At 43.4% G+C, this 247,833-nt stretch overlaps 6 protein-coding genes, 1 non-coding gene and 2 pseudogenes across 37 annotated transcripts; 4 read left to right on the top strand and 5 right to left on the bottom strand.

Annotated features, from left to right (window-relative positions):
- The first annotated feature begins 12,242 nt into the window (after nucleotides 1–12,242).
- Nucleotides 12,243–15,941, top strand: LOC128627450 (spectrin beta chain, non-erythrocytic 5-like). Its single transcript, XM_053665303.1, has 6 exons — nucleotides 12,243–12,281; nucleotides 12,868–13,121; nucleotides 13,344–13,556; nucleotides 14,005–14,179; nucleotides 14,295–15,626; nucleotides 15,795–15,941. Exons 2-5 carry the CDS (start codon nucleotides 13,029–13,031, stop codon nucleotides 14,315–14,317), a joined length of 504 nt encoding a protein of 167 aa, XP_053521278.1. The 5' UTR covers nucleotides 12,243–12,281; nucleotides 12,868–13,028; the 3' UTR covers nucleotides 14,318–15,626; nucleotides 15,795–15,941.
- Nucleotides 15,942–16,277: 336 nt separating this feature from the next.
- SPTBN5 (spectrin beta, non-erythrocytic 5) lies at nucleotides 16,278–22,164 on the top strand. The gene is made up of 12 exons (XM_053665269.1): nucleotides 16,278–16,347; nucleotides 16,473–16,705; nucleotides 16,950–17,039; nucleotides 17,127–17,363; nucleotides 17,522–17,572; nucleotides 18,014–18,145; nucleotides 18,623–18,714; nucleotides 18,848–18,933; nucleotides 19,766–19,840; nucleotides 20,437–20,585; nucleotides 21,317–21,856; nucleotides 22,045–22,164. The coding sequence occupies exons 1-12, from the start codon at nucleotides 16,278–16,280 to the stop codon at nucleotides 22,162–22,164; spliced, it is 1,875 nt and encodes a 624-aa protein (XP_053521244.1).
- PLA2G4B (phospholipase A2 group IVB) lies at nucleotides 21,843–32,751 on the bottom strand. Of its 2 annotated transcripts, XM_037161723.2 has the most exons (21): nucleotides 31,603–31,685; nucleotides 31,275–31,324; nucleotides 30,030–30,102; nucleotides 29,602–29,738; nucleotides 29,335–29,466; nucleotides 29,013–29,053; nucleotides 28,780–28,822; nucleotides 28,486–28,540; nucleotides 28,041–28,174; nucleotides 27,690–27,773; nucleotides 27,408–27,445; nucleotides 26,373–26,508; nucleotides 25,578–25,714; nucleotides 25,099–25,321; nucleotides 24,885–25,002; nucleotides 24,490–24,627; nucleotides 24,230–24,334; nucleotides 23,883–24,062; nucleotides 23,396–23,562; nucleotides 22,680–22,866; nucleotides 21,843–22,576 (listed from the first exon to the last, which is right to left on the bottom strand). In XM_037161723.2, exons 2-21 carry the CDS (start codon nucleotides 31,281–31,283, stop codon nucleotides 22,365–22,367), a joined length of 2,349 nt encoding a protein of 782 aa, XP_037017618.2. In that variant the 5' UTR covers nucleotides 31,284–31,324; nucleotides 31,603–31,685; the 3' UTR covers nucleotides 21,843–22,364. The 2 variants fall into 2 exon arrangements, with proteins under 2 accessions (XP_037017618.2, XP_053521813.1); XM_053665838.1 differs by lacking the exons at nucleotides 31,275–31,324; nucleotides 31,603–31,685 and adding an exon at nucleotides 32,671–32,751.
- On the bottom strand, nucleotides 32,354–39,561 carry JMJD7 (jumonji domain containing 7). Its single transcript, XM_037161726.2, has 8 exons — nucleotides 39,452–39,561; nucleotides 34,858–35,011; nucleotides 34,530–34,783; nucleotides 34,164–34,220; nucleotides 33,602–33,697; nucleotides 33,294–33,370; nucleotides 32,939–33,098; nucleotides 32,354–32,824 (listed from the first exon to the last, which is right to left on the bottom strand). The coding sequence occupies exons 1-8, from the start codon at nucleotides 39,513–39,515 to the stop codon at nucleotides 32,736–32,738; spliced, it is 951 nt and encodes a 316-aa protein (XP_037017621.2). The 5' UTR covers nucleotides 39,516–39,561; the 3' UTR covers nucleotides 32,354–32,735.
- Nucleotides 39,562–39,785: 224 nt separating this feature from the next.
- On the bottom strand, nucleotides 39,786–97,451 carry MAPKBP1 (mitogen-activated protein kinase binding protein 1). Of its 2 annotated transcripts, XM_037161728.2 has the most exons (32): nucleotides 97,349–97,451; nucleotides 96,653–96,873; nucleotides 67,805–67,896; nucleotides 56,179–56,241; nucleotides 55,917–55,974; nucleotides 55,002–55,172; nucleotides 54,468–54,605; nucleotides 54,063–54,245; nucleotides 53,803–53,820; nucleotides 53,316–53,476; nucleotides 52,397–52,586; nucleotides 51,687–51,833; nucleotides 51,290–51,465; nucleotides 50,421–50,512; nucleotides 50,044–50,169; nucleotides 49,726–49,796; nucleotides 49,439–49,560; nucleotides 48,917–48,992; nucleotides 48,721–48,832; nucleotides 48,488–48,551; nucleotides 48,106–48,240; nucleotides 47,770–47,906; nucleotides 47,517–47,572; nucleotides 46,279–46,515; nucleotides 45,680–45,846; nucleotides 45,294–45,439; nucleotides 44,974–45,171; nucleotides 44,740–44,824; nucleotides 44,162–44,445; nucleotides 43,339–43,935; nucleotides 42,814–42,899; nucleotides 39,786–42,191 (listed from the first exon to the last, which is right to left on the bottom strand). In XM_037161728.2, the coding sequence occupies exons 2-32, from the start codon at nucleotides 96,767–96,769 to the stop codon at nucleotides 41,964–41,966; spliced, it is 4,533 nt and encodes a 1,510-aa protein (XP_037017623.2). In that variant the 5' UTR covers nucleotides 96,770–96,873; nucleotides 97,349–97,451; the 3' UTR covers nucleotides 39,786–41,963. The 2 variants fall into 2 exon arrangements, with proteins under 2 accessions (XP_037017623.2, XP_037017624.2); XM_037161729.2 differs by lacking the exon at nucleotides 53,803–53,820.
- Nucleotides 97,452–101,087: 3,636 nt separating this feature from the next.
- Nucleotides 101,088–247,356, bottom strand: MGA (MAX dimerization protein MGA). 29 transcript variants are annotated; one of them, XM_053665718.1, is made up of 24 exons: nucleotides 247,277–247,356; nucleotides 179,607–180,737; nucleotides 159,042–159,990; nucleotides 157,702–157,780; nucleotides 157,487–157,582; nucleotides 149,834–149,965; nucleotides 149,509–149,613; nucleotides 147,703–148,361; nucleotides 146,206–146,551; nucleotides 138,079–138,305; nucleotides 136,150–136,320; nucleotides 135,471–135,543; nucleotides 130,860–131,377; nucleotides 128,241–128,538; nucleotides 126,333–126,959; nucleotides 120,676–120,966; nucleotides 118,999–120,494; nucleotides 115,530–115,660; nucleotides 112,160–112,211; nucleotides 109,540–109,746; nucleotides 108,360–108,471; nucleotides 107,848–108,081; nucleotides 106,300–106,476; nucleotides 101,088–105,016 (listed from the first exon to the last, which is right to left on the bottom strand). In XM_053665718.1, exons 2-24 carry the CDS (start codon nucleotides 180,668–180,670, stop codon nucleotides 103,737–103,739), a joined length of 9,324 nt encoding a protein of 3,107 aa, XP_053521693.1. In that variant the 5' UTR covers nucleotides 180,671–180,737; nucleotides 247,277–247,356; the 3' UTR covers nucleotides 101,088–103,736. The 29 variants fall into 29 exon arrangements, with proteins under 29 accessions (XP_053521693.1, XP_053521691.1, XP_053521695.1 ...); XM_053665716.1 differs by lacking the exon at nucleotides 247,277–247,356 and adding an exon at nucleotides 246,985–247,074; XM_053665720.1 differs by lacking the exon at nucleotides 247,277–247,356 and adding an exon at nucleotides 193,777–193,851.
- On the top strand, nucleotides 144,170–144,273 carry LOC119061325 (U6 spliceosomal RNA). The gene has a single exon (XR_005084756.2). It is a non-coding gene; the product is annotated as a U6 spliceosomal RNA (small nuclear RNA).
- On the top strand, nucleotides 172,834–173,189 carry LOC119061289 (anaphase-promoting complex subunit 15-like; annotated as a pseudogene).
- LOC119061288 (actin, cytoplasmic 1-like) lies at nucleotides 222,906–224,941 on the bottom strand (annotated as a pseudogene).
- Nucleotides 247,357–247,833: the final 477 nt, after the last annotated feature.

The raw sequence follows: 247,833 nt of genomic DNA, 5'->3' as shown, positions 1-247,833 counted from the left end.
ATCACCTACCACAACCCTCTGGAGTTTGGGGCGGGGCGGGGGTGGTGGTGGAAACTTGAGCTACCTGTCCCAAAGTTGAGTTCCCAACTGTAAGCCTGCTGATGAGGCCCTGCTGAACCCCACTGTAAAGAAACGGCACTAGGACCTGCTCTGCAGCGAAGGGCAGGCCTTCCACCTGCTTCAGCCTTCTACCACCCAGCAGCAAGAAAATCAGTTCTTTTCTTTTTTTTTTTATTGATTATGCTGTTACAGTTGTTCTATTCCCCCTTTCATTCCCCTCCACCCTACCCCCCATCCCCACCATTACCCCCCCTTTAGTTTATGACCATGCATCTCAAGTTCTTTAGATTCTATATTTCCCATGCTATTCTTGCCCCCCCTTCTATTTTCTATCTACTGTCTATGCTACTTATTTTCTATACCTTCTCCCCCCTTCTCCTCCTCCCACTCCCCTATTGCTAACCCTCCTTGAGATCTTCATTTCTATGTTTCCACTCCTGATCTAGCTGTCCTTTTAGTTTGCTTTTGTTTTAGGTGTGGTTGTTAATAACTGTGAGTTTGCTGTCCTTTCACTGTTCATGTTTTTTTATCTTCTTTTTCTTAGGTAAGTCCCTTTAACATTTCATATAATAAGGGCTTGGTGATGATGAACTCCTTGAATTTGATCTTATCTGAGAAGCACTTTATCTGTCCTTCCATTCTAAATGAAAGTTTTGCTGGATAGAGCAGTCTTGGTTGTAGGTCTTTGGATTTCATGACTTGGAATACCTCTTTCCAGCCCCTTCTTGCCTGTAAGGTCTCTTTTGAGAAATCCACTGACAGTCTGATGGGGACTCCTTTGTAGGTGACTGTCCCCTTAGCTCTTGCTGCTTCTAGGATTCTCTCCTTCATTTTAATTTTGGCTAATGTAATGATGATGTGCCTTGGTGTGTTCCTTCTTGGGTCCAACTTCTTTGGGACTCTCTGAGCTTCCTGGATTTCCTGGAAGTCTATTTCCTTTGCCAGATTGGGGAAATTCTCCTTTATTATTTGTTCAAATAAGTTTTCCACTGGTAGCTGTGCCTTTCCCCCTTCTGGTACCCCTATAATTTGGATGTTGGAGCGTTTAAAGATGTCCTGGAGGTTCCTAAGACTCTCCTCATTTCTTTGAATTCTTGCTTCTTCACTCTTTTCTGTTTGGCCATTATTTGCTTTCTTCTGGTCCACTCCATTGATTTGAGTCCCAGTTTCCTTTTCATTGCTATTGGTGTCCTGTGCAATTCCATTCATTTCTATTAGTTTTGCCTTCATATATTTGTCTAATTTGTGGCTATAATCAACCAGTTCTGTGAGGATCCTGATCACCAGTGTTTTAAACCATGCATCTGAGAGTTTTGCTATTTCTTCATCGCTTAGATCTATAGGCTCTGGGGCTTTGAGATCTTCCTGTGCCATTTTTGGTCTGTTCTGGCCCTTTAAGTGTGAGAAGCGGTGCCTTGGACTCCCAGGTCGCTGGTTTGTGATGCTGTATGTGGGGGCGTGGTCAGAGCGGGGAAATGGCGGCCCCCTCTGCTGTTTCTCACAGCTGGGTGAGGATCAGAGCCTTAGGTGGTTCACCAGGGCCTGGCCACTCAGAGTCGCTGGGTTATGACGCTGTATGTGGAGGTGGGGTCAGAGCAGGGAAATGGCGGCGCCCTCCGTGCCGCTTACTGCGGGGACCCGCCGGGTCGAGGTCCAATGGCCCACTCCCTCGCTTGTCTACCTGCGCACAAATGTGCGACCACAGTCAACACGCAGCACTGCTCCCCCGCTGTCTCCCCCGAGGTCGCTCGCCTGGTCGCTCACTGGGTCTCTCACTAGGTCCAACCCTGCGCCTGGATTCCGCGCCTGAGTCCGTCTGACCAAGTCCTCCTGTGCAATCCCGCTCCACCAGCCACTGGTTTCGCCCCTTACCGGTCAGGCTGAAGAATTTGTTGTTAACGGACTTCTGAAGAGTTCAATTTTCCGTGTTTTGGCTGTGTTTTCTGTTGCTAATATTTAGTTGTCTCTAATCTTGGTTGTGTGAGAAGGCACGGCACATCCACCTATGCCTCCATCTTGGCGGAAGTCCGAAAATCAGTTCTTTTCTTCCCAGCACTTGGATGGCCCAAGGTGGGTCACTTCCTGTGTGATACTCACTTGGCCTTAGCATCTCCAGGGCTAGACTGGGTTCTCTCAAACCCTTGTCATTTTGCAGCAATAGCATCTTTGCACTTGGGCTTTGGTTCCCCTCGCAGGATAGCAGGCCTTGAAGAGTTGAATTCTTACTCTATCATCATGGGTGTCCAGGTGAGTCAGCAGAAGAGGAGAAGCAAAATGCCTCCTACTGGGCGCCCCGGCCCCACTGCCCGCCCCTCAGTCTTCCCCGCGGCAGCCGGCTCTCCCTCCGCTGCTCCTCGCTGGGAAGGCCTTGCACCAGAGCCGAGCCCCACATCCAGTGCCCCGGACAAATTGCCTTGACGATACAAAGAGGGTCTAACAGGCACTGTTTATTTCCGCCATGGAATGCGGCAGAGGAATGACATTTTTAGGACAGGTAACCACTGAGTTGATTCAGGTAAACACGGGCCTAATTTAAGAGCAGGTCAAGTCACATGTCAATCAGCCAATGCAGTTAATACACAATGCTTCTATTTTTTTTTGTAATCTTATTTAGAACTGTCAAACAAAAAAGACGGTCTACTGATCAATAAACTTCTGAAAAAATCACTCCCTTTCCCTCCACTGCCTCAGGTGGCCCGGGGACCACGTGCAGCTGTCTCAGGTAAAGCAGGGTCCCTGTCACCCATTCTGACACCAGGCAGAGGAGTAGGCGGTGGGGTGGGTGCCCTCTGCACACCATTCATGTCACCCCTGACTTCCTGTGTCCTCTCTGGGTGGGAGACTCCCAACATGGGGCTTCTTTAGAGAGAAAGCGGCTCCATCCCCTGGGGGCCAGTGTGGGCGCAGGCCCGAGGGAGGCCCCGACACGACTGGAGGGGACCTTGGAGGCGGGCCTCCCAGGAGGGGCACCACTGAGCACTGCCACGGAGCAGTGCTGCCACGAGACCTCACAGAGCAGTGCCCGGGCAAAGCCTTGGCCGGCCGCACCGCTCCTGCCTCCTGCCAAACCTCACAGGTGTGCGCCACCCATAACAGACATCTGGGTTCTCCCTCCGGCACCCCTCTGCCTTTGGTGATCCAGACCTAGAATTCCCTTTGCAGAGCACCCTCCACGTCCCCCCACCTCAGTCTGAGCCATGAGGTAGATCCCTACCCCTCTTTCCAGGGCGGGCCCTGATTGGCTTGAACCAAGTCAAGTATTTCATCCATCCCCCTGGTCACAGAAATTGGCCTTAGCCAATTTCAGGAATGTTTCAGGAATGAACAGGTAGTTCAACTCAAGCCAGCGAAGGCCAGGCCCCTCAGCCTTGTTTCCACTCTCAGGAGACACGTTCTCCTCTCTGATCCGTACAAGGTACAGAAGCCACCATTGGAACGATGGCATGGACGCCACTGGAAGGGCGCCCAGAGCTGCTAGGGCCCAGGCGTGAGGGGCGGCATCGTGTGAGCCACGGGGCCCAATATTCCTTGATGTCCCCCTGCTACACTTCTCCATTGTGTGGGCCAGCACATTCCCTTCATGTTGTTTAAACCCTTTTGACTTGGGGTTTCACTTACTTGCAAGGTAAATAGTCCACAACCCACAGGGATTCCCATTTCGGCAGGGGCTGCAATGTCACGGCTTGGCCCTTGTGTGCAGTGGCTTTACTGCAACTGAGCTCAGGGGGGAGGAGAGCAGCGCCCCAGCCCCACTCGACAACCTCAAACACAACGACCTCTGCTGAGATCTGTGTGCGGAGCACCGTGCAGCTGCCTCCGTCCCTCCCTCCGGCAGTCACGTCACAGCAGGTGCCCAGGACCGAGGGTCTTATTAGCAGGAGAAACAAGCTGGGAGAGAGGGGTAGTTCCTGGAAGAAGCAGGATTTTAGCTGGGGCTGCTGGGATAGGAGAAGGGGGAACAGAAGGGACATCTAAGCTGAGAGAACAGGCCCAGACATGGGCAGGAAAGCCCTGTTTCCGCACAGGCGATGGGGAGTCTTCACAGGTGTGAGCCGAGTTGCACTCTGGGAGGTCATCAGGCCGGGAGGAGGCTGACCTGCAGGCAGGATGGGGGGTTGGGGACCCGTGGTGAAGGGGCAGTGAGATCAGAGGGGGTGGGGTGCCAGGGTTGCACAGTGGGGCAACATGGAGCACAGTGGGGGTGGGGGACACACAGCAGGAGCCTCTGGTAACTGGCTGGATCTGGGCCACAATGAGGAAGCAGCTGGGGAAGCCAGCCAGGGGCAGGAGGGACCTCGCAGGAGGGGGAAGCTGCCCCACCCCACGACCTGCGTTCAGGTGTGATTCACCCTCCCCAGGCCCCAGGAGCAGGCTGTGGCCGCTGGCCCCTCACTGGCCTCGCCCGCCAGGGACACCTTCCTGAGGAACGCTGTCTCCTTCCAAGTCTCCCAGGGCCACCGGGTGGGTGAACCACAAACACACCCCCCCACCCAGCTCAGAGGCTGCCACCCTGAGCTTAGGCAGACTGTTCTGTGAACCACCTGAGTCAGCTCACTCCCCCTCGGGCCTGCTGCCACCGTTTCTCAGAGAGGGTGAGAGGAGCCCCTGCTGGCTGGGCAGCCCCCGCCTGGGAGCACCCCCCTCCCAGCCCCCAACGCCAAATCTGTGGGTGCTCGGGTGCCGCAGCCCAAACAGCGAACGCTCTGGCTTTGGAGGGGCCACTGTTGTCTCCACAGCCTTTGCGGGTCCAGGTTACCCCTTCTGGGGGAAGCCCCTTTCAGAAGGTAGGCAGGCGTGAGGGAGCAGGGCCAGTCAGTGCTCGGGTTCCGAAGGGAGCCATCCTGTCCTGTTGGGGCTGGAAAGCCAAGCCCGGGGTCTGATGACTCCCCAGGAGGGGGCAGTAGGGGGCTCTGGCCAGCATGTCCCCTCTCACCCCTCCCTTGTGAGTGCCCCCAAAGAGGCCTGGTAGGGTACAAACCGGCAGCCCCCAACTGGGAAGTGGATACAGAAGCTTCTGACCAGGGGTTCTGTCCCCCAGTTCTTCTACCCAGGCTGGCACTCCCCCATGGGGCTCCCAACCTGGGCCACTGGAGGCCACCCCCGGGTCTCTGTGTCTCGGGAGCCAGGACCCCCACCTGACATGTGGAGCACGATAAAGGAGGGGATCCAGGGCCAATCATCTGGAGCGTTCTTGAGCCGCCCCCTCCAGTCTGGGCCACGCCCAGGAGCAGGGGGGAGGATAACGCTGGCTGTGTGCGGTCCCCGCTGTCCTGCTGGCTGAGAGGAGGGCCATGGCGTAGCCCCAGCCCCAGTGCCACCTCTCCCAGCAGCTCTCCCACCCCACACGGTCCAGGCTCTTCTGTCTCCGGCCAGGCAGGCGGGTCTCCTTCCCAGACCCGGACGCCACCAAGGTGAGCGGTTTCCTGTTTCCCTGCCACCAGCTTTTATCCCTGTGGCCCAGAGGGTACCTCCGGTCTGGAAGAAAAATCTGGAAAGTAGGGCAGGCAAAAGGGGCCCCTCAAGTGCGGGGCACCAGCCAGGAGCACTGGCGCCTGACCTGGCTGGGCTCCGGGCTGCAGCTCCACCCACACGATCAAACGTGGGGCGTCTGGCAGGGAGGGCCCCTGAACCCTGGCAGAAGCAAGCCTGCCCCTTGGAGGAGTCATCACACCCACACTCTTCCCCAGCCTCCACACCCCGCCATGTCCAGCTTAGGGCCCCTTGGCCCCAGAGGGCTCCAGCCCTGATGGCTCATTAGCCCCACAATCCCCAGCAGTGCCGTGTGGCTATAGGATACCCAAACCAGGCCAGCCACAGTGCCTGGGGCAGCTCTCTGAGCCCAGGGCTGCCATGGACTCTGCGTGGGAGATGGGCCACATTCGCAAGCTGCAGGCACAACACCTGCAGATGCAGGTTAAGACTTTCACCAACTGGATCAACAACGTCTTCCAGCGCCGCCAGGTCAGTGCAGGCAGGGTGCCCGCGGCCCACCTCCACCCTCCGCCCAGGTGCTGGTGAGGAGGTCATCTGGCTGAGGCATCGCTCGCCCCAAAGCACAGCTGAGGCCAGTCAAAGCTCATTCCTCAAGGCAACTGCTCTGGGCCCGGGAGTGGGGCAGACAGGTGAGGCTGGGCTGGCCCCCGTGCCAGGCTGCCCTGTTCCCTCCCAGGCTGGCCTCAAGATCCAACACCTGTACACAGAGCTGGCCAACGGCACCCACCTACTGGAGCTGCTCAAGCTCATCTCGGGTGAGGCCCTGCCGCCCCCAGCCGGCGCCGCCTGCGTTTGCACTTCCTGGAGAACAGCAGCCGAGCTCTGGCCTTCCTCAGGGGCAAGGTGGGCACTGGGCAGGGGGCTCCTGGTCGTGGTCCCGGGTAGGCAGCAGGGACAGGAGTGACCCTTAGGCCATCTCTCCTGGGCTGGCCCCAGGAGCCTGAATCCAGAAGGTGCAGCTGGCGTACAAAGGGCCAAGAAGCAAAGCCCTTCTTGGCACAGTGTCCGTGGCAGAGAGCACCCGACCAGCTGGGGCGGGAGCAGCCATCATCCCCGGCAGGAGGGACCGAGCCACACTGCCGACTGTGATGGGAGGGTCACAGGGTTCCAAGCTGAGAGACTTGGTGTGCTCTCAACCTTCTCTGTCCACAAATGAGGAAACTGTCCACCAGCAGGGCCCATGGCCAGCTGGCCAGCCGAGCCCATAGGTGGGGCCGTGAGAGGCAGGCTGAGGGGCCGGGACACCGAGCTGCGCAGCAGAGGGGAGAGGTTCAGGGTCTGCCTTGGGGAAGATGCACCAGACGGCAGTGAGGGCCTCTGCAAACAGGATGGACCCTGAAAGAAGTAAAGGCCAAAGAAACTCACGAAAGGGAGATGGGTGCTCTAGGGACACAGCTGGACTCTCATGGCCAGTGCCAGGGGGCCGTGCAGGGGCCATTCCTGCTGAGAAGGAGGAATTAGAAGGGCCTCTGGCCTCAGGTCCTGAAGCCAAGAGGTAGCTGTTGGAGAGGCTGCGAGGTCACCGAACTGGAGCCAGCTGGGCAGAGCCCGAGTGTGTCTGCCTGTCACTCTTGTCTTGGATCAGAGGTTGTAGTCAGCCGCCCTCGGAGCCTGGCATGCTGGGAGGAGCCAGGGAGGTAAGAACCCAACGCACTGTGGTCCCCGAGCACATGGAAGAGCAGAAAGCTGCCAGCACAGAATGCCAGGTCCTCCTTGGCCCCAGGGACAATGGCCTATGAGCCACCACCTTCCCTTGGGGAGCTTGGGAGGGTGCAAGCCCCACGTCAGGCCCTGCAGCTCCCCTCCAGCTGCCATAGACGTCTCGTCACTGAAACGCAGCCTGAGAGGGTGACAGTCCGGTCTCTACGTTCAAGGCAGCTGTGGTGGAGCAAAAACTAGGAAGTCACCCCAAATCATGGGTAATAAGTGGCAGAATGTGGGGTGCACTCAATTCTGGAGAATTAGATGTGCCGGGCACTCCACGCCAGGTGCTGGGGACCAGGCCTGACCACAGGGGCCTATTTCAGGGGAGGCAGCTTAGTTAAACCCAGGTTGGTGGCGTGCGGGTCAACGTTTATCCACCAGCTCCCTGGGGGAGGTTAAGGCCCTGGTGTGCAGCACTTGCTGATTTCGAGGTGCCGATACCCCCACCATGGCTGACGTCAAGCTACCAGCCTGATGTCAGGAAGCACAAAGTTAGGAAAGTTGGCCCTCAAGAGCTGGTATGAGCTGACCAAAACCCCAAAATCAGACACGCTTACTCTAAGCCGAGGGAATGCGGAAGGCCTCAGGTCTGCCAGGAGAGGGGGGCAGAGCACGGGGGACCCTTAGACACGGGGCGGCTGCAACGAAGTGCGCCCCTCGGGGGTGCCCATCTGCCTGGTGCCCCCTGTATGCCAGACACTCTGCAGGGTGCTTTGGGGAACAAAACCAAGACCCCCACCCAAGAGAAGTGAAGGGGTCAGGCACACCTGTTTGGGCAGGAGGAATAGTCCTCAGGCTTTTAGATTGAATAAGGTGGCCAGGGTGGGCCTCGTGGAAAAAGCAGGGGCCAAAAGCCAGGAAGAAAGGGAGGTAACCATGTGGCTGCCGGGGGTGGGCGTCACGTTTTCAGACAGCAGGGACAGCCAGTTCAAAGGCCCCAAGGTCTGTGCTTAGGGTTGTGAGGAAATTCGAGAATCCCAGGAGCCTTGGCCTTGTGGTGGGAGAGGGGGTGGGGCCAGAGGCTGAAGGGGTCCAGGTCTGTGCAGCTCTGATGTTTGTTGCGCTCCTTTCTCCCCTTGACTCCTCCTCCTCCTCCCTGTCCCAGTGACGAGACCTAGGGCAACAGGTTCCCAGCTTAAACAAGAAGCACCTGGGGGGGGTTCCAAATGCAAGTTCCTGGGTCCTGGCCCAAGACAGTGTGACTGGTGGAGTTTGGGAACCTGAATTTCCAACAGGGATTGAAACACTGCCCGAGGGTCACGAGGGAGCCAGGGGCCCGCGCCCTCCCTGGAGACTCCGAGATTCCACTGAAGCTGGAGGCAGGCAGCTGCTGTCTATTGAGCCCATACATTGACCTTTATGACCCCTCATTTCCAACCCCCATAGCTGAACCAATGACCCTGACCCAGGTGCACCTACAGCCCTCGTATTGGGAGCACACTCCATCAGTCCAGCCCAGTTCCCCAGGTGGGGGCCAAAGTCCCAACCAATTAGAAAGCCTTTGCTTGCCTGGCCTTTCGCCCTGCCCGCTTCTCCCTCGGAGACCCTGTGGGGCAGGGCAGACCCCAGGACCCTCCCAGTGGGTGGTGGCTCCCTGGACGAGCCATCGATCTGGATCTTCCCCAGTGCACAGGCTTCGTGCTGAGCCGGGCCAGCTGCGCCCACAGGTTCCAATCCCCCTCATTGGGCTGGAGAACATCGTGGACGGAGACCGGCCGTTCATCCTGGGGCTCATCTGGGTCATCATCCTGCGTTTCCAGATTCCCCACATCTCCCTGGACAGGGTGTGTGTCCCCGCCAAGTGCCCAGTCACACAGCCAGACCCTCGGCATCCACACAATTAATATTCACTATTCAACCCTGGCAAAGCACTCGGAATGGCAGAGATTGTAACATGCTGAAGTGAGAACCAGATCTGTGGGCTTCAGACCTCATCCGGGACAAGTCTTTTCACTAGTGACGGCACGCAAAGGACATCATCAGTAAGAGGTGCACGCAGGTGGGAGGGGACTGAAACCAGGCATAGCCGGTCATTTCCCAGCCAGAGAACACAGCTCCCAATCTACCCTCCGGAAGGGGGGGGGGGGGCACTGAGGTGAGAGACAGGCAGGCTCACAGGGCAGAGCTGGGCTCCCTGGCAATGCTCCCGGGTCCAGCAAAACCCTCCCTCCCCATCCCCCCGGCCCCTGGGTGGCTTTCCGATATCTCTTACTGCGCCTTGTTGTGACATCCTTAGAATGTGAATACTGATGCCGCCTACCTCACAAGGCTGTGAGGGGTGGAGAGCTATGTGCATGGGCCCAAAGCCTGGCTGGCAGCCCGCAGTACCCAGGCGTGGGTCTGATGAAGCCGGCCTTGGTCCATGTGGCTTAGGGTCAGCACAGTGCCAGGCCCATTGAAAGGGTTAGAGAAGTGGGAGCTGCTGCTATGGTTGTCACCGGTTGCAATTCATAGCCGGATGCTCTGAGGTGACAGCTTTCTGACACCCTGCTTCTTTGGAGGCACAGTCAGCTCTCATGGGGGAGGGGGCAGCAGGATCACAGCCAGGCCAGCCTGCCTCCCCACCTGTCCCTGCACAGCGACCTGCTGCCCTGTGCCTCCGGGAGGAGCTTGGGGCCAGCACAGCCCTGCCGTCTGCCAAGGAAGCCCTGCTGCTCTACGCCAAGGTCGACATCACCGACTGCTCCCGTAGCTGGAGTGACAGGCTGGGCTTCAGCCCCTCATCCACACCCACGGGTGTGTGTGAGGAAGGGGGGCCCCAGTGCCCTCCCGGCGCTGACTGACCTGGCCTAGGACAGGTCTCAGCCTTCTCCCCGGAGGCCTCCACCCACCGAGCCAACTGCTCCAGGCTCAGGTCCTCAAACTGCCCATTCTCCCACGTCCCTCTGGCCCCTGCGCCCTGGGCACAGACGTAGAGAGGGCAGCTAGCCAAGACCCTGGTCTGGGATTACCCCCCTCTCCTAGGAGAATCCATGGAACTGGCCAGGTTTGCTTTCGAACCCTTCCTGTGTCCACTTTGCGTCCCCGATGCTACTCTCTGTTCTCCCTGGGACAGACCTGCCCTTTCAGGGCTCTCCCTCCCCAGGAGCCTGGGTGCGGAGCCGGATTGACTCTCCCCTTTCCGTCAGAGCCCTATTGCTTCAGCCAGGCTCTCAGGAGACCATCAGGGTCACAACCAATAGGAGCTTGTTTGCCTTTTTAACAAGTCAGCAAGTGGCTCTGGCGAAGACCCCTGTCTGCTCTCTGTCCAGGCTGGACCTGCTTGACCACGGCTCCCTGCACCCTGACCGCCCACTGCACAACCGCCACCTTGCCTTCCGCGTGGCTGAGCAGGAGCTGGGCGTCGCTCTGCTGCTGGACCCCGAGGACATGGCGGCGTGCAGCCCAGTGAGCGCTCCCTCGTGGCCTGTGTCTGCCTCTGCCATCACTGCTGCTCCCGCCTGCACCAGGGGCAGATTGTCCAGAGGAGGCTCTTGAAGGTTGGTGGCAAAGGGAAGGTGGGACTGAGGAGAGGGAGGGCCAGCCGGGACCCTGGAGTCAGACGTGCCTGAGTTTCAAGCCTCAGGGCGATAATGCCTGGGAGATGGACGGCTGTTGGGGGGTCAGGGAGCATGAGCAGAGTACCCACGTGGTGCCTGGCACTGAGGGAAAGCCTGGTGGGTGATGCCTCCTCCCATCCCATCCCCTACCCCCTCCTCTTAAACTTCTAAACTCCTAATGGTATTGAAAGGCTCAGGGGAACTCCGGACTCTGCAGGGACGAGCACAGAAGCAGCTGGGCTGGGCCAAGTCCGTGTTTCCGGGGGGGCTCTCGCACTCTCTGGGCACCGTGGCCGAGGTTGGGGCCTGGGAGGGGTGTTCTCAGGGTTGGTATCTGAGCTGGGTGTGGGCCAGGGGATCCAGGCCAAGGGCGCCGAGCTGCTTTAGGGGTAGGAGGGCCTCAAAGAAGGGACCAAAGGCTCAGAAAAAGGATGGCACCCCCAGAGGCGAGGCCAAAGAGGGTACAATTAAATGAAAGAAGGTAGGCCAGAAGACCGTAGGAGGGGCAGAGGCTGCTGCAGGGGGGCCACCCAGCTTCAAGGACCCTCCAGGAGCACTTACAGGAGCTGGGAGACCTCTGGGCTGAGCTGTGGGCCCACTGCCAGAGGAAGGCAGCCAGGCTGCAGAAGGCCTGTGAGGCAAGGCCGCTTGGGCTGTGGAGCCAGCCGCGTGCGGCGCTAGGCCTCTCCCCATCATGCCCAGTCCCTTCTGCCCCAGGCCCTGCCTCTGCGGAGTGTGGAGGAACTAGAGAGCTGGCTGGAGCCCGTGGAGGGCGAGCTGAGCGTTCCCAGCAAGGCCCAGGACCAGCCTGGCCTGGAGGAGCTCCTGGGGGCTCAGGGGGAGGGGGAGGCAGCAGTGGGCGGGCAGGCCGGGCAGGCTCAGGCGCCACTGGGCCAGGCCCAGGCCTTTACACAGGAAGGCCGCTGCCTCGCCCAGGGTGTGGAAGAACAGGCCAGCGGCTGCTTCGGAGGTAGGTCTGCCCACGCCCGCCCTCCTTGTCCCCCTCCTTCCTGCCCCCCCAGCTCGTCTTCCCAGGGCTTCCCCCGGCCTTTGGCCAGAGGCACAGAGGGAGGGAGCGAAGCGCCACCATCTGCCCTCATGCTGACGAGCGTGCTGCCCACCCGCCTCACCCTCTGCTACAGCAGGTTCGGCGCTGGGTAACAGACAACAACACGCCTCGAAGGACAGTGAAGCTCTGCTCCGTTTATTGCAAGTACAAGCAGGTTTTTCTATTTTCATTTTAGGTAGTGATTAACATTTGTAGGTGTATAGCACGATCAGTTAAGCAGAAAAAATCAATACCAAGGTAACCAGGAAAAGTACAAGACTTTCTATAGTTTCAATTACATTATACAAAAATTGTTTTGACTAGAACCATTAATCAGACAATTTGAAATAACTCTATGTACAGAGTTTGAATGTCTTATTGTTTATTAAAGGTCTAGAATTTGGCATGGGGCAAAAGGCACGCTGGACCGAGCAGAGGTTAGGAAATTTATTATAAGGCCTTTGTGATGTCTAACTTAGCTATTTATCTTTCTGTCTAAAATGTTTCTCTATGTACTATGAACTCTAACTCCTTGGTAATTGTATCTATGTGCTTAGTTTGTAACAGTTAACCAGCTCCTTTTTTAATTTCTTTGGCTGTCCAATTGATATATTTTCTTATTCAAGCTAAAGGAGGGGCTGTTACTTCAACAACTTCTAAACATTTAGGGACTATTTTATTAGAGGGGATTAACTCGGGGGAGCACCCTGGGTAATTCTGGCTTCCTGCCACCTAATATTAACTTGTTCTGCATCTGCTTAACTGGGTCAGGGAAGGAAATATTCTTCCCCTCGGACTCACTGGACATTGTGGGCCTTTCCTCCTCTGGGCCCCCAGAGAGGGTATTATTTTGGGGAAAGGCCAAGGTGGCATAGTTCTCAGTTTTACCTAGTTGTTGATCAGCTCTGAGAATGGCCATTATTTCTAGGAGATTCCAAATTATCAGAAAAGTAAATGTCAGAACACCAAGAGACAGCAAGAACAGAATCAACACTATATATCTACTTATGCCATGTCCTCCAGGCCTGAATATGCTTCTTTGAAGCCATATTCCCCACGCGAGGACTTTGTCAGACAGCATGGCGGGAGCTGGACCTGGGCGTGGCAAGCCCCTGTAGGAGCACAGGGCAGCCCTGGAGGCCCAGAGCCTGCCCTGGCAGTTCCGCAGGTTGGCTGAGGAGGAGATGGCCTGGGTGCAGAAGAAGCTGCCCCTGGTAGACACCCAGGATGACAGCCAGAGCCTGAGCAACCTGTGGCACCTGCAGGAGAAGCACCAGGTGTGCGCCCACCCCGGCAATCCACCAAGGAAATGTCACTAGAGACAGACTGGGAGCTAGGCCTCTGGGGGCTTCTGGGCATCTTGGATTCTATGTTAGTCACGAGGACAAGGAACTCCTTGGGGACAAGTCTGTGGGGTCCTGGGAGGCTTCAGGCACAATGCTGGGGTCTCCAGCAGCGAGCCCAGTGGCAGCCCCCGTGCGGCTCCCCCTCCTCCCCAGAACCTGGAGCGTGAGACGAGCAGCCACGAGGCGCTGATCCAGGCCGTGGTGGACACAGGGCACAAGCTGGTGCAGACCGGGCACGTTGCCACCCATCACACGGCTGCCCAGGTGCAGCAGCTGGAGGACGCCGTGGGCCACCTGTGGGCAGGGGCGGCGTGGCAACGGCAGCGGCTGCAGCAGGCTTGGGAAGCCCAGCAGTTCCTGATGGAGGTGAGGGCAGAGGCGGAGTACAGAGGGTTAGGGTGGGCGTGAGGACACCCGGAGTGTACACAGACCTGGAAGTTGGCCCCCACAGGGGGCCCCCAGCTCTGTGCATCTCCACCAGGTGATCCCCTGCCCTCAGGTTCTCCCCTCTGTGTGTTTTCGAGGAAAACAGACCACTGGGTGTGGGTTGGTTTTGCTATTTCTCCTAAATCAGTGGTCCTCGGTCAATGCTCTACCTGGAATCTTTAAGAAATGCTGATACTCAGGTTCCATTCTGGACCAAATCAGAATCTTTTCAGGGTGACAATCAGGCATAGGGTGTTTTCCAAGCTCTCGGGGGATTCTAGCGTGCAGCCGGACTGAGAACTGCTCTCAGTCCTGGGGTGTGAGCCCTAACTGGGGAGCCCTGGAAGGCATCACCCCAGGAAAACCACGCACCGCTCTGTCGCTCCAGCTCCTGGAGGCAGAGTCCCGGCTGGCAGAACAGGGCTGTTTCCTGGGCGTCGAGAACATGGGCCAGAGTGCTGAGGCCACCCAGGCCTGTCTGTGGCAACTGGAGGCCACCAGGAGAGACCTGGAGGGATTTGGCAGACAGCAGCCCTGTCGGAGGGCAGGTGGAACCCAGAAAGGTGAGTGGGAGCCAGGCCCACCCAGGGCGGACGCGGAGGCGCACTCCAGCAGAGGCGCACAAGCCCGGTCCGCCTGTGAGGAAGGGCTCCAGCCAGCCTGTCCTTCGTGCCTCAGCCCCGAGGTGCTTGCCAGGGTGAGGCCGTGAGGGAGGCGCACTTGGGGCGGCTGCAGAGAGTGGACGGCAGCGGCAGTGCCTGCGGGAGCAGCTGCAGCTCCATCAGCTGAGCGAGAGGCCCTGCTTGTTGAAGCCTGGCTGGCCAGCAAGGCCGCCACTGCTGAGTCTCAGGACTGTGGACAGGACCTGGAGGCCATCACGGTGAGTCAGCCCTGAGCAAACTTGGGGGAGAGTGCGCTGAGGCTGTGAAAGGGAAAAGAGGTGTGCCTCTGGGGAGGAGAGGGTGTGAGCGGAAAGGGAATGAGGACCCCTAGGCTCTGGGAGACCCTCCAGTTCTAGAGCCTGAGCCCAGGACGTCAGGACTCTCGGTGCCAAGCCCTGTGCGAGCTTCCAGAGCCGCCCGACACCATCTCCAGAGTGACCCAGCCTCTGCCCTGGCAGGTGCTGGAAGAGAAGTTCAGTGCCTTCAGAGAGGAAGCCCAGGCCCCCGCAGACCCGCCCAGTGTGTGTGTGTACATGTGTGTGTGTGTGTGTAAGTGTGCGAGGAGGTGGCTGCCTCTAACTCCCAGCACCGAGCAGGTCAGGAGTCTCGAAGCCGCCTTCCTCCTGCCTCCTCCATGGTCCCTGCTAGTGCAGTTCGCGCCTTTGGAGAAGCAGACCGCACGTCCGGCCAGCTTCGTACCCCCACCACGCTCCCGAACGCAGGCATCAGGGGGTTTTGTTAAATCATTTTTCACTGTAATTCTATTACAGTTGCCCCAGTTTTTCCCCCTTCGCCCTCCTCTGCCCATCCCACCCCCCACTCCCACAGTCAGTTCTCGCCTTGTCCACGTCCCTGGGTCACCCATACATGCTCCTCGTCTAGTCCCTTCCCCTTCAGACGCATATCCTGTTGGTCTCTCCTCTGTGACCACACGCACTCGACTGGGTGTGGTCTCCCCGTCACACAACAGGCGCTCCTTCCCTCCACTCGCTCACTCTTCCCCTCAGTGCTCTGAGTGGGTCTGGACACCGAGGAAGTCCTCACCGCCCCCCACCACCAGCTCCCAGGCGCAGCTGGTGGTTACTGCAAAAGCAGCAGACTCCTCTGGCCCCCAACGGGCCCCACAGCCCTGAGGTGCCATCTCCCAGGGTCTGCGCCGGAACAGCCTCCCGAGCTGACCCTCTGCTCTCAGCCCGATGAACGCCTCCAAGCGGCCTCCCCTCTGGTGTGGACTCATCCCCACCTGCTTCAGAGCCTCCATCTCTGCCTTCCTGCTGCGTCGCGCCCTGAAGAGCCCCACCCCGCAGAAGGCTCCTGAGGCGCGAGCATGGCATCCATCACGTCACAGGTTCGTGGAGCGGCTGCCACGTCTGGGATATTCTCTGGGGGTCATGAACGAGTCACCAAGCCCCACGCTCCTCCTTGTTTACCAGGAGGTGGCCCAGGAGGCCATGACTCCTGGGAGAAAGGGCCCTGGGAAAAAGCCCACCCAAGAGCAGACCCCCCTCTCTTCCAGAACCTGGCTGCAGCCCGTGAGGTCTGTGGCTTCTGGCAGGCAGCGGCTGAGCTCCGGCACCGGATGCAGAAGACCCACATGATGTTGGGAGGCACCTGTGACCCCAGCCTGTCAGTGGTACAGACCCTGCAGCAGCAGCACGGGCTCCTGGGGGTGAGGGCCACGGCCTGTGGACATGCTGTCTGGTCCACTCCCGGAAGGTGGTGGGTGAGGGGACCCAGGTGGTGAGAGGCAAGGAGCCCCCCAGCCCAGGGACTGCTCTCCCAGGTTGCGAAGCGGAGCAGAGGTAGCCTGGGCGAGTATGGGAAGCAGAGCAGGACTCCCCAGAGAGGCCTGGGCAGGTCGCCGGGGGTGAGGTCTGATCCTGTGTTCTGGTGGCGGAGGGAATTGGCAGCCGTGGAGAAGCAGGTGGCCCAGGTGCGGATGGAGGCCTGCCGACAGGGCCTGCTGCAGCCTTAGGCTCAGGAAAGCCAGGCCCAGCCGATGGCTGAGGTGCAGGAGCGGGGTTGGCAGCTGCAGCGGGCTGCCCAGGGCCACACCCTCCCCGGACGCTGTAGGGAACTGCCTGTAGGTGGCAACTGGCTCAGCTCTGCCCTGCGGGGCGGGGTCCCCCTAGCTCTTTGGGGAACCAGACTCTGCCTCCTCCTGCATGGCTCCTGCCCACCCCACCACCCCCAGGCTGCCCTCCAGGCCCCAACAGCAGCCTCCTCTGCCCACCCCACGGAGCATGGGTTCAGGAGAAGCAGGCGCTCGTGTCCTCAGCGGAGCTGGCTGTGGACCTGGCAGGGGCCAAGTGGCTCCTGGAGCAGCATAAGGAGCTGGGGCGAGAAATCAAGGAGCTGCCTTCAAGCCCAGGATGTGCAGCAGGAGGGCAGCAGCTGGTAGAAAGCGGCCACTTCATGTTCCTGGAGGTCCGAGCACAGGGGTGGGCCTGGCACTGAGCTGGGCACAGAGCCCGACGACCTCAGGCCTCGGGACCCCCGGCAGGAGTGAAGCCCGCAGGAGAGGGAGGCCGGGCCAGGGGTGGAGAGGGAGGGGCCAGAGGGGAGGGGCCGGGCCTCTCAGCCTTCCCTCAACACTTGCGCTGTGCACGCCAGCCCAGCCCCACCTGGGTGCTCTGCCCGACCTCTCACAGGAAGCCCCCTGACCCTCCAGGCGACAGAGTGTCTGCAGGAGCTGGAAAGGCAGTTGAAGGCACTGGAGGAGGCCTGGACCCTGCAGAGACTGCAGCAGGGGCTGGAGCAGGCTGGGGCCTGGCTGGCCTCCCGGGAGGATCCTCCTGCTGGACACCAACTGCGGGGCAAGGCCCTGCCCCCTTGCCCGCCACTCTAGCCAGCAGCTCTGGCCAAGGGCAGCTTCCACTGCTCTTGCTTCCACTGGCCACCCAGGCCGGCTGCAGAGGGCGAGGGGAAGGCCCTCGCACCCCCCAGGGCCTGGGCCTCACGCTGGCTTGCTTCTCCCCAGCACTCAGTGTCCGATGTGGAGCTGCTGCTCTGTAGACAGCAGGACTTAGAAAAGCTGCTGGTGGGCCAGGAGGAGGAGTTTGTCCAACTGCAGAGGAGGGCAGGGGTGAGTGAGGCTGGAGTGAGGGACCCCCAGGATGGGGGCCTGAGGGCTGTGGCGGGAACAGTCCCAGCCTCAGCCTGAGGGAGTCGGGGTCTCTCCGGGGCACTGAGCCCACCTCAGACCCTTCAGGGAAACCCCATTCTTTCTCTTGCCGGCTTCAGGTTGCCATCACCTCCATATCCTCGTGGGCTGGGTGGCCACTGTGGACTGGGGTGAGAGGGAGTCCCCTGGGCTGCAGGGAAGCGGGCTCCTGGGTGGGGTGGGTGTGGGAAGGAGAGGCTGGGTACACACACCACCAGGGCCCCGGTGCCCTGACCTGGCTCACCTTGCTCCCTCCCCGAGATGGAACCGAAGCTCCTGCAACAGGTGATGGGGCTCAGATGAGGAGGAGCTGTCCCTGGGCTAACCTTCCCGCCAGCACAGGTCCCTTGGGAGCTGGTGGCCAGGCACACAGCTGGCTGCAGCCAGGTGTCCCAGCTGGGCAGCGAGTATCCTTAGCCACCACCATCTCTCTCTGGAGCAGGCAGCCAGGCAGCAGGGTCCCAGGGGGGGCCATGGGGGTAAAGGCCACACCGGGAACCAGGGCTGAGGCGGGGGACGGGGGTGGTCGACAGTGAGGTTGGAGGAGTGGACACCTACCCACCTTTGCACAGGGGGCCTCCTCGTCCCCTCTGCTGGTCCTGACACTTCCTGGGCCCCGTATTATACTTTCAAGATGTGAGAGCGCCCCTACCACGAAGGGGTCTGTGGAGCTCAGGCAGCAGCTCCTGCCTGAGGGTGGGCAGGCAAGTGCCAGGAGACTCCTTCTCTGGGTAGCCCCTGTCCACAGAACCACTCGAGGGGCTCTGAGGGGCCAGGTCACCTGGCCCTGCGGCACTGTGGACTCTGGGTGCACCTCCCTGGCCCCCCATTCTTAGGGTAGTTTCTTCTCAGAGCCACTTCCCAGCTCTTTCTGCCAAGCCCAGTAGAGGGCGGGACTCCTCTTCCAGTTTCCTCCTAAGCTGTTCCCTGGCTTCCCCTTCCACCCCAGGAACCTTGGTCCTGGCGCAGCTGGTGCCACCTCAGTGCCTTCTTTCTGCAGCCCAGCTCAAGCCCCTGGGGCGGCTATAGTGCAGTCTTGGGGGGCAGCTCCCCAAGCCTGTTCCAGCAGGGGAGGATGGCAGTGGATGTACTGGGAAGTGGAGGGGTGGGGGACACAGCACAAAGGCCCACTGGAAAAACGCTGATGGTTTTGGTGACCCCTGCCTGTCATCTCTCCTTAGAACACGGCTTCCACAGCTGCCCTTGACCTTGTGGGAGCCCCACTGGAGAGTCCAAGGGAGCACCATGACAGGAAGCTTACTCCCTCTTCAAGGTGAGGGCGGCATAGGGAGAGGCGCCGGCCCAAGACGCTGGCTCAGCAGGCGGGGCCTCCCCAGAGCAGCCAAGGGGCTGGAGCCAGGTACCCCTGGGAGGCAGGGGGTTTGACCACGGCTGTCTGGGTGCAGGCCGAGCAGTGGGGCGGAGACCCCCTTTGCAGCACCATCTAAGGGGCAGGCTGAAAGCTGGCATGGAGCCCTGGGCAGCGTGGCAGGTAGGCCCCAGGGGAATGCTGGCGGGTGGGGGCGGGGGGACACTGACTCCCTGGGCTTCAAGCTGCTGGGGTTTTATTCATCTTCGGAAGTTTCACATCTAGTACCTACACAACCTTCAAGGTAAATGGGACTTACTGTCTTTTTGCAAAGAATTTAAGGCCCAGAGAGGGTGAGCAACTTACCGAAAATCACACAGCTACTTAGTAGCAGAGGTGGGGCCAGGCTCGATTCCCAGGTTGCCTCTTGGTCCCATCAGCCTCCTGTGGAGTCAGCCACTCCGACTCCCCCGAGCCCACCCAGGACCCTCGTGGGCTTTTCCAGGCCCCGGTCCGATCCTGGGGTCTTCGCCATCCTTCAGGTCCTCACGTACCCTGAATGTACCTCCCTTGGGGGGTGATGTGGACACTGAGTGGCCAAGCTCAGCTCTGCTAATCTGGGGGATGCCGAGAAAGTGGCCCCTTGGACCCTCTGCATGGAGGGAACGTGTTCAGGGCGTATCCTGAGGCTGCTGGGCCTCCCCCAGGGGGCCCGCCGGGTCCCTCCCAGTCTCTGGGTTCCTGGCCCCGTTCCTCACCATCTGTGTTCCCCTGAGATTACCCTCCAGAATCCCCGAGGGATTCTGAGTTTCTTAGCTGCCAACATTTGGCCTTCTAGGAGGTGAGATGCACTGGGTGGGCCTGCCCCAGGGGTACCTGGCCTGCACCCCCACATGGACCAAGCTTGGTGCTCAAGGGCCTCCAGAAGTGGGGGTATCTTAGTCGGTCTGGGCTGCTAGAACAAAAATACCACAAACTGGGTAAGTTATAACCAGCAGACATTTATTTCTCACAGTTCTGGAGACTGGGAAGTCCAAGATCGAGGAACAGACAGCCTGGGCATCTGCTGAGGGCCGGCCTCTAGCTGCAGGTGGCGCCTTCTTACTGTGTCCTCACACGGTGGGCGGGGCGGAGGGGCTCCCTGGGGGATTTTATAAGGGCTCCGCCCTCAAGACCTAATCACCACCCGAAGGCTCCTCCCATCAGTGCCACCTTGGGGTTAGGGCTTCAGCATAAGAATCGCTGGGCCGGGCAGGGTGGGGGGAAATACTACAGCCAGGAGGAGAGAGCCTGGAGCGACTCTGCCTGCAGCTGGCCGAGCATCAGGCCTGGTGTGGCCAGTGGCCAGGGTCCTTCCCTTGCTCTGCAGGCCACAGTCTAAGCCCAGAGCTCACAGCCAGACCCCTGGACCCCCTGGCTGAGCGAGCTGCTGAGGAGGTGCCCGGCCCGGCCACTCCGCTGAGGTGGGGCACCAGGGCCGTGCCTCCACGGCCAGCACAGACGCTGCCCTCCTGAGCGGAGGTGCTGAGACTCAGCCCTTCGCTGCTGGTGGATGGAGTCACCGCCACAGTGGAGACCCTGACCACCCCCGGGAAATAGCCCCTGCACCCACCCCACGTGGTGGAACCCCGCTCGCTCTCAGCAACGACAGTAGAATCAGGGCCACGAGTCTCCCTTTCCCCACAGCTTTCACGGCTGCCCCCCACTCTCCTCGCTGGGGGAGACACAGGGGTGCACGGACGGCCACCCACAGCCCCTGGAGCTCCCGCAGACAGCCGGCCCTGCGGAGGACTGCGCCAGGCTCCCAGCACTGCTCCTGCTTAGCTGGAGCTGAGGTGAGAGGCACCCGGGTCCCTCTGCCCCTGCTGGAGAGCTCACCTGGCTCTGTCCACCTGGGGCCCACACAGCCCTCACTCCTTGTTCCCCCTCCCGTCCCCGCTCTGTGCCTCCACCCTCTCCTGCTTCCCCAGTCCACGCACCCCGTGCCAAGGAGAAATGGTGGGGCCTTACTGTCCCAGAGAAACCAGGAGTCAGGACGTCGCCCAGACACACACCCACAGACCCCTAAGCCCACACACACCACGCAGACAGACGTGCACAGAGACAGTAACACGGGTACAAGAACAAGGAGCCCCACAGACACACGGAGAGACACACGGACGGTGCGGAGGACCGCCCACAGCATCCTGGGCGGCCGCCACGCCCGCAATCTCCGGGAAGTGTCCACTCACACTCCTGCAGGGCCCCTGGGCTCCCACCTACGATTCAGGTGAGGTGCTGCTGAGTGAACGGCCTGTCCTCCTGGACACGGGCTACCCGCGCAGCCATTTCTCCTGCTCTGTGACTCCGGCTACATGCCCAGGACAGGGACTGAGCGTCACTGGGCCAGGGCAGACAGGTGCAGGGAGAACCAGTCATCTCCCTGCCATCCCCACACCATGCCCACTCCTAGTGTCCATCACACACACACCCAGCCATGACGAGGGGGTGGCCAGGTGTCCCCGGGGAGTTGGCAGCCTGGGGCGCTAGGCACCTGGTTCACTCTGCCTTCCTGTCCTCGCCACAGGCCTCGGCCCTGAAGCAAACTCTGAGGGGCCACCAAACCTCAGGGCTACAAGTGAGGACACCATCTCAGGGACCCGAACAAGACTCAGCTCCCAGGGCCCTACTGACTTCGGGGCGAGACGGTTCCTCTCTCGTTAAGAAACAGGACCCCACCACCAAGGTCAGAGCTCAGTGGAGCTGTTCCTCTAGCCTCTTCCTTCGGCTCATCTGGTCCCAGCTCTGGCCGCCCCACTGGGGGATGGGAAGCAGCCCTCTGATTGTGTCCCTGACCAGGTGGGGACAGGGCCGCCAGCTTTCACTGCCTGCAAGTCTGCTCACCTGGGCAGGGCCAGGGCTGCAACAGCAGAGACCCGCCCCCTCACCGCCTCCCACCCCCGAGACCAAACTGGCCTCCTGCCCACTTTGCTGGGAGCAGATGACCCTCGTTTCAGGGGAAGCCCCTGCTGACTTGCTGGCTCTGAGAGGCGGTTGGGAAGACATTTTGTTTCTTAAACCAGTCCTTGCCCTGTGCGACCAAACGTCTGGAATAACATGTCCCTTCGTAACAGCAATGACAGATCTCAGATAATGCCTCACGTTGGCACGGGCCTCTGTAATGCATACAGCGCTCGATGTCCCTCTGTACAACTACTCGAGGCAGCAAGGGAGTGAGCGCAGACACCGACATGAGCAGTGCTACTGCAGGTGTCCCCACCTCTGACCCTGGCTGACTCTTCTCCTGCCTCGAAGCGTCTCCGGCCCATCCCACGGGGCCCAGGCTGCAGCCCCTGGTTAGAAGGCTCGATCTACCCAGAGGTGTCCATGGCAGGCTTGCTGGTGGCTTCAGTGCCACATCAGTACCACATCTGAGTGACGCTAGGTACACTGTAGGGGGCCCCTAAGAGGGCTGGGAGCCCCCGGCAGGGCCATCTGCACCCCCAGAGTTCTTGGAATGCCCAGTGATGACGGTCTCTGTTCTAACTCAACCAGAGCAGCTGGACAGGCCAGGATTGAGCCTGGGAAAGTCAGAGGCGGCAGGCCGGGCGGGCACCCCGGGCCAGGTGCCGCTGTTACTGGGGCTTGCGCTGCCTCCGCCGCCGCATAGCCCCTCGCAAGGCCTCCAGCAGCTGCTCCCGGTTGTTGCAGATGTTGTAATGCGTCAGGCGGAGCAGCTTGTCAGCATCCTCCTGGCTGTAGGTCACCTTCGAGTAGTGGTAGGGGGAGTCGGACGAAGACAGGTTCACCGCCCCAGCCTCCTTCTCCTCAGCTGCCCGGGGGACGCCTGGTGGGGAGAGAGCGGCCTGACACACGGGAAATGCATCCTTGGGGGAGACCTGAAGGACGGAGGCGGTGGGACGAGGGACAGGGCCGGGGTGGCGACTCACCAGGGGCCGAGTGCTCCTGGAAGGAGTCGCTGACCAGGGGGAAGTGCAGCACAGCAGGGGCTTCAGGACAGTCGGGGTCCGAGAACAGGCGGCACTCCGGAGGCTGGCGCTGCTCCTCCGGGCTGGGAGAGATGGGCGGGAACGGGATCTTCTGCTCTTGGCAGAACCGGCCCAGGAGCTGCAGTTGCTGTGGGATGGGCAGGATGGCGTCAGAGGGCTGCTGACCGAACGTGGCCGTCTGCGCACACACCTTGGACTTAGGGCCTGATGGCCGACTCAGACCAGTGGGCCCGGCCAGACCTGGAAACCCACTCAAACCTGACAGCTCCTGCTGCAGCCCCACCGGGCTCAGCTGAGTGGGGCTGCTAGCAGCGCCCAGATTCTGCAATGGGGAGGCAGAGACCTTGGCTGGACCAAGGCGGGGGCCCCAGAGGTCCAGCACCCACTGGGTGTGTGGGTACAGCGAAGGGGGCCCGAACACAAAGTACATTTCAACATGCTTCCAGTCTGCCCACCACTCCAACTCCCTGAGCAGAGCGAGCTCCCCTGGTTGTGGACTTTAGGAATTCAGTTCCCACTCACAGTGTCACTGACATGGCCCTAAGGGAAGGTGGGACCATCCAGGATGCCGAAGCAGACTGCCCTGGTGGCATAAGTCCAGATGTCAGGCCAGGCTAGGGGTTCCCCACCGCCCCCCAAGCCTGCCTGCAGCCCACCTGAAAGGCTCCGTGGAGGTTATAATCCAGCGACAGGATGAGGTCCACATCCCGTGTGGGCTGCAGGAGGGGCGGGCAGCTGGTGTTGAGAAGGTAGCCAACATCCAGCAGGCAAAGGTGGGGCTCTGTGGGTGTCAGCTTGTTGGGGAGCCCGTCCAGTTTGGTGGCTGGAAAGGTTGAGGGGACGGGGTGGAGAAGCGGCTGTCACAGGTGCTGGGGCACCAGCCCCTCGAGCCTCGTGCCAGCTCCGTGCTGCCCGTGAAAGGAGACTCCGCCCTCTGGCCCTGCTCTCACCAAAGAAGCACCTCCACTTCCTGAGGCCCTGAAGGTGGGCCCCAGTCCCCAACATAAGGAAAGAAAAGGGGGCTCTTGCTCCAAGCAGCCTTGGGGACCAGGGGTCACAGAGTACAGGTGTGTGGGCCAGGGACCCTAGGCTCAGGCAACCCCAGGGGGACTGGAGAGCCGGGACCGGGGGAGAAACAGACACCTTTCCAGGTGGAGAAGTGCGGGTGCTGGAAGTAGTCCTTGTGGAAATGGAGGCCGTGCAGGAAGTTGTGGGCGGCATGGGTGAGTGGCCGCCACGTCAGAAGGTTGGTGAAGAACTCGGCTATCCTGCCGGCCACCGAGGGAGGCTCTTCTGTCCTCAGAAGTGGGCTCTGCTCCTTATCTGCACAATCAAGAGGGAAGGAAGTGGGGTGTCTTGCAGGAAATGGGTACCCCTGGGCCTCTACCCCAGCCTCTATGGACTCTCAAAGGCCTGAGAGCCGCCCCACCTACCCCGAACCCGCCCACTGGCGGCCCCGCTGCACGGTTACGAGGAGTCCAGACACCTACCCAGGCCGGCCTGATCCCGTGCCCAGCGGTCCCAGAACTGGCTGGGCTCGGAGGCCCAGTATAAGCTGTCCTGGAGGTTGGCTGCATACAGATTGCTCCAGATACCTGAGGGGACATGCAGGGAAGAGGATCGCCCACCCCGTCACCATCCTGGACCAGGAAACATTTCCAGGACTGACCTGGGAAGGTCAAAGCCCACCACCTCCCCGGGGCCCATTCTCCCTACCGCCCCAGCTGCTGCAGCCTTCCAGCCTCCTCACCTTCCAGGAAGCAGATGCGGGACTCAGGCAGCCGCTTCATCAGGCGCCCCATGAAGAACTCAGAGCCGAAGAGCTCGGAGGGGATGTAGGCGCCGTACTTGGGAAAGCCGACCTCGTAGGGGGAGAATTCGCACCACTCTGTGAGGAAGTCACCTTACCGTGAGGCCTGAGGACCCTCGGCACCAACACAGCCACCACGGGCTTCAGGTCAGGGTGGTCTGGTGACCTGGAGGCTCAGCCTTCCTGCTGGCACTCTGGGCTTGAGACCCAAGGCCCTCACCCCAATGCCTGGACAACAGTCTGGAAAGCGTGGGAACTGTCCAAGAAGATGAGGGTATAACACCCCCTCCCCCTGCCAACCCTGACAACATGGGTCTCAGATCCAGGTCTCTTACCTCCAAATTCGAAGGTAGTCAGGTTCTTCTCCTTGGTGTTGAGGGCACAGTAGATGGGCAGAGGATTCTGACCTCGACTCAGAGCCTCCCGCTGGTCTGAGAGTTTGTGGTCATGGGCCTGGGGTGAGGGAGATGACTTGAGCCTAGAGCCATGGCTTCCCGGTGCCCGGGGCTTTCCCATCCCCGCCACCCAGGCCCACTTCCACCTCTGGACCTCATTGTGCAGCAGCGCCTCATTGATGAGGGCCCACAGGTTGGTGAAGCAGGTGGGGTGGCCCAGCTGGGCACGCTCGGCCAGCTCCTGCCGGTACCGCTGCAGCTGGCTGGGGGCCAGCACACCCAGCTTGCTCTTTGTCACCTGGGTCTTCAGCAGCTCAGTGGGGCCTGCCAGGTCCTTCTGAGACCACTCTGGGTCCTCATAGAGGTTGGCCAAAGCCCTGGGAAAAGCCAAAGCCAGTGGGACCATCACTCAAGGGCCCTATTGTACACCCTGGGCTCTGTTCTAGGACAACAGCCTGGCAGGTGCCTCCCAGGGGTCCCCCTAAGCACACTCTCCCCAGCACACGCACGCTCTCGGCTCTTCCGATTTGGTCAGAGAGGCCTATGCAGTCTGAGAGCCTTACCACCCTCTCATCCTGCCACAACCCAACCAGCCACTCCCAGGCTCCTAAACTCAGTCTGCCGCCAGCTCACCAGGTGGATCCTGAGGCGCCTGTGATATAGGAAACGCAATCCAAGAGGCCCAGCTCCTTCAGGGCGGCCAGCTGCCCATAGAGGGAAGTCATTGCTCGGATCCCACCGCCGGTGGCCGCGATAGCTACCACTGGGATCTGAAAGACAGGGCGGCCAGGCCTCAGGGAGAAGAAGGCCAAGCGGCCAGAAGATGAGGTGGAAAGCTCAGCTCTCCCATAACTCAGGCTGCTCAAAATCTAATCAGGTCACTTGGGATCAGCTCTAGTCAGGCCTGCAGAGGAGAGTCTAGTCAGAAGTAGCCTCTTGAGGTTGAGGCTTGTCTAGGTTTAAGGACTCCAGGGAAAATGGACCAGATAAGTTCTAGGCCTTGTCTCCTCACCTCTAGCCCCTTAGTAGTCTGGTGATCACCTCTGGAAGCCACAGGGCCACCTCAAAAATCTCCCATGTATGCACCCCTCTCCCTCTTGCAAGGAGAGGTCATCTCCCTAGGAGAGGTGCAGGCTGCACCAGCAGGCGGCCCCACAGTGTGCATCCCACTGACTGGCCAGACCAGGCCGTCTCACAGCCAGGACCAGGCCATGGATCAAGAAACTATGAGAAGGAATGCTAGCCCAGTGGGGCGGCGTGCAAGCCCCAAGAGTCTCGGGCAATGCTCAGAATTCGATGTGATCGATTTCCTGACAACATCGAGAGAGAGAGAGGGCAGGGAGTGGGGCAGGCAGAGACGAGGCAGACCCAAGCCTGGCTGGCAGCAGTCAGCACAGGGCTCTGGGCCCAGCCCGCCCAGCCCCGCACCTCATCCTCCTGCAGGTCTCCATCGAGCTGCAGGGCCTGCTTCAGGGCCTTGGCCACCACCGGCTTCCTCCTGCTCAGGAAGGCGCACTCCTCTGCACAGGGCCCGCAGCCCAGCCGCACGGCCAGCTCCTTTGGTCTGAGTGGGAAGAAGGGCCCGTGAGGCAGCTCCCAAGTCTCATCGAGAACAGGAGGCTGCGTCTGCCTCCCTGAAAAGCCTGGTGCCATCTTGTCCCTTCTTCCCTCTCCCCGGCCCTCACCCCTCTGCCTGCAAACTGGCAGAAGTGCGGCACGTGGGTGACACGGGGAAGGGGTGAACCCAGACCCAGGCGGGAACGCGAGTGGGGGACACAGCAAAGCAGACACAGCAAAGCGGATTCGCAGACCCAGGGACACTGGTGACCGGAGAGGCTCCTCCAGGGTCCTGGGTGCAGACGGGCCCCTGGGTGGGACCCAACAGCACAGATCCACTGCCACCTCTCAGCGTCTCTCCCTCGTCCACATGAAGGTGACCGCTACAGGGGCCAGGAACCAGAGTTCCCACGTCTTTGTGGTGAACGGCTAGTCTCCCAGGCATGTGGAGGGCCAGGGCCGGCGACTCCCCGTCCCAGGAAGGTTAGCTAAGGTCCACCCACAACAGCCGCCACCAAAGTGGCTTGATTTCTGTCCTTTCTTGGTTTTCTTGCCCCCACTGTGCCTCAAAACACTCTCCTAACCTTCCACCTGCTTCCCCAGCCAAATGCTTATCAAGTACCTCCCAGTGCCAGGCACTTGGCTAGGCACACACCCACTCCGACTAAAGCTGAGATGCCAGGAAAATGTTAAAATGAGCCTCTACCTGCTAAGGCTCCCTGCACATCCTGCTACACCCTGGGGGCAGACCCTTGGGCATCTAAGAGAAGACTGCAGGCGGTTGTGCTGGGAAGCCGCCCCATCTCTGCCTTCGCTCCTCCAGGCTGTGCCACCGACTCTCGGCCACCATCTCTGGCTGCTTTCTTTCCCCCGTGACCTTTCTCAGAGCCCAGCCCAGCCACTCACCCTTCTTCTTTTCTCAGTTCCACCCTCATCAGAGGCTCCTGAAAATCATGAATGCGCCGGTCACAAAGGTGGGCCACCCCATAGTGTCCCCATGATCCCTTGGGCCCCCAGCCGTCCCCACAGGGGCCAGGCCTGACACCTGGAGGCGGGGACACTCAGAGCCTGTCCAGCACTTATCCAGGGCGTGGCCCGAGGACAGAAGCTGCCGTGGAAGCAGGCCAGCCCCTCAAGGCCTGGTGCCCGGCCCTGCCTGTGCGTCTGGCTTTCTCTGGTGACCTGTACCTGGGACGTAGGGAAGACGAGTCTCACTGCCTGGCCAGAGGGCAGGGCCCTCAGGGGCACCTTCAGCTGCTCCTGGGGGGCATCCTGCAAGGGGGATGAAAGAAGAACTAAGGCTCTCTACCTGTCCTTTCTGTCAAGGACTTCACCGACTGCCCCTGGGAGTGACAGAGAAGCAGCAGGGAGGGGGACACAAGGCCAGTGTCAGCCCCGTACTCCTACTAGGGCGCCTGACTCTGCCAGGGAGTGAAGAGGGACTGGCGGGCTCCCGGTGAGCAGAGGGACAGGCTGGGGGGAGTGTTGAGGGGGGAGGGGAGAAGGGGAGGCCCCTCTCGGGAGCGCACGGCGCACTACCTGCAGATGAACACTCAGCTCCTGCTCCCAAGAAGCTGGGCAGTGAAAGCAGGGGGAAGAGGCGGTGCCCACGGAGGCCTCCTGTGGACCCTCATAGGACCCGGGAACCTCAAGCTGAACTCTGCCTTCTGACCCTGGAAACAATAACCAGAGCAAAGAGGCTGGGCATAGGATCTCAAGCCAGAGGCCCTCACCTTACCCAAGGCATCTGGGGGGCACTTCCTCCGCCCCACTGTGATGCACCTCTGGCCCAGACCAAGGCTGGAGATGGACTTTCCCCTCTACAGCCCTTCTGAGGCCTAAGGGGGAAAACCCCAGCATGGATCTGCCCCCCAACCCCTCCTCCTGCCTGAGAGCTGAGGACATCTAGTGCAAGGCCCCCGCCAGGCTCCCCCCGAAAGGGGAAGACAAGTGCTGAGGGCTATCCCAGGGGTCAAGGACTCACCCTTCTGGTTCCCGGTCTCCTCCAGTCGGACGTGCAAGCAGGAGAGCTCCCGGGCCTGAGCCATGAGAGAGCCCCTCAGACACGAACCCTCCCTGTGACAGGCCCCCACCCTCCCAACACCCTGGTTCTTGTCCCTCAGCACTTTGTGACGGTGGCCCGAGTCACCAAACACTTGCTTGAGGTTGTGTCCTCTTGAGAAACTGAAATCCTAGGGTTCCCCCCGGCCCCCAGGGCAGGCCTGAAGCTCGGGGAGGACAGCAAGCAGATGGCTTGAGGGAGGGGTTCCTCACTCACCACCAGGATTCCATTACCAACGAGCTGCTCAGCACCATCTCTCCTGCAAGGAGGCCCCGGAGACCCTCAGTGGGAGCCCAGTTTCCCCGGTGCTCACCCCCCAAGGGGGCCCGGGCGCTCCTCCTCCGCCGCCGGATGGCTGCCAGGGAGAGGTGTCGGCTCCAGGTGCTGGGCCCCGTCCTTCCCAGAAGGACACACTCCCACCCGGGAACTGTCCCATGGCCCCGACTCACAAGCTCTGCAGCCGAAATTCAACTTCCAGCTGCTGCTCACCCTGGAGAAAGAAGCAAGTTAGACAGAATGAGAGAGAGAAAGGTGGAGGTGGGGAGAGGAGTAGGGAAGAGAGAGCGAGAGGGCAGATCCCAGCGCAGATCTGCTGGGGCTGCCCCAAGACAGCTGCTCTTGGCTTATGTGTCAAAAAGAGTGTTGGGGACGGGACTGCTTCTCAGGGGACTGCAGCTGCTGGTTGGCAGAAGCCTCTGGGATGCCAGGGAAGCCTCACAAGCAGCGCCCTCCCCGGGGCGGAGCCCTCCCCTGCCGTAGGTGCAGCCTTGCCTGAGGGTTCCGAGGGAAGATTTCTCGGCGAAGTTCCCCAGCCCGCAAAGTCCCCACGTCGAACAGCACCGACAGCACAGGGTCATCATTGGTCAGAAGGTCCTGGTCGAAGACTTGCAGCTGCAGGACATTCTGGAAGGGGACAGAGGGAAGGGCTGCAGGGAGGAGGGGTGGAGTAGGAAGGTGACTGGGGCAGGAGATGAAGGGCTGGGAGGGGCGGGCAGTGGACAGAGACGGCGAGAAGGGCCGGGCTGACTCCAGGCCCACCTTGAGCTGGCTATGAATTCGGAAGCGGAAGCTCTGATTCCAGATGGGGTTTCTGTTGTTCTGAACTGTGCGTGTCTGCAGCCTGTGGCCACAGGCCGTGGGCAGCCAGAGAGTCACGTAGTAGTCAGAGGGGGTCACTGTGGGAAGGAAGAATGAGCACCTGGTGAAGGACAGCCAAGGGCCCTTCCCAGCCTGGCCACCGTCTTTCCATCACAGGCAGCCCAGGAAGACCTAGACCCGAGGAATGGGGCTGGGTCAGGAGGCAGGGAGAGCAGAGTCCCCGCCGTGACTTCCCACCCAGAACCCCCACTCGGCGCCCCCCCCAGGAGGCCCCAGCACGCCCAGCCCTACTCACACCTCTTCCCTCTGTCCCTGCTCCACCCTGAATGCACCGGCGTAACTGTCGCCCTTCTGGGCCCAGCACTCACCTAGGTCCTTGGAGGGCAGGCCACGGGCCTGCAGGATTCGAACGGTGAGCAGGCAGGTCCCAGGCACCTTCGCCTGCAGAGGAGAGAGAAGGGGCTGGGTGTGCTGTAGGCAGAGAGACCGGAAGGAGAGAAGGGCCTAAGGGGAGGCCAGTGAGACCCCTCGAGGCCTAATCCTGGACCACAGGCACAGGCCTGCCCAGCCACAGCCGTGCAGGGGACAGACGCTGTGACCCCTGCTGAGGACGCCCGTCAACACTGACACACTGCTCTGTGCTGGCTCCGGGCCAGTCTTTCTGCACAGTGATTCATTCACTTACACAAACACCCGGTGTGTGGGGACCACCTATGACCAACCTCACCAGGAGACCGAGGCGGGAAGACTAGTCACTGGCCCAAGGTTCAGGGCCAGGATTGGACCAGGTCGCTCCAGGCTTGTGCTCTCAATCCCCACACTTACCTGCTTCCACGTGCTGGCATACTCTCCCTTCACCCCCATCCCCAGCTCACCCTTAGTAAGCAGACTTGAGGCTGGTCCTGGGCAGCAGGGGCCCAGGGAAGAGGTACGTCAGGACCCCAGCCCGGCCTAAGGCCCCCCCATTCCTGGCTGAGCCGCTCCCTTCTTCCAGCCCCCCACCCCTGGCCAGGGAGCAATTCTGCGAATGGGCTGTCTCCTGAGGTAGAGACAGCAATCGCCAGGTCACACCGCCCACAGGTTGTCCCGTCCCTCCCGTCCGACCAGGTCAGGCTAACGATGGCCCTCAGGCAGCTCCATCCAAAACCACAACCCTGGGTCTGAGGGTACGGATGCCGGCAGGCTGCCGAAGCGGGGAAGACCCGCGCCAACCAGCCCTGCCCTTCAGCCTCCAGCCCCACCTCAGGAAGGGCCCTGACGGAGTCCAGAGAAGGGCCGGGGAAGCTCATTGATCACTGTCAGCCCTGGAGCCCTCGCCCCAAGCAGCTGAGTCGGAAGGAGCAGTGGAGCAGCCACTTCCTTCCGAGGCCCCAGCACAGTGGCTGGGGGCCTGAGCCACCAGGGCCCAGGTCCGTGACGCCAGGGAGCTCCACTCGGAGCCTATCACAAGGGCGGGAGGAACCCAGGATGGCCCCTCGTCCCAGGTCCCTGCCTCTTCCCTGGCTTCTGCGCACCACGCTGGTCCAAGCCGACAGCTCTGCTAAGGAGCAGCATTAACCAGGCCCGGGAAAACCAGAGGTTAGAGTGCGGGCCCCGTTCTCCACCAGTCTTACCAGAGCCATGAGGCTGAGAGTCCTCTGGAGCGAGGAATGACAGGCAGTGGCTGGAAAACCTGGAAAACCGCGGACTGTCAGCTGTGTCATCCAGCACCAGGGATGCCCCAGCTGACTCCAAGCTCCTCCCTGGTCCCTCCCAGCCACCTCCGCTCCACCCAAGCCCCACACTCATTCCTGGACCATTCACCTGTCCAGGAAATGAGGCATCTTAAACCTGTACGAAGCCACTAACCTCCCTGTGGCGGTGGCTTAACACCCCCAAAATCCATTCTCTCCAGCCATCACCCCCTGTGCCCACCCGTCCAACCCTGCTTTCCCTCCTCACCTAGAGGAGGGACCCAGGAGAGCTCGCTGTCAGAGGCCGAGCAGGAAGAAACAGGAAGGTGGGGCCTGGAGGGACCACTTAGGTCTGGAAGCAGTGGGTGGGCCGAGGGCAACAGTGAACGGAAGAGGAAGAGCCATGTCCCCCAAGGCAGGGCCCTTCCCTACCTCCTGGTGCCGTGCCGGTATGGCAGGCAGACCCAGTCTTGACTGAAATGGTTGGCCAATCTGAGAGGAGTGCCCCGGGCCCCATGATGACCTGGCAGGGGTGTGGTTTGTTCTATGAAACAGCCCTTCAAAGCCGGCTGCCTCCGTCCTTGGAGCTGGGTGCTAGGTGATCACGGATGCGGCCTGTGGGTTGGCACTCAGGAGAGGGGGCTCTTTCATCTCCAGGGCTGGGCTGGTGGGGAGAGGGGCAGCAGCTTCTGTCCCCTCCTACCTGTGCTTCTTGTAGGAGGGACAGGGGTGACCCTCAAGGCACCAGACCCCACAGGCTGCCCCAGAGCGGGAGGGAAGGAGAGAAAAAGTTAGGAAGAGCTTTACAGACCCCAAACCAATGAGGCCTGCGCCAAAGCATCACTAGACGGGGGTCGGCCTCCCTGCTGCCACGGGCACAAGGGCTGCCATGAACGGAGGGGTCCTGGCACCGGAGAGCTCCTCGGGCCAGGCCTGGACCCAGCCCTCACCTCAGTCAGTCACCCTGAGATTTTCACCTGCCCTCACCAGACCACAAATAGCAACTTCAAGAGGAAGAATCAGCACACGCAAGTCACAGCTCTTTTTATTGAACCGCCCTTGCAGATACTATCTCCAGGCCTCACAACACCCCGTGGGGCAGGAACAGTCCTTACCTGTCTCACAGACAGGACACCAATGCTCCGAGGCACGAACACACCCCGGGTCACGGAGGTGAGAGGCCGTGCCACTGCCTCCCCTGGGTGAGCCCACCCCCACGCCCGCCTGGTGCCTTGTGGCCCTCCAGACCGCCCCTAGAGACCCAGCAGAGCTGACGGCAAGCCAAGCTGGGCCAGGAGCCAGCACACTCTGACTCCAAGCTGCCTCCGGAATTCACCTGGCCCAAGAGGGAAACGACCTCTTCCATGAGCTGTTCTTGGCAACAGAATTCACCAGGCTCCATCAGTCAAGGCCTGTGGCCTTAGTGAGGGAGTCAAGCAGCTGGAAGTAACTGTACTTGAGGTCATACTCCATGTCATACCAGAAATTCACTGCAGAGAGAACGAGACGCGAGCATGAGGGTCCCCCTACTCACCCACAGCCTCCCTCGCCCGCCCGCCAGATGCCCTGCTGGTCCTGCCGCTGGGTGATGGGCAGCTCCTCACCAGCAATGCAGGCATGAGACTGCTGGACGTGGTGGAACCACAGGGCTGGCAGGTAGAGCATCTCACCAGCCCGCACCGTGCAGCGCAGGGCCTGCGCCTGACTGTAGCTGGGGTACCGAACCAGATCTGGGGCCAACGGGTCCAGTGGGATCCAGGGCACCTGCAGACACAGCGGATGCCCGGACAGGCCCTGAGGCCCAGGCCCTCCAACGCTGTCTCCTCCAAAGGTAAACACCTCAGGCTCTGCCCTGCTCTGCACCGGGGGCCTCCAAGAGGCCCCAGCTCCTCTGGGCCTGCTCCTCAGAGCCCAGACTCGTACCCTTCCCTCCCTGGGGCCCAGGAACAAGATGAACACCTTCTCCATGGCCTCCTCATCCACCATCTTAAAAGAGCCATCTTCAGTTAGCTGGTAGGTTGCCGGTGTGTACATCTCTGAAACCAGAGGGGGAAAGGTGTGGGACCCCTCAAGTGGCCTACAGCTTGCCAGCCTCCACTTACTTATTCCCTGGGCACAGGGGCAAGAAGGTCAGGAGCCCTAGTTCGGTGGAAACACGGTGTTCACAACTCAGGCCCAGGGCATGAGCCCGCCCAGGGCCCTCGCTACCCTCCCTCCACCTTGGGCTGCCTGCTCCCCAGAACTCCTCCCGCAGGCCGAGTCCCTACCATAAGGGATGAAGGGCCGGTCACTGGGTGGATGCAGCAGGAAGTGTTTCTCTCCCGAGAGCACGCAGTAGAGGTTCTCATAGTGGTCCTTATGCACTGCCAACACAAAGGCGGCCCCGAGGGCAGGCACAGGAGGGGCAGACAATCATGCTGGGGCCCTGCACCCCGAGACGGCTTATGGTGTGAGAGAAGAGCACACCGTGTCGGAGCAGGTCTGAGGGGAAACCTGGCAGGGTTCTGGCATTTCTGATCTCTGTCCTCCGGGGACTTGACACTTGCCAGGCCCTGGGCTCATCTCCACCAGAAGGAAAATTCTAGCAAACAGGGCTCTCCTGAGTTCGCTCCCTGGCCCAGCAGGCCTTTGAAAAGCTTTCTAGGGACCTAGAAGAAACAGCACCCTCCACCTGCCACGCCAAGGGTGCCGTCTCCACCTGAGCTGTCAGGCGAGGCCCTCTCTTGTGTCCGAGGCCAGAACCCCAGGAGGAATCTTGGAGGAAAGTCGGTCTAACTTTTGGCCAGGCCCGACCTTCCCCACTTGGTCTGCCCTCCACCTGATACCTACAAGATGTCACAGCGGCTGCCTCTCCCAGCCAGAAGTTCACAGCATCGGGCATCTTTCCTGCAGGTCAGAGGAAAGAGGGTGAGTTGAAAGAGGGTGTCCCAAAGGCCAGGCTGGGAATAGCCACCTTACAGTGATGCCAGGCCAGAACTGGGTGGGGAGAAGAGGGGCTGCAGGAAGGGAGCAGGGAGAAAGGGCAGAGGCGGGCCACTGGCAAGGGGCAGCAATCTCCAGTAGTTCACTGATGGAAAGGAAGCTGAGGCCTGAGAATCTGAGTTTACTGCGTAACACCTAACCTTGTGGCCAAGAGCGTGGGCAAGTCACCACTGACGGGAGACAGTAAGCAGGGCTCCCCCTCCACTCACTCACCCAGCGCCTCGGAGGCCCAGGGCACGTGGGGCTCCAGATCAGGCAGCAGCTGGGGCAGCTCTGTGGGCAGGTTGGAGCATTGCTTCTGCACATAGAGGACTCCTGGGTGCTGGGCTCGGCCCTCCAGCACATCGAGCACACAGCTCAGAGGCAGGCGGCGCTCGGCAGGCATCACAAAGCGGTCCCCTCGCACGGCATCTGCGTAGCCGTCTGGGGTCACGGCCACACTCACCTCCGTGGAGCCCACTGTGGCTCTGGAAGAATGGACATTCGGCTTCTGCCCAGATGCCATAAAGCACCACCCACATCCCGCTGGGGCAGCCCCAACCTGAGGTAGGGGAGTGACCACTTCTGGAGGGCCGGCCAGTGCTGCAGGGCATTGCGGATGATGCAGGGCCTGTTGGGGCAGACCCAGTCCCGGTAGAAGTGAAGCGGAGGTGGAGGCTTGTCCAGGTAGGGCATAGCAAGAGGCACGCTGAGCTCTGAGAGAAAGAGGGGAGCAGGGGGCGAGGGAGAGATGAAGCCAACGGCACCCAGTCGCTGCCCCACTGTCTGCATAAGAGATGCCCTCCCTGGGCAGGTCACACTGTATCTCTAGACAATGCGCATTGGTGACCATAGGATCCCAGACAATCGGGAAATTTAAGGGAGAAAGCCTGACATACTCACAAGCACACGACTATGGGCCACAGAGGCGGACAGGGCCAGGGGCGTGCTCAGTCCATAACCCAAACTCTCCTTGGGGCCATGTCTGACCCTTAGCTTTCCCACTCTGGAGTGGCCGACCTCCCGGCATCCATTAGGAAAGGCGGCCACTGGGTGGTACTGGGAGCTCCGGCATGAACAGAGCTGAGGCCCAAGGTTACAGGCTGGCAAGGGGGCTGAGGCTCTGGAAAGCACTTTGTAACAGTGACATTTACCGAGCCCCTACATTGTGCTCAGCACTCAGCCTGGCCAATGTGGAGGTATCAAGGGATGATCCAATCAGCATCGCAGGAAGCTTACAACCAAACTGGGGAGACAGACCACCTCACAATACACAGGAGGAAAAGCAGGGCTACGGTGTCACCATCCTCAGACACGGGGCTGCTGGGAGCCCCGGGCAGGGAGCGCAGTGCGGGGTCTCCAGCGGCTCTGTGCCACCCCAATAAACCTCTCTTCTCCTGACTCTTCCTTCTCCCTCACTCCTGTCTGAGGGAGACAGCCTACTGACGGTCTCCAAGTCCTGTTGATTCTACTACCTCCTGTGTCTCTCAGTCTACCCCCTCCTTCCTTCCTCTGCTGGTATCCACATTCACCTACCCCCTTTGAGTCCTCAAACGTCACTTCAGTAAGACTCCCCCCACACCCACCCAGCTACCTGCTTAAAAAACTATAACCTCCCCAAAATCCTTATACCCCTTCCTTTACTTTCCTCTCTCCCTATCATTTATCATCATCTAACATACTATATATTTTACTTATCTAAACTGTTTACTGGTCTCCTGGTAGAATATAAGCTCCATGAGGGCAGGGATGCTTGTCCTGTTCACTGGTGCATTCTTGGGACCTAGAATAATACTGAGCACACAGTAGGCATTCAGTAAATGTTTACTTAATGGTTAAATTCAAGTCTCCAATATCTCCTGGTTGGATGGTTGCTGCAGTGAACTAACTGGTTTCTTGGGCTTAATTCAGCTCCCTCTCAAAGCGTCCCTCACCCTGGCCCCCATCATCTTCCTAAAATACAATCTCATCTGGTCACACCCCAAGCAAAAAAAATCCTTTGATGACTTACCACTCATCCTTACAACACTGTCTGCCTTGGCATGCACTCAGGCCCAGCCTACTTTTCCGGTCTGGTTTCCTCGCCCGGTGCCTGCACGTTACCTCACACCACTGAGGCAGCATTAAACTTTGTTCCTATTCAGACTGGAATGCCTTTCTCCTGGCTTTTACAAAGGGTTCAGGCCTTTGCTTTGTTATTTTATCCCTGAGGTCTAGCCTGAATGTCACAGCCCCCAGTGGGCAGTTACTGCATCCTGCTCCAAGCAGCCACCGCATTCGTTTTCACCTCTGAGGTCACACTCCATCTCTCACAGCCGTGTCTCTCCAGGCATCTCTGCCTTGCGATCAGTCAGAAAGTGAAGGTCACGAGATCAAGGATTGGAACTGAGTGGGAAGGCAGACCCTGGCGGGTCTGGGGAACACAGAAAAGGAAAGAGCTGGCATGTGTGCCTGCTTCACTGGCGAGAGGGTAAGATGGGCTCTGCCAGGCGGATGAGCCAGCAGAGGGAAGAAGCTGGCAGGGGGCCTTCCCAGCCACGCCGGCCCATCTAGGCAGTCACCCTGCGGGGTGCGGGATGTGGGGCTCAGTGAATCTCCCTGTGACTCTCACTAGAACTTTTAAAGTACACCACAACTGTTTTTTAACCCTTTGTACTTTCTTCAGCTACTTCGGTTTTACTTTCTTACCATTTAAGTTTTCCTGCAGAGAATGACTACTCTTTTCTCCTGGGGCTTCAAAGTGAGGGAATTTCAAAAGGAATCTAAAAAATTCCATTGGCCCCACTCTTCTGCTAGAAATTTAGGCGACCCACACACTCACAGTCTTTGCTCCATTCCAGGCGCACAGGCCTCTTCACTGTCCCCTGAACCACCAGGCACACTCCCACCGCAGGACATCTGCCCATCCGTGCCCTTCACCTGATGTCCTTCTCAGGTGTGCGCACAGCTCCCTCCCTCCAAGCCTGTGCGCTAATGTTGCCTTATCAAGGAGGCCTGCCCTGACCATATCGTTTAAATGTGTAACCTAAAGGACTCATGGACACGGACAACAGTGTGGGGATTGCTGAGGGAGAGGGGTATAAGGGGACTAAATGGTAATGGGGAAAAATACAATAAAGATTAAATTAGCTTTCATCTTTCGGCTCAAAGGAGGCAAAGATGCAACTTTCTTCAGTCATCCTAAATCCAGGTTCATCCGACACCAGCCGCCTCCACCATGCTCCCGAAACCCTGAGGTCAAAGTCATAGGCTCAAGGTGCACCGGCAGGGAAGTCTATGCCATGTCTGCCATGTCTGCCCTGGCCCCCAAGATCGGGCCCCTGGGCCTGTCTCCAAAAAAGGTTGGTGATGACATTGCCAAAGCAACCAGCGACTGGGAGGGTCTGAGGATCACAGTGAAACTGATCATGAAGAACAGACAGGCCCAGACTGAGGCAGTGCCTTCTGCCTCTGCCCTGATCATCAAAGCCCTCAAAGAACCACCACGAGACAGAAAGGAGCAAGAAAAACATTAAGCACAGTGGAACTATCACTTTTGGTGAGATTGTCAACATTGCCCAACAGATGCAGCACCGATCTTTAGCTAGAGAACTCTCTGGAACCATTAAAGAGACCCTGGGGATGGCCCACTCTGTGGGCTACAATGTTGACAGCTGCCACCCTCATGACATCACAGATGACATTGACAGTAGTGTAGTCAAGGACTACAAATGAAACGATTTCAATCAAAAGTCATTTGACAACCCCCCAAAAAAGATTAAATCAAAAATAAAAATAAATGTGTAGCCTGCCCTCCACCCTGACATCCCGAGGTCCATCACTCTACTTTTTCTCTCTCATAGCACTTATCTTGTAATCCCCTTCTACATAATTTCCTGAGTGTGTCTATGGCTCACTGCTTGTATCCTCACTTAGAACTGCAAGCTCTGTGAGGGCACAGACTGGTTTTGCTCAGTGATGCGTCTTAAGCCCACTGAACAGAGCCTGGCCCACTGATGTGCTTAAGCACAGCCATGGGCTACATGTTCAAATGTTTTGGTCAACAACAGGCCATAAATACAATGGTGGTCCCATAAGGCTTGTGGTGATGCTGGCAGTCACATACAAGTATGCATAGCACATACAATTACAGTACTAGGCTATATCATCTAAGGTTGTGTACACATTCTATGATGTTTACACAACAACGAAATTATCACACATGTGGCACATGGTTGTATTTATTAAAAGAACACTCAAAGTATTCGATGCAGCTCTACTGAAAACAATAGTCTGGGAATGACCTATACCCCTTACAGCAATGGGCTGATTAAGTAAATTACAGCACTAGTATCCACATGTGAAAAAGACTGCAGTGCAGGAATATGGAATGATCTCCAAGATACATAACAAAGACAGGTATGTTTAGCAGGCTACCATTTGTATGAAAAGGGAGGTAATGTGTGTGTAGATATAAACAGTATTTTTGGAAGAATGAAAACTGGAGTCTGGAATGGGAAGAAAGCTTACTTTATGTTATAAAACTTGTTTTTTAAACCATGTGCCCATGTTCTACTCACTGGTGAGAAATGACTAGCGAAAAATAGGAGAGAAGGGTGGGAGAGAGGAAGGGAAAGAGGAGGGTGAAAAATAAAAACCTAGCAGCGGAGAGGCAGGGATCATTTACACAGCTGCCCCCAATTCTCCCCAAGGTCTGAGCGGCCCCTAGCTTGCAGAAGTCTGCTCTTAAATGGAGTTCCAGTAGGAATTCAAAGACAGAGAATCCGACCAACTGAAAGACTTTAGGACAGGAAAGGGTGGAAAGGGAACACACCCCCGATTACTCAGTGTGGGGCTGGCGTGGGAAACATGACAGCGCCCAAATACTCAGTCACCCCAGGAAGCCACGAGGACATACAAACATGCGAGGAGGGGTGCTGAAGCCCTCCACCCGCGGCCTTGGGGGAGGTTCGACAGTGACCGGAGAGGAGGCATAAACTTGTCACGTGCACGAGAATGTGCGCTCCTCGAGGGGACAGTCTCGTGTCTGCGTCCCGGAAGCACCAGTGCCACACGATTCCGGAACCCGGTCCCCGGCTTGCCCGCGGCCCCTCCCGCGTCCTGAGATTGATTCGCAGCCAACGCCAGGATGCCACAGCCTGAGCAAACCCACTCACCTCTTACCACCGCCGGGAATTCTCGTAACTCCCTCCGTATGGCGTCCAAAGCCACCTCCGCCATAACAGCGCCGCCACCGCCCCACTCCGCCGTCCCCGAGGCCCCGCCCCCTCAAGATCGCCCTATCTCCAGGCCCCTCGCCTCTCCGACGCTCACGCCGGGGCTGGAGGGGCGGGGGCTGTTCCCCAGCAGTCCCCGAGACGCGGTCTGCCCCCACCACTGAGGTCCGCAGCCTGAGTTCGGCCCTCCACCTGTCCCCGCCCCCAGTGCACTGCAGGATTCCGCCTTCCACGCGACAAGTGAGAAATGCCTTCTGTTGCTTGTCCCGCTTGCTGGCGTCCCAGAGTTAACAAACGATTTTTTTATTGACCAGTTCATACATCAATACAAACGGACATGTTAAAAACAGCCCCTGCCCCTTGAGACCTGGGGAGGAGGAAAGCATCAGGTCCTGAACAAAATATAAAAAGTTATAAATAAGGGGCTTTCAAAACCGGGTAGGAAAATCTGGACAGGGCCAGCAGTTATTGCTGGCCTCAGACATGCAGAAGGGAACGGGCACTAGCCTGGCCAAAAGACAAACCTCTTCTGGGCTGGGGGTAGGAAAAGGCTGTCCACCTTCTCACTATCATAGCCGGAGTATTGCTCCCTCGTGAGGGACGAGCTGGCCAAGGATCACAAGGAACCCAGCCCAGACAGCCTGGTGTGAGCCCTATTCTAGGTGGGCTGTGGCTGGTGTGCCCTTGGGGGTGGGAGTCCACCCTCAAGAATTTCTTGGGCTGTGAGTTCTTGGGCCCAGAATTTCTCTGCAATTGGCCATACACGTGGTGATAGTAGAGTGGGGATGAAATAGGATTCATCTGTTTAGGTGCAATCAGGCCAAGCCAAACAGCTGGGCATCCTTCAGAATCCAATTTCTTTTTTCTAAGCCTCTGCCTGTTCAGCCAGCAGGGCCCAAAACCTATCTTTGGGAGGAGAATGGGCTTTTGTGGCCTGGAGCTATAAATAGTAAAGCTGCCCTGCCTTACCAGAGGCAGAGGGAAGCAGTAGGGCCCAGAGACACATTCTTCACCCCAACTCATAACTGCTTCACTACTTGATTCTACTCTACCTGCCCACCGTGCCCTGCCTCCTTCCCGAGACACCGAACTGCCTTTCTAATTCTAATCTATCCCCTCACCTCCACCACTTACCTGTCCCTCTTAACCACCTTTCTGGTGTGTCTCTTGGCCCCTCCTGCAGACCCACGTGCCTCCCTCCCCGTACTCCAATATCCAGAGTACCCTGGGTGCCCAGCACTGCCTTTGATGAGACTCCTTCTACCACAAACAAGTACCCTATGGGCCTAGATTGTGGACTCCTAAACTGTGGACACCAAGAATCCAGAATCGGGGGTCAGTGTGTTCTACCCCTTTCATGCTTCTTCATTGGCATTCCACAGGAGCCAAGGTGATGAAGCTGGGGCAGGACGTGAGAGGAAACCAGGCACACATCCATCAGCCAAGAACACTAGCAATGAACACGCAATTGGGGTGCGTATGTGAGAGATTTCATCTGTGGCTAAGGTCTTTAGAAAGTGGGCCAGTGCCCTGTAAACTGTGAGGGAAACTCCAATACAGGCTTCTGACTGAGCATCACTCAGATGCAGGGAGCAGATGGTCTCTAGGCTCCAGCAGCCTGCTGGGGACCAAGACTAAGGGTTGGAGGATAGTGAAAACCAAAGGGCTGAGGAAAGGAGCCAGGGCTTCATGTCTGCCTAGCAGAGGGCTTTACTGTCCTGCAGCAATGTCCCCCAGCTGGCTCTACAAGTTCTGGCCAGGACGGAAAGGGGGCACAGGTTGAAAGACAATGTCAGGGCCCTCTTTGGAGAGGGAATGGGAGTGGAATGTGGGGGCTTGGGCCTTGATACAAATTCAAGACACCTAATGGCTGGGAATGCCCCGGAGGGCCAGAGGGCTCTGCCTTTCTGAACTGCCAGGAATTGGAGAAAATGGATAACCCCTGCTCCGGCAGCCAGGGGAGTGCAGCTGGTGTGGGAGGGGAAGTGGAGGTAGAGGAGAGGCTCTGCTCCGCTGTTGGCTGAAGGGCACTGAATGCCACATTATCACTCACCTCTACCCACTAAATACCCTGTGTGTGTGCTCCACCCCGGGGAGCTGATCCCTGCAGTAATTTCAAATGGCTTCTAAGAAGACAGAGGGCCAGCCCTTCCTGATCTCCCCCAGAGGGGGCAGGCCGCCCTCCTACTCTTCACAGCACCAAGATGACAAAGACTCAGACGTAACCCCTGCATGAGCCACTGGACAGGCTGTGGAGGCAGGAGTTCCAAGTGAGGCAACAATCAGGGAAATAAATTAATAAATACAGGGGCCCCATGAGGAGCAGCTGGGAAAATTGCTTCCCCTCTGAGCACTGATCACTGTTATCCACTCCAAGCATCCCCACAGGTTTCAGGGAGTGGAGGAGGGGCTGGAACAGGGGAAGCATTCACTTAAGACAGGCTTCTGGAATTCAGAGTCTGCGCTCCATGCGACGCTCCACAGCTCGAAGCAGTAGCTCTGAGTATTGCTCTAGCAGGGCCTGTGTTTGCTCAGCTCCCACGGCCCCAGGGCTCCCGCCCGGGCTGGACAGCACAGTGCCAGCCAGGGCCTCTAGCTCCTGCCGCACTGAAGAGAAGGTATTTCTGAGAAGCTGGGTGATGCGACTTTGTTCCACTGAGGGTGTCTTGCAGCTGGCCACCTGCAACAAGGGCCCAAAAGTGAGTTGGAGGAACAGAGAAGGGAACCTGTCAACAAATGTATAAAAAGGAGGGGCCCCACCTAGGCAGCCTGTCCCCAAAGAAGGGACTGCATGCCCAGCTGGGTATGGCTGGGAGTTCCACACTCCAGGATCAGCAATATGACCAGCAGCTACGGGACAGAGGCAGACTCTGGGTGACCAAAAGGTACAGCCCATCAGATTACGGGACCATCTACATTTTGTTATTAACTCCTCTTTCAGGGTGTAGCCCCGCTGGACTGCCCCCAAGTCCAAAGTGGCCAAATGGTGTGGAATGTGAAAAGGGATACTATCAGTAATTACACTGGGACAACAGGCATAAACTGAGGTGGTCCTAAGCAAATTAGGACATGTGGGCTCTAGCTCTTGTCTGAGGAAGTCTCTAGCTCTTAGCCAGAAATAACCAAGAGATGCTTGGTTCAAATGGCCCAGCCTGGCCTCTGACTCCCTCAACTCCTCTGCCCAGATGTTCTGAATTGCTCCACCCACCCACCAGTGGAAGAGCCCTATCTCTATGTTCTGAATACTCAGCTAGCACTCCTAACAGGCTCTGTCTCCCAGACTGTGGGTTCCCAACCCATACCAAGTGGTAGAGCTGCACAGCCTGGCGCACACTGCCCTGGAGCTCTGCCACAAGCTGTTCGCACTGCTCCAGGCTCACCAATGGTTCTGGAAGAAGACAGACACAGCTCAGGCACAGCAAATCTGCCCTCTCAGGCCACCCCACCCATAGCCACTCAGAGCAGGACAGGCCTAGCTACCCTCCAGCATCATACCCTCCCCCCACCACTTGCCCTCAGTCTCTTCCTCTTGCCTTTTCCTTCCCAATGCCCTCCCCCAACAATGCCATACAGAAAATAAGGTCCAGAGAAAAGGGACAGCCCCAGGGGCCAGAAGGCACTGAGGGGCAAGTGGATTACAGACAGACCATGAGGTTGGCAGGAGTGTCTCACCATCAGGGGTGTGACTTATGGATCGAGACGGGAGCAGACAGGACGAAAAACGCCAGAAGCTGGACTCACAGAAATGGGATGGAGCCAGAGAGTGGCCAACAGAGACGGGAGAAAGAGGATGGGGCAGGAGATGAAAGCTGGGGAGCTGTGCACACCTGAGGCCTGGCTTAGGGCTGCCCCTGGCCTGATGCACTCCACGGGGCTGGGAGTCTTCTCAGGGGTTGGGGGCTGCAAGTTCTCAGGGCCTTGGAGGAGGCTGCCAACTGACGGGTGCTGGGCACAAGGGCTGTTGGGCCCAGGCTGAACCTGGCACTCTGTCCTAAGCCTGGGAGAGGTGTCCTCCCCTAAACAGGTTCGCCTCTCAGATGTACTGTGAGCCTTTCCTAGGCCCACTGGGGAGCCAGGCCGTTTTGCCTCACCAGGGGCCCTGCCCTTGGTAACAGGTGAGAATGTGGCCAGGGTGGGACGATCAGGTAGTGGCTTTGGAATGTCCAGGACCAGGTGAGCCCGGCTGGGCAGGGCCAGCTGCCTGAGTGGTGAGACCCGCATGGGGACAGGAGCTTGAGTTTCAGCTGCCAGACCCAGGTTCTCCCCAACAGAGATGCTGCGGGATATCTTGGCCATAGAACTGGTGGTAGGGTTCTGGTAGGAGTGGGGCCGAGACAATCGACCATTAGCCTGGGGCAGGGAACTCGGGCCCTCCTGGGCTTCCATCTCCGGTAAGAGTAACGGGCCTGGTGGAAGAGCCCCACCTGTAGAGGAGACAGAGACAAAAGCAGGTCAGGTAGTAAGGAAGGTGTCCCAGGTGCCAAGGCTCAATTCCTGAGGAGCTGTGTCCTGCAAATACCCACAGAAGGCCACCCAGTGGCAAGCACAGTAACAGGACAAGGGCTACACCAGGCCCTCATCCCCCTAGCGTGCTCATGTGCTCCCTCCACACTCCCCACATCCTGAAGCTGAGCCCACCAGGCTCCTCACCCTGTGATGCCAGACTCTGCACGGACTGGGCTTTCTGGAGTCCACCTGAGGGGCTGGTGGTGGCCACTCTCTTGGGGGTCCAGCTGCTGTCTGTGTTGAGACGACGTCGTGGCAACAGCACAGAAGCTGCCTGCTGGGGGCCAGGGTTCCCAGGGGAGGCTTCCACCTCTGGGGGTGCTCCTGGAGGATTAGTACCACTGCCTCTCAGCTGCTCACCAGAAACCTGCGGCACCTGGACTGGCCTCAACGTCAGTGCCAAGCTTGAGGAAGATGGGGATGGTTCCCTACAGGGAGAAGATGTGGGAGAAGGCCCAGAAGAGCTCAGGGTTCTTTCCTGCCAAGATGGGGAAAAGCTCTCATAGTACTAGGGAGGCGCTAGGACAGAAGGGCAGGCCCCAAACCAGCCAGGCTGGTAGTCTCAAAACTTGGGAGTGCAAAATACTCTTGGGCATGGGAAGCCTTGGAGAGAGGAACGCTACAGGATGCCCAGGGGACTGGCCCTACTGGAAGGAAGCACTGGAAGGTCAGGAGAGCTGGAGCTCCTTGTGACACAGCCAGAGCTGCTGTGGAGAGAGTACCTGAGTGGGGGCGTCAGCACTTGCAAAAGGAATCGTGAAGAGATGCTCTGAGACTCTGTCCTCTCCGGTGCCCGGACTGGGCCCCCTGCCAAGGTAACAGAAATCAAGAAATGAAGCAAACTCTTGCCCCAGATTCTACCCGTAGAGAAGGCAACCCCAGAGCATGGCCTCTCGGCCATGAACCGAGGAGAGCAGGGCAGACTGCGGTGACCATATGCTGCCCTCTGACCACACCTGGAGCAGCCCCATTGGCCAGAGTCTCAAAGTGCTGCTTTAGAAACTGCTCCTGATCCGGGGTACAGGGGCTGCCTTCCTGCGGCTCATAGGGGCCAGTGCCTCCTTCCTCTTCCTCCTCTTCCTCATCACCCTCAGCTGGCTCTTCAAGGTCTGAGGAAATGCCATCCACACTCAGGGGCTCCGTGCTCTCAGAGTCTGGATATGGGGGGAGGGGAAGAGAAGCATCACGCTGCACCCATCTGTCACCAGAGCCTCCCCTCCAACCTCAGTCCACTGACCTGCATGGCTCTGGCCCTCCCTCAGGGATGTAGCCTCACCTTCATTGGGGTGCTCAGGGCTGGAAAGGCGGCTACTGCTGTAATCCACAGAGCAGGCACTGTCAGGGCTGTGCTTCTCTGAGACCCTGCTGCCCGGGTACACTCTTCCCAGAGTCCCTCGGGCTGGTGCCTGCACCTGAAATTCACTGCCAGGCAGGCCAGCAGAGGAAAATGGAGGCAGTGAGCACAGGTAAGCAGCAGCCCCACTGGACTCCTGCCTTCCTTCTCCCCCACCTGTGAGCAGGACTGGGGATGAAGCACTGATAACATGGTGGGCAAGCCCCAAGTACCCTGGGGCCAGCCCTCCGCTTATTAAAAAACACTCAGGGGGAGGGAAGACCGGGGGCTACACGGCCCCAGGGGTCTGGTGGCGGCAGGACCCTTGCCTGGTATCCAAGGTGGGGCTGTCACTTGGCTCCGGGTAGACAATACCATCTTCGATGGGTGTAGGCTCCAGATCTTGGGGAAAGACCCCTTCCTCTTGGGACAACAATCCGATAATGTGGGGGCAGGAACAGGGTTGGGAAGCCTGAGGCTGAGGGGGCTTTTCATTCTAGAAACACACACAGGGGCATTACTGCTGTTGCTGATATAAGAGAGGGTCTGGAACAAGAAGAGAGGGTGTTCAAGGATTTGGTGCACATCAATTCTGGGGAAAGACGAATATTCCAACTCTGAGGACAAATACCTGGAAGCCAGGCTGGGCCCCAACTAGTGTCCCTGAGCTTCTACAAAAACTCTGTTAGCACTCTGGCTGCGAACCTCCAGCTACCACTTCAAATCATCAGCCCTCCAAGGAACCCTGCCCGAGACGTTCACTACCCCATACCGCCTGGCCAGCCCCACCCTGGATCTGCAGTTCAGATGGCCCACGGACTGGGGAAGAGTGAGCACCACTGGATCGGTGCTCAGGCTCCAGCTGTTAGCACAAGGCCAGCTAAAGCTGCTTGGAGATCTCTAGGGGACTCGGAGAAAGCTGGCTCACCTGGACAGTGTGTAAGGTCCCAGGGGCTTGCTGACCATGCTTCCCTGAACCAGATGGGATCATGGCCAGAGAGTCCCTGCTAGGGTTCCTAGGGCTGGGAGCCAGTGTCTCTAGCTGCCGCAGGTCCAGCATGGAACGAACACTCAGCTCTACATCTGACTGAGCCCAGCGCCCTCTTCTTCTGGGTCCTTGGCTGGCTGCGGGAGCTGGGTGCAGGAATTCCACAGTCTCTTGTGCCTAGCATGGGGCAGGAGTTGGAGGAATTAACAATGACAATCACACAAGTAGGTACTAACATTATCTCCATATTTATAGATGGGAAAGCTGAAGCACGGTGGGCTTCAGTAACTTGGTCAAGTCCCACAGACAGTAAGCAGCCTGCTTATAGGGAATGACTCAGGTGGTCTGGCTCCAGAGTGCATGCTCTTAGCTTCACTCTATGTCCTATCTTAGTCAACCTTCTGTTCTCAATCTTCTTGTGGTATCGTGGACACCTCAAAGCTTAGAGTTTATACAAGTTCCCTACTCTGAAAACAGTCCCAACAAGGACCTCAAGTCCATTCACAGCACCAAGAATAAACCAATAGCCCAGTCTTGAGATGCATGGCCCGGTCAGAAAGCACCAGACACCCCACCATCATCCCATGTACCTGCTGCTAACAGTGAAAGGTGTTGGCATTTGAAATCCTGACCTGGGCGAGTGGGGACTGGGCTGCTTTGGGGCTTGCTCTGAAAGCCTTTACCCTCCTTCTGGCCACCCTGAAGCAGCTACTCCATTACCGGTCCCCTCGGGGCCCTTTTCCTCTAACTACCTGAAAATTCCGAGCTTACCTCCTAACCTGGCATCTTTAGAACCACAGTTGCTCCACATTTCTGCCTGCTCTTTGAGCCTCTGATTTTCTTGAGCTTTACTTCTAACCATTTGGCTCAGATGTCCCCTTTCTACTCCCTACCTCAACCTGTTCATCGTTCCCATTTGCTCCCAGGCCCCCAGGCAACTGAACAAGCAGTGGACTCCCCCCCCCCAGCAGTGACTAATCCCTGGAGGCCCCTCACCGGACCCACAGGAAGGAAACCCTTGGGCCTCACCACCCCTAACCTGGGACCAGCTCAGCTGGCTGAACTCCCCCAGTGAGGCCCTTCCTTGGCCCAAATGCCTTGCCAGGCCCAGACGGCCCTGCTTTCACCTTCCTTTACCTCTGTAACCCTGGAAGGGCATCTTAATGAGGGCGACTCACCCGACTCATCTCCCAGTGGGACAGGCTTCGAGGCAGGGCTGGGTTGGGCACCGAGGCTAGACAGAGACAGGCAGTCAGAGAAATTGTCCCCTGCCCCCCAACCCCAGAGCCCTGGCCCCACACCAGCCCATACCCTATGTGGTCACAATAACCCTCCGGTTTCCTCAGCTCCACACTGCTCTTACCCCCACAGGCCCAGAAAGCCTATCTAGCCACTATACGAACTATGCCTAACTTCCAAACTTCTGCAGACCTGGCTGTTTCTTGGTACCCTTGGCAAGGATGGGCAGAGCTGGGAGTTCTTCTTCCTCAGTGCCCTCGTCTTCTCCCTCCTTGTCACTGTCTGACGAGAGAGCTGGTCCAGAAGAGAGCATCGATGGGGCCTCGTGCCTGAGTCCAAGACAAGGACAGTCGTGGGAAGAGGAGACTCAGTGGGGAAGGGGACAATATCATAGGTTTTCATGTGAGAAACGGCCATTGGAGGACACAGAGTTGGCAGGTTCGGAGCAGGGAGGAGGAGCAGTAAGATGACAGCGAGCAATGTGGACTCCCACCCACTGCCTGCCCATACCCCACACTCTGCTCTCACCGATGGGATCCAGCAGTCCTTTGGGGAGAGGATGGTCCTTGCTGCTTGCCCCCTCGCTGACGCTGGCGCAGCTCTGCCAGGCGCTGCCTCATGCTGATGGTCATCTCAGAGCTCAGGCGCCACACAAATATGCAGCTGGGTAGAGCCACAGAGTTGTGAGAGAGGGGTAGGGTAAAACTCAGGGGGTGGCAACACCATTAGCTCTCCAGGGGCTGGCAAGGAGACATGAGCCACCCTCTAGGGCCAGGTCAGGTCCAGCCAAGAAACATCCCTGTTCAGCCCCACTTCCCAAAGACATGATTAAGGTGAAGGGGAGAGGGACAGGGTATATTTGTGGCAAAGGAAAAGAATCTGTATCTCAAGGAAGCTAGTTTCTGCTCACCTGTCCCCAGACACAGAGATGAGATGCTTGCAGTCATTACTAAATTTCATGCCAGTGACAATCTCTGTGAAGAGCAAAGAATACAGCCTATGAGCCATCCCAGCCAAGCTTCTGTTCCAACAATGGAGGTGGGGAATGGCTGGAAGGGAGAGGCAGGCAGCTGTGATGGGTCCCTAAGAACTAAAGGAAGAAAGAATAAAGTTCCAGGGGTAGAATATGGGGGCTACACTCACCTGAGTGGCCAAACATGGTGGCCACACACTCGCCTGAGGAGAAGTCAAAAATGGAGAGGTTCTTATCAGAACAGCTGGTGGCAATGTAGATCCCTGAGGGGTCTGTTTGCACCTAAGGAGTGGGACACACAGCTAGAAAAATACGAGAAGTGCCAGTTCCTATCCACCTAGTACCCTCATCCTGCTGGGCCCTTACCTTAATCAGAGTGCCATCCTCACCCTGTGACCCTTTAAACAGCTTCTTCTGCTTCCCACTGCTGATGTTAAAGATCCTATAAAGAAACACACTCTCATTTGTGTGAGGAAGAGGTTACCATCAAGCATATCTAGGTGGCAAAAAATGCCAGAAATTCACTCCCAGCCCCATTTTTCTACGGGAACCAGTCCCCAACACCACAGGGACTACTACCCCTTGGGTGGGGCGAAGTGCTCATTCTGTAGGCTCAAGGGGTCACACAGTCCTGGACAAAAAGACAGACATGGCCCTGGCTGGTATGGCTCAGTGGATTGAGTGTGGGCCTGAGAACCAAAGGGTCGCTAGTTTGATTCCCAGTCCAGGACACATGCCTGGGTTTGCGAGCCAGGTCCCCAGCAGGGGGCACGGTGAGAGGCAACCCCACACTGATGTTTTTCCCCATCTCTTTCTCGGTGCCTAGAGCCAAGCTCCCTCAAGCATAAAGGAACGTGTGGTCAGATGGTCTGAAAAAGGGATGCCCACCGAATATTTCGGTCCTGGCAGCCAATAGCCGTGTACTTCCAGCTGGGCTCCACATCCATGTCATAGAGGGTTGTCTTCCGTACCACGTGATGTGTCCGTGTAAACTGTACTCCATCTCCAGACTGCAGGGGTAGAGCATGGGGGCAGACCCAAGCCCAAATGTCTCACCACGCTGAGGGAGCCCTGCTTTCTCTTCTCTTCACCACTTGTAACCTCAGGTATGGGAACAGTAGAGAACCCCACCACCACCACCCACTGCCCCTCTCAGGGAAACCCAGTCCCCTCACCTTTTGTGCAGTGCGGAAGTAGATGCTCTTGTCCGCTCCACAGCTGATCATGCGGACTTGCCCATCACTGGCTATGGAGGAGAGGGGCTTAGCTGTTCCCACTGCTCTCAACCACACAGGGCCCGCCTTTCCTCTGCCTTCCCACCACATTTCCCCTCTACCAAGCACTCTTCATGACTGAGACAACCAGTAAATGTTTCCCTCCAAACCTAGGCTTTCCTTTATCCCTCTCCTCACCCTATCCTGGCTGGGGGGAGAGGGGGTAAGGGTGATATTGGTGGTAGGTGACAGAATGTATCTCAACTGCCCGCTCCCCACCTGCAAACTTGACAGCAGTGATGGAGGACGAGTGCTCGTCCAAGGTCTGCTGTAGGCTATACTCCCGTGCAGCATCCAGCACATGGATCAGTCTGTCCCGGCTCGCTGATGCCAGCAGCTTCAGACCTGGGGTTAAAAGAACTCATCAGCCCACAAGTGCCCAGAACAGGCCCCTGTGTGAGCCTGGCAAAGAGGGCTGCAGTAACTGAGCCCCATGGTGCAGAGATAGAGCTGTTCCCCTCTAAACCTGCAAAGACCCCAAATGATTCAAAGGACTTCCAGTCCCATATCCAAGAGCCAGTACAGAGGTGAGTGGCACCAACAGGATTGGAGAAGCCCTGTGCCATTCTGGGCTAGGGACTGGATATCCTCCTTACCTGTGTCTGGCTTAGAGTACTCCAGGCACAGAATCTCCGAGTCATGGGCCTCCACCTTCAGCATCTCACTGAGGGACTGCAGCTCGTGCACCCTGCAAAAATGAGGAGAGAAGGGTAGACGTCATTGCCAGGCTGTAGGAGGAGAGACTCTCCTCTGCTACATCCTTTCCCCCAACCTTTAAAATTTATTTTAAATTTTTTAACTTTTAGACTTAGAGAAAAGTTGCAATGAGTACAGAAGTTTTTTCCATATTTCCTTTACCCAACTTTCCCTAATGTTAACATATTGTGTAACAACAGTTCAATTAAAAGAACCAGGAAATTTACATTCACACAGTAGTATTAATAAAGGCTTTATTTTAATTTCACCAGTTTTTCCATAATGTTCTTTTTCTGGATCCAGGATCCTATCCAACTTGCATTTAGTTGTTATTTTTCTTTAGTCTCCTGCAGTCTTGAATAATTCTTCAGTCTTTTCTTACCTTTTGTAACCTTGACACTTTTGAAGAGTCCTGATCAATACAGGTACTCTGTGGCATGTACCTCAACTTGAGTTTATCCGATGCTTTCTCTTGACTGAACTGAGGTTATGCATTTTTGGCAAGAATACCACAGAAACAATACTATGTTCTTATTAGTATATCATATCATGGGTTCCATATTGAAATGAAAATGTTAAGCTTGATGATCACTTGGTTGAGATGGTTTCTGCTGGGTTTCTTCACTGTAAAGTTATCTTTCCCTTGTATATGTAAATATCTCCCCCAATCTTTAGAGCCAAATTTTTCTAAAGCTCTGTCTTTGGGGATCTAACTCTCCCAGCCTGCACCATGAGAAACAGTCAGCACCCACCCCAGCACTGGCAATACCTGAGTGTGCCCATACGGTCCCCCGAAGCTAGATGCTGTCCATTGGGGCTGATACAGAGAGAACGGATGCCCACACGGGGATCCATCAGGGACCCATCAGCTTTGTCCCCTCCGGGCAGTTCAGTGTCCAGTAGGGCCTGAGTGTTCCCATCCACGTAGATGATCTTAATGAGGTCCTAGTGGAACAGGTGCAGAGGATGAGTGGGTAAGGCAGACCTGACCCAGTATAACTACAAGAGGAGAGGGCTGCTGGACAAGATAGACCCTTGGCTTATAGAGACCAGTCAAACAAAAGCTGGAATATCAAAGCCTGGGGACCCAGTTCCTGAGAAGGCGTGAAGGCTAAGCGGAGGGGATACTAAGTATGGAGTTGGGGCCCTAAGGACTCAGGGCTCACATTGCTGAGGATATTTCGGTGCAAGGTGGAGCCATGCACCCCGGAGCTCTCTGTGTTCCACAGGCGGATGGTGTTGTCTGAGGAACAAGTGATGAAGGAACTGGGGGGAAGGCAGGCTTGGTTACTGTCCTTCACTTCTGGGTAGACCTGCAGGGGTTGAGGGAATGCAGTCAGATCTCCAGTGAGGGAGCAGTCCTTTATCTGCCCAGGGAGAAGGCAATGAAATTAAAGGGATAATGCTGGCCAAGACTTAGCCTAGTGATTGCCACATAGTAAGCAAGCCATAACTATTAAATATTCATCTTAATCACTAAAGGAAAGTCCCTGTACCAGGGACTCTTCTATGTCTCCCACTTAACATTTCATTTAATTCTTAGACAGTCAGGTGAATCAGATACATCACTTTATAGTTAAGGAAACTGAAGCTCAGTCAAGTTCATTAACTTGTCCAAGGTAACCCAGCCCAGGACAAGGGAAAGCTAGGAATGGACAGGGGCCCACTAGAAGAAGCCTAAGATATATAAGCACTAAAATTCAAATTCAGCCCGCAGGCCCTGTCTGAGGATAGGCAGGTCCACAGGAATGTTGGAGAAACAGGGAGGCGGCAGGAACATGACGTTATGCCCCCAACACTAGGGACCCCCACTCTCCACCTTCACAACGGTATCCCAACGAACCTGGCCAGTCTCAAGGTGTCCCAGCACACCTACCTCCACACTCCAGACGCAGGAAGAATGGTACAGAGCTGAGTACACCTTGCCCACTTTCTTGGGGTCCCTCACATCCCAAACATAAATGCTGTGATCGTTGTACACACAAGACAGCCACTGGTTAGTGGGATCAAAGGTCAAGGCAATGGTGTCTGGATACCTGGCACTGGCCACTCCAGCGAAGAGGCGACTGTGGGAGAGAAGACAAGCAAACTGGTGAGTGAGGAGCTGATGAAAGGAATAAAAACAGAAGGCAACCCATGAAGGAAGGAGGAGAGCATGGGAAGCCTCGTCCAGACCCAAATGTTTGACAGCAGTTGCTTGAGAAAGACAGAAGCAGCCCCTGACAGCCATGAGCAGGGAGCTGGCCTGGCACTAGCTGCTGGGCCATGGTGTTCTCCTGACGAACACAAACACCACCACAGAATGCCGACGTCAGATAAGGTAACTCTATGGCCATGACGGGGCAGGACAAACACAAGACTGCTCTGTCATTGTGTCTGACAGAGATAAAAACAAGATCACCATGCAAACCACAGAAGTGACCCAATATCACCCTTTCACATCTGCCAGGATTGATTGCTGCTTCTTTATCAATGACAGCTTGAGCCCCACCTGACAAATAAAATTATTAGGATGTCTAATCACAGATTTGCCCCTACTTCCTGACAGTATCCACCCACAGCAAAATTTCAATCTCTTGAACCATTTCTAAAATCACCTTACGCAATACCCCAAATCTTACAATACCCCCCACTTACTGAGATAATCCCTAGTTCTTGTTTGCAAGAGTACCAATAAACCCAACTTTGTCTGCAGAGGTATTCCTGGTTATCTTTGATATACTCTTCACCTTGTTCACTGAAGGCTGGACACAGCACGAGGCTCTGAATGGAAGCCGGGGGCCCACACAGCTCACCTGGCCTCAGTGACGCTGGCAACGTCTGTCCCCAAGGCATGGGGTCGGGGCAGGGTACTGAGAAAGTGCAGGTTAGAGGGGTTGAAGAGGCGCACAGTACCATCAGCACAGCCACAGAAAATGTAGTCCTGGCTCACAGAGATGCAGTAGGCCACGGTGGTCTGCAGGCAGAGAGACTCAGGTCAGCACAGGCCACCGACCCAACCCCTCCTCAACAGTCACCTGCCGAGAAGAAAGACTAGCCAACACAGGGTCAAGAGAAAAGCAGCCCAGCTGCTCCGCCTGAGCCCCTCAGCTATTATCTAGAGATGCCCCTCCCTCCAGCAGCAGGTGGCCAGAGGGCCCACAGCCACGTGCAATTTGGGGGATGGGAGTCAGGAACCCTCCTAAGGTATTAAAGGTTTTAGCAAAGAAAACAAAGTAGGAAAAGCCCAGCAAAGAGGAAAAAACAGCATGAGAAAGACAGGAGAGTCTAGGCATCACTTACTGTGAAGCTGTCTGTGTTCTGAGCAGAAGAGGAAAGCAGGGGAAAGGAAGACAGAAAGAGAGCAGAGAGGAGGCAGTTACACAGATCTCCATGGCGGGGCTCAGGGGAACTGGGCCAAGCTCTGGCCCCCTCAAGCTTCTTCTCCTGGGGTTCCCTCCTACATGCATGAGAGCCCAGCCCCTGGTATGGAGCCATAGGCATCAGTTCTCCCCTGAGCTGAGACATGCACAGCCCCAACCAGCTGGGCCAGAGGTACTTACTCTCAGCTCCACCCACTTATCCAAAAGCCTCCGATCACTGAACTCGCACAGCAGCCCAGAGGATGTGATGCAGAAGGTACTATCTGCCTTCTTCCCTCGGCCACACGCCACATCAGTGAACAAGTTGTTCCGCAGTGCCCCCAGCAGTCCCGAGCGGCCCAGCAGGGGCACAGTGGCATTCACCTGTGGAGACATACCACTGTTGTCCACCATGTACCCCAGAGCCTGAGCCTGGAAACTAGGCCCCCGTGCTTTTGAGACTACTCCTCAGCCCAGACAGCATCTGACTCATCCAGATCTGTATGGCTGATGAGCAAGCAGAGAAGGGCCCAGTGGAGCACAGTCTCCTGGGATAGGCTGAGCAGGCCCTGGCCCTACTGGCTACTTCCAGCCTCAGCATCTCACCTTTGAGGTCTTACTGTCATCAAGGTACCAGAATTTGATATGTCGGTTTCCTGCAGTGACAAAGTAGCTGCAGTCTTCAGAGAAGGACACCGCTGTCACCCGACTGGACACCTTATTGGAGGCCACTACACTGTTTTTCTGGAGAGAGAGCCAAAGGAAGAATAAAGGTTCTGCCTCTTTAGGCTACGAAGAAAAGCACAGAGGAGAGGAGGGTTAAAATGTATTTGCACTTAAAAAAAAAAGTTTCTTTCTGGGATTTACTGGTCAGAAAAAAAAGGGAGTGAGGAGAATCCCTTTCCAGAGGAGTTGAAAAGATTCATTTCCTCCAAGAGGTCCTCAAAGACATGAAACTAATTCCTTTCTACCAGGATGTTTGGCTACATACTTGCTCTTTTCTGCCTCAGATCATTTTCTAGAATGAGACTGAGATCAGTAGAGCTGAGTGAAGGGGCTCCCAGTCGGTGTCTTCCGGGCTCCCCAACTGGCCCTGGAAACCTCATGAGACTGCCAGGCCCGCCCACCCAGCCCACTCACCTTCCAGGCCCAGACGTTGACAATCATGTCATGCTGGTAGCCCACGGAGACAATGTACTTGGCGCTAGGGGAGAAGGCCACACAAGCCACACCATACTTATGCTCCTGCAGCTCTGCCACCTGGCTACGCTCAGCCACATCCCAAACCCGAACTGCTGGCATGTGCCCACTCTGCAGGGAGGCAAGGACTGGGAGTGAGGGCCGGAAGCATACAGACCCCATTAGCCTTTCAGAGTGGGGGCCCTCACCTCCCCAGCTACTGAATACAATCCAATGACCTGGCCAAGAGTCAAGAGCAGAGTGCTATGCAGGGCAAAAGTAGAGAGGAAATAGTAAGTATCTCAGGACAACAATGATTATCAGGGAGAAAATGGCCCCAGATTTTGTTCAATATTTCTGGGTGAGGGTCTGCACCTCTGTTATTTGTTCAAAGCTCCTTGAGTATTTCTGATGGACAGCCAGGCTTGAGAATTACTACCATTCAAGCCTGTCTCTGCCCCAACTGCCTCTCTGTAAGACTAAGCGAAGAGGTATTCCTCATATGCCCAGCAGGGGACCTCCGGGGATAAGGAATATTTTTAAGTGTTTTCAAAGTGTGCTTCCCTAACTAAGCAGAAGCAGCATGAAGTAAGAACTTGTTAGAAATACACATTTTGGAGCCCCACCCCAGACCTACAGAATCAGATCTCTGGGGTCAGGTCCAGCACTGTGCACTTTAACAAGCCCTCCACGTGATTCTGACACACACTAAAGCTTAAGGACCACTGTTTTAAAGCCATAGCAAACACCAGGATTTGGCTTCTGTTTGGGAAGCCAAAGTGGCAGCAGCCCTAACTGGGCCTACAATTTTAGTTCTCTGCTGAGGGCACATCACCCATTCTCCTCAGACAACTGCAGCTCCCTCTCCTCACTTACCTCTCCAGTGACCAAGTACTTGCCATCAGGGGAGAAGGCAAGGGCAGTGATGGTCTTCCTGCAAGAGATGAGGCTGGCTCAGAGGGGCACTGGCAGCCTGGCCTAAGCCTGGCTCCCTCAAACTTCCCTCCAAAGGCAAGACCAGGGGACACCAATGGCCCATGTGGCATTTCCCTCTCCCAGGAGCCAGAGACCCCAGACTGTGCCCTAGTCACAGGCCCCAGAAGAAGCAGGTACTCCCTGAGGGCTCAGACCCATTTACCTGGAACTGTTGAGGATGTGGTGTTGTTTGTGTTTCCGGGGATTGAACAGCACGACCACACACCTGGAGGGATGAGTTAGAAAACAGACTTAGCACCAAACCTCAGCTCCCCCAGGAGCTCCCGGGCTACCTGGGAATTCCAGTCACCCATCAGAGAGGCTCCACTTGCCACCGAGGGCAAGTGACTGCTTTTTCCTGCAACCCTTTCTTCCTTCCTTTCCCTGCCCACAAGGGCCTACCTCTGCAGTCTCTTGAGGGTGATAGCGGTCCCTGGAAGCCTATCCCCACCAGGTCCCTAAACAGCACACCATCTCTGGTCATACCTACAAAGAGCACCAGGGACACAGGCCTTCCCACTGTCCTCACACAGAGCCCAGGGAGGGGTACAGGAGGGAAAGGGACACGTGACTGGGCAATGCAGGCCATGGGTGTACAGCCCGTTCACAGGCCTGGATCCACATGATTTCAGCATTTATGCTCCAAGGAGAGGTGAGGCCTCTCACATGCGGGCCCACGTGTGTACTTGGCAGGAACTGGCTCTCCACACCCTCTACACGTCAGATGAGGAAGGGGGTGGGAGGCACAGGTCCAAAATTGCAAAAAACCTCGGTGAGCCTAAGAGGAGGGGCAGAAAGAGCTGAGAGGGCCTGAGGAAGCCTGTTCAGTGTCTCAGAGCTCCACACCTAGCCCTGAAAATCCCTGGCCCCAAGGAACCTTAGAAGAACCCTCCAAATTGCCAGAAGGCAATCAGGGACATCACCTGCTTAGCACAGAGGAGGGCAGTACCCTCTCTGTCTGGTGGCAAAACCGGATGGGATCAGGTTCAGAATGACTCTCCAGAGAGGAGCCTAGATGGTAGGCACCAGGGGGAAGAAGCTGGAAGCCTTAGCTAGGCAGTATACTCCTTTAGAGTTCCTGGCTGTCAGCAGGCCTAGGCCTACTGTCCCTCCTGCCCCCACTTCATCAGCTCTGTAACTAGCTGACAGGAGCAGGCATGGGGCCTGCTACACCAGGTAAGGGGACAGGGAGAGAACGAGCAGAGAACAACTTCCCCCAGACCCACACTTATTTAGTAGGTAACCTCCTGTGGCTGAACCTCACCCTTGCTAGAAACCTGAAGCAAAGGTGGGTACAAACAGTCAGTGCTTAGTATCTTAGGCTCAATAAACCGCTTCAATATGCAAATTCCACAGGCAATCGCTGGGGACACGAGGATCTCTGAGGTGCAGCAGATACACCCAGAACTGCCAGGCTGATCAACAGATCTTGGAATTCCTGAGTCATATCCTCTTCTCTTCTAACCCCACCTCCCTCAAACTCTTCCTGACTGTTTTCTTTCTCCTTCTCTCCTGATCTCCTAATCTGTTCCTTGTTCCCCTTTCCTCAGTCCCTTTGCCATTTTCTTTTTATGCCAACTTGCAGTTTCCTGCTTCCCCTCCAGAATGCCATGCCAGAATAGTTTTTATTGTTTGAAGAAAAAAAAAAATCACATCTCTATTTTCATTAACCTTTAACTAATATTTAGCATTTCCTTCCATTTTTAAAAAATTACAGTTGATATACATTATTATATTAGTTTTGGGTGTACACCCCAGTGATTAGACATTATATCTTACTAAATGATAATTCCAATAAATTTTGTACCCACCTGGCACTATACATAATTATCAGAATATTACTGATTATAGTCCCTATGCTGTACTCTACACCTCCATGAGTATTGTGTAACTAGCAATTTGTACTTCTTTTTTTTATATAATAAATTTTATTTAGTTACTTTTCAAGTACATTTTTTTATCTATTTCTGCAATTTGTACTTCTTAATTCCTCCACCTTTTCCACCCGTTCTCCCCAACCCCTGTCCCATCTGGCATCCACCCAAACATTCTCCGTATCTATCGGTGTTTCTGTTCTACTTCTTCATTCTGTTTTTTAGATTCAAGTGTTGATAGATATGTTTTTATTGGCATTTTATTGTTGTTTTTTAATCTTTTGTTTCTTCTTCTATTTTTTAAAAAATAGATGGATCAAGGTTTAGTGCTGGCCTGATCTGCTTGCATAGGTCTCCTTTTTAATAAAATTTAAAAATTTTATTTATTTTTAGAGAGAAGGGAAAGGTGGGAGAAAGAGAGGTGGAGAAACATCAGTGTGTGGTTGCCTCCCACACACCCCCTACTGGGGACCTGGCTGCAACCCAGGCATGTACCCTAAGAATCAAACCAGTGACCCTTTAATTCACAAGCCTGCACTCAATCCACTAACCCATACCAGCCAAGGCTGCTGCTGCTGCTTCTTCTTAAAGAAGACCCTTTAACATCTCATATAATACTGGTTTGGTAGTAATGAACTCCTTTAGCTTTTTCTTGCCTGGGAAGCTCTTTATCCGTTATTTGATTCTAAATGATAGTTTTGCTGGGTAGAGTAATCTTGGTTGTACGTCTTTGCTTTTGCTTTTCATTACTTTGAATTGCTCTTGCACATTTCTTCTATCCTGTGAAGCTTCTGTTGAGAAGCCAACTGACAGAAGTACAAATCTGCTATAAGGGAGCTTATGGGAGCTCCCTTATAAGTAACTAACACCTTTTCTCTTGCTGCTTTTAAGATTCTCTCTTTGGCCCTGACTGGTGTGGTTTAGTGGGTTGGGATCACCCCTTGGACCAAAAGGTCCCCAGTTCAATTCCTGCTCAGGGCACATGCCTGAGTTGCAGGCCAGGTCCCCAGCTGGGGGAGTACAAGAGGCAGCCAGTTGATGTTTCTCTCACATATCCATGTTTCTCTCCCTTTCTTTCTCCTTCCCTTCCCCTCTCTCTAAAAAGAGAGAAAAGAAAATGTTTAAGATTCTCTCTGTCTTTATCCTTTTGCATTTTAATTATGATGTATCTTGGTGTATCTTGGTATGATGTATCTTTGGGTTCATCTTGTTTGGGACTCTGTGATTTCTGGATTTGTATATTTATTTTATCCACCAAGTTAGGGAAGTTTTCTGTCATTATTTTTTCATAAAGATTTTCAATTTCTTGTTCTCTCTTCTCTCTCACATTTGTTCACTCCCTTTAATTTTCTATGCTCCTCCCACTACAGGGCCTTTAAAGAAGCTGCTCCCCTTGTCTAGAACATTCTTCTCCCTCTTTTCCAACTAGTTAACCCTTAGTCTTCTTTCAGATCTCAGGTTATATGGCCCATATATGCTATCATGGCACAGTGTATCAACCTTTTGTGACATTTATCACAGCTGCAATTTTACATTTAGTTTTGATAATTTCTCCCATTAGACTATGTATTCTATGAGGGTGGGAACTGGATCTGGTTTTGTTCACTACTTTGTCTCCTGGGCTTAGCAGAGTATGGTCTATTGCAGTTGTTCAAGAACCATTTATTGAGAGGATAAATGCATCTCTTAGTCCATTAGCTTGGTCCTGTAGTACATCAGTTCTCCTCCCTACTCCACGCCTCACCTATCTTCTATGCAAGGAGAGCCTAGGACCTCTGGAGCCTCAGAGGCAGTGTTGGGCAATAGGGATGTTGTGGGTTTGGAGTCAGAGACTACAGTTTGAGTCCTTGTTCTGCCATGTACATCTAGTGACCCTGGTTAAATCACAAGCCTGTTTCCTTATCTGTAAAAAAGCAGACACCTGATTTTAGCTCATAGGACCTCTCTGAATATTAAATGATTTCTTTGACAAACAGGAGCCAAACAAATGCAAATCTTAATATTACTACTCCTAGAACATGGAAATGAAAGGGGGCTCCTAGCTGTGGGGAACAAGGTGCTAAGGGATTGTATCAGGTTTTCCCTGAGGGAGAATGGAGGTGAGTCCTCTTAGGAGCTGAGTAAAAGTAAAAACTTGTTTAAAAAAATATTTTACTTACTTATTTTTAGAGAGAAGGCAAGGGAGGGAGAAAGCAGTAAGAGAAACATCAATGTATGAAAAGATACATCAATCGATTGCCTCTCACATGCCCCCAACTGGGGACCTGGCCTACAACCCAGGCATGTGCCCTGACCGGCAGCCGAACCAGTGACCTTTGGGTTCATAGCCTGGCACTCAATCCACTGAGCCACACCAGCCAGAGCGAGTAATGATTAAAAAAAACTTTAAAGGAGGCTTTATATTTTGTTCTGGGAAGGCAGCCAGGAAAGAAGAGTTGGGTTGAGGTTGGGGATAGAAAATAGCTGCAGTTTCATAGACTTAGGAGATGATAAGCTTGGAAGGTAGCAAGGAAAGGAAGAGGAAATATTGAGGGAAAAACTATCTTAATTATCTAGGACAGAAACATGGAAAAATAACAGAAGTAACATCTCCTAAGTTAAAAAGCATCACATGAGCGTTTCAATGAACTCTAAACCTGAAGGCATCCACTTCCTTAAGTAACTGATCTTCTGCTCTTTACACAGCCCAGTAAGAGTTATTACCATGTATCAGGCACTTTCTATGTAGCAGGTACTCTGCTAAGTAACTCAGACATCTGGTCTTACCCAATCCTTACAACAACCTTGGGGCACTGGTACAGTTACCCCCACCTTATAGATGGAGAAATGAGTTCAGAGCAGTGAGGTAATTTCTTCAAGTCCATTCAACTAAATCAAAAGAGGCAGGATACAAGAAGTAGTGCCCTAAGAAAAGCAGAGTGGAATAAGTAGGGGAAAGAAGAGAAAACTTGTTACCCTGACTGGGTAGCTTAGTTAAAGCATCATCCCATTACAACAAGGTTGTGGATTCAATCCTCAGTGAGGACATGTACAAAAATCAACCAATGAGTGCATAAATAAGTGGAACAACAAAAATCGATGTTGTTCTCTGTCTCTCTCTAAAATCAATAAATTAAAAAAAAAAACAAAAAACAAAACTGAAGTTGCCCTGGCTGGTATAGCTCAGTGGACTGAGTGCGGGCCTGCAAAGTAGACCATCGCAGTTCGATTACCAATCAGGGCATATGCCTGGGTTGCAGGCCAGTTCCCAGAAGGGGATGCACCAGAAGCAACCATACATTGATGTTTCTCTCCCTCTCTCCTTCCCTTCCTCTCTAAAAAAAATAAGCAAATAAATGAATAAAATCTTAAAAAACCAAAAAACTGAAGTTGAAACCCAGGAAGCACACTGACCTAATGTTCAGGGTGCTAAGGGCAAGAGCCTTTGAGAAGAAGGAAAGAGGACTGGGGCACTATGAGGAAATAAGGATTTAGGCAAAAAGGATCGCCAGTTCAATTCCCACATAGGGCACATGCCTGATTTAGGTGACAGAATTTTTGGATATCTGAACAAGCACAATGAAAACTACAGCAATTATAGTTCAAAGTTCACAGATTTAAATATTTAGATTTTATACTCTATTCAATATATGAAAAATTAGATGATGCACCCCCAACCTGCCACCATCATGAACAGCCCAGCAAGTTTTTGGGCTGATGTTAGCTGAACTTTCTCCCTATCTGTGCTGACCTGTTGAAGAGGCCCTCTGCCAGCTCTTTTCTCTAGCAATGGCTTCTAGTCTAAGTGGTTACAGGTTACCTAACTTTCTGATCAGCTACAGATAAACCATGGCAGAAGGCTTCAGCTGAGAGCTGATCTGACTTGAACTGACTCAATGCATATTCCAGCCAATAGCATTCCAAATCCAAAACACAAGTAGGTGATGGGGACTCTATGGTAAGCTTTTGAATTTTCCTTTAAACCTATTGCCCCAAAGCAGCATCGTGACCTTCAAGGGCAATGCATCACACTGCTTAAAACACTTTGCAAGTAACTGCACACAAATGCTGAGTTTTGTTGGACCACAACATCTTCTGTTTCCTCCTTCCCTTCAGTTAAACTCCATAGTGGAAGGAAAAGGCGAAGGTGTGCAGGTGTGTGTATAAAAACACAAAATAGAGAAAGATAACTGGCTACTAGGCACTTCTTCCCTTTTCTAACATCCATCCCGCCCACACACATAGTATAACCTGAAAAACTCTCAACTGTGGAGTGAAAGAGTTAAACAAGGGAGGGGAACACACAGAAGTAGATCCTTAAGCTGAAATTTTTACTTCTAATTATTCAAATTTGGAAACCTTCCAACATGGAGAAAGAGGAAGAAAGACACCAACCCACAGTCACACTTGTGGGGACAATAATGCAGATGATGGAGTGAGGACAGAACTTGGCAAAGACATCCAAGGTTCCCCCTATGCCCAGCCTATTGAGGTCCTCTCAAAAGAACAGATCAAAACACTGATGTGGGAGCCCCCCAGTTCTCTGAGCAAGCTCCTTAGTCCACTAGGGAGAGAAGGTGGAGCTCAGTTTGCATCAATATTTGGCCTCCGAGTCCCTTGACACAGCCCAGCACAGCAGGCAGTCATCTTCACAAGGCCCTTGCAGCAGTGCTGGCTGCAATCCTCAATATGTCAAGGGCTGGGCTCGCCCAGCCAGTTGAGTACCATAATTCAGAACCCCAGGGTGCAGGTGCAGGGAGACTGCTCACTCTCACAGGAAGACAGTGAGGCCTCAGTTCCTCAGGCCTCAGCTGGGGCATCACATGGAGCTCCAGTACCAGGTACTGGGCCCACTGCCCAGGGACTTCTCTGAATCAGGAAAGGCCGGCCCTCAACAACCACCTCCCCTGGACAGGTCCAGGCCTGCTGCCATCACAAAGAGCCCAACGTTCCCACGTGGCCTGCCTCCTATCACTCCCTATCCTCCGGAAGGCAGAAACAAATGAACCCTGAGTCAAGCAATGAATGCAGCAGACATACAGGGAGCAAGACACAGAAGGTTCAAGCAGAGATCCTGTGTTTCACAGTTTCTTCTTTCAGACTAGGTAAAATCAGGTGACTCACAGAAGCACAACAAAGGTCCCTCAAGATTTGCTCAAACATCACACTCCAGCCCTATTTAACATTACAACCTCATACCCCACCCCCATTCCCTTTCACTGTTCATTGCTTGTATATTTTCCATAGCACATATCAAGTTGTCATATTCTCTATAGTTTACTTTCTTGGGGGGAAGGGATCTACCTTCACCAGTAGATTGCCAGCTCTGTGAAGATGGTATTTTCTTCTGTTTTGTTTACTACTACATCCCCAGGGCCTAGAAGATAGGCACTCAATAAATGTTTCTAAATGAGTGAATAAATCTTTATTTCTCTAGCTACCAGATCTCAAAGTTCCAATTTCTGAGGAACCTCCTAAGTAACAAAACTGTAAACAAGGGACCCAGAGCTAGTCCATGATTTTCCCCACCTCAGACTTTTAGGAGGCACTGATACTCAAGGGCAGAGTGATGACAGAAACAAGGGAACTGGGCTTAAAGACCTGTCTGCTAACACACTATGTGATATTGGACATAATCCTTAACTTCTCTGAAAGTCAATGTTCTCATCTATAAAACAATAATAATAATGTTTACCTCAAAGAATTGCTAAGACTGAAGATCATGTGCAAAGTAACCAGCATGGTGCTCCTACACATCTTCCTGAAGAATCCTCTGGTGCACTGAGAACAAGGGCAGGCCTATCCAGGAAGGCAGCAGTTGCAGCGGGGCACCCCAACCACAGCATCCCATATAGGACTTGCTGGGTACCAGTGACTCATGAGGGTCCACATCAGGTATGCAATTATAAACTGTCCCTCCAGATTCACCCCCAAAGGGAAAATCTTATAGCTTTAATCATTTGAAGAGATAATGAGTCTAGAATGTTTCCCAGGGCATCCTTGATTGTGGTTCTCTTTAGATACCCGGACTCCAAAGCCTTCCAAATAAGTAACCCTCTTAGGCCAGGCCATGAGACCCACTGGCATCTTTGTTTCTGGGATACTTTATGAACCCTGCCAGCCTCCACCACCTCACTGCCACCAAAGCATGAGAAAAGACCTGGTAATACCCTGGTGAATAACATGGCCACTGGTACAGAGCTACGCATACACTTCTTTCTGTGGACTCTAAACATATATTCTTCCAGGGCAAGAGGTGAATCTCTGTGAGCTGCAAGATGTATAAGCCAGGTCAGTAGTACTGTCAGAGCCTCCGTACTCTCAGTCATGTGGTCTAGCCACCATGGCTAGTGTTCAGTTCCTCAAGCAAGTGAGTGTACCCCTCCTAACCTTGGGACCTTTGTACCTGAGGTTTCCTCCACCTGGGACTCTTTGGTGTTGACCTTCACATGGTGATTCTTCCATCATCCAGTTTTATTCTTAGAACACTTTCGACTCTCTGATATTCTCTTGCTCATTTATTTGTTTACATGCTTACTGTCTGCTTACCCTTCTTGAACCTAAACCCCACAAAAGTAGTGAGCCCGTCCCTCAGGGCACCAAGTCAAGCATTCTCTTCTCTCAGGTTCACCCGATCTCTCCACAGCCCTTGGACGTGGGGCTTGCCACAGAGAATAAGAAGGGCAGTTCTATGCTCCTTCAGCTCAGATGTCGCCAGAAAACAGTTCAAGAGGAGATTCTGTGGCTTCATGCCCAGTCCAGTGCTTTGAAATGGGGACCTCAGCATAAATTCCAACATGGGCTGAGTAAGTAAAGGGCCTTTTTGAGAGAGCTGTGGTTCCCCTCCTCCTCCCCCCTAGTTAAAGCTACCAAGAGGTCTCTCGGCTGCCGGATGGGGCCAGTCACCTTTCCCGGTGACCTCCCACTCCAGTAGCTCCTCTGCCCATGGCATTCACCCAGGCCAGGCCCTGGCAGTGGGGGCCCTTCTTAGAACTGACTGGCCCCACAGTAGCAACAGGGGGTGTGCAGGGCTCTCAGGCCCCTAAATTCTCTACCAAGCCAGCCAGGAAAGGGGCCCAAGTCAGTCGTGGGAGTTCAACTGAACTGAGTCCTTCGACAAGTCTACCTGGGGACTAGCCTGGTCTCCAAGGGCAGGGGGGGCTTAAAGTGTGACAGGTGGGGGGCAGGCTTCCTGTGGGGAAAATAACAGCAAAAGGAGAACTCGGGAGAAGAGATGCTGGAGCCACTAAAACGCAGGGGGGTTCTCTGCCCAGAAACCTCAGCCCATCTCTGCCTGACACACATCCCCCTCCACCCTGCCCTCCCAGACCTGTTTCATTTCCTTTCAGAAAATTTTGTTTTGGTTTGATATGTGTCTCTAGGCCTCTGGGAGAATTTTCTGAGCTTTGTTTCTCTTCTTGTTTCTAGGATACCTGAGCTGCTACTTGAGCAACAAGCTCTCAGTAGGAACGAGAGAGCGGGGTGAGGGTGAGGGTGTTTGGATCACCAAATAGGAAGAAAAAGGAAGAGAGGGAAGGAGGTAAAGAGCCTGCTTGGCTGGCATAGACCTTGGTGGCCCCCAGTTACCCCAGAGGCACACCAGGGAGCTTTAGCACAGAGCAAAACTAAACAACCAGAAAGGGGCCACTTGCAAAGAGAAGACTCAGAGTTCTAGGAAATCAAAGGGTCAGGGGATTGGGGCAGTGCCCAGGACTGGCCCAAGACAAGCGCACTGAGGAAATCTACCAGAGGTTACAGCCCGGAATCTTCCATACAACGCCTGAAAGCATAATGACTGGTAGGCACAAGAGCCAGGCTGGGACCTGCCCTTAAACAGAAGCACACACCCTTAAAGGCGCCAGGCCTGGGGCCCGGGGGGTGTACAGGGAAGAGAGAGGCTGCAGGGCTCCACAATTCCAAGGGCAGGGACACAGGGCTGAGCATGCACTGAGCAGAAGCCCGAGCCTTTCCTAGCCAGCCCCAGCCACACCTCCAACAAGAAGGAACCTAGCTTTCCCATGCAGAGGCAGGCACAAGTGGAATTCCCCTGAGACAGGCTGCACAGGGTATCCAGCAACAGCAGTCATTCACCAACTTGCTTCTGGAGAGGGAGAAGGAAGCCACTTCAGGCTCTGCAGGGCAGAGCCAGTGCAGCTCCCACCACATCTCCACCAGACAGCAAATGCCAGAGGACCACTCAGGAGAGACACTGACCCCAGAACCCAAGGGCAGAAGTCTCCTTGACACAGATGGAGTTACCCAGAAATTGGGCATTTTTCATTCAAATGGTAAGTAGACAGCTTAGGAGAAAAGCAGCTTTTAAAAATGAGCAGAAAGTCCGGTCTTGCCCCATTTTGAAACAGCTTTATAGTCAAGACTGCTTGAGTTGGAATCCCAATACAGATACTAGCTGTGTGACCTTGAGCAAACTACTTAAGCACTTTGAATCCTGGTTTCTAAATTACAGGATGGTAACAATTCCAATCTCACAGGACTGCTCTGAGTGTTAAATAAAACAATTCCTATAAAACGCTTAACAAAGTGCCTAGCACAGAATAAGGTAGCTTTCTTGATGAGATGATAAAACTAAGAAAATCATATATCTGGTACAGAATTTATACAAGCTGCTATGCCACTCACAGTGGGGAACTTGGCATTCCCAAGTTGAGGGTGGGGCAAGAGGGGGAGAGCAGCGGGCCTTCCCAGTTTTGTGTTCCTGTGCCCAGCAGCTGGAACAGAAGCTGACAGAACCAGAAGCAAGAGGGGCTCCAAGCCTCCAAAAGAAACACTCCTGCAACAGCCTAAAAAAATGATTAAGGGCTTCTTATCTGTAGGAGTGGAGGAGTGAAAAAGCAGCAAGGGAAAGAAGCACCAGCCCAGAACCCTGCTCTTCCTCTGTGGCAATGACATCTCTCCAAGTGACTAGAGCAGTCAAATGTTCAGAGCAGCATTTTTCATTAATAGCCAAAATGCTCATCAACTGATGAAGAGATAAAATGTGGTATTTTATCTTTAACGGAAGGTTATTTGGCCATAAAAATGAATGAAGTGTGAAGTGCTGATACCTGCTACAACATGTATGAACCATGAGAACATTATGCTAAATGAAAAAAGCCAGTCACAAAAGGCCAAATATCATACAATTCCATTTCTATGAAATATCCAGAATAGGTAAATCTATACAGACAGAACACAGGTTAGTTGTTGCCCAAGGCTAGAGATATATCTTAGGGGGAAATGGAGAGTGAGTGCTAATGACTGATTTTCAGGGTGATGGAAATGTTCTAGAACTGATTGTGGTGATAGTTGCACAACTCCGTGTATACACTGAAAACCACTGAATTGTGCATTTTATTGTATTTTTAAAAGATTTTATTTACTTATTTTTAGAGAGAGGGGAAGGGAAGCAGAAAGAGAGAGAGAAACATCGACATGCAAGAGAAACACTGACTGGCTGCCTCTGACTGGGGACTGAATTAAACCTGCAGTACAGCCCCCAACTAGGGACTGAACCTGCAACCCACGCACATGCCCTGAACAGGAATCGGACTGGTGACGACCTTTTGCTTTACAGGACAAGACCCAACCAACTGGGTCACACTGGTCAGGGCTGAACTGTGCATTTTAAATGAGCCAGTTATACGGTATATGAATTACATCTCGGTAAAGCTGTTTTTAAGAATTACTACAAGGTAGATATTAAAGATGGTATTGGGAGCTGTGTATAACCTACAATGTCAATCTATATGTGTGGGTAGGTATGGACGGCCAAAAAGCCAGAGCCTCTACCTGGCCCTATATTTCCTTTACAAAAATGGCACCAAAACATTAATCTGGATGTATCTCCCAGAGGATAACAGAAAGCCCCTGCCCATCCCGACTGGTTTAGCATGGCTATAAACTCCCATGCAATAAGAACTCTTCCAAGATACTTACCCAGCTGGGTAGGCAACTAAACCGGATCGGGGGTCACAGGCAAGTCCTCTGCCTCCAGACACTGTTATTCCAAGCACCTTCTCCAAGGTCACCTGTTAGAGCAAGACAGAAAAGTGACATGGTATGGACAGAATAGGGTTGGAAAGGAGGTACTGAAGGTACTCTGGACCACCCTATAGTCCTGACTACTTTCCTGATGCATGTCTTCAGAATGGGCTACTGACTTTTCCAGGTTCTGTTCGGGCCACAGGTCCCTTGATCACATGGGGAAAAGCCAGTGTACATTACTGGCTTTTAAGAGGGCTCAATCCGCTGGCACCATCGGAATGAAAATGAAGGGGTTAAAGCTCTGCTCATAGCCAGAGGATAAAGTACTCCCCCAACCCAGAAAGGTTCTGTATACACTATAAAACTTTGGGTCCCCAGCCTGGCTACTTGGATACATGAGACTCAGGGGAGGTCACTGATCTTCGTGCCTTGACAGGCATGAAAGAAAGTCCACTCTGATCTACCAAGAATCAGAAAAATGTTAGGTATCAACTAGGTGACTATAATATCCCTGATCTTTGCATTCCATCACGTTCTTCCCCTCCAGCAGAGAACTCCACCCCACCCAAATGTCTGCCAGTTCATACAGACGAGAGCCTCGGAGGCAGAAACAAGTGCAAAACACTTAATGCTGTGTTTTGCAAAGCACAGATGCTCAGAGTATTCTAATTATTATTATTAAGCCACAACTCCCACAGAGATGAAAGGCAAGCATGTGTAAAGTGTTGAGAGACTGAGAGGACATGGCCACACAAGATATTTACCATCACTCTCATCATCACTATTGTTACCCCACATGTCTGTAGTCCCCAGGGCACATGTTGGTCTAACCTCAAATTAGTTTACTAGTCTTCCTGCCAGATGACACCATGTGAGATTCAGACTGCCCTGTAACCTCTTGCTAGTCACTGAACCTTAACCCCTGCTACAGAATGTCTTGCTTGTCACTCCAGGTCCAGTCTTCTCTAGTACTATCTGGACTTCCTGCACTGGGCCTCCTCGGCAATGTCCTTGGTGTTCACTGGCTCAGAGAAAGGGGTTTCTGGATTTCAGTGGCCAAGTAAACAGGCGAGACTGTACTCTATTAAGAATCTTGGAGGCCCTAGGAGGGTGGTGTGAACCAGAAACACTTCATGGGTGTTCGTACCTGTGGCAGGGTGATCTACTCCTAGTCCGGGTCAGTTTCCAGAGAGGGGAAGCCTAAAATCAATTAGGGCAGTTTAAGGGTCACTCCTCTCTTACTGTCCTAAGTGGAGAATCTGAAGTGCTCCTAGAGGGCCTGTTTAAATTCTTATCTCCAAGGACCATTTTAGTTTAAATTAGGTTGGAAAGAAATGCCCTGTGGATACCAATGACCAAAAAAAGTCTCTTGGGACATTATAGTTAAAACCTATCTCCCAGAAATGTCCCTAAGAGTCTTCTGTGCTGCTTGGGTAGGTGAACTGAATTCTCAGTGTACTCATAGAGAGGCAGATGAGTTCTAGGGCACCATACCGACCCACAGCCTCCTGTCAAGCACCAAATTTGTCAGTTACTCTTGCATCTGTCTGAGGCACTAAACCTAGTGTGGGATAAACTAACTTTAGCCTGCTCAATACATTTTTTAAATTTGTTGGTTGCTTATTTATTAAGAAAAATTATTCCCTAGCCCCCAAAATGTTTCATAGCTCAGGAACACAGGTCAGTGACAAATTTCCATGAAACTCAACCCAAAGAAATTCTTTACATTTAGAAATCACTTTAGACTTTGAAAGACACCAGCTTTGCTCATCTCCTCAAAACCTTTCATGAATTCATACTTTCTGTAGAAATCTCCATATGCCTTCTTTCTTGGTTCAGCCACAGCAAACTTTTACACTGGTCACACTCCAACAATATGAAATCACTGCCACTTGGCCAGAAGGCCATACATCTGAGGTTTTGTCAAAGCACTGGAAGGCACGGCAGTTATAGTCTCCTTAACACCAAAATCCTTCCTGAAGAAAGGAACCCTCAATACATTCTCTCTCCTCTCTCTTTTTTTAACCTGAGCACATGCTTTTATTAATTTTAGAGGGAGGGAGAGAAACAGCAATTGGTTACCTCTTGTATCCACCCTAACCAGGGACTGAACCTGCATCCAGGCGTGTACCCCGACTGGGAATCAAACATGTGACCCTTCAGTTTATAGGATGATGCTCCAACCAAGCCACACTGGCCAGGGTAGGGCAATACATTCTTTAAAACATTTTTAAAAGATTTTATTTATTTATTTTTAGAGAGAGGGTAAAGGAGGGAGAAAGAAAGAGGGAGAAACATCAATGTGTAAGAGGAATGTTAATCAGTTATCTTTTGTTCCTGCCCCAGCAGGGGGCCAGACCACAACTCAGACCTGTGTCCTAACCAGGAATGGAACCAGCTACCTTTCGCCTGGTGGGCTGATGCCCAACTGACTGAGCCACACCAGTTAGGGCAGGGCAATACATTCTCAATGACCACCATGGCCTGGCACCAGGCTCTGGCAGGAGAGCACAAAATAACCCTGAGGAAATGTGGGGGACACTCAGATCAGGGTGCCACTCCTATCATGGCACTGTGCCTCTGGCTATCCCAGAGGAAGGGGCACTCAGGGACATTTCTGCTGTACCAACTGCCCACTGCAGAGGAGACAGAGAGAAGCCTGAGACCATATTACCCACACAGACGGGAAAGATCATAAAATCAAATGCAGTAAGCTAAAAGGCCGCTCAGGTCCTATTTCTTCAAGCTAATCTGATTTCAGACAAATCTTTTAGATTCAAATTTGCATCAGTCCTTCCATCTGCCTTAGCTTGGTCCCAAGGGTCACACCAGTCTGTTAGTTCTCAGCTTCCCTCCCCTCTGATGGAATTTGGGTGGGTGTTTTGTGGGTAGATGATGTAGTTCCATAGAGAATTAATTCTGAAACTAGCTTAAACCTTTCACCAGTAGTCTAAAGCAGGAAGGAGAAATGAGTTGCTCAGATCCTAAAGACTAGCATTCATCAAAGGTTTTTAACCATGACTCACAAAAAGAAACACATCTTATATCATGACACAGTAGGTACCACACAGGTATGTACGTGCATGTGCCTAAAACTGAAATAAAAGTTTCACAAAGCATCAGTTACTTTTAGTGCCTGTAGTACTGTATGTAATTGGTAATATAATATTCCATTTTCTATTATATTCTATTTCATTCAAAAATAATTCTGGCCAGAGCCCACTTTATTGATTTCATGACCTACAAAATGGTTGGAAGCTACAGTTTGAGAAACCCTGCTACAGGCCATCTCTTTCCACTAGGACTAGGTTCCAGGCTCTTATCTCTGGCACCTTTCTGTTCCCTAGTCACTTTCCTCCTAGGATTCACAGCAGTGTAGAGACATCCAGGCTAGGAAACCCTGCGGGCAGGAGTTTGCCTAGGTTCAAAACTTGGCTTACTTTCAAAGGATTTGTGGCATTTGGCTTTTTCTGGCTTTCGGAGCAACTAGCTAAGCAAGGGGGTAGTGGGGGAAGGCAGTTTCCTTTGGCTCCGTGGAGTAGGGAAGAGGAGGGGAAAAACATTCAGGGGCATCAGCTGGTTTTTATTTTATGTTCTAACTCAAACCAGCTTCCTGTTTGCAAGGAGGTTTTGGGCTGAGCTTCACTTTCAAAGGATCTGAGTTCAGAGCTCCTGCAAGGCCTCCAACATCTATGCTTATTTTGCAAGGCTCCAGCACAATGGACTTAGTAAACTAACTCCCTCCCTCTCATAACCTTTTCCATATCCTTTCTTTCCAAAAACATGGTATGGTTTCCATCCACCCTAGAAAATGAAGACAAACCTGGACCCTCCCTGCAAACACACCACAGGGTAAAGGCACCCAAATTCCATGCTGGAGCCAGCTTGCATTGGCCCATGAGAGCTGACTGTGCACATATTTTCCCACTTCCACATTCAATGGCAGCACATTGCTAGCTTAAAATCACCATGGTGGGAACACTTACACCATAGAAATCAGCAAACACTACATATCAGAGTTCTTTGTTTTTCCCTCAGAGAGCCCATAAACATTTACCAACACACCACTAGGTTCAAGCAACTATTATTTCACTTGGTCTGTGGCTGTAACTCCCATGCATTCTCTCTGCTTCAGACTTTGCCCCCTACAGTCTTCTTCCAACATGACAGGCCACAGTGATTCTTTTAAAATATACAAGAGATCATGTCATTACTGTGCTCAAACTCTTCTTCTTTTTCTTTTTAATTTGTGTCAGGTGATTTTTTTAAAAAAGATTTTATTTATTTATCTTTAGAGGGGAAGGGAAGGAGAGAGGGAGAGAAACATCAATGTATGGTTGCCTTTCATGCATCCCCTGCTGGGAACTGGCCTGCAGGGAACCACCCTGCAACCCTGGTATGTGCCCTGACTGGGAATCGAACCGCAATTGTCTGGTTTGCAGGCCCGCACTCAATCCACTGAGCTACACCAGCCAGGGCCTTCAAACTCTTCTAATGGCTTCCCATCCTTAAGTTCAAACACAAATACCAATACTTTACCCTAAATCATCAGTCCTCTGGCTACCTCTCTGGCCTCATTTCCCACACTCTCCTTCTCACTCGTTCTACCCCAACCACCAAGGATGCCTTAGGCACCTCCAGCTAACCTCGGGTACTCTGCATGTGCTATTTGTTGGACTAAAATACTCTTATCTCAAATATTCACACAGCTAATTCACTTGGGGCTATACCCAACTTAGCCTACTTAAAAAAAAAAGATTTTATTTATTTTTAGAGAGTGGAAGTGAGAGAGAAAGAGAGGGAAAGAAACATCAATGTGTGGTTGCCTCTGGTGTGTCCCCTATTGGGGACCTGGCTCGCAACCCAGGCATGTGCCCTGACTGGGAATCGAACTGGCAACCCCTTGGTTCACAGTCTGGCGCTCAATCCACTGAGCCACACCAGCCAGGCCTCTGCTTTATTATTCTTCATAGCACTTAAGACTCAGGCAGTGACCTGACATTGATTATATCTCTATCAACATACTTATTGTCTGTCTTCTCCATCAGAATATAAGTTACTTGAGGGCAAGGAGTTATTCCTCACTGATGTATCCCTAGAGCATAATTTACACAATGCTGGGCAAACAACAGACACTTGATAAATATTTGATGAGTGAATGAATGTATGGCAGAGGCTTTAGAAACAGTGAAATAACAGACTTGAGAAGACCAGCAAAACTGTGGTTTTTCAAGCCAACAGAATTGCTCTCCACAAAGTATCTAAAAACTGGTCGTAACAGAAAGAACACATCCAGATGAGGAGAAACACATAGGGAGTTTAAGAAATTTGTTTCTTAAGCTGATAATGGTCACATAATTGTTCATTCTGATATTCCCTATTGTTTTTATCATATGTTTTAAACATTGCATGGTAAATGTTAAAAAGAGAGTAAAGATATAGTCCAGGATGGGGTATGGAGTTCAGTACCTCAAGAGCAACATACTTCAATAATTCACACATCTGGCTTCTCTTCTCATCCTCAAGCCCTTTCACTGACACTGGATGACCCAGCAATGTGGGAGGGAAAGGGTACAAAGGCTCAAGAGTATATGTTTTTATTTAATTTAGGTTTCTCACTTAGGTGCTTATAAGGCCACACATTTTCATGATACTCTGACATGACACTCCCAGTGGAAGCTTTCAAGAATCACCGTGTCTATCACTTCTTCTGATTGCTAAACATGGCAGCAGGTGATGAGACAGGGCTCCCTAGCCTGGGCCCTGAGGTAACTCTTATGAACAGAGCCCCCGCGATGGCCCACACTAAATCTAAATGTGAGCAAGAAATAACTACCTGTTCAAGGAGATTTTGGGTGATTTTATCAGAGTATGACCTAGCCCAGCAATTTTCACACATCTGGTCTCTTACACTGCTTGGTTTCTTCCCTTGGTATACTCATAGAAATTATCAAGGACCCCAAAGAGCTTTTGTTTGTTTACACAGAGGTTATTTCTATCAATGTTTACTACACTAGAAATTATGATGTATATATTTAAATATTTTGTTAACTCATTAGAATAACAATAAACCCAATGTATGCTAACATAACACTTTTATACTTTTATTAAAAATAACTTTTCCAAAATAAAAAAAATTAGTGAGAAGAGTGGCACTGTTTAATAGTTTTGCAAATCTCTTTATGTCTCGCTTACCAGAAAACAGCTAGATTTTCATACCTGCATCTGCATTCAACCTGTTGTGATATGTCATTCTAGTTGAACATTAAGAAAATCTGGCCTCATTTGCATATGTAATTGGAAAAGGGGGATCTCATATATTCCTTCAAAGGGTTTGAGGGATACCAGAGGTCCTCAGACCACACTTTGAGAACCAGTGGCCTAGCCCCTCCTGAATACTATATCAGCAAGCCCACTAGTGTGAGATTCTGGCCTCAAGCATCATTTGAGGAAACTGAGGGAAGAGACCCTATAGGAAAAAAGCTGAATTCACAGTCAAGAGGGTGGTACAGGTAAATGTGGTACTCACCTCTTCCCACAGCCCCATCAAAAATACAACTAGCCCTGGTGGGTAGCTCAGATGGTCAGAGCATCACCCACATACACCAAGGTTGCAAGTTCAATCCCTGGTTAGGGAACATATAAGAATACACCAATGAATGCATAAATAAGTGGAACAACAAGTCAATGTCATTATCTCCCTCCCTCCGCCTCTCTAAAAATCAGTGAATAACAAAAAAAATTTAAACTACAACTACACTACAGAACAACCATTATTCAGAATCACCTGAAATCTAGCTGAGAAAAGTCCAACAACTACGAGATAAAGAAGATGCCACACTGAGACTGGTAGGATGGGCAGAGATGTGGAGCAGGCTGCCCCACACCCACGTGTGGCAAATAAAAATCGGGAGGAATATCTGGGCTGTGGAGATCCGCCACTGAGGAGCAAGGGTCCCAGCCCTAAACCGGAACCCCCAGCCCAGGGTTCCAGTGCCAAAAAGAGATGTCTCGAACTTCTGGCTATAAAAACCAGAGAGGATTATGGCCGAGCGAAACCCAGGCAGTTGCTCTTAAAGGGCCCATGAACAGACTTACTCAGATTCTGAGTTTCAGCGCTGGGGCAGCAGCTCAAATAGCACCAGGAATACACAGGGAGGAACTGAACTGTCTGACATCAATGGGCAGGTTTCTTCCAGACAGAAATGCTGGCAGAGGCCACTGTTCTTCTTCTCAGCCCTCCCTGACAAAGCTAGCAGGCAGGTGCCATATGTGAGTCTCCATCAACCTGGCTCACACTGTTCACCCAGCCCTGATGATTCCCTGAGACCCCACCCCACCAACTTGTGGACCCACAAAAGCTGTTTCCAGTGGCTTTTCCACACAAATGGCTTGTCTTGGCTCATGCTTCAGACTTTCCTAAAATCTCTCAAACAAGCAGCATCTGGCTTCAGTATGACCTGTACCTCACTAAGTGGCCCCAGGCCTGGCACTAGCAGCCTTCATTCACATCCTGGCCTCATCTGGGCACCTCCAAACCCAGCACGAGTAGCAGCAACCCGCAGATTGCTTTGTAGCTCATGCCTGGTAGCCCCTGGCAGAACGCAGGCAGTGGCTGACCTTTGCCTGCACCTCCCAGGAGGCCCCAGAGCAGCCCACCCAGTGGACAACTTCAGACCACATTCAAGCACCACCCAACAAGCAACACACTCAAGGGGCCGACTCAGTGGGCACCAGAGCCCCACTGAGGTAAGTCCTGCTCTGTGGGGTGGGCTGTTGCACAGCTGATCCTCCACAGTGGGTTGGTGGTCACAGCCAGTCCTTGAGGCCGATTGTCTTGAGGATTAATCCCTCCCATTGACATGCCAACAGCAATCAATGCTCCACTACAACAGGAGGGTGTACACAGACCAAATGGGGAAGGAGGGTGAGGACGAGGAGCACCTGACGTGCCCAGCTCAGGTGAATAGGAAGGCCTGTGCTACTGGATCCTACAGGACACCTACTATATTAGGCCACTCTACTAAGTCTGGGGGACACAACAGTTCTACCTAGTACATAGAAACAAACATAGGAAGACTGACAAAATGAGAAGACAAAGAAACAGGTCCCACATCAAAGAACAGCACTAAACTCTAGAAAAAGAACTAATCAAAATGGAGACAAGCAATCTACTAGATGCAGCGTTCAAAACACTTGTTATAAGAATGCTCAATGAACTTAGAAGAAGAGTAGATTAATTTAGAGAGATCTTCAACATAAAAACCATAACATGGAAACCACAAAAAAGAACCAGTCAGAAATGAAGGACATTAAATAAAATGAAGAATAATTTACAGGGAATCAACAGTAGAGAAGTCAAGAATCAAAAAGTGATTGGGAATATAAGGAAGCAAAAATTGACCATTCAGAACAGCTAGAGGAAAAAATGAATTTAAAAAAATGAGGACAGTGTAAGGAGCCTCTGGGACAACTTCAAGCATACCAACAATTCAAATAATGGGGGTGCCAGAAGCAGAAGCAAAAATTGAAAACCTGTCCTGGCTGGTGTAGCTCAGTGGATTGAGCTCGAGCCTGTGAACCACAGGATCGTGGTTTGATTCCCAGTCAGGGCACATGCCTGGGTTGCAGGCCAGTTCCCGGCAGGGGATGCACAAGAGGCAACATACATTGATATTTCTCTCCCTCTCTCCTTCCTTTCCCCTCTAAAAATAAATAAATAAAAATTAAAACAAAACAAAACAGAGAAGCCCTGTCCAGGTGGCTTAGTTGGTTGGAGCATCATCCCATACACCAAAAGGTTTCAGGTTCAATCCCCAATTGGGGCACATATGGGGGATAATGAATCGATGTTTCTTTCTCACATGGATGTTTCTCTCTCTCTCTCCCTTCCTCTCTAAAATCAATAAACATATCCTCAAATGAAGATTTTTAAAAATATTTTTTATTGATTATGCTATTATAGTTTTCCCAATTTTCCCCCCTCTATCGCTCCTCCACCTGGCCCTCCCAACCCTCCAGCATCCCCCGCTTAGTTCACATCCATGGGTTGTACATGTAAGTTCTTTGAGTCCTCTGTTTCTCATACCATTTTTTATCTCTGCCCATTTACTTATGCCTACTAACCATGCTGCTTCTTCCCTGTACCTTCCCCCCTATTCCTTCCTTCCCCCTCCCTACTGAAATCCCTCCATGTGATCTCCATTTCTCTGATTCTCTTCCTGTTCTGGTTGGTTGCTCAGTTTTTGTTTTCATTGTTTTTCTTTTCTTTTAGGTTCATTCGTTGATAGTTGTGAGTCTGTTGTCATTTTACTGTTCATATTTTTTATCTTCCTTTTCTTAGATAAGTCCCTTTAACATTTCATATAATAAGGGCTTGGTGATGATAAACTCCTTTAATTTGACCTTATCTGGGAAGCACTTTATCTGCACTTCCATTTTAAATGGAAGTTTTGCTGGACAGAGTAATCTTGGATGTAGGTGGTTGCCTTTACAGACTTCAAATACTTCTTTCCAGCCCCTTCTTGCCTGCAAGGTTTCTTTTGGGAAATCAACTGATAGTCTAATGAGAATTCCTTTGTAGGTAACTCTCTCCTTTTCTCTTGCTTCTTTTAGGATTCTCTCTTTATCTTTAACCTTGGGTAACTTAATGATGATGTGTCTTGGTGTGTTCCTCTTTGGGTCTACCTTCTTTGGGACTATCTGAGCTTCCTGGAATTCCTGGAAATCTATTTCCTTCGCCAGACTGGGGAAGTTTTCCTTTATTATTTGCTCAAATAAGTTTTCAATTTCTTGCTCTTCTTCTTCTCCTTCTGGTATCTCTATAATTTGGAACATTTCAGGTTGTCCCAGAGGTTTGTAAGAGTCTCTTCACTTTTTCTAATTCTTGTTTCTTCATTTTGTCTCGGATGGATGTTTATTTTTTCCTTTTGTTCCAAATCATTGCTTTGAGTCCAGGTTTCCTTCCTGTCACACTGCTGGTTACCTGAACATTCTGCTTTATTTCACTTTGGGTATCCTTCATTTGTTTTTTTTCATTTTTCAATCAAGCTCAATCAGATCTGTGAGCATTTTGATTACCAGGGCTTTAAATCCTCCATCAGATAGGTTGGCAATCTCCTCCATGCTTAGTTGTCTTTCTGAGGCTTTACTCTGTTCTTTCATTTGGACCATATTTGTCTTGGCACAGCTGATAGGTTGTAAGGGGGCAGGGCAACCCTATTTGCTGAGCTGTGCCCCTGCCTGTTGGGGAGGGGCCAGAGAGGGAACAATGTAGCTCGCCTGCTCGTCCCTAGCACCCTTTTCAACGGACTCTCATGTGAGACTGGGGGCTTCTCCTACCACCAAAACCGCTATAGCCCACACCACCTCTAAGTCCCCTTAAGTCAGCCCAAGGAACTCAGTAGCCAGCTCCACCCCCAAGGTCCCCTGCATCGCCAGGTTTTTCTAAGTCACCCCCTGCAGTCCACTGCCTTACCAGTTTGGTTGTTCTAGTTGACTTTTTCTTTAATTCCTTTGTTGTCGAAGAGTTCCATGCGGTTTGATTTTCTGGCACTTTTGGTTATTTATTGATTTCAGATTGGTTGTTACCCTCCTTTTGGTTGTGCAAGGAAGCAAAGGGTCTCTACCTAACCTCCATCTTGACCAGAACTCTCGAGAATTTTTTTAAAAAGCAGCAAAAGAAAAGCAGGTAGTTACCTATAGGGGAGTTCCCATAAGACTGTAGTTGATTTCTCAACAGAAACTGTGCAGGCCAGAAGGGATTGGCAAAAAATATTCAAAATGATGAAAAGCAAGGACCTACAAACAAGATTACTCCACCCAGAAAAGCTATTATTTACATTCCAAGGATAGATAAAGAGCTTCCCATATAAGAAAAAGCTACAGGAGTTCATCACCAGTAAACTAGTATTACATGAAATGTTAAAGGATCTTCTTTAAGAAGAAGAAGGTAGGGGTGGCGATGAAAAATATGAACAATAAAATGGCAATGAATACTATCTATCAACTATTCAATCTAAATAACAAAATTAATGAACAAGCAGAATGCAAAGAGACTCATAAATACAGAGAGCATTTTGATGGTTGCCAAATGGGAGGAGGGGTGGGGGAAATGGGCGAGAGAATGGTAAAGGAATTAATAAGTACAAATTGGTAGTTACAAAGTAGCCATGGGGATATAAACTACAGCATAGGGAATATAGTCAATAATATTCTAATTACTGTGTATGGTGCCAGATGGGCATGGCATTTACTGGGATTATCACTTAGTAAGTTATATAATGTCTAATCACTGGGGTTTACACTTTAATATAATATATTACAATATAATAAAATATTGTATGTCAACTGTAAGTGAAAAATTTTTAAAATTATTTTAAAACTAAATACATAAAATTCCATTGTCACTGAAAAAAGAAAATAGCTGAATTCAAAGTTTGGGATGAGTCCCAAAGTTCTGAAAGGAACTTCAGCTCCAAACCCTCATTACCAAAATGCCAATGAAACATAGCCCAAAAGACACAATAGAGTCCAGGTAACTAATTATGGCTAGTGACTTGGGACACAACTGCTATAGGCAGCTATCACCACAATACATTCACAGTTCTAGGAACATCACTTCATATAGATGTGAAAACTCAAGAGTTAAGAAGGGAGTACCCACTTTGTACTCTATAGTGATCACCTCCACATTCAAAACATAACCTAAAAGCAGGAAGAATAACCAAGTTGTGACTCAGCCTTTGCTTTGGCAGGTGGAGAGTGTTGAGATAGGAGAAAGCCTATACAAGACTGAAAGAAGGTGTCATCTTACCCTGGAAGCAAGGCTGCAGGACAGAATTACTGCAGGTATACTGTGAAGGAGGACTTGAATACCCACCACTCTCACCATGCATTAGGCAGGGCAGTACTGTATCCTCTTGAGAAAACAAGAAAGCAAAATCACCCCTCACTATAATGAGATAAAGTGATAACCTCAAAATAGCCTATTCCCAAGAGAGAAAAAAAATAATACAGCCAACTGTTTAAGTGCTTTTCTGGCTTTCATTAAAGGTGATGGAAAAAACAGGTGGCTCAGAGGTGACAGATAGGACTACTCATTCATACTAGAGAGAACAGTATTTTCAACATGCAGATTTAAGCCTATTAATGGGACTAGAAATCAATTTAGTATATAATGAATAAGTTGAAAATAAATCTCATGGCATGTTGTAAGCATAAGTACTGGTCATGAAGCTTTTGTTCAGTATGTGTGTGTGTTTGTGTACTGGGTCATTTCTTCATGTGGGTTGTTTTACAAAAAGTGAAAGCCACTGGGAGGCTATGAGGGATCCTAAGGTAAAGAATACACATACTCTACCCTCTACACTCAAAATCCATCAAGGAAGATGAGTAATATACTACAAAGCAATCCAGTAGGTTACAAGGTTCATGAAAAAGATACAGACTGCTCAGGGAAGAGGAAGAGAGATGGTTTCTGAACAGGGTCGCGAAAAGGGAGACAAGGAAGCTTTCTTGCAAGGTGAGATAATATTTGGCCTTGGCTTTGCAGTGAGGACAGGATTTTGACAGGTGGACAAAGAAGAATTCTCAGTAGAAGAAGCTGCATGACCAAGAATTTGGAAGAAGAAAATAACAGAGCAGGTGAGCAAGAGTGAAAGCAAAGATTATGTTGGAGATTAAGTCAGGAGAGGCAGACTGCAACCAGACAAGGAAGACCTTGAACAGCAAACTAAATGGGTCATCTCTGGGCCTGGGAAGCCACTGAACAGTTTCAAGCCAGTGACATAATCAAACTATGTTTCGGTGATGATGTATATAAGACATACAGCACAAGCAAGAAGACCAATCAGGAGGCTGTTACAATAGTTCAGGTGAAAAGTAATGGAATCTAGATCAGCACAAAAATAATGGGAGTAGAAAAGAAATGCCAGATTCAAAAGTGACAAAGCAAACAGAATTGGCAAGACTGGCACCGTACAAGTCTGAGAGGAAAAAACAGACAACTCAAATTTTGAACCTCACAGATAGGGAATAAGGTGGTGCCATGAAAAGAAATGGTGCCAAGATCAAAAAGAGGACTTGGGTCTGGATTCCAAAGGAAGAATGGGAGCCAGTGATGTTGTGTTATACATGTTGCATCTAAGGTGCTTCAGAGATATTCAGTAGGAACCACAGAACATTCAACTTAGCAACACAAACAAGAATTAATGCTTGGGAAAGGGGTCATGACTAGAAATAGATATTTGAGAATTATTCACACAGCATTGAAAACCACCATTGAAAGTACAATAAACCCTGACTGGTGTGGTTCAATGGATTGAGCACTGGCCTGCAAACCAAAAGGTCTCTGGTTCAATACCCAGTCAGGGCACATGCCTGGGTTGCAGGCCAGCTCCCTGGTTGGGGGTGTGCAAAAGGCAACAGATCAATATATTGCTGGCACAACAATGTTCCTCTCCCTTTCTCCCTTCTTTCCCCTCTAGGAATAAATAAATCAAATATTTTTTTGAAAAGTATAATGAAATGGGAGAAAACAGAGGGAAGGGAGAGACAGGCTAAGGATAGAACCATGGGGAATACCTATTTTTAGAGTATAAGGAAGATGAGGTGTCAGGCAGTTAGAAAGGGGGAAGAACCAAGAAGCCAGTAAAGGAGAAAATTCCCAGAGAGGACAGGTGGTAGATTTAAGTGCTAAAAAGGAAGTAAAGGAGGCAAGAAAGAATTCTCCAGAGTCTAGAGCCATCTGCAACATAGGTGCCAGAGCTCAGGGCCCCCAGCAGTCCCAGACCCCTAACACAAAATCAAAAAAACAGGACCTTCTAAGTTTTTCTGTTCGTTATCTATCTATCTATCTATCTATCTATCTATCTATCTATCTATCTATCTATATCTACCTCTCTATCTCTCTCTCTCCTTTCCTCCCAACCCCCACCCCCCAAGAACTGAGCTATTCACAAGCTAGAAGAGAGGCACCAGCCAATAAGAGATCCAGTTTGTGAAGCCAAGACAAGGACACTGCTAGAAAAGGGCTTCTGGCTTGAGCCTGGGGCATACGTGACTTAGATTTGCCCTTCCTTTCTTAGTTTGAGAGGCCACTACAGGGAGTCTGCAGTGGTGGAACTAAGAGGCCAGAACCACAGAAGGCCAGGGTCACTAATATTTAGCTGACCTCAAACTGGTAAAGGAAACCCCAACAACTTGGAGGAAACCTATCTCTGTTTTTGTTCCCACCAGTTCCTTTCCTCCTGCTTCATTCTCCCTTTCTCAATCCCACTCAATACAAGTTATAAATACCTGAGTCATTCCAGCCAAACCATGGACTTGCTATTTCTATAAACAAGCCAGTCACAGACCTGCCTAAGGCACAGCACTCTGTCTTTTCCACCCTTCCCACAGGTTAAGAATAACCATACTCTTCTTTTGTCCACACACTACACTCTAATCTCACAAAGCAGATTATCCAACAGATTCTGAGAATTGCTGCTTATGCAAAAGCCACAGAGGAAGCCCAAATCCAGCAGGCTTTGTGCAGAGATTTAGCCTGCTGGGCAGAGACACAGGGGCTGGCCTGGGTAGGGGGAAGGAGGTGAGATGTATCATGTCCAAGCTTACTCATTCCTACTCCTTCGGAGTCCAAAGTGCCATTTGGTCAGAGGCAGGAAGGATCAGTATGGCCACCCTGAAACTGTAGAACAGACCTTGCCTCTCTACTGGGCTGCTGGTTTTTACACCATCTGGTAGGTTTACAGTTCCACTGTCTGTATACCATAAAAGCTCCAAGAAACAAATAACTTCCAATATGACAGAAAAAACACACTCCCTGGATTAGAGTTCAGAATCAGTTGGAGTTGAGCCAGTTCTCCGGTGCTGAGATTACAACTTCAGCTTCTAAGGAAGGCAAATCTGCCACTGCCCCGGAGGCAGTGACCTTAGAGATTCTCCAGTGCTAAATCCCTGGAGACTAGAGAACAAAAATTCCCAAACCTGGCTTAGCAACAGAGTCACTCAGGGGACTTAACAAAGTATTTTCAGATAGCAGTCCCATCCTATTCCCATCTCTTGTCCTGAAAGATTCTCAATCAAAAGACATTGAGTGGGGTTCAAGAATCTGCATATTAAAGCTCTCCAGGTGGGTCTAATGATTAATTAGGTAGGGAACTATGAAATTAAAGCATTTTCCTTTTTGTTTACAAATTTTAGCTATTCCTGAAACCAAGGAAAAAATAATGTGCCTTGTATTCTTACAAGAACATCCAGATCTGTTGGGTTCAAAGGGTCTTGTGCAAAGAGGACCTATAGTTATAATAGCTACCACTTACTGAATGTGCATGTATTCTGTGCCAAGAACTGTGCTAGACACTTATAAGATTACCTCATTTAATACTACTCTTGAGAAGTTTACAAAGGACAAGCATTATCTCCATTTTATACATGAAGAAGTCAGGCAAGTAGTGAGTGAAAGAACCAGGATTTAGACCTAGGTCTGTCTGGTTCCAGAAACCATGGTGACCTGGGGAGGGAGTTCAGGTCCTCTCAAACCACCAGAATATTGCAGTTTCTGAAAGAGCACATGGGGAAGTCACTGTGCCTTTGGGGAACCAACAGGGAGAAGTCTGAAAACCAAGGTAGAAGGCAGAGGGCACAAGATGAAGTACAGGGCCAATAAGGTCGTATGCTGCTAGCTTTAATGTTAAAATATATACATATATAGTAGGCCTTACCAGTAGCAGAAATGGTCTTAAAAAATGGGTTCTGACCTCTCTTCACTGAGATGATTACAGAGGAGAAACGGAGGGTCTTCTAATGCCATAGTATCCTACATGGTCAGAGCCTGCCCACGTCCAGCTGGCACTGGACCTATAGTCAACGTGGACAGCTGACACCCATTTCCAAGGCAACTGACATTACAGTGGCAGAAGCAGGAGAATCTGATTTCATGTGCAGATGGAGAAAGAGGTTAGAAGGGCATCAGACCTCAGACTGGAGGGAGGGAATAAGGGGCCTCTAGCTAAAGGACTCAATTATAATACAACCATCAGCACACACTCAAGTCCAAAGAGAAACTTTAACAATACAGACAATACAGTGCCTCTGAGTGTACAGAGCAGGCACCGTACAGTTCCTTTCTCATCCCATTGTCAGAAAGGCAAGGACAAAAGATCTCAACTTAAGCAACCTGAATTAAAAAAAAAAAAAATTTCCCTGTACAGCAAGACCAGAACCACAAAGATTTATGAGCTAAAGGTCTAATTATGAAGAAGGATCTAATTCCTCCTTATTCACCAATTCTACATGCCTGCCTTTTCTTAATCTCTTGGTTTCCAAACTTTGTAACCAGGAAAAACACTAACTGTTCCTTATCTGAATGAAATGTGCAAAGAGAATGTGTGTTGTAAGACAAAAAGGGGAGTGGAAGCGACTCTTGGTGTCCCTGCAATTATGCCAGCTTGTTCCATAAGACTCTCCTGGGAAAAGGGAGGTTTCTTCAACATGTTATTCTCTATAAAATGCTCGCTTCCTTTCCATTCCTAATGCTAACACCTTGGTTTAGGCCTTCAGCACCATATTCTTGAATATAGCAATGGCTTTCTAATCAATCTCTTTACTGTAGAACCTGTCCTCCCGTCCCATAACGAGAGAGTAATCTTGTTATGTCATAGCTTTGATCACGTGCCTCTCCTGCTCAAAAACTTTCAATGGCTCCTTACTGCCAACTAAATAAATTATAAATGTCTTAGCATAGAATCCAAAATTCTATATCAGTGGGCCCTACCTTTCTTCTTACTCTATTTCCTACTATTTACCCATATGAATTGTATGCTTTTGCCAATCTGGATTACTCACTGTTCTGGAAAGGACCTTTGGGGCTTTCATTTATATTCCAACCGAGATGCCCTTACCTTCCACCACCCCATACAGAAATCCTACCCCTCCTTCAAGGACCAGCTCAAATATCACATCCCTATGATCCTTTTTGTGATCAGTCTGAACAGAAATGATTCCTCCCTCCTTGATATTCTTACAGCAGCACTTAACCTGTCTCATTCTCATGGCTTGTGCTACCGAAGTTCTTTGTAGACCTGTCTTCTCTCTCCTGTTGGTCTATAATTTCCTCGAAGGCAGAGGCCATGTCTCATACAACTCCATGCTTAGAAGTATGGAGCACAGTGGTTAAAATATATTTGTTGAATCCATTAATACATTAAAAATATTTGTGAATACTCTTTGGTTCATCTTAATTAGTAAGTTCTTTAATCCCCTAGAGAATTCTCGATCTTCACAGCCAACTCTAGAAGTTGGAGCAGGAAGCAGGCAGGATTTTGAAGCTTTTTCAGAAAGAATGGGAAAGTTATGAGTGGAATAATCCATGTGCTTTAAATGATTACAAACAAACAGTTTTATCCCTGACTTTAGTAAAAACATGCTTGGCATGGCTCTACATATGTCTTACTTAAATTATAATTAAAGAACAAGTCTAAAATATTAGATTAATTTTTCATGAAAGTGATAATACTGTTGTTAAAAGGAGCTTTATTGGTCCTTTATAATCAGAAATGAATACAGCAATGAGTACTCATTCTGAATGTTATAATTACGAGTGACTTGTTTTTCTTCTTTATGTTTCTCTGTATTAGTAATGTAAAAAAGCTTTTTAGAAAGCTCATGTACTTCAGAAAGTACCATAAAATATTTTACTTACCAAAGCTAACCAAGGAAATATCTTTGAAGACAGCAGAAATAAATTATCTTAAATTTGACAAGTTAATGAATTTGTGAGAAAATATTTTATGCCCCATTTTTATCAAAAAGCACATTATATCAAATGTGTTTTTCAAAAACATTTGCGCACTTACTTTAATAAGATTAATATGTAGATTTCAAAATTTAAATACTTTAGATTTAAATATTAAATGCACAAGTTCAAAATGGAGAGACCTTTACCTCTGTGATTTTTTCTACTTACAAAAATAATACAAACTCATTGTAAGAAATTCCAACATTACAGTAATATAGAAAAGTAGATAATGAATATTCAATCATAATCTATTATCCCTCCCTGAGGTAAATGGTATTAACAACAGTTTGACATTTATATAGTCTCACTTTTTTCTATGCATATACTACCGTATATTTTAACAAAAATATATACAGTCATTAACATAAAAAACTGTTACAGTTTGCTTTTTGTCACTGGATATATCTTGTAGATGCTTTAACATCAGCACATACAGGACCTCGTTATTCTCAGCAAGCACAAGGTGTTTCATTTTATGCATGTACACCAATCTCCTACTGATGACGACTTGAATTACTCCAAAGATTTCGCTACTGTAAATAACACACAAAAAAAATCAGTTATCTACACTTCTGTGTGGTGTGTCTGCAGAGAATGAGATCCCAGAATTATAACTGGTAAATGAAAAGATATAAATATATAAATGTTTCTAATGGATATTACCAAACTGACCTCTAAGAAAGTTACATCAATGTATGCTTTGACCAATAGTATAAAGGTATGAGTCCACTTGTTTCCCCAATTCTTCACATGTATTTTCTTTAAGCAAAAATTATTTAGACTATTTCACTCTCATCACAACATTAGAAACCGAACACAATGGGTTATAAAAGTAATATGCTTTCACTCTACCTTAAATTCTTGATCTGAAAAGTTGCTCTAGGTCTAATCCACTTACCAAGTTATTTCTCAATAAAAGTAAATTAACCCCAAAAGAAGAAAAAAGATATCTATTTCTAGGGGAGCTATTGCTGTTAAAAAGCACACTCATCACGCCAGTGATTTCAATAGTTAGTAGCAAAAAGAATATTTGCTAAGCCTTCCTTTTGGTCAGTATTTTAAAGTATTGTTGATACAAGCTAGAATATTGGCGAGAAAAAGGTACCGAAGATAGATCATGATAAAAAGTTGCACAGGGAAGATGATTAAATGTTGGAACATAAGAGGCTGAACCTGCAAAAGAATACTTCTTAGTAACTGAAACTTGAAGGAATAAAATCTTGCCAGCAAATTAGAAGAAAATTACTGGGTATCCTAGAAATCTATGGACCCTAATAATGTTAGCAGTCCCTTAATAGCTTTAAACTTTAGACCCTACAATGCACTTTCACATTCATTAAATCTCATGAATCCTCACAAAAGTGCTAGGGAAAATCTATCATTATTCTAATTTGACAAATGAGAGAGAAGCCAGCTCCCTCAGAAGTGAGGAAGCTGTCTCACTACCCCTCCACTACACACACTACACACTACACACACACACACACACACACACACACACGCCTAGCTACTCAAAGTAGGACCCAAAGAGCAGCACGGGCATCACTTGAGATACTGGTAGAAATGCAGAGTCCCAGGGTGAACCTGAATCTGAATGGGAATCTACAAGACCACTGTCTCTCACCTCCACTCATTAATCTGTCAGCACATTAACTCTTAGAAGCCCTGTTCATTAGCCAGTTCTGGATTTTCTATAAGGGAAAGTCTGCAACAGCTGCTGTGGGGGCCTCACAAAACAGACCAAAGCAGCCTGGGGAAGGAAGGCCATCCTAAGAAGAAAGGACATGTTTAGAGAAGACAGCAGCAGTTTATAATGTCATATGAAAATAATTACGGTGTGCAAAGATAATATGCTTTCCCTGACCAATAAGCATCAGGGTAATGGAGGTGGGCCAATAGGCTGCATGCTGCAATGTTTAGTCCTGGTAAGCAGTTGCTTGCTTTTCAAGGCAGTAGCTGAGAGGTGACCGACCAGATTTGGGGTTTCTGAGCATGTTCTGGGCTCCTCCCAATTGTCACTAACTGTCCCTGGGCTATCTCTCCCCAATCTATCTGGCTTGGGGTTTCCTCTCCTCAGGACTAACTGAGACAGCAGCAGGAAAGTATGCATTAAAACCCCATACGTTTGTACCCATAATGTTACTTGAGAAAAGAAATCATAATAAAGGTACCCCCATTTTTCAAAAGTTTGTCTTATGCCACTTGACTTTTACATTAGTGCCCATTTGTGCTAACTGAAAGAAATCCTACAAAGATTTTCATTTTTACAAAAAAAAAAAGGCGAAGAATAAAAATAGCATTCAGTGTTTGTTTTGCAGTGAGCTATTATAAAGGCAGTGTGCACCCTGAGTAGCGAGAGTGGCACTGCTTTTACTGTATGTTAGTATTATTTTGGGTTTTGTGTGTTATTTGGTATGACTTGGTAGGTTATGTCGGGGGTATGAAAACACTTAAAAAATTTTCCACGTAAATTAATAGTAAAGTTTCTTTGCTTTACACCATTTCGACTTACAAAAAGTTTCATAGGAACACCCTATTTCAGGTAGCAGGAGGAGCCCATGATACAAGTTTGAGATCAGGTGAGCAGGCAAGTCACTTGATTTCAAGAACTTAGCAGCCCTGGAAGCCCACCCAGCCAAACAGAGTCAGCTGGGCAAATGACCTCATTTTTGCTCATTTTCATGTTCACCAAACCCAAAATGTCATCATCCATGGCAACCCTGGCACAGGGCACTTTAAATAGTTTTTTTTTCCATCAAAAAAAGGCATTTTAACTCAGCAACTCTCCATAGCTTCAAAGACAAGGTCTGTTGTGGGTAGTGACAGCTACAGAGATAACAAAAAGGTAAAGCACAAGGTAAAGAGGGAGAGATTTGAGGTATGTAGCACTAGCAAGCCATCAGGAGTGTGAGCTACACCATCCACTACCGACTAAGAACGAAATGGTTTAAAGTCCCACGATACTCACACACATAAACAACCAAGACTTCTGTTGGTCTTTACTTCACTCCACCACCCCACTCCAACCCCAGACAGAAGCACCAACTGTTTGTGGCTTACAGTCATTTGGAACCACGTGGCTGCACCCTATCAATCTGATGTTCACAAATCCATGGCACCACACGTTGTATGGTTCCTAACAGTACCACCAGGAGGGAAGTGGGGATGCCAACTCAGAAAGTCTGGAGCTGAGGGTGAGGTGAAGACAAGCAAGGATGTAGAGGGACAAGAATTACTGAATGACGACTCCAAAGTAACAGTCGGCAAAATCATTAAATTAACTCTGGTAGGGAATGCTGAGAGAAAAGTATACTTTTTAAGATACTGCCATTTTCCAAGCTGAATGCAGGATGAGACCCTTGGCTATATATACAGCAATACTGGGCACACTCGTATGCTCATTGTCATGTTTTACACATGAAGATTCCCTAGAAAGAAAGCAAAATAAAGATTAAGTGTAGCCTTTGGAGTTAAGATAGCTCAGGTCTGAGTCCCAGTTCAGCCACCTACTGGTGGCTGAATGTTTCTGGCTGTGTAACCACTAGCTACTCAACTAACCTCTCTTAGCATGATTTCCTGACCTACAGAACTGGGAGAGTAATATTTATAGTGGGGTGGTATATAATTTGAGTGAGATAACATATGTAAAACACTTAGCCCAATACACAGCAAAAGCTCAATAAATGTTAGTATTAACACAACAAATATTATTTCTAGTATTATTATTGGGAAAGTAAGATAAGGACAGAAAGCACTAACAACAAAGGTTGGAAAGGAGTAGTTCCAGTAAGCATACTGCTTAAAAATGTTTAATGGCACAAATCTATAATAGATGGGAAAAGAACCTTGAAAAGTACAAGAACACACAGCAAAGGAAACCACTGACAAAATGAAAAGACAACCTACTGAATGGCAGAAGGTATTTGCCAATGACACATCAATGATACACCAAAGTTTATTAAAAAAACTCACAACTAAACACCAAAAACCCAACAATCCAATTTAAAAAGGGCATAAGACCTGAATAGACACATTTCAAACGAGGACATACAAATGGCCAATGGACATATGAAAACACGTTCAATGTCACTAATCAGGGAAATGCAAATTAAAACCACAATGAGGTATCACCTCATGCCTTTCAGATGGCTACTGTCAATAAATCCACAAGCAAGTGTTGGTGAGGATGTGGAGAAGAGAACCCTGTGCAAGGTTGGCAAGAATGAAAATTAGTGCAGCCACTGTGGAAAACAATATGGAGTTATCTCAAAAAATTAAAAATGGAACTGCCTGTACCTTAGTGATTCCACTTCTGGGTATATATCTGAAGAAACATAAAACACTAACTCAAAAGACACATGCACCCCTATGTTCAATGCAGCATTACTTATAATAGCCAAGACACGGAAGTAACCAAGTGCCTATCCATAGACGAGTGAACTAAAAAAGCTGTGGTACGTATATATAATGAAATATTACTCTGCCATAAAAAAGAATAAAACTTTATAATATAACCATTTCAGCTATACACCTGAAACTATACAAAATACTACTGAATGTAAACTGTAATTAAAAATAAAATTTAAATTAAAAAAAGAAAAGTACATGAACAAACAGGATCAAATCTGTGGGTATTTTAGTCTTTAAAAATAAAATCATCTTAATTACATGTGACAAAAACCTCACCTCCACCTTCATCCACCTTGACGAAACCATTAGCATCACATTCTTCAGAAACTACCAAAGCCCTGGTAGTGTTCTATTTCCTGATTTGGGTGGTAGTTACATAGGCAAGCATTTTATAATTATTCACAATTTAATATTTATTATATTATATTATTTTTTGGTTTTTAAGTGCCAACACCTTTAATGAAGCCAACTAAACTTCAGGGAAAATGACCAGGGGCACCACTAAAGGAACACATATTTCAAAAACTAATAAAAAGTATGAAGAAAAGTTAGAAATTATAGTGAGCACAGCATGAATGAGAATATTCAAATCCAGAAAAACCTAAGAAACTTCCTCTCAGGATTCCTCCAAAAGAGAATTTGACAAAGTAAAAGAAAATCAGCTATGCAGTTTCACAAACTGCTGTTCCAAGATCTTCAAATAAATTTAAATCTCAACTATGAATGAAGGGGCAAGGAAGAGAAAATATCTTTAACTGCATTCTAGCTTTAGGTGGAGAGATAAGGTATATTTATGAACCTAGAGATTTAGTGTCTTTGCTTAATAGTTTTTAATTTTTCAATTGTAATTGACATACAGTAGTATACTAGTTTCAGTATACAACCTAGTGATTAGACATTTATATAACTTATAACGTGATTAACCTGGTAAGTCTAGTACCCATCTGGCACCATACAATTATTACAATATTATTGACTGTATGCCCTATGGTATACTTTATTCCCCTGTGACTATTTTGTAATTACCAATTTGTGCTTCTTAATCCATTCTTTTCTATCCGGTCCCCTAATCCCCCCTCCTTTCTGGCCACCATCAAAATGTTCTCTGTATCTATGAGTCTGTTTCTGTTTTGCTTGTTCATTTATTTTGTTCTTTAGATTCTAAAATTCTACACCTAAGTAAAATCATCTGATATTTGTCCTTCTCTGTCTGGCTTATTTCATTCAGTACAAGACGCTCTATAGAGGTGCATCTATGTTATCACAGATGGTAAGGTTTCATTCTTTTTTATGGCTGAATAATATTCCATGGTATACATATATACCACATCTTCTTTATTCATTCATCTATTGGTGGTTGCTTCCATATTTTGGCCATTACAAATAATGTTACAATGAACATATGGATGCATGTTTTTTGAATTAGTGTTTTGGGTTTCTTCATATAAATACCCAGGAGACAAAAAGATTGTTTTGTACTGTTCCTTAGAATCAAGTAACTTATTAATTTTAAAAAGAGAGAGAAAGAAACATCAATTTGTTGTTCCACTTACTGATGTATTCATTGGTTGCTTCTTGCATATGCCCTGACAGGAGATCAAACCCATAACCTTGACATATTGGGATGATGCTCTAACCAACTGAGCTACCCGGCTAGTCTGTTTTTATTTTTATATAAAATAATCTTTTTTTGCCACCTCTATGTTCATAGCAGCACTATTTACAATAGCCAAGATTAAGAATCAGTGTAAGTACCCATCCGTCGATAAGTGGATTAAAAAACTGCAGTACGTCTACACAATGGAATACTACATAGCAGAAAGAAAGAATTCTTACCTTTTGCTACAGCATGAATGGAAATTGTAACTATTATGCTAAGTGAAATAACCCTGTCGGTGAAAGACAAAAACCATATGATCTCACTTATAAAAGAAAGCTAATGAATGAAATAAATGAATGAGTAAAATAGAACCAGAGGCATAAAATCATGGAACAGACGGACAACTAAAAAGGAATGGGGTAGGTGGGGACTGAGAGGGACTGACTGAAAGAAGGTGAAGGAATTAGTCAAAGAACATGTATGAAGGACCCATGAACATGGACAACAGTGAGAGGACTGACTATGGAAGTGGGGGGGGCAGGCAGGGTAGAAGTAGGAGCAAAGGAGAAGTGGGACAACTGTAATAGCATAAATAATAAAATATAAAAATTAATTAAAAATTAAAAAGAAATAAATGTTTCCCTACAACCAAATAGGTGGCCTAAAGGGTCTCAACACTAATACCTAGGCTCAAATACCAAGCAAAAATTAAAATTAGGTTTATTGCCGTTTTTCTCCTCCATTTAATACACCTACATAAACTCTTTCCTGGAGCCCACATGTTAAAAGGCTCAAAGTATCCCCATACAATCAGGAAGGAGAAAAGTTGGGGGGAAAATGAGAAGTGGGGGGAAGGTGTGTGAGTGGGGGGATATGAGAATTCATTAGGCTCGAATCCATAAAAACTGAGAACTGGAAGCATGCAGCAAGTCTCCTTGCCTGTTCTTTCCAGAAGGGATAATACATAACCCAGACTGGATTAATGGCTATTAAGGAGGAAGAAGATTTCAAAACCTCCTTCACTTACTTTTTCAAAATCTAACAACCCCCAGCACAGTCGATGCTTTTGTATCCCTAAGTTAAATCTTGCCTGCTTGGCTTGAGTCCATTTCTGGCCTTGTTAAAAGAGAAAAACAACCCAGCTCCCTCCACATAAAAATCTTTCAGAAACTTTAAGAAAAGAGGGGGAGGGTTAGCTACCAAAAGCACACACATTTGCTTCTTAAGGAAACACAGCCTCAACTGAGATGAGAAATAGAACTGACAATTAATTATACAGGATTCAAAGTTGAAGGGTGTTTCGAAGTGATAACTTTGAGTTATACTTCAAGACTTACCAGATATAGCATAAAGCTGCAAATTACTTCCAATTCTATTACACTGCAGAGACCTCCCTCGCTTAGAGTAAGATTTTTAAAAATCCCAGGTCTCAACTATTCTCTTGCTGACAATTTAAATCCCCATCTCCACCAGCTCTCACTTCAGCTTTTAGTCATTTATTAACCATAGTTCTAACGAGGTCTCTCTCTTTTTTTAAAATATTTTATTTATTTATTTTTAGAGAGAGGGGAAGGGAAGGAGAAAGAGTGGGAGAGAAACATCAATGTGTGGTCGCCTCTCGTGTGTCCCCCACTGGGGACCTGGCCTGCAACCCAGGCATGTGCCCCGACTGGGAATCAAACCGGCGACCCTTTACTTCACAGACCCATGCTCAATCCACTGAGCCACACCAGCCAGGGCACGAGGTCTCTTTTTAAATAAAAAGCCTTTAATGAGCACTACTTTCTGCACGTACAGCATCTGCAACAAATAACACCCCCTTTTTATTACAAAAATCTTTTATTATGAAGTCAAAAACATGTAATTCTGTAACATAGTAATATCACACTCAAGCATACCATATTTTAGGTGCAATGTTCAAATTAAAACTAGAAGTTATTACACCCATATTATGACCCTACCAAGCAGCAGGCATTACTCCTGCCCAACCTTGTATGTACTTCCTTGTCTCTCTTATGCTCTTCACACCTAACAAGGCTGCACCTATGTTTCTTTTTCAGTATTTGATTATTCTTAATTTTGACTTCTCTTCTAAACAGGTCATCAACTCCTCCTGATCATTTCCTCCGCTTCTAGAATTCCAAATTTAACCCTGCTATATCTAACATCTTTACATTGTTCTCATTCATTTACTTATTTATTATCTACTGCATTCCTTACACTGTACTAAACAGTGTGATATAACAGAAGTAAAGAACATGACACTTGACCTTTGGAAATGAAGACATACATAAAAGAACAATTGGTTGGTTCTAAGGTAGTGGGGCTAGTCAGAGAAGGCCCTGTGGCTCTAGTAAATACAGAGTTGGAGCTAAAAATAAGTGTAGAATTTAGTGAAAAAGCTACTTTAGATAGAAGGAACAACATGATTCAAAGCAGCAGGTCATCTGAAGTAAGAGATGCATCAAGGCCCTTTTGTCACTTCCTTCTTTGCCCCCACCCTCTTAAAGAAATATATGCCTTTTGGCCTTCAAATTTTATTTCAGAGATTGTTGTCCATGAATCACAAGCTCACTGTTACCATGACTATCCACAGCCACCACATATTAGAGCAGCTGACAAAGCTTTATACACCAAGTCCTATGTGGTTACCACAAGGCAGGTTTTTAGAATTATCTCTTGGTCTTCCATAAGGACAGTGGGGAGTCAGGCACCTGTAGGGTCTTAGGCACACAAAGATAGCTACCATATTTTTCAGACTATAAGATGCACTTTCCCCACCCCCAAATTTGGGAGGAATATGAGGGTGCGTCTTATAATCCAAATGTAGCTTGCCAGGCTCATGGGGGGGGGCAGTGGAGCAGGGTCACAGGTTATTAAATATTCTACCACATTTTTTGCTTCAAAACATTTTTTCCTACTCTAAAACCTAGGTACATCTTATGGTCTCATGTGTCTTATAGTCCTAAAAATACGGTATTACTTTTGGGTGCTAAAGATATGCACAAAATTATCTTTGGGTGCTAAAGATAAGTACTCTTGCTCTGTCAGACTATTGAAGGATCTTTCAACTTCAGCTAAGTATTTCCTTTATTCATAGCTCTATCACAATCAAAGCCGTTTAAAGAGTCTGAAGCACTGAATTCCTACTTGAAATGGGCATGTTTAATGGTGGTACCAGGGATGTCCTTTTTCACTGTTTTCCCGGAGAGCTTCTCCTCTCCTCTTGCCTCAGGGACTCACAGTTCAAGCATCCCCTTCCTTATCCCTGAGTCTTTCATAATTTCCCTAGGCTATTTTAGGTTCCCTTCCCTGTGCTGACATTAACACCTTTTGTATACTTCTAGGACATCACTTACCACATCATGTTGTACAAATCTGATTTGTCTACAAGTCTGATGAGCCACAAGCTCTTTGATGGCAAAGATAATGTTTTACTCATCACTGATTCCATACATAATAGGCACACAATAAACAGTTGTTGATGCATTAATGATAAATGACATAGGAAGTTTTAAAGAATAATGACTGTACCTTCTGGATCCCAGATCAAAATTACAGTAAGTATTAACACTGAAGACTAAATTCCCCTCACACATTTATACTACCTATACAATTCCTGATCAGAAAAAAAGAGGCCAAAGATATGAGAAGATTGCTTTAATAGTACTACTCATTGCCAAGTTATCAGTCAAGCCGTTTGCAGCACTGAGAATGACTCAACACAAAAAAATGAGTGAAAAGAACAAATCTAAGAAAGTTTCTAAGTTTCAGGCTCATTCTTCTGCATCTGGAGAATATGAACAATGATTAATCAAAAAGAGTTCTTGGAAAAGTCACTATCTCCACTGCCATAGAACCTGTGGCCAATTTCAATTTAATATGACTTCTGAGAATATGCAGGAAAGCTATTCGCCTTCTGATCAAACTTAACTAAGGTTTTGTTAAGGGATAGGGATCTGAACTAAGTCCTCCAGGACCCTGCTATGTTGTACATTAGAACTCAAAATCATTCCTCACTGGCTTTGCTCATCTCTGAAGAAATACAGGCAAGGCAATAAAACACTGCCTGTCTCAAATACCTCTCCCTGTAGCAATCCTGTACCACACAAGGCCACTACTGTGTTTACAAACTGCTAATAGGATGATACAAATGTCTAATCTGATCCTGTGGGAACAAAGACCTAGAATCTCTCCAGGATTAAATAAATTTAGTCAGTTTTGTACTCCCAAAGTTGTGGGGCTCAACAAAGTTGAAGAAAACATAAAGACCAACACTCACACAACTAAGAGGATGGAAAGGGACTGGACTTGGCCTCTGAGGAACTTGTGCAGCAGAATGAGATGTGGCTCTTGTGAATGAGAGCGAACTGTGAATTTATCTCATATAGTGAATGAGATAAGCCATGCTCAAGGGCAAACCAGGAGAACTGTTTTGTTGTTATCATTCCTAAGAAGCCAAGAAGCTCCAGTTAAATTAATTTAGGTCTCTTGAAGAAATAAATAATTTTGACCGTGAGCAAGAGCATTTGTCAAGCCAATGTTTCTGACTAGGTGTTTAGCATATTTCTTTATGCTACTACTGTCTTACATAACCCATCTATGACACTAACACTGGCAGCTACATTAATCACAGCTTGCCCTTCACAAGATATGTGATTCCACTATTCTCTTCCAAGAAGAGAAACTGAGTCATAGCATATCAACTGGCTTCCCCAAGCACAGACTTCTTTTGTAGTGAAACAATCCAGATTTTCTTCCTCCTAATCCTCTTTCCATGAATGAATCTCAGCATGCCCACCCCTGCTGCTCTGTTTCCTTTAACCTAAAACTAAATCATTGTTTTCCTGAGGGGCGGAGGTGAGCGCAGTTGATCCCTTACAGCCTGCAGGAGCTTCTAGTTCTCCCCGCCCCCCCAAAAAAAGGAAGAGGAACAAGGAGCACAGCAGGGGAGGGTTGGAAAAGGACAGTTCCCAATACTAGGACTCACCTTGGAGCTGAGGTCCTCTCGCCGATTTCCTGCCTTACTCCTGCGTAGTTTGATGGATGGGGATCGAAGCAGGTTCTTGAGCCGGCTGGTAATGGTTGACCCCTCCACGGCCATCATGATGAGGAGCCCCGGGACAGTTCCTGGCCCAATCTTGGGATTCGTCTCAACAGCAGTACTGCCTTTCCACTCCACAGGATCTTCCAGTATACCCTCTCACTGGCCTGAGATGGCAGAGGCAACCTTACCGTCTGCCCTGCAGTGTCTGCCGCTCTTATCTAACTATTGCCCTTTCCCCTCTCTTCATCCCCCGCCTTCAAGCCCTGCGCCGTTCCTTACGCCGTCTGAAGGACAGGCCCATGCTTGCTAGAGGCGTTTAAACTGGAGGGATGGATGGGCCCTACCTAGCAGGGCTAGTAGCTGGTAGCTGGTCTGGTTCCCGTTAGTTTCCAACTGTTCCCATGGCCGAGGCCACCAAGGAATCCCTCAGGGGGCCTGAGTACCTGCGCCGGCGGGCGCACTCTGCGCCACAGGGCTAGCTACGGCCCGGCACCCCGTTCAGCACAGTAGCCTCCCACCCCCACGCCCGACCCTCTGGCGTTCGCTCTTGGCTCTCCACCGCGGCCCGGGACCTTTCGCTTTCACCTCCCTAAGAAGCCCCTGCTACTCGTCAGCGCCCCCGCTCGGAACCAGCCTCACCAGCCCCGGGGCCCGGGGACCGCAGCACTCAGAGTGCCTTCAGGCATCGCGCTCGGCGGTTTCAGCTCGGCGGCCGCTGCGGCAACGGCAGCAGCTATGGCAGCACAAGCGGCCCAAAACGCGAAGTACCGACTGGGTGGGCGGGGCCGAGGCGGGTGCGGTCTCTATCGAGAAGGGCGTTCCAAGAGCCAACGAATAAGACTCGTGGGGGCGTGGCCAATGGGAGGACCTAGAAGCAGAGGATCTGGGAACTCAAGCACTACGGATTCCACGCAACTTAGTCGAGGATAATGCTCCTCGAGTAAAGGTCAGAGGAACAAGGCTTCAGAATTGAAAGAACCAAGCCTTTTAATGGTATGAGGTCTGGTCCCCCACAAGTGCACTCCCAGGAGCCCCAACAAGACGGTAACTATATGCCCCCAGAGTGTCAAGGTTGTCGATAGGCTCGAGGGACCAAAGCTGAAATTAATTTTTAGCTCAGAATTTTTAGGATTGAGGCACCGGTAAGGCTCTTCTCCCGATCAACCCCAAGCACTTGTGCCCAAAGCGATTAGAATAGTTGCTCGCTGTGCTCAACCTACGTTGAAATGACTCTCCGTAGTCTTTTTACTTTAAAAAAATTTATTTATCTTTAGAGGGGAAGGGGAGAGGGAGAGAAATATCAATGTATGATTGGTTGCCTCTCTCATGCGTCCCCTGCTAGGACCGCCTGGCCTGCAACCCAGGCATGTTCTCTGACTGGGAATCGAACCATGATCCTTTGGTTCACAGGCCCGCATTCCATCCACTGAGCCACACCAGCCAGGTCCATAGTCCTTTGATTGCTAAGAAGCGTTGCTAAGCAACCAGATTGACCAGGGAAGATGACTGCCTAAATAGATTTAGGTGTATGGGGTAGGAATATATTTCTGGTTTAACCTCCAATGTCCCACCGCGCTCTTACCCGGAGTTAACCATGATTCTGTGGCTCTAGGTCTTTTTTTTTTCTATCAAAACTCACTCGTGGAACATTTTTCCTAGTACTACTAACTCGGTGAGTTAACTGTCAAGCTTGCTGACACTAGTTTTAGTGGTATAGTTTCAGCTTTAGCTCATGGGGCTGTGGGTGCACACAGAAATACCTTTACAGTAATATTTCACTGGTCCCATAGCATGACACTTTTCATAAAATTGCCTTAAATAAGCCTAAACCAAGATTATATCCTAAGCCAGAGATACGGTAGATGTGCCAGTCTCAACCTATCCAGATCCTTGTAACACCTGGTGGACACATTAGCAAGAGGGTAGGACTCCTAAACTCATTGGTGTGGACAGGTCTCGTACAGCCAAGTGGTAAAACAGGTATGTGCTTCTGTTATTCTTCTACATTATGAAAACATGACTGTTAGGAATGTGCTTGTGTGTATTCTAACCTTGTATTAAGAAATGAGATCTGTAAAGCTCACAGATCAAGTGGCCTCCTAGACCAACTAGCAATTATGTTAGAGGCATAAGGCTTCCCCTTCCCTTCAACCACGCATGCACTGCAGATGTAATGAAATTATAAAATGGAATTCTCTCATTTATTCCCCAAATCTGGAGAAAGTAACCAAATGCAACTAACCACAACAGTATGAAACGGGGGTTGGTTCCTTCAACTCCTTGTCGGTCATTTTACCTCTAAGGTGGTAGGAGCCAATATAACACTAATAAATAGTGCCACCTGGTGTCCTTAATTGCGTGTTGCATTCACAGCAATTGTCATCTCCATCCTTAAAAGTTGTCCCTCCCCCCACATCACTTTTGTGTCCACTACTTTTCTCACTCGTGGCCAAATTGGTCACTTCCTGTCTAGCACTACAATGTTTTGTGCCCTTAAAGGAAATGTTCCCCAAATTACTCTAATTTGAAACTGAAGTTGAAGCAAATTCAAGTTCTGCTTTTCAATGTCAAAGATGATCTAGGTGACAAGCAACTGAGAACAGTGTGTAAGTATGGATACTTCATCTAGGGCCAAAACCACATTTTTAATTCTTTACAGTTTAGTCCAACTTTTACTGTCTAGGTGCCAGGCAGCCTTTGAAGTGCCAATATGGAAATTCCTCAAACAATGACGGTTCCAGGGCCAGTGCAAACAGGAACCTTATTTCATTCATTTTTCTCCCAAGTACTACTCATTCCACCCTCCAAAATCCAGGTGACCATCCACTCTATTTCACTTTTTATTTTGCTTGTTTATGTCCTAAACACATATACATGGTTGTCACTCTAAATCTGATGTCTAGGGAAAGATGTGTTTTGCACTATGCTCATTAGACCACATTTTAAAAATTCACCCTAGATTTAACAAGCCAACAGGTCCAAGTGTAAGATCCTGGAAAAAAGGTTAAACATTTGCCCACCAAATATTTATTGAGCACCTTTACATGCAAGGCACTATAGGACAGCTGAAAGCAATGCTTGCGGTTGGAAACAGGATGGATCTCAAAACAATGCTTCCAAGACTGCATTCCTAATGTAACAAACTCTAACAGCAGGGTTCACAATAGAGTTTAGTAGAGCTTATTTAGATTTGTCTCAAAATTCCCAATTCACCCCATGATTTAGCCATCTCACATTCTACACACACCTTCATCACTATTACTCAACACTTAATAGATCTCTAGAGACTCAAGTTTAATATACAATTATACCTCAATTTAAGTTTTTATGTGTGTGCGTGTGCGTGCGCGCACATATCTCAAATTTCTAATTTTAGAAGTGCATTTCTGACTCATCTTTTCTTCCTCCAAATGGCAGTGGGTCTGTATACCTCATCTTTTAATTTTCTCTGCATCCAGCCATTCATATTCATGTAAAATTTCATTAGATATAATACATGGAAGTATTGATTGTACAAGTACTTTCTTCAAAATCAACAACTTTGTGCAATTAATGTAGTCTGAGTCTTGGTTTTATCAATCATTCTCTATAAAAACTACCTGGAAATGTACCTACTCAGTACACTGCTTTTTTTTTTTTTTAAATCTTCTGGAAGAAACAAGATTATCGCTATTGTTTAGACTAGTCTTCTAAGTGTTCTAGTCTTCTAAGAGACTAGTCTTTTCAATTCACCCAATACTACTGAATATCTCAGCCAGTATAATGAGAGAAAAAACATATATACTACAAAACTCTGCCCAAATAACATATAGATTTCTTCTGTATTCAAAGCATTTTCAAACTTGTTATTAAAGGCCTACTTGTCATGTATTTCATCCATAATTTTTGGGAAAAGACTTGCATTTACTACAAAATTATGTAATTTGTATGAAGTTTATATACCTGGACTTGATCTGTGACCTGTAGTTCAATTCTAAAGGACTCCTTTAATAAGTTTTTTGTAAATCCTAATACTAGTTAACATGTATCTTGTTTAAGATCATCTTTGTCCTTACCTGCTAAGACTATGTTCATGTCCTATTATTCCTCAGGGTAACAGGTATATTACCTTGCACACACTGGTACCATAAGGCTAGTCTTTCTGTATAACGATTTCTTGAGACTTACATTTGCTGTACCATATTTTGAAGTCTCCATGTAAAACATGCTTCAAGGATCAGAACACCAAAACCTCCCCCAAATGGCATGTCAGAAATTTTGAAAACAGTAAGGAATTCCTAATGATAAAACTACTTCAGTGGCACCTCTTTCAATATGATTCAGGGCATTAGGATTCTCTACTCCAACTCAGCACAAACCTCCCAACACCAAGTCCTGCTTTAATTATTACAAGTGATTTATTTATTTCAAGTTCACACATTCTGCCTTCCACTCCCCAAACTTCTTCTGTTCTTGGGTTTCTAAAAAAAAATAGTCATTTTTCAAAAGCAGAAAAGGAAAGATATATATTTAATATATAAAAGAAAAGGCTAAATCTGACATAATTATATTCTTAAAAACATTCCATTTATTTACAGATGTATAAAAAGGCGAATTATTGGTCTACGGAGATCATGCTTCTTAGAGAGTCAGGGTGAGAGCTCACTATTCTCCAGATTCCTCACTATTCTCCAGATTCAACTTCTCTCACTCAACTTACATCTTTCATAATCACACGAATGATTTTCATAATCAGTTTCTCCTGGGGTAAGGTTAAAAGATAAGAATTTTTGGAGATTTTAGGTTTCTGTCAATCTGCAGGATTGTTCTGAAGACTGAGCCCTCCTCAAAATAGCTCCGGTAATTCCTAGTTCTAAGAGATCTTGAAAACACCGTGATCTTAGGGGTTTGCAATGAAATCTTCAGCTTCCTTGAACAACAGGAATCATCTCTCATTTCCATCTGTGTACACCTCTCATAAACAGCCAAATACCTTTCCATCAAGAACTGATACTGTTTGTTTATAAAAAAGGGAAGTGTTCAGAAGCAGAATGGTCCTTCTTTTCCTGAGGATTATTCGCTCACTTGCCTGTTCCTTGGCTGACTCTCAAAAGCCATAACGAGAGCTTTCGGAAGTCAGGAGGAAATGGGGAGGACAAGACGAGCAAGGAAATAATGGGAAACTGCTATACCTGGATTAAAGTACTAGCATCTCAAAGGACATTTATTAGCAGGGAAGACAGATGCTGGACTCCTTGGCTAAGGCATGAATGAAATCTGCTTGGTAACGAGGAGTGGGAAGGATAATGAGAAGAGGCAATTATTACCTACTTCAAGCTTCTTCAGTAACCTTAGAGGAGGGAAGGTTACAAGCTGGATGAACAATGTCTAGAAAGGCAAGTAGCACAAGACAAAGAATGTAGGCATCATTGCAATTTACAGAGAAAAATTTCCCACCCTTTTCAATCTGTTTATTATCAGAGTTACTAGAAAGGGAACCAACCATGGAAGTAATTATTCACTGGCTAGAACCATTCCGAAGTTGGTTTCATTACCTAGGTCCGAAGATATGCTGAGTGGGATTTGAGATAGATAAAGAAGGCAAGGGATGTAGAAGAAACAGCATTACCTAGGCACAGCCCAGGTACTGGAAGCTCTTGTGTTAGTGTTTAACAACACAAGCAAATCCTGTCAATGAAGACAGAACATGGGTTACATTCCAAAATATAATTATTTAAGAAAGGCAAAATGCAGCAGCTAAATCCCAGTCTATACATTTTCAGAATAGTGATTCTTGCCCCCAGGAGTTTCCAAGAGACCCCTCAAGTGCACCATGATTATTTACAAACTAGGTAAGAAACATCATTTCTATACTCAATACAAATCTCATCTTCTAGGTTGAAAACTTCAGCCTTTGAGAAATCTATGAAAACAACTATACAAAAATATAAATATCTTTATCTTTACAGGCTGTCAGTCCTTCCTACCCTGACAGCGAATAAGTGAAAAATCTCTACAGATCATTGAGCCCATGATAGCAGATAATAAAAATATATCTTGTGATTCAAATACTGTCGTATTTCCCTGGTAAAGAGTGCCTACTGTGACTTTTCTTTACTTAACATCCTTCCTGTGCAGGTAATAGTAAATGAAACCTTCAAGCACCAGGAGGCTGGTTTGATTTGGGAAACATCCAGCCCCACATTTTTTATTTTGGCCACTGTCTCTAGTCTGGGGAGGGAATGCTTTTTATTTTAGCTGTCTCTCAAGTGACATGATTTGTGAAAGGAGGACAGCTCTCTCTATTCCTACTTTCAAAATATATATTCCAGGTGATTCTGGTACTTGTGAAATGGTCTTTTCAACGCCCAAAGACAATAAGGGAGAACATCTCAAAATAATCATCTTAGTAATAAAGTTAAAAGCATTCTTACTTTACCAGAAGGCTTGGACTAATAATTCTGATTGAAAAGGTGAGGGAACAGAAGCTACTTGGAATATGAAAGAGAATTTTGCTGAATGACACAAAGTACTTCACTTTGGTATTCCATGGTACCCATTCCTCTCTCCACCTACACTTAAAAGGTCAACTAAAACCTATCTCTTCTGGATGACTCTGCGCAGGTACATCACATTCCTTGGATTTCACACTTAAACAACAGTTATCAACTACCGTTCAGTTCATAGTAAGTCCAAAGTCTCAAACAGCTTCTTCTGTGGGAGGGAAAAACTAGGAAACCACTATGGATCTAGAATCCTGTCAATTTCTTGGGGGAAGAAGGGCACCTCATGTTCAGTAATGGATCACATCTTCTTAGAGAGGATGAGGAGACCCAGCACCGCAAGTGAGGTAACACATTTTTAACATGATCAGAATTTCATAGTAGTAATTTCTTAATCCGAGGTCAGCACCCTACCCCTTTCTCTATCTACCATTGTCTACTGGATCAAAGTCAAGGATCACAGTTCCATGACACAAATAAACAGATGCCAGCAGAGAAAGGTTTCCTCCCCTCACAGCCTGGCTTCTGCTTGAGGACAAGTAAGTTCATTTCCCTGAAGAACTTGGTGAGGACCCAGAGTTGCCCAATTTGGGCACAACGGGTGCCAATGTAGGCATCACCTTGTTCTCCCGGCATTCCCGGTCATTCCCTGTTAAGTTTATTTTGTGTCCAACTGACCCAGCTTTGGCAGCTACAGGTGCCAAACAAGGCATCACCTTGACACTCTGACCATCTGCATCACTGGAAGGATTAGCTACTTTTAATCCTAGAGGTGCCAACTTTGGCATAGGCCTCCACAAAGTTTCTGTACTACTGTTCTCTAGGCCAGCCTTCATGTGTAGAATGGGGGGTGAGGAAACACTGTCAGACTCTACAGGGACACTGGAAGTACTCTTCCCTCCATCACTGACTCTCCTGTGGGAGGAAAGAAGGGAATCCTTTATCTCAGAGTCAATAACAATCTTAAGGACATCTGGCTCACAGGATGGTTCTGAAATTTGTTTTTCATTCTCAGAAAAGTCATCATCTTCCAAGTGCAAGAGGAGGGGACTGGCAGAATCACTCTCCCCTTGTACATCAGGCAACTCTTTCAAACCAGTTTCCAAGTGTCCAACCTGGAAACTTGCTCTGTTCCCAGGAGGAAGCTTACTGATAAAAGCCTGACGAGCATCCCCTGGGAATTCTGTATCCATAGAGCTGGGCAGTTCTGCTAGGCTAACAGAGTCATCATTTAGTTGCTGATTAAGAAAGGCAATCTCATTGAGCAGAGAAGTCAGTGTCTCATCAGTATCATCCTCATCTTCCACGTTAGTGAGCAGCTCGCTGGGATCCAGTGCTGCTTCTTCTATAGCTGATGCTGCCTTTCTTAGTTCCATCTCTATGCTTGAGTCTTTGAGATCTTTCATTTTTAATTTATGAAATGAAGATTCCTTTGGCTTCAGCCTCTCCCGTCTTGATTCATTCTCTTTCCATTTATATTGAGTCCCTCTCATATCAGCAGAAATCCTTTTGGGTAAGAACTCTGGTGCTTCCTGCATACTGGAAACATCAACTATTTGTGGAAAACCAGAATCTTTATTGCCCAAAAACACCTGTGTTGGACCCAGTGCCATTCTACCATCTCTATGGTTGCCTCTGGAAGAGATTCTACCTGAATCTTCAAAGGAGTTATCTTCATTCCTGACAGTGTTTTTCAGGTGGTCAGGTGGCTTGACATCAGGAACTTCATGAGAATATTTGCTGCCACTCATGTCTACCAAACCTCCCTCTGTGGCGAGTGATGTCACATTAACAATTCTTGGCATCATAAATAAGTCGTCGTTTTCTGAGGGGGGAAGAAATTTCATTTAGATCTATGATGGTAAACATCTATCTCTCATTCATACCCAATGACCATTTGGGAAACTGCAGTTAAAATTCCAGTCTATAGCCCTGGTTGGTGTGGCTCAGGGGATTGAGTGCCAGCCTGCAAACCAAAGGGTGGCCAGTAGGAGTCCTGGTCCAGGGCACATGCCTGTGTTGCAGGCCAGGTCCCCAGTAGGGGGCATGTGAGAGGCAACCTCGCACTGATGTTTCTCTCCCTCTCTTCCTCCTTTCCCATATCTAAAAATAGATAAAATCTTTTTAAAAGCTTTAAAAATTTTTCCAGTCTACTTTTATCAAAAAGATAAAAAGAAATATTAGTTCCTTCAAATTATGGACCTAACCTAACAAGATAGCAGGTAAAATCCAATCAAAAGATTATTTGTTATTTCGTCATTAATAAAAGTTCTATTCAATTATTTTATAAAAATGCTCCCCAAGTTCTTTTTCATTTTCCTTTATTGATTTTAGAGAGGGAGGTGGAAGGGAGGGAATGAAGAAGGAGCACAAAAACATCTATTTGTTATTCCACTAATTTATGCATTCATTAGTTGATTCTTGTATGAGCCCTGACCAGAGATTGTACCCACAATCTTGGCATATTGGGACAACTCTCTAACCAAGCTGCCCAGCCAGGGCCTAAGTTAATTCTTTATTTTGATGCAGACATGCATCTTCACTCTGTTCACCCAATTAATTATTCTGAGGAAAAATGAAGCCCTATAGGCAGAACAGTAAGAGAAAGAATGATACCTCCAGACTGGTTTAGTAGTATTAGCATTAGTAAGAATATCCTTGTACCTTAATGAAAATTTAGGTGCCTAAAACCTGAATCAAAGTGAGACTTTTCAACTCTACTCCTTATCCCCATAAGCAACTGTTGCTCAAACAATCAGGCTGGTAATGCAGAAGTACACCATTTCTAAGTATAATACAAAATTAATGCATTTATCAGTACCAAAACCCTCATCTTCCTTCTACTCTCACATCTTTTCAGTGCTTTTCCTAATTAGAATTAACTAGAGATCACAAAATAGTTCCCAAACCCAAGGGAAAAAAAAACAATCAATACCACAGATAGAGCCAAATGTGTTCTAAAAAGAGGGTCATCTCATACCAAGGCACATGGCAAATGCAATAGTTCTTCATCATCACAGAACACAAAAAAAGTGCTTTCTCTGTTACTGTGACATAACAGGGATAATTCTTTTTCACTATCCATAGAGGACAATACCTATGACATACCTGATTGAGCCACAGCACTGCTGGCAACTTGAGGCTTCAGATCTGCTTCTAACAGAGCAGGAGAAACGGTTACCACTGGTCCTGAGAATAGGGGACCTTTTAAGGTGAGCAACTGCCCTTGTGGAGTCATCACAATGTTGGCAGAGGTGTGTGCAGTATTAGAGGGCGAGGTATTTTCTGTAAGAAAGATCAGAGGTTAAGGATAAAAAAAATCTTCAACTAATCCAAGTGTAGCCTGTGAGTCTAGGAGACAGCCCTAAAACCACACACTGACTTTAGAGGAAAGAAGTAAATTTCAAATTTAGTTAGGGAACCTCAACTTGGAATTTACTTTCTGAACCATTTTTCACTGAATAATGGTTACCTGTCCACTAGTTCTTCTAATGATCAGAATTTGTTATTGTTGAAGAATAGAGCTAAGGAAGCACTTACTTTTTCAGTAGAATGTTACTGATAGTCCTAATGGTGAAATCTGGATGAAGACACACCCAATTCTACCCCTACGCTTGCTTTCCTATATACCTCTAACAAATCATTTAAAGTTTCTAGACCTCAGTTTTTCCATCTGTGAAGTGAGACTGACTGAACTAAATGATCATTGTAATCCTTTCTTAGCAATAACATCATTTGAGTCTACAATGTTAAAACTCGTATTTTACTTTCAATCATTACTATCTTAAGTTGATTTTAAAAACCAAATTTCATGCTTCATACTTTAAGTTACCCAAAGAGTAAAAAAGAACATACCATTTTCTAAGGATACAAACAAATGATGTAAAAATCAGTTATCGCCTCATTTCCAAAAATCAAGATAGGAAAGAGCAGTAAGTTAAAACCAATCTACTTTGCTCCTTAATAGCAATTCCCTGATAGGCAATCTGATGGAAAATAAAGCCTGATTCAACAAAATTAAATTTAATATTTTTCCAATTTATTTGTCTCAGCTAGCCCCAAACTTCCTCACAACTAATGAGCAGAGCTGCAAGGAAATCAAGAGTTCATGTATAAAGTCTGAAAAAATGGCAGCCCCCCCGAAATACTCAACTAAAACACTAAAGGGAAAAATATATGACTGTAGGCTATATCAGAAATAGGTCTTAAATGTTACCATGACTGGTAATTTAGGATTTACTTGAATGTGAAAGCTAGAAACTGAAACCCAATGTAAATGTAACAATGATTTTAAGATTTTATTTATATTTATTTTTAGAGAGGGAAAGGAGGGAGAAAAAGAGGGAGAGAGACATCAATGTGTGGTTGCCTCTCATGCACCCCCTACTGAGGACCTGGTCTGCAATCCAGGCATTTGCACTGACTGGGAATCAAACCAGCGACCCTTTGGTTCACAGGTTAGCACTCAATCCACTGAGTCATACCAGCCAAGGCTAATGTTTGACTTTTTAATATAACCCATATTTAATATTTAATTCCTGTAATTTCACCTAAAATTATGGCCACAAGATGTTCGGTATGCTAAACTAAACTAAACTAAACTAAACTAAACTGATGCTCATCTACATTAAGGGAAGCAAAGAATGTCCCTCCTACCTGTGGCCAGGTCTCTTTTTCTGGAAAGAATCAAAGGTTTCCCCTTCCTGTTATTTATAAATATCTGTCCGAGATCTACAGATGATGCAGAAGATCCTTCCTGTTGTTTGCTAGTTCTGGGAGACACATCAAACTCATCTGATCCCATCTTCTTTTTTCTCTTTTGTGCCTCTAGTGCTTGTTGTTTTGCATAAATATACTCTAGCTTCTTCAGGACCACTTCTTCTGTCTTACCTATAGGTTGACAGGGAATAAATTGTCACTGTCTATATGACCCCATATAATAATAAGAAAAAGTCAACTGAAACCCAGTTGATTTAACTATAGTCCCAAAAACTATGGAAGGCAAGAGTGATTATAATCCAAAAGAAACACCCCACCTGGTCAAAAGATAATTCTGCATTAACTATGGGAACCAAGCCTTAAACTGAGTAGTGTCTGAAAGATCTACTGAGAATTTCTCTTTACTAAAGCTGTTATACTCTTTATTAGAGATCAATCACATATCTCACCTGAAAGAGATGATACTTTCCGTATCAAAATATTCCGTTTTCGAGTCAGGAAGTTTTTCTGTCCTATCAACTTGTCAGCCTGATCTGTTAGTCCCTGAATTTCACTGAATGCCTAGAATAGAAACAATAATGTCATGTCAATCAATTAGCTATTTCCTACACAATTTCTATAATGAAAAATATTTTAATCTAATACTTTAGAGAACTTTATAATGCCACTTAAATTCATGATGTTTTAGAAATTATTTTTTGTTAAACTGCAGGTTTTCTGGTTTATAATTCTAGGACACACGATTATTTCCAAAAAGCAAATGATCAGGTGGTTAACAGGTATTTCCAATACAAGGAGATACAAAACATTTTCCTTTGCTTAAATTTTAACTATCAACTTTTAAATAATTTCCTGGTCCAAGTAAAATCTGATTGAAATAACTTTGTTTACAGGGGTATGAATACTTGCCCTTGTATTCTCCTCCAACTTCTACTTTAAAAGCAATTTAAGTGAAATCATCTTAGATGCTCTATAAGCAAACTTAAAACTTCTGCTAGCTTGAGTATTTCAGAGTTTCTTTTAAAAGGACTGTCAACTTTTTTAAAAAAAGTATGTTAAACTATCACTTATGTTGTGCTTTTCATCACTGGGATTATTAACTAAGTGCTATGGAAAACACCACTGTAAAGAGATTGTGCTAAATACAGCTTACCAGGGTTTCTGACTTTACTTGAAGATTTTATTTACTTATTTTTAAAGAGAGGGGAAGGGAGGGAGTAAAAGAGGGAGAAAACATCGATGTGTGAGAGTGACACTGATAGGCTGCCTCTCACATGCGTTTGAACTGGGGACCTGGCCTGCAATCCAGGCACATGCCCTGATCAGAACTGAACCAGTGACCTTTTGCTTTGCAGGATAACACCCAAGCAAGCCACAGCAGTCAGGGCCTGACTTTATTTGAAGGGAAGAGAGCTCTGCCAAGTAAGTATCTGACTTTTAATGAAAAGCTATTCTGATTCAACATAAGGAGAGACTTTCCCCCCTAAAGGATGTATTGGGCCTTCACTGGTCTATACTCAAATGTTAAATATAGCTGTATTTCAATCACCCTCATATGGTAGTATTTTCTCTTCTAGTATCTCTAGAAGATTCTTAGTCAAGCTCTTGTCAGTTGCACAGAACACTTACCCTAGTGAGAATGAGGCTTTTGGAAACCTTGGAAGAATGAAGTAACCCCAATGTGATCTTCAATTTCTCAAAGAGATCCCTCATTTCCCCACGCCGGCGCCGTTCATTGGCAGTGTGTGTGCGGCGATAATAAGCAAAAGCTTCTGCTTCTTTCTGTAATTTTTCACTCCAATAATCAGGCTTCAGTTTTAGAGGCATTGGTGAAGCCTGTCCAAAAAAAAAGATTACCACCTAAATATCCTTCACATTTACAGCCCCTCTTCCGCTACCCCAGATGGCATAGCTGTATGTCAGACACCCACTCATTGTCTTCTGCTTGGACCATCATAACAGCTTTCCAATTTGTCACCTTAACTACCCTACAATTTATCCTTCTTCCAAACTTACCTTCAACAGTGTAAATTCCTAACAACATTTAAAACTCAAACTTTTAATTTTTCAGAAAATTCTTTCTTGATCCTCGGGATGCCTTATTTAAGCTTCCCTTCTATTTATTCCATTTCAGTTTTATAAATTATTTACTATAAAGAAATAATGATGTACAAGGCTTTTAAATATAAAATTTTTAAAGGTTTATAATGAAAAGCAACAGTGGCCTGCATCTGTACATGACACCACAGAAACAACCACTTGATGCTTTTAGCTGACATTTCTGGTTCTTAAATTTATACCTATGTAATAGTAATATAAGCTCATGCTTTTTAATTTTCCAGACTATACATTTACTTACTGCTACACAGTATTTTAGCTCATACCACTCTCTTACTTCATTTTACCATCCCATCTTACTAATATAGATGTATCATTAACTTTAGTTCTTCTATTGATCCCTTTGCATCAATCTCTCACTTCAACAATAGACAGTACCTCTGTGTAAAATGAGGGTATCATCACTTGTTATCCTTCCTCTTATTTTTTCCTCCCCTCTTTTATATCCCAGTTTATCATTTTGTACTTAAACATTTACAAGACTGAAATTAAGTCTTTCATAATTTTTTAATTTTATTTTTATTTATTTATTTATTTATGTATCTATCTTTAGAGGGGAAGGAGAGAGGGAGAGAAACATCAATGTATGGTTGCCTTTCATGCATCCCCTGCTGGGAACTGGCCTGCAGGGAACTGGACTGCAACCCAGACATGTGCCCTGACTGGGAATTGAACCTCGATCCTCTGGTTCGCAGGCCTGTGCTCAATCCACTGAGCTACACCAGCCAGGGCTTTTCATACTTTATTCATACATTATACAAGTTTTAGAAAAATCACTAACAATGGCTACCCTATTATGACAATGTAGACACTATTCATGCAAAGTAATAATAATAATTACATTTCCTGTCTTCTCCAATTTCTTCATTTTGTGTTTTTCCCTCTCTAATGCTTCTAGCTGTCTTTCTTTTTATCTGACAGACCCTGCTAGTACCCCAAAACTCTAATATAAAATCACAATCTTTCTGAAGCTAAACTCATTCAGCATTAGTATGAAAGAATAAAAAATAAAAGAAGAAAGAACATTAATACCAAGTTTAAATAGAGCAAAACACTACAAGTAATTTGGACATAAAATTAGAATATTTATGCTCTACTTGTAAAAATTAGGGCATAAAAAATTGATTGTATAAATAAGCGATTATGAAATTCTTACACCTAAAAAAATTTAAGGATGAGTAAAAAATATATATACACACAAAATGATTACAAGTATGTAAATGTTTCACATGATCCCCCCAAAATTAAACTCAAACTAATCATACCAAGTGTTCTTTGAAAGAACTGAATACCACTTGAGCTCAACCCAATCTCCATCACTGTCTTTGTCTCTTAAATTAAGAAGATAGCAACAATGACATTATATAATTAAAACAGACAGGAAATTCATGAAAATTGATAAGCAACATTGATTTTCATAAACTCCATACCAATTTCTTAAAAGATTTTATGTATTTATTTTTAGAGAGGGGGAAGGGAAGGAGAAAAAGAGGGAGAGTGAGAAACATCAATGTGAGAGACACATCGATCAGTTGGTTGCCTCCCATATGCATCCTGACCCCATAAGCAACTGGGGACCAAACTCACAGGCTAGGCACGTGCCCTGAATGGAAATCAAACTGTCAATCTTTCATTATGCAGAATGACACCCAACTGAACCACACTGGTCAGTGCTCCATACCCATTTTAATTCTTTAAATTACTCTATCATCTGGGTGTAATAGAAAATTAAGAGAGGAAAAAAGGCATTAACAATATAATTTCATTAAGGGTTTTGTTTTTTTAAAGACTTTATTTATTTTTAGAAAGGGCTAAGGGAGGGAGAAAGAGAAGAGCAATCAGTTGCTGTCACATGTGGTTGCCTCTCCCATGCCCCCTACTGGGGACCTGGTCAGCAACCCAGGCACGTGCCCTGAATGGGAATCCAACCCCTTAGGCTTGCAGGCCAGCACTCAATCCACTGAGCACACTACCCAGGTCTCATTAAGAGTTTTTAAAAGGCTGATTATATTAGCTCACTGATAAGACTAACTCTGAATGTGTCTAATATAGCTAATGTTGTTTTGACCCTGAGGAGAAATGTTATCAATTTTAATAAATGAATCATTATCATTAAGTAGATTATAAATACCTTTCGAGTCCTTTCAGCAGGTTTTTCATCTGTAGCAATATGGGTACGGCATCTAGGTAAAGACAGTATTTTTCAGTGTCTTAGTGAAATTCAATAAACCTCAAACCTGTTTTCATAGTAATATTAATCCAAATCATCCCAAATTGTCTAAATTGTAACCAGCTTCTTTTCTCCAAGGTCAGGATATGTGGCAGTATACTATATTCTTTTCTCTTAGAACACTGTCCAAATTGTCCCTAAAATTAATGACTTTTTTCAGTCATAACACACAATATTTCAGACATACAACCCTATAAAAACAAACATATCATGAAAATCCAGGCAGCTACCACTCAGCTTGGAAAATAAAAACCTTAAGAGATCCTATATGCTGCCTTCTCAATCACATTTCCTTCCTTCTTTCTCACAGGAGAACACTCCCAAACTAAGTTTATTATGCAAATATTTATCATTTTACTAGGTATGTAGGATGTATCCCTAAATAGAAGATGTTACAGGGCACTTTAAACATTATATATTAAGTACATATTTCTTCAAGTGATCTGTTTCGCTTGAAATTACAACTGAGACATGTTAATACATATAGTTCTAGTTCAATCATTTTAATTGTTATGCAATATCCAAAAGTGTGAATTTTCCAAAGTTTGGTTTTTCAGAATGTTAGTAGTCATTTAGGTTATTTCCAAATTTTCATGATGCTGCAGTGGATACACTGCACATACTGCTTACATCCCATATATAACCCCTTGTCCGTGTGTGTGTGTGTGTGTGTTTTAGGGCATACACCTAGGAGTGGGAATTGATGGGTGCAAGGCATGCACACCCTCAACTTTAATAATGTCACACTTCTCTACAAAGTGGTTATGACAATTTACACACCCCACCTGTAGTATGTTCCCATTGCTTCATAACTAAATAATACTATCAGAAATTTCAATTTTGCTAATCTTACTGCAAAATCGTGAATTCAAAGCCACTGTGGTTTAATCTGGATTTCCCTAATTATTTGTGAGGATTCACAAATTTTCATTGTTTACTGGCCATCCAGGTGTCTTGTGTGAATTGCCTGAGATACCCATTACTTCCTTTTCTAACTGAATCATTTTTTCTTACCAACTTGTAACAGTTATTATATATCCCTGATACTAGTCCTTTGTCAAACATTATTTTTTTAATTGATTTTAGAGAGAGCAAGTGGGGAAAGAAAAAGGAACAGGGGGAGAGAGACTGAGAGAGAGCAAAACATCAATTTGTTGTTCCACTTATTTATGCATTCATTGGTAGATTATTAGATGTGCCCTGACCCAGGACTGAACCCACAAGGCTCTAAATCCACTGAGCAAAATGAACAGTGTCAAACACTATTGCAAATCCTTTCCTTATAGTCTGAGTTTGCCTTCTTACTGTTTTCATGGTGTTCTACAGACAAAACTTGTTAAATCCTTAAAACCTGTTCCCTTACAACAGTTTGTGCTGTATGGCTGTTGTGTGTGTTATTCTTGGCCCTTTATTATTTCAATTTACTAACATGGTATGCCTCCATCTAATAAAATCTTCAATGCCTTTGAATGCCATTTTACACAAATCTTGCAAAACTTTTGTTGACAGTTTCAGGTTTTTTTCTGTTGTTATTGTACAAAATAGTTTTTAAGCTTACATTTTTTATTTATCACTGTTGTTTATGAACTCAATTTTAGTATGCTGAACTTAAGTCTAATTAAGCTTTTAAGAAATTTAAGCCCTTTCCAACATGGATGGAACTGAAAAGCATTATGCTGAGTGAAATAGGCCAGGTGTTGAAAGACAAATACCATATGATCTCACCTTTAACAGGAAGCTAAACAACAAAACAAACAAGCAAGCAGAATAAAAACAAAGTCACTGAAATAGAGAACAAGAGGACAATGACCAGAGGGGAGAGGGAAGGGAATTTAAGGCAGAAAAGGGGGAGGGATTTGGAGGAACAAGTATGAAGGACATAGGGATGAGGACTAGGGGGGAAGGAAATGGGAGGGAGGTGGGGGGCATGGGGCAGGGGAAGCTGAGATGGGAGAAAGAGACAAAAAAACTGTACTTGAAAAATAACTAAATAAAATTAAAAAAAAAAAAAACTTCATGGGGGGGGAGAATTTAAGCCCTTTCAACCTAAACCAACAGGCAACTGAAGTAGCCTCCAAATAGCTCTGAAGTGAAAAAAACTATTAGGACTACCTCCCCCTCCACAGATATTCTACATATCACTAGGGATAAAGAATTACTCTCATCTTTCCAACAGCATGGATGGACCTGGAAAGCATTATGCTAAGTAAAATAAATAGAGTAAGGTAAGTACCATATAATTTCACTCATACATGGAATCTAATGAACAAAATGAACTAACATGCGTAACAGAGACAGTCTCATGGATAGGGAACAGTCTGACATGGGTCAGGGGTTAGGGGTAGAGAGATTGAGCAAAAATTTTTTAAAAGAGAGAAAAAGACTCAGGGTGGTGACTGCTGTGGGGCGGGAGAATGGGGGAAGGTAGAGGGTATCGGGAGATAAGTGGTGATAGAAGGAGACTCGACTTGGGGTGGTGAACACAATACAATCTACAGAAAATATGTTGTGGAATTGTTTATCTGAAACCTGTGTAATTTTGTTAACTAGTGTCACCACAATAAATTCAATTTAAAAAAAAGAATTACTTTCTCAACTCATTGCTACTTTATATGGCAGTTAATGAGCTAACAGGAAAAGCACAATGTCTGGCACAAAGAAAGAACTCATATCATCTTTTCCTTCTTTCTCCCATTCCCCAATCTCTAATCAGCACATGGATCACTAAAACAAAAAGTTAAATAAATTATCCTGAGCCAAGTCCTCATGTCCTTTCTATTTTCATCTCATCAGTGTAACAGGTAGGAAAATTTTCCTAACTGTACCTTACCTGTTCATCTAGTAAGTAATCAAATTTAGAATTTACTGTCTTATTCTTAAAAGATAAAAAAACTAACCTTTACTGAGCAGCCCACTGTGTCAGTTATGCTAGTTGCACATATTATCTCATTTAGTACTTCAAATGGGGACATTTTCCTCACTTCAAAGGTAAGAAATCTAAGATTCAGAGGGATTAAAGGCTTAAACAGCTACAAACTAGCACTAGTATGTTAATACCAATGTGTAGGCTCCAAAAGCATGTTATTGACATTTACAGTTCCTAGTAATAACCAAGGCAAGTTAATTACCTCTGAATTCTAGCTCCTCTCCTCATCTACTAATCAGAAAAAAAGCTAGAGGAATAAAGGGACCAGGTGAGTTAACCAGAGCTCCTAAACAGAACAGTTTCGTCTGATAAAAAAACAATAACCAAAAAAGAGATAAAACTTACATCTGTTTAAAAGTCTGTGTGTGGGCAGCTGTAGTCTTCATGTGGTCAACCTTAATTTCCTCAGAGAGTTCTTCCACAGTCTCAATGTCCACCTGCTCCTCATCATCCTCAATGAATTCTACACAGTTATTCTGAAATACAGCATTCCAACAGTAAATAAAGTATTGGGAAGCAAGCACACCTAAACTATTCAAATGAATGCTCCCCTCAAAGAAACCAACTAGTGCTAAGCACTAATCTTATACCATGAGTACTAATAATCCTAAATTTACTAATTAACCATACAAATGAATTAACTCATAAGAACATATGTATAGAGCAAAAAACAAAAAACTACATTATTAAATCACAGCTATATGTTAAACAGACATCATTAGATTGAACAGAGTAACTAAAAGTCTATAGTGGCACCACGGTGTTATTTCTAGTGGACAAAATCTAGGTACGGATATATTAATCCTGCGTAAACCTTAGATCAAATACAACAAAATAAAATTTGGCAAGAAGAAAAGTAGAGAAAAGAAAAATTCAGGATCTTTTTTAAGAGTGCTTCATAACACTCATAGGTACAGAAAACAGACTGATGATTACCAAAAAGGGAGATGAGTTCAGGGACTGGGTGAAAAAGGTAAAGAGATTCAGAAATACAAATTGGTAGTTAAAACAGTCACATAGATGTAAAGTACTACAGGGAATATAGTCAATAATATTGTAATGACCATGTATGGTGCCAGGTGGGTACTGGAAATATTGGGGACAACAGTTTGTAAGATATACGACTGTCTAAGCTCTATGTTATATACCTGAAACTAATATAAAATAACATTAAATGTAAAATATAATTGAAGAAAAATTTTAAAAGAGTGCTTCATCCCTGGCTGATGTAGCTCAGTGGACTGAGTGTCAATCTGTGAACCAAAGGGTCACTGGTCTGATTTCCAGTCAGGGCACATGCCTGGGTTGCAGGCCAGGTATCCAGTTGAGAGTGCACGAGAGGCAAGCATACACTGATGTTTCTCTTGCTCTCTTTCCTCCTTCCCCTCTCTCTAAAAATAAATGCCTTTAAAAGAAGAAGGGTGCTTCATAGCTAACCCCATACGGATACCCACAAAAATATACTCAAGGCAGATATAAAATATAGATCAGATTTTTAAGTTTCTCAAGCCCAGAGAATGAGAGCTTTTGAAGAATTTTGGATATCAAAGGAGCCCAGGCTTGCTATACTTGCTAATTATACCAAAAAATGAGTCAATCAGTAAGCATTTATTGAGCACCTGTCAAAGAAACTTACTGTGCATTTTATGTAACAAAATATACATATTATGATATTTTTTAAGTCCACCTTTAAAAGTAGTGTGTACTATGCCAGAAACTAAACAGGGGAAATGTTATCTATAATCATACAGTACCAGAGAGGCACAACTCAAAGCATCCCAATCACCTTAATAATTCTATATTTAAACTTAATAATTCTATATTGAAACATTACTTACCCTCAAATTATAGACTTTATAAGGCTGACAGACATAAAAGCCATCATTTTATGTCCCCCAATTTAAGCACAATGTAAACAATATATATTAAATTTTAACAATGTAAACATATATTAAAATTAACTAAAAAATATTAACTCTAGGAAGTTAAATGAACAGTCCCAACAGAATCTAAGATTCTGCATAATAATGTAGGCAGAAGCTTTATAATACTCAAACTAAAGAATGTCTGCCTACTTCATGGTTTCAACTTCAGGCTTTGTAAATAATATCCAATAAATTTCACGTTGGAAGGTTTAAATTAAAGAGGCTACTCACAACTCTCCTTACACTATTCCAACATAACGCTAATCACAAGCATTAAGATATCATAGGTGTATACATGTACATAAATACAATGTCGAATTTAGATTTTAGAGATCTTTTAATTTAATGCCCTCACTTTTAAAAGGGTCAGTGTACCTTGTATGTCAGATTCCCTTTTAGGAAATTTAAGCAATACCACCCTGTATAATTAAAGTACTCTAAAGGTTCTATTAAGTCAAATATTACAATTGCAATAGTCTTCACTGGTTTTAAAGTTGGACTGGTTTTGGTCTGATGCTTACCCAGGCTGACTTACAATGGGAGACTCTGCAAAAAGCACAAGGAGATCTGCAATCTAACTCCCAATCTCAGTGAATTCAGATTTTTCACCTACCTACAGATGTCTGTCCTTAAAAAGAACTAGGCTAGAAATAGAATGTAAGGCAAATGCTATAGAATCATCCAATTTTAGAGTTAAATCCTCATTTTATAAATGAGACAACTGAGGTTACAGAAATACCCAACACAAAACCATTAAAATATTAAAATATTTTACTTTTAAAATACTAATCTTTTTGTTGTTTTATCTGCATAAAGTGGTTAAGTATTAACATATGAGGACTAGGTAATATAAAGTCTGAATGATATCAAAGAAGTGAGTTCTAAAACAGTCCACTGCAAAACAATGAGTGCAGGGCCCCTTATTATCTGCTCCTGAATGGAGGGACTCTCCATTTAGATGTTAGGACACCCACCAGGAGCAAAGTATAACCTCCCTACAATTTACACCAGAACCCGTATCAGGGGTCAGCAAACCACAGCCCACCACCTGTTTTGGTAAATGAAGTTTTACTGGAACACAACTACTACACTTATTCACTTATTGTTTATGACTGCTTTCATGGTACAACAGCAATTCAGTAGTTGCAACAGCAAGCCATCTAGCCTGTAAAGTCTAAAATATTTACAGTCTGGCCCTTTATAGAAAAAGTTTACCCAACTGCTGCCCTACATCATACCTGACTCTCAAGTTACATAGTTGAGTAAATACAACCCTATATAGGAAGCTACAAAAATGACTTCAGAAAAATAAATGATAAAGGTCATATTTTAAAGGAAGACAACCAAAGTTCAAGATGTAAGTTCTAAAAAGTATTTAATTTTAGGAGATAATTAAAAAGCAACTTAAGGCACGATCATATTAAAATATTAAGTGGTATTTTCCATTTTTCTTCAAAAAGAACATCTCTCTATAGGCAGGTAGGTTAACTCTTTCCCCAGTTCTAAAGCCACCCATTCCCTGTTTTTTATGTATCTACCAGATAAACTACAATCACTTTATACAGAAAATTTTTTAAAAATTGGAATCAAATGGAGCAGTGGTTTCAGGATTTCTTTTTTTAAACCTAACTTAATAGGGAATCGAAAATATCTATCCCCCAAAGGCTTAAGCCAGCCTTTCCAAAATATCAGACAAGTCTCAAGAACAATATAAGCTCAATAAATGTTACCTGACTGACACAGGCTAAAACTACAAAGTCATTTAATCATGGTCTAAATCTAGGCATCCAATTGAATGTATAAAGGTCTTAGCGATCTTCTGAAAAGCTACTGTCTGTAATAAATCATTTAAATCCTTGAGGTTTCAGTCACAACAAAAATGGGCTCACCACCTTTTCTACATCATCAACCTCCTCACTCTGGTAGTCAGAAACAACATCCACAATCTCATCAACAGAATCATCGGTTTTCTCATTCTCATCTTCCTCGTCTTCTTCTTCCAAATCCAAAACATTTAAGTCAGCACTGCTTCTCCCACCCTTTTTCTCTTGCTTTGGTTCTATCTGTTCTCTTGATAGCAAGTAGCGACCTTGAAAATGTCCTTCCCCTCTGCTCCCTTTTGTAGCTCTCCTAGGGACAATGGAGAAGGTTGCAGAACTAGAAATCCTACTCCAAGAATCACATTCAGTTTTTAAAATTCTGGCATTCTCAGCAGTTCCACCTTTTCCAAGTAAATCAGATATGGGTTGTTCTTGTTGAAACAAATCTGAATTTTCCTGACAAGTCTTTCTTTCTTTAATTAACTGTTCATCTGACTCTTTTTTGAACTCTTGTGAAGTTCCAACACATTTCTGGGTCAATGGGCCCTTCAGGTGTTTTCTCCATTTCTCCCTAAGACTGTCCATTAGACAGTCTCCATGTCCCTTCTCCTTGGCCTCTGGCTGTGGATTACACTGATGCTCCTCCACAACTACATTCCCTGATAACTTGAGTTTACAGTCTTCCTTAGAGATGATTGGAAATTTATTTGATTTTTCCTCTAAACTATGCTGTTCCACTTTCACATTACCAAGTTTTTTAAGCTGCATATTACTTATACTTTGGACTGTCATATTACTGGCTCTTTCAGAAATGGTCTTAACTTCCAGAAGAGTTAGTTTTTCTTTGGAAGTATTATGATTCTTAATCCCATCTTCATCAACATCTTTATAGTCTTCACTTGTACGTGATCCAGTGATACAGGAGTGCTCAGAAGGCTTAACGGGACCGTCTTCTGTAAGGAATTCTTCATCTAAATGATCACCCCCATCTTCCACGTTATCAGTCAGGGTTTCTTCTGAGGCAGTTGCTTTTGAGTTTTGCTTTATTACATTAGCCTCGGAGTCCATAGCTTCTCCTTCTGACTGTAGCACCTTCTTAGTATCCTGCTCTCTTTTTAAAAAGCTTGTTCCATCTTTCTGGTCTGCATTTTGAACCTCTCTCTTCATCTGAAGAGAAGCAACATGTTGAAGAATGGAGCTGGGAACAGGCTTTTGTCCTGGAAGCTGCAACAAGGCAAAACTACCAGACTGGAGAGGAATGAGGCTGGCCGTACCAACAGGCTGTCCTCCTGAGCTATAGGTTATTTTAGTTTCAGAGCCTGTTTTACTTGCAAAGCTTTGTGGTTCAGGAGGGGAAATCCTTAGGGTCAATGTACCAGACTGAGAAACAAAACTAGGTCCAGAAGAAAGCAATGATGGTGCCTGAGTGATAACATTCATTGCTGGAGAAGAACCAACAGCCTGAATTACAGGACTCATAACTGAAAAAGTAGAGGATGAAGTAGTAGATGGTGGAGTCTCTGAAGACTTGGAAGGAGTGGGTAACCGGATTCCCATCACAGACCCTGGTAAGAAAAAGAAAATATTAAATCACCACTGCCCATATTAAGACTTCCACAGTGTGCTTTTCTTTTTTGGACACGTGACTTTTAGAGACTAAGAAGACTAATCATGGTATATTAACATATCATATAGCGAAATAATTCAACAAAAGAAAAACCCTTCAGAAGATCTCCAGTTTTATACCTGGGTTCCGAAACATGACAGGCTGTAAGTTGGGCTGGGTATTAGAGCTTCGAAGCTGATGCAAAGGTAGGAGCTGGACAATCTGCCCGTTAGGGTGCCTGAAAAGGTTCATTCCACTTGGGCTCCTAATAGGCTGCAAGACCATTCGATGTCCTGGAAGTTGTGTGTTTGAGACAGGTCTAAGAGTAGGGGAACCCTGCTGTACTGGAATCAATAATAACCGAGGTCCAGCACGTTTCACTGGGTTAGGAGAAACCTGCGGAGTAGCCACTGGAATCTGAGGGGCATTTTCTGAAAAACAGGAAACAAACATATTATCAGAATTTCAATACGAGTAGGAAAGAAATTATGACACAGGATCTGACAATGCTACGAATAACTTCTAATTTGAATTATAAAATTGGTGAAATTCTGTATATCTCTGATACATTATTTAATAGTCCTATGGCTGAGAACAATTTATCTTAAACCTAAATATTAATCAGACATTGCAGAGCCTTATTTTAGGCTGGTTAAGGGGAAGAAAAAAAAAAGCATCAATTGTCAACAGGTGCTAAAAAGGTAATGCTACCTAATGAAAAACATGAGTAGGCCTCTAAATATGGATCATCAGTAAAGCTAAAGAGATCATTCATAACAAAATGCTCCTCAACTTTAAAATTCAGGCTGTTAACACTTAGTAGATTTATGACTTAGTTTCACAGGTCATATTAAAATAAGATGAAGGACTAAAAATCATGAAGAAAAAAAATACTTCTTGGCTTTTGAAATGTACTATAAAATAAGTGTAAAGATTCGTGAAAATTATTTTCATAAAGAAAAAAATACATACCCTCCAAAATTGGAATGAAATTAAGAGACATCAAAGAAGCAGGGAAATAAAGTCTGGTTAGGAAGAGGCAAAAGACAGTTCTAAAACAAACAGAAAAGGCAAGAGTTTAACCAAGAAAATGTAAATTAAGGGATTTAAAACCATTAACTGTACCTAAAGATGCATTTTAATGCTTGACAGAGAATTTAGAAATACCAAAGACATGGAAAAAATAATATTAGTCATCTACAGACAGAGGTTTCTGAGGACTTCCAGCCAAGATGCAGGCATAGGCAGACACTCTTGTGCCTCCTCACACAACCAAAAGAAGGAAACAACAAATTTAAAAACAAAAAAACTGAACTGACAGAAAATCCAACTGTATGAAAGTCCAATAACCAAAAAGTTAAAAGGCATGTTCAGCCAGACCAGGAGGAGGGGTGGAGGCAGGCAGCCACGGCGGAGCAGGCAGTCCCACATTTGCACACAAATAAACTGGGAGGAACAACTGGGGAGCAAGACACACTGCACAACCCACGGACCCAGCTCAGGGAAATAAAGCCTCAAACTACTGACTGAAAACACCTGTGGGGGTTGAGGCTTCAGCAGGAGAAACTCCCAGGCTCACAGGGGAGTTCGTGGCAGAGGTCCACAGGATCCTAGAACATACACAAACCCACCCACACGGGAATCAGTACCAGAAGAGACCACTTTGCTTGTGGAAAGAGAACGGAGCAAGCGCTATTGTTCCCTCTCAGACCCCTGCCCTACATACAGTGTCACAACCCAGTGACATGGGTTGCCCTACCCTGGTGAACACCTAAGGCTCCGCCCCTCACTATGTAATAGGCGTGTCAAGACAAAAAAATGGCCCAAATGAAAGAACGGATCGAAGCTCCAGAAAAAATACAACTAGGTGACAAAGAGGTAGCCAACTTATCAGATACACGGTTCAAAACACTGGCAATCAGGCTTCTCACAGAATTGGTGGAATTTGGTCGCAAATTAGATGAAAAAATCAAGGCTACACACACTAAATGAAATAAAGGAAAATGTACAGGGAAGCAATAGTGATGGGAAGGAAACTGGGACTCAAATCAAAGGTGTGGACCAAAAGGAAGAAAGAAACCTTCAACCAGAACAAAATGAAGAAACAAGAATTCAAAAAAATGAGGAGAGACTTAGGAACCTCCAGGACAGCTTTCAATGTTCCAACATCCGAATCATAGGAGTATCAGAAGGACAAGAGGAAGAGCAACAAGTGGAAAACTTATTTGAACAAATAATCAAGGAGAACTTCCCCAATCTGGCAAAGGCAATAGACTTCCAGGAAGTCTAGGAAACTCAGAGAGTCCCAAAGAAGTTGGACCCAAGAAGGAACACACCAAGGCACATCATTTAATTACATTAGCCAAGATTAAATTGAAGAAGAGAATCCTAGTAGCAGCAACAGAAAAGGAGGTTCCCATCAGACTGTCAACTGATTTCTCAAAAGAGACCTTGCAGGCAAGAAGAGGCTGGAAAGAAGTATGCAAAGTCATGAAATGCAAGACCTACATCCAAGATTGCTCTGTCCAACAAAGCTATTATTTAGAATGGAAAGGCAGATAAAGTGCTTCTCAGATAAGGTCAAGTTAAAGGAGTTCCTCATCACCAAGCCCTTATTATATGAAATGGTAAAGGGATTTATCTAAGAAAACAAAGATTAAAAATATGAACAGTAAAATGATAGTAAACTCACAATTATTAACCACACCTAAAAAAAAAAAGCAAACTAGAACAGAAGGAGAATCACAGAAATGGAGATCACAAGGAAGGTTATCAACAAGGGAGGGGGAGAGGGGGAAGGTACAGAGAATAATGAGAATAGATGGCAGGTAGAAAATAGGGGAGGATAAGAAAAGTATAAAAAATATAGAAGGCAAAGAACTTCTATGTATGACCCATGGACATGAACTAAAGGGGGGGAATGTGGGTGGGAGGGGTTGTAGAGGGGAATAAAGGGGGGAAAATGGGACAACTGTAATAGCATAATCAATAAAATATATTTTTAAAAGAAAGTAATCTACAGACAGATTTCTGGCCATGGGTATAAAGAGGTAGGAATAATGATAATAAGCATAAATGAAATTGGCCTAACATTCCCAAATAGTGAAATTATTTAAATAAACCTTTTCACTACTTTGTTATTAAATAGAAAAATCAACAAACCAGACAACACAAATACTTAGTTTAACATATAGTACTGTATCAGACAGGCACTCTGCCCATGAAACATACCAAATTTCTAAAAGAAAGTCATGTTCCTAACATGACAAATTATACATAGAAGATCCATGACTTCTCTTGAAAATGAAATAAAACACAAAGACCAAACTGTTTATGAAAAAACAGTGTGCAATTTAAACAAAACCATTCATCTATTATATGTGAATTAAGAAACATGATAAAGCATTAATTTCCTGAACATTTCCATGTAAATTAAATTTTAGAAAGTGATTCAAAATTAAATTACTCCAGTTCCAAGAATGAAAGCAACCTTTAATAAACATACACTACATTTCCTACTAACAATGCCGTTGTTTACTGAAATGTGGAAGGGGCAAGAGAAGAAAAGAAGGGAAGTCAAATTAAAAGCACACACATTTAAGTGCCCAAGTTGGGACCCTCTCTGAACCTAATCAAAAGTTACAACTTCCTCAGATGTAGCAGTTATCTGAGTTAGCTCCATTTGTAAATAAGCAGATTAGAAAACCTGTTAACATTAGTATTTCTTCAAGTGGTATTAGAGATGATCGGTTTTAGGTGGTGTATAAATATAAAAATAACCCCATATCACATTTTCAGAAAGTAATTCACTTTTCAATTTTAATTTTTTTATTTCATATGAAAGTACCTGTCTTTGATGTATGTCTTTAATATTGTGCCAGCATTTTCTAGCTTTCTACATTGAGAGAGAGCAGGCCACATGCTAAGAACATACTAGAGTAGCTAGCTAGAACTTATCACTTTTATTATTGTTTCCAGTGCATTTATTTATGGGGTTAACCTCTATTTTAGCAAGGAATGTTGGTTTCCAATTACAAGAAGATTGCTCCTTTTAAAAATAAACTTAGGGATTGGATGGGGGAAAGTAAAAAATAAATAATAAACTTAAGTAAATAAACAAGTGAGTTTATTTAAATAAAAAAGTCAGTACAGTGCAAATAGGAATGAGAGCAAAATACATGAATGTACAATGAGTGACTAAAATTGGAGAAACAATGAATTACGAAAAGCTCAATGACTTTATAGTTTCATGACAATTAAAAATACAAAGAAAGGTTGGAATCACTATGGTTTAGAAAACATACACCTGTTTTTTTGCCACATATAATGCGGACTTTTTGCTCAAATTTTTGAGGGGAAAATAAGGGTACATGTTATACATGGGTATAATGATTACTTACCATGGGTGTAATAGTCCTGTGTATAATGTGCACAAAGCATGAGCACACATTATGCACAGGAGTGCATTATACATGGCAAAATACAGTAAACTTTGAGATTCAATGGGAAATCAAAGCAGTTTTATCAACAATGATCTCTTTTCCAAAGTGATAAATTAAACTAACCATTTTTACGTGCTTATTAGGGGGAGAAGTAGAAGACAACACATTTAATATTGATTCACTTTTCCTTTCAACAGAACTTCAACTTATAAACTAACTCCCAAGACTTAGACAGTCTTGGGAGTTAGTTTATAACTCCCAAGTTATAAACTTTCCTAAGACATCAACAGGGATTTGGACCGTGTCACCAAAGGCAAAAGTATTTAGTAGTAAAAATATCGATAACCATGAAAGAACTGCTGTTGGCTACTTATTTTCTCTTAAAGCCCATTAAGTCTCTCACTCTTTTCCACAGTAATTCCTCTCTGAGTACACTAAGAAAACTACTTACTTTAGTTGGTTAAAGTAGAAAAATTACCAAAGTCTAAAATACTATTTCAAATTCACTTAAGCCAACAGAAAAAAATTTAACTAAGAAGTTGATAAACACATAAAATATCAGAGTCCTAAGCAAAGAAATTGTCTCCGTATTTCTACTTCAACTAGTTCATGTATAGTAATTAAGTAGAAGAACCATGTCAGTATTATATGGGAGATGAGCTGATTCACAAATAACTTTTTTCTAGGCAAGGGGACCAAAAAATTTAACCATTAGCAAAGACAACCCCCCCCCAAAAAAAGCCCTCCGCTTGACTGCAGCATAAGCAGAAGCCTGCAATCTTACCTTTTTTATAAAGAAAAATATGCACTGCCCCATCCCAGCCCCCCAAAATGGAGCCCCTACATATGGGTGCTTTCCTTAGAGATACGCATCCCTAGCTTTCAGTACACAACAGATTGCACTTTCTCCTCTGTCCACCTTAATAGCTGCTCTCCTGGTTCACAGCTCCACTCTCATGAACTATTTCAGTACCCTTCAGCCACCATTTTCATTCTTGTATTTCTGAGTATATTTAATATCTTGAGGAAGTCTCCAGGCCCACTAAACCATCTGTCAAAGCTGTTCAATTTATCTCTAATGTACCATTTATGTTTTTTAATAGTGCTCGAGTAACAAAGTTGTATACATTTTTCAGTGATTTGTCCTAACCCTGTATTAACCACGAGCTCTGTTATTTTCAGTGTTCAGTTTTGCAGAATGCCAAGATTTTTGGGAATACATGTACCATGTTATAGCAGAAACACCTACACCTATATACCTACACTGTTACCCTGATATATCTGTACTCCTATCACAACCATAAAGTTATATAAACAGCTACATAGTAAACCAGCTAGTAATATCTAGGCCTTACCTGGTCTCTGGCTCACTGGTGGACTCCCATCAATTCCTGAGAGTATAATGGGAACAGAGCCAAGAGATGAAGTTGTTGTGGTCACCATGGAGGAAGATGCAGCTGTGGTCACCACAACTATGGAGGTGGAGGCAGTGGAAGCAACAGGAAGAGTTATGGTTGGAGGAGATGTTACCAAAGACTTAGGAAAAGCAACTGAAGCCACAGGGGTAGTTATCCCAGTCGTTTTGATAAGGTTCACAGTGGATGTAGACTGGGGAGATGTTATAGGGGTGCTGGTATTAGTTTCAGAGACCTCAACAACCCCTGCAGTGGTGGCACCAGAAGGATAAGTAGGTTCTTTAGTTCCCATGTCAGAAATAGCAGTCATAGGTGTCACAGCAGTAACATTCTCTAAAAATACTTGAGGGGTGGTGGTAGTGACAGCAGCAGTCACAGGGCTGCACACCTGAACTGCCTCAGAAGAAACCACAGGTGTGACGACCATTACTGGAGAAGGTCTGATACTGAACTTCTGTGGCCCTGTTAGGGTTTGGGGTGTGCTAACTCCAGGTATCTTCTGCTGCAGGGCTCCAACTTTACTCATCACAAACTGTGTGAACACACCACCAGGAGAGGGTCGAGCCGCTGCAAATAAAAATTTGCAGGTCAAAAACCTTCAGTTCTTATATCTTATCCTCTTAGTGACTTGTGTTTATCAACATTTATTTTGCGCACCACTGGATCAATTTCTTACAGGTACTACCTACCTGCATTATACGTGTCAATTTCCATAAACAGAAACCAAACACTTCCCTCAACCCATACCAAACCTTTATATTCTAACAAGGGATTAAAATTTAGTATTCCTACCAAAAAGCTTTATCTATACAATATAGCCAAATTGCCAGGACACTAAAAAGACAATATAGCGGCACACACCTTCCAATAGATAAAGTAAAAGGAGACCTCTCCCACAACTCTAATTTTAAAACTTCTTTCTACCACTTTCTCCTGTCCCAGCACATCTACCTTTTATTGCAGTTCTCTTATGAGACATAAGTTTCATGTATTTCTAAACTGTATGAAGACATTTTTGTGAGAGGGCAGAACAGGACTGTTTATTTTTAAAATCAACACTACATTTTAAAAAGAGGTAAAATGGGTTCTTATAAGGCACACAATGCCTATCGCTCCATCTTCACACAACTCCAGCAGTCAGCCAGAGACTTCAATTTTCTATTGGAGGAAAAAATATAGTAATTGACAATTTAACTTAACATTCCTTAAAAAAAAAAAGATTTGAAACAAAAGAAAAATTCAAAAACCCAACTGTATATACTCTCAATGCTAAAACACAAATGCTTTCAAGAAAGTAATCCATTACAGATTCTAGCACTAAAATGTTAAGCAAAACAGGTTCTCATTCACAGAACAGGGATGAACAGAATAAAGCAATGTTTCCAAAATGATGCTTTACAAGAGCCTTCTATACTTTAAGCCTATACTACCTCAACCCATTTTGATTTTGCTAGCTCTGTGGTTTTATAAGTTCAAGGAACATACATATATGATTGGTACCAGTCCTCATAGGAGAAATATTAAATTACAAAAAGTATTTTAAGAATGTCTTCTGTCTTTAAAATTAAAATAACAAAATTTAAAGCCTAAGTCTTTTCTACATTAATTAGTGTCTAAAAGTCTGTGAAATAACACTAAATTTAACTAGAGTTCAGTTCATCCAGTATTACAGGTCATCAGAAGAGTTCCCAAAAAGTTAAAATACAAAAAACAAAAACTGAGCAAGATAGACATTGAGAATAAGAGCAATGCCAAATTCTTTCTCTTTTTACAACCTCCATACTGTATCCACTGGCCCAGCACCAACTTACATGCCTTTCCAAAACATATATGTATATCCCAACTTACCAATTGGTCTTTTTGCAGGGACAAATGCCTTCGGATTCTTCCCAGGGCGATTTGTTGTAGTGCTGGAGGAGGATGCCGTTTTGGAATTGGATGTTGAAGGCAACAGGGTACGTGGTTTCCTGGATGCAGCCACCTTGGCATTGGATGCTACCTTGGAGATGACAGTACTGAGGGTTGAGAGGTCCAGGACTGAGGGTCGCAACCTGCCTGTGATATAAGCAGCTAGCCTATTGGCTGGATGCAATGCCCCCATCTGTCCCAATAGCAACTTAGCCTGCGGGTAACTCTTACCATTAACCTGAAACAAGTGGCAAAGAGAAATTCTGTAAAGATAAAATTCTCTTGCTAACTCATCTCCCTTGACAGGGGTTTCATTTTTACAAGGTTTTAAAAGTCTATTTTGCAGATTTAAAGGGAAAAAATGGACTTTTCCCATTTGGCATAATCTGAGTAATTAGGAGGTGAAAAGAAATGCCATCATCTGATATCCTGTACTAACACTTCATTTAGGTAATTTGGAAACAGAATCTTAAAAACATCATATCTGCATCCTAGAAATGTAAAAGATACAGTCAAATCTAAGGAATCATCCAATTGTTTTACCTGTCAATAAGCAATTATGATTAAGTTATTAACAAATATCAGCAAAAAAAAGACTAACAGTGTTCTCCAGAATCTCTGACAAGATCAGAGAGGCACAATGAAGCCCTCTCACAAGAGTTCTTTCAAACTATCCTTCACATTTGGGAAATATATGGTGAGTCTAAAAGAGCAAGTCACAAAGTCATCTCCATTTTCAGTTTCTAAAAACTCAACTTTGCAGGTATTTTCTTCATCTCTTAGATAAAACTCGGGCTCAAGACACATGCTAGTAGAAAATCATTGTAATTTTTTTATAATTTTTATTTTATTTTATTTATTTTTATTTTTTTATAATTTTTTTAATTTTTTTTATTTATTTTTTTTATAATTTTTTTTAAAAAAATCATTGTAATTTTTCAAATAATCACTAATTTCTCAAAAGAAAGAAAATCAGTGAATGAAGTAAAGACTTTTCTCTACTGGCTGAGTTGACAAAATGTCTATTTTGGGAAGCAGAACTGATAGTTTTTTTAAAAAAAGAAAAACAAAAACTTCCCAAGTTTCTTGCCCATGTTCTCTAAATCATACGTAATGCTGGATGACTATAAAGAAGACATTCTTTTTTTGTTTCTCCTTCACATCACTTAAGAGGAAGGCACAGAGTGAGGTGAAGCTCAGATTTTCCAAATTAATAAGGAACTGGTGAGGAGAATCACTACCACAAGCTACTCTCTCTTCAAAGACACAAAATGTAATTACTCTTTGCTACTTAAGTAAAATTGTGATTACTCCCAGACAGATCATCATCAATGTCTTTGCCTTTGTTTGGTATAAAGAATGTGATCATTCCATGCTGAAGTGAACTTAACTTTACAGTTTATCAGGCTCTGTGGTATCCAGATCAGATATCCCTAATCTGCTTCTTTGGGACTTGCACCACTCAGCAGCCTCCCCGAAAGCCCACAGTAACCTGACTGTTTATGCAAATTTGCATTTTACGGTGGCTTTCTAAGTCCCAGACAGGAGAAGAAAACACAATTTCTATGCCTGTATTTCAGGGAATTTAGTCTCTCTAGAAATTATCTCAGATTAAGTCTCTGCTCTCAGAGTATCAGTTAATAAATGAAACAAAGACAAAACATTGTTCTCCTTATTATAAAAAAGTTTAAGAAAATACCACCAGAAGCAGTTATATAAAACCACCCAGAATCAACTACAATAGAAAGTTTGTAACTAAGTAGATCATCCATATTATCACTGGAACAGTCCTTAGCTCAGAGCAGTGGTCGAACTAATTTAATAAAGTCAAGTAACCTTAGCAATGTCAGACATGTCCACGCATTTGCTATGTGGATATAAAAGTGTATTTAATGTCTCTGAGCAAGAGGAGAAAACCTTTTTGACTCTGATTACATTTTAATTCGGAACTTCTTTTTCTAAAGGATTTTCTACATGCCAGGGTAGTTTTCCTAATATAACCTGCCTGAATTACTGAACAGGAAGGATAGAGATATTTGTCCTACAATTATAACACTGGTAAAAACCCTATGAATCATATAAAGAAAAAATCTTAAGCAAATTGTGGCTCATTTTAAAAAATTTTATATATTTGAGTAATACCTTACTAAATTAAAATTTTCTCCAATTTTCCAAACATATACTGTATATTTTAAAATCAATTTCACCTTGCTTTATTTTGAAAGCTTTCTGCTGATAATAATTTCAAGAACTAACTTAAATCTCTTACTATCCTTGCTTGGTTGCCAAAGTATATCACTAGAGCCCAGACAATCAAGAGCTCAGAAGAACAACTTTCTGAGAAGACTGGGCTCCACATTTGTTTATAAATGTGCCAAAAATTCGCTCTAGGTATGCATCTAACCTAGGCCTGTTACAAAAAAAGGAGGTAATGATTTTGTTACCCAGTTCCCAGGAAATGTGAAGATAAATGATATAAGGCCCACAAAGGGCTCTGAAAAATAAAGATATTACCTAAATACAAAAAGTTACTGCACCCAGATTAAAGATAATTCTCACCTGGATAAGCCCAGATGTGCTTGAACTGGGTTTACGTTTATAGGCCACAAGCTTCCCTGCAGGAGAAAGCCCTGCATAAAAGGGCAGACCTTTGCCTCCATGTAATCTCTCCCTCACTGAATCCAGGGCATCTGTCTGCACAGGAGAGATATCATCCATTTTCCCAGGGGATAATGGACCATCAGGAGTCTCTGATCCAGATTTCTCAGCCATATCATCTTGGTCTTGACATGATGGCATAGAGATTTTCACACGAGAAGAATAAACAGGGGGGTTCTTCTCACCCCGGCTCTTTCGCTGAGAAGCCAACTCAATGATGAAGCTGCCCACCTTAAGTGACTGTGGCATGTTGCTGTTGATGTGCTGGGATAAGATGCTCAAGATCTTGTTCCTATCCTCCTCCCAGTTGCAGTCTGAGATGATTTCTATCAGTTTGGTGGGACCACCAGGTGACCTCTGATGCACATAGGAGGTAGAAGAAGATTCCCCTTCGTTACAGGAGGACTTCCAGCTCTTTTCTGATAAAGAATTGAAAAATATTTCTGCATCACAGCATTTTATACTCAACTTTGAAAGACTTGTATTTTCCCTGAGGGCTCAGAAAAATGCCAGGCATACAGAAATTCACAGCTGCCCAGTGTCCCATTTCCACGTATTTTCAATGATAATTTAACACTCATAATTTTGGAGTTTTCCAGGAAAAAGAAAGATTCCAGAGAATCAGGCTATAATAGTTATCACTGCCTGAAACCTAGGCTCTCCTCTCTAATAAAAAGAGAGTCCCACTTAAGACGGCTCTAAAAATTCATTAACTATTACACGAGAAAGTGTTATCCTGCAAACAAAGCATAACCAATACAAACAAGGTTAAAGCTTATTCAGTATAGTGTTCTACTATCCATATAGGCAAAGCAAAGATATACACCAGGTGCTCTGTAACATGTGACAGAGGGAGTCAATCCTAAAAAATAGCAATAGGTAGTGTTCTGGTTTTTTAAAAAGTGTACTCTACCTCTAATTTCTTTTTTTCTATCTATCTATCTATCTATCTATCTATCTATCTATCTATCTATTTATTTATAGACCAAGAACAGGGAGGGAGAGAAACATCAATGTTTGGTTGCCTCTTGCACACCCCGCACCACGGAACCTGGCCCGCAACCCAGACACATACCCTGACTGGGAATTGAACCTGCGACCATTTGGTTCACAGGCTAGCACTCAATCCATAAAACCGCACTAGCCTGGGCATCTAATTTCTACTACAAATACTTCTGAATTACTTTTATATATACCTAGATATGATTGCTCCACTTCCACATTACTCAACTCACCATGTTTTATATTCATGGCAACATGTTAACTAGATGTTTACTTCATTACAACCTAGATTTCTACAGCAGAGCCTCCCAAACAAAGTTCTACAGTTACAGGTATGTCAGGATATAGATTTTGCCCAGCAGGTTCCTCAACTTACCTCAGTGTGCTATAAAAACATTTTCACTTTTTGTGACCATAATGCGATTTAAAACAAAAAGTTGGAAACCACTGTTGCTTAAGTGTCTAAAGTGTTAGGAAACAAAATAAAAAACAAATAGTTAACTCCCTAGATGTTACTTCAATAGCTAATGACACCAATATGACTGAGGTTTGAAAAGAAGTTTAAAAATGAAAATCACTTACAAGACAGGGATGTCTATTTTCACCACTCTTATTCAATATAGTACTGAATTCCTAGCCACAGCAATCACACAAGAAGAAATAAAAGGCATCCAAATTGGAAAAGAAGTAAAACTGTCATTATTTGTCAATGATATGACACTGTATAAAAGGAACCATGAAGACTGCACCATAAAACTACCAGAACTGATAAAGTGAGTAAAGTAGCAGGATACAAAACTAAATGCAGAAATCAATTGCATTTTTATACATGAATAATGAACTGTCAGAAAGAGAAACTAAGAAAACCATCCCATTTAAAATTCCTTCAAAAAATTAATAAATAAATAGCCTTGGCTGGTGTAGCTCAGTGGATTAAGTGCCACCCTGTGAACCAAAGAGTTACCAGTTCAATTCCCAGTCAGAGCACATGCCTGGGTTGCGGGCTGGGTCCCAGGTTGGGGGTGTGCAAGAGACAACCACACACTGATGTTTCTCTCCTCTTTCTCCCTCCCTCTAAAATTGAATGAATGAATGAATGAATGAAATACCTAGAAATAAGTGAACCAAAGAGTTGTAAAAGACTTGTACTCAGAAAATACTAAGATACTGAAGGAAAAAACTAAAGATACTAATAAATGGAAGCATGTGCTATGTTCATGGCTATAAAAAAGATGAACATCATTAAAATGTCCATATCACCCAAAGCAATCTACAGAATCAACACAATTCCTGTCAAAATACCAATGGCATTTTTCACAGAACTTTAGCAAATTATCCACAAATTTATACAGAACCACAAAAGAACACAAAGAGCCACAGCAATCTTGAAGTTGAATAAAGTTGGAAGTATCACACTACCTGATATCAAACTATATTACAAGGCTTCAGAAATCAAAACAGTGAGGCACTGGCATTAAACAAATGAATCAATGGAACAGAATAGAAAGCCCAGAAATAAAACCATGCCTATACAAGCAAGTAATATTAGACAAAGGAAGCAAGAATATACAATGAGGTAAAGGCAGTCTACTCAAGGAACAGTTTGGAAAAATCTGAACACATATGGTGAAAAAAAGAAACTAGACCACCTTCTTAAACCATATGCAAAAATAAATTCAAAATGGATTGAAGACTTAAACATAAGACTCTAAACCATAAAATTCCTAGAAAACATACGCGGTAAAATCTGACATTTCCATTACCAATATGTTTTCCTGACATAGCTCCTTTGACAAGGGAAGCAAAAGAAAAAAAATCAAATAAGACTACATCAAACTAAAAAAACTTTTGAACAGCAAAGTAAACTATCAACAAAATAAAAAGACAACATGCTGAATGAAGTATTCACCAATGGTACATCCAATAAACGGTTAATATTCAAAATACAGGGTAGGGCAAAAGTAGATTTACAGTTGTTGGTATGGAAAATAATACAATAACAAACAGTAATTCAAGAATAAGCCCTGATGGGTGAGGCTCAGTGGACTGAGTGCTGGCCTGTGAACTAAAAGGTCACCAGTTCAATTCCCATCAGGGCACATGCCTGTGGGAATCACAGGTCCCCATCTGGGGGCACATGAGAGGCAACCACACATTAACATTTCTCTCCCTCCCTTCCCCTCTTTCTGAGAATAAAATCTTTAAACAAACAAAAAAATAAATTCTGTGTTTCATGTACTCACAACTATAAACCTACTTTTTCCTCACCCCATATATAAGGAAGTCAAACAACTCAACACCAATAAAATAAAATAAAATAAAATACGAGCAGAAGACCTAAACAGACACTTCTCCAAAGAGAACATACAGATGACCAACAGACATATGAAAAAATGCTCAACATTACTAATTGTCATAGAAATGCAAAGTAAAACCGTAATGAGATTTCATCTCACACCTGGCAAAATGGTTATTATCAGTAACAAACAACAAGTGTTGGCAAGGATGTGTTGGTGGCAATACAAATTGATGCAGCCACTGTGGAAAACAGTATGGAGGTTCCCTAAAAAATTAAAAATGGAAGTGCCTTATAACCCAGCAATTCCACTCTGGGTCCGTATCTGAAAAACTCAAAACACTAATTCTAAAGAATATATGCATCCACATGTTTGCTACAGCGTTATTTACTTCAGCCAAGATGTGGAAGCATCCCAAGTACCCATTCACAGACAAGTGGATAAAAATGTTGTGGTACATATATATCTACAGTGGAATATTACTCAGCTTTAAAAAAGAATGGAATCTTACCATTTGCAACAGCATGGATGGACCTAGAAGTCATTATGCTAAAGTGAAATAAGTCAGTCAGAGAAAGACAAATACCATATGATTTCACTTATATGTGGACTCTAAAGAACAAAACAAAGAAAAAATTGAAATGGACTCAGATTAAAAAAAAAAAAAAAAAAAAAAAAACCAGACTCATGGTAGACGGGAAAGGGCTTGGGGGATTAAGAAAGAAAGGTGAAGGGATTAAAAAGTACAAATTAGGAGATACAAAACAGTCACAGGGATATAAAGTACAGCATAGGAAATAAAGTCAATAGTATTATAATAATTATGTACAGAGCCAGGGGGGTACTGGAAATATCAGGGGAAACACCTGAAGTTTATCACTGTCTAACCACTATGCTATACACATAAAACATAAGAAATTATATTCAGAGTAAACTGTAATTAAAAATTTCAATTAAATTTTTAAAAAATCACGCAGTTCATCCTAAATGCCTCTTACAAAATACCACAGCAATGAATGATTTTATTTGTTTTAACAGGTGATAAAGAGACCAAATAACAGAAAAAAACTTATCTGTCATCTCTATTTTTAGCAAAAGCTAGAAACAAGGTAGGTCAACATATTCTGGATTGGTAATTTTGGTTTCCTCTCATTTTTATTATACTCCACACCTGTATAATTACTATCAAATAAGATCTTGCTTTCATGCTGACCTTGTGATTTATCAGAATCATCCTCCAGGTCACTGGTAATTGGTTTCAAGGGCTGCCGTTCAGCATCGAGCTCCTGAAGAACGGAATAACATAGAAATACTTCAATTTGACTCATTTAATATCAATAGATTAAGACATAAGTATTAACTCTCAAAATTAAATCGGAAACAATGAAAAATTAAAATGGCAACAGCTTCAGAAATTTCTATCATACATGCATTACTATCATATTACATAGTCCTTGGCAAAAACAAGCAGACTTGCTCAGGAGTAATATTTCTGATAGTGACTGAATCACCAAGAAGAGAATTTACATTGTATTTTATAGTGTATTCTAGTAAAGAAGGAAAAATGTTTGCTGTTTAATGGGCCATGCTGCAATTATTTAGAAATGTCACCAATGTGGAAAGATACAAATCCTAACAATTACAGACAATTTAATTAAAACTAAAAATGTTTTAAAAATTATTCCAGCATTAAAAAAATACTTTTAAAAACCCTGATAAACTCATTTCCTAGAATAAGTATGCAGAAAAACAAGTAAATAAATATATATATATATCAAGTAAGCCGCGTCTGCCCCACAAAAATTACTCCAAATTATTCTGATAGCAGTGGAAAATCTAATACCAAAAACAGAAAAATGAACATTAAAAAGAGAGATTATGAAGTAATTCACCTTTGCATTACAGTTCTTGGGACTAGAGTGACATGAACTGGGCTGCTGAAATGATGGGGATGGTGACAGCTGTCTCTGTTCCTCCTTTTTTCGTTCGTATACTCGAACTCGGGCACAAGTCATCATACTTTCAAAGTATAAGTAGACAGGATCCTTGTCCTCTTCCCGAATCTGTAAGTTTCATACAACAAAATATTACAAATGTTGGAAGGAAAAGTCAGCTACACTCTAAAAGACAAAGGTTGTTTAACTTTCCTTTCTGTTACAACACTTGAAATTTAAAATGCAAGCTTTAAGGTTAAATATTACAAATACAGTTTATATGTGTTGAATCTTGGAGCAATCATAAAGAATAGGATTCTCTACCAAGAAATTTCAGATCATACCCTGGCAGTTGTGGCTCAGTAGATTGAGTGCCAGCCTGAGAAACAAAGGGTCATCAGTTTAATTCCCAGTCAGGGCAAATCAGGGCACATGCCTGGGTTTCAGTCCAGGTCCTCAGTAGGGGGTGTGCAACAGGCAACCACACACTGATGTTTCTCTCCCCCTTTTTCTCCCTCCCTTCTCCTCTCTCTAAAAATAAATAAGTAAATAATTTAAAAAAGAATTTCAGATCACACCAGAGAAGTGTTTCTCAAGTGATCTGTAATGAGGAATACTTTTCTTAATACTAGTCTAATATACACTAATGTTTGTAAAATACAAAATTACTAGAATACAAAATAGATCACTAGATAAACAAAAGATGTAAAATACAAGCCCAAGTTTTTAGTATTAATAAATTTAATAGATGTAAAATGACTATCAACTTGCTTAAGTTTCTAAATATTTATTCCTCTTTCCCTAAGTACTTATTTTATCACACACTAGTAATAGTTTAGATCAGCACTGGTACAGACACCCACGAAACTAAAAGATCTTTGTTCAATTTCATCAACTGGGAAGACTGAAATGGATTTAATAATCAGAAATCCTTATCAGCTCTTCTACCTATCAGTCTTCACATAGACATAATCTATTGATAATTATCTTTAAAAACTTTCGTTTTTGCTTTAAAAGTTAGTTACTTTTTAAAGCTTTTTCTTAATGATTTTCTATTAATAACATGTACTACATCTCAATTACCCAATATACTGCACTACAGGAATACAGTTTTGTTTTGTTTTTTTTAAATCCTCAACTGAGGACATTTCCCACCCCCACCACTGCTTTTAGAGAGAGAGGGAGAGAAGGAAACATCAATTGAGAGAGAAGCATCAACTGGCTGCCTTCTGCATATGCCCTGATGGGGACCAAACCAAGTAACCTAGGCATGTGCCCCAACTGAGAATTAAACTGGCAACCTTTCAGTTTGCATGCCAACACCCAACCGAGACACACCAGCCAGTGTGGAATAACAGTATTTTTAACAAACTTTTTTGCAAGTCAAGTTTTTAAAAAAGCCCATCTTTGTATGATCCTCCTAAAGGGAAATTTGGCTATATGTAAGAATTACTACTATTAACCTCTACTTTTATTTATGACATTTTTTCAGTGCCAGCATCTAAACCAGTTAAATCAGAAAGAAAATGACTTAAACAGGCATATTACCTGAAAGCAAAAGGATTCACAAAATATAAACCAAAGATTTGGTTGAAACCCATCATCATTTCAAATAATTTTTGTAACTTGCAGTAAGATCAAACTCCAGCCCTGACCAGTGTGGTTCAGTTAGTTAGGCATCGTCCCACAAAGTGAAAAGTCACCAGGTTCAATTCCTGGTCATGGCACATGCCCAGGTTTGCAAGTTTGGTACCTGATCAGGAAATGTACAAGAGGCAAACAACTGATGTTGCTCTCACACATACTTGTTTTGCTCCCTTTCTTCCTCCCTTCCCCTAAAACTAAATAAATGAAATCTTAAAAAAAAAGATGAAACTCCAGGCTTACCACAGGATTGGGTTTGGGAGTGTATGACCGTGCAGGTTTAATTCCAGTGAGCAATTTGCCCTTCACAGTAGTAGATGAAACTTCCGGTTGAGGCAACAATAATGGTTTCGTGGGCTCGATGACAGAAGGCGTTGGAATATAAACTGGCTCTGGATCTACCTCACCTTCTACTTTCACCCACAGTGGATAATGTCGAACGGGCTGTTCAGGTTCTGTTTCACATATAGCTTAACGAGAGGAAGCGTAAGATTTTAGATGCCTTTGGCAATAAAAAGTTCACTGAGGCCTTGCCAATATAAAATATGCTACCTCATACAAAGCAGTTAACTCATTAACAATCAAATAGATACCCCCTAAAAAATCTTTAGCTGCCCTCATATACCTTAACTTACTAATTTATTAACTAAATATTTGTTGAATATTATAAATCAGACACCATTTTAAGCAACAGAGTGAACACAGCTATAAATAAAGCAAAGGTCTTGCTCTCACATTTATAATAGGAGAAAATAAATTAATAAACATAAAACATCAAATAATAAATGCCATGTACAAAAATGAAGCAGGATAAGGAATGAGGAGTTAACAGGAAATTCTATTATATTTAGCACTGTCAGTAAAGGCCTTCTCTATAATCCTAGAAAGACAACCATTCTACACTACAATTTTTAATTTTACACGTAACAACAACAAATATTTATTGAACCCCACTGTATACCTACACTAAGCACTTAATATATTCTAATTCACTTGATTGTCATAGTACTCCTTGAGATATTATTACCCCCATTTTGCAGAAGCTGAGATTCCAGGGAATCTACAGTAAGAGGCAGATCAAGAATCAAACGCAGTCAATGTGGCTCCAGAGACCAAGCTGTTACTATTGCCTTCTGATGACAAACTGTTTTCAAAAAGTAGCCTAATTCAGCCCTGGCCAGTGTAGCTCAGTGGATTGAGTGCGGGGCCTGTGAAGCAAGGGGTCACCAGTTTGATTCCCAGTCAGGGCACATGCCTGGATTGCAGGCCGGGTTCCCAGTAGGGGACACATGAGAGGCAACCACACATCGATGTTTCTCTGCCACTCTTTCTCCTTCCCATTCCCCCCTCTCTAAAAATAGATAAATAAAAAAAATTTTTTTCTAAAGTAGCCTAATTCAGTATAGGAGCCAAAATGTATCAATAGAAAAGCATTGAAACCCAAATGAGATGTATTCACACTGTCAAGAAGTTCTACACAAAGGAAAACAAACAGAAATTCTATGGTAAGAGGCTTTATTCTTTAAGCAAACTACCCAACCCGGGGGGGGGGGGGAAACAGCTACAGAGGAACAAACATTGTCTTTTTTTTTTTTTAAAGATCTTATTTATTTATGTTTAGACAGGGAAAGGAAGTGACAGAGAGAAACATCAATGTTTGGTTGCCTCTCTCACACTCCCAACTGGGGACCTGGCCTGCAACCCAGTCATGTGCCCTGACTGGGGATCGAATCACTGACCCTTTGGTTTGTAGGGTGGTGCTCAATCCACTGTGCCACACCAGCCAACATCAAACACTGTATTTCATTAGTCAATCCTAAAAGAGTACAATGTAGCTGGTTCTAAGTTAAAGATCCAAAACCTTTGCCTAAAGGCACAAAAATGTGGCTGAGCAGCATTCCCAATTAATTCAAATAATTTCTCATAACAAAAGAGAATTGAAACTGCTACCTAATTTTGTAAGAAGTATATCTGCTCTGAACATTAAGACCCTACTAGTAAAAACAACTTTGGCTCTAAAGGGCTCATACAGTTAATATCATTCAGAGCATAAACACAAAATGTTGAATAAAGGCTTAAAGATTTAAAATAGGGGAAAAAGGACTGAGCGCCAAGATGGAGACGTAGGTGGAGGAACCACCTTGCCTCTGTGCACAACCAAATCTAAGAACAACTATTTTTCACAACAATCACAACCAAGCCACACGGAAAATCGAAAATACAGAGTCCAAAGACAACGCGCATTTGCGTTCGGAGAAACCAGTGAGAAGGGAAGCCTGTGCGGGGCAACAGGCTTGCACAATTCCGATCGGATAAACAATCCCAAGGCGAGTAGTGTGACTGGATGGGCTGGGCTAGCGGAGAGGAACGCCATTGCTCCCTCTCTGACCACGCCCCCACACACAGCGTCACAAACCAGCGACCTGGGTCTCCCCGTCCTGGTAAACAACTAAGGCTTCGCTCCGCTCACTTAACAGCACGAATAGACCAAAAATGGCTCTAGGACAACTCAGAGCCCCAGAACCCATAGATCTAAGCGATGAGGAAATAGCCAGTCTTTCAGATGCACAGTTCAAAACACTGGTTATCAGGATCCTTACAGAACTGGTTGATTTTAGTCACAAATTAGAGAAACATATGGAAGCTAAACTAATTGAAATGAATGGTAATACAAAGGAAACCAATAGTAATGGAAAGAAAATTGGGACTCAAATCAAGGGAGTGGACCACAAGGAAGGAAAAAAATGATCAAACAGAAAAGAATGAAGAAATAAGAATTCAGAAAAATGAGGAAAAGCTTAGGAACCTCCAGGACATCTTTAAACGTTCCAACATCTGAATTATAGGGGGACCAGAAGGGGGAAAGGCACAGCCACCAGTGGAAAACTTATTTGAACAAATAATAAAGGAAAATTTCCCCAAACTGGCAAAGGAAATAGACTTCCAGGAAATCCAGGAAGCTCAGAGAGTCCCAAAGAAGTTGGACCCAAGAAGGAACACACCAAGGCACATCATCATTACATTAGCCAAGATTTAAATGGAGAGAATTCTAGAAGCAGCAAGAGATAAGGGGACAGTCACCTACAAAGGAGTTCCCATCAGACTGTCAGCTGATTTCTCAAAAGAGACCTTACAGGCAAGAAGGGGCTGGAAAGAAGTATTCCAACTCATGAAAACCAAAGACCTACAACCAAGATTGCTCTATCCAGCAAAGTTTTCATTTAGAATGGAAGGACAGTTAAAGTGCTTCTCAGATAAGGTCAGGTTCAAGGAATTCATCATCACCAAGCCCTTATTATATGAAATGTTACAGGGACTTATCTAAGAAAAAGAAGATAAAAAAGAGGAAGAGTGAAAGGACAGCAAACTCACAGTTATTAACAACCACACCTAAAACAAAAGCAAATTAAGAGGACAGCTAGATCAGGAGTGAACCATAGAAATGAAGATCACATGGAGGGTTAGCAACAGGGGAGTGGGAGAAGGAGAAGGGGGAAGAAGGTACAGAAAATAAGTAGCATAGACAGTAGACAGAAAATAGAGGGGAGGGTAAGAATAGTAGGGGAAATATAGAATCTAAAGAACTTGAGACACGTGTTCATGAACTAAAGGGGGGAGAATGATGGGAGAGGGGTGTGCAGGGTGGAGGGGAATGAAGTGGGGGAATAGAACAACTGTAATGGCATAATCAATAAGAAATAAAATAAAAACTAAGGGGGTGGAAATGGGAGGGAGGTGGGGAGCACTGGGGCAGTGAGCTGGGATGGGAGTAAAAAACAGAAAGCAGTACTTAAACTACAATTAAAAGAAATTTTTTAAAAGAGGAAAAAAAGCAGCACAGAAAAATCAATTACATTTCTATGCATGAATGATAAACAATCTGAAAAGGAAGTTACAAAACAGTTTCATTCACAGTAATAATAAAGAAAACCCTTAGGAATTAACCAAAAAAATAAAGGCTATTACAATTAAAATTATAAAACATTTTCCCCAAATGGTGTGGCTCAGTAGACTGCCAGCCTGTGAACCAAAGCGTTGCCGGTTCAGTTCCCAGTCACTCAAAGCCATGAAAGGCAAAGACCTACATCCAAGATTACTCTATCCAGCAAAGTTATCATTTAAAATGGAAGTGCAGATAAAGTGCTTCCGAAATAAGGTCATGTTAAAGGAGTTCATCATCACCAGGCCCTTATTATATGAAATGTTAAAGGAACCTATCTAGGAAAAAGGAAATTAAAAATGTAAACAGTAAAATGACAAGAAACTCACAACTATCAACAACTAAACCTAAAACAAAAACAAACTAAGCAAACTAGAACAGGAATAGAACCACAAATAAAGATCACATGGAGGGGTGTGAGTAGAGAGGGAAAGGGGGGAGAATGGGGGAAAGAAACCGTATAGATTAAGTTGGAGGAGTAGACAGGAGAAGGTTAAGAATAGCATGGGAAAATTGAGAAGTGAAAGATTTCATATATACATGACCCATGGACATGAACTAAGGTAGGGGAATGCTGGTGGGAGAAGGGGTACAGGGTGGAGAATAAAGGGGAGAAAGAAAATTGGACAACTGTGATAGTATATTAATAAAATAGATATAAAAAAGAATAAACAAAGTAAGTGTTGGTGACAATGTGGAAAAATTAAAACCCTTGTGCACTGTTGGTGGAAATATAAAAGGATCTAGCTGCTGTGGAAAATAGTATGGCAGTTCCTTAAACAATTAAAAATAGAATTAGCCATCAATAAATCAACAAACAAGTGCTGACAAGGATGTGGAGAAAAGGGAACCCATTTGCACTGCTGGTAGGAATAAAGATTAGTGCAACCACCATAGAAAGTCGTATGGAGTTATCTCAAAAAAAATTAAAAATGCATCTGCCTTTTGACCCAGCAATCCCACGTCAGGTTTAAGGTTTCCTTCCATTTTTAGTGTGCTAAAATTTTTTACCAGAAATAAATTTTGTCAGTTTTTAAATATATTTATTTAAATAAAGTCTGTTATGATAATGGTGATCTACAGTGTTTTCAAATACAAAATCAACCTTGCAATGCTGGGACAAATCCCACTCGGTCATATCCCTTAAATATGGTCTTGATATTTATTTAATAAATTTTTACTTACAAATTTTACATATGTTCATGAGGAATATTGCTGTACAGTTTTCTTACAATTGCCTTTTCTGGTTTAAGTATCAAAGTAATGCTAGTCTCACAGAATAAAACCATTTTATAAAAGTATTTGTGTAGCCCTGGCCAATGTGGCTCAGTTGGTTGGAGTGTCACCCCATAAACCAAAAGGTCACAGGTTCGACTGCTAGTCAGGGCATGCCAAGGTTGCAGGTTCAGTCTTTGGTCAGAGCATGCATGAGAGGCAACTGACTGATGTTTCTCTTTCACAATGACGTTTTTCTTCCTCTCTCCCTCTCTCTCTAAAATAAGTAAGCATGCCCCCAGGTAAGGATTTTTTAAAAAGCATTTATGTAGAATGGGTATTATTTTTTTTCTACGTGTCATGTAGAATTCACTAGTGAAGTCATCTGAACCTGGAAGCATTATTGGAGGATTTTCAAAACAAGTTCATAAGAATATTGCTAGGTATTTATTTCTTGAGCTTGGATGCTTTCTGTTTTTCAAAGAATTTGCAACCTTCATCTAAGTTGTTCAATTTGTTGGTATAAAGCTATATAGAACATTCTCATATCATCATTTTAAAGTCTGCAGTAATGTCACTTCTCATTCTTGGTATCAGTAGTTTGTGTGGTGTCCTTTGGTGTCCTTTAATCCTAACTGGTCTGACTATAGATATAAATTTAACTGATACTCTCTTTACATAGTCAACTTATAGGTATATATCCCCAACAAAACTCTAACTGGGCTAAGAAAGCAGGAATGCCAAGATTTTTATCCTTTCTCTTGGTACCACAAACAGCAGTAAGCACAGTGTCTTTGTACCATCAGTAGTAATTTGTTGACAAACAAAAGAGTAGACAGGTGATAAGAGTGAAGGCCAAATTTAAGAAACCACCCATTATACAATAGCAAAAAAAAAAAGAAGACCTAGAAGTCAGAAAAGCTTGAGTTCAAATTCCTACCACTCACTTAATAGCAATGTGACCTTGAGGAAAATCTTAAATTCTCTAAACACTCAGTTAGTTCATTTGTGTTAATAAAATGAAGAACCCTCCTTACAGGGTTGCAAGATTTAAATGATGTAACAACCTTCATAGAGTGTTCGGTATATAAGAATAGCAAATAATGTTAGCATCCCTCTGTGCGCATAAATAGATTAATAAGCAAGCCATTAGTGGCAAAAAAAAAAAAAGTTTAAATTGTGCTTGCTTTCGCAACACATATACTAAAATTGGAATGACACAGAGAAGATTAGCATGGCCCCTATGCAAGGATATGTAAATTCTTGAAGCATTCCATATTTTTTAAAGGATGCACAGACAAAGCCAAAAGGGCTAGGTTCAAGGGTGGGAGATATAGATGGGTGGGGTGGGGAGGATATAGTGAAGTGAAAATGGAGACAACTGTACTTGAACAATAAAGAAAGATAAATATTTAAATCTAACGCTATGACCAAAAAAGTGTATTACTGCCCTGGCTGGCATAGTTCGGTGGATTGAGCATGGGCCTGCAAACCAAAGGATCGCAGTTCAATTCTCAGTCAGGGCACATGCCTGGGTTGCAGGCCAGTTCTCAGCAGGGGACACATGAGAAGCAACCACACATTAATATTTCTCTCCCTCTCTCCTTCCCTTCCCCTCTAAAGATAAATAAATAAAATCTTAAAAAAAAAGAAAAAGAAAATGAATTAATAAACTTGATTTTGGTCATTTCACAATGTAAACATATGCCAAATCATCATGTTGTATACTTTACATACAATTTTGTCAATTATACTTCAATATAGCTGGGGGTCAGGGGAGGTGATAAACTCAGAGGAGGTGATGAACTCACGGGAGAAAGACAAAAAAATAAACGGAAGTTTCAAAGGCATTCTGGAAGTTCACATAAGAGAATGACTCAAATTTCAAATTTAGCACAAAAAAGTCATATTCAAAAGAAAACTTCTGACTTCAGGTCAAGATGGAGGCATAGATAGAAACACTATACCTCCTCGCACAACCAAGTTTAAAGACAACAAAGTTTTAATAACAAAAATGCAACCAAAACACAGAAAATTGAACTGTATAGAAGTCCGACAACAACAAACCATTCAGCCAGACTGGTAAGAGGGGCAAAGCCAGTGGCTGGCACAGAGGGGTCACACAGGCGGTGATTGGCGGATCCCAGGTGTGGGGTGGCAACGGGTGGACCCAGTGAGGGCACTGGGTGGCTGACGGACCACGGTCACACATTCATGCACAGATAAACCAGGCAGAGGAGAGAGCAGTGATAGAGACAGCACAAACCAGGGCCCCAGCACTGGGAAATAAAGCCTAAAAGCACCAATTGGTGCCAAAGTGCCAGGGTAGGCTCCCAGGCTCCCAGAGAGTTCGTTGGAGAGACCCACAGGGTCCAGGAGGGTGCACAAGCCCACACGCCCAGGAATCAGCACCAGAAGGGCCCAATTTGCTTGTGGGAAGTAGCAGAGGGAACCGAAATCCAGGGAGAGCAGAACAAACACCATTGCCCCTCTCTGACCCTGCCCCCACATACAGCGTCACAAACCAGCAACCTGGGGGGCCCCGCCCTGGTGAACACCTAAGGCTCCGCTCCTCATGCTTATTTAACAGGCACAAACAGATCAAAACATTATGGCTCAAGAACAACAGCTCAAAGCCTTAGAGCTAATACTTCTGAGCGACCAAGAGATAGCCAATCAGATGCACAGTTCAAAACACTGGTGATCAGGATGCTCACAGAACTGGGTGATTTTGGTCACAAATTAGAAGAACAAATGAAGGCTAAAATAAGTAAAATGAAGGGAAATGCACAAGAAACTAATAGTGTTGGAAAGGAAACTGGGACTCAAATCAAGGGAGTGGACCAGAAGGAAGAAAAAAATGACCAAACAGAAAAGAATGAAGAAACAAGAATTTAAAAAAAAATGAGGAGAGGCTTAGGAACCTCCAGGACATCCTTAAACATTCCAACATCCGAATTATAGCAGTACCAGAAGGGGAAGAGGAACATCAGCAAGTGGAAAACTTACTGGAACAAATAATAAAGGAGAACTTCCCCAATCTGGCAAAGGCAACAAGACATCAAGGAAATCCAGAATTTCTCAAAATTCTTATTACATCATAGATCAGGATTGTGAAGTAAGAAATAGTATTCTTATTTCAAACAAGTTTTCAAAATAACCACACTTTTCTAAGAAATAAAACTATACTGTTTTAAGTCTCAATTAATACTCACTGTATTCCAGCTTCTTTCTCTTCTTTTTCTCTTTCAATTGTTCCTCCTCCTCCCTGACTCCCTCCTCTTCTTCTCTCTGTTCATCTCCCAAAGTATCATAACATACTGCATCACGATGAGTAGCCTTCCTCTGGAAATGCTTGGTTTTGGATCCCCCTTTAACAAGTACAACTTTTCTTTTCAAACAAGTGCAGCCAAACATGCAGTCAGGTCTGCGGCAGTGAGCAGGCTGGCGCTTCTCCAAAGCTAGACTGGAACATATGCAACCCAATCGACAGAAGTCATTGTTGCATGGAGGGGCTCGTTTCCTTATGATTGTATGGATGGGTTTAGTTTTGAGAGATGCCTAAAGTGCAAACAGAAAAATTGTAAATCTACTAAATCATCCCCTAACACCACCAACAACCTACAATCATATGTTGGTCTGCCTTCTTCTCAGAATCTGAGCCCTCAGCGCTAACAGCACAGGATTAGGGCAGATTCAAGAAACAGAACATGAAAACAAATAATCAGGACCCTGAGCATTTTCCCATTCTAACACATAGCACAGGCAAGCAAGAGAATATTTTAAATAATTATGAGCTAAAATATCAACAAAGATAAATTTATTCTCAATAGAAATCACATAATGTTCTAGGGTAGAAGTTGACAACTTAAAGCCCAAGGATCAAATGCAGCCTATTTCATAGATAAAGTTTCACTGGAACACAGCCAGGCTCCTTCCTAATGTCTATAGCATTACAACAACAGGGCTGAGAAACTATGACAGAGTGCATGGCCCACAAAACCAAGAATATTTACCATGCCATATAGAAACAGTTTGCTGATCCCTGCTCTGTGGTAATTAAAAAAGGGAGTAACAATCTACGTGCATAAAAGTCTTTAAGAAAGATTAATTATAAAGGACACTTTCTCTATTTAGTCCCAATATCTAATGATCTTCAGCTCTAGAATTTAGTCACAGAATTTAAAAATGGGAGATAAGGTACAAAAAGTTCATGACAAGAAAATTATCCTCATTTTGTTGTGTCACTTCACATCACTATAGGCTGCTAAGACAGGTGAAGCAATAATGAATGAAAAGTCTTAAAATTTGAAAAGACAGAAGCTCTTTCTCCACAGGTTTATAATTTTTTTGAATTTTGGGGGATTTAGTTCCTTTTAGGTTTTCAAAGCTGTTTTAACAAAATCAGCAAATGTTCTTGCCCACATACTAGAGTATGGCCATCTGCCTTCAAAAAGAATAAGAACATTACTTAAAAACAAAGATACTGTTGCCTTCTGCACAGGAGAAATCTACTACACTTGGGTATCTCGTTGATAAAGAACAAATGTGGAAGACATCGCCTTAGTTGTCACTCAAATAGGTAAATGCCCAATTCTTTTGCCCAAAAACTTCATTCCCCTTTCCCCTCACTAATCTATGGTAACTTTTTCTAGCCAAGAATATACTTCTGGAAAACAATAGAAACTTACTGGAAAACAATAGATACTTACTTGAGCCGTAAGCAGAGTTGTTAAAGATACATCTGCTCGCTCCTCAGTGATATAGGTTCTTGGTTTTCCTTCCCAAAGTGCACAGTCTTCCAAGTCCATTAGCTTCACTTGAGATTTAGATAAGCCTGGAGGGCGAGTCCCCTGTTGCTGCTGCTGTTGCTGGTGGTGTGCCTGCCGCAAGCTAATTTGCTTTGGGAATGTATTTTCCTCTAACGTTGGCACAACAAAGTTATTCACTTGATTTTCTGAGATGGTGCTAGAATTCTTGGTAACCTTATCTGCTGGAACAATGTGAGTATGTTTCTGCTTTGGTGAAACAGGGTATGGTAAAATGGATTTATAAGATGATTTAGTTCGGCCACTGAAAGTTGCCTGTTTGTTCTGAGACTTTGTCTTTCGAGAGGAAGGGGGTACAGAATGAGGCTTCAAAGAGTAAGAGGTAGAAGGGGAAATGGTAGATTGCTTCTTCAGTACACTATCAAGTGTTCGTACATAGCTGGTACTCTTAGTGGGAAGCTGGTATACCACAGGAGATGTGGGAGCATTAGAAGAGAAACCCATGCTTGTTTCCATCAGCTTGCCCTCGTTTTCCAAGTACTCATCTAGCTTATCACTGCAGAAAGCAGAACGGTTTTTCAGTGGACCTTCTGAATTTCCGCCTGGAAATAAGGAGACACAGATACTTAAAAAAAAAAAAAAAAAAAATCTAGGACAGATCTTCAGATCTCTTCAAAAGTACACTAGAAAAGCCAGAATTCCCCTCCTCAAAAGAAAAATATAAAACTAAGAAATTAAATATAATACACTAATTATATTAAAATTAATTCTCTAAAATTATCTCATTATATATATTTAGCATTAGTTTTTGAGAAGTTCTAACAGCAACAATTAACACTAAAGAGTGTTCAATCTTTGACAATTTATGATGTTAGTACAGAGACCATACTTAAGTAAAAACTTTAAAAATATATTTAAATCAGACCTTAATAGTATGCAAAGAGATTTTTTAATTATTTTTTATTTTATTAAATTTATTAGCCTGACATTGGTTAATAGGGTCATCTAGGTTTCAAGTATACATTTCTATGATACATGATCCCTATACTGCATTATGTACCCACCGCCAAATCAAATAATCTTCTGTCACCATACATTTGGCACCCTTTACCCTTTACTACCCCCACACTTGCCAAAATATTACTTAAGAGATTGCTGTACCTGGACTACAATATAAAGTGCAAGGGAGGGGATAAGGCTCAAAAAGAGAAGTACAAGATTTTGTTTTTAAAGAATGAAAAACCCAAGTTTAGTAGAGCGACACTACTATTACAAAGAGTCAAAGATGAGAGAAACAATTTAGACAAATAATAAAGTTATCTGGTTAGAGTGTAACCTGCCAACAAGTACAATGAGAATGGAAATACACTAAGAAAGGAAGACCAATAGAATACAGTCAAAATAGTTGGATTAGAAGCTTGCTTTGAAGTATACTGGTATCAGGAATCACTTTACACTATGAAGTATACTGTTCTGAAATAATGCTTGAGAATGATGCTTTTTATAATCATAGGAATAAGAGAAAGAGCACGCAGTTTTCAAAGGCCGCAGGAATAACTTAAGCCTGACATGGTTAGGGACTGAACCCCAAGACTAGAGCTATGATAACACAAGGAATAAACAAATATCAGCATGACAGCTTTCATTTTATTTAAAAACATGAAGAGAGGAAAAATAAATAAGACTTTTAACAAAGTGTATAGTTACATTTCAGAACATATTTAAAGTCTTTTTAAAAAGCCAATTTACCTTCATTTCTAGATGCAGAAGCACTGTGAAACTTTCCCCTCCATCCCTTGATCTTGGTGAAGTCATTGGTCTTTCCTGTTCTAGAAACAAAGGAAAATCCAGCATCTATAAAAGAAAAAGTAAAAGAGATGACTAAAATCCTAGCAATCCAATATTTAGTATCAAATTCATTACTCAGACTTTGTCTGAAATGTATAAATATTAAGACTGTGCCACTAGATAAAAGATATACCCTAAACTATCCTAAACATACTTCGTCTCTATCAAAGACAGTTTTTTATTTATATCACAAATTTGTTTGACTTCATAAATGCTATGTACTCACCAGGAGAAGCAGGGTTAGTTCCTGTAAGGTTCCAAAAAGGAAAGCTAGTGGCTGGAGGCAAAGGCAGCTGTACTCCCAAGTATTTAAGATCAATGCTCATTGTTGGATCCACTGAATTCAATTTTAAGCCCACTACAAGAAAAAGGGACCACAAATCATATTGGATTTTTTAACCTTTGGTTGGGAGGAAGGAGACAGTGGAGAGAAAAATGATGAAATAAGAATTTTAAATGGCAGAAAGACTTTAAGATGACCCTATGATCCTCACCTCCTGGTATTACATATTCACATACTCCTCCCTCCCTGGATGTGGGTGGGGCCTATGATTTCTTTCTAAGAAATGGAATGTGGTAAAAGGGATGAGATAGACATGATTTACATGTATGTAACAATGTAAGAATAAATGTATCACCCATCTTGCTAGGGCTCAAGGATACAAATTCTGCCAACCATCTAAGGGAAACTGAAAACATACCTCCCTGCAGTCAAGCCTCTAATGAGAAACCAGGCCTGACATTTTGATGATAAATCTTGTGAGACCCTAAGCAAAGGACCCTGTTAAGCCATGCCCAGACTTCTAACCCACTAAAACCATGAGACAATGAATGTACTGTTTTCAGGTTCTAAGTTTGTAGTAATTTATTAAGCAGCAATAGATAACTAATACATAAACATAGCAGAATTCAGATTTTTTGTGCTTTTAACCTTTTGTGTTCCAGAGACTTTCTAGGACCTCCAATACAAGCATGCCATAAACTGAGCTTATGCCTTATGACTACTAATTCTCTAGTTATTATTAATATTTATGATTAATTGGGTATAAAAAAGTATGACTTACTTGCAGATTAAAAGGTAATCTTTTGGGAAAGTATTTACATAAACTTTTATATTTTTTGCTTAACAATTTACATCTGAGATGTTTGTGTTGACTTATTTCTCTCTCAATGATTTATTTTCACTACTGTACACTATTCCAGATTATAAGTATACTCCAATTTATTCACCATTCTTCTACTGATGAGGACAGCTTCCTATTTTTAACTATTACATGCAGTGCTGCAGTATAGTTGTACACTCACAGGGATGTACATCACACATGTGACTATAAGAGCTTTCTCTGATGTATTTAGCTTTTCCTTATGGCATTTCCCCAGATGAGCAAATGCTATATAAGACGATATGTTCATCTTTCAATTGTACTGAATGTTGTATTTGACGTATCTGTGGCTACCCAAAATATTTGAACACCCTTCCTACAGAGCTGTTACTTTTCCCCACTATAATGCCCACCTCTTTAAGGCAGGTAGTAGAAAAACTCACTTTCCAACTTCTCTTGAAGTTTATGTCCAGACATGAGTTTTGCTAACCAGATACACCCATAAAGACTTCAATTTAGAAGAGAGCACCATGAGGGAAGGAATACTGTGTAGAATTACACAAAAGAGACTGACAGTTTTGGCCAACGAAAGAACTTTTAGGGATAAAAGTAACCAAGGTCCTATATTGTAGTATACTGTTTTATTGTCCACATTGACAGTGGTGGTGACTGTCCAATATTGTGGGACTGCTTATATAGAGAGTAGTGTGGGAATATAACTTGGGCATTTTTCTTGACTATATATTCCTACAGTCTGTTTCTCTGGTCTTTCAGGAGATTCTCTGTAAGTCACCTGATATCCTTTAATAAATTCATATCCTATTTCATTTGTACAGTAGATGCTGATGTCTGCAAATAAGAATTCTAACAAAAAGTCTGAAATCTTCTTATGTGGAAGTAATAAAAGAAAATGACAACTATGTAACAAACAGGAATAAATATAAGGCAGCTAATGAATGGCTGGAGGCAGCAGCTCTATAGTTACTAATTTCTGTTGGTCTTGCCTGGCCACTCTGAGATCATATTCCAAGAGCACACCTGTCACATAATCATGGATTACCACGCACAACAATACACTAGTTGAGAATGTGTGCTCTAGATATTGCCAAATTATTCTCAATGTATACCTCCTCCAGTAGTGAATGATCACTGTACTTTAAAAATTGTTTTAATTTCACTGGTATAAAATTAAATCCAAATTAAATTTGTATTTTTCTAATACTAAGGACAATCTTCTAATTCAGATTTCCTCATTTGTGATTTACTGGCTTCATACTATTGAGCAGGGAAGTATTTAACTTAAAATTTTAACATAACTGAAGCCAAAAGAGTTTGAAGTATTAAGTATTATACTAATAACCTTAAAAGTCATAGATACAGCCCTGGCTGGTGTGGCTCAGTGGGTTGAATGTTATCCCACAAATCAAAGTGTCACTGGTTCAATTTTCAGGCACAGCCCATGCCTGGGTTGTGGGCCAGGAACCCAGGTGGAGACGTGCAAGAGGCAACCAATCCATGTCTCTCTCTTTCCCTCTCTCTCTCCCCTATCCTCTCCTCTCTCTAAAAATAAATAAGCATTTATTTTAAGATTTTATTTATTTATTTTTAGAGAGAGGGGAAAGAAAAGAGAAAGAGAGAGGGAGAGAAACATGCATGTGCAAAAGAAATATGATCGGTTGCCTTCTACATGCCCCCAACTAGGGACCTGGCATGCAACCCAGGCATGTGCCCTGACTGGGAGTCGAACTGACCACCTTTCAGTTCACAGGCCAGCACTTAATCCACTGAGCCACACCAGCCAGGGCATAAATAAACATTTTTTTTTAAATTCTTTTAAATGAAAGTCATAGGTACAAGTTTCCAATAAAAAGTTTACACTGTCCTAGTTGTCTAAAAGGTAAGACACTAGGTAAACTGTAAGCTACAAATTCTTATGACTAATTTGTATATTCTCCACACAGGACTTACCTGAACAAAAGATGTTTTAATGTGCCATTTAGTCCTTTAAAATAATTTTATCATTTTTAATCACATGTGATTAAAACTAACATTAATAAAACATTCTTTCCTCGTGTTTCCAATCTACTGGGGAGAAAATAAGACTATGATTCAAAATAACTAGTTTCTAATCCTGTTTTGGGGCTAAATTTCTCTTATGTTTAGGTTCTTCATCAGTAAAATAAGTATCAATCCACCACACTGGGTTTTACGTTTTAAGAATTTTACTACATATTCTATGTGAAATATAAAGGACGTTTCCCAGACCTCAAAGAGCTATTTTGTTATGTTTTCCCAAATGTCTCTATATTAAAGTATTGAGTTGGTCAATAAGTCCACTTAGTTTCTTCCGTAAAATAAAAGTTTTCATTTTCACCAGTAACTTTACTGATTAGGATATTCTCTGAGTTATTGGCTATGTGTGATATAATGTTGACTATTCTCAATCAATGTGTCAATTTGATGCTATGAACTTCAACTGGTCTACCCAACCATGGAGCGTCATCCAGCAAGACATCTCTAGCATGAAATTTCACAAACCACTTTTTACACGTTCAATCAGTCATAGCACCTTCTCCAAATACTGTACAAATCTCTACTTTTGGTACTTGAGTTGAATTTTTACCTTTCTTGAAATAAAGAATATGCCAAAAATGTTTTGCTATTTCTTCCATCTTCAAAATTAAAATGGCTGAACAAAAATTGACAAATTTTGGCCCTGGCTGGTGTAGTAGTGGATTGAGGAAGGGTGAGGGTTTTCCCTCTCCCTTCCTTTCCCCTCTAAGATATTTTAAAATGTTTTGTTTTTAAATGCATGCTGATAAGACAGCTGTCACAATACAATCTAACAAAAGTTTTTCAAAGTAACATTAAAGACAACTAAGTGCTACTACAGCCATTGTATGGAAAAAAACAAACAAACTTCTGGCCAGCCATATAGTTACAATAGGTAAGTGAGTTGTATGAGATGTAAACAAAAAGAAATGACACCTGAAAAGCTGAAGGGAATCTGGTAAAACTTTTCACAATTTTTAAATTAGAATAGTAGGAATTAACTAGGAAAGTTGGGGAGGGAAGGCAGAATGGAATCAGAAAGCAAGATAATACAGAAATACTCAAGTGAGAACTGAATCCTAAACAAAGAATAAAATTAAATACTGTAGTGCTTTCAGAAGAAAACAATATTCTATTATCGTCACTAACAAAACTATCAAAACTAATGATTACAGAAAAGAGAAAAAAGAAAGTTGATAAATGAAGTTTTTCCTACTTATTTTCTGTTCTGCATTGACTTGTATTTTGAACTATCATCTTCCCTCAAAATGATATCGAATCCTAAACACACACACACACAAAAGACCAAATTTATTTTAAATATACATATTAATTTTTTAAGCCCTCAAAGTAGAAGTCAATAGCACATAAACACTGTTCTAAGTAACTCCCAATTTAATTTACCAAGGCTATCCTAAAAAGTCTGACCTGCAAACATTTCCTTCCCCGGTAACAGATACATGAAACATAGACTTAGCTGGTTTCATATGAGTAACTTTGGCTTACAGAAAATAAGACACTGAAATAATTCACAGAAAGCATTATCCTCCCCAAATAAAATCCTTTCCACATATAATCCTTTAATTATGTTAAAATTATATTCTTAAATGCTTTTGGCTTTTTACCATATTAGGAGATACTTTTTAAAGATGTATCGCACCACTTCAAAAAAGACCCATAAAAACAGAACTGGGAAAAAAAATCTTTAGATTCAAAATCAGCAAAGCCCTGGTTGGGTAGTTCAGTTGGAACATCATCTTATGCACCAAAAGGTTGCAGGTTCGATTTCCAGTCAGAACACATACTGAGGTTGATGGTTCAATCCTCAACTGGGAAGAGTAGGGGAAGCAACCTATCCATGTTTCTCTCTCTTCCTCCCTCTCTCCCCACCTTTCTCACTCTCCAAAATCAATAAACATTTCCTCAGATTAGGATTTAAAAAAATAAAAAAGGAAGAGGCAGAGAGCTCTGGAAAGAATGTCGTAAAAGAATTTAGCATTAAAACTGATGAGTTTATTGATATAAATAAATGAATAAACAAATGGAGGAGACTTTAAAGACAAATCTCTGGTGCAGGATTCCAAATAATTTCTGCAGCTACTCCAACCTCAAGAAAGTGGAGCATAACTTCCTATCCATTCATTGTGGGCTACATAGTGACTAGGTTCCAAAGAGTACAGCATCAAAAGGTCAGTGACAAATCAAGTAGCCTTGATAAAACAAGATGGGAATGGCACTTTATCTTTGTGATCTTCCTCCCACAAATACATAACCCCAGTCTAATCATGAAACATCAGACAAATCCCAACTGAGGGACATTCTATAAAATACACGACCAGTACTCCTCAAGGTCATTAAAAACAAAGTCTGAGAACATGTCTCAGCCAATCCTAAAGAGACATGACTACTAAATGTAATATGATTTCCTACATGCAATCATGGAATAGAAAAAACTAACAAAATCTAAGTATGAGCTTCAGTTAATAATAATATACCAATACTGGTTCACTAATTGCAACAAATGTACAACAAATGCAGTACAACGAATGTACTGCAACTAATGTTAGATGTTAATAATAAACTGTGTAAGAGTACATGGTAATAACTATTATGTTCTATGTTCCCAATTCTTTTGTAAATACAAAACTTATCTAAAATAAAAGTTTATTTAAAAATTGACATAGGCATTCCAACCAAGATGGAGGTGGTGTAGGTAGAAATGCTTCACTTCCTCTCATAACCAAAAGAAGGCTAACAATCAATTTAAAAACAATAAATAACCAGAACTGGCAGAATATCAACCTGTCTGGAACTCCAACAACCAAAAAGTTAAACATTCATCCAGACCAGAAGGAGGGGTGTGGGCCAAGACACGAAGCGAGGCAACTGACAGCACAGGGCAAGGAGTAGCTGGCTGACCTGACCAGGAAACTAAAGACTCAAGACCTCTGGCCATAAAATACTGTGAAGACTGTGAAGGGAGGCGAAACTCCCAGTCTCACATGAGAGTTCACTGGAAAGTGGGGCTAGCCCTGGCTGGTGTGGCTCAGCAGATTGAGTGCTGGCCTGCAAACCAAAGGTTGCTGGTTCATTCCCAGTCAGGGCAAATGCCTGGGTTGCAGGCCAGGTGCCCACTAAGAGAAGCATGAGAAGCAACCACACACACACATTGATGTTTCTCTCCCTCACTTTCTCCCTCCTTTCTTCTCTCTCTAAAAGTAAGTATCTTTATAAAAAAAAATGCACCACAATGTTCATAGCAGCACAGTTTACAATAGCCAAGAGTTGAAAGCAACCTAGGTGCCCGTCAGTAAATGAATGGATCAAAAAATTGTGGTACATTTACACAATGGAATTCTATGCAGCAGAGAGAAAGGAGGAGCTACTACCCTTTGCAACAGCTTGGATGGAACTGGAAGGCATTATGCTGAGTGAAATAGGCCAGGTATTGAAAGACAAATACCATATGATCTCACCTTTAACAGGAAGCTAAACAACAAAACAAAAAAGCAGAATAAAAACAAAGACACTGAAATAGAGAACAAGGAGACAGTGTCCAGAGGGGAGAGGGAAGGGAACTTAAGGGGGAAAAGGGGGAGGGATTTGGAGGAACAAATAGGAAGGACACAGGGACGAGAAGTAAGGGGGGTAGAAATTGGAGGGAGGAGGGGAGCACAGGGTGGGGGAGACTGGGATGGGAGAAATAGACAAAAAAACTATACTTGAAAAATAACTAAATAAAAAAAAACCCTCAATAAACTACTCCAAGGAGCACACCTTAAATCAAAGATCTAAAAACTAAAAATTGGAACATGGCTTACTTACAATCTTTTGCATACAGAACAAATGGAAAAATCAGTAGTTACTACAATAGCAATAAGTGTAATAGATTTCACTACTTAAAACAAAAGGATTAAATAGCATAATAAAGGCAAAGATAATCCATTACAACAAAACAAATAATGAAAAAATTAGGTCCCAAGCAATACAAAAAATATATAAAATGTTTATAGCCACAAAATGAGAAAAATATTCTTCTATTTACACACCTAAATATATTACTAAGTATATAAAAATAAGATGTTCCCCTCCCCCTCAAAAAAGATGTAGAAACAAAACCAACCAAAATAAGAAATAAGGAGGAAAATACTATGTTATAAGAAACAAAAAAATACCACTTTCTGATCATGATACTTTTTTAAAAAAAATCAGTTTTGCAATCTTTGCATTTTTTTAAATTTCTATTTATTTTTAGAGAGAAGGGGAAGGAAGGAGAAAGGGAGAGAAACATCAATGTGTGGTTGCCTCTCTCACACCCCCTACTGGGCATATGACCCACAACCCAGGCATGCACCCTATACTGGGAATCAAACCGGTGACCCTTTGGTTAGCAGGCCCGCACTGACTCCACTCAGCTACGCCAGCGAGGGTTGATCACGGTACATTTTTTAATGCATAAGATATTATGTATCTTTACAACAGGATTTCTCTTACAGTAAAAGACCTAGACATGTTTTTAAGGGGGGAAATCATGGAGAAAGAAAAATGCAAGCTGAGAGAGGTATTAAAAAAAAATGAAATTAAGGATAGAGGGCAAGGAGATAAAAACAGAAAAGGGAGGAAGGAGAAACAGGAAGGACTAAGAGGGGAAAGAGAGTGGAAGGAGTGGAGAAAGAAAACAAAATTTAAAACTAGCCTGTATATATTTTTTAAGAGATTATTACCTTCTTGAAGTCCAGGATGTATCACCTGCTTGTGCCGCAAGGCCTTCAAATCTTCTATTAATTCCTTTTCCAACTGGAAAATTCTTGCTCTGCAACCTACTCAGAAAACAATGATGAAGTATGCTAGCATGTACTACAGAAAAATGAACATTGCATCTTTCACTTCTAGAGCCAAACCCCACATACAGTTCTCTTTTTATATTATTATGTAGTACCTGGGTCATTTGTGGTTGATGCCTGAAGACTAGAAGGTTCTTCTGTTGTCCCATCAACTGCATGAACGTCTAGAGCTTCCTACGTTTAAAACAAAAGTATAGCTCATATCATTTATAAACGTTCAACCAGAAGCACTTTTTCTTTTTGATACTTTTTAATATTTTCTAAATGTTCTACATCAACACCACTTTAATAATCAGAAGGAAACAAAGAAAGCAAAAAAATCTGAATATATTCAGCTAACTGATCCAAAATTGTATTTATGCCTATCTGCGTAAAGATTTCTTACAGCCTATGTAAAGATAGTTTACTCAGCAATTAACTAGGAAGGCAGGAAAAACCAGGTAGAAAGAATTCAACCTTGGTATATATAGCCAATTTAGACCTATAGACTAAGCTTCTATAAAAACCTAAATAAAAAATAAGCTAAAGAGATGGAATAAAAAAAAGACAGTAAAATTAATAAAACTATTAATATCTGTTTCTCCAATAGTACTTTGCTATTTCTGATAGAAATCAGGGGATGGAGTGTCCCAAAAGTTAATAAACTTTTTACATACAAGGGAGGGCCCCCCAAATAGCAATTTACTTATAAAAAATTGTGTATTCATTCTTACATGTTTGAACTTCAGTCACCTTCAAAGTACTCTCTATTTGACACAATACACCTACTGAGACTTTTTCCCACTACTCAAAACAGTTTTTCAATGCCTGGATTTCAGTAACTTTTAGTGCTTTTGATGTTTTTTGTCTAACCACTTCCACATCAGCAAAATGTTTCCCTCTGAGGACTTTTTTTCATCCAGGGAAACAAAAAAAGTCGCTTAGGGTGAGGATCAAGTGAATAAGGAGAGTGGGGCAGGGAGGTCATGCCATTTTTTGGTCAAAAATTGCTGAACACTCAGCGTGGTATGAGCAGGTACGCTGGCAAACCACCCACCTTGAAATGGTCAAACACACTGAAAAGAATCAATGCCAGCTAGTATACTGATATAGGTAACCTAGTGGAGGAAGTGTATACTACAAGGGGCCTCCTTCAGCAGATAATTCTGTTTCTTTGGAGGGGGGGATATGAAAATTCCATTAAGATCTGAAGATTTAAAATATTCCAGCTACACAGCACAAAAGTCATGAACTGAGATCAAAGCAGACATAAATTTTTTAATTCATTCAAAGCATCTTAAGAGATGCTTACTAACTAAAACAAACATTTTGGAGACAGCTTCCCGCGCACATGCTTTTACACAATGGATGCATTCACAAAAACTAGATTCTAAGATGAATTATACAATTCAAAAATAATTATTTGACCCAAGAAAGAATGCTGACATGACCTTACCTTCGATTCAAAAGAAACAAAGAGAACCCCATCCACATCTTCCAGATCAGGCTTCACATCCGGAAATGTACTCCCAGGGCCCACTGGAATACTCTTTGTAGAAGTTAAAGATTTTCCTGTGTTTTTAGGTGGTCGCCCTGCCTTAGAGAGTTTCAATTTTCGTGGCCTTCCCCTTTTTCCAGTGACATTTTGAGGAGCATTATGATTAGCATTCACACTCTTGGGAGCTGTTGAAATCTTAAGCGTAGTTGTTTTCTTTCTGCCCAAGTCCTCTTTTCCTAAAAATGAATCCCCAGCTGAACTCTTTGAATTGTCAGGTATTCTTCCTGTATTCATGCTGTCAGAAATATCAGAGTATTTCCACTGAGGCTCTTTAAGTGAGGAATATTTCTGTACCACTCCAAGATCTGGTGAATGTTTTCCAAGACCATTTTCTGATTCCTTGCCTAAGCAAAAGCCAGTCTCGTTGGAATTTTCTAAGTATGTAGGCAAATAGTCTAATTCTGTCAACAAAGATGATTTATCCTTCCGAGATACAGAAAGCATGTTATCAGGGAGCTCAGAAATCTTCACTGTGCTTTTGGTGACAGCACAGGGCTCTAGATAGACTACTGGCATCTTTCCAGCATCTAAATTGAACATTTTAGCTTTAGCAACACCTGATGGACTATTTGGTAGCCATTTAGAAGATGAATGGTCAGCTTCTAGGTTATCAACTTTATTGTGCCTCTTCAACTGTTTCTCTAGTATAGGGTCATCATCACTGTTTGAGTATACATCTGTTTCCTCATCTGTCTCTTCCTGTTTCACAGTGATCCCTTCTGGAAACTCACCGAGTTCATAGTCATAATCATCTAGAGGCTCCTCTTTAATTACAACGCTGAAGTTTCCATTTGGGTCTAATGGTGATGCTACATGGGAACCATCTTCAAAATTGTTGGCAACAACTCTGGAGAGACAAGGAAGAGAGCTTTAGTTAAAAAGAGACCTTACCATAAATGAACCTGAGGAGGGGGAAGAAAAGATTTCTTCCCAAGTAACACATCAGATTTCATGAGCCACTCCTCAAGAAACACTTTGTGTAACAAGGATCTCAAAAGCAGTTTATCAACATCACACAATTATATTCTGTCAATTTCTCACAAAAATATATATAAAATAGTGAGTTTTAACAGTGACCCTCTTATCACTAAATCAAAAAGATATAACATTTATTTTCCTAATAGTACTTTTCAAATGAACTCAATTTTAAGATTTTATTTATTTTCAGAACGAGGGACCGGAAGGAGAAAGAATGGAAAGAAACATTAATCTGTATAAGAAACATCACTCTGCTGCCTCTTGCACATCCCCAACTGAAGGTCTTGCCTGCAACCCAGGTACCTGCCCTGACTGGGAATCGATTCCATCTTTCCATTCACAGACTGGTGCTTAATCCACTGACCCACAATAAACTCAATTGTGAAAGTCAACTGGAAACAATAAAAAGAAAGGGAAAACAGTCAACTGACACTGATGCAAAATCAAACTCAAGATATCTACACAGTAATTAACAATCACCAATAAAAGCAAACAAATGTCAAATGTAATTAAGAATTGTGATAAACATCAGGAAGGGCCTTTTGAACTGCCTGCTTGACTTTACCTTTTTTAAAATTAAGAAAAATTATAACATAAAATGTAACACTTTCACCACTTAAAAAGTACAATAGTTTTTTAGTATATTCACAATGTTGTGAGGTTGGTTTTTCAACTTCAAAACTGAAAAATTCACTTTCAGTATAAAGTAGGGGAGTCAAACTCATTTTCACTGGGGGCCACATCAGCCTCGCGGTTGCCTTCAAAGGGCCACATGGAATTTTAGGACTGTGTAAAGGTAACTATTCCTTAACAGCTAAGCAAGAGCTCAGCACTGCTATCCAGTAGAAACAAGGTGCTAGGCCAGATAAAACAAGTAGGAGGTCTAGATTCGGCCCATGGGCCTTGTATTTGCCACCTGTAGTATAAAAATCTAGTATTAATTCTTCCAAAATAAAAAAGGTAGCATAATTGAAGACAAGTACATATGACACAGGCAGATTCAATGCTTATAATTCTTCAAAAAAAATCTTTTTTTTTAGTTTCCCCCTCCTCCAAATTAATCATTAAAAGCATATCAACTGTCCTAATGTATCTTAAGAATGTGTTAGTCACTTGTTCCTCGTACAACTTACTTAAGATCTTGACCTGACTTGAAAATTCTTCATTGGAGAACTTTCACTTTCAGTTAAAATGCTGAAGATCACACCTTGGCTGGGTGGCTCAGCTGGTTGGAGCACTGTCCCATACACTAAAAAGGCTACAAATTCAATCCACAGTAAGGGAGCATACCCAGGTTCAGGTTCAATCCCCAGTGTGGATGTGTTCTAGGAGGCAACCCATCCATGTTCCTCACACTGATGTTTCTCTTTCTCTATCTCTAACTATCAATAAAAACATTATCATCAGGTGAAGATTTTTAAAAATGATGAAGATCGCAAAGGCCATAACTTCTGCCGTAAAAATGAGAAAACACTACGTAAAATAAAAAACAATTTTTCTTTAAGACCTGGACACAAGTCTAAAAGAACCAAATTCCAGGAGGAACCAGCCTTCTCTAGGTGACAGATTGCTCCTGCTTTCAACACTGAGTAACATTTACATTGCCTGAAGCACAACTGAACAGAGAAAAGAGCAGCTATAAGCAAAGGATCTTTGCTAAGACGCACAGAAGCCAGTTAAACTTTTAATGTCTAAATATGAGCAGACTAGGAATCTGGAAGACCCCAACAGAAAAACTTGTCCTCACTTCTACCAATTACATTCCAGGAGACTTCTGCAGAATAAGCAAGAGTGATACACCAAAACTGAACTAAATACAGAGAACTTGTACTCTCCCAACACTTAGATCTTAAGTCCAATCCCATCTTTAATATCAGAAATCTGAAGTGAGCAGAAATTTACTAAATTACCTAAACTGAAAAATAGAAGGGAGGTGGAGGAAGTATGTCAGAGAACCATTCGACAACAAATGATCTAACATATTAGTAACTACACTTCCAAAAAGGCAGAAGAATGGAAGACTTGAAGAGAAAATGAACCAAAATATTCCAACAAAATATTCCAAAAGTGAAAGACTTTAACCCACAGATTCAAGAAGTTGAATCTCCAAGTTAAAACACCAAGGACAACAAATACAAAGAAAGTCATAGCTAGGCACATAAAGTCAGGCTGCTGAAAATTAAAGATCCAGAGAAAACCTTATGAGCAGCAGAGGAAAAAGACATATTACACGGAGGAACAACAATGAAACAACACCCCTGGCCAGGTAGCTCATTTGGTTCAAACATCATCCCCATACACCAAGGTTGCAGTTTTGGTCCTTGGTCTGGACAAATACAAGGAACAACCAATTAATGCATAAATAAGTAGAACAACAAACTGATGTTTCTCTGCCTCCCTTCCTCCCTTCCACCCTCTAGAGATCAATATAAAAAAAAGTTTTTAAAAAATGAGAATAGACTGACTACTCATTATAATAAGACCAAAAGATAGTAGAATGACAACCACCATAAAGTACTGAAAAAGCCAACTTAACCCTGCCTGGTGTGGTTCAGTGGATTGAGTGCAGCCTGTGAACCAAAAGATCACCACTCCCATTTTGATCAGGGTACATGCCAGGGTTGGAGGCCAGGTCCCCCATTGGGGGTGTGTATAAGGGGAAACGATTGATGTTTCTCTCCCATCCCCTTTCTAAAAATAAATTGTTTTTTAATTGGTGCTATAAATGAGTCAACTTAATGTTCCAAATCTAGCAAACAAGCCTTTAAAGCTGAAGACTTTTTTAGAAAACTGAGAGAACTCAGACTGATAAGAAAAACTACCTCCTAAGATCAAAAACAAGAATGTTAGTTCTCATTATTTATTTATAATTTTAAAAGTATATATTTTATTGATTATACTGTTACAGTTGTCCCATTTTTTCCTCCCCTTTATTCCCCTCGGCCCTGCACCCACCCTCCCACCAGCATTTCCCCACCCATTAGTTCACGTCCATGGGTTGTACATGTAAGTTCTTTGGCTTCTCCATTTCCTGTACTATTCTTAACTCCCCCATCTATTTTGTACCTACCACTTTTGCTTCTTATTCTGTACATTTTCCTCCATTCTCCCCCCTCTGCCCCCCCTCTGATAACCCTCCATGTGATCTGTTTCGGTGATTCTGTTCCTGTTCCAGGAGTTTGCTTAGTTTGGTTTTGGTTTTGTTTTAGGTTCAGTTGTTGGTAATTGTGAGTTTGTGGTCATTTTAGTGTTCACAGTTTTAATCATCTTTTTAAAAAAATATTGTATTTGTTTATCTTTAGAGAGGAAGGGAAGGAAAGAAGGAGAGAAATATCAATGTATGGTTGCCTCTCATGAGTCCCCTGCTGGGAACTGGCCTGCAACCTAGGCATGTGCCCTGACTGGGAATCGAACCGCACTCGTGTGGTTCGAAGGCCCACGCTCAATCCACTGAGCTACACCAGCCAGGGCTAATCATCTTTTTCTTAGATAAATCCCTTTAACATTTCATATAATAAGGGCTTGGTAGTGATGAACTCCTTGAACTTGACCTTATCTGGGAAGCACTTTATCTGCCCTTCCATTCTAAATGAAAGCTTCGCTGGATAGAGTCATCTTAAATGGAGATCCTTGCCTCCATGACTTCAAATACTTCTTTCCAACCCCTTCTTGCCTATAAGGTTTCTTTTGAGAAATCAGCTGACAGTCTTACTGGCACTCCTTTGTACATAACTGTCTCCTTTTCTCTTGCTGCTTTTAAGATTCTCTTATCTTTAATCTTGGGTAATGTAATTAATGCTGTGTCTTGGTGTGTGCTTCCTTGGGTCCATCTTGTTCAGGACTCTCCGTGTTTCCTGGACTTCCTGGAAGTTTATTTCCTTCCCCAGATTAGGGAAATTTCCTTTCATTATTTTTTCAAATTAAATTTTTAATTTCTTGTTCTGTTTCTTCTCTTTCCAGCACCCTTATAATTTGAATGTTGGTACATTTGAAATTGTCCCAGAGGCTCCTTAGCCCATCCTATCCCCTTTTTTAAATTGTTTTCTTCTTCCTGTTCTGATTGTTTTTTTTCTTCCTTATGTTTCAGATCACTGATTTGATTCTCAGCTTCATCCACTCCACTATTGGTTCCCTGGAAATTTTTATTTATCTCACTTAGTGTAACCTTCACTTCTGCCTGGGTCTTTTTTTATGCTAATGAAGTACCCAATGAGTTCCTTGACCACCCTTATAACCACTATTTTGAACTCTACATCTGATGAAGTGTTTATCTCCATTTTGTTTAGTTTGTTTTCTGGAGTTTTGTTCTGTTCTTTCATGTAGGCCATATTCCTTTGTCTTATTTTGGCAGCTTCCTTGTGTGTGCTTATCTGTATTAGGTAGAGCTGCTCTGACGGTATCATGGCCTACTGCAGAAAAGCACAGGGTACACTGGATGGGGTGGAGCCTTAGGTAATTGCCAAGGTGAGGCAGCAACCCCTGTGAACCAGGTTGATGGAGTCTCCTATATGGTGTCACCTTTCTGTGGCTCCATGTGGGGGAAGGCTCAGAGAAGGGACAATGGCACTGTGTGGCCTCTGGAGCTTTGTCTGGGAGGAAGCTGTCCTGCAGCATTCATCCTGATGACAGACGCTTCAGTTTCTCTATATATGGTACTGGTACCCTTACAGCTGCTGTCCCAGTGATAGACCCCAGAGGAACTGAGTCTGCCAATGCAGGCACTTTAAGACAAGACACCTGAGTAGTTTTTTCCACTGCCCCAACCCCCACTAATTTTTACAACCAGAATATATGGGGACTTATCTTCGTTGCACTGGAATCCTGAGTGGTCTGATGTGGAGCTGGGATCCCTTGCTCCAAAGGTATCCCTCCCGATTTTTATCCATCACACATGGGTGTGGGACCACCTGTGTTCTCTGTCTCTGCACATCTACACATCTCTGCCCCCTCCTACCTGTCTGGATGAATGTGACTTCTTTAATTCCTTAGTTGTCAGACTTTCATTCAGTTCTATTTTCTGATGATTCTGAGTGATAGTGTTTTGCAGTCTAGTTGTAATTTTTGCTGTAGTATACCAAGAAGCAAGCCATGTTTACTTACCCCTCCATCTTGACCAGGCTCAATTGATTTTCAATTGCCAAGAGTACCAAGACAATTCAGTGGGGTAAGAATGGGCTTATCACCACCACTCAAAACTGGTTCCATACCAAAATGTGCACACAATGTTCATGGCAACATTACTCGTAATAGCAAAGAAGTGGAAACAACTTTAATGGCTATCAACTGATGAAGGGGTAAGTAAAATGTGGTACCCACACAATAGAATACTGTTCAGCAATAAAAGGAATGGGGTACTGATACATGCTACAACATGGATGAACCTTCAAAACATTATGCTAAGAAACCAAGCACAAAAAAATTCACATATAATCCCAGCTATACAAAATATCCAAAATAGGCAAATCTGCAGAAACAAAAAGGAGACTAGTGGTAGTGTTATGACTGAGGTGGGGTTTGAGGAGTGGCTGAGAGAAAATGGTAGACTAACAGAAGGCACAGATCCTTGGGGGGGGGGGGGGGGGCGGTGATGGAAATGTCCTAAAAATAACTATGGTCATAGCTGTACAATCCTACAAATATACAAAAACACCACTGAAATATATACTTTTTTTAAAAAAATACCTTATTTACTTATTTATTTTTTGGAGAAAAAATAAAGGAGGGAAAAAAACATCAATGTTCTTGAATCAATTGCCTGTCATACACCCCAAACCAGGGACCAACCTACAACCCAGGCATGTGCCCTAACAGGAAATCAAACCAGCCACCTTTCGGTTCACAGGCTGGTGCTCAATCCACTAAGCCATACCAGCCAGGGCTTGATATACATACTTTAAAGGATTAACTTTATGGCAATGAATTACATCTCAATTTTTTTTAACTTAAAACAAAAATACTAAAGGGAGTTTTTCATACTGATAGGAAATGAACCAATCTAAAAATTAATTTAGGCCCTGGCTGGTGTGGCTCAGTGGATTGAGCACGGGCCTGGGAAACAAAAGATCCCAGTTCAATCCCAGGTCTGGGTGCATGCCTGGGTTACAGGCCAGTTCCCAGCATGGGAGGCAACCATACACTGATGTTTCTCTCCCTCTTTCCTTCCCTTCCCCTTTAAAGAAAAATGAATAAAATCTTTTAAAAATATGCTATATCTTTAAAAAATAATAAAAATAAAAATGAATTCAGGAACAAATGAAAAGACGAAGGAAAAAATAAATACACGCGTAAATATAAAAGACTGCTTTTCTTACACTTCTTTAAATGACTATTGACTGTTGAAAACAAAATGTTTTGGGCATTTATAACAAAGATATAAACTATAAGGACATTAGCTGTCCATAAAGTATTATATTAATTTAATTATACCAGAGAAATTAAGAATGCATATTATATTCTCTATAACTACTACTACGGATTAAATTGTATCCCTCCCAAATTCATACACTGAAGCCCTATCATACCTCCAATGTGCCTATACACATAAGAGTCTTGATGAGGTAGTTAATCAAGGTTAAATGAGATTTAAAAGGTGGGAAAATCTTTCCCTCTCTGTGGCAGCTGTCTGCATGCTAGGATGAGATCCCTCAACAGAAAATGCCACCAAAATCACATTCTTGGACTTTTCAGCCTCCGGAACTATGAGAAAATTGAATTTTTGTTGTTTTAAGCTACAGTACTTTGTTATGTCAACCAGATCAGACTAATACTACAACCACAAATAAAAGAAAAAATTTGAGGTTGGCTAAAAAGCCAACAGGCAATGAAAACAGAATTTTAAAAACTCAATCCAAATGAAAACAGAGAAGTGTAATCAAAGAGCAGATGAAAGAAACAGAAAATATCAAAATGCTTAGTAATAAATGAACATAAGAGCCCAATTAAAAGTTGAGATTTGAACAGTGAACAAAGCAAAAAGTCCCAACTCTAAGTTGTTTAAAAGAAAACACAATTTAACCTTGGCTCATATGGCTCAGTGGACTGAGCACCAGCCTGCAAACCAGAGTTGCTGGTTCGGCTCCCGCTCAGGGCGCATGCTTGGATTGCAGGGTCTAAGGTCCCACTTGGGGGCATGTGAGAGGCAACCACACAATGATGTTTCTCTTTCTCTCCCTTTCTTTCTCCCTCCCTTCTCCTCTATCTAAAAATAAATAAATGAAATCTTTAAAAGAAAACACAACTTAATTCTAGGACACAGATAGCCTGAAAGTAAAAGGAATGATAAAACCATGCAAACAAAGTTATCTATCTAAAGAAAGCCTCTGTGGCTCGGTAATACCAGACAAGGAAGGCTTTAAAACAAGAGTACCATCAGAGATAAGGAGGGGCATTATTAAAAATTTATGGGCTCAATATATCAAGAAGTCATAACAATCCCAATCGTATGTATACCTTATCATACAGCTTCAAAATACTTGAAGCAAAAATTTACAATACTAAAAAGAGAAACAGATAAATCCACAACTATAGTGGGAGATTTTAAAACACCTTTCTCAGTAACTGACATACAAATCAAATGAAGGAAAAAAGCCAGTAGGAGATGGAAGACTTGAACAACAATACTACCAAACTTCCCTGTAAGACTTCACAGAACACTATTTATAGCTAGGCTATAAATAATGTCATGATAAATTTCTACTTTAAAGGGTTTAAGTCACATGTTCTTTGACAACAGAATCAAACTACAAATCAGTAAACAAAAGATCAACACATTAAAATTTATAAAATGCACCTAAAGCAATACTCAGAGGAAACTTTATAGCTTTAAATAAAAAGTCTGAAATCATTAACTCAGGTGTTGATAGGTTTTTTTGTAAAATACTAGATAATAAAAATTCTTGGCCCTGGCTGGTATATAGCTCAGTGGACTGAGCACAGGCCTGGGAACCAAGCAACCACAGTTCGATTCCCAGTCAGGGCATATGCCTGGGTTGCAGGCCAGTTCCCAGCATGGCACACACAAGAGGCAACCATACACTGATATTTCTCTCCCTCTCTCCTTCCTTTCCCCTCTGAAGATAAATAAATTTTTTTTTAAATCTTAAAAAAAAAAATTTTTGGCTTTGAGGTCCATTCAGTCTCTAGTGCACCTACTCAACTCACTGTGCAATAAAGAAACCAAACAAGTGAGCATAGCAGTGTCCAACAAATGGGCACTGAAATTTGAATTTTATATAATGTTCACACATGATAAAATATTACTCTTTAGTTTTCCCCAGTGATTTAAAAATATAAAAACCATTCTTAGTGTGCAGGCCACACAAATAAACTAGGCAAGTTATGGTTCACAGGTCTTAAGTCTACCCATTCCTGGGCTAAAACAGATAAGTTAAAGCAAAAGCAAAAAGAAATATAGATTGGGGGAGGGAAAGCAAAATCAATGAAAAAGAAAAACTGAATTTGTGATTTGACACCTGCGAACAAAGAAAACTCCATGGTTTCCCTGATGAAATCTATCAAACATACAATGAAAAAATACCAATCTTGCACACACTCATAAATACACGAGAATGCAACACATTACAACTTGTTTTGTGAATAAAGCATAACCCTGAGACCAACGTCTCAGAAATAAAATCACCAACAAATATCCTTCACAAATTTAGGTACAAAGTACTTGATAAAATATTAGCAAATTAATCCAACAATACTCTTAAAAATGTTATAAACCTTGTGACCAGGTTTATTTAGGAACAAAAGGCTGGTATAGCAGTCCTAGACTGTACCCCCACACCCCGCAAAAATCAATGTAACTATATATATTTTTTAAGGTTTTATTTATCTTTGGAGTGGAAGGAGAGAGGGAGAGAAACATTAATGTATGGTTGCCTCTAGTGCGTCCCCTGCTGGGAACTGGCCTGCAACCCAGGCATGTGCACTGACTGGGAATTGAACAGGGAGACTGGGAATTGAACAGGGATCCTCTGGTTCACAGACCTGCGCTCAATCCACTAAGTCGATGTAACTATATTAACAAAGGAAGTAAAACACACCACACCTCAATGCATACAGGAAAATCATGTGATAAAATTCAACACTCATTCTGAAAAATAGTCAGAAAATTAGGACAAGAAGGTAAGTTTCTCGGTGTAATACAAGGAATTACAAAAAAACAATTAGAAGTACTGAATGATTTTCTGTAAGAGCAGGAGACATGAATGACTGCTTTCAAAATTTAATTTTAACCTATTATTAAAATAAATGCAACCAATACAATTAAGCAAGAAAGAGAGAAAAGGCATAAAGACAGGAAAGGAAGAAAACTAACTTTTGTTCACAGACAACGTAATTGTATATGTAGAAAATCCAAAGGAAATAAAATTAATACATGAATTTACCAAGATCATCAGATACAAGATCGACATACAAAAATCCATTGCATTCCTATATACTATTGGAAGTTAGGGGCTTATACTACCAGATTCCAAGATTTATATCTACTGTCATGAAGGCCATATGGTACTAGCAAAAGAATACACAAATGGTACAAAATTTAATCCAATAAACATAGTCACCTGATTTTTCAACATGCCAGGGCATTTTCATGGGGAAACTAAAGCCTTTCCAATAAATGGTACTAGAGCATCTAGATATCTGCATGGAAAAAGGTGACTTCACATCCTCCTCTCACACCATACACAAAAATAAGCCAAATGGATTACCGGCTTCAATGTGAAAGACAAACTAACTTCTCCTTCTCAAATATCTCTCACTTAATTTATGAAAACAGCTATTTCTTTATCTGGTTTTTAAATAAATTTATAGTATAAGTTACATAAGCAATTTGATTTCTAATATATAGTTTTACAATCATCACATTCCAGTTTTCCTTTCTCTTTTACTTTTTTATTTAGTCCTCACCCAAGAATATATTTATTGATGTTAGAAAGGGGGGGGGCAGGAGGAGGAGTGAGGAGAGGGAAAGGGAGAGTGGAGAGGAGAAGGAAAGGGAGAGTGGAGGGGAGAGGGAAAGAGAACCATGGATGTGAGAGACAAACTTGGCCTGGTTGCCTAGCATACATACCACCCCCCACTCCTCCCAACCCCCCAACCCCCGGGGTTTAGCCTGCAACCTGGATTGTGTCCCCTGACCAGTAACCTTTTTGGAGTACTCCAAGCCACCAGGCCAGGGCCCTTTCTTTGCTTTTAAAGGGTAATCAAAACAAGCTCCTTCTTTTCTCTTTCCCTATCATCTCAGTTCTTATGTACATTCATACCTAAATGCCTTTCTACCTCAACTAATTTAGAATCCACACTTAAGAACACTTGTCAAAAGCCCTGGCTGGTGTAGTTCAGGGGATTGAGCATGGACCTGCAAACCAAAGAGTCACTGGTTCAACTCCCAGTCAGGGCACATGCCTGGGTTGCAGGCCAGGTCTCCAGTTGGGGTCACGTGAGGTACAACCACACACTGATATTTCTCTCCCTCTCTTTCTCCTTCCCTTTCTCTATAAATAAATAAATAAAACTTTTTAAAAAATAATAAAGCCTTAAAAAAAGTACTTGTCATAATATCTTCACATTTCAATACATTAACTCCCAAAATGTAGGGGAAAACCTGTTACGTTCTTTTCATTTAACCACACAACCTGAATTTTATTTGCAGTAACTGAGAACCTCATGAAGGTGATCTTGGCTATTAATGCAGTAACTGCTTTCACATCTTCCTGAGGAATGAAACTGGCTAAGTTAGAAACATTCTCAGAAAGGATTGATCTCTCCTTATCTTGCAACAAAAACTTTATGCATAATACAGAAAATTTTGTCAGCAGAAGGATTTTGCAGTTCTAAGAAGTCTTCATCCAAATAAACTGGATGACAGATTAAGCAAGAACATGGGCAAAACAGTAATTTGTACTCATCAATTAATTTAAAGCAAATGATCGCTTTTTTGTTGGTTGTACAAAATCCATGCAACAAGTATGACGTATACAGGCCATTCTGAAACACAATTTAAAAGCTTAGAGTGCTATGGATAAAGTCATTCAATCAGTATTTATAGTCAGCCCTCTACATTTAAGGGTTCTGCATCCAATGATTCAACCAACAAGATGAGAAATATTAGGGGGACAAGTTATTGCTGATGTGTACTATACAATCAGGCCTACTGATGCCTGTGTCTGCAATAAACACAAGCAGACTTTTTTTCATGTCACTCCCTAAACAATACTGTATATATAACTAGTTATATAGGATTTGCATTGTATTACATACTAAAAATAATCTCTGGACATAATCTGAAGTATACAGGGAAATTAGCATAGGTATGTACAAATACTACATCATTTTTAACAAGAGATTTGAGCATCTGATTTTTGTACTGGGGTGGGGGGAGGGTCCTGGAGCCAATCTCCTTCAGATACTGGGGGATAACTACAGTGAGTATCTACCATGTACCAGACAAATTTTGATAGGCCCAGAAATTACCAAAACATAGTCCCTACACTCAAGGAATTTACGGACCAGTGCAGGAAACACACAAGTAGACAATAGAATGTAATTTAACAACTACTATGATAAAGATACATACAGGTACTAAAGGCCATATAGAAGAACCTATAATAACATAATACGTTCCATGAAACTGGTACTTCTTAAATTAAATGAAATAAAATATACACTAGGAAAAGAGAATGTGGAGGGGGAACAAAGAGAGAGAGGAGAACTCTTGGAAATTAAAACCAATAGCTGCAATAAAATGTTCTGTAATTCAGAAGCTAAATCACTGAAATCTCAACATAAAATAAAGCAAAAAGATAACAGAAAATAAAAGATTGATGGTAAGATAATCATTCCAGGAGATGGGACGTCCCACTATAAGGAGTTTCAAAAAAGGAGAAAAATGAAAGAATTAGACAAATAATACTAGAAGTGTTCTAAAATTTCGTAATATGAGGAATCAATAAAAAAATCTTGTTTTTTTTAAAATGAGAAAACTATTTAGAAAATCAGAGGTAGAAGTGGACTCAGCTCAGGAAGCAAGTCATAAAGGAAAAAGAAAGGGGCCTTGGAGCTTAGGAGAAAGATAAATGTAACCTGCAAGGGTGGAGGAAGATACTGAGGAGGGGGATGGGAAAGGCATAAGCCTGCTCCCTGGAGGGAGAGTGCCAACAAAAGATCAAATGACCAGGAATCAAATTCTCAACAGGAAACTGGAACTCACAACATATTTTCAGCACAGAACTAACCAAATGATTTATAAAGTATGAGGGCTTAATAAAGCTATTTTTCAACATTTAAGAAGAAAATTAGGAGTTGAGAGAAGCAAGAGATTACTTTCATCATGTTACTTTATTTAAACATGCTAAAATTCTAGTTCTCATATATCTTTTCTGCAGAAATTACTGAAAGTACTTGACCAAAAGAAAAAGAGACAGACACAAAGATACAGAAAATGGGAGGACCTACATTAAGGTTTAACGCAGAGTTAGAACCATAGCAAAGTGAAGTCCCAAGAAGGCAGCTTGGTAAGATCTTAGAGAACACCCAGTTCAAATTGGCAAAAGATGATAAAGAGCAACTGAAGATATTATACCACAGACAAAAAAATTAACTTTCTTAGGGTGTGTCCCAGTTCTGATGGGTCCTTCCACTCAGACAGAGAGAAGTGCTTCCAGCTGGCTGCTGTTTCCTGTCTTCTGGTGTGTCACGAGCCATGTCCACCATGTTTCCCTCACTCTTCCCCTGTGTTACTGTGACTCTGTAGTTTAAGCTGGATCAACCTTTTGTGGAAGAGGCAGAGCTGCAGCAGCAAGAATGGCAGCATCAGGCCTGGCTCCAGAGCATTGCAGAGAAAGATATATCTATTGCAAGCCAGCCTCAGAGCACTAAGACACAAAGAGGATGATGATGAAGATCACAATAAGGAAGCAAAGAGAGGACTCACAGGATGATAAGGATATACAGAACATGAACAAGATGAATGACTACAATTAGTCTCCTGGTGGTGAAGAGGTCAATGAGGTGGACGTGGAAGGCAAACAACATGATCACAACCAGTGAATGATCTAGCAGGTGCCTCAGATTCAGGCCAACCCAACCTGCCCTGTAACCCCTGCAGAACCAGCTCATCATTCCAGTGCCTGAAAGCTCACCCTCAGGCACTTCCTCACCTATTCTCCACACCTAGTCTACTTGGGGACACTCCCAGGCCATCAGCCTGCCCATGAATCCCCAGGGACTGAACCCACCCTGCCTTTCTGGCCAGTATGTCACCCCTTGATTGCCAGGTGTAGTCTCTTTCTAACTCTATTTAATAAAGACACAGGACTAACTTTTTCCAAAAAATATTAAGAATTTTTACTTTCTTAGATCAGTGTGTATGTGTGTGAGTTAATGAACTCAGGGATTCCAAGTTTAACTGAAGAATTTGAGACGAATCAGCACCAGATATACAGAAAACCAAATATATGTAACTATATATATTACTAGACAATAATTAATTACTGAAAAACAGTTATACAAGAAAATGTGTTTATGGTATACTACTTGGCTCAGCAGTATGGAACATTTATACACCATAACATTAAAAAATTTATTTTTGTTGAAACTATACCAACCAGAGAAAATAGCACCTAACAACTTGGATAGTATATAATTTTATCCTTATTAAACCTGATTTATACAGAAGTCAGTATCACAAGAAACAATTAAAAGTAGAAAAACAAATTTCCTCTAGGAAGAAAATTAGGGGTGAAGAGGAGTGTGAAGCAAAGGAGTACTATTTTTTATCATGTGCTTTTAAGTTTTTCAAATTATGTATACATACTTATATAATAAAGAATGTGCCTGGTCTTTCTCCAGAGTTCCTGGCAGAGCTTCTGAAACCCTTGGAAATTGCTGAGTGATAGAAGTGTCTTTGTCATTCAGGAGCCCACTGTATCACACCTTAGATACGCTAATGAGGTGATTCAAAGTAAATCCAGAGAGAACTTGATGATGGGGCTGATAACTAGAAGACCAAATCTGTGATTAGGGGATTTGCACTTAAAACAGCATGACATCCTGGGAAGAAGGGGAGACTGGAGACTGAGTTCAATCACCTGGCCAATGATTTAATCAGTCAAACATACTTAACAGGACTCCAACTAAAAACTCTGGACACCAAGCTCAATGGAGCTTCCTGGCTGGTGAATACATCAATATGCCAGGAGAGTAACATGCTATATATGTATCCTGGGGAGCGCATGGAAGCTCTACATTTGAGACCTCCCTGCCCTTGCCCTGTATGTCTCTTCATTTGGTTGGTCCTAATCCATATTCTCTATAATAAAACTGTTCTAAATACAGTGTTTCCCTGAGTTCTGTAAATCATTCTACAGAATTAGTGAACCTGAGGTAGTTCATGAGAGATCCTATACTTGTACCCATTTGGTCAAAAGTCCAGGTAGCCTGGGGACTCCACTTGTGGCTGGCCTCTGAAGTCTTCTCAGAAACCTTGCCTTTAAATCTGTGGAGTCTAACACTAACTCTGGGGTGTTGGTGTTAGAACTGAGATAAGTAGTATCAAATGGGGTGAAATAGAATAGTACTATTTTTACCTACAATTTTTTAAAATTTAAGGCAACAGGAAAACCTGGAAGAATTAAACAGTAGTGACAGTATCCAATTTCCATTTAAAAAATTACAAGCTTACCCTGAATGGGGTGGCTCAGTTAGTTGGAATGTTGTCCTGTATACCCAAAAACAGGGCTGCTGGTTCAATTCTTGGTCAGGGCACATTCCTGGGTTTCAGGCTGGATTCCAGGTCAGAACACATGGAGAAGGGGGAGGGGCAACCAATCCATGTTTCTCTGACACAGATGTGCCCATGCTCGCTCTCGCCCCCACCCCTTCTCCTCTCAGTCTAAAACCATTTAAAAACCATATCCTCAGGTGAGGCTTAAAAATAATAATAAATTAAAAGCTTGACAAAGGCAAAATAGAAGAAAAGGACATTGCAACAATCTACATAAGTAATAAATTGGATACAATCAAGAGACAAAATAATATACCAAAGTACGTAAGAACCTACAATGATTACTTTTACAAAAAAAGCCTTCACTACGAATGTGGCCAAAAAAAGAAACTGGCAACTTTAACACAGTGGTGGAGTGAAAAGCGTACGACTATATAGGTGGACTCTAAAACTGAGGCAGTTACTATTACAAAGCTATACTAACTAAAACAATGTGGTTTTGGTCAAAGGACAAAGTGATCTAAGGATAAAAAAAATACTGGGGGGGGGGGGGTGAGACACAAAAAAAAACAGGAATTATTTTCTGCAAGGCGGGCCCCTGGTAGTACAGGCTTCCCTGCTAGGTGAGTGTTCTAAAGAACCCATCTGGCTCTGGCTGGTATAACTCAGTGGATTAAGTGCGGCCCTGCAAACCAAAAGATCGCGGTTCAATTCCTGGTCCGGGCACATGCCTGGGTTGCAGGTCAGTTCCCAGGCAGGGGACGCACAAGAGGCAACCAAACATTGATATTTCTTTCCCTCTCTCCTTCCCCTCCCCTCTAAACATAAATAAATAAATAAATAATTCAAAAAGAAAAGAAAAGAAACCATCTGTATCAGTGTACCAACTGGCACTGCTGTAAAAGGCTGTAAAAGGCTGCGTTCGGCTGCGGTGAATTCGTTTCTGAAGACTCAGCACATCTGCCCATTTCAGGATGGGTGATTTACAAGCGCACCTGCCCACCCATACCTGGTTGAGTGTTCAGCAGCTTTTCACCAAAAACAGCGTGACCCCCAATGGCACACCCTCCTTAGTCACCCAATCTCACCAAAAAAAAGTTTGTTTTCCAAGATAAAAAAAAGTCTTCAAAGGGAAATGTTTTGCTGACGTAAAAGAGGTAAAACAAAAAATGGCAGAAGCACTAACGGGCATCAAAACCAATGAGTTCAAAACTGAGCAGTGGAAAAAAGTCTCAACAGGTGTATTGCACCAAATGGAGAAATACTTTGAAGGTGACTGAAGTTTAAATGTGCAAAAATAAATACACAGCCCTGGCTGGTGTGGCTCAGTGGATTGAGTGCCTGCCTGCAAACCAAAGGGTCACCAGTTTAATTCCCAGTCAGGGCACATGCTTGGGGTTGAGGGCCAGGTCCCCAGTAGGAGATGCACAAGAGGCAACCACACATTGTTGTTTCTCTCCTTCCCTTTCTCCCTCCCTCCCTTCCCATTTTTATAAAAATAAAATATATATATATTTTTAAACAAATAAACAAATACACAATTTTTGTATAAATAAGTTCTGGGGTTTTTGGTGGAACAGACCTTCACACACATGATCACCAGTGCAGTCCCAATGCTCAGCAAGTATATTAAAAAGTGCTGAACTTCACTAATCATTAGGGAAATGCAAATTAAAACCATGATGCTCCCACTTTCACCACTTCTATTCGACACAGTACTAAAAGTTACAACAAGAACAATTAGGCAAGAAAGAGAAATAATATACATTCAAACTGGAAAACAGAAGTAAAGCTATCTCTATTCATGGGTGACATGAACTTATATGTGAAAAACTAAAGAATATACACACACAATTATCTCCTGTCGGTTAATAAATACAGCAAACCTGCAGGATACAAAATTAGCATACAAAAATCAGCTACATTTTATACATACAAGAAGCACCTATAGTTTATACATATAATAAGCAGCTATATTTTATACACTGAGCAATATGCAATATAAAACAGCAATTCCCTTTATAAAAAGGAAATTAAGAAAACCATTCCATTTACAATAGCACAAAAACAAAATACATAAAAATAAAACTTTCCGAGGAGGCGAGAGACTTTTTACATTAAAAACTATACAGTGCTACTAAAGGAAATTAAAGCCGACCTAAAAAGTGAAAAGATATCCCATGTTAATGGACTGGAAAAATAATATTGTTGAAGTAAAAATAGTACCCAAAGCAATGTAAGGATTCAGTATAATCCTTACCAAAATCCCAATAGTGCTTTTTGCAGAAGTAGAAAAACTGATACTAAAATTCATATGGAATTTCAAGGGATCCCAGATAACCAAAACAATCTTGAAAAATCAGAACGTTTGCAGACTCACATTTCTCAATTTTAATACTATAAAACTACAGAATCAAAACACTGTGGTACTAGCTTAAGAACAGACATACAGACTAAACGGAACAGAATAAAGAGCCCAGACACAAACCATCAAATATACGGTCAATTGATACTTGGTAAGAATGCCAAAACTATTCTATAGAAAAAGAATAGGGGTTTTTCTGACAAATGGTGTGGGGAAAACTTGATATACACATGCAAAAGAGTAAAGAAACATTACAACATACTTAATATACTCAAAATGGATCAAAGCCTAAATTTCAAGGCTAATACAGAACTTTTAGTAGACAATATGAAAAAAATCTTTGTATCTTGGATTTGCTAATGGTTTTTTAAAGTAGGATATCAAAAGAACAAGTAACAGAAGAAAAACTTTTTTCAATTATACCTTATCAAAATTATAAACAACTGTTTTTGTTCAATAAATGAGGACACTATCATCACAGTCAATTCACAGAATGGGAGAAAATATTTTCAAGTCATTTTTTAAATAATGGATTAATATCCAGAACATATGAAGAACTCCCATAACTCAAGGAGAAAAAGTTTTCATGTGCAAAGGATGTAAGTAGTCATTTTTCCAAAGAAAATATACAAATGACCAATAAACCCATGAAAAGATGTTCAATCATTAGGAGAACACAAATTCTCCTAATGAGAAGCTAATCATTAGGAAAATACAAATCAAAACCACACCGATACCACTTCACACACATTAGATGGCTATCACCAATCAAACCCTACTAATCTGAAGACTTGGACAAAGAAATTTATAAAAGCTTTATTCATACTTGCCAAAACCTGGGAGCAACTAAGATGTCTTTCAGTTGGTAAACAGATAAACAGGCTGGTGTATCAGACAACTGAATATTATTAGTATTAAAAAGAAATGTGCTATCAAGCCATGAAAAAAACAAAACAAAACCTTAAAATACATATTACTAAATGAAAGAAGCCAACGTGAGCCCTGGCTGGTGTGGCTCAAACCAAAGGGTCATGGTTTGATTCCATCAGGGCACATCCCTAGGTTGCAAGCCAGGTCCCCAATAGGGGGAGCGAGAGAAGCAACCACACATCGTGGTTTCTCTCCTTCTCTTCCTCCTTCAGTTTCCCTCTATCTAAATAAATAAATAAGTAAAATCTTAAAAAAAAAAAAAAGACAAAGTGAAAAGCCTACACTGTATGATTCCAACCAAATGTATGACATTTTGGACAAGGCAAAGCAATGAAGAAAATAAAAACATCACTGGTTGCCAGAGGTTGGCAGGGGTAGAGAGGTGGAAAAAAGGAGAATTAACAGGTGGAGAACAGGATTTTCAGGGCAATGCAAAAAATCTGTATGGTGCGTATGTATGTATGATAGATACATGTCACTATACATTTGTCCAAAACCACAGAATATAAGACACAAAAACTAAAACCTAATATAATGTATGGACTTTGGGTGATTATGATATATAAATGTAGGTTCATCAATTGTAACAAATGTACTACTCTGATAGGGGATCCTGATAATGGAGGAAGTTATGCATGTGTCTGGGCACAAGGTGCTAGGGGTATCCAACCTGAGGCCACACGTAACCCAGGATGGCTGTGAATGTGGCCCAACACAAAATCGTAAATTTACTTAAAAAATTATGAGATTTTTTTTATGATTACATGTTGCAACATATTTAATGTGTGGCCCAAGACAACTCTTCTTCCAGTGTGCTGCAAAGGTGCCAAAAAGTTGGATACCCCATTCCTTCCTCTCAATTTTGCAACTTTGGTTGCATCTAAAACTAAGCTAAAAAAAACAGTCCTTGATTTGTAAAATAATAAGTAAATAATGCAAGTTCAAATAAAGACAACAGTATGTCATGCTATTTTAACATGTAGTAGTAATCTTCACCTTGTTTTTCAGTCACGTAATTTATGGATTAGGGTGTCCATAAGGCAGTAAATTCTTAAGTATTAGATATAAACTTACTTTAAATCCCTTCTGTGCTTCATCTGGGTAAGTTTTGTGTCGGTTATGACATTTCTTGGGAGTCATTTCTTTTTCCTTCTTCAATTAACAGAGTTGTCTACATATAACAGGAATAGTCCTTTCATGATTAACAAAATTCTCAATCTAAATGAATGAAAGATCCCAATGGGGATAAATCATCCAATTGCCTACAATTCTGAATCCTGAACCCAACTGACATTCATTACATAAAAATGAACTGTCACTTCACAGTATGTAAAAGTAGTTATGGTGTTATTTTTTGGTATCTTACATTTATCAATGTCTAAAATCAGCAGTCCACACAACCAATACATTAAATCTAAAATCTTTTATCTCTAAAAACAGAAAAACCATTACCTACCTTTCAGAAACCTCTTGCTTAAACTGAGTAACTTCGCCAAGTGATGACTCGCTATCCATAAAACCAAGAAAGTCTCGATTTATATTAAGGAAAGGCTTCTCCGAACCCTTGCTTGATGTTTCATGACCCCTCGATAAAGGATCTGAATCAGCTAGCTGTATCTCTGACCCTTCACCTTCTGTGAGACGGGGCCGTTGACCAGGAGAACTAGGAACACTATTCCCTTCTTGGTCAGAGCTGTTTTTTTGCTTTCCATCTCTCTGGGGCTTACTATTCAGCCCATCATCCCGGAAGCCTTTAGCAAATGGATTGTAATCTATTTTCAGCTGGGTAATCTGTATGTTCTGATAAGCTGTTACTGCAAAGAATTCAGTCTGTGGAAAGGTAAACGTGCGGACACCAGGGCCATTTAATTGTATCACTTCAGTAGCCTTTTCTGCAGGTACCAAATGAAGCCTTGGCAGGTACCGATGCATTGAGTGTAAGATGATATGCCCTTCTTGGTCCAGTGTATTGTTGGTAAGTTTGAGTTTATAGAAAGATACTGGTTGATGCATCCAATAATGACCTGTGGAAGGAGATTCTGGATGAATAAAAACCCTCCCCAAAACATGGGGTTCTGCCTTACCACTGGGTTCCCACCAGCGACCATTCCATTTATAACGATGATTATCCACAGGAGAAATATCCATGACAAGGATATACTTCATATTTGAATCTAAACCTGTTATCCAGTAACGACAGTAAGGAAACATGCGTCTTCCTTGCTTGGTCAGAATCATCTCTGTGCTTCGATGATAGAACTCATTCCACATACTATTGTTATCCAAGGTGACAGTGATTCCTCCCACAGTACAATCAGCTGGAAGGCAAATCTTGCTTTTCGATTTTCCTGGTGATGACACACTGGTAGCCAAAGCGCAGGCATCCCGATTAGTAACCAAAATTCCTTGATCTGTTTTGCCATTTCCTGCCTGTTTCAGGATAACAAAGAATGTAGGTGCTGCTCCTGCCACTGTCCCACCATCTTGATTAGCCAATATAATTTGCTGTTTCTCCTCCATGATTCCAGTGGGATACTCAGTAGTAAGAGAACTGTAGTCACCACATAGTCACAATGGCCTTCCCATCCTAAAGAATAAACAAAAAAAAACCCAAAAACCCTTTTATTAAGTGAATATTTATTTTGTTAGCAAAAGCACAAGAATGACTATGTTATCCCCAAAATATATTCTAAATTCTTCTAAGATTTTTGCTTCTACCCTTTCTCAATCTCTGTAAGGCTATTCATTCTGGAATATTTAGTCATCTTTTAAAGTTCCTTTTAAATTAAGTTAGTGTATATCCCAGCACTCCAATATAACACTATAGATACTATCATCTCACATACAAATAAATAAAAAGTACACATTAATTTTATGAAAACTAAATAAAAATAGCCTTAGCTAGTGTGGCTCAGTGGGTTGAGTGCCAGCCTGCAAACCTGCAAACTAAAAGGTCGCTGGTTCAATTCTACATCAGGGCACACGCCTGGGTTGCTGGCCCCAGCTGGGAGAAGTAAGAGAGGCAACAGATCAGTGTTTCTCCAGCACATCAATGTTTCTCTCCCTTGCTTTCTCTCTCCCTTCCCCTCTAAAAATCAATAAAATCTTCTTTTAAAAATCTATGTAAAAATGTACAAACTTAAGGAGACTAAATTAAAAGGTTGGTTTCATTTTAATAGGATCTCAATACTTTTATGGATTAATCTGCCAGAGGATTGTTATATAGCAAGTTTTCTTGAGATGAGTAAAAATAAATTCCCATGTCACCCTTATACAGAATTTACTCCCCATTATGGTACTGACATGGGTTCATAAAAAATTAAAACACTACCTTAACCTGATAATACACACATTTAAAGAAACCATGACAAATCACTCGGACTTACTGGCAAAAACACTTACCTCTTTACTCCTGACTTTATATTGAACAAAATTCCAGAAGGATCAAACATTAAAATTCCTCCCCCATTTCTAAGTAAAACTTTTTCAAAATTCTAAAATCTGAGCCCTGCTGGTGTGCTCAGTAGATTGAGCATGGGCCTGAGAACCAAAAGATCGCAGTTCAATTTCCCGTCAAGGCACATGCCTGGGTTGCAGGCCAGTTCCCAGCAGGGGATGCACCAAAAGCAACCATACACTGATATTTCTCTCCTTCCCTTCCATTCTAAAGATAAATAAATAAAATTTAAAAAATAAGTAAAAAATAAATTCTAAAATCCTCAGGAAGCTTTTTGATAATAAGAACATGAAACCTATGGTAAATTTCAACATCATGTAAATTTTCTAAATCTCGCAAATTATTATCCAAGCAAAATAAAAAAAACAATGATTAATGAAAAAAGTATTTGCAGTTTATAAATAACTCATTTCCCTAATATAAAAAGGGTTCCTATAAATCAATAAAATCAAAAATTTAATGGAAAGATAGGCAAAAGCTAGGAAAGCAAATGGCTATAAAAATGTACATCATCTTAAGCACAGGAGACACGCTAATGGAAATCATCCCGAGATACTGCATTGTTTTTCTAAGATTTTATTTATTTAGAGAGAGGGGAAGGGAAAAAGAAAGAGAAACATCAATGTGTGCTGCCTCTCAGGCACCCCCCAATGGGGACCTAGCCCACAATCCAGACATGTGCCTTGACTGGGAATTGAATCGATGACCCTTTGGTTTCCAGGCCAGCACTCAATCCACTGAGCTATAACAGCCAGGGCCCGGGATACTGTTTCTGACCTTATCAGACTGGCATAAATCAAAGTTTGGTAGAGATATTGGAAAGAATGTTGTTAAGGACAACATAAAGTATAAATGCATATCTCCTATGGAACAGTTCTTCTAGAACTTTATCTTAAATACACACTCACACATGCATCTGTGGTAAGTCTGTATAGAGATTATTTCCTGCAGTTCCATTTATAACAGTAAAAGATTTGAGAAAGTCCATCAATGGAGACTGGTTAAATAAATGGTGGTAAACCCACAGAGTGAAGGCCCAATACCACGCAGCTATAAAAGAAAATATATAAGCTTTATGAGCTCATATAAAATTACCTACAAAATATATTAAGGGAGCCCTCATGTGTGTGGCTCAGCAAGTTAGTTGGGCACGTCATCCTCCAAACAAAAGGTCAACAGTTTGATTCCCAGTCAGGGCACATGACTGGGTTGCAGGTTTGGTCCCTGGTCGGCGTACATACCAGAGGCCAATCTGTTTCTTTCTCACATCATGTTTTCCTCACTCTTTCTCTCCCTCCCTTTCCCTCTCTATAAAAATAAATAAAACTTATACTAAGTTTTACTTAAAAACTAAAGGATAGTTTAGTTTTTATTTTGATTTTATTTAGTTTAGTGTTATTTATTTTTAGTTTAAAAAACTAAAAATAAATAAAAAGATATACTAAGGATAAAATGTTCAAAAGAGTTGGTATTATGTTAGTCTCCTTTATAAAGTAGGGGGGAAAGACACAGAAAGAATAGTAGTTATTTCTCTGCTTGATGTAGATAGACTATACAGATAGAAAGGAACTGGTCATATTGGCTATATGGAGGGAAAACTGGGTGGCTAAGAAAATAAATAATACTGATGCTTTCTAAATTGTGTATCTTTTTAAACTAAAATGGGTTTGAATGCCCATTCAAAAAGCCTTACAAAGTAAACTAGTAATTCTTAAAAGCTGTAACAAAAAACTATATTGTATGATTCCATTTATACGAAATGTCTAGAATAGGCAAATCTGCAGAGAGAAAATTTGTGGTTGCCAGGAAGACGGAGAGAGGGATAACTAGGACAACTGCTAATAAGTATGAAATTGGGTTTTTTTTTTTTTTTGGGGGGGGGTGATGAAAGTGTTTAGAACTAAAAACCACTCAAGTGTTATTTGTTAAAACAGTGAATTTTAAGCTATGTGAATTACATTACAATAAAAGCTGTAAAGAAATCTCAGATTGCCCTGACTAGTGTGGTTCAGTGGATTCAGTGCCAGTCTGAGAACCAAAGGGTCACCGGTTCAATTCCCAGTCAGGGCACATGCCTGTGTTGCAGGCCAGGTCCCCAGTAGGGGGTCTGTAAGAGGCAGCCACACCTTGACATTTCTCTCCCCCCTTTCTCCTTCCCTTCCCCTCTCCCTAAAAAATAAATAAGTATAATTTTTTTAAAAAAGATATCTCAGATTGTTATAAATTATACTGAACTGATATAGTCAAGTACCTAAGTATTCTACAAGATGTAACGCTATCACCTCCAATTAGCCTCCAAAAAAGGAAGATATTACATCACTACACCTATGTATGTCAGTAATTCTGATTAATCAAATTCAGCCAGTTACCGTTCATCCTCATTTTAATTAAAAAGTCTAATTTTATGTTTCGGAGATACCGACGAGCAGTAAAAGCATCTGAATTTTCTCTCTTCTTGCAAGACCAGCCACATTACACACACAGACACACACAAGAAACACCTCCAAAACTTAAAATATTCTCTAGCCTGAGGATAACAGATATGGGTATTTTAAAAATCGAGACTTCGGAAAGGTCAGCTATTGTTTTTAGTATGGCTAAATCTGTAAGTATTATAGAAACCAACTTCCTAACAATAAAACACTAATACCCAAGAAAGGTGAAAAAAGAATCACTCCTCTCAGTTGAAGTGTATTACTTTTTAAAGATTTTATTTATTTATTTTTAGAGAGAAGGTAAAGGAGGAAGAAAGAGAGGGGGAGAAACATGATGTGTGAAAGAGTCAGCAATCAGTCACCTCTCTCACTCTCCCAACTGGGGACCTGGCCCAAAACCCACACATGTGTTCTGACTGGGAATTGAACCGGCCATCTTTCAGGCGGTGCTCAATCCACTGAGCCACACCAGCAGCCAGCCAGGGCTGATGTTTATTTTTAAGAGATAAAATTTAGGATGATTATATTCAAAAGCTGACTCAGACTTAAGGCAATTAGGTTTACTGGTTTACTAAAACTAACAAGTTTAGGCAACACCTATCAGATATTCATAACAAAATTAAAGACTTAGAAACCAGAAATAAGATGACTCCTTAAAAAGAGTAAAAACTTAGTGAATTCACAAAAACTAATACCACTACAACAGTATATAATGCAAATGCAAACTCCTGCTGCTATATTTAGTGCATATTAGTTCAAATTTTTGTTACAGATCAATTACTTTTATGATCAATTATGCAAAATATTCTTAAATGCATTTAAATACAACTATGGACAAAGAACTACCTGAAGAGCTATCTCAAAACTAGACATACATTAAAGGGTTCAGAATTTCTTAAAAATTATCTTCGACAACAGAAAACGTTGGTTTTCAGATCATTATAAACTCAGGCAAGTTTTAACCAATGCTTTAAAAATCATTATCTTTTGAAAATTAATCTATGAAAATGTCAAAATTTCAACGGGCAGAAATTCAGTTTAGTGTTAGACTGCACTGAGGTAAATTTTATGCTAATTATATATATATATTTCAAAAATTTCCTTTTGCCCTATTTCTGCATCTAAGAACCTAGTTTAAAATGTAAAAATGAAATAAGAAACTAAAATGTAAAAATGCATACAAAGACAGGAAAAAGAACTTTCAGACTTATGATGTGTATGTTTAAGAATCCTCCAAAAAAAGTTATTCCATGAGTTCATCAAAATACATAAAACCAAAGACCTAATTTATGTCCAAAACAATCTCTATCTTGAGCCAAACCTCTGTACTGGTTTAGGAACAAGGAATCAGATTCTTATTCCACATCAATATTTAAGTACAGATTCCACTTCACTATACAAATATGATTATTCATTTGGGATGCTACAGGAAGTTTTCTAATCAAAGAATAATCAATTTAGCATATTCAGCCACTCTAATGGCAAAGACAATTTTACCTAATTGCAAAAACTGTACTTTAAGACCTAGGCCACTCATCAAGAAACACTCCTTCCAGCAAAATTCTAAAAATATTCTGTATCTGGCTCTCTAAAAGCTTTAAAGAAGACCACAGTTTTAGTACACATATATAACCGATTTCAAAAAAGTCTCAGTTCAGCTCTTCTAGAACAAGCTTTTATCTGCATAAAATAACTATATTAATGAGCTGAAGAAATGTTTACCTGCAAATGAAAAACATAGAAGTAACACTCTAAAAATGTCACAGGAGAAACAGGTGCTTTCACTAAGATTGTTTTGAGGTAAGTAAAGTAGCAAGTTCCATAAATAAACTGTTACAATTTCAAGGTCCCTATTCTCAATATCTTTTCACCAATCACCTCTTTGGTTAAGTGTTTAGCTACTAAAGTGGTGACCCTCACCCAACTTACAAAAATAGACTAGTTAGTTTACTAGTTATTTACTTAATTTAATGACTCATGTATTGCACCGAAACAAAAATCAAAATTCCAAACCCATACCATTAACTTTAAAAACACAACATATTCAAATTCTGGTCAACCCATTTTGAATGTTTCCAAAGTTGCCAAAAATGACCATAACCTCTCATACAACAAATGCGTTACTGTATTGTAGGCACCAAGATGTTAGTTTGCTCCTTAATATGATCATTCACTAGAAGACTATGGTTAAGTTAAATTACATTTCTGAAACTCAAATTGTAAGAGAACAAGTTAACTAGAATTTCAGTATCTACCAATATACAATAAGCCCTGAAATTTGAAAAATCTTAAGTAGATTTGGGGTACAAATATGATCAGAAAATGATAGTAAATGGTGGCAAAGACATAAATAGTCAACTATCAGTTCTTAACTATCATTATGTTAATTTTGGTAATTAAATAAATGGTACTTGTCTGTAAATAAGAACTTACTTCGGACCAGACAATATTCTAGGCCCTTTATCATCACCACAATTCTAATAAGGTAAATTTCAAAATACTATCTCTAGTGCTTTGAATTTGAAGACTCAGAATCACATTTGCCTAAGATAATACACTTGCTTCTCTTCTCTCTCCAGATACAATTTATTAATGTTGCCTTCCGAAACATTTTATATTACTAGGCATGGCCCCTTAACTAAATTTGGTTAGCAAGTTCTCAGGTCCCTAGCAGCTGCATTAAGAATTTGAAAAGCTAACTTTTGTGGCAGAAATGAACAGTAACCAAATAGCCACCCAGTCTCTCAATAAGTATGTCAAAGTACCTAGAGGTAAAGGAATTGCCTCAACTCCTGAGCATGTGTTTTCTGTTAAGGGAACCCAACCCACTCAACCTCCAAAAAACAATAATACTGCCACAAGAAGCACTAATGCTGATCCCATACCCTTGAAAACGCGAAGCCTTCCTGCCACTTCCCGGGGGAAGCAGTCGCCGTCGACTATTAAGGATCCACAATCACCCTTTTCAACTGGAAAGGCCCGCTGGTCAGGAACCACGTGAAAAAAAAAAAATGCCGCAAGGAAAGCTCTTCCGGGGAAGAGCAGTCCCGACTAATCACGTGCCTTCGGCCGGAACCCGCGGATCACTCGGAGGGACCCAGTTGCACTGTTGCCCTGGAGACTACAGAACTACCTACCGGTCCCTCCCAGACTTGCCCTCTTCCGAGCAGCGGTCACGCTGCCTCATGGCACTTTCCCCTCAGCCCAGTCGCGCCGTCGTGCCCAAAATATAAAGACAGAGAAGGCAGCATTTGCCAGGAACTCCGCCGCAGAAGCCTGTGGAGCTTTACAAACGCACGGGCGGCGCGCAGGTGGGCTCGAGACTTCGCTTGATCCACGTGTCAGCTCCTGCGAAGTGAACTCAGGGGGAGTGGTCTTCCCTTAGAAGGACATTACTTTGGTTACTCACTCACCGACTTCTGCAATCTCTAATCCCTCCTTGTACACCTTCACCCCTCCCTGCTTCCACCCTAGCCAGAAGGAGGCATCCTCGGGATTACAAAGGCAAAGAAAAAAATCTTCACAGCAAGACACTACCACTTTCTACTCTCAACCTCATTTTTTATGACCCCTAAATTCTCCGTAATCTTCGCACAGACTCAACTTTGTTTACTGATCCTCAGGGCAGTTTATGTCCCTGACCAATCTACCACTGGGGGAAGAGACCTACTTGACAATTTAACACAAGAAGAAAGCCTCATAAACAGAAAACTAGCCAAGGCTGCCCCACAGAGAGAAAGAAAATAACACCTGCTGTTCCCACCTGTTTCCCCCGCCCTCATTTCTGCTCTTGCGAACCACCGGTCCTTTGTTTACTAAGTTCTCACTCCTACAGAGCTCATTTCCTCGCCCCCACTTCTTTATTAAACTCGCGGTCCTGCCTCAAACAATTCACTCGAAAATTACATGCTAAAAGAGACAGTTGTACGGGTGTCAAAACGCTGCACAAAGCTTCTTAGAAAAGCGACGTCAGCACCATTTACCTCGGAGTTTTGGAACCCTGAGACCTGGGCTTTGAACTGCAGAGCGCACAAGCAGTGCTCTCGACTTAAAACACCAAGCCGGGATGAAGGCGTCACGCGGCTCGTACCATGCGGTGCGGCACCCCACGCACGCGAACGCAGAACCGCGCCAAGGGCGCTTTCTCACCCCGCCCGCCTCGTGGCTGCTCTCTCTGGCGTCGATGTTCCCAGTTAGTTCGCTGCGCGACGCGGAAGTAAGGCCGGGGACGCGCGCGAAGTGACATGCGCAGCCTCGCTAGGGGGGCGAAAGGAGGACCAAAGGCGCGCGCCAAAGACGGCACCGCGCAAGGCCAGGCCTGGCCCCAGCGTGCGAAGATCGCTCAGCGGAACGCTTCTCACGCTGTTCAAATGCACAAGAGCTTCAAACTGTCGAAAAACTCCAATCCAGCCAACATTAGAGCACCATCCTCTCCCCCAACCCAGGCCCGTGAGTTACCGTGCGGGGCGTGGCCGGCCTCACCCGGAGTCCCTCACATCCCGCTGTGGGCGGGTTATTCTGTTCTTTTAACACACCGTGTGTCCGCTCCAGCTGAAGAGCCTGCGCGCGCACGGGACGTCCACGTCACCGCGCACGCGCTCCTACCCTCCTGGAGCCCGCCGCGCATGCGCCAAAGGAGGCGCGAGCAGCACCTCCCTGGCCCCTCCCCCAACACCAGGAGGCCAGACGACCCCGTAGCAACGACAGGACCCTTGGGACCCGCCCCTGGAGCTGAAGCCGCTGCTTTTCCGGGTTCCAACAACTGGCAAAAGCCTACTGAAGCTTCCAGAATCAAGAAAGGCGAGGCAAAAGAGAAGCACCCTAATTCCCTCAGCCTCTCACACGAAGCCTTCGTGAAAACCGTGAAACCTTTACCCGCGGGCTTCTCAACTATGCCTTCTACCGGTTCCCTAGGGCGAGGAGCCAGCCCCGCCCCTACCGCGCCCAGCCCCACCCACATGGGAATCCGCAAACCCCAAGGCTTCAGGAGCCCGCGAAATGAATCCGAGATCTTCCTCCCCAGTGATTGTGGCCTTGGATGGCGCCAGAACGTCGGGAAACCGAGAACCTTGAGAACCTTGAGAAAGGAGCGGTTGAGTTTGCAACATCCACGACCGAAGAACACTAGGGAAGTAGGGAAGAGAACGAAAATCTCACTGCCGAATGGGAAGGGAAGAAGAGTTGCCACTAACTTGCCTGATTAAAGAAAAATGTCGGGGGGGGGGCATAAAACCTAGAAACTACATTTTTGCACTATACACTATTATCTGAGCTTTAATGCCTTGATCTGTATTTTCAATTCTATTTGTTCAAGCTATTTAAGCTATGAGGTGCAAGAAAAAATTACAGAATACCTTTGTCAAGCAGTTGCTGAACTAAGTTAATGGACAGTATTTCTCCCAACCAAACATCAAAAGGTATGCCCTGGCTAGTGTGGCTCATTTGGAGTGTCGTCCAGTAGTCAAAAAATTCTGGCCAGGGAACGTACCTAGGTTGTGAGTTCCATCCCCAGGCTGGGCACCAACATCCAGCGGAAATGGGAGGCAACTGATCAAATGAGAAGCAACCAATGGATGTTTCTCTCCTTCCTTTCTCTCTAAAAGGAATGGGGGGGAAAACCTCATATGAAGATTTTTTTAAATGCACACACACACACACAATGTTCCTCTATGTCTTTCCTCTGGGTTAACACTCCAGTAAAAAGAGACCTGTTTCAAGTCAGAGAAGAGAGGCAAAATAGAAGTAGTAAGTTTACTAAGTAGATACTGTGGTCCATGTTTCCAAACTTCACTTCCACTCAGACAAATTAGCAAGTACTGAGAACCTACGTGCTAGATGACTTAAATACAAAGCTCTGTGAAGGAGAATGGGGAAGCTGAAAGAAAGGAGTTAGGAGGAGGCTTATCCAAAAGGACTGATTTGAGCTGGACTCCAGGCATATAGGAACAATTTTCTTTTTCTTCATTCTGCTTTCCTTAGAGTCCAGGCCATGGGAAGAAACTGCAGGAATTAGTATACTAGAAAATGTGTAAGTTAAAGTTTACAAACTTCTGAAGTTGCCCTGAAAACTCCAATTCAGGCACTGTCAACAATACTACTAGAGCAATAAATGAATACCCAAGATCCTAGAAAAAAACTGAAAAGTAACAGTTTCTTTGATGCCTTCCTCCTCTATTCTGACCCCAAGAACCTCTTTCCTGCAATCTGCCTTGTCAGAATTTCCCACCTCACTTCATCCAAAAATGTCTTGGTTTCAAGAGTCTAAGGTTTTCTCATAAAAATTTTCCATTTTCTGAGGCACAAAGCATTAAAGCATCAAAGCATCTGATCCTAAGGTGTAAATGACTAATGACTAGTGATGGTTGGATCCCAGAAGACAGGTTAACACAAATGGTATCTCTAATTGGGGAATCTGTGAGGACACCTTAATGGGCAAATAGTATGAAATGCCAAATAACTATTGAAAACACCACCAAATTTTCAGGATTCAGCACTGAATCTCCTGGTGGGAGAGGTAAACTGGGTATGCCTAATAGGGTACGCCTAAACCTAAAAAGGCCTATAGATGTACTATCAAGAATCTGAGAGCTTGCCCTGGCTGGTATGGCTCAGTGGACTGAGTGCTGGCCTATGGACCCAAAGGGTTACTGGTTCAATTCCCAGTCGGGGCACATGCCTGGGTTGTGGGCCAGGTCACCAGTTGGGGGCGTGCAAGAGGCAAACAATCAATGTATCTCTTGCACACAGATGTTTCTCTCCCTCTCTAAAAACATACAATTTTCAAAAAATCTGCAAGCTTATAACTTTTTATATAGACAATCTAATAATAATACTGCCACTCCATTTCAGTAGCCCAGTTTGGGTTTACCATCAAGCTTGTACCACGTAACCATCCTTTTTTGTTTGCTTTTTCAAGTAATCTCTTAAGTGGTTAAATTCAACTTTCAATGCAGTGTTTCTCAAATCGGGATCCTTGGTTGTATTTTTTTGGCTACATAAGAAGGTCTTCCTTTAAAAGGAATCCTTATATAACCCAAGTTTTAAAAATACAAGATAACTAACTGCTAGAATTGACATGCCTCAGTTTCACCTTGCTCCTAGAATTCTCTCAAGTTACCATAGCCTATCTTCTTCATCCAGCCTAACATAAAAATCTTTCCCTTGGTTTTTCTTGGTTGAACTTTCAAAGAGATTTAACTAAATGTTAAGGGGCTGAAGAGGGAGAATGCCTGGAATAAAAACAAGCTGGCCTAGAAAGTACCCGCTTTTGGTCCAAGATCACTGTATAAACACATAAGCCTTATCTCATCTGCATGCACATTCTTTCTGTTCAACAAATATTTGAGTGTCTTATATACGCAGAGGATAGAAGAAAGACTGGCACCTCATGCACTGTTCAGATGTCTATACTAGAACCTAAAGAGTTGGCACAACTTCATGAAATCCACCAACAAGACAAACTGTATTCCTTGTCCGATCTATTTAGATCCCACCTTCTCAGTTCAGATTTCTACTGAAACATACCTGTTATAAATGACTAGAAGAGAAATTATCTCATTCTTCGGATGAGACCATCATCAACCCTCGAAACCCCTGGGTTGTAATCTTGTTTACAATATCTTTTTTAAAAGATTTTGTTTATTTGTTTTTAGACAGAGGAGAAAGGAAGGAGAAAGAGGAGAGAAACATCAATGTGTGGTTGCCTCTTGCCATCCCCGACTGGTGACCTGGCCCACAACCCAGGCAGGTGCCCCGACTGGGAATTGAACCAGTGACCCTTTGCTTCCGAGGCCAGCATTCAATCCCCTGAGCCACAGCATCCAGGGTACAATATCTTAATTCAATACAGTAAGGCCCGAGGGCAAAAAAGAGGGAATCATACTCCATTCTGCGTACCATTTAATACTGCACTTGAAACCAACTCATGTCAAGGGACAATGTATGATTAGATCCAATATCTGAAAACTTGGACTAAGGAATTTTAAGTAGCAAGAGTCTTAACCTCAAAGAGCTAGTAATCCACCCAATGAAGAGCTGTAAAAGTTTCTTAAACAGATAATAATGCTGTTAAAACATGTTTTAGAAAACTGTATGTCAAGAGAAGGATGAAAGAGGACAGATGTGATAGAATGTTACCAATATTCATCAAGAAACACCATTCTACCTTGACTGCTGCTATGGCTCAGTGGACTGAGTGCCAGCCTGTGAACCAAAAGGTCACCAGTTTGATTCCCAGTCAGGGCACATGCCTAGGTTGAGGGCAAGGTCTGCAGTAGGGGCCATGTGAGAGGCAACCACACATTGATGTTTCTCTCCCTCTTTTTCTCCCTCCTTTACCCCCTCTCTAAAAATGAACAAAATATTTAATTAAAAAAAGAAAAAGAAACACCATTCCCTCCTGCTGCCCCATAGCTCAAGCCTGCATGCACTATAATGTTCCTTACTTTGGGGAAGATCTTCCCAAATGCCTCAAACCTACTTCAATTCACCCTTCATACCTAAGCTTAAATATACCTTCTTCAAGAAACTTTCCTTAAGCCCAAATATATCTTGTATTTCTTTACAGCACCTACCACAACTGTAATTATTTTTAAAACTATAGATTTTAAAACTATATATTAATGTCTTGCCCACTACACTGTTAGCTCCACTCTATTCCATTACCTAGCACCATACCTAGAGCAAAGCAAACACATAATACTTGTTGAATAAATGAGAATACGAAACCACAAGTTCCAGTTTTCCAGGCAAATCTAAATACCAAATATTGGTGTAATGTCCAACAATTTGAAATTTGGAAAACAGTATCATAATACAAATTATTTCTCCTGGAGAAATAGATAAATATTATTGACAGGGAAGAAGCTTGCATAGATAAAAATAATTTTCTAGGGCCACAGCTGGTGTGCCTCAGTGGATTAAGCGCCAGCCTGCACATCAAAGGATCACTGGTTCGATTCCCAGTCAGGGCACATGCCTGGGTTGTAGGCCAGGTCCCCATTAGAAAGTGATTAAGAGGCAATCACACATTGATGTTTCCTTTCTTTCTCCCTCCCTTCCCTTCTCTAAAAATAAGTAAATAAAATGGTTCTTTTTTAATTTTTAAAGAATAATTTTCTAGGAAAGTCTAATTATTAACTGACAGTCTTTTGCCTCAATGACTTATGCCTGTTACCTATAAAATCAACAAAAGCAAACATTATTTATGTTGAAAGAAATGTTATGATTCTATAATTTACCATCTGGTAATAAAAGCAACAAGTTTGTAATGGAGACCACCATTTGCACACACTCATCTACAAGAGAAAAAATAGTAAATACAATCTTCAAGATGAAAGGACATTTTAGTAACTGAATTTGTTTTACTAAGATCTAAAGGAAAAATGTCAGAAATCAGTAAAATAAAGTTCAGAAGGATTACAAAATAAAAATAACAGATATAAAAGAAACAATAGAAGTTTCAACATACTACTAAGCCCTTGGGAGAAATGTCTCATCTAGGAAAGCATACAAGGAAAAACAGGAAATTTTCCTAACTAAGCCTAGAGGTGCACAGAAATTTAAAACACACATGAGAACACATAAAAACAGAAACTAGATATAACAGAGAAGAGGACTAGGAAATAGCAAGTAAACTGCCAAGGATGGAATCAGGCAAGAAAATCAAGAAGAGTATGACAGAAAAATACACTGAAAATGTGTCTGCTAATGCATATGAAAGAAGCCATGCTTACTTTACATGAAGGGCACCACTGCCTCATGGAAATGAGCTACGATGCTCAACATAGCAGTTCCCAGACCACTAGAACATCACAGACCAGTAAAATTTCCCTAAAAAAAAAAAAAAATACAGATGACTACCAAAAGGTGACAAAATTTTTGTCTTCAAAAGTATACCACTTACTATTACCATTCTCTCTTAAAATAATAGCTATTTTAAGACCAAAAAGCCAGGGAGAATATGTCTCATGCTAAATAACAGTCTTTTATTTTGAATACATTTAGACAGATAAAAACACTTATGACATTATCCCTATTTCGTGCTATACACATTGAAATTTAGCAGCAGGTATTTAGAAATGATTGCTAGCCAGGCTCCCCTTGATAACTAACATTTGTCTTCTGAGAAAAAAAATAACATACAACAGGCCCAGGATTTGTTATAAGTCACCTTGCCAAGAAGTCGAGAAGCAGTCTCTCCTCAAAAGTGGAAAAGAGGGTGTCAGCCAAAAGACACCCCAAAGCAGACTAAAGGACAACCACATGATTAGCAAGCTACTTTGAGTGTCTATGTTTGGGAGACCAGGGAGAGGTACTGAAGGCAGGATGATAGCTTTTGCACTGTGCCAAGATCCTACAGCCTTAGTAGAGGTACATGAGAACAACACAGTGAAACCGAGAACAGAGGGCACCCACCCAATCACAATTGCTTAAAAATACTAAGGGATACACAGTGACTTGTGGTGGTAAAGGAAGAGGCAGGTCAAACTACACTTAGTTTAAACTGGGTTTTAGGCATATCACACATAAGAGAAAATGGGGTGGGGGGGGTAGCTGTACTTGTTTAACCTGAAAAAATTAACCTAATGGGATTTTAAATATGACTGAAAAATAAACACGGTAAAAGGATTTTATAACCTTTGCTTTACTAAAAATGTTAGCTGTGATCTAACCACTGGAGGGCAAGGAACACCTGTTAAAGTGCAAGGAAAAAGCTACATTGAAATAAAGCATGTGAAGATTATTCAAGTAACTTCAATGCAGTGCCTTATCCAAATTATCTATAGATTATAAATTGTAGAGATTATAAAGTGGCCAATATTTTTCATCCCAAATTTAATTCTCCCCAACATATTCTGAGTTATCTAAGCCCAAGTAAAATAAATAAGGATATGATCAGTTAAATATTTAAGCACCAACTACATGCTGGGCACTGAATCAGGAATAAAGGAACAAAGGAAAGTAAGTTCCCCTCATGAAGCTCAAGTTCTAGATAAAAAAGACAGGAACACACACACAACCTAGGGAATCTAGAAAGGTTACCATGAAGAGAGGACTTTTGAGCTGGGTCTGGTCTTGATGGAGAACTAAAATTAACAGAAAGAAAAAGACACTGCAAGTAGCAGTTATATAGTCAGTAAATAAAGAACTGAAATAAATTATCCAGAATTTGGAGACAGGGTTACCTTTAGAAGAATAAAATACTTAGGTAAAGATCATTCAAACATTTAGATCCCTATTCTGTACTGTCAAATATTTACCAAAGAAAAAACTACAGAAGCACAGTAGAAGGAGGAACTCACACTGAAGTAAGTTCCTCCTTCCTTACATCAAGTAAGGCTTAGTGTTAAAAAAAAAAAAAAGGATGTCTACAAGTTGACAAAGCAAAGGAGGGAAGAACACTCTACATCGCTCAGCTTTCTGACCATGGTATGCTCTCAAAGTACTACATACCTATCCTTACTAGAATTTATCACAGGTCAAATTCTTATACTTATTTGTATAATTCTTTCATTGTGTTATCTCTCTCCTTCATCCTAACCACCCCTGCAAATAGACTGTAAGTTAGGAAATGAACTTTTTTTAAACCTCTAAGTTGTCCCTTCGGCTCCTATTACAATACCTGGAACTTAGAAGCACTCAACTTAAAACATGTTAAACCCACACATTTAATTCCAAACAACCTAGACCTAAACACCAACAGCTCTTATCTGGACTACTATAAGAAACATCTTCACCCTTTTTTTTTGCAATCAATTCTTTATTACTGTTGTCATTACTTCACAACTATTTTTAAATGTTTTTTCATTTTAATTTTTTTCAGTTATAGTTTACTTTCAGTATTACTTTTTATTAGTTTCCAGTGTACAGCATAGTGGTTAGACAATCATATATTTTACAAATTTCCACTACCCACCTGCTAACATACATTTATTACAGTATTATTGACTATATTCCCTATGCTGTACTTTACATCCCTGTGCCTATTTGTATTTATTAATCCCTTTACCTTTCTCACCCAGTCCCCCAATCCTCCTCCACTCTGTCAGCTCTGTCATCAATCTATTCTCTGTATCTGTGAGTCTGCTTTAGATTCCACATATAAGTGAAATCATATGGCATTTTTCTTTCTCTGGCTTATTTTTCATAGCCTAATAACTTCTAGGTCCATCCATGCTGTTACAAATGTTAAGATTTCATTCCTTGTTATGGCCAAGTAACATTCCACTGTATATGTGTACCACAGCTTTTTTATCCACTCATCTATTGATGGACACTTGGGTTGCTTCCATAACCTGGCTATTGTAAACAATACTACTGAACCCAGGGATATATATATTCTTTCAAAAGTATGTTTTGGGTTTCTTCATATTTACACCAAAAGTGGAATTGCTGGGTGTTAAAGCAGTTCCATTTATAGTTTTCTGGGGATCTTCCACACTATATTCCATAATGGCTACACAAATCCATGTTCCCACCAAATATGCATGAGGGCTGCAATATTCTTAATTTGATCTCTAGGCATTCATTCTAGCTCTTTTCTTAATATCTTATTTATTTATCTTTAGAGGGGAAGGGAAGGAGAGAGGGAGAGAAATATCAATGTGTGGTTGCCTCTCATGCGTCCCCCACTGGGAACTGGCCTGCAACCCAGGCATATGCCCTTGCCTGGGAATCGAACCGCGATCCTTTGTTCACAGGCCCGCGCTCAATCCACTGAGCTACACCACCCAGGGCAATTCTAGCTCTTTTCTAACCCATTCCCTACACAGCATCAAGTGACCCTTTCAAAACAAATCAGTTCATGCCACCTAGCCATTTATAGAAAGAAGGGCAGGACCCAAAAAGACCGGAATTACTTCTGGAGAGTGGGTCCCTTTTAGCACAGGTTTCTATGGCTGCATAAGTGTTCCAGAAACCCATCTGCATCAGTGTAGCAGCTGGCATTTGGCGTGAGATGCTGGTTCAGCTTCAGTGAATTTTTTTGAAGAATCTTTCAACATATTTGCACTCGTAAATCACCCATCATGGGTGATTTATGAGCACACCTGCCCACACCGTACTGAGTGTTCAGCAGGTTTTGAACAAAAGAAAGCAGGATTCCTGTGCCCCACCCTCCTTATTCACCCAATCTCACCCTGATCAACATTTTTTTGTTTGTTTGTTTCCCCAGGGAAAAAACATCCTCAAAGGAAAACATTTTGCAGATGTGGAAGAGGTGAAAGCAAAAAATGGCAGAAGCACTAAAAGGGATCAAAATCGAGGACTTCAAAAACTGTTTTTTGAGTAGTGGGAAAAAAGTCTTGATAGGTGTATTGCATCAAATAGAGAGTTCTTTGAAGTGATTGAAATTTAATTTGTAAGAACTAAGTTTTCATTTTAATTTTATAAAATAAATTTTATAAATAAATTCTGAGGAAGTTTTGGGCCCCTCTTCATATAACCTTCCATCAGAGTCTCATTTAATTCAGAATAAAATCCAAATGCCTTAATATGGTCAACAGATCTCTGCATTCACATCATTCTCTCCAAAATTTCTTCGTGTCTCCATTTTCCTCATCTAGGAAACAGAAATAATATAATAGTTCATACTTCAAAGACCTGTTAAGAGCATTAAATGAAATAGAAATAAATGTAAAGCACAGAAAATGGTACATGTGTCACAGAGAATAGCACATGTAAAATCATTCAATAACTGTTAGCCACTGAATTCTTAACAAATTACTTATAACTTTAAAAATAAAATATGTCCACAGCTAGACCAAGTTGAAGGCACCTGATGTCCTCTGATCTCGGAAGGTAAAAATAAAATTCTAGTCATTTTTTAAAGCAACTACATAAAGTAAATAAAATTTTTCCCTGGCTGGATTTAGCACCAGCCTACAACTTAAAGGTTGCCGGTTCGATTCCCTGTCACGGTAAGTACTTGGGTTGCAGTCCAGGTCCCCAGGAGTGTGTGAGAGGCAACTGATTGATGTTTCTCTCCCTCTCTTTGTACCTCCCTTTCCCTCTCTCTAAAAGTAGATAAATAAAATCTTTAAAGAAAAATAAAATATAAAACTCTTGGGCCAAGATGGAGGCATACGTAGACACACTGTGCCTCCTCACACAACCAAAAGAAGGACAACAATTTAAAAACAAAAAAAACACCCAACCTGACAGAAAATCAAATTGTATGGAAGTCCGACAACCAAGGAATTAAAGTAGACACATTCATCCCGACCAGTAGGAAGGGTGAAGCCAGGCAACCACGAGGAGAGGACCCTCGGCCAAGCGGCAGAGGAGGACCTGGGAGGGCAAGGTGGCAGCTGGTGGACCCAGCAAAGTGGTGGATTGTGGAGCGGGACGGGCAAGGCTGCAGCTGGCTGGCAAGGCAGCAGCCGGTGGACCAGCATGGTAGCGGCTGGTGGAGCTGACAATTCCACATTCGCATGCAGATAAACTGGGAAGAACGGCTGGGGAGCGGGGCAGACCTCCAAACTCTGAGTCCCAGTGCAGGGAAATAAATCCTCAAACCACATATTGAAAACACCTGTGGGGGTTAAGGTGGCAGCAGGAGAAACTCCCAGCCTCACAGGAGAGTTCACTGGAGAGACCCACAGGGTCCTAGAAAATACACAAACCCACCCACACAGGAATCAGTACCAGAAGGGACCACTTTGCTTGTGGGAAGCGAGGGAAGTGACTGAAATCCAGCAGAGAGCAGAATAAGCAGCATTGTTCCCTCTTGACTCCTTTCCCACATACAGCCTCACAAAGCAGCGATGTGGGTTGCTCCGCCCTGGTGAACACCTAAGGCTCTGCCCCTCACTATGTAACAGGCATGTCAAGACAAAAAATGGCCCAAATGAAAGAACAGATCAAAGCTCCAGAAAAAAAAAATACAACTAAGCAATGAAGAGGTAGCCAACCTATCAGATGCACAGTTCAAAACAATGGTAATAAGAATGCTCACAGAATTGATGGAATTTGGTTGCAAATTAGTCGAACAAATGAAGGCTGCACTAAGTGAAATAAAAGAAAATGTACAGGGAACCAACAGTGATGAGAAGGAAACTGGGACTCCAATCAATGGTGTGGACCAGAAGGAAGAAAAAAATGTTCAACCAGAAAACAATGAAGAAACAAGAATTCAAAAATGAGGAGAGTCTTAGGAACCTCCAGGACAGCTTTAAACATTCCAACATCCGAATTATAGGGGTACCAGAAGGAGAAGAGGAAGAGCAACAAGTGGAAAACTTATTTGAACAAATAATAAAGGAGAACTTCCCCAATCTGGCAAAGGAAATAGACTTCCAGGAAGTCCAGGAAGCTCAGAGAGTCCCAAAGAAGTTGGACCCAAGAAGAAACACACCAAGGCACATAATCATTACATTAGCCAAGATTCAAATGAAGGAGAGAATCTTAGAAGCAGCAAGAGAAAAGAAGACAGTTACCTACAAAAGAGTTCCCATCAGACTGTCAGCTGATTTCTTAAAAGAGACCTTACAACAAGCAAGAAGGGGCTGGAAAGAAGTATTCAACGCCATGAAAGGCAAGGACCTACATCCAAGATTGCTCTATCCAGCTAAGCTTTCATTAGAATGGAAGGGCAGATAAAGTGCTTTCCAGATAAGGTCAAGTTAAAGGAGTTCATCATCACCAAGCCCTTATTATATGAAATGTTAAAGGGATTTATCTAAGAAAAAGAAAACAAAAAATATGAACAGTAAAATGACAGCAAACTCACAATTATTAACTACAACACCTAAAACAAAAACAAAAGCAAACTGAGCAAACCACTAGAACAGGAACAGAACCACAGAAATGGAGATCAGGGGGAGGGTAAGAATAATATAGGAAATGTAGAAGCCAAAGAACTTATATGTATGATTCATGGACATGGACTAAAGGTGAGGAGTGTGGGTGGGAGGGGGTATGCAGGGAGGAGGGGAACAAAGGGGAGAAATGGGACAACTGAAATAGCATAATCAATAAAATATGTTTTAAAAAATAAAAATAAAACAAAAAAGCTGAGTCTCAAAAAAACAGGTTTTATATTTCTTAGGAAACTTAGAGCAATGGATTTAAAAATAAGATTCTTCAAAATTACCACTCTAAGTTAATGTACAGAACAAGAATTCTTTTACTTATATGATGTACATGTACTTACTTAAATATTTTTCTACAAGAACCAAGACCATTAGTACTTTATAATAATGGTTTCCAAGCCCTAAATTTAACTTTTATATTCATTCTGAATATTAAAGTTGTTTTCCCCTATTGTCCTATATTCTCTCACTTAATTGCCCTTTAAGAAAATCAAGGAATGCCCTGGCCAATGTGGCTAAATTAGTTGGTGCATCAACCAATAAACCGAAAGGTCATGAATTCAATTCCTAATCAGGGAACATACCTCGGTTGTGGGTTTATTTACTTCCTGTTCAGGGAACATAAGAGAGGCAACTTATCCATACTCAACTCTCTCTCTCTCTCTCTCTCTCTCTCTCTCTCTCCCCTTCTTTCTCTCTCCCTCTCCCTCTCTCTCTCTCTCTGAAACATACCAGTACTTTTTCCCCTTTCCTTTCCAGAGGCTTGTTTTCTCTGCCTTTCTCTTTCCTAAGCTTGAAAGGCCCTTATTTTGCCTCTCTCTGTTAAGTTGTTTCTTGAGCCCAAGCATCCAGTGACCCACTTCTGCCTCTGTGATTTCCTAAATAAACTTTTACTTTTATTTGAGTCTTGAATGTGAATTCTTTCTTAGGCAAAACTCAAGTACCAAAGTTGCTGAACTAAGGTCTAATCTAACTCTGCCGGTAACATTCTGTTGCATTTTCACCATTACCATGTGCTGCTGTGTCTCAGACCGTCTTATCGTTGCATGGTGCAGCAGGATTATAGAGAAGACCATCCAGGACCACCCTGCAGACTCGGACCTGTGCTAGGTACCAGCAAGGCCCCATGGTGTCCCACTGGCTCCTTGCTTTGCATCAGGTGGACCTTAATGAACTTTCCTTGAAATTCTTTACCTCCATGTTTTAAGAGGTCATCTTTGAGCTGTTTTTTTTTTAAGATTTTATTTATTTATTTTTACAGAGAGGGGAAGGGAAGGAGAATGAGAGGGAGAGAAACATCAAATGTGTGGTCGCCTCTGAGGACCTGGCCCACAACTCAAGCATGTGCCCTGACCTGGAATCGAAGTGGCAACCTTTGCTTCACGGATCCACACTCAATTTGCTGAGCTACACCAGTCAGGGCAGAGCTGTTTTTTCTTAAATCCTCAAGGTGGAGCTAAAGGTTAAGGGTAGAAAACTCAGGCAAAAGATAAAACAGTTGAGATAATTAAGGACAACAGGAGAAAAAAATGGGTGACTTATTTTTAACTTTGGCTTTTCGATTGCAACTGCTTTCTGAGAGGCTAAATAAAACCTTTTGCTGGATAAACAAGAGCCTGAACTCGTTTTGGCTACGAAGATAAGGGGTGCTTCCTCTCTCCTGTTCAAATCTCATGTGTTCTTAGGCAACTAAGAATCTCTGAGGAAATGTCAGTGGGTATCCCCTCACAAAATGCAAGGGCCTCATAGAGAATTCCAGCTGAACTGTAATTAAATAATTGACTTGTCCAGGCACATGCACATAAAAGTTGGTTACCTGGTGCTCCCAGGCCTTACAGTAGTATTAGACAGCTGTGGAGAGAAACTGAGACACATCAGAGGGTTGAGATGACTCAGAAGGTGACAGACTTTGGAGCTCAACTCCTATGCAGCACACTTCAACCTACTACACAATTCCCTAGAAATTTATTCAGACTCTACAGATTCCAACCACCCCCCCAAAAAAAGAAAATCAAGAATTTTTTAACATCACCATCAAGTGTTCTGAATACAGAAAATTCTATATATATGCTGTTTTTTGCAAAAAAAAAGCAATAAAATAATAAAAATTCTTTTCATTCATATAGCCAAATTCATAGAAACATGGACTTACATTTGTATTAAATCTTTTTGAACATCTTAACCATTTTTTATTTTCAATTACAGTTGACGTACAATATTATATTAGTTTCAGGTGTACATCCCAATGATTAGATATATATAACTTACTAAGTAATCATTCTGATAAATCTTGCACACAGTACACATTTCACAGCATACAGTTATTAAAAATATTTACTATATTTCCTATGCATGTATTCTTAGCTATTTAAAAAGTTAAGAACATAATAGCCTCTTTGTCAAAAATCCATTTTTAAAAATTAACAATAAAGGATGAACAATCACAACACACAAACGATAAGAAAGAACAAAGGATTATGTGGTTTTCACTCAGTTCTAATAAAAGATTTTGTACCAGAGTTATATAGTAAAAGTGTGCCCCAGATGGTGTGACTCCGTGGATTGAGTGCCGACCTGTGAACCAAAAGGTTGGCAGTTTGATTCCTGGTCAGGGCACATGCCTAGGCTGCCACAGTGTCCCCAGTTCTGGGTGTGCAAGAGGCACCAATCAATATATCTCTCCCAAACTGATGTTTCTCTCCCTTACTCCCTCCTTTTCTCACTCTCTAAAAATGAATAAATAAAATATTTTTTTTAAAGTGTACCCACCATTCCTGTATTATTGCTGGGGATAAACTTACATCTACTTAAAATTTCACAGAACTCTGTCAAAGTTTCCTACATCATATTTGCTGAGACTTGTAGAAACAAAAAGTTACAAAAATTAAATTTCTGGTATTTCCTATCCTATGGAAAATTGGCCAAAATTAAAATTTCAAAGCAAAGTAAGAACACTATGTTCTGAGACTTCCGCCAAGATGGAGGCATAGGTGGGTGTGCCGTGCCTTCTCACACAACCAAGTTTAGGGACAACTAAATATTAGCAACAGAAAACACAGCCAGAACATGGAAAATTGAACTTTTCGGAAGTCCGTTAACAACAAATTCTTCAGCCTGACCGGTAAGGGGCGAAACCAGCGGCTGGTGAAGCGGGGTTGCACAGGAAGACTCGGTCAGACGGACTCAGGCGTGGAATCCAGACGCGCGGAATCCAGGTGCACGAATCCAGGCGCAGGGTTGGACCTAGTGAGCGACCGAGCGGCGACCGCTGGGGAGACAGTGGGGGAGCGGTGCTGCGTGTTGACTGTGGTCGCGCATTTGTGCGTGGGTGGACAGGCAAGGGAGTGAGCGGTTGGACCGGGGCGGCGGGTCCCCGCGGCAAGCAGCAGTGGAAGGCGCCTCGATTTCCCTGCTCTGACCCCACCTCCACATACAGCGTCATAAACCAGCGACTCTGAGTGGCCTGGCCCAGATGAACCACCTAAGACGCTGCTCCTCACCCAGCTGCACGAAACAGCAGAGGGGGTCGCCATTTCCCCGCTCTGACCACGCCCCCACATACAGCGTCACAACCCAGCGACCTGGGAGTCCAAGGCGCCGCTTCTCACACTTAAATGGCACGAACAGACCAAAAATGGCGCAAGAAGATCTCAAAGCCCCAGAGCCTATAGATCTAAGCGATGAAGAAATAGCAAAACTCTCAGACGCACAGTTTAAAACACTGGTGATCAGGATCCTCACAGAACTGGTTGATTATAGCCACAAATTAGACAAATATATGAAGGCAAAACTAATTAAAATGAATGGAATTGCACAGGACACCAATAGCAATGAAAAGGAAACTAACTGGGACTCAAATCAATGGAGTGGACCAGAAGAAAGCAAATAATGGCCAAACAAAAGTCAAGAAGCAAGAATTCAAAGAAATGAGGAGAGTCTTAGGAACCTCCAGGACATCTTTAAACACTCCAACATCCGAATTATAGGGGTACCAGAAGGGGGAAAGGCACAGCCACCAGTGGAAAACTTCTTTGAACAAATAATAAAGGAGAATTTCCCCAATCTGGCAAAGGAAATAGACTTCCAGGAAATCCAGGAAGCTCAGAGAGTCCCAAAGAAGTTGGACCCAAGAAGGAACACACCAAGGCACATCATAATTACATTAGCCAAAATTAAAATGAAGGAGACAATCCTAGAAGCAGCAAGAGCTAAGGGGACAGTCACCTACAAAGGAGTCCCCATCAGACTGTCAGCTGATCTCTCAAAAGAGACCTTACAGGCAAGAAGGGGCTGGAAAGAGGTATTCCAAGTCATGAAATCCAAAGACCTACAACCAAGATTGCTCTATCCAGCAAAACTTTCATTTAGAATGGAAGGACAGATAAGGTGCTTCTCAGATAAGATCAAATTCAAGGAGTTCATCATCACCAAGCCCTTATTATATGAAATGTTAAAGGGACTTATCTAAGAAAAAAGAAGTTAAAGAAACATGAACAGTGAAAGGACAACAAACTCACAGTTATTAACAACCACACCTAAAACGAAAGCAAACTAAAAGGACAGCTAGATCAGGAGTGGAAACATAGAAATGAAGATCTCAAGGAGGGTTAGCAACAGGGGAGTGGGAGGAGGACAAGTGGGGGAGAAGGTACAGAAAATAAGTAGCACAGACAGTAGATAGAAAATAGAAGGGGGGGCAAGAATAGCATGGGAAATATAAAATCTAAAGGACTTGAGACACATGGTCATAAACTAAAGGGGGGGTAATGGTGGGGATGGGGGGTAGGGTAGAGGGGAATGAAAGGGGGAATAGAACAACTGTAACAGCATAACAATAAAAAATTAAAAAGAAGAACACTATGTTCTATTTCTTTTTTAATTATTCTAGATTTACTACTTACTAGGTTAAAAATCTTAATAAACATACTTTTCTTATAGGGAATGGAAGTTCATATTCACATAGATTTTTTTCACATAAAAGACCTAAGATTAGAAACTCAGAAGTCTAACAGCTCTTCAGACATTACACACATACACACACACAAATGATATGTCTTTCCTTAAATAAATAAGTGAAAACCAAACTACATAAACTCTTATCTCTGTCTTCTTTTTTTTAACTTTTTTTTTTACTTTTTTTCTTCTAAAGTGATATCAATCCTCACAAAAACAGTTTAACTAGTATGATTTAAAGGTTGTCAAAATGTCAACCAAAATGATTTCCCTCACAGAGCAGCTGCCATCAAGCACAATTCTCTCCCAATGGACTTACTCTTTTGGACTAGGGGAGAAGTTGGCAAACTATTACAGCATAGAGCCCAACTAAGGCCCTATGCCTGTTTTTGTGCACCCCATAAGCCAAGAATGGTTTTTATATTTTTAAATGGTTAAAAAAAAAACCAAGAGAAATATCTCATGATATAAAAGTTTCATACAATTCAATTTTGTGTCCACAAAAAAAAGCTTCATTGAAACACTGCCACACTTATTTATTTACATAATATCTATGGCTGCTTTTACAATGGCAGAACTCAGTATTTACAATAGGCCGTATGAGATACTCTAGCAGTTTTGCATTACTGCTCAGAGGACTTCAAAATACAGTGATACAGTTATAACTTGACAGCTTTTCCAGGACTACATATATCACCATAAATTTTATTTTTTATTGCCAGTGCATACCCTTCAAGTCAAAACAAGGAAAGAAGATAAAAGAGCTTTAAATGTCATACTTTTAAGATACAATGGAGGGTAGATAACCTTGTTATCAAATTGGATGGGAAACTATTATGTTTATTATGCAATGACACTACAGCTGTGCTGAAAGAATATACATCAACAAACTAAGCACTCATCACAATCAACCAGACTAAGCACTTTTCACAAAATTTCCAATTCACAGAAAAACAGTCAGAAAAATTAGAAAATTTAAGTACATTTCACTGCAGCTGAATTTCTTCACAAAAATAAAGAGGATACAACCACAGTAAGCTTCTGAATGGCTCATTTGCTAGCCAAGAAAAGAAACCCTTTATCAATGGTGAGTTAATTAAATCACATTTGACTGTAGCAGCTAAAGAAATGTGTGTAGAGAAAATAAATTTATTTAAAATTATATGCCTTTTGGCAGAGTATATGGAAGAGTTGAAGACAATGGTAACAATAGCAAAAAAAAACCCTATTTTATTTATCAATTTAAAATAGTTACAGTATCACCCTAAGTACTGAATCAGGCGGTAGGGCATCATCCTGCAAAGTGAAAGGTTGCAAGTTTGATTCCCAGTCAGGGCATATGCCTGCATTGCGGGTAAGTCACAGGGTGCAGGCCCATGCAAGAGGCTACCGACAGATTTTTCTCTCCCACATCAACATTTCTCTCCCTCTCTTTCGCTCTCCCTTCCCTTCTCTCTAAAAGTAAATAAATAAAACCTTAAAAAAAATAGAAGATGAACATCCTGATTTGCCCTATCACTAAAAGTTAGCAGCCTTAGCAGTAATAAAGTTCACTGCAATTTTATAGAGCTGAAATTTTTCCAGATGAGGAGAACCACCCTAACCACTTATTGAACAATGAAATTCTTTGGAAATTAGGATTTTCTACAGATTTGATAATGTCTACCAACGAATTTAATCAAAAATCGAAAAGCAAAACAGTGATTACACAAATAATTTATACTACACCAAAATCATTTCGGTGAATACTAACTAACATAGTTTGAATTACAATTAACATCAGGATGTCAAGATGCATACACTTCCTTTGCTGTCAAGAGCTAGTATGGCTAGTATGGCTCAGTGGATTGAATGCCAGACTGCAAACCAAAGGGTCACTGGTTAGATTCCCAGTCAGGGCACCTGCCTGAGTTGTGAGCAGGTCCCCAGTTGTGGGCATGCAAGAGGCAAGAGAAACATGGATGTTTCTCTTCCTCCCTTCCCCATTCTCTAAAAAGAAATACATAAAATTCTAAACAAGAGTTAAAGCCACACGAGAGATGTCCATTCCCAAAAATAAGAGAGAAATGCTGGTGATGATGTGGAGAAAAGGGAATCTTTGTGCACTACTGGTGAAATTATAAACTGGTACAACTGGTGTGGCTCAGTGGATTGAGTGCTGGCCTGCAAACTGAAAGGTCGCAGGTTCAATTCCCAGTTAGGGCACATGCCTAGATTGCAGGCCAGGTCCCCAGTTGGGGGCATGTGAGAGGCAATCAATTGATGTATCTCTCTCATTTTGATGTATCTCTCCCTCTCTTTCTCCCTCCCTTCCTCTCTCTTTAAATAAAATCTTTTACAAAAATAAATAACTTGGTACAGCCATTATAGAAACAGTATAGACGTCCTCAAAATTTTTTAAATGGAACAACCATATGATCCAACAATTCCACTCTGAGTACAGTAGAGCCTTGAATAACATGGTTTCTTTCACCATTAATTCACTATAACACTGGTGAGATGCCATAAAAACTTACTCTTGTTTATGTTCATTAGCCTATAGTAAAATTATCAGTTTGCTTAGTCTCAGAACCTATTGGTGATATTAAGTGAGGACTTACTGTACCTACATAACACCCTGTTTTGCCTCTGGGCTCACAAAACCTAAAATATTTATTATCTTGCCCTCTACAGAAAAAGTCTGCCAACCCCTGGGTTAAAACATTATCTCTTAACTGACTAGCTAAACAATCCTGGACATCAATTAACTTCTCTAGCTCTTCAATCTCGCTCATTTATAAAATGTGCGAGATTGAAGAAAATCTCTGTGGTACCTTCCAACTCTTGTATTCCAGTAATAATAATACTTTTATATTAATTTTGTATGATACTATTTTGAATGGAAGTTTAGGCCAGTTTATAAAGTATGAAAAAATGTCCTACTATGCAAAGGATGAGGAAATACTTTATTAAAAGATCAACAAATGCCACTGGGACAACAAGATATACACAAGCAAAGGAATAAGATGGACCCTTATCTTACATCATACACAAAAATTAACTCAAAATTTTGATCAATAGCCTAAATGTAAGCACTAAAATTATAATACTTTTAGAAGAAAATATTCAGGAAATTGTCACAATTTTCAATTTTGTCAATGCAAGCAACAAAAGAAAAAGAGATAAACAGGACTCCAAAATTAAAAACTCTGTATATCAAAAGACCCTATCAATATAGAGAAAGACAACCCTCAGAATGGGAGAAATATTTGCAAATCACATATATAACAGTGAACTAATATCTAGTATGTATGTATGTATATATATAAAGAACTCTTACAGCTCAACAACAAAAAACAAAGAAGTCAATTCAAAAATGAGCAAAGGACTTGAACAGACATTTCACCAAAAATGATACCCAAAAGGCCAATAAAGGCACATGGAAAGATGATCAAAGTCAATGATTTAGTAAGGACAAATCAAACCCACAATGAGATGCCATTTCACTCATACTAAGAGAGCTATAGTAATAAAAGATAAATAACAAGTGTTGACAAGAATATGGAAAAACTGAAACTCACACTCTGTTGGTAGAAATAAACAATGGTACAGGTGCTTTGGAAAAACATTTTGTCAGTTCCTCGCAAAGTTAAACAGAGTTACCATATGACCCAGTAATTCCACTACTAGGTATACTCCTCAAAAATGAAAACATATGTTCACCAAAAAATGTACATGTACATTCACACCAGCATTATTCATATTAACCAAAAAGGGAATATGAGCCCCAGCTGCTGTGGCTCCGCTGTCTGGAGTGTCATCTTATAACCAAAAGTTTAATAGGCATGTGCTAGAAACTGGCACATACCTATGGTGTCAGTTCAAGCCTCAATCTCCAGTCCCCAACCCCCAATCCAGACACCTACAGGAGGCAACCAATCAATGCTTCTCTCTCACATCAATGTTTCTCTCACACAGATGTTTCTCTCTCTCTTTTCCTCTCTCTCTAAAAAGCAATGAAAAAAGCGTCACTGGATGAGGATAAAAAATAAAATTACAAAAACAAAAATGGAAAACAACCCAAATATATCCATCAACTAGAGAAAAATAAACGAGCCCTGGCTGGTGTTGCTCAGTGGACTGAGCACAGGCCTGCAAACCCAAGGATCACAGTTCGATTCCCAGTCAGGGCACATGCCTGGGTTGCAGGCCAGTTCCCAGCAGAGAATGCACGAGAGGCAACTGTACAGTGATATTTCACTCCCTCTCTCCTTCCCTTCCCCTCTAAAGATAAATAAATAAAATATTTTTTTAAAAAAGAAAAAAACAAATATGGTATATCCATACACTGGAATATTATTCAGCCATAAGAAGAAATGAAGCACTGATACATGCTACAACACGGATAAACCTTGAAAACATTATAAGTAAAAGTCAGTCACAAAAGACCTCATATTGTATGAATCCATAGATCAACAAAGTAGAATGATGATTGCCTAAGGCTGTGAAGATTGGGGGTAAATGAGGCGTGACTGCTAATAGTTATAAGGTTTATTTTGGGAATGCAATTTTCTAAAAATGATTCTGGGGATGTTGCACAACTGTAAATATACTCATGAATTTTATGGTGTAAGTATTACATCTCAAAACTTATTTTTTAAATCACAAGGGAAAGTTTTATGAATAAATGTTGAACGACAGCATCTAATGTCACGAAATTAAGGTTTGAATGATCGACAACTTTATCTCAACTACAAAAAAAATTGTATCACTTCTCTGGACTAAACTTTACTCATTTGTATATTCTCATAGTGATTTTAAAGCCAATGAGAACTTCAACACAATTAAACAATGAACACCAAATATCAACTAAACTCCTTAACTTATCATAAAAAAGACCTCGATACTCTGGATTCAGCTTTCTTTCTCACTACTGTTGTAGTAGACAAATATGCTCCCCAATTTTTGTATCTGGACCTTTTGCATTTACAATTGCCACTGCTCTAGCAACTTCTCCCTGTCTTTGTATTCCATAAATTCATCAACATCATTCTCCCTAATCTCCTCTATTGAAATCCTTCTTATTTTTAAAAGTCTAGTGTTATCAGGAGCCTGTCTTGATGTCCTTGCTGGGTAAACATTGGCCTTCTTCTAAATGCTGAAAGATTCTGTATGTACTTCTCTTACGGTGCATATGGCAATCTAGTTCTCACCGCACTAGACAGATTAGTCAACACACTCATAATTCTCCTCAAGGTTAAAGCTATACTAACAGTGCCTCGCATGTTAAAGAGCAGTGCAATGGTCTCTTATTATTTCCTAATCTCCATGCAAGTACCAAATAGTCCTGGCCATTCAGTTTAGCTAATTAGCTACAGGGAAGCACCTGACCAAAAGTTCACCAGTCCTACAGACTAGCCATCAGCCTATGAGAAAAAAGCTTGCTGAAGAGCTTAGCCCAGACTTGACTGGTGTGGCTCGGCAGGTTGGGCATCATCCATTTTATTTTTAAAAAAAAAAAATTTTTTTTAAACAGCTTAGCCCAATAAGAATGACAGATTCTCTCTTGGATGTAACAAATGCACTCTCTTACTCTTGCAACTGGATAGGAAGTGGGAAAGCAATAACAGAAACTAAAACATTGCCAGAGAACAGGTCATACAAGATAGCACAAACCATACCTGAGATGAAACCATGAAGTAATAGAAAGCATATACAAAGAAAAGGATGGAGTCAAGGGTTGGGTAAGACAAGAATGGTATAGCCAGTGACGAAAAAAGACATTAAGAGACCCCACTGTAGGGGGAGAATGACAAATGCTCGTGTTAAAAAGAATCTAAGAAAACAGTCTCTACAGCTTCAGTGGATCCTTCCAGTTCCTTAACTACATCCCAGTCTTTCTGAGGCCTGGATCCATACCTGTTCATTCCGGATTAATGTAGGATTTCAAGCTTGCTTTTTTACCAAGTGGACCTATACAATGAGCATCCTATTCTTAAAGAAACCCAGGCATCTCCTTTTTACCTATGACAGAAAGAAGCATAGCATATACTAATAACCCTTCTAGGTAGTCACCTCCTTGAAAGCAAAGTGCATTTATTCAATTTAGGATTGCCGGAAGTACCTGGAATTGTGTCTTTCACAAAGCTCAGTACTCACTGCATTTGCTGTGGAAATACTAAATGAACAAAATATTAAATATCCAGATTGTTCTAAGACAGAAGCAATCTAAATACAAAGGAAAATTCAGAGACATAAAACCATTCCTCTGTAAATAAACAGGTCTAAAACAGTGGGAGAGATACTGATCCTAATCTATATCTAGGATCCATGTCTAGTGACCTAGACATAAGTCAATCGGGGCATTACATTCCCCTGGCTATAACTGGATCAAAGACGAACACATGGTTCTTCTAGTCAATGACAACCAGACTCAGCTGGTTTTGTTTGAGTTGTTGCATGAAGAGTTCTTTCTACTCCACTTACACTGGAAGAATAGCAATTATAGCTATTTCAGCAACCTTGCTGCTATATGAAACCTAAAGATCAAATCAGCACACAGTGGAAAGAAAGCAACTAGGTCCCAGTGACATCATTTAAACTACAAAAGCCTTGCTTCAAGCCATTGTTTCCCCTGGATGTTTCAGTAACATAAGACAAGATATTCTTTTAAGCCAATTTGGGTAGGGTTTTCTGTCACTTGCAGCCAAGACTCTTGATATACATAGAAACTCCCCCCAAATCCATACTTCTAAATAAAAAAATTACCCCACATCCCAATAGCCCCACACAATAATTATTTGTTTCCCTCTAGTTTATATACACAGGTCATTCCATTTTAAACTGATAATCACTCTATTCTAAAATGATCTTTGTCACCACATCCCCCCAACAGAGGCTTGTAGTCCTTCTGCAAAGCATCATGAGTATCCTTGGACACAACCAGCCCTTGACCCCATTCCTGGTTGGAGCCCTTACCCAACAAGGGACTTCACCTCTGCTGAGCACATCGAGCTCTTGCCCAGAATATAGCCTTTAACTTTATAAAAAGCTTTTACCACCTCTGTAAGATCAAGTCAATACAATCTGGGATTTTAAACCAGTTTTGGTACCAAAATAACTTATGTCAAAGTTCAGACAATTGAGCCCAATCAATAACTTCCAGCATACAAAAGCAATAATATGCCCACAATGACCTACCTACCTTCCTTGTCTAAATGTCCTCACCTCTGGTTTCTTCCATAGTGTCACTGCCCAAATCTTTTTCCTTATGCCCAGGAGAATAATCATTCTCTTGTTACCAAACCCCAGGCTTCCTCAATCTTTTTTAACACTCTTCTTTCCACTTGTTTACCTTAACTTAAAATCTGGCTCTCCCCTTACAGATTTCCTCACAGTTCTCTTTACTGCAATCCATACCCCAACAGTGCCAGGAGTGATTGGCCATCACTTGTCTTTCTACTGCAGGCTTGCAGATCATAATCATCCTCCTTCATGGCCGCACCTTGCAGATGTATCTTCTCATCACTAGCACCTTTTGATCCTTTAGTTGTACCTCTTCATTCACAGAAGACCTAAGACAGCCTACTTCAGTCTTCTCTACTAAATCTCCTATTACAATGCTGGGGAATTTCAATGTCCATGAAAGAGGATCCATCCAATTACTGCACATAAAAATTCATAGTTCCAAAGATTTTTAGCTCAATTCTATTTTAGGCACCTATTCTTTTTTTTTTTTTTATTGATTATGCCATTACATTTGCTCTATTCCCCCCTCCCTTCCCCTCTACCCTGCATACCCCTCCCCCACCATTTCCCCCTTTAGTTCATGAACATGTGTCTCAAATTCTTTAGATTCTGTATTTCCCCTACTATTCTTACCCTCCCCCCTATCTATTTTCTATCTACTGTCTATACTACTTATTTTCTGTACCTTCTCCCCCCTTCCCCTCCTCCCACTCCCCTGTTGCTACCCCTCCCTGTGATCTTCATTTCTATGGTTCTGCTCCTGATCTAGCTGTCCTCTTAGTTTGCTTTTGTTTTAGGTGTGGTTCTTAATAACTGTGAGTTTGCTGTCCTTTCACTGTTCATCTTTTTTATCTTCTTTTTCTTAGGTAAGTCCCTTTAACATTTCATATAGTAAGGGCTTGGTGATGATGAACTCCTTGAGTTTGGTCTTATCTGAGAAGCACTTTATCTGTCCTTCCATTCTAAATGAAAGTTTTGCTGGGTAGAGCAATCTTGGTTGTAGATCTTTGGTTTTCATGACTTGGAATACCTCTGTCCAGCCCCTTCTTGCCTGTAAGGTCTCTTTTGAGAAATCAGCTGACAGTCTGATGGGAACTCCTTTGTAGGTGACTGTCCCCTTAGCTCTTGCTGCTTCTAGGATTCTCTCCTTCATTTTAATCTTGGCTAATGTAATTATGATGTGCCTTGGTGTGTTCCTTCTTGGGTCTAACTTCTTTGGGACTCTCTGAGCTTCCTGGATTTCTCGGAAGTCTATTTCCTTTGCCATCTTGGGGAAATTCTCCTTTATTATTTGTTCAAATAATTTTTCAACTGGTGGTTGTGCCTTTCCCCCCTTCTGGTACCCCTATAATTCGGATGTTGGAACGTTTAAAGATGTCCTGGAGGTTCCTAAGCTTCTCCTCATTTTTCTGAATTCTTATTTCTTCATTCCTTTCTGTTTGATCATTTTTTTCTTCTGTCTGGTCCTCTCCCTTGATTTGAGTCCCAATTTTCTTTCCATTACTATTGGTATCTTTTGTATCAGCATTCATTTCAATTAATTTAGCTTCCATATGTTTCTCTAATTTGTGACTAAAATCCACCAGTTCTGTAAGGATCTTTATAACCAGTGTTTTGAACTGTGCATCTGAAAGACTGGCTATTTCTTCATCACTTAGGTCTATCGGTTCTGGGGCTCTGAGTTGTTCTAGAGCCATTTTTGGTTTATTCGTGCTGTTTAGTGAGCGGAGCGAAGCCTTAGTTGTTTACCAGGACGGGGCGACCCAGGTCGCTGGTTTGTGACGCTGTGTGTGGGGGCGGGGTCAGAGAGGGAGCGATGGCGTTCCTCTCCGCTAGCCCAGCGCATCCAGTCACTCAAACTCGAGGCTTGCTTATCCGATCCTAATTTTGCGAGCCTGCTGCACCGCGCGGGTTTCCCTTCTCACTGGTTTCTCCGCACGTAAATGCGCGCGACTGAGCGACCCACCGCGCCTATTCCCTGTGCGCTCCGGCAGCCAGCTCGCTGGCGATCAGCCCTCGGTTGCCTGCGCGCCCCGCGCACCGCCCCGGGAATTTTTTCTTGCTAACCTGCTCCGCTTCTGGCCTCGCTCCTCGTACCGGTCCAGCCAAGTATCTAGTTGTCCTTTGGACTCCGTATTGTCGATTTTCCGTGTGGCTTGGTTGTGACTGCTGTTAAAAATAGTTGTTCTTAGATTTGGTTGTGCACAGAGGCGAGGTGGACCCTCCACCTACTTCTCCATCTTGGCAGAAGTCCTTAGGCACCTATTCTTCAGTTCTTTATTCTAGATCTTGTCATCATTTGAAAGTGCTTCTCCTTAATTATGCCAATAATTCACAAAAATCTTATTCCGCCCTGGCTACACAGCTCAGTTACTTTGAGTGTCATTCGGATAAGCTAGGTCACAGGTTCAATGCCCAGTCAGGACAACCAATGAATGCATAAATAAGTGGAACTAACTGATATTTCTCTCCCTCTCTCCTTCTCTCTCTCCCTCTCCCTTTCTCCTTCCCTCCCTCCCTTCTTCTCTTTCTGAAATCAATAAATAAAAATTTTCAAAAAATCTTATTCTGCCCATACTTACTCTATGACTTACAGAGACCTGCTGTCCCTCAAATCCTCTGGTTCCCCCAACCCAGATCCTATGTTTGGACATCTAAATCTCTTAGCAGCAACTTCAGATTTGCACCCCTTCCTCTGAACCTGACCACAAAGCAATAGCTCCAGGTCAATACTGTTTCCATGAACTGAGCTACTCTGAAGAAAAACCACCCTAGATACACTGAGACCACTATAAAGTCTTCAACCTTAGTCCTTTCAAATGAACTTGATAAATTCCCTCTCTTCTATTCCCCTCAACAACTCTTTTAATCATTTTCTCAACTCAAGTCCTACAGTCTTCCCCTGCCCAGGCCCTTCACTCTCAACCAACAACCTTGCTTCTGATCATATAGAGAAATAAGTTAGCAGGCATGGTCTTCCTCTACTGCCATATCCCTTCAAAAAAACCTTATCTATATGCATGCCTCTCCTTACGTATTTTTATTTCAGACCTAGAAAATGAGGTGTCCCTCCTCCTGTTCAAAACCAATCCATCCACCCATACTCCTGACTCATACAGTGACTCCCACCCCCTTCCCACCTATCTCAACGCCTTGCTCTATTGGCTATACAGTATCTTGAATCTTCAATCTCTCCTCTCTTGTTAGTACCTTTCCCCTCAGACCATATACAAGGTCAAATCTTGTCTTAAAAAGAAAGTCCTTCCTGGCTTTCTCAGCTAAACTCCTCAAAGCAGTTATTTTCTTTTCCTCTCCTTCCCTCTTTCCCTTTCCTATTTACCTTTTTCTTCTTCCCTCACCCTCTTTCACATTTATCATCTCCTTCCCCCAACTCTCCCTCTCTTCTTTCCCCTCTTTCCTCTTCTCACTCACTCTCATCTTGTATTTCCCCTCTCACTCAATTCCCTCCCCCTCTCCTCTCTCTCTACCCTCCTTTCCCTCCTTTATCATTTGCCATTTACTCTTTCACCAGCTATAAGCGAAATTCAACCCTTAACCTGCTACTAAAACTGTTCTTAGGGTAATAACTTCTTTCATTTTTTTCTTAGGTTCACCCAAGGACATCTTTTCATTGCTTTTTTTTTTTTAAGATTTTATTTATTTATGTTTAGGGAGGGAGAGAGGGAGAGAAACATCAATGTGTGGTTGCCTCTCATATCCCCTACTGGGAACTCAGCCCACAAACCAAGCATGTACCCCAGACCAGGAATCCAACCAGTGACCCTTTGGTTTGCAGGCTGGCACTCAATCCACTGAGGCTCACCCGACAGGGCTTTTTTCATTGCTTTTAGGGAGAGAGAAAGAAGGAGAGGATGAGACACAGGGAAATATGGATGCAAGAGAGATTGTCTCCCACACAGACTGAAGCAGGGACATCACGTGCCCAGACCAGAGAGCAAACTCACAACCCACATATGTGCCTTTCCAGGAATCAAACACGCTACTCTTTGGCTATAGGACTACATTCCAAACATTGACCCACACTGGCCAGGCCCACTGTGACTTTTTTTTTTAATATTTTATTTATTTCTTTTTAGAGAGAGGAGAAGGGAAGGGAAAAGAGAGGGAGAGAAATACTGGCCCACAACCCAGACATGTGCCCCGACTGGAAATCAGACCTGCGACCTTTTGGTTTGTAGGCCAGCACTCAATCCACTGAGCACACCAACAAGAGCCACAATGACTTTTAATCACCAAATCAAATTAACATTTTGCCTGTCTTTATTTTTCCATACCAAAGTATACTATATTTGATACTGTTACTACATTTGACAATTACTATCTCCCTCTGAAAAATCTCCAATCATTAGCATATTGGCTGGCACACAGCAGACACTCAAATATTCTGGGGTGGGGGGCAAAGTAGATTTACAGTTGTTCATACATAAAATAATACAATAATTAATAAATAATAATACAAGAATAAACTGTGTTTTGTGTACTCACAACTGTAAACCTACTTTTGCCCTATTCTGTATTTGAATAAATGAAAAAAGGTACAAATATAATTTCTCTGTCTGGAGGACAAGTAAGAGTCACTATCCCAGGAAATGTTCATGGATAACTACAACATCAAGAGCCAAATTAGACTAACCAAGTATCAGTACTGGAACAATCAAGTCAATTACATGATTTTCTCCAGGCATCCTTAGCACCTGGAAATCATAAACAGAAACCCAGAACTTGTAACAAGGACAAAGTAATGGAAATACTAAAGGAATCTATAGTACAAGAAAAGCACTGAACAACATTTAAAAATTTTTTGAACAATAAAGAAAAAAGAAAAGCACAATGCACACCTGTTCTTTAAAATAAAAACCATGTGATCGACTCCCTGAATGTAAGTATGATAAAAACCATACCTACATGTTATAAGGACACATATGAAGTAGAAAAGAGCTAAGCATAAATCAGTCTGAGGCACCAAATATGATACACTTAAGAGTTCATAAATAAAATTTAGTTTTTCCAAAGTTATGAGAAGTGACTAGCAGAAGACATAGATGAGAGTGCAGAATACCTGCCATCTTGTGCCAAATTTAAACCACTGAAAATTCAGTTTCCTCTTTTTCTAGGCAGATTTCTTCCCACGAATTTTCCCTTCATTATTCCCACCATCAACGTTTTAAATTATTTCAGGTGCTAATGTCAGCAATGGTACTTATACTCCCGAGTAGTAAAAAAAAAAAAACAAAAAACCTTTCTCGAAACAAAATACAGACTCAGATTTAAGACTACCAAACATTATGGTCTTAACACACTAAAAGCCTGTGCAGCTTCTTGCAGTTTGGAGTATTTTCACTTAGTAAGCTTTACATATTCTATACAAAGCAAATGACTTTCTCAAACATTGACTGTGAACAATAGTCTATAGATATGTATAGCACTTTAAGTTTTTAAATCATTTTAACACATATTTTATTTATGAAACATTTTTAACTCACATCAAGTCAATGAAACAAGCAAGGTAAGCATTCTTTTTTTTTATAGTCTTTAGAGAAGGAAAGAGAGGGAGAGAAACACCAATGTGAGAAAGAAACATTGATCAGTTGCCTTTTGCAGGTGCCCCAACCACAGACTAAACCCCACAAAGTAGGCATGTGCCCTGAGAGGGAGACCTTTCCTTTTGCAGGATAACACCCAACCAATCTAGCCACACCAGTCAGGGCAGCATTAATTTAGTGAAAAAACTAAAGCCTAAACTGTTCACTGATTATAAATCACATAGCTAAAAAGCGTCCATCAAGCACAATCAGCTCCAAATGTTCTCTTATTTCTCCTACTCCCATGTACTCAACCATTCTTTTTATTTTTATTTTTGGCTTTTATTTTTTTAAATATATTTTATTAATTATGCCATTACAGTTGTTCTATTTCCCCCTTCATTCCCCTCCTCCCTGCACACCCCCTCCCCCACCATTCCCCCCTTTAGTTCATGACCACCTGTCTCAAGTTCTTTAGATTCTATATTTCCCATACTATTCTTGCCCTCCCCCTATCTATTTTCTACCTACCATCTATGCTACTTATTTTCTGTACCTTCTCCCCCCTTCTCCTTCTCTCACTCCCCTGTTGCTAACCCTCCTTGAGATCTTCATTTTTATGGTTCTGTTCCTGATCTAGCTGTCCTCTTAGTTTGCTTTTGTTTTAGGTGTGATCATTGATAACTGTGAGTTTGCTGTCCTTTCACTGTTCATCTTTTTTATCTTCTTTTTCTTAGGTAAGTCCCTTTAACATTTCATATAATAAGGGCTTAGCAGTGATGAACTTCTTGAATTTGATCTTACTGAGAAGCACTTTATCTGCCTTTCCATTCTAAATGAAAGCTTTGCTGTATAGAGCAATCTTGGATGTAGGACTTTGGATTTCATGACTTGGAATACTTCTTTCCAGCCCCTTCTTGCCTGTAAGGTCTCTTTTGAGAAATCAGCTGACAGTCTGATGGGAACTCCTTTGTAGATGACTGTCCCCTTATCTCTTGCTGCTTCTAGGATTCTCTCCTTCATTTGAACCTTGGCTAATATAATGATGATGTGCCTTGGTGTGTTCCTTCTTGGGTCCAACTTCTTTGGGACTCTCTGAGCTTCCTGGATTTCCTGGAAGTCTATTGCCTTTGCCAGATTGGGGAAATTTTCCTTTATTATTTGTTCAAATAAGTGTTCCACTTGCTGTTGTTCCTCTTCCCCTTCCGGTACCCCTATAATTCGGATGTTGGAATGTTTAAAGATGTCCTGGAGGTTCCTAAGCCTCTCCTCGTTTTTTGAATTCTTGTTTCTTCATTGTTTTCTGGTTGAACATTTTTTTCTTCCTTCTGGTCCACACCATTGATTGGAGTCCTAGTTTCCTTTCCATCACTATTTGTTTCCTGTGTATTTCCCTTCATTTCAATTAGTTTAGCCTTCATATGTTCCTCTAATTTGTGACTAAAATCACCCAGTTCTGTGAGCAGCCTGATCACCAGTGTTTTGAACTGTGCATCTGAAAGTTTAGCTATTTCTTGGTCGCTTAGAGTTATTGGCTATGGCGCTTTGAGTTCTTCTTGAACAAATGTTTTGGTCTGTTCATACCTGTTACATTTGAGGGGCGGGGCCTTAAGTGTTCACCAGGACGGGGCCACCCAGGTTGCTGAGTTATGACACTGTATATGGGGGCGAGGTCCAAGGGAGGCAATAGCAGTTCCCTCTGCTGCTTCCTGCTGCTGGGGCCTGCGCAGTCCATCTCACTGCTCGCTCCTTTGCTGGTTTATCTGAGCACAAATGTGTGACCGCAGTCAGCCTGCCACCCTGCGCCCTCAGTGGGTCCACCCTGCTACTCCACACCTGAGATCTGCCCACAACTGCCTGCGCGCCTGGGTCTCACACCTGGGTGGGGTAGGAAAGATCCACCAAACCGACCCAGGTATCTCTCCTTTCTAAAATTAATCCCCACCCAGACTGTTAAGCCTAGAACCCTTAACCTGCTACAGAACCTTCAATTAACTCCTTTTACAACCCATAATACCTCCCTACCCCCTAACTACATCTCCTCATTCTATTAATATGCTCAACTCTTGCCTTAAAAAAAATTTTTTTTTTTGCCCTCAACTCTGCCATCCAATCACCAAGCTGTGACCCGTTTTTTCCCCATTCTTTCCATGCTGAACTCTTCAAGACTACAACTCAGGCACTTATATTGCACTTTCAACTCTCCACTAAAATGTTCCTTATTATTAAACGTCACCAATGAAAGAAATCCCTAGTGGTCAAATCCAATAATCACCCTTCAGTTCTTATCCTTGTTTACAGTCATTGTCCTATGGTATTTGACACTACTGACAACTCAACCCTTCCTAAAACTTTCTTCAATGGGCTCTGCTATGTCCCTCTCTCCTTATTCTCCTACTACTTTCTTCTTAGTCTCCTTTACCTAATTCTCATCTTTTGCAAATTACCTACATGTTGGTCCTCTGCAGTTCTTTCTCCTTTTCTCTCTTAAGCTACACACCTTCCCTGAACACTCCTGTGCTGTTACCAACCATGTGCCAATGATTTCCTAAACTCTATGGTCTCTACACACCTTTTCATTCTTTTAAGAAGCTAAAACAAAAGTATTTTTCAAATCTCTAGGCAAGAAGGAAAAGAGGAAGATAGGACCATTTTCTAACCTTAGAAATAAAGAAATCACAATGAAAACACACACTTGACTGTATAATTTCTGGGGAGGGAGGTAGAGAGAGAGAGACAGTAAAGGAGGCAGAAAAAGAAGGAAACACTAATGTTAAGAAAACATCGACCAGCAGCCTCTTGTATTGGGTTGGCCAAAAACTCCATTAAGTTTTTTCCATAGAATAAAAGGCACATTTTTCATTTTCACCAATAACTTTATTGATTTGGATATTGTGAGTATGTTGACAATCTCCCACTATTATTGGCTTCTAGTGGGTAGAGGCCAAGGGTGTTGGTAAACATCTTTCAATACACAAGACAGCCCCATAGAAAGAAATTACTTGGCCAGAATGTCAACAGTACCAAGAAATTTCACAAACTACTTTTGACACATTCGATCAGTCACAGCACCTTCTCCACACACTAATCTTTTTTTTGCATTTCAGTTGCATTTTTACCTTTCTTAAAATAATAAAGTATGATACACTGAAAACGTTGTATGTCTTCCTCCATCTTCAATATTAAAATGACTGCATAAAAATTCAACAATTTTGATAACTTTTTAATAAATGCATGCTAATATGACAACTGTCCCATACAATCTAACAAAGTTGTTTCAAATAAAGTTAAAGACAACTAACCATGACCAGAGCCATGCTTAACAGACTTTTTGACCAACCCAATACAGTCCCCAATCCCCCACTGGGGACCGAACCCACAACCCAAGCATGTGCCCTGACAGGAAATCGAACCCTTGACCTTTTGGTTTGCAGGACAACACCCAAACCAAGCCACACATACCAGCCAGGGCGACTGCATAAAAATTTTATTATTTTTTTAAGATTTTATTTATTTTTAGGCAGAGGGGAAGGGAAGGAGAAAGAGAGGGAAAGAAACATCAATGTGTGGTTGCTTTTCACGCCCCCCCCTCCTGACTGAGAATCAAACTGGCAACTCTTTGGTTCACAGGCCAGTGATCAATCCACTGAGCCACACCAGCCAGGGTTGCATAAAAATTTTAAAGATCTCTAAACTAAGACAACATGGGAAATAAAGGAAATACGTGCATATATATATTAATTACACATCCCCATAAAAACATAACTTGATAAATGGGAATATCAGGAAATTTACAAAAGAAGAAAGTGAATTATTTTTTTAAACCATTAAAAATGTTCACCACCACTAGCAGTTAAGTAAGTTCAATTCAGGTCTATTAATTATTTTTTTATAATTGAGGCAATCCATATAGTTTTTGTAAAATTTATTTTTATTTTTTATTGTTTAAAGATTTTATTTATTTATCTTTAGAGGGGAAGGGAAAGAGAAAGGGAGAGAAATATCAATGTATGGTTGCCTCTCATGTGTCCCCTGCTAGGAACTGGCCCGCAACCCAGGCATGTGCCCTGACTGGGAATCAAACCACGATCCTCTGGTTCGAAGGCCTGCACTCAATCCACTGAGCTATACCAGCCAGGGCAGTTTTTGCAAAATTTTTAAAGCTGTCCTGAGGCCCTCCAAATTAAAAACTAACATTCTAGACATATTTCTATTCATGTTCTAAGGTTGCATTTGCGTGTGTGTTTGGTTTTATATTCTCATCCATGCTGACTAGCTCTAGATTTTTTTTTACCCCTGCTTTTAGAGAGAAAGGATAAGGAGAGAGAGAAACATCAACTGGTTACCCTCCATACACACGTGAACCACACCTGGAGCACCGAACCTGCAACCTAGGTATGTATCCTCACTGGAAATCTAACCTGCAACCTTTTGGTTACGGAACAACACTCCAACCAACTGAACCACACCAGCCAAAGCTGTCTCTAGATTCTTGAAAGTGGTGACAGATAGGTAACCAATGTATAGAACTTGTTTGGTGACTCTTAATCTTCATTACATTTTATGAACAAATGCACAGATATGGTATGGGACGTTCCTTATTCCTTTGGCCCAGACAGCTTTGTTAAGCCTGGTATCAATGCACACATCTGAAATTCCCATCTCTTTCATGGCCAATTTTTGTATCTCTTTGGGTACCCAAAGGGTGAGCTTCTTGAAGCCCATTCCATGGATGCACTTGTGAATGATAATAGCATTTTCTGGCCACTAACTCACTGATGGCAGAAAAACACTTCTTGTTCTTACCACCGTTCTTTGCAGAAGCCATTCTGCCAGGCCCAGGTTGTAAAGAAAGAACATAAGGTAATGTTGCATTATTTTTTTTCTTTAAGAGATGCACTTTATTGAACTGGTCTCAGGTCAGTGTATAGGTAAGCCCTGGCTGCCTCCATACCTCGACCCACTCCCAGAGGGACCAAAAGCCTTCATATAACTCAAGTTGGGGACAAAATGGGAGACCATGATGGCAGACCATTCGAAATAAAAATACAAGAAAGAACAAGTATTAAAGTGATTATTTCAACTTTTGGATTATATAATTTACACAAAAGGAATGATACCACCCTCCTCTATGCAGACTTGGGCAAGGACTGGTCCTTCTTAGGGAGAAGCAGGCAGCTTCTGGGCAGGCAAGGGACTTTCCGTAACAATGCACCTCTCAATATTTGGAATGACTATTAAAAAAAAGACCAATGGACAATCAAAGTCCTTGGCCACACTGTAGAACTTTGGGGATGCTCACTCCAACAGACTGCTGTCACCGTCAAGTGTTCCAGTTTTTAAAACCTGAGACAAGCACCAAAAAAATAACTAAATCAAAAACAAATAAAGCCGTGCCAATCTCATCTCATTTTCTGTGCAAGTTAGGTTTTTTCAAGAAAGGGTGTAACCAACTAATAAGTAACAGTCCCTAGAAGCATTTGCAGTAGACAATGGAGGAGCCAGACTCATTGTACACCTGCTTACTGCTGGAAGGTGAACAGTGAGGCCAGAATGGAGCTGCCATTCCACAAAGAGTAATTGCACCCAGGGAGTACAATGATCTTAACCTTCATCATGCTGGAAGCAAGGGCAGTGATCTCTTTCTGCATCCTGTTGGCAATGCCTGGGTACAAGGTGGTCCCACCACACAGCACCATATTGGCATATAGGTCCTTACAGACGTCGACACACACTTCATGATGGAGTTAAGGTAGTTTCAGAGATGCCACAAGATTCCATGCCCAGGAAGCAAGGCTGGAAGTGGACCTGGGAGCAGCAGAATTGATCACTGCCAATGGTGATGAGCTGACTGTTGGGTAGCTTGTAGCTTGTAGCTACAGTGACCATCTCCTGCTTGACATCCAGAGTGACATAGCACAGCCTCTCCTTGATGTCATGCACAATTTCCCACTCAGCTGTGGTGGTGAAGCTATAGCCATGCTGAATATCTTCATGAGTAGTCCTTCAGGTTCCAGCCAGCTGTGTCGACACAGGATGGCATGGGGAAGGGCATAGCCTTCATAGATGGGCACAGTGTAGGTGACCCCATCACCAGAGACTACCACAATGCCACTGGTACCTCCAGAGACTTACAAAGACAACAAAGCCTAGATGGTCTCATATGAGGTGGGACCCCCAAAAAACATAAATTATCTTCTGGAGGGCAGACCCCTTGTGGTACAGGCTTCCTGCACTACGTGAATGTTCTAGGAACCCATCTGTATCAGTAAGTGTACCAGCTGGTGGTGGTATGAGAGGCTGCTCAGCTTCAGTGAATTTTTTTTTTGAAGACTCAGTGCATTTGCCCATTACATGATGAGTGAGTTACGAGCACACCTGCCCACACCACAATTGACTGTTCAGTAGTTTTTGACCCAAAACAGCATGACCCCATGCCCTGCCCTCCCTATTCACCCAATCTCACCCAGAGAGACTTTTTGTTTCCTGGAATGAAAAAAGTCTTCAAAGGGAAACATTTTGCTGATGAAGAAGAGGTGAAACAAAAAACAGCAGAAGCATTAAAAGGCATCAAAATCAAGGAGTTCGAGAACTGTTTTGAGCAGTGTAAAAGTCTCAAAGGGTGTACTGCATCAAATGGAGAGTACTTGGAAGGCTGAAGTTTAAATATGTAAAAATATACACAGCCCTGGCTGGTGTAGCTCAGTGGACTGAGTGCTGTGAACCTAAGAGTCACAAGTTCAATTCCCAGTCAGGGCACATGACTGGGTTGTGGGCTAGGTCCCCAGTCAGGGGCATATAAGAGGCAACCAACTGCTCTCTCTCTAACACATCAATAATTCTCTCTCTCTCTTCCCCTCTGTCTAAGAATAAATGAATAAAACCTAAGAAAAATAAATACATAATTTTTTATAAATAAATTTCATTTTGGGGGGTCTCCCTTGTACATGGGTGGGGTGTTGAAGGTCTCAAAACCATCTAGGTCTAGCCTTGGGAATCAGGGGCCAACATGTGCTCCTTGGTGGGCACATGCAGTTCATTGTAAAGGCATGATGCCAGATCTTCCCAATGTCATCACAGTTGGTGGCAATGCTATGTTCCATGGGGTACTTCAGGGGCAAGATGCCCCCTTGCTCTGGGCCTCATCACCCATGTAGGAGTCCTTCTGGACTCCCATGCCCATCATCATGCCCTGGTACCAGTGGCACCCCACAATAGAGGGGAAAATGGCCCTGGGAGCATCATCACCTACAAAGCCAGTTTTACACATGCCAGAGCCATTACTGACCATGAGAGCAACAACATCATCATCCATGGTGAGCTAGAGCCACTGTGGACTGATGGAGGCAGAGAACCTCAAAGGAGAGGGGTCTGTGCTAGTGAGTCAAAATGGTCTCACCTTGCATTAGTTTTTTAAATAACATTACGATGTGTTCTTAACACTGAGAGTAACCCTTACCACATGTCAAGCACTTTTCTTGATGTTAAGAGGATACAGCGACGAATAATATAGATAAAAGTCACTATTCTCATAAAGCTTATCAAGGATTCTAGTCTGGGAGTAAGAAGGAAAGATAAATAAATAACTAAAGTATATATGTTCTATGGTGATTAAATGCTATGGAAATAATACATAAAGGGAAACTAATAGTGTTGGAAAGGGTTACAAGTTTAAATAGTGTAGTTAAGGACTCGCCAAAAAGGTAAATTTAAGCAAAAATTTGGAAGAGGTGAGGGAGTAAAGTCACATCTGGGAGAAGAATATTCCAGACAAAGAACCTCAGGTAGGAGCTTTCACAGAGTGTTTGAGGGATAGCAAGGAGGTATTAGAGCTAAAGAGAAGTGACAGAGGGGAATAGAAAAATAATGCCCTATGTGGTGTGGCTCAGTGGATTAAGTGCCAGCCTGTGAATCAAAGGGTCGCCTATTCAATTCTCAGTCTAGGGTACATGCTTGGGATGTAGGCCAGGTCCCCAGTAGGAGACACACAAGAGGCAACACACTGATACTTCTTTCCCTCTTTCTCCCTCCCTTCCGCTCTCTAAAATAAATCTTTTTAAAGAAAAATAGATCAGAGAGGTAATATTCTATTTTATGCACAAGTATGACTTACTTTACTCATCTTTTTATATAGTGAACAACACTGAAAAGTATTTCCATTTAGACTGACCATGAGGTTACAGGATTAACTACAGTGACCAAGTGAAGGGTTTCCCTAATAACATTAAAATTCATCTTCATCAATGAATAAGAGAAAGTGAATGGAGGCCAAAGATTAAATACAAGGTAACTATTTTTAAGCATACCCCTAGTCAAAACCAGAAATCAGCCCTGGCTGGTGTAGCTCAGTGGATTTAGTGAGGGCCCGCGAACCAGACAATCGCGGTTCGATCCCCTGTCAGGGCACATGCCTGGGTTGCAGGCCAGTTCCCAGCAGGGGACGCATGAAAGGCAACCATACATTGACATTTCTCTCCCTCTCTCTTTCCCTTCTCCTCTAAAGATAAATAAAATTAAAAAAAAAACTAGAAATCAAAATGGGAATAGTTCCTAGCTATGGAAAAACCAGGCAACAGAAATACAATGATGACTTCCATCATTCAGGTGGAAATTATGCAACATTTGGATAATTTATAATGGTGGTCATATCACAGAAAAATATATCTAGATGAATAAGCTGAGCCAGTCATCCCCAACTAAGTGGTTCCCCAAACTATAACTTATTATCAATCTCCTAAGAAGGCCCTTCCTACAAAAATTTGCATCAATATATTATTAATGAAGGGGTAAAAATGGATTATCAAGAACCTTTGGTCCAACCCAGAAGACAAGCTTACTAGATTTAAAAAGTGGTGGTAAAAACAATCCAATTAAAAAATAACAGAGGACTTGAACAGACATTTCTCCAAAGATGCTATATAGATTGCCGATAAGCACATATAAAGATTCTCCACATCACTAGCCATTACGGTAGTGCAAATGAAAACCACAATGAGATGCCACTTATACCAATGAGGATGGCAATAACCCAGCCCCAACCAAAAAAACACAAACAAACACATTTTGGCCAGCAAGTGAAGAAATTGGAACCCTTGTGCATTGCTGGTGGGAATATAAAGTGGACTAAGGAAAACAGATTGGTGATTCCACAAAGAGTTACATATAGAATTACCAAATGATCTCACAATTCCACTTCTAGATGTATACCTAAAGGTTGAAAGCAGGGACTCAAATACTTCTACTCCAGTATTTGTGGGAGTGGTTTAATTGATTTTTGAGAGAAAGGAAGCAGGGGGTTGGGGGGAGATGTAGAGAGAAAGAAACATCAATTGGTTGCCTCCCGGAATGGGCCCTGACAGGGCATCAAACCAGCAACCTCTCAGTGTATGGAACCATGTTCCAACCAACTGAGCCACACTGGCCAGGGCTCTACTCCAATATTTGTAACTACACAGTCACAGCTGACAAAATGTGGAAACAATCCAAATGTCCATTGACGAATAAACAAAATGTAATATATATACAATAAATAAAGAAAATGTGTGTGTGTATATATATATATATGTATATATATATACACACAATAAAATACTATTCAGCCTTTAAAAAAGGAAATTCTAACACATGCTACAATATAAATAAATCTTGAAGACATTATACTCAATGAAATAAGCCAAACACAAATGGACAAATACTTTATATGAGGTACCTAACAAAGTCAAATTTAGGGACAAAAGGTATAATGGTGATAGCCAGGGACCAGAGGAGGAGGGAATGAGGAATTACAGTTTAATGGGTACACTGTCACTATGGGCAGATAAAAAAGTTCTGAAGGCAGATGGTAGTGATGTATAAATAATGTGAATACACTTAATGCCAATGAATTATACAATTAAAAAAAGTTAAACTGGACTTCCAGCCAAGATGGAGCCATAAGTGGAAACACTGTGCTTCCTCGCACAACCAAGTTTAAAGACAACAAAGTTTTAGTAACAAAAAAGCAGCCAAAACACAGAAAATTGAACTGTACAGAAGCCCAACAACAACGAACCATTCATACAGACCAGTAAGAGGGGCAGAGTCAGAGGTAGAGTGGGATCCGGCAGGAAAGAGCAGCCGGACCAACCCAGCAACTCAGGAGTGCAGGCGGCACTTGGCGGATCCCAGGCAAGGGGTAGCAATGGGCGGACCCAGTGAGGGCCCAAGCGGCTGGCTGACCACGGTCACACATTCGCACGCAGATAAACAAGCAAAAGAGCAACCAGTGAGACACACTGCTCAGGCCAGGGCCCCAGCGACAGGAATTAGAGCCTGAAAGCACCAACTGGAAAGACTTTCGGGGTCAAGGTGCCATGAGAAGCTCCCAGGCTCACAGAGAGTTTGTTGGAGAGACCCACGGGGTCCTGGAGGGTGCACAAGCCCACACACCTAGGAACCAGCACCAGAAGGGCCCAATTTGCTTGTGGGAAGCGGCAGAGGGGACAGAAATCTGAGACCAGAACAAACACCACTGCCCCTCTCTGACCCTACCCCCACATACAGTGTCACAACCCAGCAACTGGGTCGCCCAGCCCTGGTTGAACACCTAAGGCTCTGTCCCTCATACTTATTTAACAGGCACAAACAGACCAAAACATTATGGCTCAAGAAAAACAGCTCAAAGCCCCAGAGCCAATAAATCTAAGCGACCAAGAGATAGCTAACCTTTCAGATGCACAATTCAAAACACTGGTGATCAGGATGCTCACAGAACTGGGTGATTTTAGTCACAAATCAGAGGAACAAATGAAGGCTAAACTAATTGAAATGAAGGGAAATACACAGGAAACCAATAGTGATGGAAAGGAAATTGGGACTCAAATCAAGGGAGTGGACCAGAAGGAAGAAACAACCAAACATAAAAGAATGAAGAAACAAGAATTCAAAAAAATGAGGAGAGGCTTAGGAACCTCCAGGACATCTTTAAACGCTCCAACATCCGAATTATAGGGGTACCAGAAGGGGAAGAGGAACAACAACAAGTGGAACACTTCTTTGAACAAATAATAAAAGAGAACTTCCCCAATCTGGTACCTCTTGCAAAGGCAATAGACTTCCAGGAAATCCAGGAAGCTCAGAGAGTCCCAAAGAAGTTGGACCCAAGAAGGAACACACCAAGGCACATCATAATTACATTAGCCAAAATTAAAATGAAGGAGACAATCCTAGAAGCAGCAAGAGCTAAGGGGACAGTCACCTACAAAGGAGTTCCCATCAGACTGTCAGCTGATTTCTCAAAAGAGACCTTCCAGGCAAGAAGGGGCTGGAAAGAGGTATTCCAAGTCATGAAATCCAAAGACCTACAACCAAGATTGCTCTATCCAGCAAAACTTTCATTTAGAATGGAAGGACAGATAAGGTGCTTCTCAGATAAGATCAAACTCAAGGAGTTCATCATCGCCAAGCCCTTATTATATGAAGTGTTAAAGGGACTTATCTAAGAAAAAGAAGTTAAAGAAACATGAACAGTGAAAGGACAACAAACAGTTATTAACAACCACACCTAAAACGAAAGCAAACTAAAAGGACAGCTAGATCGGGAGTGGAAACATAGATATGGAGATCACATGGAAGATTAGCAACAGGGGAGTGGGGGGAGGAGGAGAAGGGGGGAAAAGGTACAGAGAATAAGTAGCATAGACGGTAGACAGAAAATAGATAGGGGGGAGGGTAAGAATAGTAGGGGAAATACAGAATCTAAAGAACTTGAGACACGTGTGTTCATGAACTAAAGGGGGGAATGGTAGGGGAGGGGTGTGCAGGGTGGAGGGGAACGGAGGGGAGGAAATAGAACAAATGTAATGGCATAATCAATAAAAAAAACAGTTTACTTAAAAAAAAAAAGAAAAGGTATGTGCATATACAAAAACAACATAGTATGTATGAAAATATATAGGGCTCAGTACTATCCGTGGTTTTAGGTATCCACCTGGGGTCTTGGAATGTACCTTCACAGATAAAGGGGGACAGCTGTATATGTAAATATAGATGAAAAGTTGAAAAAAGATGCATTCCAAGTTATTAACAGCAGTATTGAGGAGGAAAAAAGATTGGAGGAGGTGAGGGAAAGCAGGATGCAGAGAAAATACTATTAAGAAAGGAATTTTTTTCCTATTCTATGAACTTCAGTATCATTTGATTTTTTTTACTATACAAATAACATATTATTTACATGCTTCAAAAAATAAAATTAGCCCTGATCAGCATGGTTCAGTGGATTGGGCATCGTCCTAGAGAATGAAGGGTCACCAGTTCAATTCTGGGGCAGGGCACACGCCTGGGTTACAAGCCAGATCTCCCCAGCTGGGGCCATGCAAGAGGCAACCAACTGATGTTTTTCTCTAGCATCAATGCTTCTCCCCTTCTCTTTCTCCCTCCCTTCCAATAAATAAAATTAACAAAAAAATAACTTAAATATGGTTGTCCCTCAATCAGAAAGGCTCTCGGAGATAATACTAAAGTGCTGCAAGAAAATCAAACAAGAACAAGTACATAATTGGGAAATATGTAGAATTAAGTAATATTATGCTCATATTTTCTGAAACAACCTGTCTGAAGACTTTTCAAAAAAATAAAGTGACTGTGAAAATCTCATAAAAGTAGTAAGTTTAAGGTGATTAGACACAACTTTCACTGAAATTAAGACACCTAGGGCATTAACATCTCCCTCGTTACATTTATTTGTGGCTACCTCGTGAGGGTTGGTCTCTCCATGACCCAGTGAAAAGTATTATACAAAACAAAATTTCAGCTTCAGGTACATTTATAGCTATTTAATCTTCAAATTGAACTGGGCAACCTTCCAACCCACTTGTACAGGTTCATACTGTGTTTTCAAGTCATGCAGGAAAACAAAGTTAATGCCACATATTTTTTCACTATATCTGCCTACCTGATACTAAATTTAAAAGCTGCCCAAAGAAAATCAGCTACCATCTAAATTCCCATATATACATATATGTGAGTAAGACTGAAATACTTTAAAATAAAAATGTCATGAAAAACTGAAAAATTCCTTTACATTTAAAGCTATCTGATAACTACCTATGAAGATCTGATAAATGTGGAAATATTATAATATTAATTCATGCCTGTCACTCCCTAATAGTAATGTAATTCAAAGGTTTAGTTCTGTCACCATAAGCAAGGCCTCTGCTATTTTATAGGGTATTCAGCAGTACTTAAAACATAAGGACCTGGCTGGTGTAGCTCAGTGGATTGAGCACGGGCCTATGAACCAGACAATCCCGGTTCGATTCCCAGTCAGGGCACATACCGGGGTTGCAGGCCGGTTCCCTGCAGGCCAGTTCCCAGCAGGGGACGCACGAAAGGCAACCGTACATTGATGTTTCTCCCCCTCTCTCCTTCCCTTCCCCTCTAAAGATAAATAAATAAAATCTTTAAAAAAAAAAAACACATAAGGAGAATGTAAGGTTTTCAAATATACTTAATTAGGATTTAGCCTTTAAAATAGGGTATCACGCAAACAGTAATTAAGACCAGGTAAAATTAAAAGTTTAATTTTTAAAAATGTGTCAAAACATTTAAAAATGTTTGCTATATGGTGAGCATAATTTGCATCTGAATATGTTACTTCTGTTTATTATTATTATCATTTGAAGAACTCTTCATAGCAAACATACAATATCAATGTAGCATTGGTTCAAAATAATTCGCCATTAAGTACTAACTTAGCATTTATTTCATTACCACTGTAACAAGAACGAAGAGAATTCATAAAGAAGGGTAAGACAAGGTTCCCAACCTCAAGGATCTTATTTTCTACTAAGGGATATGCTCTGACACATGAAAAAAATTAAAGAACTATAGATAGAATAAATAAAGTGTTAAATCAAGTAGAGTGGACTGATGCTACAGAAGTTCAGAGACAAGGGAAAAAACAAAGACTGGAAGGAACTGCCAGAAAGTCCTGCAGAGTATAATCCTAGAGAAAATTATGTCCTCATCCAGGATTGACTATTAATAAAAATAACACTCCTCTAAGCAATAATCAATAAATATCACCTTATTAAACCACTTTGATGTAGCCCTTACCTCAAAGTGTTTATAATCAAAAGGAATACAGAACACATAACAATTAAAAGATTACTACTGCTAATCACCAGGGGGCCTCATAAGACTAGTAATAATTCTTTCTTGATCCAGGTGCTAAATATAGGGTATAGTCATTTTGTAAAAATGCATCAAGCTGTACATTTAAAATATGTCATTTTCTTTATGTGTGTTACACTACAGTAAAATATAAAAATAAAAGATTATAACTTCAGCACTAAACATTCTCGCAAATTACAGCTGACCATCTCCCACTACTACTGGACATCACCACCTAGATGTTCTGCCCCCACCCTCAGACTCTACCTTCCCTTCAAAATCCAAAATCCCTACAGACTTTCCTATTTCAATCAATGGTACAGATATCCAAGCTGAAAACTTTGGATTCAGAGAACTCCTCCAAGTCCAGTGATTTAGCAAGACCTATTTCAAAATCCAGTAAGTGCCAGGTACCTTTTTAGGTACAATATAGCACTGAAAATGACAAAGTCCCTTCTCTCATGGGACTGACATTCTATGACAGGCAAATACTCATTTTAAAAGATTTTATCTACTTATTTTTAGAGTGAGGACAAGGATGGGAGAAAGAAAGGGAGCAAAACATCAATTGGTTGCCTCTCACCAGCCTCCAAAAGGAGAGGCACGCATATGCACAGACTGGGAATCGAACCAGTGACCTTTTGTTTCTCAGGCCTGCCCTCAATACACTGAGCCACACCAGCCAGGACCACATTTCAAAACCAGATAATGATTATATGCTATGATAGTGAAAAAGAATGAAGCAGTAAAGGACTTTGCTTAAAACTGGTGATCAGGAAAAATCTGAGAGGTGATTTAAACTGAGAACTGAATGGCAAGGAAGGAACTAGACTTGAAGAACATTCCAGGCAAAGATAAGGAAGAGCCAGTGGGACTAAAGCACAGAAAATAAAAGGTAGCAGGAGGTAAGGCTGCAGAGATAGGAAAAGGTCAAATCACACAGACCAGAGTAAGGAGTTTGAATTTTATGTCACATTTTAACTATCTCATGTCTGTGCTTTAATTTTCACTCTCAATTCTCACCTTCAGTCCTCACTGCCACACTTCAGGACTATATCATAATAATAACCTCCTAAATGTTCTTCCTCATTTGAGCTTCTTACCACTCCAAGCCATTCTTATCATCACAGTAAAATCAAGTATATGTTAAAGCAGTGTTATACATTATCACTCTTCTGCTTCAAGGGGCAACAAGATAAAAACATAAGCTCCTTAGTCTGAAGCTCAAAGCTCCCAGTAGTAGGTCCATAACCCTGTCCCTCTCTAATTTTACCATCTATCATACCCCTCAACAAAACCACACGTTGACCAAACCTGTTTCCTGAACATACATGTATTTCCTATCATATGACCTTGTCTCACAATATTCATCCCTCCACTTCCCCAACAACTTTCATACATTTGACTCTTCTCTAAATCACCATTTATTGTGTAAATAAAGTTCTACCTCAATAGAGTACAGAAAAAGAAATGAATACTCCCAGTAAGGAAACAAAATGAATGAAGGCACAAAAACTTGAATATGTATATGATATTCACACATAAATAATGTCCTAAAAACAACAGTAATAATTATGTCCTATGACTGAGCACAGAAGGCATGATGAGATATAGGAAATAAAGCCATTCAGCAGTATTGTTAACAGCTACATGATTTTATACAAATAATTTAACCTCTCTGGGCTTTAGTTTCTTCATCTGCAGAATAAAGACAATAACAATGCCCATGTCATAATATTGCAACAATTTACTAATTTACTTAGCAAACATTTCCTGAGCACTTACTCTGTGCTTCACATTGTTCTAAGTGATGTAGAGGCAGAAGTAAACAAGACAGACAAAAATCTCCTCCCTGTGGTATTTAAATATTAGTAAAATAAACAAGCAAAATAAATAACATATATGGCATGTCACCTAATGAGAGGTGCTAAAGAAAAACATAATTAAGCAGAGAAGAGAGGGAAAAAAGCAAAATCTGAATCAAGATATGAAAGAATTAAGGAGACCAGGCCAATGTGGCTCAGTTGGTTGCTGTGTTGTCCTGTAGACTGAAGGGTTGCAGGTTCAATTCCTGGTCAGAGCACATACCCAAGTTACAGGTTCGATCCCTGGTCAGGGCACAAACCAGAAGGCAGCCAATCTGTTTCTCTCTCACATCAATGTCAATGTCAGTCTCTGTGTTGTGTGTGTGTGTGTGTGTGTGTGTGTGTGTGCGCGCGCGCGCATCTCTCCCACCCCCTCCCTTCCTCTAGCTCTTAAATAGAAAAAAGAAAGAATTGAGAAAACAAGCCAGGCAGTGTTCCAGTCAGAGAAAATCAGTAATGAAAGGACATAAGGAAAAACAAGGAATCTAAGGAGACAGAGTTGAGAGTGGGCAGTGAGTAGTAAAAGATGAGGTCAAACAAATAAGAGGGATCAGATAATACAGAACCTGGTAGGCCATTATCAACATTTTAGCTTCTACTTTACCAGGAGTAGGAAGCTACTGGAGGATTTTGAGCATGATATGACCTGACTTTAAAGCATATTAGCAATATCTCTGATTTAACAGCATTCTTCTGGCTGATATATAAGAATATACTATAACAGAACAATGTCAGGAGAAAGAGACCCTGGGGAGATGAAGTAAGATAATAGTACTTAACACAATAATGCCTAGCATATAAGCATCCATAAAAGACAGCTATTTTGGGGGGACTGGGAATGAATTTCCCATCCTGTTGGACCACACACTAGTAGTAAAAATAACTAGCTAAAGTTTTAGCGCAATACAGGTGTATATAATCTAAAGCTTAGCAAAAATAAACACATTTAAATAAATAATTGATGACTTTTATGACGATTCCCTATTTGTCATGAAGACAATGCAAGTTTGTTTCTAACCACATCTTTCCTAGCATGCCACTCAGAAGACAGTGTCCTCAAATAAAACAAAAAGGAAAATTTGAGGAAATAAAGTATGCATGAAAATATTTTAATCTGGAAAAAGCTGGCTCTTTTCAAATCTACTATTTCAAATGGAACCAATATTGGTTACTTCTATCAATCTAATTATCTTAAATTCTTAATGACCACATAAAATGCTGACTGCAAAAACAACAGTATTTAAAACAAAAAGGCAATGACAGCACTTTAAAAGAACTAAAAAGTAACCTGAAGTGCTGGAAAGCTTTCATTTCAAAAATATACAGTTATCAGCTTGGAAAATACTATGATTGACACTAACATGTATAATCCTGGTAAGGAAGGGGTCTCCTGAGTGGAAAAAGGTACATCTGTACTCTGACCTCTCCTTCCAATCTCAGTACATGAACTTGGGACCAAATTCTTATGTGACTCCAACCTCTATATTAGTTCAGGGCTACAGAATTATCTCATTCTCACTCTAACCCTAGAGCCCTCTGGTATGGCTTCAACCTATCCCAGACCTTGTCTATGAAATCAAAAATCCATACTATGGGAACCCCACAGTTCCAAGAAATGGTTACTATCTCTCAAAACCACTGAAAAAGGCATTTCAGTTTATAAACGATGATGTGATAACTGCAACACATATTCACTAAGTGCTACTATATGCCAAGCATTGTTTTTAGCGCTTTACCTTCTCATCTTATCAATCCTCACAACAAGACTCAGTTATTACTATTCCCAGTGATGAGGAAAAGTGATGAAATTTAAGTAACTTATAAGAGGAACACACAAAAGTAGTAGGAACCAGGAGAAGCCTGGGGGGCAGGGGGAATGGGTTTAAACAAAAGATCAAGAAATCAGAATAGCGAGGGACTTCTCGAAAAGAACATTTGGAAGCTAGAAGCAAGGCCTTCAAATATTCTGAGAGAAAAATATCTCCAACCAAGCATTCTACTATTCTATCTTCACATACGGTAAAGGTGGTAGATATATGACAGGGTTTATCAAAACATGGTGTCACTTTTTATACATAGTTGTATTGGAACAGTCATGTCTGCTCATTTATGTCATGTCTGTGGTTACTTTAGTAACACAATGACCCGGTTGAGCTATTGAGGGAGTGACCCTCTGGCCCACAAAGCCTAAAATATGTACTATCTGGTCCTACATAAAAAAAATTGCCAATCTCTGGTCTATGAATATAAGAGCCAATGACAGCCATGAAAAATAGAAGGCTGACAGGTGACAGAGTTTGGATATAGTGTTGGATAAATAAAGATAAGACTACAATGGAATATTTTCCTGGGGGAAAAAAAAACAGGTTTTCAATAGTATTTGAAGACAAAAACAAGAGGTCAGTTTCTGATTACTATCCAAGTACTGACTTTCTGCCATATCAGGAATTCTACAGAAAGTACCTAGAAAAAAACATATAGTCATCATTATATTATTTGGAGAATAACTATAAAATGCGTAGACTTTCCGAAGGCTTTGCTCTGTGTATTCTCTGACTGGCTAGTGTTTCGATGTTCTGCTACCAGCTCTTCCAATGAAGGTACAGAGAAAAAACAAAAAATATATGAAAGACAGGCTAGCCAGGTCTGTCACACCAATAGGTAAACAGTTATTGGAAAAAAGATTTGAAAATTGTAAAATGAAGATGTGGTACCGAGATCCTGACAGGAAATAATTCTTTATTTTAATTTGGTTTATTTAATTATTTAGAGGCATAGGGAAAGGGAGGATGAAAGAGAAACACTGATGTGTGAGAGATACATCAATCAGTTGTATCTCACACACCACATTGGAGATCTGGCTGACAACCCAGGCATGTGCCCTGAATGGGAATCAAACCAGTCACCTTTTGGTTCGCAGGCCAGCACTCAATCCAGTGAGCCACACCAGCCAGGGCAGAAATAATTCCTCTATATGCTGGGCTGACTTGCTTAAATCTGGACTTCACTTTATCTTGTTGTGGACGGCATCTGTTCTTTTTAAGTGTATTTTATTGATTATGCTATTACAGTTGTCCCATTTTTTTCTCCCCTTCTGCCCTGTACCCCCTCCCTCCACCATGCCCCCCCTTAGTTCATGGCCATGGGTAGCACATATTAGTTCTTTCGCTTCTCCATTTCCCGTGCTATTCTTAACCTCCCCTGTCTACTTTGTATCTACCATTTATGCCTCTTATTCCCTGTGCCTTTTCCCCCATTCTCCCCCCTCTCCCTCCCTGCTGACAACCCTCGGTGTGATCTCCATTTCTGTGATTCTGTTCCCGTTCTAGGTATTTGCTTAGCTTGTTCTTGTTTTTATTTTAGGTTCAATTGTTGATAGTTGTGAGTTTCTTGTCAGTTTACTGTTTATAGTTTTGATCTTCTTTTTCTTAGATAAGTCCCTTTAACATTTCATATAATAAGGGCTTGGTAGTGATGAACTCCTTGAACTTGACCTTATCTGGGAAGCACTTTATCTGCCCTTCCATTCTAAATAAAGGCTTTGCTGGATAGAGTAATCTTAGATGGAGGTCCTTGCCTTCATGACTTCAAGTACTTCTTTCCAACCCCTTCTTGCCTGTAAGGTTTCTTTTGAGAAATCAGCTGACAGTCTTATGGGCACTCCTTTGTAGGGAAATGTCTCCCTTTCTCTTGCTGCTTCTAAGATTCTCTCCTTATCTTTAATCCAGAATAATGTAATTATGATGAGCCTTGGTGTGTGCTTTCTTGGGTCCCACTTCTTCGGGACTCCTGGAGCTTCCTGGATGTCCTGGAAGTCCACTTCTTTTGCCACACTGTGGAAGTTCTCCTTCATCATTTCTTCAAATTAGCTTACAATTTCTTGCTCTTCCTCTTTTCCTTCTGGCACCCCTATGATTCTGAGGTTAGAACATTTAGACTTGTCCTGGAGGTTCCTAAGCCTGCCTCTCTCTCTTTTTTGAATTCTTGTTTCTTCATTCTGTTCTGGTTGAGTGTTTATCTTCCTTCTGTCCCAGATTCCTTCCCTTCACTCTTGGTTCCCTGTATATTTTGCTTTATTTCACTTTGCATAGCCTTCACTCTTTCCTCTATTTTGTGACCATACTCAACCATTTCTGTGAACATCCTGGTTACCCGTGTTTTGAATCCTGCATCTCATAAGTTGGCTATCTCTTCATGACTTAGTTTTAATTTTGAAGTTTTGATCTGTTCTTTCATTTGGGCCATATTTTTTTGTCTTGCCTCACCTGTCCTGTTTTAAGGGGCAGAGCCTTAGTTGTTTGCCAGGGGGAGGCAACTCACTTTGCTGTATTGTAGTGCTGCATGTGGAGGAAGGGTCAGAGAAGGAAGAATGCTGGTTGTTTGGCTCTGCCCTGCTTTCAGTCACATCCCCAACAATCCACAGGTAAGTTGCAACTTTCTGGTACTGATTCCTGGTGGGTGGGTTTGTGTACATTCTAGGACCCACAGTGCCCTCCAACAGACTCTCCTGCGAAACTGGGATCTTCTCCCATCACCAAAACTGCCACCAGATCTTACAGCCAGAGGTTGTGAGGCTTTCTTTCCCTGTGCTTGACCCCTGGGTTGCACAGTCTGTCTCCCTCGGCAATTGTTCCTCCCAATTCATTCGCAGGCGAATATGGGACCACCCAGTCTGCCAGCCTCTGCCTCACCAACCTGGTTCTGCAGCCACCCTTTACCACACATCCTATTCATCCTGGCTGCCCATCTCCTCCCCTCCTACCAGTCTGGATGAATGTTTCTTCTTTAACTCTTTGGTTGTTGGTCTTCCATATAGTTCAATCTTCTAGCAGTTCTGATTGTTTTTTGTTTTTAAGTTGGTTGTTATCCTTCTTTTGGTTGTGCAAGGAGGCAAAGGGTATCTACCTATGCCCCGATCTTGGCTGGAAGCCTGGGCACCATCTTTTAAGAGTACTAAACAAAGCAAATAAGGGTGGTAGGAGTATACTGAAACTATGATGTATTAAAGAAAGATTGAAATAACTGGGAATTGTTTATGCTTCTGCAGGTATCTGAGTTATTCATTTTATTACTAAAAAGCAAAACTTGTGCCGTGGGCAAGTAGCTCATTTGGTTAGAGGGTCATCTCATATGCCAAGGATGCAGGTTGGATCCCTAATCAGGGCACATACAAGAATCAACCAATGAATGCATAAATAACTAAAAACAACAAATCGATGTTTCTCTCTTTTCCTTCCTCTCTCTCTCTCTCTCGAAAATCAATTAAAAAAATAAAAGTACAAAATTTCCTGAAGACTGGTATAATAAGTTCCTTGAGGGGAGGGGGACTTGCCACTAAAAAAAAAAAAAAGACTAGAAGTATATCAGTAAGGTTAACAGTGGTAGAAAATTTTTTTTATTTCCTTCTTTGTGCTTATCTATATTTTTGATATCTCCTCAAATGATAAGAAAATTGCTTTTATAACAAAAATTTCAAAAATAAGTACTGCTGACCCTTCAACAATGTAGGTTTAAACTGCATGGGTTCACTTATACATGGATTTTTTTTTTTTTCAGTATGTAGAGTACTATAGCCCTGGCTGGTGTAGCTCAGTGAAATGAGCATGGGTTGTGAACCAAAGGGTCGCCAATTCGATTCCCAGTCAGGGCACATGCCTGGGTTGCATGCCAGGTCCCTTGTTGGGGGCACATGAGAGGCAATCACACATTGATGTTTCTCTCCCTCTCTTTATCCTTCCCTTAGCTCTAAAAATAAATAAAATCTTTTTTAAAAACAGGATACTGTGAATGTATTTTTTCTTCCTTATCATTTTCCTAATAACGTTTTTTTCTTTAGCTACTTTACTGTAAGACTACAGTACATAACACATACACGAATGTGTTAATCAACTGTTTATGATGTCAGTAAGGCTTCCAGTCAACAATAGGCTATTAGTAGGTAGGTTTTGGGGAGTCAAAAATTACATGTGGATTTTTTATTGTGCAGGAGTCAGCGCCCTTAACTACCATGTTGATCAAGAGTAAACTGTACTTTTAAACTCATATTTATACATACAAAAATAATTTGTTCTCTAGGTTCTATACTCTTCTCCCTACCCTTAGGTAGAAAATATGTCTAGAAAAACTTACACATAACAAAACTATGAAAGTATGCCTCCTATACTTATAAGTGATAAATGACATTCCCTTGTATTTGCTCTATTGATGTGAAAGAAAAAAATGTTTGAATGCAATACACTGGCAGGGCACTCTTTATATAGGGCTATCATCACATCAAACAAAAAGCCCAATCAATATCTTACTGAAACTAAAAATGTTCAAGGATAGGAAAAATCACAGAGCTTTCAGGTCAGGTCAAAATGCTAAAAATTGATGTGAGATAAGACTGCATATAAATCTAAGAATATAATTATGGGCTTAAGGAATGCAAAGTCCTTGATTTATACCACAGTACTTTTCACCTACTGGCACATTACTTGTTAAGATTAAATTCCTTTTTAATGTTATGTTTCAGTTCCTTGACTACACTGTCAGGGATTCATGTGCAGGGAACCATGTCTTTCATTTCTTTTGTGTGTCCCCTACAGCACCTCATACAATTCCCATATAAGGTAAGTGCTCAATACATGCTCACAATTGAATGACAAAATAATTAAGCTTATTCTGAGCTCAAAGACTGAAATGCTCATACCTATAATTCACATGATTAAGCCTCCCTCTATGCAGTAGTTTAATGGACATTCCTGGGGAGAGTACTGCTGAGTCTACTGAACTTATTACACTAGGTTTCTACAGCAAAGAGCTCAAAGTACACGTGTAATGTTAAAATAGAATTCCTGACTACTGAGAAGGTGGGTGGGAAAGTGGGCAAGTGAAGGAAGAATATTATACTAGCTTGCCTCTAAAGAATAAGCATTCTTCAGTCCTAGAGATTAAAACATTCCTAAACTGTCTTTGAACTAAGACTCCTAACCGATATCACTTCATTAAATTTTGTACTGGCTAACTTCCATCACAACGAATACCATTAAAACCAAAAAGTCACCATAAAAAAAATTTTTTAAATCTCAGCTGATGGTCCATATGATTGTGTATTTTAAATTTTAATAATTTTAAAATTATTAATTATTTACTCTCTTTTGCCAAACAAAAGTTCTAAAGGTCAGAGAATGATAGGAGTACTAAAGAGGACACAGAAGAGTAGAGAAAGGGAGGGTAGAGTCAGAGAATGATGGCTCTGGTATGCTAAGTTATGAAATTTGGAGTTTATGCCCCAGAAAGTGGAAATCCCTAAGTAATACAGTGACAAACACCTGAGGTTTCAGCACACCTAACAGGAAGAGTTTAAATTACATTACAATAATTTTGATGGCATTATTTAATATTACACCATATTAATGTTGTTCAGTAAATACTACGCTGATGGAGACACAAAAGAAATCTAAATGAAACCTATTCATCTTGTCCTTGCTTTTCAACTAAGTCTCAACAATCAGTCACTAGCCCTCTTCTCTACTTCCTGACTAATTTCACCAGACCCCATGTTGTTTTGGTTTTGTTTAAAGTTTTTATTTATTTATTTTTAGAGAGAAGAGAGGTAGAAAAAGGAGAGAAACATCAATTGGTTGCCTCTGGCACACCCCCAACTGGGGAGCTGGCCTACAACCCAGACATGTGCCCTGACCCGGTATCAAACCAGTGACCTTTCGGGTTGCAGGACAACACCCTATCCATTGAGCCACTGGTCAGTACCAGACCCATGTTTTTAAACACAATCTATGTACTGATGACATCCCAAATATATATTCACAGCTCTGACTTTGACTCTGGGGTCCAAACGTGATCAGTCAACTCCCAACTCAATGGTTATTCCTGGATTATCTAGTGAGGATCACAAACTCAACATATCCAACTACACTCTTCACTTTAAACCCCAGACTAGCTTCACCCAGTTTTCCATCTCTGTTTACATGGTACCAGTTGCTCTAGCTAAGAACTTGCACTTATCTTTGATTCCTCTTTCTCTTAATGCCCACAACTAATCAATCAGCAAATTCTACCTTCAAAAACTACCTTGACCCCTTCTCAAATACTAAAGTAACTTATTTAAGAAAAAGATCAAAACTAGAAATAGTAAAATGACAACGCACAGCTGTCAACAACTGAATCTAAAAAACCAAAACAAACTAAACATATGACCAGAATAGGAACAGAATCATAGATATGGATATCAGTTGGAGGCTTATCAGTGGGGAGGGGTAAGGGGGAGAATTGGGAAAAGATACAGGAATTAAGAAGCATAATTAGTAGGTAAAAAATAGAGGAATGTTAAGAATAGTATAGGGAATGGAGAAGCCAAATATTTTACATGCACCACCATGGACATGAACCAAGGGGAGGGGATAGCTGGAGGGAAGAGGGGTACCAGGCAGAGTGGGGCAAAGTGGGGGAAATCAGGACAATGGTAATAGCATAATCAATAAAATTTACTTTAAAAAATATATTATTTAAGTATACACTGGATGGAAGGAAGGAAGGAAAAAAGGAAGGAAGGGAAGAAGGAAGAAAAGAAGGGTGAGCAAATCTGTCATTTTCCAGAGCATTTGAGATAGTGATATGTTGTCAATTTGGCTCAAATAAACTTTTTTATAAAAAAAATAATAATTTGCCCTGGCTGGTGTGGCTCAGTGGACTGAGCACCAGCCTGCAAACCAAGGGGTTGCCAGTTTGATTCCCAGTCAGGGCACATGCCAGAGTTATGGGCCAGGTCCCCATTAGAGGACATATGAGAGGCAACTACACACTGATGTTTCTCTCTCTCTCTTTCTCCCTCCCTTCCCTTCTCTCTATAAATAAATAAATAAAATATTTAAAAATAGCAATAATAGTAATTAGATCGACTAGGTGCATACAAAAAATATTTTTTAATGCTAGCATTTAATTAGCAGTTACCACTTTTTAAAAAGATTTTATTTATTTATCTTTTTTAGAGGGGAAAGGAAGGAAAAAGAGAAATATCAGTGTATGGTTGCCTCTCATGCGTCCCCTGCTGGGAACTGGCCTGCAACCCAGGCATGTGCCCTGACTGGGAATCAAACCGCGATCCTTTGGTTCACAGGCCCGTGCTCAATCCACTGATCTAAACCAGCCAGGGCCAAAAAGATTTTTTTAAATAAAGAAATCTATGCCCTGCCTAGTGTCACACAGTGGATTGAGTGTCAGCCTGAGAAGTAAAAGGTCACCAGTTCGATTCCCAGTCAGGGCACATGCCTAGGCTGCAGGCCAGGTCCCCAGTTAGTGGCATGAAAAAGGCAACTACACACTGACGTTCCTCTCCCTTTCTCCCTCCCTTTCCCTCGCTCTAAAAATAAATAAATAAAATCTTTAAAATTTTTATTTTAATATAAATAGCCCTGGCTGGTGTGGCTGAGTAGATTGAGTGCCAGCCTGCAAACCAAAGGGTCACTGGTTCAATTCCCAGGCAGTGCACATGCCTGGGTTGTGTGTTGGGACCCCTGTGAGGGGCATGTGAGAGGCGATCACACACTGATGTTTTTCTCCCTCTCTTTCTCTCTCCCTTTCCCTCTCTCTAAAAAGAAATAAAATATTTAATCAATATTATTTAAAGAAATATAGAAATCTAACTGAACTGTGTATTGTATCAGTATTTATTGGTTACTTAATTATAACATATGTACCATGCTAACATAACATGTTATTAATTGGGAAAACTAGGTGTTGGGTATATGGAACTCTCTATAACATTTTCTGCAATTTTTCAATAAATGTAACAGTTCTAAAACTTTATTTTAATTAAATTCATCCAAAATATTAAAAAATTAATTCATTCCAAAATCCTACCACTCAAATAAAAATCACTGGTAGTTCAAATTTGATATATACCATTCCAGACTTCATAGTTAACTTTTTTTTTTAATTAATTTATTTATTTTTTCAAAGAGTGGAAGGGAGGGAGAAAGAGAGGGACAGAAACACCAGTGTGTGAGAAAAACATCAATCAGTTGCCTCTCACACACAGCCCAACCAGGGACTGGGCCACAGTGCAAGTATATGCACAGATGAGGAGTCAAACCAGCGACCTTTCCCTTTGTGGGACAATGCTCAATCAACTGAGCCAATCAGGGCACCAGATTGCCTTTGATGACATTTTAGACGTCTATTTAAATTAACACATATAAGTATCTTCCTACAAAAATGTGATCATGTTACACATAACTTTGTAACCTACTTTTCACACTTAAGAAAATAGATATGCTTTCCAAGTCATTAGTAGAAATCAGTATCACGTCTACAAGTTATATGTTATTGCCTCCTATGAAAACACTGTATTTATTTAATCAATCTCCTATTATATAATATCTAAGTTTTTTCAGTTTTTGTTATTATAAACAATACTGCAAGACAACTCTTAAAAGACTGTTTGCAAGACTATGAATTAGTGCCTTAACTCAGATAAGGCACTGCTGAGTCAAAGGACATACATGTTTTTAATACTTTCAATAAGTATACTCAAAATGCCCTCCTCCATTAAGGATCTTCATATGTAAATATCCACCAACAACAGCGTATGAGTGTATCAACTTCCCCACTCCTATGCCAATACCAGATATTAATATATTATTACATAAATGCCAATGTGTCATCTAGACTGTGGTGGGAAGTTATTTTGTGTTGTTTGTAGATGAAAATTATGTATTTTTATCTTTATTGGTCACTTTTATGTCCCTGTGTATGACCTACCTATTCATGTCTTTTGCCCATCCAATAGACATTAAGGTATTAACATTAGGTCCAAAGACATTAGGTCCAAAACACATGATACAAGATACATACATACACACACACGCACACACGCTATTTGCCTGGCTTTGCTCATCACTGGATCCCCTATACCTGAAAAACTGCCTGGCACATAGTAAGTACTTAGTAAATATGTTAAATGAATACTAAATGAATAAGTTCATTTTCTAACTTTATAGTGTTTTTGCCAACTAAAAGTTGTTTCATGCAATAATTCTATCATTGTTTGCTTTTATGGATTCTGCCTTTGCAGCCAGGCTTAGAACAATTCATCCTAGTACAAGACTGGAAAACTGTTTATCCATTTTCAAAGTAGTAATTTTCTGACTTTTCATTTTATATTTAAATATCTAATTCACCTGGATTTCATTTTATTTACATTTTCAGGTAGAATTCTTTTTTGCCCCAAATGGTTGGTTAGTCAATTGTTCCATAAAAACTAAAAGTAAATAAATCTAGCCCTGGCTGGTGTGGCTCAGCACATTGAGTGCAAGCCTGCAAACCAAAGGGTTGCTGGTTCAATTCCCAGTCAGAGCAAACGCCTGGGTTGTGGGCCAGGTCCCCAGTAGCGGAGCATGAGAGGCAACTACACACTGATGTTTCTCTCCCTCTCTTTCTCCCTCCCTTCCTTCCCCTTTTCTCTAAAATTAAATAAATAAAATCGTTTTAAAAAGTAAATAAATCAAATAAATAAAAATAGAAAATGTTCAATTTCCCTTACAAGTTAGTAAAAATAATTTTTACGTGAAAAAAAATGTTTCAATATAATTTTGAAGTTTTCTCTACTATGAAAAGCTACTTCTATAATACAGGACAGCCTAATAATATTTCTAAAATTATTATTCTGTTCCACTGCTCTATTCCAGACTTACTACTTACTATCACAGCTTTATTTGTATACTCACTAGTGTACAAATTCCCTCCCCACCTCACTTTTCTCTTTCAAAAATTTTCCTACTTTACAGGTTCATTCCTCCAAATGAACTTTAGAATTATTTTGTCAAGTTTTCTAAAGGAATTCAGGTTGGAATTCGATAAAATTACCAGCCATATGACCTTATGCGAATTACTTAATCTCTCTTTTGCTATTACCCTCATCGGTAAATGGAGGTAACAGTACTCACTTTATGGGGTTTTTTATGAGAACTAAACTAATTAAGACATATAAGGCACTATGCTAGAAAGATAGTAACTATTATTATAATTGCTAAAAATGAAAACTATTATTACGATTGTTCAATAAATGTTTCTCATTGTGCTCTCACAAAATTCAAAGGCCCTTTAAGATATATCAAAGGGTAGCATAAACCCTAAAGAGCGATATGAAAAATACATAATGTATGCTTCTTTCATTTCACTAAAGGCCTTAACCTTTGGTAAGGTAAAGAGCTGTAGCTGGGAGAAGAGGGCCAAAGGCTGGCAGCAGGGAGCCTCAACTGTTTTACAAGGACTGGTCCACCAAGTGGAGAAGCCTTATGGGGCATTAGCAAGTCCTTTCTAATTACCTGTGTTTCCTCATCTCCAGCTATAACAATACTAACCTCGATTTCTTTCCAGGAAACATACAGGGACTAGACATCTAAAAGAATAATTTTCATGTAAGAAAAGGGGTAAGTACAGAGTACAAATGCTATTGATAAATATGGACAAATGTGCTAGAATATTGTAACAAATTACCACCACTAGATTTCCCACATCACTGTAATAATGTTGGGAGAGGGAACTGCTGCGAAAAGATGGAATGGTCTCATAATTGTGAATAATTTGCTCACTGTTAATTCCTTCGTTACCTGCATAACATTGGGATAACGCAGAGGTCATATACCATTTGAAGGATCTTAAAAAAAAAATCTATACACAGCTAAAATATAAAGGAGAAAATGAAAGCCAAGAGTGCCAACGTCACTTAATTACAAATGTAGCCAAGCCTTAGATAATCCCCAGGCCTCTCCCAGACGTCGGCTTATTCCACCACACCATACAGGTTCTCGGCGAGGCTTGCCACGCTCTCACGTGGGAGGAGTAAAACCAGACAATCCAGTTGCTGCAAAACCGCAGAAAAGGCGCAGGACAGCGCAGTCGAGGGCACGTGACTGACTACGCCTCTCCCTTCTCCCATCCTCCCCCTTCCCCGCGCCAGCAGCACGCGCTGCCAACCTCATCATGTGACCTTCACGCGGCCCCAGCGCTCCCCCTGCTCGGCGACTCTTTCCAGCAGCCATTTTGATGAGAACTTGTCGTCCGTGCTCACAGCGGTGCTGAAAACCGCGAAAACCCGTGGCCAGATTTTACAAGCTGCATAGGCGCTTCGAAAAAAAGCTCCAGCCGTCAGGGCTGATCCGAACCTCACTGAACACATCGCACCCCGGGGCGCCGGGGAAAGCTGTGGGTGCACTTCGGCCTGAGATTGGCTGTGGCGTCCACGTGATGACATTGCCCCCCTCAAACCTCTCCTTCCCCGCTCCCACAAAATACACCCAACCTGACTTTTTAACACCTCGCGCCAAGTACACGCCACTGGGCGCGTGGGGACGGACGGGACGCGTGGCAACCAAGGCGCCTGCGCGTACCTGCCAGGGCCGATCGGAGCGGACCCACGCGCCGTTGCGCTCACGACTCCGGGAATCCTCGCGCTGCTGGGCCACCCGGCTAGTCATTGGCTGCCAGCTTCAGTCACGTGCTTAGCTCAGTCCTGCCCCTAACCGCTAATCACCTGGCACTGTGCTCGAAGCGGCGCCGAAAGTCATTCGCACGCGGAAAGGGAGGCCAGTTAGAGGGCCTCCTCTTCTGTCTGTTGGGGGTTGTACTCATAAAGGAAAAACGAAAATGCAAGGTCTTGAAAGCAAGAAAGCTCACACCTACCGGTTTAACTTCGCGTGCCCCTCCAGGAACCGGGAACCATCGCCCTTGGGCGCTCCCCGATGCACGCCGGGATACGTCTGGCGCCCCACGGTGTGCTGCAGAGCATGCCGGGAAAAGCACCTCTCCCGATTTCCTGGCTCTCACCTCCAGGGCATTCCTTTCCAGTCCCCTTGAAAGCCAGTCCTTGGACTCAGAATAAGGCGGTTTGAGTAATTATGAGAGTGTAACTGGATATAACATGCACTTTCAGTCCCTTCCTCCTTACTTTTTCGATCTGCGTGGTCTTGGGGAAACTGCTTAACCTTTCTTCTTGGAGCATGCATTTAGTAAGTGCCTGCTGAGTGCCTTTGAGAACATTGCAAAAAAATAGCAAGGGTATTTGCCTATTAGTAAACTACCAGTCTTTCCTGGTCAGTGAAAAACAATGCTAATTTACTTACAATTTCAAACCCCACTTGGGAGAGTACTTACTACCTAGAATTTCTCTTGAGGCAGAAGATCAAACCTTTCTTGGTAAACTTACCACTGGAAAAAGCAATTGAGATATTGCTTCTCGA

This window comes from Artibeus jamaicensis, unplaced genomic scaffold (genome assembly GCF_021234435.1).
Source record: "Artibeus jamaicensis isolate MK-2021 breed Jamaican fruit bat unplaced genomic scaffold, CSHL_Jam_final contig_1132, whole genome shotgun sequence".
In the NCBI taxonomy this organism is placed as follows: domain Eukaryota; kingdom Metazoa; phylum Chordata; class Mammalia; order Chiroptera; family Phyllostomidae; genus Artibeus; species Artibeus jamaicensis.
This window is presented reverse-complemented; position numbering and strand designations above follow the sequence as displayed.

What these genes read in the sequence shown, in the direction of transcription:
- SPTBN5 (XM_053665269.1), top strand. Translation starts at nt 16,278, where the DNA reads ATGGCTGAGGTGCAGGAGCGGGGTTGGCAGCTGCAGCGGGCTGCCCAG. An exon ending in GCCACTTCATGTTCCTGGAG is followed by an intron (nt 16,706 to 16,949) that starts GTCCGAGCACAG and finishes CTGACCCTCCAG; the next exon opens with GCGACAGAGTGTCTGCAGGA. An exon ending in CCTGCTTAGCTGGAGCTGAG is followed by an intron (nt 20,586 to 21,316) that starts GTGAGAGGCACC and finishes TCCTCGCCACAG; the next exon opens with GCCTCGGCCCTGAAGCAAAC.
- PLA2G4B (XM_053665838.1), bottom strand. Translation starts at nt 32,736, where the DNA reads ATGGAGCCTGGTGAATTCTGTTGCCAAGAACAGCTCATGGAAGAGGTC. An exon ending in CCTGCCCTCCAAGGACCTAG is followed by an intron (nt 29,739 to 30,029) that starts GTGAGTGCTGGG and finishes TCCTTCCCACAG; the next exon opens with TGACCCCCTCTGACTACTAC. An exon ending in AGGCGCTGCTGCACAATGAG is followed by an intron (nt 25,003 to 25,098) that starts GTCCAGAGGTGG and finishes CCCTCACCCCAG; the next exon opens with GCCCATGACCACAAACTCTC.
- LOC128627450 (XM_053665303.1), top strand. Translation starts at nt 13,029, where the DNA reads ATGGCCTGGGTGCAGAAGAAGCTGCCCCTGGTAGACACCCAGGATGAC. An exon ending in ACCTGCAGGAGAAGCACCAG is followed by an intron (nt 13,122 to 13,343) that starts GTGTGCGCCCAC and finishes CCTCCTCCCCAG; the next exon opens with AACCTGGAGCGTGAGACGAG. An exon ending in GGCAGGTGGAACCCAGAAAG is followed by an intron (nt 14,180 to 14,294) that starts GTGAGTGGGAGC and finishes TTCGTGCCTCAG; the next exon opens with CCCCGAGGTGCTTGCCAGGG.
- MGA (XM_053665718.1), bottom strand. Translation starts at nt 180,670, where the DNA reads ATGGAGGAGAAACAGCAAATTATATTGGCTAATCAAGATGGTGGGACA. An exon ending in AAGCAAGAGGTTTCTGAAAG is followed by an intron (nt 159,991 to 179,606) that starts GTAGGTAATGGT and finishes TTGTCTCTCCAG; the next exon opens with AGTTGTTGCCAACAATTTTG. An exon ending in ACATCCTGGACTTCAAGAAG is followed by an intron (nt 149,966 to 157,486) that starts GTAATAATCTCT and finishes TTTTTCTTGTAG; the next exon opens with TGGGCTTAAAATTGAATTCA.
- JMJD7 (XM_037161726.2), bottom strand. Translation starts at nt 39,515, where the DNA reads ATGGCGGAGGTGGCTTTGGACGCCATACGGAGGGAGTTACGAGAATTC. An exon ending in ATTCCCGGCGGTGGTAAGAG is followed by an intron (nt 35,012 to 39,451) that starts GTGAGTGGGTTT and finishes TCTTTCTCTCAG; the next exon opens with AGCTCAGCGTGCCTCTTGCT. An exon ending in GGCAGCCGCTGTGACATCTT is followed by an intron (nt 33,698 to 34,163) that starts GTAGGTATCAGG and finishes TTGTGTTGGCAG; the next exon opens with TGCATAAGGACCACTATGAG.
- MAPKBP1 (XM_037161728.2), bottom strand. Translation starts at nt 96,769, where the DNA reads ATGATGGCCGTGGAGGGGTCAACCATTACCAGCCGGCTCAAGAACCTG. An exon ending in GACCGTATGGGCACACTCAG is followed by an intron (nt 50,513 to 51,289) that starts GTATTGCCAGTG and finishes TCATTTTTGCAG; the next exon opens with GGTGCACGAGCTGCAGTCCC. An exon ending in AGCCCTAAGCCAGGCCTCAG is followed by an intron (nt 42,900 to 43,338) that starts GTGTGCACAGCT and finishes GTCTTCTTCCAG; the next exon opens with AACCATTGGTGAGCCTGGAG.